This window comes from Parambassis ranga, chromosome 9, assembly GCF_900634625.1.
Source record: "Parambassis ranga chromosome 9, fParRan2.1, whole genome shotgun sequence".
Lineage (NCBI taxonomy): Eukaryota > Metazoa > Chordata > Actinopteri > Ambassidae > Parambassis > Parambassis ranga.
The window spans coordinates 14,431,491-14,687,017 of NC_041030.1; the positions used below are offsets into that span (position 1 = coordinate 14,431,491).

Below are 255,527 nucleotides of genomic sequence, written 5' to 3' on the forward strand. Positions count from 1 at the left end.
GTTACACCGACAGATACATCATCCCCTCGTCTCAAAGCAGATAGCTGGCGCCTGCCCCATGGCTTCAGACACGTGCGTCTTCACATGGCATATGGGTATCATTATCTTCCTGTGACTTTGGACAATGGATCTTCACATTAAGAAACACAATGAACAACAAGCTTCTTCTGCTTAGAGATTGCAGAGGGAGATTTCAGATGAAACACTGAAAGGCACCAGGATTGCCCAATGCAGTGTTAAATATCTTCCTCATTCCTGACATGTGAGGTTTAAGGGTTTGACTCTGAGGCATGTCTGGACTTGTTCATACTTTTACAAATGGTTCCTTATGCAAATGATTTCCTACACAGATCATAATTGTTTTTGAAGGGAATATTTACAACCTTTCTTATCAATAGCTACAGGAGCTGAAATTGTTCTTACATGTTGTTGTAGACCCACAAGCTGACAATAAAAACCAACTCATTTCTGTCTTCTGCAGTTGTTTTCATAACTATTCAGGCCATAAAAGGATCAGCACATGTGCACAGTGAAAAAAAGATAGAGCTGAATTGTTTATTTCTCAATACATCCAGCTCTCCATAAGCACCATTATTATTATGTGAATACACCTACAGTAGTGGCATCTCACTCTATTATGAAAGTACAAACCCAGGATGAGGACAACTCCAACAGTGTTACAGTCAAGCAGTTGAAAATGATTGACAGTATAAATATTAATATAAAATAAATCTCTGTTTTTCCCAGTGCAGTATAATGTTTAATGCATGACACAAATAACTTATTATTGTACCTGACTGAGGTAATTAGAGCTACATACATATGCAAGTTACACTTGAGAAAACAGATCCATTTACAAACTAAATATTCAGGTGAAGCACCACACAATTGCTAGTAATCACACAGCACTTCACACAGTGTTACCTGTTTACACACATATGGAGTCATTACTGGATATTTATGGTCTCAAGAGTCTGTTTTTCACATAAGCTCCATGTTTTTGAACTTGCAGATGAGACCTGGGAAAAACCCACTGACACATGCTGCAATGACCCTGACACTGCAAACACATTTAAAAAGAGTTAGTCAAGCACAGCTATAGATCTGCAGGTGGGCTTTTAGTTGACGCACACACAGATGAACAGACACAACTCACAATTACAGTCATCACATCACTCTGAAGGGAGAGTGAGTAAAGCTGTTAGTCTGTGTTGCAGCACTTATCTGTCCTAGTCACACAGGTGAACTCAGAGGAGCTTCACGGTTGTGTGATGACACCTGCTCCTCTGCACGAAAAGCAAACCCATCTGACAGTCGGTCCCTTTGATGGATGCAAAAAAAGACAAAATATACAAGCCTGAATTGTTTTATGGCTCTCACAGCCGGCACCGCTTTTTAATTATCAGATATGACAAACCAGGTGATATCACCTGCGTTACAACAGCAGTGCCACCCGCATGTGACTGGATATTATTGTTTTCTAAGTACATTTAATAAGAGCATGCAGTGTTGTTTTGATTTTCCTTTTATTTGCCCTACAGGCTATATTTGACTTCGAGGATTTGTAGGGCTGCTTATTAGTTTGTCCTTGTTCATCTCCTTTCAAACCCTATCATCACACTTATTAGTCCCATTATGTCAGTTAGCTTCTTCTAGAGATTGCAGTCCACCCCCTCCTTCTCCTTCCAGCCCTAAATTCAGCAGGCGTATTGTTTCCATCTCATCTGCTGAACCAAACAAAGGATATCCAGTAGGATGTGTTCCTGTTCACTTCCTCAGAGAGGGATACAAACTGTGACAACAGCCATTGTCCTGCTGACTGGTTAACAGTAAATGACATGACAGTTCCTTATTGTGTCACGTTTGGCTAGTTGAAGGTTTATTCATAAATGCATGTACCTCATTGGCTGTCAACGTCTATCAGAACTGCGTCAGCCATCTATCAGAGGCATGGCAGCAGCCGTACCCAGTTATTTCTCAGAAGAACTGCAGTTCTGTAGTACAATAATTGTACAACCCACATCTGCTCCATAACTTACAGTATAATCCTCCAATTTAGTTTCTAAACCTGACATTACATATTGACAGATATGGGTTGCAAAGTTTTTCTGCCAAACTGTTAAAATAGAAGCACATGGCTGAGAAAATATTGTCTGTATATCAACATATTTATGTCAGTGTTTTATCTGGGTGGACACTTCCTGTGGGTGTCAGGAGAATAACACCAAAGGGAGCGCAAAATCAAACCAGACTGATAAGACAGATAAGCTTTGGCAAATGGATGTTGTTGTGTGCCTCATGGGAAAGTGTACAAAGGTTGAGATACTACAAACTTTACTGTAAGTAGCAACAAGTAGCAACACTTCCCACTATCAAAAACCATGCAGTTAATGATGACATATTAAAAACTGTTTGTTCATAACTATTATAATGCACATGCTACATGTTTTCCAATCCGGCTTCTTTTACATCTTCCCTCTTCCTGCTTTACATATGCCCTGCTTGCAATGAGCCATAACATGGAAAAAAGTACATGCTAACTCACTACTAGCATAGTGTATAGCTACTACTGCCAAGAGTGGAAGAATGTTAAATTTGGTTCAGTTTAAGGAGGACCCAAACGCAGACAAACCTCAAAAGACAGATAAATTCAACAAAAAGAGAGTTTTAATAAATAATGCAGACAAAACCCAAAAGCAAACACTAAACTAATTAAAACCAAAGTTCAAAGAAAAGACCCAAAGAACAAAAAGGCATACCAACCAGAAATGAAGAAGGGAGACACACTGGAGACACGTTGGAGACACGTTGGAGACACAGGGGTGGCAACACAGGTAGAAACACAGGATGAACGGACAAACATGAAGGGCAGGACAGAACTTAAATACAAAGAGGGTAACGAGGCACAGGTGAAAACAATGAGGGCGAGGCAGGCAATCAATAAGGCGGGAAATGCACAGATACACAAGGGCCCTAGACCTTTAAAGTAAAACAGGAAAAAGAAAGATGCTAATATACTAAAATAACCAGGGGAACAGTGAAAAAACAAGGATTTCAATGAAAACAAAGCCAACCAACCTGGGGATCATGCCAAAGAAACCCCTCAGCCTGCAGGAAGTTCAACCTCCAGGACTGAAAAATGTGTTTACATGCTCAAAGTGTAGACTCTCCAATAGCCACTCGAGGTTAGCAACCTTTAACAGCTCCCATCTTATACAGTCTAGAGAACCTTTAAAAGGTTACAAAGAGCATAAATTAGACTTTTGGAAATTATACTAATGTAGTGACAATCTGATGACATTGACATGTGACAGCCCTACAGCAAAGGTGGTTAATGATGCAGAGGAACAGCATGCAGATCTAAATAAAACACTGCGAACACAGACTGTCAGACTTGCTCACCAATTCTATGAAATAATATTATCGCAATGTTTAGCTGAGGAGTGTGCACGCAGCACAGGGTGACTAACAGAGAGACGCCAAATGAATTGCAGCTGGATGTTTACATGCGAGCCAGGATGAGAATACAGTTGCCATGGAAACAGTAGTGTGTCTCCCACTCAGCAGAGCAAGTGGAGACTGCTGATCTATTATCAGAGAATATATGGCAATTGGCTCATTGATCGGGCTGTCAGACAAGTCTCCGGAAACACACCGGGTGGGTTGACCACGCTAACCTCATGACGGACTCACACGTCTCTGCTTTGTCCTGGCATTCCCCCTCTCTCTCTCTCTGTCTCTCGCCCCCTCTCTCTCTGCTACAGGAAGCACTGATTTTTTATGAATGAGAGAACACCTAGGTACACTAAGAGGGTCGGAACAGGCATGTGTGATTGCAGTAAAACCATCTAGATTTCCAAGAAAGTAAAAATTTTTCATTCTTTCCTTTTTTTTAAAAAGCAGTTTCCGCTGCATAATGAGAGGTGGTTCTTTTTCTCTCAGTGAATACATCCTGTTATTACCTTGCATTTTAACATCTCAATAGAGGGTATTTACCGGTATACTATATAAGGCCAGGTAGTTTCCTCACTTTAATTTGTCTGTTTTTATAAAATGAAGCCGTCATTTGTTGTAGCTATTTCTCTACTTTTCAACATCCACTCTCTATGTGTGTCCTGAAATGCCAATGCTTTGAAGCATTATCAAAGCTAAAGATTTGGCCCTGTGGAGATCCATCTTCCCCCGGCCAACATCACGATGAAGCAGGTCCACCTCCATCCAGCACCACAGTCCATTTGTCCACCCCTGCATCTGTCCAGTGCATGCTGGGAGAACAGCAATTTGGGTAACAGTGTGTTTGGCATTTTGACCAGACGAAGGCGTATTGCTGTGGGCTTCAGAAATGCCAAAGGTGCATTAGTTGTGTCACAAACATGTTTTTTTTTAACCTGAACAAACTTTATTACTGAGTCAGCAGTCCAAACTTTTTATGAACTCTGTGAAGGTATTTATCAAATTTGATTTGTTTCAACATTGACACATTCCTACAGAGATCCAGTATTAGGAAAGGAGTAGAGCTTCTGTCGAAATGTGGGAGGGTTAATAATATGTACTATGGTTAGCAGCTATATTGGCACTAAAATGTGTGGGCAAGTTATGACAACGTGAAAGGTGTAGCACTGAATCTAAGCACCCTTCATCAACAATTTTGCATCTGCTAGCAGTGACACACACACGTTTCTATTAAAACTAAAAAAAAAACATGGTTTATATTATGTATCATTATGGCTTTGCATCAGTAACTACACTGACAATAGTTTGTAAAGCCTCAGCCCAAAGTACAAAAGAACTGTTAACTCGTAGAGAAACACAGCCCCACCTGTGTGTGTGTGTGTTTGGTTTGTGCTTCGCTATTGTGAATCACAGGATTGAAATGCAGCTTTGAAGGCAGGGTTGTGATCTTTGCTAAATGTCTTCCGTACTGGGTGATACCACAGCTGCTAAAATTAAAACCATGTGCCTATGAGCAGAAGATGACCACATGTTCAAAGGCTTTGATTTTTTTATAGGTTTCAATGCTATAGTAACATATTAGTATTGTTAAGGAGGTTTGTAGGTTTGATTTGTTGCAAAAATAGAATGACTCAACCGTAGAACAGACAAGCTGAAACTCTGTAAAGGAGAACTTCAGAAAACCTTCTGTAGCACACCCTTTTCTTTGCTGGTATGGATGGAATTTATTCTTTGCTGTAGCTATTCCAAAGAATGTCTTAGACAGTAATTATCTCCCAACCCAATGCATTTCAGTGATCATCTGTAAAACTGCTATGCTATAATGACAGGATGAGGAGGCTGATATTGCAGGACAAATGGACAAACACTAGTTCCCACAGGAACTGTAACCCAGAAACCTAAAATGGTAGGGTCAGAGACAGGTCTGAATCTATGGATTTATGAAATCTAGATTTATCCTGAATTGAAAAGAGAATTGGAGGAGTTATGGTACGATCTTGGGTTGGATTGCACCTGGTCCTGGGGCCTGACTAGCTTTGTAGCTAATGCAACAAACATTTCACAGAGGAACTGGGATAGGCTCCAGCCCCCCATGACCCTGCGCTGCAGGAAAAAGTGGGTTCAGATGATGGATAGATGGATGGATGGATTTCAAAGAGGCTGCATTCAAAGCATTTTAAGCTAAACAACTAAGCAGAAAAGAGACAAGGAGAAGCAGAGAAGCAGAAGCTAGCAGACCACAAGTACCATGTTACATATAAAATCACAAAGAATTTACAATTTGCCATACAGAGATTAGAGATGCAGATGTAAACAGCAGCACAGCCTAGAGCCTTGGCAGTAGGAAGTGGCACAACATACAGTGTTGCATTGCACTAAAATTACTTTTTCAATTCTTATCTTTGTTTATCTTTCCTCTATTGGAGGGCAGAACACAAAGACAGACACACACACTCGTGATGTTTTCATAAATAAAAAAGTCAGCAGATTTCTACCTATTTTGAGGAGGTCACATTTTCTACTGAAGTCGAGGAGGAGGGCGCTGGTGCTGTCAGAGAAGACGTAAGAATCTGTTATTAGAAACCAAATATCAGTCACTGAAATACAGCTATGCTCCTCCGCTGCACGTCAGAGCCTCTATGACAATCCAGCAGCAGTGTGACGTAGGCTGTGTGCAACATATCATCTCAGTTCACTCCAGCTGAATGAGTCTGACACATGTGATTAATATTTGCTTAAAGAAAAATCTCCATGCAATTCTGCTGTAATTGGATGCATTCAATGAATGCATGAAGCCCAAACATTTAAGTAATGACAAGTGGTCACAGAAGGGATAGAGCCAGAGAGCAGGAAGTAGTGATTAACAGATGCTATGATGTTTTTGTGAATCTGACATTATTCCTCCACACAATGATTTTCACTGATCTCTGCCAATACGTACGGTTCTATTTTCAGACACACACACAAAAAAAGATCTTTTCAGAGAGTTGATTGTAGGAAATTACAGGGATCACACGTGGGAGCATGAACGTCACACTATTGAGCCAGTAAGTGGCCACTGCATCTTACATGGTGACTCATTCACAGACTTATACACATTTGAACACCTGGTAGGAAATCAAATAACACACACTAATACCCACATCTTCTTGCATGCTTGGAAACACATTTCCTAAGATAAGGTAAGATTACATTATTTGAATATGTTTACACTGGCGGTTTTGCAAGTTTGAGTGCTGTGCGTTGCTCATCTCTTCAATCGATGCTGTAGGCTACAACGGAGAATGGGCAAAGCAACACTCATCTCAGCTCTCTCTACAGTGCATCTGTTTTTGTCCACATAGTAGGAGGAGGAGGGCTGACATTTGATATGCAAAGGCCTTCTAATCCCCCAAGTGCATCCCAGTGTGTGCACATATCAAAGTCTGTTTTTCTCACTCGCTCTCTCGCAGAATATGCCTACTATCACTTTTATACCAGACTGACTCATTCTTCTGCCTGCAGAGAACTTTATGATAGAAAGTTGAGTTATAAAGATCAACTTTGTCATTCCAGTTTAAACTCATTCCAGTGTTAAGCCTGCCTGCACACACAAGACTTTTCCCGCTGTCAACGTGACACAAGAGAGTAGCAAGCTTTGTGTGGGTGACACTGAAAACCAGCAGTGTTCTAAACAGTTTTTTTTCCTTCCACATTGCACTGACACTAAGAACTAAGTGGCTTGCACTCTTAGATTTTGGAACTCTGCAGGATTTTGTAATTAGGTTACGTGTTCTGCACACTGAAGTGTAGAAAGTTCCCATGAGGCCAAGCTGATCGGCCAGCATTTGCTGACTCACTCCCGATCTGAACCGGATTTTTCTGCATACAGAAATCATATATAGAGACCCTGAAAGTTTTTACTTGGGCTATGTCACAGATAGTGCCACTTTGCCTCTTGCGTGTTTGGAAAAAAAAGCTGCTTGTCTGCTATTAATTTAGTCCAACTCAGTGCATCCATCTGATAGGAGATGCTGGGTAAAAATCCCCTCAGAGGCCTAAAAACTTCAACAACAAAGTCTATTTCTGTCTGACTGAAGCATCCATTCCAGGGGCCATTACTGTCAAAACACACACACGCTCAGACCTAGAGGTGTCGTCATGAATAATTCCTGCTCCCTTCCTCTTGTAGGCTACTTCCTGTTCTGCGTGTCTGTGTGGGTATGTTTATGCATGAGACATTCATTATTGAACTCTGAAGTGCACAGATATTCAGAGAGAACATCCAAAGGGATGACTCAAACATCCATGTTCAAGTTCCATCATTACATAATCTCAGGAGGCGAAGAGGTGCAGACACCAAAAATCAAATGCACACTTAAGAGGGCAAAGAGGGAAAACAGGCACGTTACAGGTTATTGTAAGTGTGTCAGAACTCATGTTCTGACACACTTACTTATTAAAGCAATAACAGCAAGGAGAAGCCACGCCAGATGTCTTTTACGCAGCCTTCATTGATTTCCGGCTTCCTAAATTGGTCAGCAGCAGCTTGTTTCCATGGTAACAGTCGGCGAATGTGAAAGGATGTCCAAGAATGACTGTAGTCACCTCAAAAGCTCTGATGCAACCACTGATGCAGTTTGACCAAGTCTGTCTGTGTGTCTAGCCCCTTGTAGCTGCTTGTCATTGTTTGGCCGTCTTTACTTCCACAGTTCCAAGGCTCTGAGCCTCCCTGTGTGTGTGTGTGTGTCTCGATCATCGTGCTTGTTTGTATGAGAAGTAATGAATGCCTGTGTGCGTTTTGTAAGACAAGGTCAGTCACATCGCAGTCAGTCATCTTAGCCAGCATCCATTTATCACAGTGGAGGAAAAACTCGGAAAAATGGAAACCTTGAACCACAGTACAAACATCTTTACTGTAAACATGCCCTTCTCTATCCATGTGTCCATGTGCCCATTTCCTGTTGCAAGTTTAAAGATAAAGAAGATAACACGCTTGCTTTGACTCAGTCCAGTGCACAGATAAGGCAGTTTTTGAGGTTTAATCTAATTCCCACCAAACACTAAGCAGTGCATGAACTGCCTGTTTCATAAGAAGTACAGTGACTGTCCACTGTCAGGTTTGTTCAAATGCATTAGAAAACCTCTTAATAGCCTATGTCTATTTTGAGAGTGCACTCAAAAAACAGCAGTAAACATCTAATAACATCTTTAGATAGACAGACGCTGCTTTTAGAAATAAAAATGGGTACAAACACTTGACGAAGAAGAACAAACACTCTTGTTTTTTTTTTTTAGAAAATGCTCTTATTTATTAAATAAATAAATACTGCACTTTTTGAACACAATAAGTTATTCAGGACATATTGACCAAGGTGATAATGGCTCTTTAAACATCCTCAGAGGATCTATGGTACTGTTCTTTTTTTCTATTGTTTTTATTTTAAATGACATTCTCTCCTCCTGCAATCCCACCCCTCACATCACCCCTCTGGTTCCCAGCACATTGAAGCTGGGCCCATCTGTCAGTAAAGAGAACAAATCACAGTTTTAAAAGTTAGTGTGATATGTCACCCCTCCTACTCAGACATACACACTCACACATAGAAACAGCCAAACTCTGCTGCATCCACACACATTTTAGCAAGTAATTTCTTAGCACTGCTGAGCTGGCTGTGATATACACTGTACATCATTTACAATATTCCACAGTCTCGCTCTGTTTATACTCATACCATGGAATAAATCAACTATACACAATTATTCTGGTGCCAGCCCAGCATTGATCTTTCCAAAACATCCTTTTTTTCATCTACATTCGTACCAACATACTCGATCCTTCCTCCCTTCCAACAGTCGACATACAAGTTAAGCCCTTTTCCGTGTACGGTCATTGTGCTACATTTCAGTTTCAGTCTCTTTCAGTCTCTGCATTATTTTTTTTCCCACCTGCACTGCATCACCTGCAGTCATGCTGAGTCATAAAAGGTGCAATGGTGTAGGAATAGTAATTTACTTTGCTCGAGTCCATCCTTGAAATCTGCTCATCTATCACAGATTCATTAAGGATCCATGTTCCACTGCAGAGCCGCAGTAACGTGACATGTAGATTTGACTGTCCAGAACATATTAACAATGCATTTAGCTGCATCTCTGCAGGAGCATATTGAGGGAGTACACCATGCGCTCACGCAGGTCAGTGGGGCAGCCAGACGTCAGCAGGGAGCTGAGTTTGAAGGTTTTGGAAACGCGGTCCTCGTTGATGTAAGTCAGCATGTACTCATCCTTCTGACAGCACAGGATGATCTTGGTGTGGTCGTGGTAAAAGTTCACCTGTGGAGATAAAAGTTCCGAGTTGTTATTGTGTTTGGGGAAAAAAACTGTGTCATCAATTGCACCACAACAGTGCAACAGTGAGCATGCCCAGCAACTGTGTGAATGTGTTTACCTGGAAAGTGCCGTCGTTAAACAGCATCATGAGGGCGCGGTCTGACTTAAGCCACTGCAGCAGGTAAAGTCTGGGCATGTGTGCATCTGTCATAGTACCAAGGTCTCCACCCTTGGAAAGCAAGTAACACACACACTAGGATTAGACAAGCTGCAACCTGAAGCTTTAGGGCGTGCAGCACAAAAGAAACAAAAACAGCACGGACAGTGCAGAGAGCTTCACTTACATCCATGAGGTTTTCTTCCATGTAGTGGGAAAAGTATTTAAGCACAGTCACTTGGCCCACAAAGTGTTCAGGAACTTCACAGGTGGGGAAGACAGAGCGCTGACCCAGTTCTGCATAGTAATGGATGGTTCTGAAAAGAAGATAAACAAACAGTTAGACAACAAGTCAGATCAGGGTATAAAACTATAAACTGCTTTTTGGGCAGTGACAGTAAGATAATATGCTATGATAATATGTTAAATGTCATGGATAACTGAAGGTGGAGGGTTGTGAAAGCATTGAATAGTGCATACTTTCTGTCAGGCAGGAGGCTCATGTGAGTGCCATTGTTGAAGAGAACTCCCACGGTGTGATCAGACAACTGGTAGCCGAAGCCGTACTTGTTGGAATAGTCCACCCATTTAGTCACCCATTGTAGATTGCAGCTGTTTGAGCCCTGAGGAATGTGATCTGCTGCAGGGTGCGAACACACAAAAGAGGAGGATTAGACTACAATTACAAAGAAGATCTGAAGAAACAAGCTTAAAGGCACTACACTGTACAGCCTATGATTTTTTTTAAAAAAAAGCATCAAGAGCTTTAGCTGCATCATGAAAGTTGTTGTTTCAATAATTTTATATACAGGTCATTAGCCCCTCACCTTTAGGCATATTCTCCAGGCAGCCCCGTAATACGCTTGCAACAGTCTCAGCTACACTCCCTGTTGTGTTGTCTTCCAGACCTTTAGGGAAACAACAGGGGATGTTTTAGCTCACACAGGAACAGCATCTAAAATGAGTGTTGTATCAAAATGTTCTGCTATGCATGCACTGATAAACAGAGCACAGTAAAAAATCTGTAAATTCTCTGTGAACACAAAAGACCGGTGAACTTACATTCACTACTGCTGCTGCAGCTCCCCAGACTCCCCCGTACGATCAGGCGGATGGTGTCTTGTGGGGATTGGCTCTCTGTTGCCAGGGCAACGGGGCTCTCGGCAGATGGCGGAAGTAGACTTCCATTCTGAGGTGGGAATCAGTGACGAAAGGGTTTAGAATCTGCGAGTTTAGATCATCTCTTCCTACTATGACTCATCGGTCTCCCACAGATGCAAAGTAGTTGGCTTAAAAGGTTGAAAATAAGTGCTTTTAGTTTGTTCTGAAACTGTGCTTGTTATAAAGTTGAGCACAGCATCACAATGACTCATAGGATTCTCCACACCTCAAATCTACCCATCTATTTAATTGCTGTCAGAACATGTACCTGCCACTGCACTTGTAAACATCCTGTTTTGTGTTCTCACCTCAGTAATCTTTTGGCTCTGTTGCTGGCTGATGACCGTTCTCTCCAAGTCATGCTGCAGTTTGTAGATCTCCTCTTCCTCTTTAGTCAACTTGTCTATGGAAGACAATGGCAGCACAGGAAAAAATGAGAGCCATTCATGAGCAGCAGCATAAAAGGAGATCAAATGTAATGATGCCTTTAGCTGGCACCATTTTTTATAAATAAAAGCTAATTGGCTTATGTGACAAGTGGTGCATTGAGTGGTGTATTAGCACTCAGAAGCTGTTAAAATACTCACTCAGAGTCTCATAGTATTTGACCTTGTCCCTCTTCCCTCCAAACAACGCAGCAGCAGCTTTCTTGAAGAAGCTCTTGGCAGGACTGGAGACGTGGAAATCTGGTGGTGAATGGCAACAGCTAGGAGGCAGACGCTCTGGACTGAAGCCCTGTGGAGAACAAAAGTGGGTCACTCCTACACAGTGGCATTTGCACTGAAAGACAGGACAAAGCGAGACTGACAGATAGGTGAGAGGTGAAAGCGAATTCTAACCTGTGTGAAGAAGTCATGCCTCAGAATGTGGTCCAGGTTGGGTCTGTCCTCTGGGATCTTGGCCAGCAGGCTAGCGATTAGCTGCTTAGCCTGTGGTGACAGGGAGGATGGAAGAGAGTAACGCGCCTCTCTGATACACCGGTATGTCTCCTTTAGGTTAGTGGTTTCAAACGGTGGTCTGCCCAGCAGCATGGTGTACCTGAAGCAGGACAGAGGGCGGTGAGCTGATTTGATCTGAACACCGAATTATACCTCACGCAAACAACTGAATGCCAGTGTGCACCTTAGACCGCTAATAATTACTAATACTACTAAAGGTTAAATTAAAAGTTATCCTACTCACATTACACAGCCAAGGGCCCAGATGTCTGATTCACAGCCATGGCCCTGCTTGTTAAGCACCTCAGGGGACAGGTAGTTGGGAGTCCCGCAGATTGTCTTCCTCCTGTTTCCCGCTGGCTCCAACTTGGCAGCCAGACCAAAGTCTCCGAGCTTCAGTTCCATCGTCTCACTCACAAAAAAGTTACCTGTAGGGAAGAAAGGGAATGAGATGATGATCACTTGATATTTAACCCAGGATCAAAAGGCTAAATGCTGCACAGATCCTCCAGAGAGGAATTGATTAAAGAATAACTGGTAGTGGGAAAGAGCTTTGGTATTAAGAAATGAAACCCAAAGTGCATCTGCAAAATTATACACAGCAGTGTAGTGTGTCAGTCTCAGGATGAGGAGTGCTTACCAAGTTTCAGGTCTCTGTGAAGGATTTCTTGTTCATGCAGGTACTTCAGCCCAGACACAATCTGCCTCAAGTAGTAACGCACCTCCGGCTCAGTGAGCACTTTGCGAACCTTCAGGATATGAGCTAATGACTGCAAAGAGACAGAGCATAAGAATCACTATGGAGCTGATTTTACTCTCCTCTGTGAAGAAAGGTATAGCTGCATTTGTTACCTCCATCATATAAATAATTAAAACTTCAAGGTGATAGCAGAAGTGCTGCCTCATTGGCTTTGGGTGCAATGCAGGTATTACCACAATTTAGAAGAAAGAGGCAAGAGGTGGACATTTTAACAAGTGACAAATTGCACTTACTTTTCTACTACAGTATTCCAACAGGATGTAGATATTCTCCTTGTCCTCAAAATGATGGTAAAAGTGCACAATGTGTTTATGGTGCAGGATTCTGTGCAGCTCAATTTCTCTGTCAATCTAACAGAAAAAACACAAAACGGTCAGGATAGCAGTTTTGACACAATTTTGTGATATTTGTTATCAACTTTCACCAGCGCGCACAGACACCCAGGCTGAGTGCGCTTACCTTCTCCCGCTGGTGGGGCTTGGAGACGCGCGCATGAGGGATGATTTTGGCTGCATAAACTCTACTGGTAGAGAGGTCTGTCATCTCATAGCATTTGGCAAACCCTCCCTGGAAAGAGGAAAACACTGTTAACACTGCCTTTCTTCAGGTTAAGTGGTAAATCCATTTTTTTTAAAACAAGTCGAGCATGCTTGCGCTACCTTTCCCAAAACTTTTCCACGGCAGTAGCACTTTCCTGTGGCAGGATCGGTGATAATCCTGGCCATTTCTGAGGGTGCACTGCGCTCATCCACTCTCTTCCGGCGAGGTTCGCAGGACCTCTGCGTCGCTTCACACATGCTGCTGCTGTTTGTTTGCTGGGGCCCGACGTTTTTCTGTACTTCCATTAGAGGTTGCGTGTTGTCCCGCACTCAGAATGAAGCCCGGAGAGCCCGTCTGTGAGGCTTTATACTCTGGCAACCACCCCACCCCGCTGTCTGCCGCCCTCTCTCTGACGTCACGCGGTGAAATGAGAGCATGAGATCTGCCAGATATCGATTACCCTCCATGTACAGTTGTGTTGATGATGGCAAAGACATAATCAAATACGGATAAAGCGCAGCGCAGCTCAGATCAGTTTAATTATTTTTACGACAAGTTGTCACTCAGACAAACATAATCATAATCTGAGTTTTTCATATTTGCTGCATGGAAATCCGGCTTTTTAGGAGCTGGTGCAAAAATATATATTGTGTTGGAGTTGTGATGAATTTGATCGATTATGTTTCCATAATGCAGAGGAGAATCATTTTCTGTATTCCTGTCAGGCTCACCTCATCCTGTCTTTGCACCAAAGCCACTTTGGAGCTCTAGCACCCTCAGGTGGAGATTCTGGACTATTTGCAGGATACAGAGCAGCACACAGACTTAAAACTGTATTGTGTAGTTTAACCACATCTACAGTATGTGTCATATGACCTGTGATACTTCACCGTTTAAAAATGTGAGCACTAATGGAGTATTTGTGCACCGGTTTGCATGGTGTACTGTAGGTGTACTGTAATGACCCAAAGTATGAACTAAACATTATGATGCTATAATTCATTGACTATGTTGACAGTTAAAGTAATATGTACAACACAGACACAAATTCATCTACCAATAATGCAAATTCCAAAAAGTGGGTTACACGTTTGACAACAATTCAGAGACATTTCTTCATCGAGAAACCTAATCCAAGATCTACAGCGGTCACATTGATGCAGCAGGAAAATGATTTGTGTTAGAGGAGACATGCACCCACAGTCTAGAAAGTAGCCCATGCTAGAATTAGAATTAGAATAGACAGGCTGCCACCATTGTGGCACAGGATGTTTGTTAGAAGTGCAAAGACTAAACACATACTGCATGTACCAAGAGATGTCAAAATCATCTTGACCTTCTGTCAAAGAACCTTTCATTCTTGTAATGTTCAAAGACATCATTAAGAAGGATCGGTGCTAAGAACTGACAGACAGCATCTAGCTTACAGGTTTATAATCCACTATAAACATATTTTTCTTTGGATGGTATTCTTTTAGGCATTTGTCTGTTTTGCACTAGGTTTAGTTTTCATTCATTCCCTGTGGTAAGGTTCTCAAATGTGCGCGCACAGTGCAAATATCATAAGCAAAAGTCTGGTCGAGTCCCGAGCCAACACACGAATGCTGCGGCCAATTAGGGAAAGGAAAACGGCAAGCGATGACACGCGCATCATCAGGAAGTTCTTTCAACAGCTTGTCACCCAGAATGGCCATCTGTAAACCCATCAGGGAAGACAGCAATCAGTGCTATGCAGGAATGAAACCACCTACAGCATGGGAAAGACAAATAATTCTTCCACTTACCACTCCTGGAGCAAGAAAAGTCGTCACGTTGTTGTATGAAGACAAATCTGTCTGTGAGAAAAGACGGACACAGATGTGGTCATACTTACATCTCCCATTAAGCTAATTTCCCCACAGGGATTAATAAAGGAGGTCTTAATCTTAATTGAGAAAGTGAAGTTACCTTCCAGAAATCTTTTTTAACGAAGGTTGCCTGGTTGGCATGGACGCCTCTCCAGCAGGCCTTGCTCCTGGAATATGCCACTAAAATGGAGTTAATTTCAAACCCTGTGCACTGGAAACCAGCAGAGGAAGCTGCAAAAACCTGGAAGACAGTGTGAAAAATATCACTTTCTATGGCCTGTAAAAATCACACATTGATTCAAATCATGACAAGAGCACATTTGTACATATGTATTATTTTCCCCTCACCACTCTGCCATCTCCAGATCCTAGGTCAGCCAAGCGACCTGTTCGTCCGTCAAGCAGCTTCATTATGTTCTGTGTTTGATCCTTGCTGGAGGGCAAATAAGGCACCTAGACCACAGTATAAGAACAATATAGGATAGTATAGTCAGCCAATACAGCTGACAGGAAGTACAGTGCAGTCATTACTGATAGTTGCTATTGGAGATTAACATTAAAAAGATGCAGTTCTATCGTAGAATTTAGTCTAACAAGAAACCCAATTCAAATTGAAATTACAATTTTTTTTCTTTTTAAATCAAAGATCCTGCTCATGACAGTAAAGTCTTCTAAATGCTGTGACTGTAACCTTGAGTCCTGATCTCACTGTCAGCAGAAATGCAGCACAATATTTGCCTGAGTTACAAATTCAACAGAGACTTCCAGCTGCAGTAAATCATGTTTAATCTCTCTTCATTTTACAAATCCACCCTTCATTAAGCACAATATGAGATACAGGTGGCAAATAAAACAGCAGTAAAGCACTGTGTCACCAGTCCAAGTAAGAAAGAATATAAATCTTGGCTTTAGATTAACAAACATCTGTAGTTGCCCATGCAGTGCTCCATAAAACATAATCATAGCTATAGACTTACCGTTTTCCTTTTTTTTCCACATTTGTTGATAGTGCAGAGCACTACGCTCCAACATAAGCAAATTATTGTTAATGTGCAAGTTATGTTTGCTCTGGCTGGATGTTTATGATTTCACAGAAGCAGCATTTGATATTTAAACAACAAAGCAAAGGCGACCAAAAGAAAAAAATGAAGGCAATCTTAAGCACCTTGAGCTTCCATGGGACTCTGCGGAAGCCAGGCATGACAAAAAGGCTCCACACTCCATACATGCCTGTGAGCAGAGCACCAGTGCAGGCTGACACGACTGGATGCGGTCTACTGGTAGGAAGCATCCTGCCACTGTCCTGCAGAATCACCTCAATGCTGTCCTCCATTCCAAACTGTCACCAGTGTGGTTAAAACCCACCACAGTTGAAATGTTACTGTAGACAGTTAAATCAATATTAATTCTGTAATACAGAGAGGTTCCACATGCCTGTATAAATGTCTTTATAGGTCACGAGGCAGCTTTACATTTGTAATTGTGAGCCTAGTAGGTGAAATTAAGCATGGAAATGACACACAGGCTGGCTATAGAGACAGGTAACAGGTTAGATTTACATTGCACAAAACCACCACCCGTCCATAAAGACTGAAATAAGACACAATAAAAGTTAGTTTAAGCCATATTCGCTCCCTCAGACTCTAAAACTGTCTGTTAAGGATACAAATAACCCCAAAGCCCCCATTTGCAAACAGATCAGTCTAATATCCAGAGGTGAGTTTATAAAGCAACTTATTTGATTTCTGCTATTATACTTTTGTTCATTAATCATTAACACGAATCAGTGTTTGAGGGCTGCTGAACACGCACAGCACCTTTTCCTAACAGTAGATGGGGCTGATGCGCCCCTTCCTCCTGCAGAAACCTTCTAGAAAAGTTTTGTTTACCACGTTTAGGTCATGTTGGCTGAAACTATCTGAGACGACAGGCTTGTGTCGTTCCAGCTTAGTTTGATCTCGACAAAAAGAGGAGCTCCAAACACAGAATATTCCTACAGATACCTTCAAAGACGCTGACAGAGTTTGCATATATTTCTGGATTCTGGACGAAATCGGTGCAAAAATGCAAACGCATGAAACAAGTCACCACTAATGAGACACACAGGTAGCGTCGTGTGTGTGTCTGTGTCTGTTATATTTAAGGTAGATTTGTGAAGATATGTCATAAACCAAACATTTTGCAGGGACAGACATGTCTGCTCGCCTACCTGACCCGCCCCCTCGTCTACTGCGCACTCCGCAGCCTGCACATACACATCCTCCAGCCAAAGGCCAATCAGTCAGCATATCCCGCCCTATATCTTCATTCACGCCCTATCAAATGTCTGTCCACTGCCTGGCACAAAGGATCACACGGCCAGCCAAAGCCTGGATTTCTATCCGAGTTGTAGTCCAGTTATGTAATGTCTGTGGTGTCTAGTGCAGTGGTTCATAGCTCCATGGCGCACTGTGGACTGTTACAAGCTGCAACCAGGAAGGATTCAGGTGTGAGATGAGCAGCAGTAAAAACTACAAGAAAAACTGATCGATAGAGGCCCACTATGACCCACACATATGTCCCTGTCATATTATTATATTGCAGCTTAGCATTTGCATCTCTTAAATTAATTATGCATCCTTTATAATCCGCCTAAAAGAGGGCCGGTGTGTAATTAGAATAGCTGCCCTTTTTCCATCTCTTCCGCTGCGGCCTCATCCTGCACTTGCTCCTATTGAAAGGCTCCATAATAACAATATTCATCAGCACTCAGGCCGCTCTTATTTGCTCAGCCGCTTGTTCTGTGGAGCGGAGCTGGCTTCACATGGGCGGGGGCACGGCAGAAAAACCCACCGCGAGTGACGCAAAAGAACAGGCTTATTATATGCTTGCTTCCTGAGAAGAATTATGCTGCCCACACTGGACTTTATTAGATACAGATAATAGTAACGTAGACAAGTGAATACTGCTGAGGACAAAATGGACTTGTACGGGAAGGTAAGGGGTTTTAATCGCTATGAGAGGAGGAAGAGACTCTCATCTGTGACAGGCTAAATAAAGATTTGCTCGTGCATGATAGAAGGCGTCTGTGTTTCTCAAACGCTGAACTACAAAGCTTTTTCTGTGGTAAATCATCCAGCTGTTCACAGCTGGGCTGCGCTGCATGCTGGGTAAAGTAGTGAAATGTCTTCTTTGGGCACAGTCCTCCGCATTTGCACCGAAACCGCGCAAAAACTACAACTCCCATCTTTCTCTAGTGCGGCGGTGACGTCTGCTGACACGCGCTTTCCTTTCCTTTCCGTCCTTTCGCTCGTGCTCATCTCACGCGAGCCAGCCTCGTCAGCTCAGAGGCGCGTGCCAGATCCGAAGCGGAGGGGACAGCTCTCAGGTGCTGAAACTGGTCGGCGCTCCAAAGACAGAGAGACGCGGAGGGCGGAAGAAAACCAACGTCTGCATTAGGTTCACAGATAAAATCCTGCAGAACAGGGGCAGATACAGATAGCAGCGAGGCCTTCAACACAGGTTTGTTCACACAGCGCGTTTTGTCAGTGTCAAATATTTATAGTTCTGTGGAAGAATTTCATTAATAGATAAAATGACCTCCTGCCCGGAATTGCTTGTCCTAACATTAGCTGGCATGCAGCTCCTCGCTCAGCTACGTCATGTAATTCTATTTTAGAACGACTTCCTTCTTTCGTGGTGCGCTAATTTTCCTTTATTACAATAACATTTATTCAGAAAAAGGTGTCCTTGCAAACACAGAATCAGCGGTGTGTCATACACGGAAGCGAACAGAGAGCCAGTGCAGGTTGGAGGTCCGGCATCTTCTATTTACTGCAGGGACAGCTCGGCAGATGTTTAATATAAAAGCTCAGCGGCTTTGTAAACATTCACCTTGGAGCAGAGTCATTTTGGACGTAGTACTCTCGTCCTCTGCTAACAGCTTGCACGGAAGTGCTCGGTAAACGCGCTGTTATTGGGTACCTATCCTGCTCTTTGTACAGCAGCAAGCTGGAGCAGTTCTATTCCAGAAGACGCAAGAGTACCCAGGAAATCATGACAAAATGTTTCCATGGGAGAATTTAAACACCTCCTATCGCTGTTTAATGGGAGAAAAGAGTGATTGAAATGTTTAATTTGTGCAAAACACATTTTCCATGTCCACTGTAAAAGAGTTGCATCATGAGGACATACTGAGCCACAATTATTCCTACTTAACATTCCTCAGGAAGAAAAATGGCTTCACAGAAGATAGACTACTCAGCTTATTTAAAATCCTGGTTATCTAATACTCATCAATACAACAGCTTGCTGTGTCAGTCATGCTGGTTTGCCTGACACAGCCTTCTGTCACCTCTGATCTGTGGCCTCCTGTACAACAAGCGTCTACTGTACTCTGCATGCTACCACATTCCATCTCATTTACTCCCTGTTGTGTGCATGTGCATAAACTGGAAGTTATTTTGGAAAGCAGTTCAGGATCTTCTGTGCTCAGAAGTGAAACCTCTTTATTTTATTTTTTTACAGATGGCTGCCACTCAGGATGCGAAAGGGAAGGGGGAGGGAGGCGACCAAAATTTTGACTACATGTTCAAGCTGCTGATCATCGGCAACAGCAGCGTGGGCAAAACATCCTTCCTGTTCCGCTACGCCGATGACGCTTTCACTTCAGCCTTTGTCAGCACAGTGGGCATCGACTTTAAAGTGAAGACTGTGTACAAAAATGACAAGAGGATCAAACTGCAGATCTGGGTATGAAATATTCACATCTGAGCATTAAACATTCAGGAGTGAGTCACAGAATATTTGATTGCTGACCCGACCAGATGAAACCAGTGTTGATGTACCAAAATCAGAGTTCTATCTGCATCTGCACTCTGTGTCAGATAATAACTGTTTAAGAATTTGCGTTGAACTCATATATCGGGATAGTCATCTAAATGTATACATTCAGTTTTTACACACTGTTTGTGTCTGAAGAGAAATCAGTTTTCTGTGGAAATCCAAGGTTTCCTGGAGGACTATCTAAGCTCAAAGGGGGAAGGGGCTCTTCAGAGATGCCCTGCCCCCTCTTTCGCCTGGTGACTCCTGTCACTAGAAGGATGGGAATCTATATATATAAAATGTCCTGACCTCTGTTCACATGTTTCTCTGGTGATCAATATATTCATAGGTCTGTGACAGGTTGGCCATTTAAAGCAAATAAAAGACCTGCACACTTAGGATCACCTATGCATTTCCAGCGAGATGGTGCATGCACAGTATCTATAGATACGCTTAAAGCTACAAGGCACATATAAACCAAGTATATTTTAAAAGATTTGTTGAAAATCCTCCGTAAGCCATCAATATCTATGTGCTGTCATCTAAAAACATGTGGTGTGTCGGGCCTGATCTTTAACTAAAGAAAAGGCTATATGGTGTTTTCTTGTTTTAACACTGATGTAAGCAGGCAGACAGATGGAAATCTCAACGTTACTGACAGGAGACTAGTAAGTGTTAGTTTGGCACACAGCAGGGATAGAACACAGAAGCAACACCTTCCTGAGAACGTGTGGGAAACTCAAGAATGTCTGTTTAATTAGGAGTTCATGTGAGCTGTGGAAGCAGATTGTCTACAATACCTCTGAGATGGTGGTGGTGGTGGTGGGGGGGGGTGTAAAAGTGGTCATCTTTCCAAATTTCCAATCGCCAGTTTTCTCCTCAGAGGTTTTGCTCTACTTTTGTCATAATAGTTCATTTGCAGCAATTAGCCATCCCCAGACATTTGGTGTTTGTTAATCATATAAAAGAGACAAAGACGAAGCGTTCCATCAGGATGTGAGTCCGAACAGCCAAATGACTGACTAATCGGGATAATGTGTTTTCATCATTAGCAAAGACAAGCATATTCAGAGAGAAAAAGGATTGCCCTTGCATCCACATAATTGGCCTGTCTCTTTTAATTGGGCTAAGAGAGAGCTGAGACGTACACTAAATGGACATTTAAGGTGATGGCTATTGGCTAATGTCGTTGTGGCCGTAGCAACATTAATCTGCTGAGAAACAAAAGCATCATAATGCATCATAGACTTGCCCCTGTTGTCGCATTAGGCAGTAGTGAATGAAATGCAGAGTTTTGGCACCAATATCCTCCTTGTGGGAACAGAAACTCACTTCTCTGTATAAAGTAGAGTTCTGGCAAGTGTCAGACTGTGCTTGCTACCTCTCCACTTGAAGTGGTCAGCTTCTTGGATTGATTTCTGTTGAACTGCAGAGTACAAGTGTAGCTTTTCAAGGAGCTCAAATTTTCTGGACTCCAGCAGTTTTTTTCCCTGTCGCACTCTGTCTTTTTAACTGAGAACAAGCAGGCCGACTCACTAAAATAGCCTGGAAATGCAAAGGTCATTGTCAAGTGCTCAGCAGAGAATCGATATGTTACTGAAACGCCTGACTTACAATTCAGGAAACAAGGCTGAAGTTAAGCATTCTGATGCCTGTATCTTGATTTATGCATAGAACAAGTCACTGACAAGACACCATTTTACAAAAGTTGCTATTTATACAATAAAAACGCACACATTCATATGCGTTTGTTGTGGTGTCAGGTGCTGGTGGCGATGTGTGTGTATGTGTGATGTGTGTGTATGTGTGTGAAGCTCGACAGGCTGCAAGCTCTGTCTCTGTGGAGTGAAGGTCAGAGCTGTCCTCTGGCTATAACAGGCTCTCTGTTGCAGCCATGTGCAGACTGACAGAAAGCAAAAAACTATTGTGGTAAATACAATCCAGACCTGCCTTTTGGGGTTCTGTTTAACAAGAGCCAAGTAGAGCAGCCAGAAGTCCTCTGTCATGATTTACAGACGCCTGCAAACACACTTGTTGTGGGTGTAACAGCAGTGCAGTAAACATGGTGTACAAACAAACAGGATGGACAGCATTATGTAACATAATAGTAAAACTAGCTGACACATTTTTAAGGCGTACACAACATTTTAAGATCAAACAAATGAAAAGCCTTCCTTTATTTTTCATGAACACAAAGGTTCATTCGTCTGTATTAGGACCCATTAGCATTTCCACTGACATCTAAGGCTGCAGTGGATGCTTGTTTCCAGGGCAATCTGTGTACAATGTACCACTCCTCAAATGCTGTGTATTCACTCGCTTTGCCTGTGAGCAATATGTTCAGCTGGCTTATCATGAACAGCAAGCAGTTCCTCAATGTTCAAATCATTTTACTGCTATTTTTAGCCCCTGTTCTAAGAAAATACATGTCATAATCCTGGCCCTGTAGACTGTACAGCCGAGCCTCAAAGAATCAATCACGTCAGCCAAAACTGTCTTTGGCACGTTATCAATGTGCAGCCAGTGGGGTAATTAGTATAATGATTAGTTCTACATCATGAATACAATAAAGGAAGCCACGAGCAAGCATAGATTAAAAAAATATTATTTTTTTCTGTGATTTAAACTAAATATATCTCTTGCCATGATAATAATCTAATGATAATCCAAGTTTGATCTACGACGGGACTCATACAGTGCACTTGTTTTGTATGACTGTTATGCCTGTTTCTCTGCCTGACAGTCAGTAATGCTAAATCATGTTGTCTGCGTGTAGGACACAGCTGGCCAAGAGCGCTACAGGACCATCACCACCGCTTACTACCGCGGGGCTATGGGCTTCATCCTCATGTACGATATCACCAATGAGGAGTCATTTGGCGCTGTGCAGGACTGGTGAGTCATTTTGTCAGTTCTGTGTGAAGGTATCGTCTGGATGAACATTAGATGTGCATACTAAAAGAGCTTCCTGTTAGTAAGTTGATATTTTACATGATTTTTTTTTTCAAATCTGCAAGTCTAAGCTGCTTACTTTCCCTATCTCCTCTTCTCAGCAATACAACATTTCTCTCTCTCGCTCTCTCTCTCTTCTGACAAGATTGTTAGTGCATCTTTGTCAGGCTTAGGGATCAAGGGGAAGCTTGTCAAGGTCACGTCTCTGGTCCATTCATGAGTCACTCAAGCGTCTGCAGGCAGAACATTTACTCCGAGCTAAGCCCAAATGTCTGCGAGTTATGATGATGTATTCATGTCTCAAACAGGACTTGGAAGGCCACTTTTGATCAGCAGCAGAAACCAGGTTTCTGGGTTAAGATATTTTGCACTGGAAACAACACATAACCGGGACAATAAAAGAGCGGGGATGGCTTGGTGAAACGCAGAGGTATTTCAGCTGGGATAACTGTGCGTTTTGATTTACATTTCGCTCATATTGCATGACAGGTGTTGAGTCCTTTTCTTCTTTACGTACACCCTGTTGATTTAGAGTTATCTTTCTCTGCCAGGCTTAAGGGATTACAGAAGCTCAGAAAATCTATTCTTCAGATTTTACTAGTGTAAGATCTTCATGACGTTGCATTGGCTATCCATCAAAATGTCTCAAGTTGACATGTCACCTGCATGCTGTATGGCTGGCACCCATTCTAGGACAATGACAATCACTATTAAGGCCAGTGTCTGTTTAGTACACATCACTGAGCCAGCAACACTTGACAGCTGCTTTAGGAAGCATCTGAGATGGCTAAAGCATTTAGCGTAAGTGAACAAATTTGAAAGCTGCTGTCCTTTAATTGGGGATAAAATGTATTAAAGCAATGCACAGCTGGGATGCTGCACTTTATCTATTTTTAGCATAAATAGTGTTAAAACACTTCACATTATCAGCCAGATTCAATTGAATTTCCCATCACTGTAGGAAAAAAATGGTTTCTTGTTGAGCGCGGTCAGAGCCAGACACACCTATTATTCTTTAAAGGCCTGTCTGACACTTTGATGGAATACTGCAGTCTGAACACTGTCTGTGATGGGTATCTTAATTAAAGGAGCCAAGGGTGTCACTGGCCGCAACAATCCTGGACAGTTACCTGTGAGCTTATACTTGTCGCACACTGCACAAATCTGTCAACTGTATACAAAGGAAGAGGGTTCTTTTTTTGCCCACACACACAACCAGAATCCTTCTTTTTTGCCTTTGCCACAGGCTTTAATTCCACTTTCTCTCTCTCTCTTGTTCCTTCTGACAAGGTTGCGGAAAAAAAGGGGTTGCCATGGTAATGGCTCCTTCCCCAACTGAGGCTGACTTAAGCTTGTGACGTGCTCATTTCCTGCCAGTGTCACAGACAAACCAGGGAAATATTCTAACAATTACATTAAATGTAGTATTTAAATATATTAGGCAGTATATAAACAATAAAATAAAAGCATGTATCCTCCTCCTTTTTATGCCGCTTACAGACCCATTAGTGCCTACATAATGTAGCTGCATTAGATGTGATACAAGAGAGTGTAAACACTCAGCTTTTGCATTCCAAATGACCACATCTGAACTGATATAACATGTCATAACTGGACAGAGAAAGGAGGAATGCCAACATTATGCTGCTCTCGGTGTTACTCACTCTCTGTGTTACTGGCTCTTTCTCTCCTGTTTGCAGCCTGTGGTGTGTTCACTGCCCTACTTTTAGACAAACTGCAACACCACAGGAGACAAATGTCTCTTAAATTTCTTCCTATAGTTTAAGCAGCCTGCAGAACATGAATATGTTAAAGCTACAGATATTATCATTTTGGTCCTCACATTAGTTGGTTTAAATTAAAAGATTGGAGAAAATGTGCAAAGTAAATATGTTTAAGGAGTATAAAGTCTTAAGCGGCTTACTTTTGTCGCTTAGACAACAAAGACACAACACAAGCAAGCTTGGCTGAAACAAAGTGTGCATCTCCTTTATAGTCTGTAGAGCTGTTAGGTGCAGAATTTCCACAGCTGGTGAAACCCAAGAAAAACATTAGAACATATTTAAAATCATAATCAAATTGTTATTATGACAAACTACATAATTGCATATTATAACCTACATTTGAGCATGGAAGTGACTGGATATTTTCAGTATAGAGCAGAAGTTGACCCACTTTTCTACTGCTGCTATCAGTGACTCAAATATTTCATGATGCCAACGAAAGATGTAATCACTGTTGGTGGCCAGCGCAAATGGCAACCAACGCTGCATCACTTGTGTCCTCCCTTTCTCCATCTTCCAGTCCAATAAAAAGTTGCAAAATACAAATCTGATGGCTTGGTGTAGAGGAATAGTTTGAATGTGAACATATATAAATATATTATGCGTTTGTTTTTTATTACATGCAGGTCGACCCAGATAAAAACCTACTCGTGGGATAATGCACAGGTGGTACTGGCTGGGAATAAGTGTGATATGGAGGAAGAGAGAGTGGTCTCAGTGGATAGTGGCAGACTGCTGGCAGAACAGTTGGGTAGGTCTTAGAGCAACATTCAACCTTTTTTGTGTTTTAAATTGGGTAGCATGACCTTTTTTTACTTTTACACTTGGTAGTAAATATCTTTTTGCTTTGTTTGCAACCTCATGCAGCAATAATAAGAACTCATTTTCACCAGTATCTTTGTATTTCCTGTCTCTGTCATCCAAAAGGTTTTGAGTTCTTTGAAACAAGCGCCAAGGACAACATCAATGTGAAGCAGACCTTTGAACGTCTCGTTGACCTAATTTGCGACAAGATGTCCGAGAGCTTGGACAATGATCCGGCCGTCACCACGGGAGCCCCGACTGCCAAACTCACAGACACCGCTCCCCCCCTTCAACAGCAAGGATGCAACTGTTAGTGATCAATGTCAAGAGGGAAAAAAGGAGAGCAGCACAAGTCCTGTAAGCTGGTATAGAGTGTGTTGTCCTCCCTCAGCTAATGCTGCTTTCACTGGACTACAGTTTAAATACAGATTAGTAGTAGAATTACAAAAAGCTGTCGTATTATCTCTCAACTTTATCACCTTATATCAAAAGCAAATAACCAGGAAAGCAGACATAGCTAATGTAAAATGTGTAACACTACAGGATATCTAGAATATACAACAGAGACACCATATTCTCATTCTTCTGCTAGTCACTGCAGTTATAAACCAAGTGTGTTTGTAGAAATAGTTAATACTGTACAGTAATCCTTAAACCTTTAAAATCCTTAACACCTAGAAACTTATACAACAATGAGGGATACAGTCAGTGAGTGCTTTAATAATTCTTTTATTTCTTATTTTGTACATTATGTACATTCCTTTTATAGGTTTATTTTGTCTCCTAAAGCTGCCAAATCTATGATTTAGTGCACTATTAGGATGTAGCGGCTTTCTTTTGTGTAACGAGTGCGTGCCTGTTGTGTGTATGTGTGGGTTTGCATGAGTGTGAGTATTGTGGCTCAGTCACAAATGACTGCACCTTTGCCATCTAAAAAAAAAAATCATCTACCTTGGAAAAAAAAGTGGCCTTTTAGCATCTCCAATACGGCCTCTGTAAGTCCCTTCGTCCTGCTTCTGTTTGGAATGAATCCCATATGTATAACATTGATGTGAGTACTATTCCACCTTTAGCTGTCTGTAGATGTGTGATCTCTTGATCTCTCTGATAAATATATCTGTAAATCTTAAAAGCAACCTTTTCCTTGTGCTTAAGCTCTAAGACAACCCTTTACAGTTTGATGCAACGAGCATGCTGCCAAAAAGCCACTAAAACATGCTGTTTTATCTAAACATAGGCCTTACCCAATCCTAAAGTCCACATGATAACATTACATTGACTAAAAATCTCACAAACAAACAGACGATCAGCTCTGGCATGGAAGAAACAGCCATAAATTTAGAGTAAGCATGCTTATACAGTACTTTATGTTTTTACTGTAAAAATAAGTCCCTCGTAAAACAATCACAGTAAGTAGATGATGTCCTAGTCATAAAATAAGAAGCTCCCACTAACATTAATATACTGTACTGTAGTGTCTCAATGTGTCCATGTAGTAAAAAAGTAGCTGATTTTAGAAATCCAGAAAGTTTTTAGTTCATGCAATTCACGGAGGAAAAAAAAAAACATTTGTGCCAAATTCTTTTACGTCAGTCGTTTGTTGCATGGTTGAATAAAAGCTCTAAAAGAGTTGCATGAAGTCAGTCCTATCTATGTAGATTTATATATTATAAGGTACTGTATATATCACTCTGTGTTACAGATTTAGGAGCATCGTCATAGCACTTGCTGTGACATGCAATGGGCCAATAAGTGCAATATTTTATGAATTAAACTCTGTACATAGTCTCTCCTGTCCTCGAGTACAATGACTCTGTGAGTGACGGTTGGTCAGAATGGCTCTGAAACTGATGTACAATCTCTTAATTAAGGAGTGTGTGCTTCATTCAGGGCCTCCAGCCACTGAATGTGTCTGACTTGATGTGAGTGTGTACGTGTGTGTGTGTGTGTGTGTGTGTGTGTGTGTGTGTGTGTGTGTACCTGCCATAGTGAAGAGACAAATTACATAATATAGTGTATTGTTTGTGTATACCTTTTGTACAAATGTATTCACGTACTATATGCTGTTCCTGCTCTAACTGTTGGGTGTTGGTTGAACTTGTATTATCATGTCAAAATGCAGTGTTATTGTGAAAGATAGTCAGGGAGATACTGTAGTCCATGCCATACTGTAATTAAGAAAACAAATGACACATCTGTGTATGTGTGTGATATTATAATTTGATGCCAATAGCCAGGAAATAAATTAATGTAATGATCTCAAGATTCATTTCATAAGGGAGTAATAACTGACGGCCAAACAGTCAAATCTCATGTTAGAACTATGACTTTACATATAACTGAATATATTTATTTCTTGGAGTGCAAGCAAAGTAAGACGTATGTTTTTGAGATTATAGGAAATAAATCTAATTCTATCAGTGGGTGTGTGTGTGTTCTCTGTGGTCCTGCTCTTTAAACCTGACCTGCTCTTTCTGCTGGCGCACAGACGCCTCGCTCCATTTCAAGGAAACTTACACCACCTAGTGTTACAGTGAGATGTCTGCACACTAACTGTACTAAATTATCAATGACGGTACACACTGTCAAATACTGAAAGTATTTTTGTACATTTCTGTGAGTGTTGAAATAGATCAATCAGTCTTACCTCACAGAGCTCCATTGGCAGCACAAAACAAGCTGATAAGTTTACCAATGAGTCCCATCCCAGTGAAAACAGACACAGCAGCCTCTGAACTCCAACCGCTCAGTCTGCTGGAGAAACACACAGGATGAACAAGTAGTGAAGGCAGATTTAACTTATTGTTATTTAAAAAAATATATATATTTTTTTTATCATTGTAAGAGTGACTTGCTTTACTAGTTACTTTTCTTGTCTATCCTCTCACACACATGGGCACATCAACAATTATTTGAAAAATCAATTCAAAACAATTATATGTTTAACATGAAATAATTGATATAATATATATAAGAAGTCCTGAAATGCCACGAAATAAAAGTATGTCTTGTTTGTCTCCTGTAGCAATTCTGAAAATCAGTTTAGAGTCAGATGGAATGGAAGCTACTCAAAAAACTCATTCACACAACACCTATAAAGAAGTAACAATGAGTCCAGTTTGGTCTCAGTTTGCACTCTATGTGTCATTCGGTCAGTATTGTTTATTGATGATGGTCCCTTTGTGTGAGACGCTGACGCAGAATATGAACGTAAGCTAAAAGTAACTTCACCGCGGTTAGCCGCCGGTTGTTTTTAGCCTTTAGCAAAACAAACAGCAGGTTTCTTACTGAGAGTCCTCGCACACAGCGTCAGCAGAGCAGACAGAGCAGACCCTGGTCCTCCTCACAGCAAACCGAGTCCGTCACGTTTATCACGTTTATACTGGAGACGCAGGTAATAATGACTTCTTCTCTTGTTGGCCTGAGGGCAAAATAGACGCCACATTGGCTCACTACACCACCGTGTGGTACAAAGTGGTATTGTTACTGTTTCTTCATGTGCTGTGAAAGTTAGTTTTTGTAATACTTTAATAAACTACATTACACAATACACAATTTTAAACACTGTGGGCCTCAGAAACTGCATGACACTACATGTGCCACATAAACTGTTCTTATTATTGTACTGTTTTAATCATGTTCACTTGTAGCAGTATTATTTCTATTATATATATTTAGATTTTTTGTCTTGCCCTCTAATCGTTTTTTTAAATATTAAAACCTAACATATTTGCAGGAAAAACACATGAATGTACATATTGTGCACAGTCAATAAGCTAAATTCTGATTTTGTTACGATAATAACTACATATTACAATTCAGGTACAACACGTCTCACACAGAAAGCAGTCTGTAGAGGGAAAAACAAAAAAAGGGATTAATGTAGGATTCATCTCCAGTTTCTTTTTTCTTGTAGTTACCTTTTGAAACACAGATCCAGCTCCACACTAACACCCACCTTAACCACCTTAGACAGAGAAAACAAAGAAACCCAGGAGTAGGCAGAATCAACCCATGCTTTTATTTAATCCATTGCATATAAAAACTTTTTTTAATGTTTTTATTCATTTTTTACATAAAGTTGTATGATCTACAGTGCTATCCAATAGACTGCAATTAACAAGGAATCCATTAAAATAACATCTTAATTGTCCTGTGAAACGTCCAGACAAGTTGGCATTCTAAAGACATAACCCAAAAAATAATTGTCCTGAAGACCTTTTTTTTTAAGTTTACAGTTTGTGTTTTCCTTTCATACCATAAAAAAATAGAACACATAATGAGAAAAGAACCCACTATTTCCATTGGTCCAGGGCTGTTTAGAATCTACAGTATGCGTGTCAAAATAAGAGTCCCTCTTTCAGGACAATGATGCACCCCCCCCACCCCCCACCCCCCAATCCCTCCCATCCCTAAAACCCTCCTCCTGTCCAGGCAGAAAGATGTTAGTGGTTTTGGATATTGCAAGTAATGTGAGTGGAAGTGTGGGCCGAGCATAGATAAGCAACACACTGTCAGTGTTTCAGCCATAATTAATGCAGCAGTGGCTGAACATGCAGGTGTGTCTCAAAGCTTCTGTGCTTTGTAGGGCCGTAGTCGAGCACCAACTACACACTACTATTGCGCCCCATCCAGTGTTTGTAGCTGCAGTGAAACCAGATGGATGATGCTGTAGTAACTCCACCAGGGGGCAGAGTTACTCCCACATCATTTTCAGGTTGAGTGTCATGTTGTAGCGGCAGAGCGTAAAGAAAGTGTGAGTTGTTCAGACCAGCTCTACAGCAAATACAACTACTGGACATCCGGCTATAGGCCACACATCACTCATGTAGTAAATCTTTTACTTGTGGTTGACCTGAATCTCTTCAAACCTCGCAGTGACAACATTGTATCTACCCACTGCCATATTTGTAATAGAGCAAACTGTGTTTGGCTGTAAGAGTGAAAAGGCAACATCTTTTTTTTTTTTTTTTTTTTGGATTCTCAACAAGAGATCAGGCCAACCAAAGCCAACAGATTCACTAATGCAGCAAAAGAGAACTAGATAATAATAATAATAATAATAACACTAAGGCTAAAGTAAATTAAGTGTTGAATTTAAGGCACAGCCCATGGGCCAAGGAACAGTTTCTCTTTAAAAAACAATTTGGCTTTCCCCCTCTCTCTTTGCTGAGCTAGTTCTCAGTTAAGCAAGATGTCGATGGATCTTATTTTCTTCTTCTTCTTCTTCTCGTTTTACACTGAAGCTCATGTGTAATAAACATTCTCTCAACAAGAGGTACATAATACAGCCACGCCATCACCAAAAGGGATGATAAGAATCAACCATTTACAGCAAACTGCATTATGATAGTAATAACATTAATAATTATATATTATTTACAGCACAATAAATATGTTTGTAAACAGCGATAAAACCAGAAATATTTTTTTTATTGCAGGTAAGGGCATTGGGTGAGGATGAAAAAAAAACGTAAATCTTGGCACAAAATAAAAGATTAAATAAAAATAATCAAAACAAGCACTCTTTAGAAAAGCGGTGTGCAGTATTTCAAGTGTTTTTTTTTCCTTTTTGAATATTTGTTTATGTACACAGGGGGAAATAAAAGTATAGGTATTATAACTGGCAAGCCTGTATTGTGTTCTATGCTACAGTGAAATATTTACTGTACCACCATTATATTGCAGAAAAATGACTCAACAAATAGAAAAATATAACAAATAAATAGTAGCATCAGGTGAAAAAGTGAAAAGTGACGGACAAACAGAGAGACTCTTGGCCGATGCGTAGGGCGAACGATGTTCAAGCCTGCGTGAGTGAGTGTTTTGGCGAGTTTTTATAAAAGTAAAGTGATGATATATCAGTGCATTAGAGTATCTATTTCTTAATTGATGACTATGCAACAGAGCTGATTGTCTTTATAGGAAACAAAGACAGTAACTGTAATCAATGTGGCGATGGCAAGTCAAACAGAGGCTGAACACAAGCAGGTAAAGAAGAATAAAAGAATAAAAGCTTTTTATAACAGGGTGAAATAACCTATAAAATCACCCTAATCGTTTTTAACACCGTTTCTATTTTCTGTATACTCGGAGCACTAATCAAGCTTCTAAAAAAGGTGCTTTTTGTATCAACTACAAAGCATTGCATTGTCTTAGGATGTGTTCAAAAGAACTGCAGGCAACAATAATCAAATTTAAAGGCTTCACCCACATCATATATGATTCCAGTGAGAGGGAAACATCCTGCTTCCTTCTCAGTGAAAGCTCCTACTCAAAAATAAGAGTTAATATGAATAACTTTCACCTCACAGGAGTAACCAAAATATGAGTATAGTGGCATGGGAACAGGAGTATAATAAATGCTATTGGAGCAAGTGCAAACAGCTCAGAACACTCCTACTGTAATGCAGCTGTAAAGATACCACCCATCAAAACACTGAATTTCCAAGAAAAAAAAAGTTCTCTCATCTTCTCTACCAAAGGAAAGCCTAGGATTGCAAAAGTAAATTCTAGAAAATATCTGAATCTTACATACAGTACGATACAAAAATGAAAGAGGTCTTGGACAGCGTCATGGCTGTTTAGATTTGTGTCAGTCAGGGTTTTCAAGGAAGACTTCCACATCAGAAATGTGTCTGAAAAGCTCCCCAGTGTGCTGCAGCTTTCATCTCTGTGCCGTCCCTTCAGTGTTTTTCTGAGGAACGTGCCTCCTAATTTGTAGTTGAGGAGGATATGAGCTAACGAAAGAGGAGATTCTCCTTGAACCTAACTGTCTCTGGGCACTTCATAAAAACACAGAAACACCGCCAAACTTTCAGGCAAGGCTGAGACGAAGCGGAAAAAAGGGAGAGGGAGATGTGGTATTACACATGAGCAGACTGTGAACTGCTCGTCCACGTCCTAAACTTAAGCTCGTATAGGGGAGGTGTAATAGAAGTAAAATAAACACACACCACTTCAGTACAAATGGGAATGGAAAGGAGTTTTTCCTGAGTGCAAAAAAACTTGTAGTAGTACCAGTGGGCGTGTCTGAACAAAGCTGACGGGAGGAGTGGCCAAGGTGGAGAGCAGCGCACGCTTTGGAACACAGATGTATAAAAAACACAGACAGATTTCACAAAACCCAAAAAATATTCTATAAATAATCATCTGTCATTACTAAGAAGAACAGTTAATCAGGTGCTGTCCATAAACTGCTATGTGTCGGGGGATTTCTCCTCCTCCTCCTGCTCCTCCGCTGCCTCCTCCACTACCTCTTCTTCTACAACACACGGCTGTGAGAAGGGCGTCTCCCCCTCTTCTACTACCTCCTCTTCCTCTTCGTCCTCCCCCACCTGTTCATCCAGAGGAATCTCTGTTGATTCAGAGTCCTGCGTACAGAGTGTTTTAGAGTCAGTACAGCTGTTTTCCTCCTCCTCTTCCTCCTCCTCCTCCTCCTCTGGCTGGCTGCCGCTGTCTTTCTCGGTGTCCGACTCCCCGTCCTCCTCCAAGGTGAGCTCAAATTGAAACTTGTCCCCTCCTGGGGGTCGAGTGCCATCTTCAGGCTCGTCCAACGCGGGGGAAGGACTTTGGGGAATGGTGCTTTGGTACCACTCTCTGTTGTCTTCCAGCGTGTCCAGGATGTCCTGGGCATCTGGGTGGACCAGGTCGGCCCACGTCTCCCACAGAGGGTGAACGATATAGTCTATGAATCCAACCTAGATGATACAAAGACAAGACTTTTAGTGTGTGTGCCTATGCACAATTTGTATGCTCATGTACCTTTATCAGCCTGTTTGTGTTACCTGACTCTTTTCTACTGAGGCATTATGTTTGTCACACATCGGACTGATCTCCATCCCCCTCTCCCTTTCTCGGTCACCCTGACTGAAGAATTCCTCCATGATGCGGTCCGTCCACTGCCGGTACAGCTGCAGAGGCTTTGTGGGGTTGCTCAGGTCTGCACAGTGGACCATGTTCTGGAGGACCTAAATAAGAAATATAAACGTCTGAAACCACCTCTATGTCTCCAGAGAGGAAGCAAATTATGCTATCATCACAGACAAATGGTGGGTTCCTGTGCATTCTTACCTGTATCCTGTCAGAGTAATTGTCCAACAGCAGCACACCAGAGCTGGTCACCTTCTTGGTTTCAACCATTGTTTTCAGATCCGCCAATAGATTCATGTGCTTGGACATGTCTGTTGCTAGCACCTTGTGGGGAAAAAACAGTGATTAAAATGTATGTATGCAGAAGCTTCCATCAGGTGTCAACTGTTTCACTTACGATGTCAATAACCATCTTTCGCAGTGATTGTCTTTGTTTTTTGGTCAGGTTTTGGAAGATGTCACAGTTCTCCTCTTGTAGGAGCTTAAAACCAACTGCTAGATGATGGTTCTCCAACACCGAAGAGTCGTTGTACATCAGCGCTAGCTCTGAATCTGCACGGAAGAAATGATCGATTATTTTAGTCCAAAAACGCCATCTGAAAACACACTGATGCAGCAATATAAGCTGGTAATTAGAGCTACACTTTCCTCTGATTATCACGTACATGTATAATACATTCCCTGCTCAGTGAGCAGCAGAAGAAAGCACCCGCAAGTTTTCCCTCTGAGAGATTTCCCACTCTGGGTCATCCGAAGGTCCTCTAGCTGTATTTAGATTTTCCATTAGGATGCATTAGTCTTGGCCACAGTGGAACAGAGCAGCAGAAAGGAGAGCGGGGATCCTGTTCTGTTGTTCTTTGGCTGACAGGAAATCAGTCTGCTGGTGGCTCCTAACTAGGATGACTCACACTGCCTTTACTGCAGGGATTCCCCATTTGGGCTTAGGAGAGGCACTACACATTTTGTGTGTTAAGCATAGGAGACTGCACATGGGTCTTTTCTCCTCTGATAAATGGAATTAGTAATACTCTTATGCAGCAGTCACATTTGTGATGGTCCGTTTGAAAGATACCCTGTGGATGTAAACTCCATTTGTTTGTGTTTTTCTGAACTGACAAATTAGGGTGCTGATTGTGGCACCTCCAGCAACGAGCTGGATAGTGCTTATAGTGCCATAACAAAGGTTTAGTCTCCAGCTCGAGGACACAGTTCCTAACACAACACTTTAAAGCCTGGTTAAAAGCTCAGTTCACACACCACTTCTTGCTTGTTGGTAAATGCAGACTGGCCTTTATGTCTTTTCAGATCTATGCCTCTACTTGATAATGAATATGACTGGAACACTATCAGCAGCAGGATTTGCCATTTAATAAAAGAATTATTCTGGATTTATTGGTGTATTATAATTTTGATATTTCCTACCACTACTGCCCCACTTGGCTGACTCAATAACAGGATTTGTATAATGTGAGTGCAAAATAAAAGTTCTGCAATGTGCCCAATTACATCTCAGTTTTCCTTTAGTGTTTAAACTCTGACGACAATATTGATCACCTCTTCTGCCTTGAAATCACATGTCAATGCCATCGCAGAAAATGAGTGAAAAAAGCTAAGGATACACACATACACATGTAGCAACCAGAGCATTTAAACTGCCTGCCTAGTGCCTGAGTAACAACCAATCTATTCTATTGATAAATGCCATTATAACCTCATTATGTTAGCTGTTTTAATGTTGTAGCTGATATGATACAGCACACATAGAAATGAGTTCATGAAACATGTGAGAAAAATGTATTGCAATGGGAAAAATCTGTGTTTTGTGTGTGTGCTACAGTGTGCCTGTTCCCACCTGGGTATCAGACTGTGAGTGTGAGTGCTTGTGTTCGTGAACATGCACTAATAATGACACTGCTGAGGCACTGACATAGCTGCTAAGACAGTGCCGTATTTAGACTCACTGGTGTTGATGAGGAACTGGTTCGAGACTCCAGGATGGTCTACGTCGTGAATTGCACTAGCAAAGATGGCAGCGAGGATCTCGAGGTCTGTGAACACAGCCTGGAAGAAAGAAGTAAGGAAGGGAGGGAGGGAGAGAGGGCAGTGATGAGGAAATCAACTCGCTGGACAAAAATATCCTTCCAAGTAAGAGCCATTGATTGGACTTTGAGCAAGAGTTTGATTGAAGCTGATTGTGGAAGCATGGGCTGCGTGTCCGTGCATGTGTTGAAAGTGCGGCCATTTGCTCAACGTGTGTTAATGCATATGCGCCTTACCTCAAGAGCAGGGGTGGATAGCAGCACATGGGTTGACTGGGTGACGTCAGCAGCATGGATGTTGTTATGGTAGGCCACATCGGCATGATAATGGTCTTCTAAGGTCATTAGGTATGTTATAAAGGTGTCAAGTGGAATTTTAAAAGTTTTTAACAAGTCTCTCTCCTGTGAAGAAGTTATAAATACAGAAGTTAATTTTGAGATTAAACAAGCTTTCATTTTTCTACAAAATGTTCACAGTATATACCTGGAATATCGTGTACATCATGACTGTCAGTGGCCGATTCCCAGAGAATTCTGAGATTTTAAAAACATTAAGGCCCCATTTATTCACATGCTCCAACTCCTGAAAAAAGCAGACACATATCCTTCATTATGACCGCAGCCTCTACAACAAGGTGTGCACCGTATTTATGTTAATATGTAACCTTGGCGAGTTCATCCTCAGTCTCGGTTTTGACCCCGAATCGAGGGATATTAGAGTTTGTGAGACTGGAGGAGTGTTGCAGCTTTTTCACTCCGCTGATCTGAGACATGGGCTTGTTCTTCTTCTCTTTCTCCTTCTGCGTCTGAGGGGATGGCATCTCCACTTCATGTTGCTTATCTGTACAGAAACACAGTGGATTGTGAAGGCAGTGCTGAGGCAGGATGGGAGATTTTTTACTTGTTCTTTCTCTGTCATCACTCACCCAGGAAGGTACTGGAGATGAACTCAGACACCTGGTTCCCAGAGCGGCTCATCTCTGATAGGTGAGTCAGCTCCCTGTTCAACATCCTCTTGAACTGTAAGTGGAACACACAGGCATAGATGATGGGTCTGACAATTACTTGTTTTTACAGCTGGTACTCACAGGAATGATTGTTTTTATTTTTGATGCTGAACGTTTGAGGTCACTAACCCCTCATGTAAGCTGCAGCCATTTACACATATTCCTTTCTGTATTATTTCCAGTAACAAAAGCTGTTCCCGAGAATGTCACCTTGAGTAACACATGTACACACACACACACACACACACAGGGTCAAAGGGCTCTGCTGCAGACGTAAGTAATTGGTAACCCAGTTTCCTAGTTTCTTTCAATTTCTGCCACCCTGCCTCTTTCTCTCCACTCCTCTGCTCCTCTTCCTCACTGCCTCTCCCTCCCTCACTCACTCTTCCCTCTCTTGTGTCTAATTGAAGTGGCAGACCCATATTTAGCTCCAGCTTTTGATTTGACCACCAAACTGATTGATGCAGAAGAGAATGTTTGAAATCTGGGATTTTCCAAAGAGGTTGCGAGGTAACAATTGACTGCACAACAGATACCACTTATACAACAGAGCTGCATTATCTGATGACATAAACACATTACAAGGATATTATTTAATTACGCAAGTCAGTATTGATCACTGCAAAGTGCTCACTGCACAATAGTGTAAAGCATCCTATGAACAACAAGAAGAACATGAAGAACAAACACAGAGACATTTAATGGTTTTTTACACAAGAGGCAATGAACTATTTGTATTGTGCCTTTACCAGCCAGAACATTAGGAGAAAACAAATAAAACTAATAATTGAAAAATATGTTAGTAACCTAAGAAAATAAATCTTACTTCAAAAATACAGAGCAGACCAACCAAGAGCAATGTTGACCTACATAAAGGTGATTTAGTGTTTAGCGTTTTATTCCATCCAAAGTGAAAAAGGCCCTTAAAATCTAATATCACCAACAATTTCTGCTTTTACATCACTTTGTTTTGCACATCAGATCCACCAGAAGACCTTTCCAAATGAAAGCATAGGCACCACCACAAGCCAAAATGGATAATGGACCCAGAAATGTCACATCTACAGTATTAGGCATTGTTCAATGGCCGACATGTTGGGGAGGAGCTCTATAAAGTATGTGTTTTCGTACATCTCAGGGAGTCAAGTCAAGTCGGACTCAGGGATAAACCTGACTCACAAACTCCACTAGAAACCAAGTTTAGCGATCATATTAAACTAGGTGTGTGTGTTTAATTAAGATACACTTACATGAGGATACATCCTACCTTTATATATCCCCAGGATACAGAGCGCAGATAGTTTGCTTCAGGCATTTTGACAGACAAAATAGTTCCAGAAAGAGAAAGGTTTATATCCCAGTTTATAGGGGTTGAGAGCTCTAGACAGCTAGGATGACAAAATAACGGTCCTTGAAAAGACCTTAACCTGAGGAGCCTTCAGAGCTCGGTTCCGAGTGAATCAGCTGTACAGAGTCCATAAATGAGGCATCATGTCCTTTGAATATCCACAAAACCCAGAAAGCAGAAAAAAGCAGCAGATTCTGAAAGAGGAGTGTCCTGAATGCGGCTCCCCAAAGATCCGATGAGAGCATATTGTGACCACACACTGACATATGCGCGCACACACACACAAACATACAGTCAGACACAGGGACACACTGCTGAGGCTGTGAATAATTGATGATGGAGCGGATGCTTGGTATATGCCAAAGCACCAGGACAGCAAAATATTTCTATCAACAGCTCCCAAGCAGGTCTAAAACAGGTCTGGCTGCCTGACTGCCTGCCTGCTTCTGTGTGTGTGTCACAAGCTCCCATGTGAAGAGTACAGGCTGCTTCTCTAGCAGTGTCACACAACGGCAGCAAATCAGGGCCCAGATATGAAAGAAGTGTGTGCTCATCATCGCCTCTGATTGGCTTGGATTGGAACAGGCTTGAGACTACCTGCTGTGTGATTGGTTGGAACTGATGTCAGTGGAAAAATCTACCCCTTTCCTTTCCTTTAATTCCTGCAGTGCAGCGGGATGTGATCAGGTGTGTGTGTGTGTGTGTGTGTGTGTACAAGACGCATTCATATTAAATGCAACAGTATGTGTTGACTGTCCTAACCTTCTGTCCAACACGATGTACAAGTACAGCTTACCTCATCCTGCATGATACAATATTGAAAAACTGATCTCACCTTCCACCCCAGTATTCATGGGAGGTGAGTCACTGATAAGATGATGTAAACACATGAAAAACACACAAAAAAGAAAGAATGAGCGTCACAGTTATGCGAAGTGGGACTGAAACTGAAAGCGCTGCGTCCACACAGGCTGTGTGGGTCACTGAGCTCAAGAGGTTTGCCGCTTTAGTTGAAAGGGACGGATCAAACCTTATTGTGATAATAGTTTTTATTTTTTAATCAATAAACAGCATGAGATGTTCACTTATAAACAAAATGAAAAATAATACTTTATTTCATTAACTCAGCTGCCATTTTGCTTATTTAAACGTCACAGTGGTATCAGGAGACTAGAGATCCAGAGTCAGACCAACTAACCACCCAAACACAAGTCAGATCAGATGACCACTAATGACAAGGAAAGAAATTAATTAAAATCATGATAATGGGTCATAAAATAATTCAGCTTATAAATTGTCTATGGTTAAATAATGGTGAGATTGCTCATGTAATTGCATGTATGGATGGATACTGAACAGTAACACAATGATTACACATACTTAATGCGATTGAGATACATCTCAGTTCTAAATAGTAAAAAACAAAACTTTTTTATGGTGTGTAAATAATAACTTCCTAACCTGACGATGATGGTAAGCTGTCCCTGGAAAGGCATTTCATATCTATCAACCAATCAAATCGCTTCTCACTGTTGTCACCATAGGTTTGTTAAACACCTAAAACAGTCAATAGTGGATGCTGATTGGTCTACATCACTGTGGACTGGCTATGTGATAGCATCTTTAGCAGTCTGACACCATTTCAATTAGATAAATGTTGAGAATGTATGGATTCAATCCGGCTGCAGCTTTTCTGTGGAGTATGCATCTTCTCAGTGAGCCTCCCATAGGCACATAACACACACGTTAGGTTAACTCGTGACTCTAACTTGGCCGTGTGGTGAGCTGTGACTGGGAGTGCTAATGGTTGTCTGTCCCCCCTTCTGGTCCCAATGAATCCCAGCCAGTACAGGCTCCAGAAGTGTCATAGATACTATTGTTAGATAATGATCACAAAAGGAACCTTGCTGAAAGATATGATGAGCAAATGTAACTTTTGGAATATTAAGTCTTGATGCCACAAAGCCTCTACCAGTCTATCTATGTCCCTCTGTCCCTCTGTGTTTCTTTCCTTCCTGTGTGTGCATGAACATACATGTATGCCTGCATATGTTGGGTCTGTGTGACGGTCCAGCAGTTACATGGATTGAAAAGGGACCAAACCTGTCTCTGCTTATTTTACACCCGAACTCTGCAGCCAGCCTGGTACTGTGAGTAATTTACAGCTACGCTGGAGCAGATGAGACCACTCTTTGATTGACTCAGAGCCAAGCAGGCTGGCACAAGCCTGACACACTCACAAAGACACACACACACAATTTACTCCCTGCTAGAGCATATACACAAATATAACGCCCATTCTCTCCACACAAACTCCCCCTCACTGTCACGTAAATACACACACACAAGTTGATGGTTTAGCTAAGAGGTGTGAACACAAACTACTGGGTAAAAATTGGAAATGTCACACCAAGCTTAGGTGTGACTTGTGTGTAATTTGTTCCTCAGCGGAGTGACCAAAAATATCCATTCCCTGCTGTATATAGCCCACAACACCTCCAGATCTCTTGCATTTGTTTCCTTTCTCACAGTCCACATTTTTTTCTGGCAGCAGACGCCCCCACTCTGCAGAACACACAGAGAGCAGGAACACTCTAATTGTGGCTACTGTTGAATGAGTGTAGTGCCGACTGTGAGAAATAAGTCTGCTGCCCATTCATGCGCAAGATGTTGAGAAGGAATTCTATTTATGTAGGGAGGCTATAAATAGATAAACAGTATTGGTAATGGGTAAAACATCAATACATGTTGATGAAGATTCTCGGTCATCTGGGTCATTTTCATTCAGAAGGTTGAAGCGAGGCAACTGGACTCGTAGAGTTTCCTTGAATCGTCTTCAAGAAAACTCTACGAGGCCGAGAGACAGAGAAAGAGGACTCTAGCCTAATGCCGAACTGGGAGACTGCATGTGGATGAAGAGTGAAGGTGTCTCACTCTGGTTATGGGTATGCTGAAAATTTAATTTAACTACACATTGTCAATGTTAACTTCAATATGTTTTCTTTGATTATTTCAGCACCTCAAACTGAGTGGGAGACGCCTGCTAAAAAAAGCCTATTGGCAGAATCATTTTCATAATGTGTTGTTTTTAGGAAAGTGGGGAAAAAAGATCAAAAATGTAATTCAATTTTCTTTTAAAAAAATCTGCAATTTTATTTTTAAGCCATATCGCCCAGCCCTAATAGAAAATAATAATAAGATAAGGTTGTAAACCAGCAACTAGTTCATAGTGAAGATTGACCGTGACTTGCATGTGTGTGAGACTGATGACCAAATGCCAAGACCTTTGAGGACACAGCATTACAGTACTGTAAGAGATACAGTCAAACTAAAAAGCACAAACATGAGGTCTGAAATGAGCTGTCTGACAGCTAATATTCCAAATTATATGTTGAGATGCTAAACCTCATTCAGAAAAAAGCGAGAGAGGATCTTCTCCCTTTGATAGTGAGGGACCTGTGTGTACCTGAAGAAGTGAAAGAAAAGGAAATGGAAAGGTATAGAAGTGATGACTCAACAGTGGATAGAGATTCTTCTATAAATGATTGCATGCTGTCACCACAAGGTCATAAGTGTGTCCTTAAGGATAGGTCAAATTAATCTACATTCAACAAATATTGGAAACAGTAGGGGAAGTGTGGCTATCAGGCCTAAGCAAAACAACAGGCTCGGTGCATTTTTGGTACTAAATATTTGCCCTGAATCAAACAGACAAATAAGTTGGGATGAATAGGTCCTTGGTAGTGAGTGTTGATGCCATCATATACTCTAACCCTGAGAACGAAAGATTCACCATAAGCAATGCACGCTGTTTGACCACATTTCAAATAAACTTGCAGAAAGACAAAATCACAATTTCCAGGCAAAACAATTCCTGCTCAATTATTGCAAAACACCACGTGAAACAAGAATCAGTCTTGCTAAAGAAAATCATGTCAAAGGGATTGAGAGCAACAATTTAACCTGTTACAAAAGCTAAAAGAATCCTTGAGAAGGCAAAGCCTTTGTTCTCCAAATCAGAACATGGTCACACCTCAGAGGCATGCTGATCAAACTTGACCAGCACACACTGTTCCTAAAGCAGAGCCAGAGGAAGAACAGCTGCTGTTTCCAGACACACTTTTTTCCACACAAAGAGCAGAGAAGCAACACAAGGAGCTCAAGAGACCTGTTTTAATTCTGAAGAATAAGGTTGTGCAGTATGTACAACACAGGTAGTGTACTTGCTAAACAACCACACGGCACACAGGTAGGACATCTTGTTTAACGTGCTGTTATGGCAGCCCCTGGTCTTATTAGAGTCCCTTATTAAAAAGCTGATATTCTTTGGTTACATGCCTCGTTTTAACAAAAAATAAAGTGATGAGATCATTACTGTGGGATGAAAAAGCAGAAGAAAGCGCAGCTCTTTCACACACACACAAAACAACAGGACTCACTAATGTGAGAGGTGATTTACACAGAAATGTCCCCAACAACTCATTGAAAGGAAACGAGCTGCAGATTCAGCAGTACTGGTAATATGATTCAATTTACTTCAAGGGAATTCCAAGTTATTGTTTCTTTTTGGTCTCAGACTTTTCTTCATTGATAAATTTACTGGATTATGTTGAGTGCTGATAAAAGAAAGTCTGCAGGCTACAGACACAAAGTAATGGCTATGTGTGGGAGATGTAGCGACTGTATTACCTGTGATGTATGAGTGTGTGTGTGTGTGTTGCTGGAGTAAGATAGCAGGGTGGTTGGGCCTGTGGCTGTTGCCATGACAACCAGAGATAGCTGTGGTACTGGTGAGCAATGGTGAGGAAAAGCATGTTACAGTTCCTTCTTCTTTCATTATTTCACTTTTAAATGAGGCAGATATGCAGGTCAGGCATGTGGTCGCAGTTACATCAAAGGTGAAGCTGTGTGTTCATGTTAATTCCTTTGTCCGTCTGCCTCTCCTGTTGGTCCTATCCCCCCTCCTCCCCACTCCTCCCTCTCGTGTGACATCACGGTGTGTGACATCACCAGAGCCCAGAGCTGATCAGCATTCAGAACGGCACAGCAGCCTTCCTCCACACTCACACACACACACACACAGGAGGCGACTGAGCATGCTCATACCACAACTCCCTGCCTGCATGACAATGCTATCACTAACATACATAGACAATACAACAAAAACAGTGCAATGTGTGGACAGGCGATGACCAAAACTCTAAAGACATAGAATTCTTTGAACTACCGTGCCCTGAACAGTGAAGGTAACACACAAACAAGGGCATGTTTGGTTAATTATGCTACACATGTGTCAATCAGCCCAATCAATGACAGATTATATACCGAATCTCTCATTACTGGTTAATTTTTTTTAAAGTCATACTGAATGTCAGCTTGACCCAGTGAGAAATAAACACTGTTTCAGTGCTGCTGAATGACCAAGCAGTGTGCACGCTTACTCAGGAACAACACAACAAAACACAGAGAAAAAGAGCAGAAATAACCTACACACATAAGAATGTTTCTTTGTATTTGATTTCTGAGATGGATGCACAGAAATGCAGGTGTTAATACTTTAAAATGGCCCATGTACAAGTAATTTATTTAATACAGAACTGCTTTGTGATCAATTGGTAGTCCAACATTTTAAAATGATTCTCCCTTAGAGAACAGCATGTAATGTGTCCTGTAATGTGCCATGTGACCAGCAGCACTGCACTACTCACTCATAAACCCAAAGTTCAACAGCACACAAACAAAAAAAACACCACAGTGAATCATGGGAAACAGCTTTTGTGTGTCTCAATAAACAACACAAACTGCACATGTCAAGTCTGAAAAACACTGCAAGGTGAATGCTTTAGTGTAAACTTTTACCTTGTTTGAAGCCATCTCGCTGACTGAGTGTCTTGTCTGCAGCGTCTCCAGCTGGTCCAGGCACCAGTCCAGCTCCTCCAGGGTCTCAGTGGCCAGTTTCTGGTAGGCCTCCTCTGCAGGAGCAAGACAGGAGGGCAAGGGATCAGTAAGGGCCCGCTTCAGAGGGCTAGTGGACGGTCCAGGCCCGGGGTCTCCCACCCCACAAACAGTTAAGCTGGGATACCCCGAGTAGACACATGGGTGACTCTTCATACTGGACAGGTGAGCCAGCTGTGAGGCCTGAAAGTAGGGCCTTCTTCTAGGTCCTGTATCCTCACCCACAGATGAGAAATCAGTTGTCGCAAAGGTCACTAATTCCTTTGGAGAAAAGAAACCTCCAGTGCAGTCCTACAGTTCAAATCTTGTGGGCTTGTGGGCGTTTTAAGAATAAGTCAGATACAATCCCTGGGAGTATGGTTGTAGGTGATGAATGACAAACACCCTCCCAGAGTCAGTTCTGTATGTCCAGATGTTTTGTTGAGGAAACCCCAGCAGAGAATACAGAGGTACCACACACAGCAAAAGCAGCAAAAACACACACCCTATACATCATACACAATGCACTCAGTGCAGAGCATCGACTCTATCATTCATAGCAGAAGTATAATTCCAGTCATGTAGCAAGATGAACAACAGTCTGCTTAGCAGGCCCATGTCTGCCATAGGAGGGATGGAGGGAAGACAGGGACCGTGGAGAAGAAGATCCAGTGAGAGGCTAAGAACCAGTTAAGATCCATGTCAATACTGTCCAACACGAAATGACCACTAGGCGATTCACAGCATCTTGTTAAGAAATACAAAGACATCTCTCACACACGGACGTGCACACACACACGGACAGACACACACACATACACACACACACACAAGCATACACTCACACAAGACGAAATGCTAACCATAACACATCATGATTTTGTCTCCTTAGTCTCTCTGCCAATAAAAACATCCATGGTATCCGGGAAGCAAAAGGGTATAATCCGGTGCTGGGTGTGTGTTGTGTGTCTATGTGTGTGATGGATAGTGTTTCCAAAAGATGCTGTGTGCATGGGGGGGTGGGCTGCTGTTGCTTCGGCGTCCCTGGTAGCCAAACGTGCTGCTCTCCCCAAGCTGTACCTAAAGCCTGAGAGGACTGCACTGTGGATGGGGAAGGGATGCTGAAAAAACATGGACTGGATTGATAGAAGAGAGGATCCAGAGCTGGGAGCTCCCTATACTGTGAACGTCCAAGCATGCTAATATGTGTTCAGCATACAAATACACCAAAACAGAGAGGTAAACAAATAGATAGCTGACAACACGGTGAAGACGGCCGAGCTTTTAGCGTCAAAGTATCCTTTTTCTCTTTCTTTTAATCTGAAACAGAAGACATGCCTCTCTCAAAGTCAGCCTATGTTAACAGAAAATGTCACCTTGTCAGAAGCCAATTAATATTGATGCCTTGACTAATTTGGGAGAGCACAGGCTTTTAATGCTATGTGATCTGGGACCTCTGTGTGTGTGGGGTGGGGTGGGGGGGGGGGCACTTTGGCTGTAATTTGGTTACAGTCAGAGAAAACGGCTGCAGATTAAAACACACAAGAGCCTAATTTAATTGCATGATACCTTATCAGCTGGTAGAGAAGCTGTATTCATTTTGGTTTTAGCTGCAGTTTCAGCTTAAATAAGTTGGACATATAAATTATTTTTCAGCATCATGCAGGTCTGGCTTGTATACAAGCATGAGCACCTCTGCTTCATTGACTTTGACAAATCTCTCCCTCCCTTCTTCTATTTAGTCCTCTTCCTCTCCCACACTCCTCATTTCCTCCTCTGGTCATCCTTCCTCCTGCCTCTTTTGTCTCTTTCCCTCAGTCTCTCTCTCTCTCCCTGGTGTGGTGTCAGTGGCTGGGGTGCTACTCTTTCTGACAGCAACTGCACTGACGTCAATGACATTCTTCTCATGCTTAGTGCGACATCAGACACCGGCGCTCGGAGAGGCCACTCTGCTGCACAGACGCAGGGCTGCAGCCAAACTATGTACTGGAACAGCTTAGCACTGAAGTTGGACTGTGAGTGGGAGAGGATGAGAGGAAAGTGGGGAAGAGGAAGAGAAGACGCAAGAGAAGAGGAAGAGGAACAAATTATATCATTATAACCAGGCGGTTACTTTATCATGCCCAAACTCTGATGTTAAGTTGCAAAAACATGTTGCAGCGACAATCACATTTGAAACATTAAAATATTTATAATTAATTTGAGTGTGGTAATAGATTTGACTATTAGTTAATATAAAGCGCTGATGGCTTAAACTATTAATTAAAAAATGAATTAAATAAACTAATTTTCATATTTTGTAAAATGCTTTCAAATCAGAATTTATGGAACAACATCATAACCGACTTAGAATCATATTTAATAATAATATATATAATATCCTAAATGTTGGTATCCTAAATGTTAAAAGAATATCACCTCAGTTCATTCATTGAAAGAATGGGGCAGGAAGTGTTTCAGTATAAAGAGTCATCCATGGTTTCATCTAGACTGTGAGTCTCCCTATTTAACTGTAACCGCTGCAGTGATGGCAGATGACAGAAAATATATTAACAAGTGCCAGAAAGCTAAAAACAACACTTATTATCTATATTTAGTAGCATTTTCCACCTGATGCATTTACTGACTTAATATCAACTATTTATTTTCTATTGTCTTTCCCTGCAAGTGGCAGCCTCAGTAAGCCTTTGCATTACAAGTATCAGTCAATACTCTCTAATAATGATGCTCATGACTCACAGCTGTCACCAGTTTATGGCAGGGCCCATACTGGGCACCTTATGATTGTGTTCTATATATAGCACAATGTCACCAGGTCCTCATATACTGTATCAACAACTTATGTATCTGAAAGGTGACTGTTAGGAGGAGTGTCTGTAAAGACATCTCTCTAAATGTGAATATTATATAATTTATAGTGGAACATGTAGGGCCTCTCCTGCAAACACCAGCTAGGTTACAGCCATTGATACTGCTAAAAAAGCAAAGTGACTGTCAAGGGCAAGTCTATTCTAGCCATCTAATACTGCCCGTGTCATGTCCTCCTCACAACAAAACTCAAAGTAGGCCAGACACACTGTGCAGCAAAGGCTGCCTGCCTGAGAGGTAACAGCACCTTAGAATATCCAAGTCCAACATAACTGGACAGTATACTACAAGTGTATATATTTGACCTGTCCATTATGACAGAAGGGTGGAACTAAAATCTGGAGGTTTATTATTCACTATCAAAAAATGTTCTCATTTTATAGTATTTTATTTCTTTTTATTTTATCCATGCTGAATCTGTATCGCCTTTTCTAGCAAAAATGCTACTAGATGCTACTGAGAACTGCCTTTTTTCAGTGCATTTAGCCTTAGGTTAAGGGAACATAGTGCTCTTTCAACCACCATTGACTTGCAGTTCTATTTAGCAACAACCAGCAGCCTATAAATATGTATGAGGGGTGACAGATCATGGATTAAAGTAAGCTAATCTTTAACAGCATGCCGCTCTTACCCTCTCACAGCTAGTGAAAACAACTGTGCATCACAAAGAAGACCATTGACATGATCCATGACTTTATCCCGAAAGATCAATTAACACAGCAATACACAGAAGCTGGGTCTCTCCAAGTACTGTGTCCATGCAGTTTTCCATTTAAAACTCTACATGCCAAGGTTTCACTGGGCCTTAGAGACACAACCTGAGAGATTTTTCTACCATTGTGAAATGGGAAAAAACAGAATACTGGAAAAACCTGCATTACATTAACAGCTACAGCTACGACTGGTATTTCCTTAATGAATTTGTACTCCATCACCATGCTCCACTGCTGTGAACCATACAACTCATTCCAGATCACACAGTAGATCACACAGACACACACTAATCACCCCACTCCTCTGTCTACATACCTGTGAAGGTGGTCTTGGTGATAGGTGGTGGGTTACACATGGGTGATCTCCTGTCATAATGGAAACAAACACACACAATCTGAGACATTCCCTTCCCAAAATGATAAAATCTCTCATGTTTATTTAAATATGTGTCTTTGACTGAAAAGACACATCATTTCCTTCATCTATTTTTTTCTGCACAGTGCTGCTACTGTTGTTGTAGTACTCTGTTTGAACAGTAGAGGGCAAGCACAGCCAGACCATGAGTGAGGGCAGGTGTGACTACAAATTGCTTGGTAGAACATATAAGTTGACCATATGTTGTAACGTGTTGGCATTGCTGTGTGTCTCCTCACAGAACAAAAAAGTATAAAAAACAATAAAGCTTGCCGACTTACTTATTGGACGCTCTGTCTTGCTGTAGATTAGTTAATGCACCAAAGTTGTTTCGAACAGTTCTTAAGCTTGCAAGAACCTGAGGAGGACATGGTAGTTTAGAACAGAGTTTTTTTTCTGTTTTTTAATACTGTAAAAACACAAAATTGGCACAGCGCTTACCTGTGCAAACGGCGTTACAATCATATCGTCACCATGACTGGAAGAGAGAAGGAGGAGGGTTATTAGATGCAGACCAACAAGGTGCCTGTGTTCTGTAAAGGTCAACCAATGGAAGGAAAGTCATCATGTCAGATTAATTTCAGCATCTCTGATGCATTCGATCCCTGTGACATGTTTACACTACACATCAGCTACCAGCTGAGGCCACACATCACAATGTGTAAAGAGCAGGTTCAGGTTTCAGCAGAAGAACTGAAGAGACGTGTGTCTGTGCTTGTTAAGTAATCTAGTTTCCAAAATATTCTCACAGGCAAGGACGCTGTAAAACACCTGCTGTACTGACACCGTCCCCCCACTCACTCTTCCATGTCCCCCTCCTCTCTCTATTCACTGCTCTGCCCTGAACTACATCCCTTAAGTAATTTTTCGTTCCTATTTTTATTCACTTGTATTCGTCCTGGGGAAAGTCAGCTGAGCATGTTTCTCCCACACACATGCACGCACACACTCCTGGATGTGGAGTTTAGGAGGCGTGCATAAGAGCCCCACAGTGGTGATTGTTAAGTAAATAAAAGGCATAACTCAGTTAGCTAAAATAAATTTCACCAGTAAACATAACCGCTGACCTCCAAGCTATGTGAACACTGTCAACAGGTTCAGGCAAAGGGTCTGCCTAGTGTACTGCTCAGACCACATCTATGTCACACACCCACTTGTGAGATGGCTTGTCATGTGCTCCTTTGCAAAACAAACAGGAGGTATCCAAGTACAGTTTATATATTCCCTGAGAGGGATGGAAAGAATCTTTGGAGATAGATTAAGATGAATCCACCTGCCTCCTGCTTGGTATCTCAAATTTCCTTGTGTATCCAATTCAGATGGACAAAAATATGGGAAAGAATGAGGAAAACCTGCGATAACGGAAGGAAACTGGATATTGGATGTAGGTCAAGGAAGGATTGCTGTAAGTAAGGAGGAAGTCTAAGGTTACAGGATGTCATCATTCATCCATTTTTCTATCCGTCTTTTCGTCAGGCATGATCGAAATGCTGTTTTCGGTCAATATATTTATTTCCTGTAGCACACACTGTACAGTAACTAGATAGCTGCTGTTGTGTGGGATATAAGCATTGTGCAATCAACATTTGGTGCCAATTCATGTCTATGTTTATAACACATCTGGAGTGTGCGTGCTACAACTTTAACGGGTGTTTATTATAAACACCTTAGCAATAGTGCACAAATCCAGTGCAAGTTCTAAATGAAGAAAATAAGAGAGACGTATATGAACAATACTTATGGATAGTTTGTCACAGACCACCCTCTCGATGCTACAGGATATGGCTAAGAATAGATGTGACACCAAACATCAGCTGCTGGTCATGCACACTTCCCACCAGGTCCAAAATAATCAGCATGGAAGCCCTTAGACCTGGTCCTGTGTAAACACCCAGCTGTGACACAGATTCGGAGAAGCAGAAATGACCACATTCATAGCACAACAGGGAGCGACTGAGCATTTTATGAAGCTTCAAAAACACACTCACATGTCACTGGCAATGGAGGAGTTTCGGGACATAGACTTGGGCGAGAGGTCATAGTCGCTGTCGGAGCGGTACAGGAACGACTCTCTCCGTTGGCTGTGGACAAAATTGGCCTGCAGGATGAGGCCTGAGCCCGGGCTGGCCATAGGGTCCAGGGGGCTTCGACCTGATGACGTCCCATTGTCCACGTCGAAACTGGAGAAAGAGAAAGAAAGGGACAAAGGTCAGAATCCAAAAATGTACAGTTGGTACAGTTTATTTGTTGAGGCTGATGTTCTTTCAATAGTGAAAAGACGGGTTAATACAGTACTGAAAATGTGACAGCCATTATTGAAATGATACATTTCTAGTTCCTCACACATTCCAAAAAGGCCATGAATGAATAAACAAGCTTCTGTTAATTCATGCCTACAGTGTGGGTACATGGGCTTTAGGCTCCACATTATTCATGCAGTGCTGACCAGAGTAAACCTGCTCCACCAATTGGCCCCATCACCAACTGTTGCAACAAATGCAGCCATATTCAAAGGGATTTATATCCCTTTGAAGTAGCAAGTAGCAAGCTTTGCTGTGCTCAGGGCCACAGGGAATACCTCTGCGCTAATAACGCCACTGACTCACAGCTGACAGGTGTTTCCAAACCAGTGACACCATTTCCCACTGGGATGTCACGATGAGCTCCTTAGTCACCTAGGTGACTGTGTACTCAGGTGATGACTAATGCATATCACCAGGATATCTGCCTCATCGCTAGGGCTACCGAGCAATCCCATAATCCCATCTGGTGTGGATGCTAAGGTCAGGGAGAGTTCCCTCTCAGAACAATGCGTAACACACACAAGGAATGACGTCCCCTATGTCATCATCATCATCCTCACCATCATCCTCATCATCCTCATCATCATCATCATCATCATCATCATCATCATCATCATCATCATCATCATCCTCACTATGGAAGCAGCAACGCATTTAATCCAATGTCATCTTAATTAGTATTAGTATGAGCATGCATATGTACATGGAACACCCGGGAAATAAAGGAACATTGTGAGTGTACATGAACACTCGGTATGTATAAGGAAGCACGTCCCATAACTAAAACACCTTGTTATTTCCCAAGAAAAAACATTGCTATCAGCACTCTCCCTTGCTTGTATGTTTTCCTCCAGTTAATTCACATCTTTATACAGCTACAGAAGACTTAGTGACCTAACAGGTGGAAGTCATTAGGATTTGAAATCATGTTTGGCATGTTAGGTTCTTGGTTGAAAAATCAGGAGGTGGTGAGGGAAGAGGAAAGAGGTCATTTTTCATGTGTTTTCCTCCCACAGGGCAATATCACAGCCACAGTCCAAGTCTCAGATTTACACTCAAAGCTACAACCATGTATAATGGATGGGCTACTCTTTCTTTCCCATCCCATCCATCTGTCAATGATATCCATATCAATGCACAAGCATATCTCAATGTACAGATTTTGTGCACGGACCAAAATAAAGCTCCCTGTCTACCCCAAACTACACGTGTCCAGTGCAGTTTCTTCTTACTTCAATGTTATCTCTGTGTATCTGAATTGTTCAACAGCCACAATGACATACAGGGCATGCCAGGCATATTTTCCACAACAATTAAAAGGCTAAATGTCATGCTATCTTCTTTTGATCTCTCTGATTAGCAGCAGCTGAGTGAGCTGAGATGAGATGGGATAGTTTGGCCGCCTGCCTGGTACTGAGGAAAGGGCAATTGTATTGTCCCCGTTCTCTTCTAACTAGCTCTTAGATGAACACACACACACACACACACATAGAGGTAATATGTAGGACTCCAGAAACTTTGTCCACTACTCCAGCCTCTGTCCCACATTATCACAATGTTTTTTTTTTAATTTTGTAAAAAAATCTGAAGCATGTCAGTCTAAACCACTTTGATCTGTACTCACATCTGTTTTCTTTACCACGGGTGTGAAAGACGTTCGTGTTCCAAACACATACAAGTCAGTCTGTTCTCCAGCTGCTCTTTGTTATAACTGTGTACTGGTGTGTGTATGTATCATGAACAAAACAAAGATGACAGATCAAAGTGTTGAAACATTACTCTCAGCATATGTTTAACAACTGAGTCATTATCGCACTTGCTCCAACGTCATTGATTCTCACCTCAACTTCTGCCACGTAACTGGCCTCACAGCATGTACGGCACAGACACACCCTCTTTGGGAATGATTGTTGCAACTGGCATAGCAGTGTGTTGCACCAGCACTGACGTCACAGTGGGAACGTCGGGATTATGACACAAAGCTGTGTTTAATGAGCGAACAGCAGCAACACCTCTATGAATCTGAAGTGGGAGTCAACAACAGAGCACGAGTTTAACAACACAAGAGATTTACTGGTCAGGAAATCCAGCAACTAAGAAGCAGAGACAATGGAAAACCAGAGTTTACCAAAAAGGGAGTGATCCAGAAACGAGCTATATTTGGCAGGGAGTTACATATTTCCTTATGCAAACATTAGAGTGATGATGGAGTGCTCTTCTACGGTGTTCCAAGATCCCATCTGCTGAGCATCACTTGTCTTTAACTTCTTGTTGAAGTTTGAACTTACATATTTTTCCAGGTTAAGAACTAATAATAGAGCACAGACCAGTGTTTTTCTATGATATGTATGAAATACACTATACCTTTATACCAGTATCTGACAGGAAATTAGTTTTCGCTAAAAACAACATGTTGTTGGCTGGGTGCATGATGAGCTGGTTGGTATCTTGACAATATTCTGTCTTCAAAGGTTTTCAGCAATCACCCTGCAATTGCTCTCAGAATTACACATTCTTGGAGTATTTTCAGTTTCCTGGAAGATGACAAAATAGTGTTTGTGCTTATAAAAACTCCTACTAATTTATTAGAGGTATTATGGCCAGAAAACCTTTCAAACTCAATTTGCTACAATATAGCATTTAAAAACAGGAAACAGTTTTAAGGGCACTGAGACAGATGAGTAGTGGCTGCTGTGACTTTAAACTGTAGGACGCTGCTGGGTCACATACACGCCTAAGGACACCACACAGCTCCTTTACTCTCTGACTCTCTCTCTGTCTGGCTTTCCATCATTTCTGTCTCCATCAATTCTTTTGTCCTCTATCCATCTGTCTGTCTCACACACACAAACATCGACATGGATCACTGATTCATTTTAGTCCTGGGTCACTTGAGCAATTATAAACACAGCAGGAGTTGCCGTGACAGGGCTGTGAGTAGACACTTTGGAGAAAGAGGTCAGTGCATAAGTGTGTTTGATAAATAATCAGCTGAGATCAGTATAGTGAGGCTCTGTTTCTGGACAATCAAAGAGTTGATGGAGAAGAAATCTCACACACACAATCTGCACAGTTCCCAGACCGAGTGTATAATTTATATGGAGCTCAAACAGAGGTAAATCAGCCATAGATGAGTTTGGAAAGAACACAGCTGTGTGTTAAAGCAGACAGAGGGAAGACGACACTGGATTTATTTTGGAAAAAGGGTGCAGAGGGGGGGGCAGGCAGGCAGCGGGGAAGCACAAGGGGACACATGTCAGCGCTGCATGTGCATACGCATATGAGCATTGAGGTGTTTATGAGGTATTTGTAAGGAGTGTGATCATGAAGTGTCGGAAATCGTTTAAAACAGAAACCTATGACTTAAAAAGGGCTGAAGGTAGCGGGCACAGATGGAAGAGTGGGCACAGATGAGACCTTCAGTGCAGGCATATGCTACATAAGAGGAAAAATCTATGTTGGTTTAGTGATAGGGCAGAAAAAACACGTCTTCTTTACAACTCTGAACTATAAACAGTCTTTTTAAAAAAGAGTGAAGCATCCAAGGGATTATTGTGCTTTCTATAATATAACGATGATATGATGTGTAGTAATTTAGCAAATACAATGTCAAGATTTCACTGCAGAAGTACGGTGACAAAAAGCTCAATAACAATATGCATATCTGAGAAATTAATCTCTTTTCATTCTAAAGCTAATGATGAAGAGTCTGGTTCTAAAAGGAAACGGCTAAAATTTACCTTTTACTTTGGCTTAACAGTGAGCCTTATGTTATGGCAACGACAAGCAGTAATAAGTTCATTAGTTGATTAATAAATCTGGCCAAATAACCCTTTAGTTCCTAACAGTGTCCTCACCATCTATAGGAAACCTTTAGATGTAACATCCATGATGTACACCAGTATCTCAGAAACTGTGAAGAAGCCAGCACCCACAAGGTAGTCAGGCCAAGCAGATAAATGGCTGACCACTCACTGATAACCAAGACACGTTTAACCACCCCGCACTCACACACACTCTTCTTTCAGTCACACATTCACAGGAGTGAAAGCAAATGAAAAAAAACAGCCAGTAGGCAAAAGTTTCAAAAATCTGTCTAAGGTGCATAAATCAAAAAGGATTTCGTGCCACATTAGCAAGTACATTTCATAAATGTTTACTTTAGTGCAGCTTCTAATCAACAGGAACTGGCTATAATGTCTTTCCATCTGGTTGGTCTTACCCTGTCAGGTATAAGTAATGTAAATCCTTCAGTCGAGCTGTGACACTAATTTCGTCTTCAATGTCAATGCACCTTTCAGAAAACTCAGTCAGTCATGAGAGACATATAAAGAGGTCACCATGGAAATGCAGCGTCATCAAGGCAAGGCAAACCAGTCCTGCTCCTATATGATGTACACAGAGGTTCACTTAACTACAAACCTATTTTCAGTCCTATTCATCTTATTACTAAAAAGGTCAAATCTGGATAATATGTTAGATAACTTGTCAGGCCTTTTGAGAGGCCAGACGCGTAACCTTCAACATTTACTGCCTGCCTGAGATGCCTCACTGGGGGCCGACAAAGGCCAGATGCAAACACTTGAGTTCAAAGTCACACGTTCCCCACATCTTTATCTGATCATTCCTGATTTTAAAGTGGAGAGTTTCATCCAATTCTTTCATTACCATATCTGCCACCTCTTCCAAAACTACGTTTACTGAGCTAACACCTTGGTTGATACCAAAAGTCTGTGCACACAACTCTGCGTTTGCACGGTTGGGTGGAGAGGGGTCTGTTTGTTCTGGCTGAGGAGGGTATGTCACACACACCCAGACCACATCATTGTCTTGTACAGGTGTGCACATACAGCCTACAGGCATTAGAGTATATAGACTCATACACTGACATAACGTCAGACACTTGCGTGTTTACAAGGATGCCCAACCTAAAGCAAACAGCTCAATTGTCACTTACAATTCAAAAGTTATAGGTACTTTTGGCTTGGTCTTGTCTTTATGCACATTGTGCATATCCTGCTAAACCAATGCAAATGCTTCACATGTCATTTTATGGTGTTAAATGGCATGCTAGCTGGTTGGGGTTAGGGTTAGGGTTAGGGAAAGGGGCAGGTGGTCTTTCACCAACACTACACAGTGTGAAATGACACACCTAAGCCAGAAAATGCAAAGTAATAACATGAGACTTGACTATACACTAAGGGTACACAAGGCTGTTAAACAGTCACTAATGCACAATAAATAGTTATGAAAGACAAGGCAATGATGTGAATGAGTGAAAGAAGCTGTCCTTGATTCAGTAAATAACAGAAGAGAGGAGGGCAGGACAGATGGAGGAGGCGGTATTCTTCGTCCAGCTGAGCTCTGCTTTTGGTAGCCATTCAAAACGATGGCTCATACAAACCCTAACAGTGCCAGATTCTCAGCTTTTAATATGACAAAGCTACACTCTGCAGTTAGCTCTAAGGCTAATATCAATGGTATCTCTGACCACATGATGGGTGCTACATCCTCTCTGCACATCAAACCACATCTTGCACAGTAATGTCTCTTCACTTGACTGTGAGACCTAATCACTACGTCTTCATTTCACACCAGTGTCATTTCCTGCTGGGGAGGTTGTAGAGCAGAAGAATAAAGTGACAATGTGAGAAAACTACAGGGATGTCTTGTCACCAACACTTCAATGACATTGTATATATTTGCCCAGGGTGGCTCTGATCCATTTACAGCTCTGCCTGGGAGTGAAACAATGGGAAAACTGTGAATATTAACTTCCAACCTTAAAGCTACAGGGCAGTTTCCTACTAAGAAATGAGTGCTGACAGGCAAGGACAAGCTCTGACAGGAGAGGGGGGCATGGGAGGAGGGGGGGGGGAGTTGTGCCTGTGGCAATGCATTCTGCATTCTGAGTTTATTTGGAACCATGCGTGCAGGAGAGAATGTATGTATGTTCTTCACTGAAGAATGCCTGCCAAACGAACAGACAGAGTGTCCCTATACAAAACACCACAGTCAGTAACTAAACGCTGTGTCGTTATTAAGTTAGCCTGATAACATTTTAGGACAGACAGACTCTAATCTTATGACCTCAGACCAAGCCATGCCTTGTACAGAAAACAGACCCCAAAAACCCAAACACACGTATCTACAGGAAGGTTTTTTCAGGAGTGATCTATTCAACAGAAGATATGGCATTGAGACGGCAGCTCAGAGGTACACAAAAACAAGCAGCACGCCAACTGTGATTAAAAAAACACAACAAAAGGAAGGAGTTTTAATGCCTGTGATGCAGAGGAAAAGTATTTCAGAAAGCAGGCAGGTGGAGAACAATAGAGCAACACAAACACACAGCAGGATTAACATGCCAGCTAAACAAAGTGTTTATTTACCATATTCCCTCTGTGTTCTTCAGTGAGCTGGTGGAGCGGGACCGTGGCTTAAGAATGATACTCATGGTCTGGCTTTTCCTTCCACATCCACACACATAACATATGCACAGTCCACAAACACATAGAGCCACGCACAAATCCACCCCTTCCACCTGGAGCCCGCCGGCGAGCCTCCGCTGTGGTCAGGAAAGATCCAGTGGACACTTTCTCCTCTGAGTCTGGTGTTTAGTCAGATCAGGTCCTCTGTCCCAGCTGTATTCCACAGTGCTACTTCCTCCTTGTTGAGCTCTGATCATTTGACAGTAGGTGGTTTGTTACCCTGCTCTCCCTCTCCCTCTCTCTCACTTGCACTTTATCTTTCTTGCCAGATCAGCGTGCGGTCTTCCTCTTTCCTAATCCAGCCATGCACTCACTCTGTTACTTTTTCTCACTCTGCTTCTCTCTTTCAAGTCCCGGTCTTTTTTCCCCTGACGCGTGGAAATAAGATCTCCTCTTCATCCCACGTTTTTTTGCTCTCCCCTTTACCTCTGTCTTTTTTTATGACTCTGTCCCTGTCTTTGAGTTACACGACTCCCTCTCTCTCTGTTTCCCTGAGCAGCAGCTTGGGTATGCCTGCTGTGGGAGGGGTTGTTTTGATAGTAGTAATTCTTTAAAGGGCGGGACTTGTATCCCCCAGCAATCCTAACAATCGTCTCAAGTGTCAATCATCTCGCTTACATGGGAACCTAAAACCAACAAAAAACCATGCCAACGATGTGGAGAAGACTTCACAGAGACAGTGCTGGCTGACGTACTTTATGCAATTCCAAAAAGTACAGCAGTAAATTAAGAAAAGAGCAAAGAGTTACATTTACAAACAGTGTGGACGTAAAGTGAGAAGCTATTACATGCTTATATGTGTAAAAACCAGAATCAATATAGCCTTTTGGTTTGTCCCCAGCATCAGAAGCTACATAATATGCCTTCTTTTCCAGATTCTTATTCTTATTACAGTAGTATAGTATAGTAGTATAAAGGCAAACACCCTTTTCAGGCCTCTCTGTGCCTGCCCTATACATTTTTTTATATATACATTTTGTGACAAACAGCATTTACTACAGCGCACGTGATATTTTTCACAGTATTATTTACCTTCCACCATCTTTCATTTCAGCTATAAAGCTCTGTTAGTTCTGTAGAATTGGTTGGAGTTTGGAGCTCAGATGGCATCATCTGCTGCCAGTGTTGTTGGCCAAGAAGCAAACACCCGCTTTCTGCCAGGCAGACAGGTGTGTCAGCTGTCTGGCATGTCAATCTTTCCATGTTAGCTGTTTGTGTGTGTGCATGTGTGTGTGTGTGTCTGTAGCGGGTGGAGTATGACAAAGTAAATATGGCAGCAGGGGATGCAGACAAAAAGTGGAGAAACGTGTATGGTAAGATGCCATCACACGCTAACTGATGATAAATATGATATATACAATGGAAAGCATGGACACAATGCTAGCATCTTATTTGTTTTGAATTTTATGGACAAACTCAAACTGCTAAAACACAGGAGACAGTGGTCCTGAAAGACATAAATATTGCAAACCGGAGAAAAACAAAACATACACAACCCAGAAGCATCTGCATACACGTTTTTCCATTCCTTTCATATTGAAAGCAGTGTGAATATTTTCATCTCATCAACAAAACTGGATGTAGGTTCAATGGAGTGACATCAGTCAGGATACGCTTTAGTTCAAGAGCGGTGTTGGTTTCAAGAGATAGAAAGCAGCAGCAAAAGGACACTAAATACCAGGAAGTGCTTTTATCCTGATAAAAGCAAAAAGGCCTGTCTGATGCCATATTATAATATACACAATGAGCAAACACATCAGCAATTGTATGCCCATTATCCATATATCCAGACACATTGTACACATTTCAGCTATCACATTCACATTTCATGGCAGTGACCTCTAATAGGTCACATCTGACTCTGACTGTCTCTGATTTCACACCGGCAGTGCTGGTTGCTGCTATGTTTTGTGCCATCATACAGATGAAAATGTGACCATGCGCGGAGCACTCCCAACTGGTTTACAGTATGTTAAATAGGCACATCTAATGCTTTCAGTGTAGCATGGCGGAATGATGTGGTTTATAGTTTGGTCAAAGTGGTGAAACTAATCCTATTACCACAGTCTGCACATTCCATGTGGCCGAGGAAAGAACAACAGGAGGAGCGCGGTTTCCTTAAGAAAACTGAGGAAGTCAGACTCTCCTCCACAAATCCCAAATGAAAACAGAACAGATGGCCTGATGACAAGAGCTGTGCAAACATTCTCCCACTCACATGAGAGAATTCAACTTACATTATAGGATATAATGCATTTATGACTTTCAAAATTCAGCATAGAGGAACACAGTGGGTTGCATGATTTCAGTAAGAATACACACCTTTAAGATTAAACTGGCCCTCTGAGCAAAACTTATATGACCTACAGTCTACTGTCTAAAGAAGCACAGGCATTTATTTATGCAGACACACTCCCACACATGTAGAAGGCTTTCCTTTCAGACAATAATACCGCCATCTACAAGACGCCAAATAGTGCAACATATTCTGCTGAACACAGGAAGGACAGGTGACAACAACGCATATTAAGGATGATAATAATTATATATTATTATCCTTTTATAAATAAAGTAAACATTTTTTGTGTAGCTTTGAGCAAATTACAAGTAATGCTTGTAATAAATTTCTTACTAACACAGAGTCAGAACAAATGGCCTCCAGTCTGTTCATATGCAGGTACAACATATATGCAGCTCTCTGTTTGTTGCCGTTTTTGTTGCATTGAAATCAGACTCTTTGCAGACGAAAAGCTGGAATAATCTAATCTCAGGTTGCTGCAAAATAAATTACATTATTTGTGTCACTAAAGCATTTCTTGTCTGGCTTAATGAGACACTTTTCTACTCAGATGTGCACTGCTGCCACCTAGTGTTGAACTTAGTATAATTCTTGTCATAAAACCAGTTACATGGAATTAAGTCACCACAGTAATTGACAAAAATATTGATCTTTTTAAAGACCTCTTTCATGAAGCAGGTTCAGTATGCAGGACAGACAAACATACCCAGTACATGCTGATATAAATAGCACTTAACTAAGAAGCGGGCAGTGAAGCACAGATGGCTAGTCCCCAGTATTGACAAGGCTGAATCCATATCTATATGTCTACAGACACCACCAGCCATTACTGTTGCTTCATATTTAAATACTATATAGGCACACACACACACCCACACACAATGTGGGTTTATGTTTATGCAAACAAACCCCCTGACACATGCAAGAAGAGCAGAGAGGAACAGATGTACATCAAAAGGTAGCGCTCTTAATTTTGACCGAGGTCATAGAATACACGTTAGTCAGAGTGATGCAGTGGGAAAATGAGCCTAACAAGGTCTTAACGTTACTGTGTGAGCTTTAATGGACAGAGAGTGCTCCCATGATTAGCTTACACTCTGCTCCAGTTAGTGAACAGGCCTGTCCTCCCCGAGACTCTGATGACTGGATGGACTCTGCTTATTTATCATTTACCTTCCTTTTAACCATGTTTTTCCAAAAGCTGGATAGCTGCATCTCATGGAGTGCAAAGAGACACAAACATGCACTTTGGGCCAACACTGTAGGTTCAGCACTGCAGCATCCACAGATCTCTGACAACACAACCAGCCACCAAGCAACAGCCGTTTACACAAGACTCAGCTGTGAACTCAGCTCCAGTTCTGTGTTGCCCAGGTGGAATTATTCATCAGCTAATGTTCTGATAAGAGAGAACACACACACTTTGTGTACATTCATGCAAACACATTATTCCGAACACATTATTTACTCAAAGTTTACACACGCAGAGCAATAAGAGAAGCTGCCTTTAAGCGTGTGTATCATTCTGTCTCAACAAATGGTCTATTTATTATTCACTAAATTATTGTACCTTAACTTGCTACAGGCAAGTGAAAGCCTAGTGTTAATTAGAGAGTAAAACAAGTATGAGCTAACTAATTCAATTTAAAAGACATCAAATAAGTCCATGTGAGTCCTTTTCACTCTGTCCCGCAATTAGTTTCAGTTTCAGAAATAAGCCATACCCTCTCCTGCCACGCGGTTTGATGTCGATGGGCTTGTTCGTAGCGTAGGGCGAGCCGTTGGAGCAGGCGTGGCGGTAGCGGGCTATCCTCACCAAAGACAGATAATCTGAGTTCACAGGCAAACTCATTTTGATGAGAGTCTCAGAGCAGCACTACACACACACTTGTGTCCAGACAGAAAAAAGAGGGAGACCAGACAGAGGGACAAGTCTGATAAAGCTATCTCAGCAGGGAAGGAGGGAGGGGTGAGAGAGGAGAGAAGGGGAGGAGAGGGGAGGAGAGGGCTTTAGTATGGGTGTGATTTGAACTGAGAAAATGATGGGAAAAGATGGGGAGAGGGGAAGAGAGAGAGGAGGAGCAAAGTGCAGAGCTAGTGCAAACTCATTTAGCTTTTCTCTCAGATAATCAGACAATATTAACTGCTATACTGACAATCACATGTTTGAGTGGCATTGTAGAAAATTATTTAATTATCATAGAATATAGTAAACAAGGTACAGGTAATAGTCCAGATTAAACAACAGTGCACACAATGGAATGGTTGCTGCTTGCATCTTAAGCATGGCCTCTATCTACATATACAATCCAATCAGGCCACTGCAACCTGGTTCATTTTTTTCACCTGAGACTTATGTTACACAGTGAATTAGTGAGTCTTCACCGCATGACAGGCAATAAAGACTAGCTCGATTTTATATGCTATTCAATTTTTCAACATTGAGACTCTTATTCAAATGCTGAGGAAAGCTAAGATTCAAGTAATGTTTATATGTGCCCACTAGGGGGCAGCAGAGCCCCCCAAAAGGCACAACATACCCAGCCTGCCAAATATATATATTTGGCAGGCTGGGTATGTTGTGCCTTTTATATATATATATATATATATATATATATATATATATATATATATATATATATATATATATATATATATATATATATATATATATATATATATATATATAAGGCATATATTAAGCACACAACTATATCGGAAGTGTCATGTGGAAGTGAGTCAACTGAGCATGAGAATTAATGTCTTTTTTAAATTTACTATCACATTTTTAGACAACCAACCAGCCACCAAGCAACAGCCGTTTACACAAGACTCAGCTCAGAACATTTTTAGAAACAATATTAAAGAAAACAATCTCCAAAAGATGCCTGTCAGAGTACTGCGTTCTCACCGGCCAGCAGGGGGCAGCATGCGCTGCAGGGAAAATGTATGTACAGGTTACAGCACAGCAACTAAAAGCAGCACGAAGACACAGAGCATTAAATCTCTGCGGACTTACAGCTTCTGCTCAGCTCTGACAGAAGCAGCCAGCGTGTGACAACAGCTCCTGGGTGGACAGGGAGGCTGTCAGAGTTACAGACGCATTGACAGACACAACAGGCTTCTCTTCTATTACTGAACATGTGAAAATCCCACATGAGCACACCTACACACAGGAACACAACAAGGGCTGTCCACAACATGTACAAGCAGACAGAACACACACTGATCATCGCACCGGCACCATACAAAGCTCTTCTCATGTGGATTCTTGCAAACACACAACTAACAGCCAAGTCAGCCACACACTGTCAGCGGCAGCAACGTGCTGTGACAAAGTGCCAGGTGACGATATGACTGTCGTCACTCAGTGTCCCTGAGGCCAGAGCTTCGTAAACCAGAACCACTGGATCTGAACGCTCAAACATGTACACACAAGGTGCAACACCTTTCAAAATAAGAGACTGCAGATTATATGTGTCACACAAATATTTTAAAGGGATTTATTGCACTGTGCCAAAACCGGTTCAGCAGTTTGTTTTTAAAGTACAGTTCAACATGGTTTTATTTCTTTTGTTCCAAAGGGGGAAGAAAAGAATATCTTTTACACATACAAGACAGAAAACAGTGAAAAAAAAGGGCTGGTGATCGATGATAGGAGTGAGAGGAAAAGGTTAACAGCTCACTACCTAAGCTTTCTGCTCTCATACCTGGCAGGGTCAGCAACCTCATTAGGGATTTAGGGACACTGTAGCCTGAGTGACTGGGTGAGAGGCAGGTGGAGTGTGAAGAGTGTTCAGTAATGTGCAAAGACAAAAGATCAGTGTAAGAATGTTGTAGTCCCCATGAAATTCAATGAATCTATATATTTTGAACTAGATTGGCCAGATAACACCAGTATCTGGCCAATTATGACAACAGGAAAACAAACGAACATAACTCACTCTGCAGGTCTGTGAAATCACAAAATTCAATGATATTTTCATCTTTCCAGGATTGTGTCAGATTCTTAGGGGTTAAAACCAGTTTACTGAGAGGACCAGGAGTTTAAATGAAACTAAACTAACTTCCACTGAGCTGCACAATTTATGGGACACCTAACATCACAAAAAGGGGAGGTGGAATTATCTTTGTTGAATTTGAGCTACGCTTCGACACAAACAACTCAGAAAGACAAAACAGATGAAGCAGAACCATAACCACAACTTCTTAACACATTCCTGTACAAGACAAATATTAAGTTTGACTATAAGAAATTAAGAGTCAAAGAAAGCTTATTCAGTTAGTCTGCTGTTGCAAAGCTTTGTTCAGAGGCAAGCACTGAGCGACAGGGAGGGAGGGGATCTGCTTTCTACCCATCTGTCAGGTTTGTACAGCTGATTTGTCCATCAAAGAAGCACTTCGGTGTGAGCCACTGTAGCTAAATCAAGGAAAAAAATAAGTCATGACTGAGACCTAAAAGCCATGGCAACTGACAGAAAAACTGAATATGATTACAATGATTGGATGCGTGTTTATCAAGTCTGAGAAACAGCAAAGGTAATGTTATTAAAATACGACATGGTAATTAAGATTCATGCAGCACTGCGTTTGTGTAAATAGGTACAGCTCTTAGTCAGTCATGCTGCTCTGAAAACAGCTGTTGTTATGTGTGTCAAGGAGCAATTCCTTCGTCTAAGCTAAACCGTGCCTGCCTTTACAGTCCCCAGCCAGATACGTGTTTATAATGTGGTTGCCATGGTGACCTCGGTAGAATTCAAAAGGGACAGGTAGGTCCTCACAGCCAATCAGCCTTCAGTTGCTAAGGACACAATGGCAGATTGTATAATGAGAAAATAAGAACGAGAGGGTCAGCGGTGGTAAGATGGAAAGAAGCTATACAATCAGAGCTGATTGGGAGGGTTAAGAATTAACATGTTAACATGCTCTAATCAAAAAACGAGCAGCACATGGACTGGAGGTGCAGGGTGTGACTGGTTTGAAACCAAGAAATTGGGAATTAATGGTGGTCACTTAGTATTTCTCGGCAGCCATGCATGACTTACCTATGCTCTATTTATACATTCAGCTGACTCACAGGCTGGAAGAGAGGATTTAAGCAGGCTGAACTATTGTTTGTCTCACCAACACACAAAGGAGAAGAGAAAGCACCCCCTCCTGCACACACACACAAACACACATAAAATACAGGAAAAAAAAAATCTGGAGAAGCGTGACCACTGAAGATAAGACAAACAAAAGCTCTTACTTGTGCCGTGCATGTGTGTACTGTAAGAGCGCGTGCACTTTGCTGCATACACTGACAACTGAGTGATGAGAGAGACTGTGTCGTGATGTGTTAAAGCTGAAGTAGTTCTGGACAGTATGAATGTGAGAAACATGTACTGAGAGCTGCATGAAGAAATCTGGCTCAGGGTGAAAAAAAAAAAAAACACTTGTGGCAGCACAGCTCTGCAAGTTACATCCATATCAGAAAGCTAGCAAACCAGTCTGTCAGATTAAAGAGGGGTGCAACCTCAGCAACAAATGTTTTTATTCACTTTGATTGATTCATTTAGTCTATGAAATGCATACTTAACAAAGTGTTTTAATGTAGTATAAATGTAAAATGTGTTCAATATGTAAAGCTGTCTAAATAAGACATCAAAATGATATTATTATGATATTGTTTTGTAGAAATATCTGCTGAAGTTAGCAGGTTAACCAGTGCCTGTACCTCTCTGTACCACAGGACAGGGAAGTGAGTCAGTGTAATCTGCAGTGCTGTGTCAATCATGATGGTCATGGTAGTCAATGAATGAAATGGTAATTGTAATGCTGTTCAGAGAAAGAATGGGAAAAATGATTGACTATGGTTTGTTTTTAGCCTGCTACACACCTCTTGTAATGGTCTGCTTCTTCAAACACCTTTTGACATCCAGTGATATTAGTATTGTGCACCTGTTTGCAAGTTGGTGGCTGGATGCTGTAGACTTGTTTGTCAAGATGCAGTTGTACCTTTAACGGCTGTATTATTGTGTGGAATCAGAGGATGTTACACATACAAAGTCACCCGAGCACTGGCTCACACACCAAACAAAAGCAGCTGTTTACAATCCAGTCTGATGCTATTTGGTGGTTTTATAATCTGGACAAAACCAGTTTAAGTAGCCTGGGCTTGTACAAGCCAAACGTGATCACAGCTTTAGCCATTAATCTCAAAAGTGGTTTTGTAAATGAAGTTTGCTGTGCCACGTTCAGGCAGCACAACAAAACACATCGCATGAAATCTGTTTTCAGCATCCCTTTTATGAGCCTGCGTGCACTTCGAGGAGCATGCGAGTGTGTACTGACTTTGCATACTGAGCAATAAATAATATCATGGTGCGGGTCCTAAACTGCTTTTCATTGTCACAGCTGCAGCTCAGCTCTTTGAAGATCTCTTGACGCCACACAGTAAAAAACACAGTTATGGGCATCACAGGGAGAGTTTTGGCTGGCAAACAAACAGTTTTTTTGATGGACATATTAATGTGGAGATGAATGGATGAAAACAGGATGCAGATGCTTGTGCACTGCACAGTTTGCTCAGCATGCTCCAATATATCCCACATGGGTACACAGTTCTGTGCACCTCAAGCACATGGTGGAGCTAATAGGTTTAACTTGGCAGCAGTCCCACTGATGTCAGAGTAATCCTTCATTAAAACCCTGATGAGGAGTGTGTGAGCTGAGGCCACATATTTACTGTACGTGTGTGCAGGGAAGCCCTGCCAATGTATACTGAGGATGCCCACACGCCATTGTCCAGGTAATCCAGGTAAAGCCGCTTCTCAAAACACACCCAGAAGACACCAGCATCGCTTCAGCTATCTTAATTATACCACTAACATGCAGTTTATTAAGTACACTTACTCATTTAAACACCGTTAACCTCCAGACATGTAAGAAGAGAGGGATGATAAGAACCTGTTAACCCCCAATGAAGGGTTAATTAACTGCAGACCACACACCACGAGTGTCAGATATCAGGATTACCACTTCAAATTCATGAACAGTACACTTGGAACTAATTCTGGTTGGCTAAGTAGTATGCAACACAAATGTGGGGATCTACACAATGTGGGAACCAAAGAGCTGAACTGCATGCAGTTCAACACACTGACAATGATCTGCCACTGAAAAAAGATGGCCATTTAAATAATTACAAGAAACATACAAAAACAGCAAGCCACAGTATACTGTACAAAACCAGGTGTGACAGTAGGGCGAAGCAAAAAGACAAAGGACAGCACTAAAGGAAACATGAGCCGCTTCCAGTTATATTTCTGCGTAGTGGACAGGTTTAGTATAAGTCTACAAAAGACTGCGTGCACCATGGTAGGGCCTGTAGGCCTCGAGTTTATTTAGTCAAAATGTAGGAAAATGAGGCCAACGTTTGCTCTTCTCTATCCACAACCTCTCCTGAGGTCGATCCTGTAAAAGCCCATTTGGTATACACTGTGTGTAGCAAATTAAATGGATAGTAAGTGCAGGTATTCAGTGTTGTTGAAAATTTCACTGTCATTGTTCGTGTTCATTCAAGTCCTGCTGAGAGAGTGTTATTTTACACCCTGCAATGTGAGAGTCTGTCCTACCGGATAGATGAGAAGAGTAACAGTTAGGGTTGTGCAAGTGGGAGCTTCCTCTAAGGAAGCACTGAACAAATGCATCCATAATATGCCAGCCAGTGCCTGTAATAGTTCAGAGGAAAGGAGGCAAAATATGTAGACTAAACATTGATTATAAAAAGATGATTAGATGCAAAGAGTTTGGGAAGGAAGTCTGAAACAATGCACCAATAAAACAAGAACATTCCTACTGTCCAAGCTGCACAGTCATTACAGGGCTTCATATGGATGTGGACACTCAAATTAATAAGGCCAGAATATCTACATGTAATAAAACTGTGAGTGACTGACCTTCCTTTACCTTGACAGGTTTCCAAGCATGCATTAGCTAGAGTTTTAATACTGCATAAGTCTGTAATATTTTTAAATCCAGCCAGGTATGTGTGCACGCGTGTGTGTGTGTGTGAGGGGACTCCCTCTCTCTGGCTAAGCCTTTCTAATCTGTTACTATGCCTCATAACCGCTGTCGTCATCATGGAAATCCTAATCGCCATCATCGTCACGAGAAATTCCCTCCTGAGATGAACATCGTCATCGCCATGTTTTTCTCCTATTAAGAGGTAATTCCCATAACGTTTGTGATGTTCTAGGTCTTATGTCTGTAATGCAAACCACAAGGGAGACGGCTGAACTCAGAACAGCTGACTGACTGTAGCGCTACGAGGAATGAGCGCTAGAAAAGTTTTTTCTTACACATCCAAACATTATCAGGCGAGAATCTCACAAAAAAAGCAAACGCCAATAAATGAAATCCCGACGACCCCTAACCTTCAGACAGAGGAAGTAGAGACATATATATTTTAAACCAAACCCCAGGGCTAGGCCTCCACAGTGGTTTCCTTGAAACACTATTCTCTTTTTGTTTCATTACGGCTGTTTGTTTTTTAGCTGTGGCGGGGGGAGTATATAACTAGCTGCTCTTAGAGAATGGCTTTGTTCATACAGGAAAGGAGCCTGGCCATGATAACATCTGTTGGCAAAACGGAGGTTTTGTTTAGGTCAAAGAGTGACGTACACAGCTGCACAGTAATAATATTTCCTAATTTCTTTGTATTTTTCCCATCAGCACTTTGGAATCAGTACTGACATTTGAATGTCAGTAGAATATGATCTCTGTTTAATTCACAATATAGTTAAAAGGGCCTGTACTGAGCATTATAGAGGTCATTAGAGATGAAACAGGATACTGAATAAAACCTATGAACAGTTGTATGTACTGGGACAAAACACACACCTTATTATACCGCAGTCATTCAGAAGAGCTGCACAGTTGACTTCTCTCAAGCTGTAAAATTACATTGTGAGTTTACCCACTTTTCATCTTTACAAACATCAGCCATTACCGCCTGCCGTGGCGCAGGCACTCCCAGCTCCCTTTGCCACATCTATAGCTTGTAATATTTCTCTCTTTTGATTTATGAGAAGCTCACAGAAGCACCTGCAGCCACCCCCTGTCTCCAATATGTCTGGCTGCCACGTTGTATTCTTATTGATCTGTCCATCTTCTTGCCTCTGTCCCAGAGATGAACACAAGATTGAATACCCCCATCAAACAGCTGGGAGACACAGCGGAGGCTGAATAAAACTGAAATGAAATGGATATTCAAAACGATGTCAAAGGCGCCTCAGGGCCTTTACGAGGAACTGTGGCCCCTTCATTTCATATCTGCTCCAGTGAGACAGACTTATGTAACAGTGGTGTCATATAGCCAAGTCAGTTGAAGCTGATGTCACTGGCATTGCTGTATAGAGTTTCATTGAGGTGTTAAGTAAACACTAATGGGAAAGAATAGACAACACAGTCAGTGATGAGGACAGTTAAAACTGAATGCACAGGCACAACGAGACATGTTATTATTATTATTGTATTATTGCAGCAGTCTATCATCAGCTTGATAAACAGACAAATGTGGCAAAGGTTGACTCATTTTTATTTGTCTGGGTGACAAAAAAAAAAAACGGTAAATCGTTTAAATAATGTTAACGCAGCTAAACTGTGCTGGGTTATTGTTGTCTGCCAAAATGAGTGTGTTTTTGGCTTTGAGATGCTGTCATGAGTGATGACAACCCTGCCTTTGGATATTCCTCACCCTGCAACTGCATCTCAGCTGGTGTCTTGTAACACATGAGTTGTTCCACTTGGAGAAAGTAAAGGGAGGGAGGGGGGGAGATGGGGTCAACTGAAAATAAGTGGCAGAATAACACAATGACAAATCCAAGAGCAGCAATGTGTGAAAGAGAAATTGGATGATGAAGCAAGTGGAAGGCTTGGAAAAAAAGAGAATAACCCTAAAGTCTGCCAGTACTGACTGACTCACTGCATGTGCTCGAGCAAACACACTAACAGCAAGCTGTCCTGGAAAAATATGTGTGAAATAATAAATGGATCATTTAGCAACTCATAAGTGGAGGTAAATAAAATTCTCTCTAACAAAGACACAGTGCGTGGAGTCTTTATCTCAACAGCATCGTGCCATACTCACTGTGCACAGATTACACTGAGGAGCATTGCAGTAAGAACATGACTGTCACGCTTCAAGTAACTTCATCATCAGTATGACACTGCACTGCCTCGTGGAAAACAAAGCTGTGGCGACAATAGCTTCCGTCCGAGGCTTACTATTCCAGTGAAACTGAAACTGGTTAGGCAGTTAAAACGTCAAACCTTTTAGGGAAGGTGTGCTTCACTTCTATTGCACATATTGCATGAGTCATTAATTAGTCATAGATCCCTGGGTCTGACACCAGCTAAAAGTGCAAGCAAGTCAGAGCAGGTCAGTGTAAGGATACAATTAACACTTCTTTGGCATGCGTTACAGTCTAAACATTGATTATTGTGTAATTTAAGGTGCACTAATCAATACTTATGCAGGAGTCAGAATCTATGTTTTGCTCTCATTAGCTTTATTTTCAGCCCCAGCACCCAGCTGCGTTTTTCATGAGAAGAAATAAAATGTTTAAAGTAATAGTAATGTTTAAAGATATTTCAACAAGTAGCTGGTGAAGACCAAAACAAAGCCAAAAATAATGACGGTGATACTTTTGTTTATCTTTTTTCTGCTGCTCCACACAACACAAATTTCAATTAACACTTCCACACCTCCACACTAAGAAGAAGAAGCCAGATAGAATAGAATTATAATTTGAAAAACATCCAGTTAGGCATGTTCATGTAAAAACACAAAAATAAGTAGTATAAATGAATCACGACTTCATATTTCCTATCCAATAACACTGGTGTGTACTGTATCTACAGTCTGCATCCATGCTGTATGTCATCTGGCCTGGTATTGTGTAGAAGCCTAGAGGAGGTTATCAATCATTTCATTCACAGCACACACTCACAAAGCAGCCAGGTTTCTGCAAGAGAATGCAGTGTAAGAAGAAGTGTTAAAAAATAAGAAGTGTTAGACTGTGTGGCCTTTTCAAGGGGAGTGAAGAGGGAGCACTCTTAATAAGCCTGAGTACAGCGTCACCTTGCACAGCGGGCTGGCAGAGATTGATGCTGTAGGTGAGCAACAGCTCTGTGTTTCTCTCTCTCTCTCTCTTTCACACACACACTCAGTGCTGGTGGTTCTCTGGGACAACACTGACTGATGACTTTGTCTCCTCTAAACTGACAGCGGGCCTCTGCCGTCTCCAAAAAAGCCCATTTTAAAATCTTCGCCTCCCAACAAAGTAACCTGGAGTGATAGAAAGCAATCTAAAGTTTGGCTGAGATTGACCCAGCTGCACTAGGAATCAATGACAATGTGCAATAGGAGAGAGAGCCTCAAAGAAATGAGATAACAATGCCTTATGTCTTGTTATCTTATTGACAAAATGTGAGGCATCTAAGGTGGCTTCCCTTGAGGCCACCGGGAGCAAAAAAAGGAAAGAAGAGAAGGAGCTGATAAGGAATGAGACTTGATGTCCTTTAACACTTAAAAAATAAACCTGAATTCCATATTTAAAGCACTGATTACCCACAACACACCCTCCGACATTTAGTAGAGAGGGAGAGAGAGAAAAATCCATGCAGCAATGCATTTCCAATCTTTGTTCTAAATATAGCTTTGCCTGTTCTTTCTCCCTGGTCTCTGAGGCGCTGGATTTACTTAATTGGATTACTACACACACTTTTCATTTCCTTTCTGGTTAGTGTTTAATGAAGTTTAGACAATCATACATCTCAATTTATTCATTGTGGGGCTGCAGGCGCCACCCCGCACATTTACAAAATGTTGGAAATAAATAGTTATTATCCTGCTCCGGAGTCTCCTCATGCAGTCCATTAATGTTGTGTATAAGTGTGTGTGTGTATATATATATATATATATATATATATATATATATATATATATATATATATATAAACAACAATATTAACTCTGCATTTTTCTGTATTGTTCCATGGTAGGAAGGTGTGTGAGGACAAACCCATTATAATTCCAGAGATAAAGATGTAAATTTAAAGCTCATTGATGCTCATGGAGATCAGAGGCTGGGCCTTTTGGTCCTATAGACATGCTGTGTAAGGGGCTGCAGAGCCACATGACTGGTCGGAGTGAGGAAGGTGGTTCACTTTTTCATGTGGACAGCTGGGTGTGTACATGTATGTGTGCGTATGTTATGGATGCACGATGGAGAGAAAGCTATAGCCAGCCTAAGACAAAGGGTGTGTGGTTGCCTGGGGTGTAAAATATCAATCCATCCAGTTATAAGGAGGAACCAAATCCTAATCTAAAAAGAAAGCAAGCACATTAGAAGCACTGTGATGCTCAGGTAAATGTTCTGCTGGGAAACCTTTGACACGTACCAGGTACCTACACATTGTGGTTGGAGGAGCGTGACGCACAGTTCAAAAAGTTGCCCTGGTCTCCAAATTCCCTAGATTTTAATCTGTCTAAGCCTTTGTGGGATGTGCTGGAAAAATAAGCAGGCTCCATGGAGGAACCACCTCAGAGGATCACAGTAGGCTGATGGGACATCAAAGGTCCTGATATATATGTATATATACAAGTCAGGTACTGTTAATAGTTGATCAGTTCATGGATGTATGTATTTTAGACAGAAAGATATTATCTTTTTTAATCTTTATAAGCCTTATTCTTTCAGTGCCTGGCTTGCGCACCACAGGCCTGACACAGAAAGAAGGACTAATCCATTATCAAGGTGCAATGAATAATACAGATCGTCCTGAAAGCTCCTCTTTACTCATGGATGCACACACACACACACACAGAGTCAGTCAGTCACATGGTACATAGGGTCGTGAAAGAGAGAGAGAGAAAAATCTTGCATGAGGTTTTAATGGAGCCTGACAAGCTCATCCTCCATTTTCAGAGACTAATGCTTGACTCTTGACAACTATGACAGGCCTGGATTGTCGTTGCAACACTGTCACTGGATTTGCTACACCCATCCAATTCAGCAACACAATACAATCCAGCAGACCGTGGATGACATCTTAGTTGGATTTCTCTCACCTTAATCAATAAATTACAGCAACCAGAATACACTGTAGTCTATGACAGTTGAGTGAATGTCCCTACTGTCTGACAGTCTATGAAGGAGAACGGGACCAGGATGCTTTGCTGTGTATGTTTACAGAATGTTCACAGATTTCCAAGGAATATTTATTTCGTTTGTAATCTCAAGGCCAACACAGTGTGTGTGTGTTTGTGTGTGTGTCAACAGTAAAATGGGAGGACACGTTTACTGTGCGTGTTTTCTTGTGTGCCATGGCGTGAATCATATCCATCTGTTTCTCTGGTCGTGTTGTCTTTTCCACATCTCTCTTCCTCTGTCTTTTTCTGGAAATGGGAGTGTAAGTGGCTCTGACAATAGTCAAGTTATCAATCCATTTGTAAGGTGATGTCAATTCCTTGCAGGAAACGTATTAGACGGCACGCGTCATTCTCTGTGATATGCGCTGATGTATCATTGAATCGTTGTGCAATTTCTGTCACATACTGCAATGCAGACTGCAATGACATCCAATCTAGAGATCAACTTTCCACATCCTTCTGCCTTTACATGCATCATTGTAATATGAGAGAAATAACAGGAAATGATCAAATGTGGTGGGTGTGTCTTATCTTTCAATATTAATAAAATGAAACAATAGAAATAGCCAGAGGGGTAGACAGAGAAGGTCGTTAAAAACTGTGGTAAAGTGTTGCAATGTGTGCGTGTGAGCTGTCACACCACTGAGATGAGAAAAAAAAAGATGAGAAAAAAAACATCAATAGGTTAGAGGCTGTAACAGTTGATCGAATATTTTTGCTTGGTTAGCATGAAAAAAGTCAAACCACAGTTGGAAACACACACACTGTTTGTATCCCAGCAGCCCACTCTCTCATGACATCACCACTGACTGCTCTGTGTCCCCTCCCAGTTTATAACATAGCTGGGAGACAACTACTCCCATAAGATACCCAGCCTAAGTATGACTAATCAAAACAAGACAGCAGAAAAACCCAACAACATGTTTATCATAATATTTCTGCAGCCCTGGAAACACAGTCTCAGTATTACAGCACCTCTGTGTGCTTGCTATTTCTGACTTGCCCTCACGTTTACGGATCAACTGAAGCATTTAGTGTGGGAGAAAATGACAGGAAATGTCTGGCCCATTTAACAATAAATTTCCCTGAGTACATCTGAACTGAGCTCGGAAAAAAAAAAAAAAACACGCTAAGCCGGGCTGAGGAAACTATGCAACAACAAACATGCTGGCTAATATATATGTGAACAAATTCTCAGCTTTATGTGCTTTACAATAAGTCACACACACTCTCCAACACACATAATTCACACAATACTCACCATATCCAGGAGTGCCTTCTAAAAGGAAAGTGGCTGAGGTGCATCATGGATCGATCACTGGGAACACCTGGACATTGTCCAGGCTTCATAACAAAGTTGTGTCAGGACTGAGAGCTATCTCTCTAGCTATCTATCTACAGACACTGCCCCACAGCATCCGCAGGCCCCAGCAAAACATGTAATGTCCCATAGTAAAGTCTACTGCTGTGATGCACACATTCATAACAGTCCTCCAGTAGACAGTCCCTCTTAAACTTCTAGCCACACTTTTTTTGGTCCTAGGGCATCATTACAAAAAGCAGCAGCTCATATCTAAAAAAGGCGATCTTAAACATCAAACAATATAGCACCATAAAATCCATTGATGTTCAGAAGGAAAATAAAATCTCCAATAAAAATGTGATGATGGCTGAAGAACAGAAAATGGAAGCAGCAGACTTAAGCCCAATGTGAACTGAGTTTTGAAGCAGGACAGTCTCAGCAGTGCAAGCGCACAGGCAGCCACCCAGCAGGACCGGCTAAGCTCTCCAGCCGCTGCTCTTTTTTCCGTGGGATTCTTCCAGCAAAGGTTTGGAAATTACTGTCCCACATCCACATGGTGAACCGGTTCAGGGACTCATTCCTCCGGAAAACATTCCTTTTCCTGACAGCCAACGACGCCGGTTGGAGAGCCAGCGGTAGTCACACCAGCATGACAGAGCATGTTAAACACACAGTCACTCACACACTCACATTCGCTTGCATCCTCTCGGCTTTGCCCCCTTTTGTCTCTATTATTTTGTGCCTCCGTCTCTGGTCTGCCCTTTCGCAACCTCCCAAGGAGAGAAGTGAGGAAGTAGAGAAAAAGAAAGAAAAAAAAACACAGTAAAGCGTCTCCTCAGTGTCTCCCCTGCTCTCTGTCTTGCTGTTGCTCGTCTCTCTCATTCTCCCTCCTCCCTCCCTTCCTCCCTCCTCCCTCTTTGCTCCAGTCAGTGGGATGTCCTGACCCTGTGTAATAGGTGTGCCTGCCGTATCCACTCAGCTAAACCTATTGATCCTCTTAACACTTCATTCAGAGAAGAACAAGTCTGCACATGTACAATTAATATACACACAGGGGTCCATTTACTGACTCGGAAGGTCTCCAGTGTATATAGTATTATAGGGGATAATTCCATTCATTTCCTCCCTTAAATCTCCTGCTCTGCTTTTCTTGAGTACCATATGTTCATTTATTATGACCTCCCTTCATCATAACAACACAAGCATTGCCTTGTCACTTGTTTTGTTTTCTTTTTTTTGGGTGGTTTTGTGACTCCAAGCACACACTCTGTCTGTCTCTTGTGTCTGCATGCATGCCACTGACCCATAAAATGTCAAGCCACACAACAAATGGCATCTTATTTTCTGCCTCTTGCGTGTGTGTAAGTAACATATAGTTTGCGTGTGTGACTACGAAAGCATGCAGGGGGCCTCTCAGGGCACGTTTGCTTCAAGAAGCTTGTTATACAGGATGCCATTGCCCTAACTGCAGTATAATGCATTCCTGTGTTCTTACACCAGCAGCTTCAGGCTCCAGATGGAGTCTGTAATTCCGCCTATAAGCCAAACGGCAATCAAAAACGGTGAATGTCTTTTTGTCTACTCAATTATAAAGATAACAAGATAAGCCACAGCAAATCTGAAATGTATTAAATTGAGTGTCATTTAGAGTACATATCTGTTTGCCTGCATGTGTATAAGTGACTTAACATGCACATATCAATTTAGGAATTGTTGCATGATTGGTGTTGGCAAGGAAGCAGTGAGTCGAGGTTGGGGTTAGCACACTAAGGTTGTGTTTGTGTGAGCGTGTCTCTGTGTGTTTTGCATTTAAAGCCATAGCTGTGGCTAAGCTCCAATTGCTGCGGTCTGAAAAACAGGATCCAGCACTGCTTCTTACACACATCCTGCCCAACACACACGTCAGCAGCTTCTCAACTCCTGCCAAAAGTGAAACCACCTCACAGCCTCTGTAAGCCTGCACCTACAGCCACAACAGCCAATCTCAAACAGGGTGGAGGAGCACTGAGCGCTGAGGAATCTGCAGCTATCTGGGGAGATGTGGAAGAAGTTTTTATGTGCAGAGGGCGGGGTTTACTGTTTAGGTAGCAAAATTAAATGTAAGTGTCTTTAAAGGGTCAACATTAAAAGCAGCTGCAAAGCACCTGTAACTCATTATGTACACATGCAGAAAAACACATTAAGTCTCCATCTGTCTGTCAGATTTATTCTTAAAACAATCACACATCCTGCATGCAAATGAACAGCAATATATACACACTGTATATCTCGGTGTGTATGTGCGTGCAAGTGTGTGGTGTTGCATAATCTTAGTGCCTGCTTTGGGGGATGTTGGCCCCTGCTCTACTCAACGCTGGTGAGCTGTCACGACTCATCCAGCAACCTGAAAGAGAGAGAGAGAGGCTGGAGGTGAAAGTATGTAAAGGCATAAACAAATAGATACAGAAGAGGGGGAAGAGAGATGGAGACAGAGGCGCTGGTGAAAGGATGAAGAGGATGACCAGTGCAGATGTGATACGAGGTGACACTAATGTAAAAATATAAAATGGAGCCCTGATGCAGGGACACTGACACCTTGAAATAACAATATGCGCGCAACACAAAGCTAACCCAATAACATATTGCAGCCATAAACTACTGGAACAGTATTAGCATATCATCATCTGCTTATAAGCAGAATGATGCATTTTCCATCTACACAAATCACATCATATTTGAATCAGGGGGCTTTTTCTATTACATTAGCTGGCTGTCTCTGTAACTGGCCATCAAGATGACAGGGCCAGGTTACACAACCACACAAATACATATCACAATTTCATGTGTACTGACATTCAGCAAAAAATTCAAATTTTACTGTGGATCGATTGTACAGAGAACCAAAGCTGAACAGCCTCTACAGTCATAATCACAGCGCTGCCAGCAGCACAGCTGGAGCTCCAGGTATTTGAAAAACAACACACGTATAACTCTTTAGCTCATAAAACCTTCCAAGGAATGCAGAGTAAGCTTTGTAACAAGAAGATCAATATATTGCAAGCTGCTGTCTATTCACACCTCACCACATGAAAGAACAGAAGCCATATGATATTTCCGTATACCACTATTAGCCGATTGAAACTAAAAATGAATCTTCAAAAGCACAGATGAACAATCACCACATTCATATTATTTTTAACATTCAAAGTGAAAACATTTCAAACAAAACTGAGGATCGTACACATCGTTCCTTTGAGGCAGGCCAACTGTCCATCACTCTGTGTGTCGCCGTGGAAATGCCTTGGGCCCGGTCCTCTTCCCTGCCATTCACAGATGGTTATGCAGTGGCATTTTAGCAAAGGTTAACTCATTCCCCGTTCAAATCAGATATTTGTAATTAGATTCCCACATCTAATAGGGACATGGAGACTTCAAGGGCCATTTGTAGAATGTGAAGAATGTTTAAGTGGGCAAAAAAAGGAAAAAAAAAACACTCACATGTGGAGCAGTCTTTGATTTTTTTGTCTTTGAATTTATTGGAAAAAAATATCTAAGGGTGCAACAAAACAGCTGTGCTTGATGGTAAATGTGCAAAATGTGCACACATCTTTAAAGGATTATTTGAATATAAGGCTGTTTATGTAAATATACATATTATTTTGTATATTAATATACATAATCAACTAAAAATGGGGGAAAATGCACAAGAAATCCTACATATTTAGTCCAATAAAGAGATACTACATATATAATAGAGCAAAGATGATGTCTAATATGCTTTATGTATATAACATTACGGCTTGATATGTCTTCAGTCGCTCCACCTTAGTATTAGCAGCCAATCACAGTGCCAATATTATGACAGTGCTCGGGCGGCTTGGCTGAAAAACAGTGTGTGATATTACATTTACAAATACATCAAAACATTAAGTGTTCCTCAGTGCATACTAAAACATGGATTAAGCTAAATTTGACAGCAGTTTAATTAGGCTCATAATATGATTAATTAGTACACACTGATATACAGCACATTATTTATAACAAAAAAAGAAGATTTAGGCTCTCACACTGTCAATCTACCAGACACACTGATAATTATAGCGTGCATGTTCTCATCACTTCGCTGCAACATCAAAATGGGTATTTTACGAAAGGGAAAATTATAAGTTTGGTGGTTTTAAAACTAAATTATTAACAGTATGTAAATAAAAGCTGATGTGATGTGTTGCATTGCAAAGATATTGCTGCTTGCTAAACAGATAGCACTGCTGTATAATAATACACCGGATGGAACAGCGCCTTAAGCCAAAACATGACAGCGCTCATATTTCAGGCTAGATTCTTAAAGTCATCAAGAACAGTCCTACAATGTCCCCTCCCCCTGCTACTGACAGCAGGTGGTGCCAAGGCTGGATGATGATATGTTAGCAGTGTCTGAATATCTCGTTCATGCACACAGATTCACACAAATGTTTTTTTAGCATTTCATTTTCACCATGTGTGACAGAAAAGACACTTAATCTGCCTTCATTTATAAATCATCTCAATCAGATGGTGGGCCAGGCACCATCGTTTTAAAAGCCCTCATGAATATCCAGTTAAAAACCACCACTATAAGCGGCGCTTTGACTGCTTCATGAGGCTGTTTTTCCAAGAGCAGGTACAGATGGGAACACACTGAACTATCAGTGGTCCATTACCACAGGCAATCTTCACTACAACACCATCTGGTGAGGACGGGCCTCACTAACAGTTGGGGTTCTTTTCTCTAATATCTTTATTATCCCATTACATACTGTGGAGAGACTATATAACTTTAACTGAATCAACAATAATGTGTGGCAAACATTCCAAAAAACCATGTACAGCACTAACAAAGTCATGTTATTGATAGTTAAACAATGTCCTCTATTAGCCTTTTAATACTCTACCTGTACTGTAAATGTATCTTACAGTAAATGGCATCTCTTACACTATAGTTAGACCATTCCAGTGCACCTGCATTCAATAAATTGCTTAAAGCAGAGCTGCAGGATTTATTGCTGTCTGGTATTTCCCACTTGACGTCACAAGATTCACAGGCGTGTCCACACAAGTGACAAACATAGAGAAGGCATATGTCTTTGTCCATTCATGAGGTGTAAAGCTGTAGCCACAATCCTTTTTTATTCACTTTCTGGGAAGTTAGGCAGCAAGTTGTCAAATACAGCAAAGGCAATGAGATTTTTTTTTCCTCTAGTCCCACCATTTTCAAAATAGTTTTGCCTGGTTAGCTGCACATGTACATTCAGTTCTAATGCAGTGAGGCATTTGGTAAACTTTGTTCTGCGTCAGTGGTTTCACAGCAACAAACGCACTGTGGCAAGAAATGCACTGATTTGGGTGGCACAGTGTGTCCAGAATGACCTGCCTCTGCCTCCACAAACTGTCAGAGATATGACAATATACAGGTACAAAGGATAATACAGCTAAAGATCACAATGATTATCTTGTGTTCTGCCAATTGCTATTGCATTGTGCTTTTGATCTGCGGCCAACAGAGCATACACTGAACGCTGCGCTGCACATTTCAATGAGAGCTTTGTGCCTGAGCCGTCAAATTAAGCTCACCAATCACCCCACGGGGAGGAGTACATTTTAGAAGCTGCTGACGACTCTGGCACTGCACTAGATTGAGTGTCATAAAATTTGACTGCTTACCAGTCAGAGGACTGTATTGTATCTCCTTATTATTGTTCCCACCTCTGTGCACTGCTGGAGATTAAGATAGCCGATAGTACATCCATCTATTTATCTTCTGTACAGGGGCATGGGGGGGCTAGAGCCACTATTAAGGCAACTAAATGTTGTCTGATGCTTTAAAAACAAAAATGTGATTTCTCAGTGTGATTTTGTTTGAGACTGTAGCAATTCAAAACAACATTAACTTGCATTTAACTGTGTCCTCCTGGCTTGTACTATATTTATCAGTAGAGGTCACCAGTGTAGCCAGTGTCATGTGATAAACTGTCTTGCTTTAATTGCCTGTTGCTATATCTGCCAGGGCAGATATTTGCTTGCTGGTGCATAGTGCTGCCATCATACACAGTCTTATTAATGCAGCTACTCATTTTTCAATTTCTCTAACCTTGTTGCGTACAGTGGATTTTCCTCTCCTAAATCAATATAAGTATCAACCGTCCACACCTTCCATTCCCAGCCATGGTGTCAGCTCTGTTGCTCAACCCCTCCAAAAATAGACTTTCCTGCATTGCACCAACGTTGTGTCACTGTTGCAGCCGCGGCGCTCCACTGGCTCCCCCTGCACTGCCTGAGCTTTAATCACAGCACTGGATGAACCTAGTGTCTATCTGGGTGTTATTAGTGGATCCTCTGAGGGATGATATAATGACCCAGTGATGACCTGCAGCGATATGGTAATTACTATAGGAAAACGCAGATCACTCTTACTCTCCATAAAGGAGCAGGGATTGCACTGAGAGGCTGCTGGGGATGTATCTAGTGAGCAAAAGCCAGAAGTTATTCACTGCTTTGGGCTTCTTCTGGTTATTTATTGTATGTTTTAGCATTTAAGGGCAATTTCCTACTTTCCTTTATCTGTTATGTTAGCATACATATTTCATTTGCCCTTAAAGAAAACAAAAGTCCATCTGCATTCAAACATATTCCACTTTGCTAACAATATATTTTTTTGGCATTGACATGAAGGTGGAATAAGAAGTTCATAATTATACAGTACGCATGTAAAAGCCTCATGCATATACCTCAAGCTATGAACATGTTCATACAATCTCCATTCTTAGAATTCTAATGTGTGACTAGAGTAAGAAACTGACCTGACAGCTGAAATTCAAAATCACACATTGCGGAGAAAACACACACACACACACACAAAACAGCTACTGAAAGAAAAAGCAAGTGCATGAGAAAATATGAATTCCCGCTCATTGAGATATGCATGAAAGTTTTCAAAAATGAGCAACAGATGGAACTTGTGTTAAATTGATTCCAACATGTTTGCCTCTAACTGCCTTAAATTCCATTAAAGGAAATGAATTATAAAGAAGGAGCAGCATGTATGAATGAGCACTGTGGGGGAATCGTGTGACATTAAATTGTTAAAGTAATTACATGTTAGGAGGAGGAGGCACGCAGGCTGTAAAATCATCTTACTCTAGAAATGGCTCAGTCTGTGACAGTCTGCAAACTCTGGAGGAAACCACTGAACTTTGCTCACACAGGACAGCACACGCCCTTTCAAGTACTTGTATAATTGGCTCATGGATGTCTAAGTGATAAAACACGAGCACAAGCAGAATCTACACAACACACACACACAACTTATAAAAATCCATATTTAGTTTTTACGCATCACCCAAAGCAATTAAAGGGGCCAGTATGACAGCAGACACGTGAAAAAATGTTGAGTTTGTCCAGTTGAACATGCAGCTGTCATATTTTGGAACATTTAAAATGAATTCTCATGTGCATGTATACAGACAGTGATGAATATGTTATGATAAAATCAGTCTTTCTAAGCTATAATGTCTTCTACCCAAAGCACACAAATGCCAAGTGAAGTATCTAATTATCTAGCCTGTTATGTTCATGTTACTGTGACCTATGTTAATCCCTGACTATTGTTACACTATGTCATGCTGCTACACTACGTCGTGTTTGCTTCTCGACTGGATATGACAGGAAAGGCTGAGGAGCAGACAGCGATGGCCATGCCACCCTTGTCGGCCATCATAGCTCTCATGACATTTAAAAGTCAAACCTTCAACCCTCCTCTCCTTCAAACTCACCTCAGCATCACCACATGAAAGCTGTCAGCACACAAGAAAACCATGGGTGGGAACATGGTGGCTACAAGCTAGGAGAGGAGAGGAGAGGAGAGGAGAGACAGCTTCTTTAAATGTTTTATAAGATGCAGTGTTGCAAGTGGAGATGGGAAGGGAAATGGAGTTTTAAGATGTGTAAAGATTCAGTAAAAGTCACTGAGTGGGTGAGAAGCGATCCGTGAGAGGCTTGTTACATTTCTGAGAAATCTGTGTGAGGCCGGTGCCAGTTCAGGTTGGCAGGATGAACTCCCAACATAATCTTGAACTGAAAGCAGCTCATTCAGTCCCACACTCAGACAGTGTTGTGGTAGTTGTTGGAAGAGTGAAGAATGAAAGAAGGATGGATTGTTTTCGTCACGTAGCGCATATGGTCTACTCTGTGTTGATGGTTTGCACATTTTAGCACACATTTCAGTTGCATTAACCATGTGGGTGGAGGAATCGGTGTGTCAATGATGGTTGTCAATGAGTTTTAAAAGTGAGAAGTCATTACTTAAAGTGCAACTCAAAGCATAACCACAGATTCCTGCATCGAAAGCAACTGACACAAATGTTTTGCAGCTTAAAAATGAAAAAAAATTCAACCCCGATCACAACACATGTACAGTTGGAATGAACAAGGAAATCATCTGTACAGACCAAAGTCCTTTTTGTACCATGTATCTGATGCTTTTTTTTTTAACACAGAGATCTATGGGAATTAACTAGTTTCCTTTCGAAGCACTAGCTGTTGTTACTGGTGCACTACATGTGTTAACACCGCCTGTAGATCAGCTGGGACAGTGTGAAACAATTGGTTGTTTATTTGTGTATCCCTGTGATTGTAAAAGAATGACTTTACAGTGTCTGTAGAGGTCAAAGGGGTGACAGTGGGATCAGATAAGGCACATAAACACGGTCTTATTGAAGCTGGTTGGAAATCCTATTAAGGTGAGACACTACAGGTTGCTTCTCTAAGATGTCTTCTTTCATTAATTAGGTGTTTATTTTACCACAATTTGATGATTGCTGAGACACATTGTCTGCATTTACACATAAGATTTTTAATAATATGTAACAAAAGGTCACGCTTTATTATTCTTATTTTCCTTTTTCTTATTATTATCCATACAGGTGATGGACAAAAACCTTCTCCTACTGATTGTCAGCCAGTCACATCGAAAAAGGAAAAATCTGATTAGATAACTACAATTTGATTGGTTAAACTGGCCTTTTAGTTCACAGCAGGTGTGCAGAATAAATAATAAAACATGCTGACAAATAACTACTAAGAACATATTTGCAAAGGTAATAGTTTCATTGTTAAATGTGAATAAATACTGATTTATTCCCCTTTTCTCCAAAACAAAACAAAAACTGAGCATGTTTCTTTTTGTAAGAGCAGTAATAGCTCCCTAGTGTGAAACTGAATTCTCTTTTAAGTGACTAGCATAAAGGGAGTACTTCTGAAAAAAATCTTGTTTTCTCAATCTATGACTCCAGCAGTATCACAGGAAGGTATGCTGCAGAGAATGAGTGGGTGGGGATGGATGCACAAAGACACAGAGCCAATACTGTTCTGCTACAAGGGAGGCACAGACGGAGAGAGACATCCAGCAAAGCAGAGACAAAAAAGACAATGATACAACAAACAGAACACTGATTGGATGCCCTCTATAAGTTGCTGTTGGCTGCCTTGTGGGACACACACACACACTTTGGTGGAGTCCCTGCAGCTGTACAAAAGGTCTCCTGAATCCCACCCAAACTCAACAGCTTAAAAAAATGATATACTCATAGAGTACATGCACAAAAGCAAAAAGTAGAGAGGCTCGATGAGATAAAGGGAGAGAGAGAGAGAGAAAGGGCAATAGTGTGAGAACATGAGAACAGCATGGTTACATAACAGAGAGGAGCAGCCTGGGAGCTACCAAAAGGGAGCTCCTGGGCCTCTGCAAGTCGCAGAATGACGCATTGCCTTCACACACATTTTCACACACACCACCCTCAATGCAGTAAATGGCACACATTCGCACTGATGTGCTCTATGCAAGAGAAGCCACTCCCACACATTTATCACAATCTAGCTCACGACAGCAGGAGTGACAGTACATTTACTAGAGCACTGCGTAGCAGCAGAGGAGCAGAACTGCAACATTTAAAATCAATTGTATCCACAGGTTATGAGGAGAACATGAGCTACGGCTGCTGAAATTTAGTTCGACTCAGGTGATGAATGTCTGGTGCTTCATTTTCGACCATTTTTTGAAGAGGCTGCTGTGAATTTTAGCATCAGTGTGGAACTACACATCGTACCCAGCTGCATTGTGTTGTTGTTGACACCACAGCATCATAAACTACATTTCCTATAAAACAGCAAGCAATTTATTGGCTTCAGTGGTTTCTACAAACATTTTCAATATTGTTTTATTGTCTTAAATAGAATGTTGTTGAGGACTCCTACAATGTTAGCTGTTGACAGTGCTAGCGATCTATCTAAGGCTAAAAAGGTTTTGGCATGTTGCCCTGCACATCTTTGTATTTGTCAAAACACCTTTTACAGAAAGCACCATCAGTGTCCCATTTTAAAAAAAATGTAGCTATAGTTGTGACTTCAATGGGCTCAATCATAGACTGTATATAACGATCGATGACGTGACGTTGGCTCTGCTCATTGTACAACATTGAAACCCAAAATATCTTGATAACAGGCACTGGCATTTTTGAAAAAAGACACCATGTTGGAACCAGAGCCAACAGACTAGAGGTCAAAGTTGTAGAGGTCTTTATTCCGTCCACACCCTCAAACCTCAATTGTTTGCATCACTTGGCTGCTGACCATTATGTTTCTTTCTCCTTTTTTAGCCACCGATATCTTAAAGTATAATTATAAACCATCAGATGTTTTGACATCACTTTTGAGATTCTGTCATGCTGTCAATCTTTATTTACACTGACTTGAGTTGAACCTAAACTTGCTGCAGGGTTTGTCTCCTTTTTTTCATACTTTAGTACTCAATTTGACATGGGAAATAATTAGCAACCTCCAAAGGTATAACCTCCAGGTTATCCAACCCTAACTGCATATCTCCATATGAATACAACTGTTTGTACCATTCAATAGATGAATTTGTAAAAATAAATGCAGCCTTATCTGTGAGGAGCAGCATTACAACAGTGCTAACATCCAGATTCAACACCAAACATCTCTGTCTTTCTATCTGGGCGTCTCTAAACATAAAACATGCCTTCTCTAGCAATCAATCTGCTATGGTAGCTATTTTTACACTGAGGCATGACCACAGGCACGCAAACACTCACACATACACACACAGAAAGAGCACAACAACTCTGAGCTGAGGCAAGATCGATTGATGAGCCATGAGGAAAGCAACCAGCATTCCTCCCATCAGGGACTGTGGAAGCAGGTTACTGCAGAGCGCTTTGCTCTGAACACAGGAAATCAATATCCTGCAAGTTAATGAGATAGACCCCCTAACCTCAGCATCTGATTAGATAAACAGATTAGCAGCAAAACACAACACAACCATTAGCTGAAAGCAGTGCAGACACATACTGCTCATGATAGGCCCATTATGCAAACTGCCAACCTTACAGTTAGCGAAGAACACAAAAGTATAATGATGTGGCTGGCGCTACTTCCTGAAAGACTCCAGGTTATTAACATCATCACTAGCATGTCTACTGATTTGTTGCATACAGAAACAGAGATGGGTTGCAGAGGATGGTTCACATTACAGAACAGATACATTTTACAATAGGGTTACCTGTTGAGGTATCTCATGTTCAGATAAAATCTCTTGCTGTTTTGTCACTTACCTAGAAAAGAGAAAAGAAATGGAGGGAGACAGGGGAGGGGTATGATGGGGGGAAGACAGAGAGAGACAAGTTATCAGGACAATCTGCTGACTGCAGTCAGACAGAAGCAGCACTTAAACAAGCATCAGGGCATATTGTATGTAACCTCTTCGACACACACACACACGCTGAAACAATGAGAATGACTGGGAGTGTGCATCAATATACTGCAGCGGTGAGAAAACAGTCATCTCTTTATCTCTCCATCTCTCTCTATCCCATTGCAAGCCTATCGATTTGAGTCAAGCCTCCACACTCAGCTCTCCACTCCCCAATCTTCGTTGTCTACGTACAGAGCTCTCAGTGCTCCTGCTCGATAAGTTTTTTTACTGACGTCACAGATTATGTCACAACAAGACATGATGAAGAGTGAGATAACAAAATCCAGACATCAAAAGGCAAAGTCCCTCCCTCCCTCACTCCCTTTGGAGAACACCGCACAGGCTGATCCATGATATGCTGCTGGGGCTTCATCTCCCTGGTTGCGTTGCTAAGATTAGCAAGGACACAAGATAACTAGGTTGTGGGCCTCCACTGGTTCCCATCACCTAAATGTCATGAAAAACAGCACTCTGTTTTAGCTGTAAAATGAAATAAAATCCAGGTGAAGAAACAATAAATACTCTGGAACAGATCCAGAGAGAAGCTTCTTTTATTTTACACATTTCAACAATTTAATCAAGTCCTATGTATGTATACACCACCTGCTGGTTCGATAAAAATACATCATTGGCATCAAACTGTGTATTTTGTATTGTTATAGTGACAACAGGCTCCATTCACCACCTGTCTGAATTTCCTGCAGTTTTCTTTTCACACTCTGATCCCAAAGGTTTATAGTGGAATCACACTCAAATTTCAAGCAACCAGTGGAAATTAAAAAGGCCATCTGACAAAGGTGCATGCTGCACAGTTGTGTTTTTGGAACAAACTACAGTGCAGAGTACAGGGCGCAGATGCACAGCTATAATAATAAGTGGTGCTTCAATTAAAAAAAAAGAGGGGGGGGGGGGGGCAGACACACAAGTATATTGGCATATGGGAAAAAATGACTCCTTTTCTTTACTGGCTCACAGCATGCATGATCAACTCTGGTGACAAATTACTCAAACAGACATAAATGGAGCATCAACGAGTCTTTCATAAGCGCCTCTCTGTCAGTCATTATTCACACATGTCTTTGAATTGTCTTGCTCATGGGCCATAGAGCCTTTTAATGGAAGAAGCTGGTGGAGATGTCACATCATCCATTCACAAATTGTCAGCAGTGACATTTATAGAGAGGTAGTAAGTTTACGAGCCGAAAGGACAGCAGCTTTAAAGACAGCTGGGACACGCAGGCTCTCAGACCCATTTCTCCATGTTGTGAGCCAGAGCTGCTACAAAATAAAATAGCATACCAAATTTAAAGCAGCTTTACAACAGGGGTAAGTGTATGTTTTCTCAGGTCAGCCCGTATGAACCCTCTACAAATGCTCCATGACTCATGAAGCCCTGCATCACTGTGGCCTCTGCCTGCACACAGGATGAGCTCATGCTGTACTTGTCCTGCATGCAGTCAGCGCCAAAGGCTTGGTCCAAAGCTACAGTGACTAAAGCCCATTCTGCTTCGGGGTTTTCAGAGCAGGGCTTAAAGGACAACTCTCCTCAGTTAGCAGATTCTAATGAGGCATGTTTCTGTGGTGACTAGATTCTCAGCAGGTGATTTATGGCATCACATAGTCATCACCTCCAAAGCTTCTGGTCCTAGAGTGAAGGACGACAGCTTGTGATTGGGAACAGCTGTTGAAAACAGGTGTGTGTTTCTCATTACGGCCATAGCGAGATAATGATGGCTTTTAATCATTAGCCCCAGATAGGAGAGCAAGAATGTGTGTGTGTGAGAGAGAGGGAAGATTCTTTGCTTCGCTGTGTGTATTCCATGAGCAGGAACATGAGCCTTTATGTTGTATCTGCATTTTTATGCTTTTTTTAAATACGGGATTTGGATAAAGTAGATTTGCATGGTGGCATGTCATTGTGGGTGTATTTCTGTATGCTTGTGGATGGATAATGAGAGAGAAAACTCAACAGGGGAAAAGGGTGTGTGCACAAGCACCCTCTCCCCAGAAAATACTTGGTGTTTTATGGCCAATTCCACAATGAATGCACCAAGCAAGAAAGCCATGACGCACATGGATGTAGTGCCACATCCCACTTCACCACAAAAACATTGTCTCTGCTGTCTGGTGTGGATTAGAACCCTCTTATCATGTATTTTCTTTTTTAAGCATAGGGGGGAGAAAATGTAAAATATAATGGATGGTGCAAAAAAAAGACAAAAACCAGTCAGGAAAAGGAAGGAATGCGAGTATGAGGCCTCACCTCTAAGCAGTACTCGCTTAAGAACTTAAGCTCCACAACAAACAAAGATACCAGACCGGAGCTCTGCCTAATCGTAGCAGCTTATTCCTCATGACTCTCTCTCCAATTGGGAACCCACCAATAGTTGCTTTCCCACCCTCGGCAAGCATTGCAGATGCCTCCACCCTCTCATAACATAGTGCAAACACACCAAATCCGCAAATGCATTGGCAGTTATACACGCACATGCTCATATAGCAGAATTACGGTTTGTCATTTTTTCTTCCTACAAAATCCTACACAACAGAACCCAGTTCAAGGAAAAAAGATCCAACACAAAGAGCTACAGCTCTTTCTTATTCACTTAACTGCATGCTACTGCTTCCTTTTACTAAGCCATTTATCCAGCTTTCTCTTTGTGGAACTACACTGCGCTTCCACAATGGAGTGACCAAACACATCCGCAGGTGGCTTTTATGCAGCAAAAAGGAGGAAAACATGAATATTCTGAAAAAAAGCTCACGAATCAGAATTAATGATGAGTTTAATGTCGGACCACAGAATCCATCTGTGGAAAATAAAATGTGAAATGTTGAATAGTCAGCTACTTAACTAACAGAATACAAGCACTAAGTGGCAACAATCAATGAGTAGTTTTTATGCAGATACATAAAAAGATACATTTTATATATCTATCTTGTATGTAAAGTGATCCGTTGACTCCTCTTTCTTGGGAAACACTCTGATGACAGGAGTTGGGTAATTAAATCAGGAGGACAGAAATAAAACAGTGAAGTATGGTAACAAATTACAGCTCAGAGACAGACTCACTGATTGTTTTATCACTCATTCATAGAGCATCTGGCCTCATTGCATGGTTTTACTCCCAACCATTAAGCAACAAGAAAACAGATAAATCAATGTGGAAATACAGCCAGTCGAATCCTTGGGGCATGTCTAAGCACAGTGGCACCTACGATGTGTTTAAGTCTTGTCTAATTAGAAAGGGATTCTAGTTATTATTGTGAATGACCCAGCACATTCTTGATAAGATAAATAAATAAGAGCTGCTGCAGGCTAAAGAAGCTGCCTCAGCAGCTCCTAGAAAACATGCTGGGGTTGTCAGAGTACATTAGCACTGGGCTACACTGTATTTCTAAATCACTTGTATTTATTTGTGGTTGGTGCGTTTTGAGTGGTTACACCTCATGTTGTTTGTTTTGTGTCAAATTACAATTTGTCACACGCAATTAATTTCTCCCAGGGGACACTGAAGGTATCATCATCATCATCATCACAATCATTACAATCATCACCATCATCATCATCAAATTACTCTCACAGTTTGTTGCAGCATTTTCCATCTCACTGATTAATGTAGGCTCCCTCTCCTCATGTGGTATCAGTGTGTGAAATGCCAAGATAATATATTAGGTCCAAGAAATTATCAATTTAAGTCCTCTGTTAATCTGTTAATATTATTTCATGTGGACAACATTTATTTGTAGAAAACAGGGGGAAAAGTTGGAACTTTTGCACCTCTTACATTACATCAAATGGCTTGAGGATGCTGTGTGCTGCCTCACACCAAAACACACTTGTCAGCAACTTAAGAAAATGGTCTGTGGACTGTAACTTGCTGATGCGTGCTGAACTCTGATTTATGGTGGATCTTCCATCACTTGCTTCCTCAGCCCTTATGAGAGATTAATGTGCATGTTTATCTGGTTTACGCCTCTGTTTAAGACTGAATACTTTGCATAATATCACTCTTTATGAAATGATGTCTCATGTGAGACTTAATGTTAACACATCAGATTACAGTGTGATCCTGCTCTAATGGTCCTCTAATTCATATTATATCACCAGTGGCAGCATACAGCTTCAGAACTCTCCTTAAAAAAAGCCTTTAAAGTAAGATCAGACAAACTGTACACAAACCATCTCGTCTAATCACTATCGCAACCTGGGATACAGAGATGTGAGGGAAAATTAAATGCTGCTCTGCTCTGATAGCAAGAAAAAACAAAAGAAATTGCTATTTTTTATTGTTATTATTATTATTGTTATTATTATTATTTCAGTTGTTTCAATTCCTTTAGGAGAATGAGAAAGAGTTGCACTGTGGCATTAACCCAGATTTATCCTCAGAAGACTGTGTCACCAGTCAAATTCATTTTTTAGCCACTTACTCGGGCAAAGCAGCCAAGACATGTGTTTGCTGGATAGTAGAATATTTCTGGGCAGAAATGAGTGCATTTTCCCCAGTGCTCTCCTCCTGGATAAACATGCCCGACAACCTCAGCAGAGCTCTTTTAACAATGGACAAAAGACACACACTAACACTGAGCACAACCGCTGAGCCTGCAGTCATCAAAGGTATTTCCAGCTCCTTCTCCAGGCTGCGATGTTGGAAACATGACACCCAGGTTGACCAGCATGCTGTGACACTTTGCTATCCCAGCCACAAATTCCATCTGTCTCCATTTAATTAGCACTATTCAGTCTGCGTTCAGATTGAAGATAACACCGTGGCACTTATGTTTTAACCTTGTATTGAAAACAATACATGTGTGTGTACTGTACATCTCCAGCCACATCAGTTGTGTTCATAGGACTTACCCTGTTTTGCATAATTTTAAACAGCAGTTTTTAATGCATAAAGCAAGGGGCGTCAGGTGGATTAAAACCTCAGATTTCTGGGTAAAAGTGAAGAGCCTAATGCAATGTTTTGCAGCTGTATCAAGATCTGATAATGTCTGCATGTCCATAGTGTGTTCTGTTAGTAAGTGTTATATATAGGAGATGTTTTATTGACCAAATGTGGCATTTTTGTGAGGATGTGGCTTTATTGCTGCAAAGAAGCACAGGAAGAGATTGTACTTCAATAGAGAGCATGTCCTTCTTTGAATGGTGGAAAGACTAAAAACATCTGCTGCCTTACAGTACAGTGTTAGAACCTCAGCTGGCTCTTCTCCAAAAAAACAGATTACCAGTCACTGGATGCAAGCCCCATGCTTCATCCAGCAGAAAAGGCGTGAGGTCTAAACAAAGAAGTAAATGCAGAAAGGACCACTGACGCAAAAGACACCAAGCCTGCCTGCATTTTTCCTCCTCCTCTTTTTCATTCTCTCCTCTCCACCTCCTCCTCTCTGGCTTGAGAGATAAGCTTTCAGTCAAATACCAATTTTAAAAGAAGATTAAGTAGTTCTGCCTTTCAAATCGATTCGTCCACCATCTGCAACGCAAAGACAAGTGCATACACATAACTCACAAGAGCTTGCATGTGAACACACACCTCATTCCTCCGAGAAGGCACTGTTAATCAAACACACAAAAAGAATTAAGAGAAGTTCTGGCATAATAGGTATTACTGCCATCAGGGTACATAAGATGCTAAAATTAAGATCCAGCTTGGTGTCAATACAACAGAGAGCCAAGCATAGAAACTACCTGGTGCTGTGCAACACTGACAAGTGAGTACATCTTCATCAATCTTACCAACAGGTCAGTGGAAGAAAAGTAGTTAGAAAACAGATGCAATTAGCGTCCACAAAGAGTGGAAAGTGAGCACTGGAACTGAGGTGTCCTCTGAGTGCCCCTGATTAGACAAGACAAATCAAACCCTGCACTGACACGAGCAAACGTACAGAGTGATAAAGTACGGTCATCTCTCCGCAAGTGATAAGAAAAGCAGGGAGGGCTTGATCACAGAGGTCTCCACCATACTTGGATGCACTCCCTCAGTGCTGTTGGCATAAGTTCATTTCCAGGTTAGCTGCCTGTTGTCACGGAAACTAATGAATATGTTTTTCAGTGATCGGTAGATGAAAGAGCCTTTTTCTTAGAAATCAATGAGCAATCCAGATGTGACAAGGTCCTCTGACAGCTTTGTAAAATCAGTAGGTCGATGCTCTAAGTGGTGAATAAGTGATAAATGTGTTCTCTGTAATACCACAAAAACCCAAGAGGAAAGCACTTGATGGGACCCATACATATACCCGCAGCACACATGAAATACCATAAACACTTTGAACGCCGGCTGCTAGAAAAGCAAGAGATTTTCTGCCAGACCGGGTCATTCAGAGTTCATACTGCGAGAATCTCTTTCCTCACCTCTCTGTCATCCTCGGGCCATGATAAAAAAAAGGAAACATTAAGATCAGGATAGAAAGGATGTGAGATATTTTATTTAAGAGGCAGTGTGTTCATGTTTATTAATAGTTATAGTAATGAAATGAGTGTGAATGTCAGTTTTTAAATTTACTTAAGTGGTAGGCTACCTTAGATCCTTGAACTGGAATGACAGAAAGGTAGATGCCTCTGCACCCCACACATTGGTCCTGTAAAATCCACTAAGCAGCTACGAGACATTAACATTACATTAACAGAACCACCAAGATAAGCTGAACAGCTTTTGCCCGCTTCCTCTTAGGGATCTACAAAATTGGCTTCAACTCTCACAGGGGCACCACAAAGGTACTGGAGTTTAAAAACAGACAGGAATGTACAGTGCTGCCAGAGGTTGATGTTTTCAACAGTTTCCTGTTCAGTGTTCAATCAGACTAACCTAAAGCTGAAAATGAAGACTGTGTGAACACACTGTGCTGATATTTCAAGCCTCTGATTGAAGGAAAAACCTATTTCTATCAACATTATGAGACGGCAACAATTCAGCGTACCGCCTTTATAATTATACTGGACATTTCAACAAAAGGAAATCTGTAATTTTCCACCTTTAAACATAATCCCACAGGATTAGCATCAAGCTAAAATAGGATACAAATACGACTTGGCTTTTGTCGGCAATAATAGCTCACAAATATATCTCAGAGACAATATATATATAATGTTTTGAGTTTGCACATGTATGTTCGTCTTTGAGCTTATGAGTGTTGTGGGGGAAGTGTGATGTAACTGTTTTCCTGCGTTTCCTGTTTCCCTGTTTACACTTTGTGTGGGCACCGCTGCAGTGCACGACGCCAAACTGGTCCGCCTCTGGGAGTGAAGAGCAAACATTTTTTTACGTTTCTGTAAACACTCACCACTAACAGAGATCTAAAACAATATTGTTATCCTGCAGTCTACATGAGCAATAAAAAGGGTTATTGTGCACACTATCAAATACACAAACATGTAAAAATGGTGTATACATTTGGTTTTAAAATACATATTTTGGGAAAGAGGAAGGAATGTCTATAATTTGTCTAAGCCACAATCTGCCAGCAGATTATGGCTTAGACATACTCATCTCTCCAACCTTTACCCTATCTATTCACCTCCTTGTGGTTTGACAGTTGTTCTGGCCATGAGCATCCATTTGAAACCAGAAGAGGTGGTCTGAGGCAGTGATCTGTTTTAAGCACCTGCACTAATCCTTCCACTTCAGGTCAATATCCAGACACTCCCTGAAAAGGCTGTGGTAATGCAGCCAGACACAAGAGAAGCTGCTGCTGCAGCGCACTCAGACATCCACATATCTCCTGGATTACATCATGACTTTGTACACAACACTGTACGTTTACTAAAAACCACAGGCTTTACCAAAGTGCCTCTGTTACCTAGTCTAAGACCCTAATACTTCGTCCAGAACTGATTGTTACATTCACCCCACAGATAATCCAAGCAATGTGAATATTAGACCATTAGTTCTTAAAGGACATCTACCATTTTAGCTTCTGCAACACAGTTGAAAAAGCACCACAGACAACATGCTCTAAACTAATTCTCCATGCTGGTGTGTTATCATTTATGGCAAGTGTCAGCTGGTATACCACGCAGAGACTGAGTGCATTCCCCCTGAACACATTGCTGCAGATGGGAAACCAGTTGTAGCATTGCATGAGCAACATTATGACACAAAATGAGAATATGAACAATCAGTGGTTTAATTGGCTGAGATAATTTTGCCACTAACTCACACATGACAATGTCACTGTAGCTTTGACTGCTGTCTATCATCCAAAAAAAGAGATGCTCACACACAGAGAAATGCTCGCCCCATGATTTTTTTTCCCATCATCTTCACCCTCTGCCTCCAGAGAACCATGAGAAGCTAGGTGCAGACCAATTACTTCATGCTCAGAGCATGATGTTCATTTTTCATCTTTCATTACCGCATGCAGCGGCACTAAATCAATGCAATCAAAGGAGACAGTGGTCAGACAGGCTGTAGAAAACTAGTAATCAGGATAGATACTGACACCAACAGGAACACACATATACTTGTCAAATGACGCACACACACGAATTTGTTGTGCAAACAAATTGTGTACCCATACAGAACACACACACACACAAAGGCACAAACGAATCCACCAGATGTATTTGCACAGTCTATATTTGCACACACATACGCAAACAAATGCTCACACATAAAAGATGAAAACACGCGCTCATAAAGAACAGGATATTGGAAGCAGCTGTGAAAAATGATCAAGGGATGACATCAATAACAGGATGGCTCTCACAAAACAGGAGGCAGCTGCATCTTAATTGGACATGCACCTCATTAGAACTGCTAGATGTGGACCCTGTCTCTCTATGTCGAGGCCCCATTCAGAAAAGACATCACAAGGCAGAATTGAAGAAGCTGGGTGGGGCACTTTAGTGGATGAGAAACAGCGGAATACCAAGCAGTATGCACAGTATTAATTCCAGTAAACATTCATCTAGATTACATTTGTATCTTATCACACAGCTCCCCTAACACCAGGACTCATAGGAGCCGACAATTGCTTTGTCCTTCTGCTGCCTTTTTCCTGTCCTTCACCATCTTTACAACTGCCGCATAAATAAACGCTGCATCTTTCCATGTCGTCACATATCTCGCTGAGCTCCACTAAAAATCTGAAGTGAAATGGACTGAAACAAGCAAGGGACCATTTTAGAAGATGGAAGATGTCCGGATGTCAGGGAGCCACACTGTCCGAGCCTCTCAAACACCGTTATCTTTAAAAGCTGACAAAGCCTTGAAAACCTGAAAGAAGATGCAGACAGAAGAACTATTATGTGAGTTGTTGCCTGAGGTAAAAGTGAAAGAGCAGTGTGGAGAAGAATGTAGAAAAAAAAGGTAAAATGTTTTCACGACTTTGTGGGCAAGGACAGATTTTCTACTTTATCTTTCACAGAGTTTCTTCAGGGAATCATTTCTTGTACATTATCAGACATCACTCATACATGTTCTTCATGGTTGTGATAAAGATAAGTCTAATCTTAAAGGCAGGCAGGTCATCTGTAGATATTCCAAACCTTAAAAAATGTGTTGGATCATAAGGCAAATAATGATTAATTATTTTAAAAACAGTCCAAACTATGAAAAAGTTTTCCGTCAAGAAGACGTCAGCCACACACACAATAGTGCAGGTTTTATGTTTTATGAATGATGTCATTCTTAATGGTATTCTAAGTAGAGGAAAATGACCAGTGTGACTTGAAAAGGGTCATTCTTTCAATTATTGTTTAATGAGCTGAGCCTGCCAACTACAATCATACATGACCAATGGATTTAGCACAGCTCTGGATCTGTAATAGATCTCACCTCAGGCTAATAAGGCTCTCAGAAAAAATGATAATGAAAGCTTCAGGCCAGCATCATTCTGAGAGGACACATTCTTCATCTTCTTGTAATACGACAAATCTTCACTGCATGGAGAACAAACCTGAAAAAAAGGGGGACGGAAATATGGCCAGAACCTCTCAACCTCCATGGCGGCTGTATCAACTTTATGCACAAATGAGCGCATCACCATCTGCAGTCCATTACAAAGGTACTCACAGACATTAACAACTTCCCCTCACACACTGGCACTCGTCTTCTCAACTCTCCCTATCCTCAGGCTCTGGTGCAGCTGCATTTATCAGAGCGCAGCCCTAATCAGTAACTGAATTCTCCATTAGCAATCAAGTCAAAGTTCTGCTGGTGCTAAAAATAATATGTATGAGCAAGGGAATTAAAGAAGACAATCCAGAGGTGGGAGAAAGCAAAGCAACAGGCAGACATGGAGATAGTGATGGATAAGCATTGACGTACAGTGTATAGTGACTGATAGATAACACTTTAAACATACTCTATACTCTAGATGGTGACCGATAGATGTCAGTTACAAAAACAACCTGGAATCACATGAACATGAATGGCTGACATGTTGGAGCGTACACAGGCAGGATCTTTCAAATCAAAAAGATATCAACATATCAAAAGGGCTTTGATGAAGCCCTGCAGCTGTGGCCTCTTTAATGTAGATTAATTCTGGCCATCATTTAATTAATGTGGTAGTGCAGGAACCCCCACTAACACACCTCCATGTGTCTGGACCTGTCAGATGCAAATGACCACCAATAAGTGCATAACACTTTTATTCAAGTTCACCTGATGTTAACTACTGCACACTCACATGAACGTGTCTGGAGTACACTGGTAACACATATAACTGTGAGAGGCAGTGTTAGTGTTAGTTACAGGATGTGTCAAGTACTTCTGGCACCGCACCACACTGTACAATCACAATGTGAAATTTCCCAGCTTGGGATAAATAAAGTATTTCTATTCTATTCTATTCTATTCTATTCAGTGAAGGATCAGCAGACTGAGGGCAGCAGAAACTCATCGGAACTTGGACAGATCATTTGGAAACGTGCACTTTGTAAATCACTGAGTGTGAGGTTAAATACATTATTAGTCCGACTGTGCCAGTAGATAATGACATTTACCCTACTTTGATCTTTATTATGATGAATACACATTTTTTATTTACTCTTTTTATTTGACGGCTACTACTACAAGGCTCCTCTAAGTACATATAATATGAAAATACGGGCAAACCCCATCAAATTTAAAAGTATCTTTATAACCTGAGAAGTTTGTACATTAATCATAGATGTTTTTTTTTAATGTCAAGGTGTTTGGGTTTATTTTGGTTGCATTAATGCCTTGTTCTACTAAACCATTTCTGTGAGCATTTCTGAGTAGAACTCTCTTTGTGGAGAAGCTTCCTGCAGTTTAGGCACTTTTTTGGTTAATGAATGACGCTCTGCAGTCATTCCAGGTCAGCCAATGGCCACTACACTCCACTACATGGCACAACACAGAGTGCTGGGACTTCACTTTATAATGTGCCACTGACGTGATAACAGTTAACAGGAAATCAGAGGAAATAATAGGTGAAATATTACAATTGGTGAGATGTGAAACACTTCCAGTACATAAAAAACACTTCCTCTCTCTTTCACAGTTTCTCTGTCACTCAGTTATATAATCTCACTTTTCTTATTCATCTCAGCCAACACTGACTCGGCCACTACCACAGAATACCAAGTCAAAGCTGAGTCATTTAAGCAGGGTCTTCTCTTTTTCTAATCTCTGTCAGTCAGAGAATGACACAGCCAGTGTGTGTGAGTGAGTGCATTACTGCCGAATCATTTGCAGGTCATTGATTAATCTGAATCTGGCTGTCTTTGCAAATGAAAAGCTTGTACTGTGCTGTGTTGATGTATCATGCAGCGAGCTCCGTTAGCACAGTAGCAGCTCATATGTATGCAAATCAGAGGCGCTTTACTCTCCTGGGTGGGGAGCATTGTTTGGGCAGATAAAACCAGGAGTGTACTCCTTGCTGCACAGCAGGAAGACAGCAGCAGCCCTACGTCACCACAAATGAATGCTAATTACTAAAAACAAAGCTGCGTTTTATAAACTGAAAAAGTATGGATCATGAAATGGAAAGCCCCAAAAAACACAAACAATAACATTGATTACAGCAGGAGTGTTATGGAGAAGAATACCATCTGGAATACCTGCTTAGCGAAGACACCTCAGTACAGACAGGAGGCAGAGAGACAGCTCTAAGTGTAAAGGTGAGCAGACAGATAGCTAAACCGCTTCAAGGGACAGACAGAAAAACATATTTCTGATGGTGCGCTCTGAATCTGCCCGTCTAAACCAGCTCATGTTTAATTTGTACTAAGAAATTGTTGACAGGAAAGAACATCTTGTATTTGGGCCACTGGGGCAGTTGGGATTTCAGGGCGTTGCTGAAGGGCATTTTGCAACAGAACTGTGTTACAAGTGTGTTTATCCTACAGAAACGTTTTAAAACTGATGGGACAAAATAAAAGGGAGCCAGAGAAATCGAACATAACTAGAATACCTTCATGTTAGGTGAAGAAAAGATATGAAAAACTGACTTTAATTGGAATGTAGATTAGACTTTCTATTTAAAAATGTTTATCAACAAATCATTCCAACATTATTATGGATAACAAATTAAGCATGGGCAGCAAAATTAAGCAGAAATGAAGAAGTCCAGGCTTCTGAGAATCTGCTCAAGGTTTTAGCTGACATGGACAGAGACTTTGATTATATGAATCTGATCTGGACGGATATGAGAGGAGGAGGTTCTTCCAATCTTGCACTACTGGCAAAACACAATATGTTAAAAGTATCTTTAAGACAGAATGTCATCAAATCAAAAGAGCTTGATCACTCTAATGTCTGAAGGTGGGCTAAAATACGTCTAACACACACTGTAAAATTTGCTTTCTTGCAGGATTTATGTCTGTACTCCTCTCTTGTTCAGTTGACCATTTGCTGTGGATGGTCTGTGAGCTGCAAAGCTCACTGATTATATACCGTTTTCTATTCTATTCAGTTCTTGGGCATGCAGGAGCAACAACTTCCTCACCTTAACCATCAGTGTAATTGTTTAAAAAACAATGCATGTTTTGTCCAACAATAGCCAACCTTAGTCATACAGCTATTAACAAGACAAAAATGAGATATTAAACAACTACTGTAGGAAGTTTGCAATAAAAAATGGCAAAGAGAAATGTGTTTGAGAGAGAGAGATGATATAACCGAGAGAAGAGAGTCATGTTCTGCCTAAATTAGAATCACTGTGTTTAGCTTGAGGTCCTCTACTCCCACAATCTGCCTCTCTACTCCCTCTTTTCCACCCCTCCCTGCATTTATCCGCCCATCAGTCATCAATCATTCAGCTTTCCATCAATCCATCAGTCATCTTTCCAAAAACCCTCCAGCCATCCCTCACACCAACACCTCACTGTCAGACCACTCAGCCAGAGAAGCAGAAGCACTGGAATCAGCACCACCAATCAGAGCCACCTGTTCTCCACCTCGCTGAACCCCCCCCCCCTCCTTCTTACATAAAGAGATACTTGCACTGTTGCAATGCAGCATTGGATGCTGTTGTGCAACAGCATTAAAAATACCTCAGGGTCAGTGAGGAGGAAAGTTGAAAACACAGGATATCAACGGAGTTATTCTGCTGGAGAGAATACCTGAGTCGTGAGCGTCGGTCTGTCTGTCACTCGAAGGTGAGTTCGCAGCACTTGCTTTGTATGCACTGTGCCATTGTGATGCTGGGAGAGCAATCAGTGATCAACTTTGTGAGCACATTCACTCATGTCTTCTCATATGTGCACATGCAGGGACATTTAACAGTATGCTGAGGTCTGTCGACATGCTGTCATTATGAAGCTGACATGCCTCTTGAAAGCAATTAACCTCCTGTCATACTGCACTCTATGACAAGACCAATCTTGTACACATGGTGGAGGTGGTGCAGTAAGTTGGTAATCAACATGTCAGTTTATAAAAGACTGTCACTCCTTGTAAATATATTTAATGTGAAGGTTTTTTTTTTTTTGCTGTGCTGCTGTCTTGCCCCAACTTTAGCGGCTTTCAAACAAATGACTAAATCTTTAGCTATTGTTAAAAGCACCCCAAAACATATCCTCACATAGCCAGGCACAATGTAACACTAAGCCTAAAATCTGTTGTCAGCACAGCCTGTTTTGCAGATAGCACCTAATTCCATAAAGAAAGCCCCGCTAATGCTTCTGCTGCTGTTTTAGGTACTTCTGCAGCTTAGGTTGTAAGAACACTGGCAACAATTGAATAAAAACTACCACACTCTACTTAAAGCTCTCTCAGCCAAATTAAACCCAGCTCAAATGTTTACTGCTTTCAAAGCTCTATTAAAACACCTCATTTTTTCAGAGTTAAAACGTCACCAAAAACTAAAGCCAAATACTTCCCTTCAAAGAACTCAGTAAATCACTACATTCCTCCAAAAAATACTTCACGTCTTTGCAGATAATCACATCCACACAGAACAGAGGCCAATCAGGACTTGGGATGTAATCTCCAAAGTATTCTCATAATGACTATAAAACAATTTGTGAAGAGTGTTGAGCCTGCAAGAATAGCGACTGTAGATCAGACCAAACGGTCCACGGAGGAGGATTGCCTTGTTAATGAAGTGTGGAGTGTAGCCGCTGAGGACTGTGTATGTCACCAGATTTACACCACGGCGGTCCTGTGATTCCCTGCAGCTGTAAAACAATGAGGGGGTGATTGGAGTAAATTACACTGCAGTTGTCAACCTCCGGACGGCTCACAGCCATTTCATGCTGTCTCTCTCTCTCTCTTACAAATTGTTTCTCTGGCTCACACACATGCACACACAAACAGCATTTTTTCCCTCTCTCCTAACCTCCCACACTCTTTTATCTGTCTGATATTCTGTCTGCCACTTTTCTTTCCCCAAATGTCAAGACACAACACAGATCTGACCAGACACACTAATTAAGTGGCCATTCTTTCTACTTAATAATGTCTCTTCCTAGTCTTGTGCTCATGTCACTACAAACATCATCATCCAAAGTCCAGTGTCTAACAAAATGCTCAATTTACAGACAGATTCAGTACAGAGAACCCAGCAGGATTCAGAGCAAAACAACAAATCAGATCAGAGTCCTAAAAAAGCACCAAAACTAGAGACTAGCAGTCACATTTGAGTTAGATCACGGAACCAAAATGACTTTACTTGAAGAGGAAAGTTTAATGTTTGGGTTAATGTCAAGCATTACAGAGGCAAATGTCTGTAATCTGCAACAAGATCCTCTGCCATTTTCTTGGCTGTCATGGTGATGAGACTCAGAGTTTCTACATGCATTTACTAACACGGCTGCAGGAGGAGAGAGAGCTATATTCAACCATCTTGAATGTGGAAGAACCTTGCAGTAAACACAGACTGTGATTTTTGTGCCAACAAATTAAAATTGTCAAACCCTCATCAAACCCACACTTTGCCCACATCTTTATAAAGTCAATGCTGGTATGCTAAAATAATGCTATGGTTGAATTTTCCATCCCTGGAGAGCAGAGCTGCACTGAACCTCTTTTAGAATGCAGGTCCAATATGGTTATTTTATGTGTTATCAATATTTATTGGATTGCTAAGCTTTCTGATGGGAAGAGGTTCTAGCAGCTGCCAGGGTGTGTCTGCACAGACAATAAGATTTTTTAAATGCTAAAAACATAAACAAAGCCATTATTGGTCCATTTGAACCTAATTAACAGGAAACTCTAGCAGGTATTAGTATTACAATGTCATGCTTAACGGCACATGACAGTTGGTCTCCAAGAGGGAGCAGAGGTCATTTTTTTTATTTAACATTAATACAAATCACTTTATTCAAAAATTCTCTGATAAATTATGAGGAGAAAGTTTCTCTCTATTTATAAATATGTATATATATATATATATATATATATATATATATATATGTCCCTAACAAATCTGACTTTACTGAAAATTAGGCTGACCAGAAGACCAGAAGAGAAGAAATCTATTCCAAGAAGTGTTTCTGCTTCTTAATTTGGAATCCTGTGAACTACATTTCTTTTTAAAGCAGTACACCAAGGTGGTAATGCCTCATATATTATATAATTAAAATTAAATATCACATACCAACCCCCACATTTACACACACACATAGCCACTGTATAATTACACACACTGATTCAAATAATTAATTCAGAAAATTTAAATTATACAGATATACAAGACACAGAGGCTCTAAAATAGCAAGACGCTATAGGAGCAATGAGATACTGGGAGCTATTAGTGCCATTAGTTATGAGAAGCACAGAGGAAAAAAGCCTGAAGGAGAGATGATAAATGAACAAGAGTGGAGGAATGAGGAATTGGTGAAGAGACATGGAAAAAAAGGAAAATGTGGGATTAAATACGGAGAAAGCATGAGAAAATAATATAAAAAGGAATGTGGACATATCTGCCATCAGAGCTGAGGTAACTCTTGATGTGAGGGCTAAGATAGAACCAGCAGAGTAAAGGATGTCTGACCTGCGACGTTATGTGTGAGAATTTTTTATTTTATCATGAACTCAGTCTGGAAGGGAGGAGTGGAAGGGAAGAGACTGAGTGTAGAGCAAGTGGGACAGGAGACACACAGAGACAGAGAGAGAGAGAGACAGAAAGGGGGGGCAATGGAGAATGAAGAGAATGAAAGATGAGTTATAAAAAATGGAAAGGGATGTGGGGGGGGGGGGGGATTCAATTGGTTTAAGGGGAGGAAAAAATGAGAGTGGAGAGGAGGCAAGAGGCGAGAGGTGAGAGGGAGAATGGAGAATAGATATGAGTCGGAGGGAAAGGATGAGGCGTGGGCGAATGCAACAGAGGCTGATAGACAGCCAGGAATAGAAGACTAATTAATAGTCAAAAACTGCAGGCAGGCAGGTGTGGAGAGAAAACCACAGCAGGAGAGAATAATGGATGGCTTCTTACTCTAACCACCTGACAAGACAGACAGCTTTGGGGTTTATCTGTTCACATATTACACTACTGTAGCAGGAAAAGCAGAGATGGCACAAGAATAGGGTTGGGGCAGAGGGAGGTAAGAATGGGGACAGACAGGAAGGGGGGAGACACAGGAATAGAGATTGAAGCTGGACAGTGGGGAAGAGCAAGAAAGAAACTCATTATCTAAAGGTGAGAGGAGGGTTTCCTAGGAGATTTGACATGACTAACCCACAAGGGAGATTTGCTCACACATGCACCTGTCATTTCTGCAAGAGGAGAGCATTCAAGTTAAACCGCAAACAAAGTTTAATTACTCAAATGGCTTATCGCTCTGCCACCTCCCTCACACGCAGTGTTCAACAAACACACTTCCAACCTTGAAAGTTTGCCACGGGTGCGGCTCACACCACATGTTGTCAGACAAAAAACCAACACATATATTCAATGTATCATCCCATGCAGCACCCCATTTACAGCCAAAAAACACACAGGACATCTGTACATTCAACTCTCACCATGTGTGTGCCACCGTAAAACGTCTCTGTTTGTGGATGTTGTTGTTAAGCAACATGCGGCGGAGCAGTCGCGGCGAGTTGCGGGGAGACAGGCGAGGGGAGATGGAAGAGGGCGACCGCCGGTGTCCTCGTGGCCTCTCCGGCTGCAGCAGGTTCTCCCGCAAGATCTTCACCAGGTCTTCATTCAGGCCGGAGTGTTTGGGCATGGGTGGCACTGCCAGGGTGTCCTGGTGGGTCACCCCCATGCTTGCCTGCTGGGCCATGCCTGCCCCGGCTTCTACCACCACAACCACCACTGGCCAAATGAAGAAATGGTGCCGGAAACCAAAATATATCAGAAATCAAGCACTATACACACTGATTGTCGGCTTCCTTTTTGTCAAAGACAGAGTTTAGGAATCATTGAAAAAGACATCTAAAAATCCTCAGGGTTGCTGACTGGAAAAAAATGCCGGTAATTTCTCACACTACCAGCTCCCTCTGTGCAAAAATCAGACGGAAATAAAAGACAGAAAGAAAAATCCCTTCCTCCTTTCCCGTCTTCAGGGGAGCCTGCAGAAGGAATGAAGCACTCAGGGCTGCTGCCTTTGTCTGCGCTGCAACAGTGGATGTCTGCTGTGAAAGTGCAAGGGAGAAGATGAGGGCAGGATGAAAGAAGGAGAGAGGGAGGGCGGGATGCAAAATTAAAAAAATAAAAAAAACAGGGAATTCCATTCCAGCCCTTTCACCCCCCCGGGCCTGTAGGCAAACTTAACACAGTCCAGAGGAATCAAGTCCAGGAAGAATCTAACAGAACCAATTCAGTCTATTCGAGCCTAGGTCTGTCTGCCAAAAGCCAACAGAGAACCGGTGTTGGTACACCAGTAAAAAGCTCCAGCCCAGTATGACTCAATCCAGTAAGGTTTGGCTGAGTGCTGTTCCATCCAGTCGAAGCAATTTATCCCTCCTTCCTCTCCCTACATAGAGAAACTGACTGCTGACTGCAGCCAGTTTATAAGCTACTGATCCTTTAGAGCTGAGCAGAGCGTGAGCATGTGTGAGAGAGTGTTTGAGAGGGAGAGGGAGAGAGAGAGAGAGAGAGTGTGTACACAATAGAAGAGGAATACAGGGGGGGTATGTAGGAAGAGAGAGAGAGAGAGAGAGAGAAAGCTTAATTATCACTGCCAAAATGTATGCATAAAAGGAGACGTATGTGTGAGGGTGCATTTCTCGATGCAGCAGACCGCACTTTAAAAGCACCCTTTGGTTACCGAGGAACCCCCATTTCAGACAAACAGAAAGTGATGCTATGCATCTACATGTACCTGTGCATGTGCACAAATTTGCATTCCAATTTTACTTCCATTAAACTGTTGTTACGCCACTCCCTCTGCTTGTATTGGTTGTTCAGATGGGGGCAGACATACTGGTAAATATGCAAAATACTACCAAGCCTATATCCTCCTCTGCAAGAAGCAGCTTTCTTGAATATAGAGCATCACTGATAGTAGCCAGATTTCCTACTCATGATCTAAAGTCTAAAGATCTAAGACACTCTTACCACCAACAGATTTCTACCCCATTAGTGTCCTGTAGCACATGCATTTCACCATATTCAATCACCTAAGTCAACAAGAGTATCCTGAACCCCACACAGCAACAACCATACATCAACAGATGTGACCAGTTCTTCTAATTCTTATCAAGGTGAATGATTTCTGGTCATTTCTGTATCACTTCAATGGAAATGCAAATCTATGATTAAATGTATTATTAGCTCAGCTTTAGCTTGTCTATACTGCAATATATTGGACTTAAAGCTATAGTTTAATGTGCTGTAGCATTTCAGATCTCAGATCAAAATATCAAGACAGGATCTCTTTCTGGCCACGAGTTGCATTCCTCAGATTTAGAGAAACAAGACTAATGCGCTGCTGCTCCGCACACAGCAGTGACCCAGTGGGGAATGACCTACATGCTAGCGTCAGCATCCTGTTGTTTAGTAGTAGGCTAATGATGATGTTTACCAAAGTCTTTAGAATATATTATCCAGCTATCATGAATATGTGCACCAGATTGTTTTCACTAATTTACATCATTGATATGGAGAAATTTTAAGACACAGCTGTCAACAGAAGGTAATATTAATCCAACTGGCCATTGTTGCACTTTACCTTTGGTACCTTTGACATGCATCTAATCCATAGGGCACTTCAGAAATGCCCTTGCTTGTTATCTTTTTTACAGTTGTTTAAATGTTCTACAAACTACAGCCTCTAAAGACTGTGGTCTAAAGAATTTGGAGACAGATTAAACTCTTTGTCAGGTTCCTCCTTTTTTGTCACTTCTGAATAATCTCAGCATGATCCTGTTTAAAGAGGCCACCACCACCGGGAATACTGCTGCCATGAGGACTATTGTTTCCCAGCAGAACCCATAACACCACACTCACTGTTTGCCTTCTCCGCATTGGGCACCCTGTAATGGTACCTCATCCCCAGGTGTGTATCACAGCACCACCCAGCCATTCTCATGATGTAAGAGTGAATGTGAGACATACGTCCAGGCCACTTTCTTCCTTTGAGCAATGGTCATATTCTGACACATGAATGCAGCAGATCATTCTCATATAGGTTGAGGCTCAATAGTAGCTTATTAGTTATTGAAATACTCTTAAAACAAAATTTAGAATCTCTTCTAAACTTATTTTTAAATCTACAGTGCTACATTTTCTACATTTTCATAATGCAACCCCTAAAAGCATGCTGCTGTGGCAGCCAGCCAGTCGGCCATGATGGCAGAGAAGAGCAGCTGGCCTTCATTTGACAGCTTGCAATTCATCATCACCTCACAACAGTCAAAGATGAAAGCCATTCTTTGAGAAAATGTTTTTCTCTCACATCGTTGTCGTTCCTCTTCCCCACTTTCTGTCCACACTTATTTTTTTTCCTCCTACTTTACTACATCTCTTTTTCTCTTTTTTTTATTATTTATTTTTTATAACTACCACCCTGTTGCTGGGCATGACGTCTATGTGCATTTCCCCCTGGTTACCAGGGGCAACACATGGATGGAGATGGACAAGTGGATTTGTCAAGAACTAAAGGCTTGAGGAACAAAAGCAAGAAAAGGGAAGGCAATCTGCAGGACAAAACTGAAGTATATTCAGACACTCAAACAGACCCACACTGAGCTAAACACTGAGGCAGGAACATGACACACAACACTGTCACACACTGGGAACATGAATGCAAAGCAAGATGTTACTGCAGCATAGAGAACCTCAATAATTCAACAAGAAAAACACATATAATGATAATGTAATTCAATAAACCTCTAAAATATACTTCATTTAATGTAATGTAATCTAACAGGCAACCTGACAAGAAAGACATAGACATTTGTTTTACATTATAGGCTACATATAGGTTCTATTATGTGTACCTGATGGGGTAATCTGTGGTTCTGCGCATTACATTGTATATTAGCCTTTCAGATAAGATACAAGCTCAAACTTTATTTAGTTTAAACACTTTTGTTGTCTTTGTAAATCATAAACCTGAGTAAAAATGAGAGGTGTGTGGTGTCAAACCAAATAATACATCAAATCTGTGAGTAAAATCTGAACTCATTATCCACAGGCTCATTGCAAAATATTGTTTAATCTGGGCAGATTGGGTGCCTTTCTTTTGGCGGAACACAGCATGCCGTCACCTCGCAGAGCACAGTCTGCAGTCTGGGTTGTTCTTGGCAGAGGGTTCTCTCTGTGACACTTGACTATCAAACGAGTGCACTTTATTTCATGTTACGTCTAACGACGCCTATGATGAGTAAGATGTATTGCATAAACCTGTTGCTATAGTTACCACTTAGATAAATTTAATAGGTTTAGCAGACATTCTGTATGATTGCTGAGGAGACAATGCCAAAATGTCATTAAAAATTATTAAGTGTGAAGCTGGCATGTCAGGCACAGAACCAAACAACAGGACATACATTTGTGCCGATAAACTGATAATTACAGCCTCTAGAGTTTAATGTAGAGCTTAATCCTTACAAACTATTCAGACACAAAACCTTTATGTAGCTCTGTCTCCCTCAAGTGGACACTGTGTCACTGCAGGAAACAGGCTCTGTATTTTGTACAGAATGTTGAACAGCAACACTAAACAAAGCACAGTCATGATATTTGTAGTTCTAACTGCTCTGTATTTATGCTTGTGTCGGATTGTTTAACTCAGCTAGACTGTCAAAAGGTCACAAGAGCAAACCCTGTTTTCTCCTTAGGTAATTATTACAGCAAACTCAGATTTCAATAAATCTGAGATAACATTTATTAAATATGAAGACACTGAAAGTTGAAATTTTTGCGAAAATATATTTGTGCAAAGAATACAGTATGAGGTATAGGAGTCTGCCCATGGGCACAATCCCAGCAACAAAACTCCTCAAGTCAGCATTTATCTTACAACTGGAAGGTCACTGTAGTTTAACAATGAGTCTGAGGCACAGTCACTGTCCTCTCTCTCTCTCTCACACTTTCTCTATTTTTGGTCCATCCCCTCCTCTATCTTCTTATATGCATTCAGTCCTTTTTTTCAGCCAATGTGGATGCTGATCTTTTCAAAAGTCATGGCAGCCAATATATGATGCAAATTTGTAATATTATATATCTGCCTCTATATTTTTGTAATGTATGTAAATGTAAAACTAAACTTTTGGATGAAGTTCTACTGTGTAATGACTCTTTTGGGTTAGCTTTGTCTCTCACTGTTACTAATTGCAGAAGATAGTTCATAATTTTGAGCAATTTAAAAAAAGAAAAATTCAGGGATGCTACAGGCACAGAACTGGGCTGCCTGCAGATGTGCCTGTCTGATACTCTGCTTAGTTGCTGCTATCTGATATTGATGATTTAAAAATGGCCAAAAATCCACCTGATTAATTGGACTACCTCTAATTTAATTTATTCAAAAATAATGCTTTTTGTTCCTTTTTCGCTCTGTTTGCAAAAATCCACTACAAGTCTAATCAAGGTTCTACCACACTGTCTCTGTAAGTCGTCTGTAAGTCAAGGTAAATCAGGCTAATGACGCTCAGGATATTTTTACATACACTGGAATCTGCCACACTACAGCTCCTGGTAGAAGACCTGATGTTTGACCAATAGATGGCAGCGTTTCTTTAGAAATGTTTTCTAGGAAACACAAAAGTTCCAAACACACTCAGCTTAATATAATGCATGTATAGGCAAGTTAGAGTGAGTGATATGAAGATTCCCACTGCTGTATACAGTGTCTCTGTACAACTCAGGCCATGTGAGATCATTTCATTTCATGAAGATCTTGGTTATACTAGCTGGTATATTTCAGCCATACAGTGCTGCACCTCCCTCCTCTTTGGGCAGTGACATTTTTCTTTTTCGGTTTAACATTTAAGATGCTCCGGCTTCAGATGACTCACAGCCTGCGGTGAAAGAAGCCTTGTGAATGCAAAAATGGAGCCAGTTCACTCGTCCAAAAAAAAAATTAGATTAAATGTGAATAATCAGCACTTCACACAGGTTTTTATGAGGCACAACAAAATCATAGGACATGGCGACAGACCTCCAGTGAACCATGGGGTCTGGGTCTCTGCTCCTATTGTCCATCACAGATAAACAAATACTGTGAGGAGATGAAAGAAAATGCCTTTGAAACACACTTGAACAATATTTAATTTGGAGACACAGTCAGCCTTTCTTCAATCATGCATTTCAGGATGTAGTTCATCTTGGGTTTCTAACCTGCAAGTACATTTTCTCTCTGAGTCCAGAGAGAAAAAAATACAGTTCTTCAGCCTACTTTTCTTATTTGTTTTCCATCTTCTGTAATGTCTCCTCTCTGTATGACATATTCCTGTTGTCCTGTGCAGCTGCTCTCTCCTGCATTGTCTGAATATCTCACAGACAGTTAGCTGGCCCCGCTGTCATACTGACCCTGACAGAGACTGTGGTCTAATTCTCTAACTCCCACTGATAAAAAGGTCACATCCCTGCTCTCCTGGCCTCAAACAAACATACATACATAGGCATACCGGCACATACACACAAATGATTTTTTAAACTGGCAGTAAAAACTGGGTTATCCTACCGTTTCCTTGCTGCCATAAATAATGGCAATGTTTCGGTTTGATACACACAGATCAGACTGGTAATTAAGTTCCCTCCGCCTACAAGCACCAAATATGTGATGGAAATGTTTTCCAGTTTATTATGATTAAATCAGGTTGTTTAGAACAACATGTCTGTTATCTAACTGAAACCCAGGCGCCAAATGATTCAATTTATAACACAATCAGGACAAAAGAAAAGCAAGAGAACAAAAACAGGTAAGAGCTGTTACAATTAATATCAATCTGTCCTGATCTGCAGCTGCAATTCTCAAAGCCTTATGAGTTAAAGATAATGTGTGTGAAGTCTGAATAATGACCCAGTAAGCTAAAACTTCAGGGAGTCTTAGGTTATTACTGGGTTCCCAGGGTGGGAAAGAAGTAATATAGCCAGGCGCCATTAGAGTATTCCACTGGAATGTTTGATTAAAATTGTGCATGTGAATAGCAACCTTTGTGAGTATTCATATGTACAGCGCTTATTTTGGAGCATGGTAATAGTTGTTGCTTATTGAGTGGCGCACTGGCGAGTGTACTGTCTGCTATGATGAGAGAGAAGGAGGCAAAGGGAGAGAGAGGGTGAGAGAGAGAAAGAGAGAGAGAGGGAGAGGGAGAGCGAGGGAGAGGGTGAGGGTGAGGGAGCAAAACTAGCGAAACAGCTTGCCAAGTGAGAGGGGAGCTCAGAGCAGGCTTCAACTGACGCAGGGTGACAGTAAATGAAAGTGGATGAATACAAATGACCACAGGGATAAGGAAGCAGGGTTGAGAGGGAACAAGGAGGGGGGAGGACACAGAAATCACACAGGCTCTAGAAATAGCCCATGGTTGTACACATGGTGGTCTCAGAAAGGCTGAATGTAATGTGTGTGTGTGTGTGTGTGGTGTGCACCTGTGCAGGTTTACAGACATATTTATATCCACTGATACATGCACTGCAGGTGTAGATCTGTTTCCAGAAAATTTCACACTGTTTAGGGTTAAAATCATGCTCTATGATTCACTTCAGTGATTTCATGATGGTGGGACACACTGATAAATATCACTAGCAAGGATATCAGAGTTTACACCTCATTGTCGTACAGCCCAGAGTACATAAAACACACTTCACACATTCCATTCCATTCCACACACACACACACACACACACACACACACACTACATAACACCTTTCAAGTCAGCACAAACAAAGAAATTACTATGCGCAAAATAATGAGGTGAGAGTGGATGAGGGGAATAAGAGTGTGATGATGCTGGGATTTGCAGAGTTGGTGTTGAGTGGTCACTGATGCATGATAAGAGGAGAATTACTCCTCCTCAAAATTGACAATGAATAATTAATGAGAAAATGAACGCTTTTCAAAATAACACCTGGGTGAGAAATATTGAGTGAATTTTATATTTTAGATTGAACTTTTGGAACAAGACAGAGTGAACTATTAAACAATGGAAAAACTTCATAATGGGGGCTGAAGGGTGGCAACTACATTATGATGGAAAAAATGCTGCATTCAGATGACATTATTAACAACTTTAACAGGCATAAAGTAACAGCTGTTCACACAGTAGCAGCCAGTGCAGGAGATACATCTTGAACTGCCACTCTATAATCAGTGAAATAATGGTGGCGGAGCTACAGTTAGGCTCAGATCTAACACAGCCAGTTTAAATGTTTTAGTAACACACACACTTTTTTCCATTATTGCAACTCAAAGTGTCAAAGTGAATTACGGATACTTCATTCTGTTTTGATATAAAACCTCATATAATTTTACTATTCAGTTACCAGCTACTTTGTGCTCCTACATTTCCAGTACAGAGAGACAGAGAGAGAAAATCTCGAGACGAAAGCAGACGAATTAATCTTTCACACACCCACGCAGCGGTGTGGCACATGTTTTAACACCAGCCAAAGCAAAGCACTTCCATCAACAGTTTCCAAGCCTCACCGGCATAACAAAGAGCACAGTGGAAGACCGTGTTAACTACAAAGTGATGGAAAAAACAGTGAGGCATACTGAAAAATTAAAGTTCAAAGATACAGTATTGTGGCTGAGCTTGTCACAGTGTGGAAAATGAGGGCAGAGGGCAGACCAGAACCTCATTAACAGGTCCCCACAAATCTCAGAGCTAAAGGCTAAAGGTAATTCTTTCCTCATTAATGTTTCTATTTTCAGTACATACAGTTACTAATTAAGGGGCCACATTTCCAGCATCTGTCATCAAAACACATGGTATGTGAACACTTTGTGAATAAAGCGGAGAGGTGTAACAGGGGTCTGAGGAGAGAGGAGGAGGGAGGTGCCTGAGGTCAATCATGGCTCTCTACTCTGGTAAAACGTGGACATTATTTAAGTTTACGGAGCAGCCGATGTCACCGGGATAACAGCTGTAGACTTACACATCTTGCCAATTCCAAAATCACACAGCTAATTATAATAACTGGAACAAGGTCAGCAACATGGTATAAAAACAGCAACAGAGGCTTTCAGAATGAAGGTGGAAATGAGTTCAGCACTCCGAAAGGAGCTCATTTAACACAGTGACGGGGGAATTATATGTTGGTATTGTATTCTTATATACATTTTACACAATACCTTTACGTGACAAAGACAGATCACTTTCATTTTTTTTGTTGACTAGGCCAACAGCACAAGATAAAAGAAGCATCTCGCGGGACTGTCTTACATCTCAGCATATAATGTGTCACCTAGAGAGAAGCTGTCCGTGGAAACACAGAATCTGAAAATACAGATCAGAAGACATACAGTATGTATCCCTAGTGAGGATTCTGGCTCTATTTAAAAGCATGCACAATGGAAAATCTGGCATTACATGAATCTCCAGGCCAATATTTGGCACACTGTATAATGGCCAAACATCAAAACTACATAAATACCTTTATCTTGCATGCAAGTGCTGTCAATTTATCAGCGTGTACATTGTGTTTCACAGACGGGAGTTTGTGTAGTATTACACGCCACAATATAAATGTTTTAATTATTCCACATGTCTCCTGGCTGCATTTTAATTGATGTGTTACAGAGGAGTGTGGCACTGGTTTTACCATAATTAAACATTCTTATAATTACATGTTTTTCTTCTGGGTGAACTGTTCAAGGTTCTGCCTCATATCTGCTTGAGTACAAACACGATGGCAATACATCATAAAAATAGAGAAATTTTTATGCAATTTGTGCCCACAGCTATTTTGTTTCTTATTACGCTTCCTGTTGTCATATTGGACCAGCTGAAATATGTTCACTGATTATGAAAGTAAAACAAACCTGTGGCCACTATTATTATTTCACCTTCACTCACTAACCTCCTATGGTGGTGAAGTATTCATGAGACCACACCATGACGTGTGTGTGTGTGGGGTCGCATGGCTGATGATAGTGTGTATTATGCCTGCTGTCATGGGAGCATAATCCATAAAATGAATGGGCTGGCTGGGATGCCCAGAAGAAAACCGGTTTTCCTCCACTCCCTTTAGATCATCGTATTTCTCTTGAGGCAGAAATACGATAACATATGTAAGGTTTATCACCGGACGTATTTCACCTCAGCTCTATCTGTGGTAATATAAACTGTATTCCTGACAGTACATAGGTTTTAATGTAATCCTAAACACACACGTGTGTGCTGCAGTGATAGCTTTGTGTCTTCTCTCCTCACATCAGCGTGTGTTTTCTAGAAGCAGCTGTCCTGCTTAGCCACGGAGCTTCACAATATGTGTTGTACCCTGTGACTCCTCAGAGCCGCTGGAGCAGCATCATCCACTCTACCCCCCAGTGTTCAGCTCCCCTTTCCATCCCTTCCAACATGCGTTCTGTCGTTCCTGTGGCCCCAGTGGATATGGTTGCTACGACCCTGTCCAAACCTGATGGTGGAGGAGGAGGAGGAGGAGGAGAAGTGAGGTGGTAGTATGTGAGGGGGGTTGGTGTCCTCTCTGCTGTTGTTCATTTTCACTCCTCTGTGCTCGCCTTTAGGCAAATGATGTTTAGTGACTACATGCACGTGCCGTTGCTTCTGTTACATGTGCATGAGGCATCCACATCCAGGGAGTCATTACTGTACATACAGTACCTGCAATGTTCTTGTTACGTTAGTGTAGGATAATGTAAACAAAGGTTGTTTTTTTTTTCTCTCTTTTGCTTTGGTAGCATGTTGATTATATTTTTAGAACAGATACAGTTAAATTTATCTAAAGGCAGGCAAATGATTTTAAAATTGTATGCCCACATCTATATGCTGTACCACACACAATATCATGTGATATGATGGCATCACACGGTGCATCCTACAAAGTGCTGCTTGTTTATAATACTGTAGCACATGGTGGTGCAATGTCAAGCTGTGTCTTCACCGTGAGCAGGGGGCGAGTAAATGATCTTTGTGTGCATACAAATTCAGATGTCAGAGGGTTGATTAGAGAATCCCTACTGAAACATAAAGCTATGGTCTAAAGATGGTTAGCATAGCTAAGGGTAAGTAAAAGACTTGTAAGATCATGTTTTATAAAACTTTAAGTGTAATACTTATGTTGTGATGTAGCACAGTACTGACTTCCTGTAGTCTCTTGGGGTTGCCTAGCAACATGAACGTGACAACAAGCCCGACACACAGGTAGAGAGAATTCAGACTCAGCCAGATTTGCCATTTCCCCTGCTTCTGGTGTTCATGCTAAGCTTAGCAACACATTTAACATGCAGTATATGTATTCATATAACTATAAACTATAACTCAAGATTTTCAATATCTAAAAAATAAATATCTGGTTTTCCAGATCTGTTTTATAATCTACACCGAGCCGTGGGTACAATCATTTCATTCAAAGGCACTTGCAAAAAACATGCAGAGGTCTTTTCATACATGTACCTCCTGCGGCACTGAGACTCCCTCGTCAAACCGAGAACCCTATTAAAGTTCTTTCCTGCAGCTGCATTTATGGAGTGCTGTCTCCGTTGACCCCTACGTCTCAGTGTTGTACCACTTAGAAAGACAAATTCTCTGTTCTCTCTCTGGAGACATTTGAGTGGTCACCCAGAGATACAGCTACAAAGAAAAATGACGAACCAAAAACTCTTTCAAAAAGTTACCAACACTCAACAGCAAGATATCTTGTGAGACAGGTTGGAAATAGTTTCTTTCTTGCTATTATGTAGAACACAAAAGGAGGCAAAAGATAATACAGAAGCTGTTTTTTTAAATATAAATACTAAATTTTCATGTAAAATACAATAGAAGTAGAAAAGAAGGTAGAAAGTCAGAGGCTGTAACTTCACAGAGAGCACACTCGTGTTGCATAGAAAGCCACTAGAGCTCCTATCAGCCTGCTCAACCCTGCTCCTTCTCTGCGCTTGTTACTGATCAGTCACTTAAGACTCTGACATGTGCTCCTGGTGCAAAGCTAGGAGGCACTTAGCTGTCTCTCACTTCAAATAGCAGCTGCTGGGCTTCTCCCCGCCTCTGTGATGTATAGCCTGCTAGTACAATCAAGTATTTTTTTTTTTTTTGCAGGGTCATAACTTATTCATATGAATATGCTGTGCTAGCGGACATACACTAATGTTGCATCTGACTGATACATTCATATTTTCATTCCGTTTAGCCTTGGGTGATTATATTAAAACACAGCAAATCAAATTTACATGGATCAAATGAAAGTACAAAGTGCTGCTTGAGTTTCAGAGCACAGGAAAGCCTCAGCCGGGCAATTTCCACATTTCAACAAGTGCATCTGCAATTATTGTTTGTCTAAATTGTCTCACACCACGTAAACCTGAACGGCCCTTTGGTGTTTCTCCAGGTATGTATCTGCCAGTATGTGTTTAAAAACGGACCAGAGATGTACAGTTTCATTGTTTTCCCTTTAGATACGTGTCTGGGATTCAAACCAGTCACAAATATATTTGTTCAAATTCTCAGCTAGACTCTGGGCTGTGGCCCCGGTCATGCTCAGACATCAAAAGCAATTCAAACAACAGAAACACAAGCATGAAAGCTGCACTACCTATATGGATGGGCACTGGGGAAATAGGAGGAAGGGGTATTGAATGCAAGAACGTGGACTCCACCACCGAGCTGAAGAAAATGGCACAGTAGCTCCTCATTTGAGGTATTAATGATTCTAAAACTAACAGAAACTAAATCTGATTCTATTATCTAGTCAAAGAGTGAAGCAGTAGACACCCTGCCTGTGTGACTCACTAAATGTCTAGGTGCTTGGCAGATGGTGGATCACCTGAGCGGCAGCTTGCTTACTGAATGCATGTTTGGTTGGGTGGATGATGTTGCCCCTCCTCTCCTTTTGGCCTGGGAAATGGTTATAAGGCTGCCTGGCTGATTGGTTGAATGGCCCACCTTCTGTTTCAGAGAGGACAGAGACACACACACACTACACTCCCCAGGTATGGGTGTTGTTAATGAAGGCCATAGAGACATGTTTTGTAGCAGATCACTGTCTATTATATCTTATTACTGTGTTTGTGTTGCTGTGTCTGCATTCATGGCTTGACACTGTAATGATTCAGGTGAGGTTCTAAAATGTGACCAGAATGCTCTATTTTTTGTTTCTGTCGCTCGCTGCCACTGAAACCAGGTGCTACCAGGTATCAAAGTGAGGTTAAATGGTGGTAACAAGAATAACAAATAAACCGGGACAGTATGCGGAGTGCCGGTCCAAAAAATGTTTTTCTTATTTAAGATTGAAAAGGTGAAGCATGTGCAGTACTAGCTCAATGACAACGCATTTTGCTGTCCTTTGTTGATGCATACAGTCCTGAATATATGGCTGAAGGATATAAGAGCTGCTGCCATGTCTCTTGTAATTATGATGATGACGATGCTGTAGTGTTGAAAGTCACCTGCAGCTCTCAGCTCTCCTGCCTGGTGTAAAACAACCTGGAGACTGCCTGACTGAGCCGCCCCTCCTCCAGATCTCACACGAGCGCTACCAGATGGCAGAACCCTGCAGGGGCCCTTCAATATAGCTCCATCCAATTTGTTAAATCAGGAATAAGTGATGACTATCGTTTAGCTCTCATTTCAACATTGAGTGACTGAGATATTTTATATTATATGTTTTGACACATCATTGCATGTGTCATTTAGGACACTACATGTCAGCAGCGCTGCCATTTGATGCATTAAATTGCACAAAGAAGAGCCATCAATTTAACAGAAATCAACACAGACGCCTAAGCACACACCTAGCCCCAATGCAATCAATGGCCCAAATTGATCTGGTCAGAATAACACATCTCTCACTGCTTTAATATACATCACCCATATGTAAAGGGCTGTGTGACCTCTGTGACATGACCTCCAGTGACCTCAATACCACATGCTACCTCCACACAATATCCTCTTTGTGCACACGTGCGTTTTCACCTTTTGACCAACCGGCACAGGACAACCTCTACAAAGCTATTTTCCACCCTCTATTCATCTTTTACCATTTAACATTTGAGAATGTCACCTTCTCCCTGGAAAAAAGGGAGCCAGTACAAAGTGAAGCTGTGCTAGTACGCATGAACACAATGAATACAATCACATTTCCATCTGAACTGGATTTTTATTTCACCTGTTTTAGCATTTATAGCATATGAACCAAAGAGAGGCTGACACATCACGCAGTTGTCCAAGAAGGGTTAAATGCTTTGTCATTCAAATAAATGAAGGCAAAGTTTAAAGTTGTTGCATGATGTCTTTCACTGGGATGCATAAAATTAAATTACTGATTTTAATGCATTTCTTTTTCTCCGTAATGGCTGAAGGAAACAGAGAGACTAATTACACTGCCGTGTTTGTTAGCAATGCGCAGAGCTCTCAGAAAGCTTTTTGCTCGTTGGCTGCTTCTGATGACAACATTTAGCGGCTGTATCCCAGAGGAGTTTTAATCTATAACTACAGCCCCCAAGGTATTCATCATTCATCGCACTCACAACTGAAGCAACAACATCAGTCTGAGACAAAGCAATGACAGACAGCTGAGGTCAACAAGCAGAGGAAAAAAACAAAGTGTGTGTGTGTATGTGGGCCAATTAAATCAGGAACTCAGTTTGCATCTGTGCTGTTAGTGTAAACAAAGTCATCCAACATTACACAAGTACTATGTAATGCTTGAATGTCCACAGTGGAATTATCCACCAAAGGATTTGACTCACTGTATGTGATACACTTTTCAAAGTTTTAAACCTTCAGAATGAAACAAAGCATCTGCACAATCCATATGTCTTTACCAGTCTCAGGACCAAACTGCAGTCCTCTGTGCTTTCGTTATGCAGCTCTGGAAGGATCCAGAAAAGCTGTTAATATAGGCAACCCTCTCATTAGTACAGGCACATATCAGGTGACAGACATCTGCAGAGGAGTGGACCTCCTAACACTCACACAGATGCCAGATGGCAGAGACAAGATGAACTCCACGGAGACCACTTGGAAAGAGAAAAATGTGTCACACATTAAGAGACAAACCTGACAGGTTTTACTCGCCCCACAGTGAAGTGTTAAACAGCGTAGTTTTGTCTTTGTGTTTTCTATGTAGACCACACAAAGAGCTGAAAGTGCAACAACATTCTAATTACATTAGAATACCAAATATATTTAATATGGTATTACACTGATGAACAAATAAGCATAATGTATTTATTTAGCCCCAGGAAATGTCAGGATAATGTGTCAGGAGGGTTTTGTGACATTTTAAATCTTGGGTCTGAATCTAAAATGGTTCTCATATGGAGCTAAATCCAACAATGTGTTTGAGGCATGTTGGCTCTTCTGACATCATTTGCTGGGACTGTCCCCTGCAGGTATTCAAACACAAATACAATGTTCACTAATTACAGAATGCAACAAGCAGAATCAAAAGCCAGTGGCCCCACTAGCCATAGTTATTGAGTGACTATGGCAGCCCAGACCTCCCCTTTCTCTACACATCTCCTACTGCTCTTTTTTTAAGGATAACAAAGCAGCCAAGAGACATAAACCCCCCAGCGTGTCCTGGTCCTGCCACTGGAACTCCTTCGGCTGAACATGCTCATAACGCCTCAGCAGGGAGGCAAACCAGGGGACATCCTGACCAAGTGCCCAAACCACCTAGACCGGCTCCAGAGGAAAACTGTGACTCCTCTCCGAGAGAAGGGAGATCTGTTATGCATGTTTAAAGGTACGGTAGGAGATTTCATTCTAATGCACTTTACAATCCGATAGCAACCCATTAGTTCGGCAGTTTCGCATTAAAACAAAGAATATTAATCATCTGTGGAAGCTATAAAATGCTAAAAACATCAGCCAATCCTCCGGGTGAACCCTGCACGGAGTATTGGCTGGTTGTCACTCTCTTCCTGCTGTGTGCGCACCAGAGAGGTACGTGCATGATGGCCGAAGTCACAGACTTCGTCTCCAGGTAATGCATCCATGTTATTGGGAGGCGTGGCTTCAGAGTGAGCTCTGAGAGAAAGGGGCATGTGTTTACTTTTTTGCTGACTCCCACTGAGTTTTCAAAATCTCCTACCCTACTTTAATGCAAATAGTTCAACATTTAAACTTGTAAATAATGTCACCTCATTTTCAAAGGATGCAAAACCTGAATCTGCCCCTTAATCTAATCTAATCTTTCATTTTTCAGGTAAGAGCACTCATTCAAATGAGGTTAATCCTTCCAGGCTGAAAAATAAAGCCAATGGCAAAATCTACAAGTGACATGATGTAAGGTTCATATATCTTCATCACAACAGCATGTGCAACCATGTAGAGATAGCAATGACATACCGCTGTGCAGATAAGATAAATAACATAAGGCTATTTAGTTTGTTTAATAAAAGAAATGTTTAATTTATTACAGGCCTGTTCTACATTAAAGAAGTGGGCCTTCCGACTAGTATAATGGAAGGGGAAACACTGATGTGGCAGACAGAACACAGGCAAAATCACTTTGTTTAAAATGTGCATTCTTTTTCAACACTTGATGGAAAAAAAAGGAGACTGGCTTCTGCCAGCCAGCTCATTTTGAATCCAGAGCACACCAAAGGGAGCAAGAAAAAGAGAATGTGTGCATCCACCAAAACACTGACTCATACAAAAAGACACCGATCCTTCAGTTCAGATTAACTTTTACAGCCTGTAATGGGCATATACCTCGTAAGAAGAAACACTTGTTTTCTTCTTATCACAAAAACACATGTGTGAGTAACCAAGTGACACATCAAGCATGAAATACAAACTTGTGTTTTGTGCACAAAAAATAAAGGTGTACCCACAGCAGCACAGTCATCCTTTACAGGTCTACACCCCTCTGTGGAGCAACACCACTGACAAGACAGTTTCCAAATATAGACGCCAGATAGTCATCAGGAAGAGCAACTTTCACTGAACCCCTCTAGTGGCACCTTCACTTGCCAGCACAAGACAACACATTTACTGGTGTCATCTTTGACATCCAACCAATAGTTCATGTCTATGAAGCTGGCAGGAAATAATATGTTTCTGTTTACCTTTAAAATAATGACCTAAATACCTTTACATTTTTTTATTGCTGCCTGTTCTTAGCCACAGCAGAAGCATATGGCAACGTCAGCCTGCCAGTTGGTCGATCCACCATTTGGTCTAGACAAAAATATCTCAAAAAACATTATTACATGGATAACAAAAACATTTGGACCACATTTAAGCTGCTCAGGGGATACATCCTATATAAAATATGCTACTGAGCCATATGCGTAATGAAAGATACAAGCTTATTCTGTGGAAGGGTCCCAGCAGGGTAAATTCTAATTAATTTTATCATCTGTTTATTTTCTCCTCTAGCACCACCACAAGGGTCAAACTTGGCAGAAGGTGTTAAGTGAAAAATCTTGACATGAAACATGAAATTTCTTGTTCATTGTTGTTCATCCACTCCAGCCAAAAGGCTCAATCCAGTCTGCCTAATACTTGAATTAATGACAATATTACAATCTTACTTAGGACGTATTTTAATAGTTTGACAAAAATTCTTAGTTGATGAAATGTTTGGTGTATATATTCTAATAAAATGAAAACACTAAAAAAAATCATCCAATCAAATTGATTGTTTAGAATGTCGAGCAACACAAGCTCAAAATAATTCAATTGTGACAACACTTTCACAAGCAAACAGTTGAGATGCTCTGTGATGCTCTGATGCTCTGAGTGTTTGACATTATAATCTTCTTCACTGCACTAAATATTTTTTGATAACACAGATGTGTGACAGTTTATTTTGTGTTTGTTTGTTTCATGGTTATCAAAACATAAAGCTGTCAGAAGATGCTGTAAACAAAAACGCTGCACAATCCACCAACTAATAAGCATGAACACAACCTCCACGGCTCCACTGTGCCACTCCATTACACCCACCGAAACACAAAAAAAACAACAATTACCACGCTCTTCCTGACTGCAGCAGGTGACACATTCCTAAGCTTCAAATCAGTTTACATACATCTTGTTTATGTGGCAGCATAGAGGGACATAGGGTTTATAGACGCTCTGTATTTGTTTCGGTTAAAATCCTGACTTCTCTGTGGAGCTCAGTTCATCACCAGAGAATACAAAGAGAGTCACAAAGGAGCATAGGGGCAAATATATTGGGGAGAAGTTATATATACATATAAAACTCTCTGGGGAGGGCACTCAGAGAGCAAGGAGAACAGACAGCAGAGAAGGAGAAAGAAAGTAGGGCTGGGCGATGTGGACTAAAAATAAAATCTCTTTGACGTTTTACGATTTCCAATTTTAATCTGTTTTTGTTCCTACTTTCCTAAAAACAACACATTTTGAAAATGATTCTCCCAATGGAGGCTGGTTTTGGGTTGACATGGCCCAAAATCTCGTCTTGTTTAAAGATCTTGTATTAACGGTAGGAGCTCTCACTCCTTTGATTATCAACGCTACTACATACACACACCAACACGCAGTGACGTGGGCGATTAGGAGAGAGTGGGACATCTGTGTTATAAAAGAACTTTAGAGCACTGTGAGGATAGATGATAGAAACATTTTTCTTCTGGGTCTGACACCGAACCACTTCCAAAAGGCCTTTTTTTAGAGGACGAGGTCTTCTCTGCTGGCTGCCATGTTGGTTAAGTGTGTCTCTGTCTGACACAGGTGGGGGAGGGCTGAGCCCTCTTTGAACTATCTGACCACAGCGGGGTGTGTTGGTGGTGGAAGTTAAAATTGATTTTCTTTAAAAACAAATTCTCCTAAAGAGCAAATTCGAATTAATCCATAAAATCGATTTATCGCCCAGCCCCAAGAGAAAGCAAGAGCAGGATTAAGGAGTCAAGACAGATAACCACTCAAAGTTCATGATGAGAAAGAGAAAGGTTTGCTTGCATTTGGTGGTGTGCAACTGGTGACCATAAAAAAAGAGCTTCATCACCATCTGAATCATCAGAGACAATTACAAATGTAGATATGTGCATATTAATCCTTTAAAAAGTGAGGATTAAATCTCAAAAGGCACAGAACTCCCGATTCAAGTCCTGAGTCCTCTGAAGCTGTTTCACAATCAGCTTTATATCTACTGTAGCAATGAACCATAAATACATTCATTTCTATCATCACACAAATAAATCAGACTTCAGACTCCACAGCAATTCAACAATTCTGTGAAAAAAGACCTGATCTCCACACAATATAGAGGATTATGTCCTTTATAAGAAAATAAATCTAGCTTCATATTTCAATGAACAGCCTACACTTCAGAAATATCATCGATATTTCATGGCAGTAGATAAGAGGGGCTCTTGTCATGACTACACTCACTCATCCCAGCAAAGGTGATGAAAAGTTTGTGTTTGAATGTTGATTTATATGTATATGAATATGAGAGAGAGACTTCAGGCTTTCAAAAAGTCTTATGTGCTTATAAGCTCTGCTTCAGTGGCCTTTAAAACATATTGTAAATGTATAAATGTAAATATGGATCTATGGGTCGAGGTTTTGATGCCAGAGGATTCTTGTTGCCTTTGTTATGCATGAGTTTGACCAGTTATGTCAGAGCATCCTGCAGTTCAATGCAGGTAAGCAGTCTATGTGAAGAGCTAAAGAAGGAGAATATCCCTTTTGCATGCTGAAACATGTACCCTAAACTCTGCCACAGCAGCACCTTTAAACTGTTAACTGAGTGTACACAGTCTGGTTGTGTGCCGTCTCCATTCCCAGATACCATGTTGCTCATGGGACTATAAGCAATGACCTGACACACATATCTACTGTCAGTTTTCTGGATATCCACACCGGAAGGTTAAAACAGTGGCTAGTGCTGCCACTGGACACTATAGAGCATGAGCATGTGTGTGTTTTTTCATGTAATCTTTTCCTACATTTCTTACAACTGGAATTTTTTTGCATGCCAATGACTGCTGAAACATGCTATGCTATGAAATGATGCTGATAATGAATTTTCTTGATGAAATAAACCTCATTTATGTTGCACTTTACTCAAAAGGTTTGCAAGTGTTTCAACCCTCTAGTGTAAAGTGCACCAGCTTGGCAGAAAAAGTAGGTCTTAAGTCTTACCCTGATCTTAGCCCACATTATGTTAGGTGGGAGCCCAGCTGCTCACTTTTGCTCACGACATGCAAGTTGGATAGACTGACTTCTATTGGCTATGCTAAGCTAAGCTAACAGTAGTGACACCAGTGGTTGACACAGGCTGGTTCCTCAGTAGTTTTTTTTAAGTAGAGGGTGGCTATGAGAGAATTCAGAGTCAGTGAATTCCATCTCTCATAATGAGAGATGGAATTCTTATTATTCGAAGACAAATAATAAAACAATATGATGGACAGACCGGCAGCCTGATTAAATACTGACTCTGGGGAAATATGCTAGAGGATACACCTCACTTGTTATAACCCAAACATTCTACAATGTTTGAAAACTATGATGGCTCACTTTAAAGCCACAGTGCAGTGCACAGAGGGAATGTGCAGAATTAAAGCAGATATAGTAGCACATTCACAATATTAAATATTAAAGGAAAGAAATAAAGTTGCTTTTTTGTGCATTCAAATTCTGCAATATAGTCTGGTAAAAGTACTGGATTTTAACAATAGAGAGGAGATAAGAGTTCTTCTGTGTAGTGCTTCTCCCATTTGCATCTAGTGCACATATGATAAATGGAGTAATATAAGAGAAGATAAATCGTGTAAGATGCCAGTGAGATTTCAGTGTGTTAAGGAGCCCCCACTGCTGGGAGTGAGTGTGGTTTCAAGTGTAGTCAACACTGAGGACAAGACTAAAAAATCCTATTCTTCTTTAGCAGCGGCTGGATTCAGCCAGGTCTGAATCAGTCAAGGTAGCATTTGTTTTTCTAACATTTCTAAAAACCTTCAGCCCCTAAACACAAATATCTGATATGTGAGCCTTGAGTCAGCTTGTGCTAAATGATGCAGATGCACCCAGGCAGATAGGGCATTCCAGGGGGAAGGGACAAAAGTAGGGCACTGTCACCCAGCGCTCCTAGACGCCTTGCAGACACATCACAACACTGTTATTGCTGCTGCAACTAGAAAAAAAATCAATCAATTCTCACTGACCACATCACAGCGCTGCCTTACTGTGTCCGTACACATCGAAATATCTGCTGTATATGGCTAAAAGCAGGGCCTACATGCCTCTTATAGTCACACACTGCTTCTGTGACTCCTTCCTGCTTCCAGGCATTTTCCTAATACTATCACATGAGTCAAAATGTCACGCTGAGGGCTAACCAAGTTGATTGGATTCAAATGACCCTGATCCTAATGATAGATGTTAGTTCCAACCAGTTTTAAGTTACAGCGTTCATTATTATACAAGCTATGCAACCTCAGTGTGCTAACTTCAGTAGCTATCTCTGCAACACAACAAAACATTATAGCTACTCACAAATGAGCAATTTCCTTTCCTTTCCTATCCTTTTACAGCAACTACTGTCCTTGACGAGGTTTTAAGTTTAAAAAAGTAGTTTGAGCACCCGAGAGATGAAAACTGCTCGAGACAGAAACGTTCCTCACCGTCTTCGATTCTCTATTCAATAATTTTATCATTCTCCTTTCCATTCCTGCACCCTGCTCACCGTACTCAAAGCATCCTCATGAAATCTCATCACTAATGAAATCAGTGCACCCCTCTAACTAATGTAGCCATGGCGACTATTTCCCAAATGAGCAAGGTGACCTTCTGAGAATGCATTCTGGGAAAATACAAACAGATTATTCACCTCAAACAGGACAGACCGATTTCATACTTCTACAACTAAATCTAATCTACTGTACAATTGGCCTTCAAGGTGTGCAGTATACATTAACAGAATGAGTCAAGGCACGGAAGGGGAGCCATTGCAAATATTTTGTGTAATGAAGGTCCACAGGCTGCACAGTTTGTACAGACTTTCAGCATGCACATTATTCCCATTTTGCAAGATTGACAGATAGAGACTAGTGTTTCTGAATAGCTGTTGATGGCATGCTGGAAAGTGTCAGTGTCTGTAAAAGCAACAGTCCCAACTTTGTGGTTTTCAGCCTCTCTCTATGGAAGTGATATTGACATTTTTGGGTTTTTGAAGCAAAATATCTGTCTTGAGAGCAAGATCAAAAATCATAGATTTAATGTTACTGAGGTCACACGTCAAGCCCTGGCCAGGACAGATGATAGGCCTGCATGTCAGACAAATTAATACTTTCAGAAGTTTTGATGTAGTGAAAAAAATGTCAAGACAAGACACATGGAAATTGTAATTTCAGGTAGCTAGCCATCACTTTAAAAATGATATGCCAAGAGGACCTTGACAATCCAAGTGGGTTACGCTGAATCTAAATGCCTCTGATGATAATATACACACCATGTGAAGAGGTCTCCTAAAGGCTCTGTAATGCGAGCCATCAAGTCCTGCCTCCTCACCCTTCCAGGGGGGCCTTTATGAAGTCCATCTCCTGTTAATACGGATATGGTCCGTGGCTGATTTATTAGCCTGTCAGGTCCCCATAATGACATATATTCAGCGTATGAGTCACAGTTTTAAACAGCTACTCCACCGAAAGTCTTTTTTAATATTAAATGCATGCACTCCATGGGCTTAAAAGTTGGATGGAAAAGCCATTTCCAACCTAACCTTGTCACATGGTAACCACAGAAACTTTGCAATGAAAAAATATTACCCTTCCTATTTCCGACTGATACATTCATAAACCTGAAGAGGGGTATTTTAATTTTAATTGTATAATTATGTTACAGTTCCTTCCCGGCACACTACCTCTACATTACTGATGAATTATGCATGCCATGTCTGATGTGCTTCTTTTTTATCTCAGGGAAACAAAAATGCAAATTATAGATGACCTTGTGTCTCTTAAGGGATGTTATACTGTACACCACAGAAGCTGGGAGATAACTGCAGGCAAACATGCCAAGGCTTAGCTATTAGTTAATGCTCTGTCAATATAATCACGTTAACTTGTGTGGTGTTTTATTTTAAACCTCAACATCCCCTAAAGAACAGTAAAAAGCCCATAATGGTGATCCAAGGATAACATCCCAGATGTTTGATGGTAAAGAGCAGCTGATACAAACAAGTGGGTGTCCCTTTAAGTGTTATTAAATAAGTTGAACATCAGAGTGACCTTGTGGTTCGGCTACTAAAAACAATTACAGTGTTATGAATATCACATTTTTGCTCATATATCACCCTAAATCTTACAAAATCATCCACTATAGTTTGAGTCCAGCCGGGACTTCTGTTGCATGTCATCTCTCTCTCTCCAGTCCCTCATTTCCTGCCTTCACTCATTCAAATATCTCTAATAAAATCCCTCAAAATTACTTTTTGATGATAAAATTGATTTGGTTCAAAAGAAGAAAGGTTTTAATTTGATGAATTAACCAAACTATTTAGAAAATGTGGGTAATTTATTGAGCTTTAGCCTGAGAGTGGTTCAGGTGGTGATGGTCCAATGGAGGGTTTCTTTCATGCAAGTTGTACTTGTTGTGTGTGTGGGTGTGTGCGTGGCAGGCCTTCAGATGAGAGTTGACAGATGAGACAGGAGACATGTGGACCTAAGAGGCCCATCATTCAGGGCCAAGACGGTGAAAGAGGAAAGGGAATCAATAGATAGATAGACGGCACGTGTGCACAAACCAATGTTATTGGTGCAATTGTCTTTTGATTCCATGGTGCAGACGGACAAATAAACATCTCCAGAGAGTCATCTGATTGAATAGGGAAAGCCAACAAATTTGTAAAGGGAAATAATTTGTGACAATAAGCAGCAGTAATGGAATTCTAGCATGACTGACAGTTACCATAACTACTACCTTCATTACAGTGCAGTAAATGAAACCCTGATTGTGAAATGTGCAGTCAGGTTATTTATCTTCTTTTTTTAAAAAAAAAAAAAAAGAAAAGAAAAGATCCGACCGTCAACTGCTTTATTACAGCGACTGCACAAGATAACATGCTTTCAAAGGATGTGAGGGAATATATTGCTCTCCATGCTGTCCACTTAATCAGCATGCTACAAAGGGAACATAGTGTACGTACATTAGGTGCACAAGATTTCTATCTCACCCTAGTCCACTCCCACTAATAAGCAAGCCACTGCCTCTCACATCCCAGAATAAACTGTATCATAAAAACTAAAAACAAATCTGTTCCGTATTCAAAACTCCCCTCGACAGCTTCGATACAGATTTCTGACAGAAATAATCAATAACTGAAAAGGACTGTATGGTCTGTCTGAAAGAAATCAGCAGACACTGGACCACTTGCTTGCACAGCTAGTGTCTTTATCACCCTGTTGAGTGTAATATGATCAGTGCAGCACTGCCAGCCAAGAGCTCAGGGAATCACCCAGGAGCATGCAGGCGGTCTGGGGAGGCTTTTGGCTTGAAGCCCCTCACAAGGCTGTCCTTCAGAAATGGGTTTCATGCATTTTATTAGCCTAGCAGATGACCAGTGAGGAGAAGAGAGCCAGGGAAAAAAAGCTATGAAAAACAAATGCCTGTTCCTGCTGGTAAAAATTACACGACCAGTCATCTCGGCACCACATGCACTGTGTCGGAGCTCTGTTTCTATTTGAGGTTTCACCATTTGAGCACAGCTCCTCTCTTTTATGAAGCAATAATGTTTTTCTAGACTGTGTGGGTTTGTGCAGGACATTGTCTGATTTTGACATTGGACAAATATATTGTCACAGCAGGAGCCCGGTGGACCTGTCTATCAACAGTGCTATACGGTTATAGATGTGTTCATTAAATATTCTTATTTTTAAATATTGTTCGCTGTCTTCATCACAACAGTGGCTTTTTGTCCTTTTAGTAGTTTAAAAGGATATGAATTATGCAATATTCACCCAAATTGTTGCTGAGAAGAGTTGCTGCTACCACATTCTTTATCCTGACACTTAAATCACTGGCATTTACTAAAACAGATTTATGTTATCACTTTACAGAAGAGCATCAGAGGCAGCTATTTATATTTATATTTGCGTCAGACTTACAGCTTATCATACAGTACACCATCAGCATACAATGTGCTTGCATTACCACAGCATTTACTGTGATGTGTAGCTCCTTGTGATGGGAGCAGCTAAGAAGACCCTTCTACTACTTTTTAGGGACCAGTGTTGTGTCAATTTCTACTTTTAATGCCCCTAATTTTGTCTCTGTACCTTTCACACTGAATGCTAGGAACAGTAGAATTTAAAGTGAAGTAAGGACCCCCACAGTCTGTATTGTCCTTCACAGTTCTGCAACATGTCCCTCAAACACAGGATTACTGGCAAACTGTTTTCCAGAAAACCTTGTTATCCAGAACAGCTCCTGGAGATCAAACACAGCAGTCACAGACGTCTCAGGAACAACAGACGTGTTGAGGTCAGTACGTTTGAACTGGGTTACAGTCTATAACTGTATTACATAGCAGACTGACTAAAACTGCCTGCAAAGACTGCTGCTCAGAATCAGAGCAGCAGTCAAGTGGCACAGACTTTTATGGTTTCCCATGAGTATTTCAGTTATAGTGCAGCCACTTAGCGTAAAGAATATCAAACATCGAATCCACTTCTAAACAGTGTAGTATGACAAGTCTCACACTACATATTTATATATATATGCTAGGAAACCTGTCTGATGTGTATGCATTCATTACCTACAGCATTATATAAGATATCTGGATTCAGTGACAGACAAATGATTCCCTCTGTACTGATCGTTTTGAGGATCTGTCACATCCCTTATAATAAATTGCCGACCAGCTGGTGCTTCTCTTTAGGTCCGACAGACTTAAATTGACTTCTCACAGCAACCTTTGGTAACTTCCTAATGCACACGGTCAGCTTTCAAAGCCTGAGCTCATCCGAGGAACACACCTTCTGTTTCTGTCTGAGTGAGCAGGTCAATAAGACCCAGAAACACGGTTGGCATTCACGTAATTATCATCTCTGCCCACCTTTCATTCTGTCAAACTAAACACAGCAGAAAAAAATCACGGCCTGAAAATATCACTCAGGTCCCACTCCATTACCTAAGCTACGTGCCGTCTGAGGCCGATCTACATTAATAGAAAGTTTCTTGTCCACAGTGTGTTCATTAGCAGCTTTTGACGTCTTTCACATTCCTGTGAGTACGGCCATACATCATGTGTACTGTCACAGTGCTACACCAGCACTGTGTATGCACTATGGCTGTGATTATACAGGAGGTTATATATAGCCACATGCCCAATAGCAGTCTCTGCCTCACTCACTTACACCCTTGGGATCTAATGATACAGCCAGGGGGTTACGCTTCATACTGGCTAAAAACCTCACTCTGGCAATGGTGTTCACAGTAGGAGGACTGGCTGGAGAAAAATCAACAGCCATTAAATACAATGCACAGCAAGAGGGCAGGGGTACGGTTTCCAATCTGCCACTAAGGGGACAAAATAACCAGATGGAGGACTTTCCATTCCATCCTGTCTCTCTCTCTCTCTCTCTCTCTCTCTCTCTCTCCTCTTTAGATGCTTCAGAGTTTTTTTTTCTTTTTTTTGTTTTGACATTTCCTTTTCCACCCACTGAACTGCCAAATCTTGATTGTGATTGGACAGAGAGAAAAGAAATCATGATCCTCCTCTTCACTGACATCTCCACAGATAAAGACCCCCCCCCCCCCCACACAACCCAACCCTCCCACCCTGCAGCGTCCCCATGTCGGGGATAGGAAAGCAGCTGGAGAGAAATGGGAGAAATGCCATCTCCCCATCAAAAAGGATGCTCCAGATTTTTGCTGAGGTCTCACAGAAGCCTTGAGCAGCATCCAGGCCCAGTCTAGTTTGTGACACATTTGGGTGATGTGTTTTATCCTGGGGCTGCTGGACCTTACACTAAACCAGCCACTCGGGCACACACACAGCAACATCAACAGTCCTCTCTGGGAAAAGATTTGCTGTCACTCTCTATACGCAGGATTGATATCAACTGCATGTGTAGAGCACGTATCTGGCACTTCTTATTATCGGGAAATATGTTTTGTTTACCTGACTTGCAGCAACAACTTAATTGCTGAGTTTTTCATGTGAAGATATGTGCCCTTCTGCCGCCTTGGTAATTGCTACAGTCAATCAAATGCATGTCTTAAATGCATCATACACCAACACTGTGGAGCTAACGAACATGTGAGAGCTAAAAAGCCTTGCAAGCCTATAGAGGAGATGCGGGCAGTCTTTCTCATCAAGGAGTTTGGTGGAGAAAGCTCTTAAATACAACAAAAACACAGGGTAAATGCCAAGAGGGCAACCTCACTGGTGTTTGGAAGATACTGTTAAAGTGCTGAGTGATGTTGTTTTTACAAAAGAGTATCTTTTGTGTGTTCGTGTTAGGTTTGAGTTCAAGTTAATTTACACAGATTGAAGGAAAGGGAGTCACTCTTAGGCAGATGTGCATCCCTTTACTACACACATTTTAATTGCAGCTGCTCTCTATTAACACGATAGCTCCTTGTCTCATCTTGCAAAATGTTGTGCATCAGTGTTATTCCTGTTCCCACCCTGAATCCGAGTTGTTTATCTAATGACGTCCACGCCAAATAAAATATGAATAAAAATAATGTAACCACCAATCAAAAGACAAGCTGCAAATAAAACCGTGCAGGGATGTAGTGTACAAGAAGCCATCATTGACTTAGCCTGGTCTTCCTGTATATGTGCTTGTGTGCCTCTTGCGTAATTAGCCTCCTGTGTGAAATTTGATTTGTTTGGGTTAATCTAATTGTAATTTCCCCCCTGATGCAAATGTGAAAAGTGCCCGAATGATCTCAGCTGCACTGGCTATCTCCTTTTACATTCTAAAATCAATGCCATGGGAAATGTTAACATTGCATTGGTGTTTTCGTCCAACACTTTGTGCTCTCACCACTCCCTCCTTCCTCCCCATCTCTCTCTCTCTCTCTCTCGCTCACATTCTGACTGTCGAACAGACAAGCCAGCACACTTTCTGTAGCTGACTGGTGACTGGAGCTGCAGGCGGGTATCACTCATATCTGATCCAACATTTAGAAAAGGAAGAAGAAAGGAAACGGCAAGTCATTTGACAGAAACTTGCATCCGCAACAGTCACTTAGAGCCAGAGAGAGCTGAGGTGACCTTCTCAAATTTCATTTCAGTTGTTTTTTTTTCTCCCTTTTTCCCAGAACAAGTGAGTAATTAGAGCAGAAACATTTCCCCACACACCCGGGCTGTCTGAGTGCCAAGCTGCTTTTGTGTCTGTATGCAGGCAGCCTTCACTCAAACTGTTGTTATAGCAAACACTGCTGGCGTCATTTTTTACAGTAGCTGCTTTGGTTGAACAGCGAGTGCACTGTGATTATCCATACTGTCATCTGTAATGAGTCAGATTTCTGTCACTTCAGAGAACGCGGTCACCATGCATTAGTGAAGCCAACCCTCATTTCACAAATAGCATGTTAGTTACAATTACTTGGCTTTGCAGAGACAGTGGGATTAACCCCTCAGGATCACTGAACACCATCCTCCAGGCTGCCTCTATCTGATGTGTTCAGGGCACTCATTATGAATATTTCCTGTGACCTTCCTTTAGTCAAACCTGCCTTTAAGTCCTTTTATCATTTTACATAAAATTCATACCTGCTTGTGCCAAAAACATCCTGACTAATGGCAGTGATAACTCCATATATAGCACACTCCTTTTCACTTTGCCTTGTTAATGAGAAATTAACCCCTGCTTTGCAGACTGACACATCTTTCTGACCTCATTAAACACCTCAATTGTGCGCTTTTTAAAGCTCCGTCGTTAAAGAAATAGCAATAAAAATGATGTTGCAGGATGCGTATACTGTGCGCATTGAATACTTCTATTTTCCCACTGCATGCAGCCTGTACTTTATCCTTTCTTTTCCATTACAGCACAGTGATATGGACAAAACTAAAAGTGATCAAACAAAGACTGAACATACAGTGAGCCAAAAAAATCTCTATAACCTTCTCAAAGTTAGGACACAATACGAGCCAAAAGACTTCTCCGCTCCCGCGCGTCAGTCAGCGACCCAACGCCCATCTCCATCGAAGGGAATTAAAAAAAAAGAAACAAGCGGAGGGGAAAGCAGTTTCCCTCTTTTGTCCTTACCGTCGAAGACCTTGAAAGGACGACGGCCACGACATCCTGGATTTCTTCAGCCCGGGTCGGTGCCCCGTGTCCACTGCGTACGTCCGGTCCATGTTCCTCGGGTTGAGGTATCTCTCGGTGTCCGAAAAGCCTCTTTGTCTCACTCGCTCGTTCTTACGCACTACCAGCGCGTGGTGGAGCGGAGAGAGCGTTGCCTGGTTCTGCTGCCTCCACAGATGTTTGGGCGCCTTTGCACTCACGCCGGTTCCGCCGCCGGCGACCAAAGACGTCGTCCCCACTTTCCCGCAGGCAGGGTCCATCCTCCTTTCCACGTTGGTATTAAAATATATTTAAAAATAAATATTTACAATTAAATGATGCCCCGAGGAGGATTGTGGGAGTGTTCATAAAACTACCAGTTTGTGTTTTTTAGGAAAAAAAATAAACAGTAGAAGTAAGAGAACTTTGAGTGCTTCACGTCCACTTTGTTATTTGTGGCTCACGTAATGAGTTTAACTCCATCAACTTTGTCGCCAGAACCAAACACACACACACACATTGGACAGAGCCAAAAATGAATCCATTCACGCATCACGAGGCAGTTCCAGTTGGACAGGGGCAAACGTCCTGCGGGCAGCCAGGAGGGACTGTCAGTTCAGCCTGGTATCCAAGTCTCCCCGCTTTCTCGGTACACGCCCATTTCTTGCAAGGTGCCTGTATTGCTGCGGCAGCGCTAAGTGTTCTGGACAGGACGGTCCAAACGAGCGGGTGGTCTCTCCACGATATGCAAACTTCTGTAAACCCCGCCAGCTCCCGTTAAAGTTGAGGCACACAAAGCGTAAAATCAGCCTGACGTGTTCTTTCCTTTCTCATGTCCCCTGCAGGAACAAGCGGCGACGGGATATAGGGACCAGGATAATACATTAAACATGAGGGACCCACCCAGAGCACCTCCCCTGAAATGCTTCATGAGTGAGAATCAGAAGCTGAGCAGGCAGAGAGCCAGGTGGACAAATCATATAATAACACTGAGGCGCTTTATGGCCCAATAGTCCAAATGAGATTTAGGGTTATTGCAAAAGTAACTTTCATTCTGCTGTATACAAGTGGACATACACTAGATAGAATTTACCAAATTAGAGACTTATTTGTAACACACTAAGGCTCACCATCACTCTAATCAATTAAACCAGGGTGTGTGTGTGTGGTACAGAGGACTGCAAACACATCCAGCCACCTTGTTAAATCTCTCCTCTGCTCTGTTTGTCATCATTTTCAAGAAAAAAAATGGGGGAACTATCAGTGAAGACTGCTTTCTTCCCCTGCTCTCCGTGCACTTCCTCTGCGGCTCAGGCCCATTACTCTGGCAGCTAACAGTGTGGGGAATGTAATCTCTCCTGCTTCAACAGCAGAAATGTAATCTTCTCAGAAACACAGTGGCTGAAAACAGAAGTGCCAGGTGAAGGTAACGGTGGCAGGACAGCACACGGAGCAAAACCAGTGGGAGCACATGATGCACGGCATGCATGCACACAACATGTGTGGACTTTGCATTTGGTCCACGTATGTATATCCAGCCAAGTTAACTGCAGACCCTGCCGGGATTCACTGATAACAACAACACTGCACATTCATTTCATTTCATTTCTGTTGCGTTGTTCCTAAACAAGGTCACAAGAAGACACTGGTAGTCACTGGCACTGTTTTATATTAGCACACCCTGCACGTGTGCTCATCATAAATCCTGAAAACATCAAGCATCTGTCGACATGTCAATCTGTCAGAAGTCCATATAACATGAGTGGTAGAAGCCATAAAATGCCTTCAGTGAGTGTTAAGAAAACATTCTGTGCTCTTAGTTTTCAGGGCTTTGTCCCATGTTTCTTTACTCACTTTAATAAGTCTGTTTTGTGATAGTGGTAAAGTCACTAAGATAAGTATAGTGCAGTCAATAATTAGCGACCCCCCTGCCAATTGTTGCAATGCTGTTTTTATTTTTGCACAAAGCAGCTTATCAGTCACACTTGACTGGCTCAAATTAAGTACTTTCTAGGTCACACACACTTTTGTGTATCATCCAGATTATAATTACAATTATTCTAAGCCTTAACATTATTTTTTTGTCTAGAGGTTTTTACTCGTGGCCTCATTCTCACACACATAGGAGAATGAAACCAATCAGTTCCTCACAGTGAGCTGCACAGATTTTTAATTAAGACAGAAGAAAACAGCACTAGGATTGAATTTGTGTCTGGGGAGGAACGGCTGGATCTGTGCATCTGTATAAAATGTGTGTGTGTGTGTGTGTGTGTGTGCACGCGTGTATTAAAATTAAAAATAGATATCAATACATTCCTGCACATTCATGTAACACAGAAAAAATCTGTATTAAGAACAATTTTAATGATCAGCTTTGGCCAAAACATGGAGACCAGTGCGTGATTGTCTTACTTCTGAAACCAGCCTCAAGTGGCCGTTTGAGGAGGTGCAGTTTTGTTTCTTATTTCTTAGGTTTCCACTGGATGTAGACAATAAAGTAAATATTAGTTAGTGCTGTAAAAATTAAAATTAAATTAAATTAAATTAAATTAAATTAAAAAAAATGTTTTCTACAGTATGTGTGTCAGAAAACCAGACTCTTCTATGACTTGTTTCTGCATGCACAATCTGTGTAAATCTCTCTATCGTCTGTAAAGCCGTCATGTACACTAGCTGTTTGCTTGTCTTTGAGGAGTGTACTAATGGTGCTGTTTAATGGAAACGATATTAGATTTGGCAATTAATGGAAACTTAGTGCAGTACTTTGTGGTCCGTATATTAACACTGTGGACAGTATTCTCATTTAGCACCATACAAAGTTCATGCCGGTAAATTCACTCAAAAGTTACAGTTGGGGCTTTTAACGTGACACATCTTCCATCCTGAATGCTTCACAGCTGTATATTTCTTCCTCGCTGCTGAATTATAGATGAATCAAGCTTGAAGCTAAGTTAAGATGGATGGGCTTTGTTGAAACTCTTGCTATCGCACATTTTCCTTCACTACAGCCCATGTTTTATTTATTTAATTGATCATACTATGTTCTATTATGAAAAGAGTCCAATCTGCTTTAAGTAGTTTTTAACATGACGTTAGGGACAGGATTGAGTGTTAATTGGTAGGTTTTTACTGGAGGCAGACAGGGCAGAGTGATTATCAGTGGTAAAAACTTAAAAATACTTAAGAACATTTGGAGTTGAAGTGAAATATTGATCTTTAAAGTACACCTGTCTGAATGTTTTAAGCATCCTTCCCATCTTTTCCCATTTGGACACCTACAAAACACTTTTCAGTATGTGAAAACTTCCTCCATCTCTGGTAACTATACATTTAAAACAGACACAAAGCCAACAGCTAGTATACTACACAACAAAGCTCTTTGATCCCATAGCCGGTTGTTTTCTTTTTGGTACTGCAGGCAGCAGTCATATGTGACAGAAGAAGATAGGATGACCAGGAAAAAAACAACACATCGGCTTTTCAGCTTCTTCTTCAAAAAAAGGAAAAGACAAGAAACCTCCATGGCATCAATACAACTGTCTGAGGTAGAGGAGACTGTGACAGGCCGGTCCTGCCTCTGTCTTCCTGCAAACAATCACTCAGCCCAACTTACATATTGCCAAATTCTCATCTAGTCAATGAGGCCTGATGTTCAAAGAGTGGAGCGGTGGGTGTGACACACTTGGGAATAGTTTGTCCTTTTCTAAAGTTCACATGAAAAGTTTGCTGAAGATTATTCAGTGAGGATGTGCTGCTTCTAATGTCTGACACTTTCTGACATTATCACAGCAACATAATACATTATTCAGTATTGACTATGTTTATTATTGGTCCATTTTGGTGACACAGTTTATAATCTAGACATGTCTGGGTGTCATTTATGTATAGAAAAATATAAGTGTGTATTTCTCAGAACAGTCTCGAGATTTAAGCAGCCTTTTTTTGAAAGAGACACTATTTTTGCACTTTTATTTCAAAGCCGAGTTGTGAAACTTGCCCTGCCAACCTGAAAATTTAATTTAGAACAAAGAAGTAATAACATCTTCTTCTTCTTCTGTGTTCCTAACATCACAATACATATTCTCTAAATAAATCTCTTTTAAGCAGCTTAGTACCTATTAACACGCTGTACCTCACTGCTCATTTCTCTCCATGTTTATTCACCTTGTGAGACACTGCGGGTTCCATCAGCCTTGGCAAAGAAAAAGCAGAGGGAGAAGGACAAAACAGGAGAAGGACAGGGGGAAAGGAGAAAGCTGCTGCATTTCATCGTCTCATTTGGCACACGATAAGCCATCGAACGGTGTTATGCTGGTAGCCTAACGCATATGACAGAGATCCCGAGCCTTTTGAAGTATGCCATCGTGATCAGACAAGTCCTATAGGAGCACCATTGTCTCCTGGGTTGATTAGGGGATTCTGTCATGTTTCCATGCACAGTACCAGGATAATGGGGATTTTCCTCTGGCAGGCAGGTCTGACCGCTGAATACACTAACCTCAACGTCACTGGCCGTATTACATTCACCAAGATGAATTATGACTGCAGCCACAGCTCTGATACACAATGCTGTTTGGTGTATTTACTTCTGTCTGGCCTCAGAAAAAACAAGCTGGTTGGAGACTTGGTGCCCGTCGCTGCCAAAACCTCATTTCATCAAAAGCACTCTGATACATGCCCCAGCATACTGGGTGTGATTCTTTTCTCAGATGTGGTGTGTGTTCATGTTTTCCAAGCATGGAGAGGCTGTGAGTGTACAATGAAAGTGCCGTATTATTGGTCATACATTTGTTTTTACACTCAGAGAAAACTAAATAGCAGCCATAACCTCCAACAGTGAGACTTTAAAGAGAAAGCTTGCTGCTTTTTATGTGGCAGTCCAGTCAGTGTTGATGGTAATTATAGGCAATTGGAGCCGTAAATTGACAAAGAACAGTTGTCGTTGAGTTGTTTTTGCTCATGCAGCTTTTTTTTTTTTTAGACAAGGCCTACATGTACCAGGGTGGCAGCTCTATGTACAAAATGAACCTAAATAGTTACCAAAATGTTCAGATAAAAGCAGTGGGCATCGTCACTAGCGTACACTAAGAGCCCTTTCTGCAGCTCGCTGATTCCCATTGTGTCACCTTGAAGGCTAATAAGGGTTTGTACAGGTGCTTGAAATCACTTATGATCTTTTTTAGAATTTAATGTTGTATTTTAAGGCTTAAAAGGTTCTTGAATGTCGGTTGAAGTGCCTGAAATGCTTGAAATTGCAGCAGTATTTCTTTCTGACTCAATATGGGACTCAACAGATCACTTATTAGATGAAGCAATAACATAACTTGGAGAGCCTCAAATGAAACTTGCTTTGCCTGGGTCTCATTTGCAGTGACCACGATCGGCTGGCAAGCTGAAGATGACAGCACCATCATGTCAAGAGGCTGCTGTTTTAATGAGAGTTGGCTGGATATTGTCTAATACAAATTTACCACAGCTGTAAGGTGTATGAACTGTGGCTAATGCACCTCATCTCCAATAGATCTTTTGTTCTTTAATATCCTCAGCGCTCATATTAAAAGTCATCATTTACTCTGATGGGAATGTTTGCAATACAAGCAAGTGGGAGACTTGAGCGGCACAGTGCCAGAGAACACATTATGAGTCTCTTATAGACACAGAGAATATTAAGAAACTGCTGTTATTCATACTCTGATACTTTACAGGTTGCACAATGTCACACAAACCCTAGATAATTAAACAGCACGTAGAAAATGTGAAGGCAAACTATATTTTGCAGCAAAGCTTTTCAATGCGAGCTTGTTTGTCGTATTTCAAATGGTGACTTACATTCACTGTTTAAAGATTAGTGAGTGACAGCGGTGACAAACAGAAACCTATTAGACCTCGATATTTGATGAGTCACACTCTCTAGAGTGTGTAGCCAGACGGGGATCATTTAAATACCAGCGGTCTGCATGTTATTAGTCCACTAAGAATACTTTGCATGACTGTCAGCCCATTTTCATATCGTGCAGTATTTAATTTATTTTTTTTTGTAACCGTTTAGGCCACCACTGGTTTCTCCAGCTGTATGAAACTCATGTTGCAGAGACGTACACCTTGTTGTGAACAGGTAATCTATCACAATGAACAGTCTGTCACTCTCTCTGTACTTATATGTTCATTCTTCATGTTAAGTTGAGGCAGCAGAGAGCTGCTTCTTAATGTTAAGTAAGATCTGACACCCATAACATGAGAGCTGACTGTTGATCAACTACCGTTTCATCATATATTATATTTATTTGGCAAATTTTTCTTTGTTCCTAACAACTTATACACACAACATAATAAATCCTTACACAATGATTGTGTCTCTCTGACAGCTGTGTGACAGCGATTGCTCATTTTATTACTGATAAGCTGGGTCCAGCTTCACAAAGACAGATTGTAACTATGGCGCAAACAAGTCAGTCGCATACATGTGGACCCGATACTCTGAGTAAAAGGATTTCTATTCAGCAACAGTAGCTGAATAATTTAAGGAATACATCGATTTTCATTAAGTATTTGTTTGCCTCTATTTTCTACTTCTCTCAGCCTGTATGGACCCCACATGTGTGTGAGCCCATGTCAGTGTTTTCCCCAGTGTTTACAGCTCTGGTCATTTAAGATAACTTCTGTTATGATCTGGCGCTATATAGAAAATAAAATGAAATGAAATTGACTTGACCTTCTTATGGGATCCGAGGGTGCTGTTGGGGGAGGCGGGCTGCGACCCCTAATATAATGGTAGTAGAAACACTGCATGTTATTCCAGCCTGCCCTGACAGTGATGCAAACAGCTTCTTGTGATGTCAGGAATCCTTGGTTTTCTGGGTCTCGGTCATAAATATTCAGCGAGGTTGGCTGAGGTCAGTGACAGTGGTGGAAAGTCCATGTCAGTCAGCACTCTCTGGTCTAGTTATTCGAAGTTATGAGGAGTGTTACAGCTCATTATACAGCTGCAGGATGAGACGTCTGAAGAGCAGGCGGCTGCTTCTCTCGCTAGGTTGATTTGGTGCAGGTGAAACACCCCCACACATGAATATTCCTACATTTATGTTTCAGTTCACCCTTTAGTGTCTTCATAGAGCGCACCATCCTGGTAGTGCTACAATTTTTTTAAACTTGTGACATGCAGCTACTTTCTCGCCCATCCATTACATCGTAATCACTCCATAGAAGTGGTTTAATGCACCAGATGGTTTGTTACTCAGAGCCATCTGGGAGCTTGACCTAGGAAACCAGGGACGGGCACTTTCTTGGCAAGCGTTTTTCTACCACAAGATACCTTTATCCAATCAAACCATTCACCAAGGAGAAAGCACAACATGTTGCTGAGGAAAACCAGCAGATGGACATTTTTATCATGTAAAATACTAGCAGCAAACAAGGAAAAGTGTCTAAAGGTAACCAGCCACTTCTTCATCATCAACACATACCATCACACCAAAACAGATCTATAAATAGTCTTTCCTCAGAAGAAACACCCGTGGTTTGGTCATAAACAGAGTCCCTAGCTTGAAGCCTGGCAAGTATTTGTGTGAATTTGTGATCTTAAAACTAGTAAATAAACATCTGCTCACTCACACATCTCATTACTCATTCTATAAAAACACACACTGTCCTACCTGCTAGTGTCAGCAGATGTGATGGCGATGAGAGGTGGAGTACGTAGTGGCAGTGTTGTTGGCCGTGGTGGAACTGTGACTGTGTCTGTCTCCGGTTTACGGTCACAGTAGTATTGCTCTGCCTGTCTAAAGGCCAAAGGGGGCAACTGGACTGTCCGGCAAGAAAGCCTGCGCACCATGAAGGGCTCCATGCAGGTGACCAGCCCTGGCTCTGGGGAGTCAGAAGAATCATCGGACACCTGGAAGAAGATAAGAAAAGGGACATGTGAGTGCAGGGATACCAACAACAACAAAAACAATATTCTTAAATGATTCTTGAAAAGGCAATTTACAGTTAGACGGCTCTGCCAGGATTAGAAGGATGTTACTGTCAACGCCATGGTGCGCATGCTAAATACAAACAATTTATCATCGGATTCTTTAAGGGATCTCAGAGCTTTAATGATGCTGTTGAGTTATCCATATGCAGTGCACCATGTTTCATCTCCATTTAAGCTAGAGTGCAGTAGTATAGTGTAGTTACAGTCTGCATTAGATACCAGTGAATATTGAGATATGGCTAGAAAGTAACGCTCAGTTTTAGCTGAATGTGCAAAGAGGCAGCATGTTAGCCAGACAACAACAGTAAGTGAAATTGATGAAGGTGTAGCCTGCGGGTGCAGCAAATTAATCACATAGATTTGGTGCAGTTCTGACACAGATCGTGTCACTTCCACCAAAAACAAATCCATGCATGTATTTCATCAACCCGATAACCACAGACCAGCACACAGGACCAGCACACAGGACCAGCACACAGCACTGTCTCTTGTTTGGTTTCTTCTTAGCATTGGCACAATTAGCACAAACACACAGACGACATGTTTTCATCGAGAACACCAGCTAATATTTTACAGCACAGCTTGTTTTTAAATTGGAGTTCACACATTCTGGTGTCACAGTGACAGTAATTCAGTAATTTAACATTTTTTTCTTTCCCATCAGTCCTTTCTGACAAATGTAATGGAATTTCATTAATGTGATAAAGGAAGTGGAAGGATCTGTCTGTGGCCAAGAGGAGCAGTCACTTAAAATAAGAACACAGAGTCTAAATGAAATTGTGGAGTCGTTATTTGGTGTTTAAAACAGTTCATCTTATAGATTTGTTTATACACAGCAAATGTACCTTATTTTGAACATCTTCAACATCACCTCCTTTCACACAGCCAAAGAGCCTTTATGCATTTGCTGTTAATGATTGTTTGCCCTCTATTAAACATGCAGAGTTGTGATGGCATGTGGTAGTTAATGTTTTACAAGAAAGTCCAGGAAAAAAAAAAGATAAAATACAAAAGATTACTGAAAGGCATAAAGGTTCAAATGCACAGTCACCCACAGGAGAAAGCTCACAGCCTCAAAAGAGAAGGGGGACAAAAATCAAGCGATAAGAGCTTCAGCGGGGGGCAGGAGCCGTCTGAAAGCTGAGACTGTGCACTTCTGAGGTGAGGACAGAAAAACATCCCACAATAGCAAGCTAACCTGAAGAAAGCACATCAGGTGGTCAATGTACCATTAAGTGGTTATTAGAAAAGTTGATTCTGCTGCAGCGCTGTGAGCTGCAGGGCCTTCCCTTTAAATAAACAGCACACCTTCAAGCCAACTTTTTCCATGGCAGATGCCAATCTCTTCCTGAAAAGACCAAACAATTTAGAAATGCAAACTACGATTACTTTATATTATATGCAAATTGCTATTTCGTTTGCTTTGTATTGGCTTCCAGCACAAAAGGCAGTATTTTTTTTTCTCTAAACACCCAAGCCTCTGGTGGACAGTGAAGAAAATAAGTTCAATTTTGTGTTGTTTTTTATGCACACTCTCCTCAGGAGGAGCAGAGAAGTAATCAGTTATTTGTGTATTGAGTGGTTCCAAGACTATCTTTGATTTAGGACACACTTGAATACACAAGTACACACATATGGAGTGAGCTGGTTGGACAGCATGATAAATTGTTACTGATTCTGTGCCATTAATCTTGCTGCAAACCAAGAGGGATTTTTGTTCTGCATGAATAAGAAGGCTTCCCTGTTAGAGTGAGGGTCAGCCATTAACATCTGCGCAGCTCTTTTACAGGTGATTACTTCTAGATTATAGGGCTTTTCAATTAGAAGAGCTGACCATTGCTAACGTACAATACAGAATCTCACATACTGATGCTGGTCTCAGTAAGCTGTAAGTGATTTCACACACATTTCTGTTGGACTGTTTTGATCATTGCCCTGAGATGGGCCGGTGACCTGTCCAGGGTGTACCCCGCCTCTCACTCCACTCCAGGCCCCCTGTGACCCTGCACTGCAGGACAAAGAGTGCTTGAATGGTAGATGGATGGATGGATGGATGGATGTTTTGATCGTTATTTATAGGAGGGGGCGATTGGTTCTGGCCAAGCCGTACATTTCTCTTTATGTGCATGTGCACTTCAACTCTTTGCAAAATGTCAACAATGTGAATCTGAAAAGAATGTCAGCTTTTGTGCAGTCACACTGTTTCATTGGTTTGTCACCCTAGGATCTCCCTAAGAACACTATTTCAACACAAAGCGAGTGTGGCCAGTTTCTTCCAGCATGGTGAAAAAGTGCTGAACTTGAGTGTGGCAGAGAGGGAGCTTGGAATATGACACCCATCCTAGAAAGCTGCTGATTGTCCTTACACTCCAGACCACTGACATTATCCATGAAATGATCTTGAAAGAATACACTACAGCATGTCAAAGAGCCATTTATAAGGAGTTTCACATGCAGTTTGTAACAATGGATGAGACTTGGATTCATCACTAATAGATGAAAAAGAAAACAAAACAGTGGAAATACCCCAAGAAGGCCAGGTCTGTGAGGTCATCAGGCAACATGATGGCCTCTGATTTTATGGATATGAAGAGATGGTACTGGTGAACTACCCAAAATGACATTTTACAGGGACCAAGCCTTTTTACTTCCCAAAATAAAGAAGTAGCTCAGTGGACCACATTCAATTACACCTACTTTTACAAACACTATATGTAACATATAGGGTAATATTGCAATGTGACAAGCAGTGGAGCTTTTTATGGGTCTTATTTATCTATTAATGTCAGCACACAGAGATTTATTTACAGTTTTTCTTGTTTTGGCACACTGGGTGTTTTCATGCAGTAGATTGATTCACTAAGCTCCATGGTCCATGGAGCTCAATGATGCACACATGGCCTGAGGTAACCTGCTGGATAAAAACACCTGTTCAGCCTCCAACTGCAAACAAATGAATTTTCCCAACACTTAGCTACTATACGCTACATGTTACAGCATTATATGTCTCCATTAGCCCAGCCAAATCTTTCAAAACACTGACGTGTGTGTGTGTGTGTGTGTGTGTGTGTGTGCGTTTTGTCTGTCTCCCCTTTTTGTCGTGACTGCTCAGGCTTCATCGTGCAGCTGAAAGACCTCTCCCTCCCCATCCACCGCTGCATCCATCAAGATGCCAATCTTCACCCATGGAGTCATTGAACCTTTCATTCCTACATAATTACCTGTATTAGCCCTATTGCCACAGACAGTGGCTTACTGAGGGCAACAATGGAGCTGACATGATTAAGCTTTACTTTGCAGCAGGCTGAAGGTAAAGCTGGATCTAACAAGTCAATAAAGTTCGGTCAGTATTACCCATTAATTATGACGCTATGTATGTAAAAACCACAAAATAATTTATGCTCTCTTTGTTGCTCTTACAAAAACATGGTGCAGTTAGGCTGTTATGTTTGCACTTTGTCAATGTAGCCACAAATTGAAACGCTCTATGAAAGGTTTATGTACTTAAAGTCATTATTCCCACCTTTCTGGTGGTCAAGGTAGGTGGTAGTCAAGTTGGTAATGCTAATCGTTTGACCTCCACAGCACTATTACGGATCAATATCTTTTTCAAGCAAGCAGGCAGTTGTTTTAGGTCACAATGCAAGATGACTCTGCCAGCTAGAGGGAGTGGACAAATTAAAAGGTAAGGAAAGATTCTCATATAACAGCTTTATCCTAAACCACACAGCCAACAATGATCTTATTTACAGAAGCTTCTGAAAGACTTTACTCAGAAGTCAGCGCATGTAGAAGGAACTCAATAAATAATATGTAAATTGTAAACTTAGAAAGACCAGAGGACAATTCATGGAAGGAATGAAAATCATTTTCGTCTCATTAGTAGTGAAATCTAGGGCAAAAAAAAAAAACTCTTCTCACTGTATTGTGATTATGCACATGCACAGACACACAGTTCTTCATTTTCACTCACTCGTTCTGTCTCTCCTAATGCCTGAAGTAGCTCTTTATGATAAGTGGGATCAGTGAAAGGTTAATTGGTCTGCTGTGACTCTCTCATGCTCTCTGTGCACTTCATATGCCAATCCATTGGTGGGCAAGTCGAACTATTTGAGTCAGATATTATGAAATCAGCGGACAGCCATCTGTGTAAACAACCAACATGTGTTTTTTTCAGTGTGTGTGTATGTGTGTGTGTGGTAGGAAAATGTCAAGGACAGGAGGGGACTGTTACTTACTGTTTTCATAGTTAACGGTTAAAAAAGAGTGGAAAAAGACTTGCTGCAAGTAACTCAGATTCATTTTTAAACAACACATTTTTAAGGTTAGGCATTGAAAGCAGGGTAAGGGGTTTGGTAAAGATCATCTTTAAAAAAAACCCAAATTCATAAAGTTAAACAGAATTTACAAAGGAAGCTGTTCCCCTCAGATAGTCACCAGTTTGTACTACCATCCCCATGAACACATAGAGGTGCAGCAGGATAAATACACACAAGTTCTGTTTCTAAGGACTAAACACTGTCCTCATATCAGGCTGGTAAAATTACATCATTCTAGCAAATGACATAATAAATCATCAATCCCTCAAAGATTTAAAATCTTTAACAGCATAGATAAAGTGACACCTCAGGTCGATAAATCAGCCATGAGACGCTGTGTTTTTCTAGTGAAAAAGTACTTAATTCACTTAATTTGGTTTTGATGGCAAAAGGAGTCAAACAAATCAATGCAAAATGGGTCACGTTCCAATTCGAGCTCTTTGCTTACAAGTGTTTGCACAGACTGGTGAGAGAATGTGAGCTAGTGTTACTGCGAGGGCAGACATGTAGAAGCCTGGCAGAGGGAAAAAAAAGTTTTGTTGTAAGAGCCCGAGGACACTTTGATCACATTAGCACATCATTACCGATAATATCTGCAACCAATAACAAAAAGGCATCCCGGAGGCCAATAGACATGCAACATTTAAGAAAACATGGCTCACACTCTGCTTTGATTCTTTTTATGTGGCATTGTTTAAAAATGTAAGTGACGCAGGATTTATTAGATAAAGAACTATTCTGCAGGAGTATTATTGGTGGTCTTTGATGAAGACTCTTCATCCAGGTGGTTCAATATTTGGATAATTTGAGTATTTATCATGTAAGGACTGAAATATTCCTTTCATGTTTTTAACATTTCTTTAATGCCTCTTTTTTACTGTTGTTGGGGATCAGGTTGGGACACATCAGGGTCAGGTCAGTCCCTCCCATGTGGCATGATTTATGCATTAATTCATGTCAATTAGAGCACGGCAAACAGGAAGCCATTGTTTTTTTCATAAACTGAATTTTTCATTAGCACCTTTTTTTTTGCTGTCGACCTTTTGGAAGATTAAAATGGCACCAAAACTGGGCGTTGCTTTTCATTCCTGTCACTTTATTTTGTCCTTTAGGCTTGTGTAGACACAATTTCATATAAAAAACAATGCAGCACAGCACGTGCAGTATGGGAGAGCGGTAGCTTGTTTTGCCACCAGCTGCTGAGAGTATCACCTGAGGCAAGCTGAGAGGCATTCCCCTATTTCATGAATTTTACAAAAAATGTCATCATCATCACAGTTTGCGATGGCAATATTTTAATAAGCTCCCTCACTTCATTTTCAAAGACTAGACTGATCCAAGATCTATGTTAGGATCCCTTTGGATCTGGTCATAAGGCCCTCTCACACCTTATAATCTCAGCAGAGTGGTTTCATTCTATAAGCTACTTAACAAAATGGCTGTGATCATGAAATTCTTCAAGGGTTAGATTAAAATACAGGAATGAACCATTACAGTTTAAAACCAGGGGGCAGACCGCACTATACTCAGCAAGAGAAACCCTTCATCATGAGGCAGAGTCATTTATCTCTGTGCCCTGAATTTAGCAATAGATTTTTATCAGTGAATGAATTCTAAATGGATTCTGGGTAAAGCCCCGGGGCAGTGTGGGAACTGACAGAAGTGGAAAGAAGTTAACACAAAGGGAGGAAGATAGAGGGGAGATGAGAAAAAAAGATTGCATGTGGGAGAGATGCAGTAAATCACCTGGTTGAAAAAACAATTTAGTCCTCACATTTATCTGAAAGTATATAGGCAGCTTTCAGGAAGCTACGTTTGAAACAAAGCAGAGAAGAAGGCGGCTTTATCTGCAGGCACACAACTGATGGTTTCCCCTTCAGTCTTCTTACCCTCATGAATAACACTGACACTGAAGAGAAGGCACAGAGTATCCTGATTTACACTCAACAAAAATATAAACGCAACACTTTTGTTTTTGCTCCCATGTTTCATGAGATGGACTTGAAGATCTAAACTTCATTCCAGATACACAATATTACCATTCCTCTCAAACATTGTTCACAAATCTGTCTAAATGTGTGATAGTGAGCACTTCTGCTTTGCTGAGATAATCCATCCCACCTCACAGGTGTGCCACATCAAGATGCTGATCTGACATCATGATTAGTGCACAGGTGTACCTCAAACTGCCCACAATAAAAGGCCACCCTGAAATGTGCATTTTGTTTCTGCTTTATTGGCGGTCTGGGGACTCAGAACCAGTCAGTATCTGGTGTGACCACCATTTGCCTCATGCAGTGCAACACATCTTCTTCGCATAGAGTTTATCAGATTGTCTATTGTGGCCTGTGGAATGTTGGTCCACTCCTCTTCAATGGCTGTGCGAAGTTGCTGGATATTAGTGGGAACTGGTGCACGCTGTCGTATACGCCGGTCAAGCACATCCCAAACATGTTCAATGGGGGACATGTCCGGTGAGTATGCTGGCCATGCAAGAACTGGGACATTTTCAGCTTCCAAGAATTGTGTACAGATCCTTGCAACATGGGGCCGTGCATTATCTTGCTGAAACATGAGGTGATGTTCATGGATGTATGGCACAACAATGGGCCTCAGGATCTCATCACGGTATCTCTGTGCATTCAAAATGCCATCAATAAAATGCACCTGTGTTCTTCGTCCATAACAGATGCCTGCCCATACCATGACCCCACCACCACCATGGGCCACTCGATCCACAACATTGACATCAGCAAAGCGCTCACCCACACGACGTCACACACGCTGTCTGCCATCTGCCCTGAACAATGTAAACCGAGATTCATCCGTGAAGAGAACACCTCTCCAACGTGCTAGACGCCATCGAATGTGAGCATTTGCCCACTCAAGTCTGTTACGGCGACGATCTGGAGTCAGGTTAAGACCCCGCACTAATCATGATGTCAGATCAGCATCTTGATGTGGCACACCTGTGAGGTGGGATGGATTATCTCAGCAAAGCAGAAGTGCTCACTATCACACATTTAGACAGATTTGTGAACAATGTTTGAGAGGAATGGTAATATTGTGTATCTGGAATGAAGTTTAGATCTTCAAGTCCATCTCATGAAACATGGGAGCAAAAACAAAAGTGTTGCGTTTATATTTTTGTTGAGTGTATTAAGGAAAACATGCCACCAATGGTTCATGTACCCCTATAATAATAATAATAATGTCTGAAGTAGTGCTGGGTGCATACTATCAAAGGGTCAGCACGGGTTTATCTTTTGCTCCATGGAGGGGAGAGTTTGTGGTATTTACAGCCAGGGTGTGTATGTTTACTGCTCTATTCTGTGGTTGATGTAGCTGTAAACATGGCATCCTGCAGGCTAATAAACATTAACTGGGTTCATCTTTACAGCACACAGCATGTTTTGCATCTATGAAGACAGAGTTAGTTAAGATCGTGTTCCCATTCTACAATAGACACACTAATTGTTTGTTTCATAAGCAATAAATAAAACAAAGCAGGTCCTACTGGGCTTAAACAACGGTACCTGTTCCACAGAAAAGCAGAAAGAAGGCATGTACAGTGTGAACAAATGATAAAAGAAGCCCTGGCAGTGTGTTGAATTGTCATATTGGAGGTGAGGGAGATGAATCAATGTGTTTCAAAGAGCCGCTTTCTTGACCTCAGCTACAGGCATGCCTCTGTGATACGCAGCTCTAAGCACATCAATATGAGATGAAATATCCTGGAATTGCCCCTGAACCCTACAGGGAGGGGAGAACTTTTGCAGCAGATAAAGAAGGAGAAGCTCGATGACTCAGGCTGAAGTTACTTAAAACTCCATTTCTGTATTTTCCTTATCTGTGCAAAGGGTCAGGGTCACCTTACTGTAATATAGCAAGATAAAGAGTTCAATTGCGGGGTTTTGTGTCTACGCACAGTAAAGCTGTTCAGAAGATGAAGCGTCTGTATCTGCATTGTTTTGTGAGCAGGAAACATGCTGCATGTGTCACCCAAGAATATCTGACAGTAACAAGATGGAAATTTCATCCCTCCATCATGCGTCCCTCTGTGTCGACCTTTCCTGGCAGAGTTTGCACACCACTCTTCATGCATCAACCTCACATCCTGAACTAGCGCACTGCCAAACATCTTATGCAAGATTAATCACACTTTAAACGCAGTCAACAGTCTGTGAAATGAGAACGGTGAGCAGGCGGTAATGGTTCCTTACACATGCTGTAAAATTAAATAAATATTAAGGCTGCCTTACTCTATCCGTATATATGTGAACGGATGATATATATATACGTGAGCTCAGGCTCTACCCAGACATTACAACAGGCTGCAGGACCCTGACACGGACATGGAGACCAGATGGATAAAAACAAATTAGCCCCAGCAGTGGAGTTTTGGCAAGCTGGAAGGGAAAAGCAGAAATAATTTTCCTGAGTGCCTGGATATGTCCGCTTTGTATAGAGTTGTTAATCTAATTACATGATTCAAATACGCAGTAGATTGCTTGACTTGCTCATAAATAAATAAACACAGAGATAAGCGGCGGCTCAAAAACAATTAACATTGTTTGCACTCTGCCAGGCAAATCAGCGATAAGAGGGACACAGCTATCAGGTTTATCGTATCAGTGACCTGCTCTGTGCATGAGGCAGTTAAATTCAAGGGAATCTATTAGTGAATGGACATAAACTGAGATTATTTCTTGGATTTATTGTAAACTTTTAAATAGGGTAATTTAAAAACCTCATTTTCTAGAGAGGTCTATTTGGTGATCTGAGATCTATATGTAATTAGCTCTGGCCTCTGGTCTATATTGCCGTGATGTGTAGCATTTCTGGGCAGATACTTAGTCAGACTGGATTTTTAGGTACCCAGAAAGAGCTGACACAGAGCTTAGCTACGGCACAGATTTTTAAAGTAAATGTCACCACACAGGAGGTAATCTGAGCTGACTGAAAGGAGGCATCCGAGCCTCAGTCACTGAGCCATATCTCTGTGAAAACAAAGGTGAAGCAGCCTCCAACCATGAAGGCAGAGCCTTGGGCACATGTTGCATCATTGATTGCGGCTGCTGGAAGACTTCTTTGTTGTACCGTGGTTAATATTAATTGTACACTAAAATATGCTCTCTTGCCTGAGCAGCGAAACCCCTGGATGGATGGACTGTAGGTTTGGAACATGTTGTGGGTATGATGTTCCAGCTGACACCCCTTCATATTCTGTTATGTTAGACTAGTAATTTTACAAATTGCTCCTTTACTGGGTGTCTCAAATCCAGAATTCAAACAACTGTTAATATCTAGACAGAAAGAGAGCAGTGGCTTTTTACTGGAACAAAACAGCACTTTCTTTTTCTAAGATGTCCAGGAAAGCAGGATGGAAATTATATATATCATTATCTGCTTCCTCTGCCCTTTATTTCATTATATTGTTGTCCATTTTCATAATTTCATCTCCTGCAGCTGTCTCTTACCCTGCTCAACCTCCATCATTTTTTGTTGTTGTTCCATTAACACCCCATCCCCCCACCCCCAATACTGCTCAATTTAATTCTCCCATCTCCTCTAATTAATTACCTTGTCATCGTCTTCCCCTCTCCCCATCCTTCCAGGCCTCACCTGTATGTGCTGTCTGCAAACTGGCTTTAGTGGTGATTAATACAATTTTAAGTCATCAAGCTGAATCCAAACCTGCCTCCTCCCCCACCTCCTTCTCCTCCCTCCTCTCTCTGCACTCTTTTCCATGCACTCTGACTATCATCTTTGCCATCTCTCTTTCTACATTCACCTCACTCGAAACCCATTCACCTAACGCCTCGGAACAAACCCATTGCCTGGATGCTCCCCTGCTAGGCTCTAATTGGTGATCAAGATGTGCGCGGGAAGAAGACGGAGCAGCGTTTGGCCCATTTCTATTCCCTCAACACATTCACAGGGCCACAGTCACATCTGCGTAACCATGGTGATGCTGATAAGGTGACTCATGACTATTCATCAATGGCGCTGCCTGATTGGACAGCCCCAGAGAGCCTTGCAAAACGTATTCATCAACACAGCCTGTGTCCCCGCTCTACCTCAATATACCCCCTCAGGACGATGAGGGAGCATCTCTACTGCTGTCCGTTTGTTTTTCAGGTACGCTTCTCGTCTTAACCTCACCGCCCTCCACCTCTCCCCTCTTCTCTCTAATTACCTGTCTCTCTCTTGATGTCCCACCCTTTTTCCTTGGCAGCACTTGTCTCTCTTCTCTAACCCAGTGACCTGCTCTCTGAGCTCTGTCTTAATTGATGAAGTTATTAATCACAGGCACATCTGACATGAACTATTGCTCATCTCACAATCACACTACCTCCTGAGGATACAAATCTCATATTTTACAGGTAATTTAATCACTAACACACTCACTTTTTTTCACATGACTAAAAATTCTTTCCCCCCCGGACAAGTCTTTAGAAATGTACAGATTTAAAGACCCCATAGAGACACAAAGTGTGAATCATCAATCAGTTTTTGTTCCATTACTAGCGGTTCCATTCCATTTTAAAGGTCATTTGTTCCTGGGTTTCAATAACACTTTATACTTCTGAGGCTCTTTTTATAAATCACGCCATTGGGACTGAATGCTTTTTGTTTTAATGTCATGTTGTGAATCAGGTGGAGCGGCCAACAATGTGGTTTTTTTTTAGATTTTTCTCAGTGGTGAGCTCTGGCTTTAAATATAGTCATAATACAAAGAACCAATCAGATTTTACTGTTAAATTATATTTTAGCTCATACTCCCCAATATTCCGTTAAAAAAATCCACCATCTGCGTATGCATTTCTGCCCTAATGTCAGCCTGACACTTGTGCAGTCGCCCTATACGTTTAAAAGGAAACTCAAGGTCAACAATCAAAGCGTATGATTGAATATGTTATCCATGTATGAAAGGTTAAGTGTTGCTGCTGCTGCTCCATCTGAGCTCCATCTCCAGTTGAACAAAGCAACTTTGACCTTCCCTGTTTGGTGGGATTTCCAGGAACCTATTAAATCCAGATGGATAGTGCAGGGTGATGGACAGCTCATCATGCCAGAGCTCACATATTGCCGTGTTAGATGGCGGTGATGTTGTTGTTGTTGTGGTGGTGATGATGAAGGTGATGAAAATATCAGTTTGGAAATTGTGTCGGTCATGTTTTATACCGCCATGAATACTTCACTTGTAAATATATGACACTCAGATTCAGCATTGCTGAATCAAAGCAACCTGACAGCTGTAAAACATGTGTTGGTATGATGGCTGTCACACATCTGCTTTGTAAATTGTGAAAAAATGAAAGGCAGTGTGTACTTACACTGTCCCGCTGGCTTTCGTCCCCGGACCGGTCATTCTTTTGCATGGTTCGGGCCAACTCTGGCAGGTTTCAGTTACACAACGTGAAGCAGAAAGAGTTCTGTGAAACAACAACAAAATACAAAGAAAATATCTCTATGAATGTTTTATTTTTATGCACCTGAACTAAACAATTTCATTCACTTGTAAAAAAAAAAATTTCTGAATATCTGAACATCTGTTTCATATGTCAAAGTTGTAATGATGTATATGCCGAGTGCTGTTGTTGAGATGTGTTTATTATTTTTAATAGCACTATTTTGAAAAAAGCTGAGGTTCCTCCTGGGGCATCTGTGGTTTGAGAATATGAAAGCTTTGATCTCCCAGACAACCAGGTACTTGTGCGTACATGCGTGTGTATGGAGGAAGACATGCTGTGATCCACGGGCCTATTAGAATGCATTAGAGTGTAAAAGGTAAAGGTCAGTGGATTATCAGCCAGAGTTACACAGCTCTGTTCGGTTTACCTGGCCTAATAACCCAGAGCCTACACCTGCCTCTTTTTTATCTCTCCTTTCTCTGCCTCACACACACACATCCACACACACGTCCACATTGTGCTGAAATGGATGTCCAAAACCATTCGTGTGTTTTAAAGTGTATTGACAGATGGAGAAAATCCTGTACAACTTCAAAGACATGAATAATCTATTTCTGATGTGGTGTGTATACAGGCTATTTGTGTTTTAGCATTTCTGTCACCTCCTGTTCCTAACAGTAAACAATCCTGCTGTTCCGCCTGTGTTTTATCAAGTTTTCAGGCAATGCATCAGTGCACTTCCTGTTTTTTTTTTTAAATCACAACAACCTCCCTGTATGTGTCACACAGGCAATGATATTTTTATTAACCTGTTTATGCAAAGCAATGCATCTCCCCACGTGTCTTTCTTGCTATCTACCATATATAATCCGTCATTTCCATCCATCCATCACACACAAAACCAACTCTATCCACGTCCTCAAGGACACATCAACCACACTGGATGTACTCTGAATGAGAGATCAGCCACTTCATCCTCCACTCTGGTGCTTTCTAACCCAGGTCCATCACCAGTACGAGGACATGTGGAGTGACAGGATGGCCAGTTAATTATCACGGACAGGAAAAACAGACAGAACAGGAGGGAGAGTCCTCATCGATCGGACTCTGAGAGAAGGAGAGGAGACGTGCATGGGCTTTGAGACATGGTGCCTTTAGGATAAATAAACTGTCTTTCATGAGGAAAAATGTCACCACGGTCACAGGCCAAACAATATGCACAGAACCAAGCATGCACATGCACATATAATTTGCACATATAAATAATAATGTCCAATGGTGTGTGTTTTTGTCTATTATAGGAATAATTTTTGCAGCATAAACCAAATCTTAACGTATATTAATGCATTAAATTGCAGACAGCCATGCACACCCAGAGCACGATAACCTCAGGACATGCTGCAGCCTTGACCTATAAGCACATGTGAGGCTGTTTAACCACACACAAGGTCTAGTACTCATAAATATTGTCCTTGGCATATCAGGGTTTGCACTGCTGTATATAAATCCAGTCTAAACATTTCTCAGAACCTTCTCTTTACGCTCCGTCAGCAGACAACGCAAATCTTGACTATGACTGTGCTGTCTGCAAACCCGGCCCGGCTGTGTTGTTCATCTTACAGAGTTGCACTTTTCATTCATAGACAGCAGTTTGGAAACAGTAATCAGCTATTTATCATTGAATCCCACTCAACACAGTGACAATGCTGAGAAAACTCCAATTAACAGGCAGACTGACTCCCTCAATGTGCAGTTTGTTTATTCACATCCCCGTTGTTATAATCATTTTGAAAAGTATTCCTTGTAGGTCAGCCTAGCCTTCAAAACACAAGGCTAAACCTGAAAAGTGCCTTCATACCGACACCAAACCATTTTTAGACCAATCACTATCGTCTTTGACGGAGAGCTGAAAGTCAGCCGGTTACTTTCTTTTTTACTGATTCTTGTTGTTTTGATAACAAAAAGCTTTTGCAGTTTGTGTGTCTCAGTGAGTGTGTGTGTGTGTGTGTGTGTAGTGGGCCATGTGGTGCAACCACGGGAGGTTGATTTCTGTCAGGGCTCTTGTGTTAGTTACACGAGGCACGAACCACCACATGAGATTCAGATATGAAACTGCCCCTTTGCAGATGCTGTCTCTTCCTGTGCTTTGATACATCCTCTGATGGCTCCCCAAATTAACTTCCTGCCATCTTCAGGAGAGCGATGAGAGTTTATCCTGTATGATCACATCAGGTGAGGGAGCCGAAATGAGCTGAGCTCCGGCCTCCCCTTGCCCAGCAGTAGAAGGTCACGGCTGTCTAATGTGCTCTGAGCTGCTGTGTGAAACGTCTCTTTTCTCTTGTTGAGATCCCACAGCTGCTTATTGAATAATCGCTCAAAAAGTATCTCAGCCTTTTATTGTAGCCATTCAATCAGCTGGGATGAGCAGGCACTGCAGCTTTGTTAAAATAGCCAGTCACTTTTATTCTCTTTGTTGGCACAGTCCATATTAATCAAGCATGTTTCAATTTGTCAAGCTAATATTTCAGAGAAAAGCCAGTGGAAGATTATACATTAATATTCAAGCTCTGATGGTAAAAATCAGTAAACAAATCAGTCAAAGCTGCTGCTTAGTGCCATCTTAGATTCTTCAAATTAAAATAAATTACAACCTATTATATGGTACAACACTGTTTTCAGAGTAAATAGGCAGTGGCATGCGTTTGATGCACTCTAAAAGCTAACATCTAATTATCAGTCTCATTTCTCAGCCATTGAGTGAAGTGGAGTTTTTCCACCTCACGGAGTTCTTTTCGCTTATCTAAAGATTTCAACACAAATCATACTCCTATTCATTTAGTAATTGCATTCTGGTCACTGATTGCTGCTTTAAGATTGCTGCTGAGCCACTTTTTAAAGTGAGGTGGGCTCTCGCATGGACGAATAAATGAATAGAAAAGCAGCTTGTGGTTCTTAGTGACGAGCAGCGAGCAGCAGCCTCCCCACCCACTGACTCAAATCATGAGCTGAAACATAGCTCCTCCAAGTGGCGCTGCCATTACTAGACACAAAAACAGGGACGATTACCTTAAACTTGTGCAGAGAAAAACCTACTGTGAGGCAGATCTTGAGTAGTGGATGCTTTTGTTCGGTCAACCTTGTCCTGTCCTTCACACTGAGGGCAACCATTTTCTGTCATTGCAATCCATTCATCACATAAATCAGCTTTGATCAAACCACTGGAGGGCTGACACCTCCTGTAACACAGTCACACGCACGGAAACTCAACGGTACACCAACATACATGTGCGCAAACACACACACGTATGTCCTTGAACCAAATGATAGATATGTGCTGTCACCTCACACACACTCTCTCTGTTGCAGGTGGGATCATGACAGTCCTTTTTCTGTACTTGACTTGATCCTATGTACTGGCAGTCACAGCTCCAATTCACTCTCAAGTACGGACAAATTGAAAGTGGCAGTAATAAAGCCAGATCTGGCAAAACAGCTCAATTTTCTCTTCATTCAGTCCCCGTAGCATTTTGTTGACAGTGATGAGCCCTTTGTAGCAGCTCAAAACAATTTCACAGCAAGCAGACAGGAGATGAGAATACAATAACATTTGCTTCAAATGTAAATCAGCTCTCACACCTCAAGCTCCTTGAAAATAATTGTCTTATATTCCACCTATTGTCTGGCAGAACAAATGCATGAGTCACATTTATTAGGGTTTCTTTTTTGTTTTTGTTGCATGTGCATGTGTGTGTTTGTGAAATTAGGGTCACTGAATGTGAGTATTTTGAAAACAGATTTTCTACAGCACGTTGATGATGAAGCTTGATTTAAGTGAGATTATTTCAGGATTCCAACTCACTCAGCAGTTACAGTTATTATTTTAAAGAATATGTATTTCTTTAATGTCACATAATTCTTGAACCGCTCAGAATAGCATGGTTAGTTTTTGGATATGTGACTCAGTGGTTTAGAGATGCATATGTACTAAGGCAGGGAGGGTTTAATAAAAGACACTCTTGAATTATAAAGTGTATGGGCACCAATATTAGAGTTAATATCTTCTGGGAGGTAGCGTCACGATCTCTTAGACTCTGCTGCCTTCATAGTCTCGTGCAAGTCTATCACCCTAATGGAATTGCAATACTAATTCACTGGAGAACCCCTTTAAAATATTACGCTCATAATTTATTAAATTTGCAAAAGAAATTGCCAATCTCTTGGTGAGCATTATTATTATCTGTTTTAATGTATTTCATTGAGAAATTAATTAATAAATGGCTGAATGCCATTTATTATTTTTACCCTCGGCAAACTCTTCTGTGTAAGTACACAGCCACCAAGGGGAAAACACGTCCAACAGAAACCCTCAGGTAAACACAATGTAGTCTAGACTACTGCCAAACAGATGACACAAAGAGAGGGGCATAAATGCAGCCAGGAGTCAAGAAGACAGTTTATGGTTGGTAAACATCTCAAAAACAAAACTAAATTTTCATGGAATGACAGAAAATGACAAACCTGACTGATGCACCTGTTGTCAATGCTTATAGGCTTAAAAATATACATTTGCTGTGATTGGTTAGCTCCATGCTATCCTGCATCTTAGGCCGTGAAGGTAAATTTCTAAACTGAGTAGAAAAAATGTCTTTTTCAGATCATACAAATATTTTATTTCATGTATAAAAGTATTTAAATATCAAATTTGATTTTATGAAAATGATACCAATATACTCTGGCCCGGCATCAGCCCATATATTGTCCCAATGACAATGTTTTCTGTTCTTAACATTTAGTCAATCAAGAATTCTTTTTACTAAGTAAAGTTAAAGGCTTACTGTAGCACAGAGACTGCTGTTTGTTGCTATATTCTCTTTTATGTATTCTTACTGCTGACTGATAATTAAAGAAGTCTTTGTCTGTGCCAGTTTATAGCTCACTCTGGACCAGCTAAATCAAAGCCTGCAGTGAATTACACAGTGCACAGTGTCTCAGCAAGTAGCAGGAAATTAAGTTTAACATTCAGTAAAATAACAAGTAAGAATGTATGAATACTAAATATGTCTCCACAGTTAAATTCGAGGTTCACAGTGCGATGCTGTGCTCTAAGCTGCCAGCAGAGGTCCCCAGAGAGCCACGGTTACACTGGTTGTTTCACACCAAGTTTTCAACATGATGCCTTTTTGGACTTCTACTTGTGTTACCTCTCAATTAAACATTAAATGAACTAAATGTTGCATTTAAAAAAAGATCATTCTAGAATATGTACATTTACTTAATACATATTGTGTACAAAGCAGATGGCACTACATGTATAATATATAATCTAATAATTCAGCTACATAAAACGCCATTTCTGGTGCCTTTTTATCCTGAACCTCACACACAAAGCAGTCTCCACAATTCCTTCTCTCCTATACACATGGTACTACAGTGTTTAATGACATCACTGACCCGAGGCATTAGTGGGCCCTGCAGAGCTGGTGATGAGTCACTCCTATCCATACAGCCCAGAAAAAGCAGCAGGCACACCGTGGTGAGCTGAATCTGGACGTGCATCTCTCTCATCAGCTGTGATTTAATATGCACCCTGCCTGACTGAACACAGCAATGCTGCTTAATGTCAAGGTTACATACACAGACCAAGTGGTTTCTAAGGACGCAGCTAGTTAGGAAGTGACTGGCAGTGTAATCAGTGTCAGTTTCCCTGTAAGTACAGTACATTAAGCTGTGCATGGGTGTGAAAGAAAGATGCATTTATGCCGTGAAGCATCCCTGAATGCTATGTTATGTAACTCCACATCAAACTGAATTTAATGCACTTAGTTTAATCATTTACAGCTACGCCACAGTTTCATTTCATGTATTACTGCTTATTGTCCCACCATCAGAGGTGTGCTACTGCTACACACTCCTGCACACTGCAGGAATAAAACCCAGACAACATTTTCACCCGAGGCCTGACATGATTTTTTTCCCCTGGCACAATAGCTTCAGCTGCTGTGAATGTCTGCTGTGTCAGCGCTACACCTTTTCTCTTCCATGATATTTTAGCAGACAGGATATCTTCCCTGTGAACGCACACAGTTATTTAAAGTATACTGTAAATATCTACAACACTACAAACACTGCTCTTTACAAAGTGCAGTAGAGAGATCACAGCTTTGTTAATTTACCTTTACCTCGTGCTGAACAAACTACAGTGAAGTTTTTTTCTAAATCGTGTGTGTGTGTGTGTGTGTGTGTGTGTGTGTGTGTGTGTGTGTGTGTGTGTGTGTGTAGGCTGAAAACTGAAGGCTAATGGTGGTGTGTAAGCCAGCAGGAGTCCAGCTAAAAGCTGTTAGTGTAACATACTATAAGTCATGGAGACTGTAAGCCGCACCTTGTTGATACTGTGGCACTGACTAAACAATCAAAGCGAAGCATCATGTTACTCCTGTAGGTGCAACAACACCTGGTCTCCCCCTGAGTGTTTTTATACAACAACATAAACCACGTTTCTCCATAATCTACCTAACCTTTTACAACATTAGGGTCATATAAAAATCACCAGCACACATCAGCTCATATAATTGTATCATGATGTCCTGCAACATATGGTCCACAGAAATGATGGCCTGTGGTGAACTGTGATAGAGGAGCCCCCTCCCCTGGGCGGCTTGTGTGAACTGGGCTAGTGTAAACAAAGCAGACAGAGCAATCAGCTGAAGAAAGGCGCTGCCAAAGTTCTGTTGTTCCGAGGTGATTTGTCATTTCTGATTTCTTGTCATGTTATGTAAAGAATATCCACCCTCTGATGCTAAAGTCTGGCCTCAGATTATACAAAGAGAGCCAGAAAGCTGATTATACATGTCTGTAATCTTGTTTTTATGAAAATATTTTTCCAGCAGCAGACGTACAGATTTCCTCAGTGAACTCCTGTGATGACCCGATTTACCAGTTTGAAGAAGCACCAAACCCAAAGGGGAACGTTGGCATTGCAGCAACGTAATAACAGACAGCTATAAAACCAAATATGTTCCAGCAGATATGCTTACACCACTTGTTCATCAAGAGAAAACCTTTTCCATCAATTACCATGACAGCGAGTGATTTCTTGCTGATTCGGTGTCATATCCGATTCATCACAACCCACTGAACCCACTCCACTTATTGTAACTAGTGCATATAGTGTAAACGTAACCATCACTTCACTCCTTGCAACAGTTTGTTGCACTTGACTTCATAAAAGCTCATTTTGCATCACTGACGCTGTGTCAGACCGGACTTCGACCGCTGTATGCAGCAAAGCACACATGCATTCAGAAAAATGATGCTGCCACTGTAACGGATTATATGTGATACGACTCATTGTTCAAAGCCCTGCGTCTGTCTGACATGTTTGTTTGACTGATTCATTAAACAGAGCAGAGTGCATCTTTATGCTACAGATCAGCACATTATGAGATACAAGATTTAATTTAGGCCTGCCCGAGGCTTGTGAACCAGCGTCCTCAGACGGTCACATGGAATTAAATCCTGAGACTTGACTGGAATACTCTTCCACCCACAGTGGTGAGAAAAATAAAAGGAAAGTGGGAGTGAGGAAGCAAGATGGAGGGTGACATCTTACCACAGAATGCACTTCAGTGATGTGAACAACTTAAATGAAAGAAGTAATATGGACTAAATAAACTTTACTTAATACGGGAGCATGAGAAAGATAATGTTTCAAAAGTCAACAAATTATTCTGATGGAAAAATACAGAAAGCTAGCACAAACCAAGATTAGAAATGAAATTTAACTGCTTACAATAACAAAACTTTACACCAGGTGAGAACAAAACAGCTCCCAGTGTCAGGGGGACTCAAACCTCGGACTCCTGAGTGAAAGGTTGGTGTTGACTATAAACTGAGGTGTGTGTGAATGTAAGAAGGGAAGTGTTGTTTTAAATCAAGATTTTCAATCAACAAAAATGACGAAGCAACCATGGCGGAAAAACATAGAAGCAAAACCTACTATAAAATATGAGTTAAGTGAGGGACTCAGGAAGATTTCAACAACACCCACAACTGACAATAAACCAAACCAACTTTCATAAGTCATGTCAAATTGTTAAAATATTTAACTTAACTTTTGTTTATGTGCATCACATGAGAAGAATAATGTAGTGCGTGAGTGCATAAACCATGTTCTGTGCTCTTCATGAAACAACTAATGACAGGATATTAATTAAATAAATAGCTCGAGCCTCTTTACATTATTGCCGTCTCTGCTGACCCACCCCTGCACCGAGACAAACAGGAAACCCACCAGAACAAGAGAAAAGCCTGGGGTGAGGGCTCCTTGTTGTTTTTATTTATAATCCACATCCAGAACAAACTGTCTTCTCTGTGTGATAGACAGTCACGTTTCTGAATCTCAAGCATGATGAAGGAAATCATAACATGCACAAAAAAAATCATTAGATGCAGAGACATCATTATATTAAAAAAAGTCAGTTATCTCAGGGTAAAAAAACATTATTCTGTTCTTTTATTGCCAAGGAGATAATAAATTTCCTATTGACTTGCAGCACTAGCTCAGATTGTCGGGATTTTCTCGAGATACCTATATATTAAGCTATGAAGGCTTGAAGGTCTTAGTAAAACACTGAGGATGGCACAGGTTTGACAGGAAAAGGTCTGAGCATGTGGGGCGTCATCCCAACAGTGATGTGGAAACATCATTTATTCAAGCTTAATATAAACTGTTGTATGTCAAACATGGTTTTGTTAAAAACAACTAAACTGTTCCCAAGAAAGTCTATAGCAGGGCTCTGTAGCCCTCTGACTGAAACTGTGGCTCGTGGTTGGATGTTGGAGCTTTTAAATGAAAGGTGTGTCTGAGCCAATGTTAGCCAGCTGGCTTTACTCTATTCTCAGTGGCCTGGACAAAACAGGTTCTTATCAGGGTCGTGACCTGATAAATATAATAGGACACCTAACCGAATGCCCTTGTTGCAATATAACTCGCTAGCCAACTGGCAAGGCATCTGAACTGGAAAGAAAGCAGATATCATTCAGCGAAGGGTGTGGGCTCAGTGTAATTACCATGAGCATGCTAACGCAGCCCCTTTTCGGTGGTGCTACAGGAGAAAAAAAAAAAAGATCCACGTGCCATCCTTGATGTTTATTCATCCCTTCCTTGTGCAAACACTAGCTGTCAGGGGCGCTTAACTCCAATTACTCTGTGGTCTGTGCTCATTCCAAGCAACGCAATCAGTTCTCAGTTAGACATGTTGATAAGTATCCAGTGTTTGCTTTCCTGTCAGACACTGTGCTGGGACTGGGCCCGTCATTAAATGCTGAATGCTTTCTTTTTACTGTTACTCTTGGACAGGCAGGCTGTGTGTCTGCACGTGTGACACGGTGAGCACACTGTATGGGAGGGAGGCAGGCACACAAATGGAGTTGAGTTTCAAGGAAAACTTTGCGGTCGGCAGAGGAGCCCCTCTGGTCTTTTTGTATGTTTGTATGTCTTTTTGTCCAAACAGAGAAAATATCAACAGCTGTTTATGGAAAGTTTTCTGCGCTGCAGGAAAACAAAGTATTTCTATTTGTTAAACAAAGAATCTGTGCAAGAGATGACCAGAACATAACCAGCACATACCACCATTCTCCTGAGACATTATCAAGCCCCACCGCCCCACCCACTGGCTTCACAATTAAGGCCAGGGCAGATCCCGAATCCCTGGCTGTGCATCTACAGAACTAATGTATGCTGTTGCACATTATTATTACTTTTTTTTTAAAAAACAACAATGACAGGACTTCCAGTGTAACAATGGGAAAAGGAAGTGAGGTGCAGGCTACAGCTGGTTCTCTCTTCTTCTCCTCTCTAGTGTCCCTTGGAGGTCATTCTTCCTGCCTCATTGTGCACAGATGCTGCTGCAGAGGCAGAAATCCTCTCATGTACCGTCATCTGATTTCGTCAGTCCCTGCTCATGTTCGTCCTTATGACATCAATTAAAAACCAAATCTGCTCCACTGCTGGTCATAACTGCGGTTTAATAGTAAGACGTCATGTTGGGGTTCTCCTGATACCGTCCGGCTGTGCTGAAGGTCAGCGTTTATTAGGCTCCACTGCAGAGAGCGAGCGAGACAACGAGGGAGAGAAAGGCAGCGGAGACACTTTTATCTTCCTGTATCTTTATCTCTATGCTGTTTTGCACATGTCTGTGTAACTCATTATGCGTCATGGGATAGTCTTAAGGCATGCCTTTGGTGCTGCCTTTTAAGGGTGTGCATTGGGGAAAAAGCTCCATTAAAGGTTCAAAAGTCACACTAGTCCTCGGTCTTAATGTCAAACAGCACATTCTGTACTGGAACCCTGACAATACTGCTAAACATCTGGCTGCAGGGAACATCTTTTACCTAAGCAACAAACCATTCACAACACCAAAAACCTGCTTCCAGTGATTTTAAAGTGAAAAGCAGATGTACAACTAATTGCTGTGAAATATTTTTGATGATCTCTTAAAAAGGATAATGACTAGAGGAGAGGTCCTGACTTTTACAGTCAATCAAACCTCCCAGTGAACGTTAGTGAAGCTGGAAAATCCTACAATGACCTCTGAAGCACAGGGTACACACACACTTTCCTGTTCATTGTTATGGGAACTGAGTTTCTAATAAAAAGATACTTAAATGCCTTTGGCTTTGCCTGCTCATATGTGTGTGTGTGTGTGTGTTTGTGTGTATGCATATTGCTGTGGCTCTCCATGGGAGCTTTAGATGACTTTTGCATGCCAGAAAAACAGAAAAACAAACACTGCCTTTATTACAGTAATGAATATGCTTTGGGAAGCAAATGATATAATTTTCCATTAACTCCCACTCGTAAAATGCCGAGAATGGCTGAGGGAAACCTGTGACATTTGACTTTGTTGGCACCACACACTGCAGTCCTCCTCTGTTGCTCGACCCCTGACCTCTCACCTCTGGAAACACATAATAACAGACTATACAACTCACAGCTTCTCCTGCTAACAACCATCTGACCACAATAATGTCTGATAAACACTTGAGTTGACATCGCCTCGTTAAGTTAAGGTCTTACAGATTATTAGATTTGTGCACATCAGCAGCAATGCAGATGTCCCTGTATGCAGGCAGCAGCAACACTCATTCAGAAAAGACACCCAGCTTAACACAACAAGGATGCAGGCAGGTGCTTGTAGGAATTTAAAAAATGCACCTCCATTATCTTCTTCTGTGATGTTGTGTGGATTTTACAGCAGCCATTTTCAAGTCAGCACATTCATTATTCAGCCTGGTCTGATCGCTGCAAGAACGCTGCTGTCATATAGGTCAGTCTCAGCTTGGGGCCACAGCCTCTATCTCAGCACTCAGGTGATGCTCAGGTGGAACAATAGGCTTAGTGTGCAGCCTGCACCTCACACATTCATCCACGTGGAGGTGGAGTGCATTACTGTCCATTGTCTGGCAGTATATATTTGCATAGCAGGTACAACACAAGGCTCCCTGTGTTCAACACTGCAATAAAGAAACTGACGCTGACGGACAGGTATAAATTAGATATTGCAGGCAAACTCCCTTAGCTACAAGACAATGGCTTGTTTGTTGTCATATGCACAACTTTCAGTGTTTTATCTTCCACACTAAGTGGTTTAAAGAGCTATCATGACGTCAAAACAACGCCACTGTCACGGTCATGGTCATGAGTCATGATCTCCACCTGTGAGGAGGGCTGGGATATGAGGCCTAAACAGGCCCATATGTTTGCTAGCTGCTCAGCTGGCTCCACATGATCTCCTCCTGGATCTAATAAGAGTGTAATGTAATGTGAGAATGATGCAACTTTTAAAAAATTTCTTCCTTTTCTGAAACAAGTGAGCACACAATCCCCATCCCAAGACAAAAGTTCGCACTACAGCAAACTGCTTTAAATAGTAATTTGATAGGTGTGTCTATGGAATTCAAAGGTGCACGGGTAATAACACTCTTAAAGGGAACTCTGCATGGACATGAACATTTCTGACACCTGACATTCTGTAGTTTATCAGTGTTTATATTGGAGTCAGTCATAGCACACTTCTTGCCAACATGCCACCCTAGGTGCTGAGAGGATTAAAGTGCTCCCAACTCTAATACAAACAATGTGTCATTTCTAGTTCCCTCTGAATTTATGTGTGACTGCAGCACAATTTGGAGCAGTCCTATTTATAGCCGACTACCGCCACCAACACCATCCCGCAGCCTGAAAGTCACACCGGGAGATCTTTTTTTTTTTTTTTTTTTTTTTAAGGAGGGGAGTCCTTGAGCTTCTCTGTCAATGCGAAGCAATGCAGTGACAAGTTTGCTGATGAGGTTGGTCACTGTGAAGTCGCACTGCACCGGTCCCTCCCTTAAAGCACAAGACTGCTGCTTTCTATGCATCCTTCCCACACACACACACACACACACAGACCAGGGCATGCAAGCCTTAGCACCAACATGCACATGTATTCACATAACTTGTATTTTCTGAATAGAAGCTGCAGCAAAGAGTTAATAACATTGCTGGTGATAACATGACTCTGCATGCATCCAATACATTTACACACTTTTGCTCCACAGGAAGATTAACGGCTGTTCTATTGCTCTGTTCTCAGTACAGTGACAGACAGAAACACATATAGGAACTTACTTTATGTCTTTGTTTTAGGAAAGAGATTATTTGTCTGCTCCTGTTTACAGTACAGTGTCTCCTGTCTGCTCTCTTGTAGTCCCAGTCAAAGAAAACAAAACAAACAGAAGTATCTGGTGTGCATCTCAGACACAGCAAGTCCCGCTCTGCTGCTTACTGATGCTCTGTGGAACGAGGAGGGAACTCTGCTCACAGCTCTTGGGCTCTCAGCCAATCACGACGGAGTGCTCTCTGCCACTTGCCCAATCGTTTATCTGTGCTGCTCCAGCCCCCCACTCCTCCCCACCCGGCAGAAAGTTCTCATGGTTGTGGACAAACTCATGGAGTTATGACAGAGTGGGAGGAACCGCTGTAGTATTTACAGTACGATAGAATAAGAATAGAGCAGCTGCGGAAACATTTCCATTACGAAAGCATGGCTGGCGAGCAGGAAAGAGGAAGAAAGGGGAAACAGTTGTTTAATATACCTAAGATTAATTATAGCAGTGCAGGGTTAATGTAGCTCTGTCTGAATGCTTTTTAAATAATGTGATTTATTAGATTAGCTGGTTTAAATATGTAAAGTATGCAACATGCACAGAGGACTGAATCTCATTTGACATGTTTTACTATGCAGCACGCTCACAGATGATGTGACTTGCTCTCTTGCTTCACTGACCACAGGAAGCGCCGTGTACACTAGAATACATGAACGGCAAACATTCATAACAACACGCTACGCTGACGGATGTACGGACGCAGCTCCAGAGCTGCTGCAGAGCCAGTGAACGTCTGCTCTTCCTGTACACTGCTGAAAACACCCCCTGTCATATTTATTCAGCGTTCAGAGCTACCAGTGCCACTAATAACTACACTGATAATCTTTGTTTTGCTGCCCTGGAGGCACAGTGATGGGCCAGTTTGGGGGGGATTTAGCCACTTTGAATGGGACTGTGGGTTCCGCTTACATTAAAAAGTGGGCTCACAGGCTGCACAACTACAACTTTAAGGATAAATAAGTATGCAAAGCAAATCCTATACATACAATATTAGGAATAAGTTCATAAAACCTCATCGATACAAGCAGATAGCATCCAACCAATGTAACTGTCTGCTGAGAATTTCTGAGAAAGCATTTAGAGGTAATGGTCCCATTGCTACCCGAATAATGTACTTATTTCCTCATCCAAATATTTACTAGGGGCCGGAACAGCAGTGACAGCCGACCATATTTAACACTGCAGATAAAGGAGATGATATCTGAATCAAAATAACATTTCAGAGCGTCTCATCCATCTCTGGGATGATGAATGAAGAGCAGTTTTTATTAAAAAGAAACTCAAGTTACAAGTTTTCCTATGTGAGGTGTTAAAAGTAGACACATCAGCAAAAGTTCAGTATCTGTGGAAGGATGAGACAGTAAAAATTAGAAAAACAAATCACCAATGAAGCTTGTATGAGAAATACCTACATCCTATATCTGCTTCTAATTCAGCCTGATGCATGAGCTGACTTGTACATGCTTAAGTTGATCTGAATTTTAAGATGAGGCGTGTTGTATTTCAAAGAACAAAGCTGTGTATAGATACCAAACATCAGGATTTGATCTGATTGGTTAACAGGAGGATTTTTTTTTCACCTGTTTCTGCAAAGCAAGATATTCCGGCTCCACCGTCTTTTCACAAACAAGCCAATTACACAAAATGTCAAGCTACGTCTTTATGGCATCACTTTGCAACACATATCTGGATGATCATTTCAGTTTTATAACAGGAGGACAGGCAAGAAAAAACAGGCAGTAAAGTTGGCAGGCCCTCGGGGAACAGTCAGGCAAACAGGCATTCAGGCTGGGCTTCAGCAAAGCAAGCAAGCAGAGTGCTGCTACAGAGCTGTCTGGCCCCAAGGTCTGTCAAACTCACAGGAGTGGAAGGGTTATGCTAATACTATGTAAAGGGTGTACACTTTGTTCCTCTTTCATAGCTCTGCATCAAAACATCATGCTCCATGTAAACAGCATGCCATGAACACGCATTTACGTCTGTGATTTGTCAGAGCAAGCAGAAATAGTTTAGTCTTGTATACCCTGAAGGACGGAGGAGTGGAAATTCCTTGAAGACGTGGAAAAAAAAATTGGGAAAACAGGTTACATAAATAGCCTTTTCCCTGCTGCCTGTCCCTAAGCAGATATGACAGCTTACAGCCACAGAGGCAGCAGCTGACACACGCAGAGGACCAGAGTCACTCAAGCTTTATTGAAAGACAAGATGCTGATCAATAAATCTGTTTTAGGACCCATCATACACTGCTGCTGGGTACATACAGAACAAGAAATACATCCCTTATTTCAAAATGTGCCACATTTGTTTCAATGCTGAGCAAAAGCTGTTGACAGCTACCATCACAGAAAGGGGAGAGAGGTGTGGCGACTCTGTGCTCTGTAAAGTATTGCCCAAAGGGACACACACACACACAGTGAAAGGTACAGGTGTACAGAAAATGCACACAGCCTGCAGAGATGGATTTAAACTAGATTACAGCTTTTGGCTCTGCGCCTTCTCAAAGGCCGACAGACTTTATTATTGTTGTTGTTAACCCTGATTTCAGTTTCAGATTTGCTGCTAAAAACGCCTGCAATGCAAAACATAACGTGTTTCTTCCACCACCATACAGTAAATTATAACCCTGTGTGAAGAACCTGCAATGAAATTTGAAAATAATCTCATTATTCAATCACAAATCTACACTACATGCCAAAAAGTCTTCTTTTAGCTGCCATATCTTTCTCGTCTGGTCAGATAGAACATCTACTGTACGGCATAGACCTGGGATAAACGCAGTGCTGTTTGGCAGCAGCGAGTTGAAAGCACAAACCTAATCACAAGGTACTGAATCAGAAAATCCTGCCTCCCTGTAGAGCATCACCTCTGCTACCTGCATGCATAACAAAAAACAGACATTAAGCTCCACTTTTAACAAGCTTATCATGCTGTAATGATATCACTCTTCAATTTGAAGGCATCACAAATGAAAGCCAGCTCTGTCTGAGAGGGCTGCATCACTTTTCTGCCACCTGTTTTAAGTCTCAATGAGCCAAATCATGATTGTTCCTACTTTTTACACTAAAGGGATCTTTAGAGGAGGAGAACAGATACAGGGAGAGGAAGATTAGCTTATTATTAAAGCAGCTAAATACTACAATTATGTGAAACACCAATAATTATTGCCAGAGGACCATCTTCTCTCTGCTGACAGACTCAACATCACACACACAAACACACACTCCCACTCACATGTTTATCTTGGCTAAATCTCTTGGTCTATTTCACCTTCATTAACTGAGCCACATCCCATAAACTCCTAATGTCACAGGCATTCACGTCAAAGCCCGAGCTTTTGCCTCTCTCTTGTTTATCCTCTTTTTGTGGTCTCTCTCCTCTCCCCTCCAGCAGCCTCTGTTCTCTCCCATGAAGTCAGTACTTTTCATTGTTCATTGCTGCCCCTGACTGGAAAGTTTCCAAGGTGCTGTCAGCCCCTCCACAAGACAGGAGGATCAGCAGACTCACAAATATACTCTTTCCAAACTGTGCTCACGACCAGTACCCACACACACACATAACGCTGCCACTGCCTGGAAGCATTGTGATCTGGTGAATTATAGTGGTCACAAAGAAAGCAATTACCATCCAGCTTTCTCTTATCTGCAGTCAGCTCCTCCTCTGTACAGTGTGCCTGTTTTTAAAAAGCCTCACAGGCTCTCCTTACACTTACAGAGAGAGTGGACAGAACCACAATTTGGGGAGTAGATTCTGTCATCTTTGACTATGGCCTCTTGTACCAAGAGTCACCTTAAAGCTCCTAAAAATGTTTCTAAGAAAAGCCTTCAGCACACTGCGTCTCTCACTGTTTCAATACACAGCAGTACCTTGGGTAATAGTTCACAACTAAACAAAGCTTACACAAAAGTAGCCTAAATATTCAGTCTGACATCAAAACAATGTCTCCTGGATATTAAACTAGACAACTACAGATGAGTTAGCTTCACGTGTACTTTCTGCTGCCCCTGAGTGGCAAAAGATGAGCTACTGCAGGCTTAATCTGTCAACTATGATGTAAAAAACTCTGCAAATCAGCTTTATCAGAGAAGTGTGGGGGTGTTTTTACATTTGGTAGGAGCCCATCACCCTTTATAAGTCAACAAGAACACTTCTATAATTACAAAATTCCTCTTTATTTAACCCATTTAATTTAATTAGTTTACTTAATTCTGTCTTAATTCTGGTAGACTAATGTGAAGGAGTTGCTATGAATCAATGGTTTGACATTTCATCATCAAAGACAACATTGGCCAGACTCAGGCTCAATTACTTCAGGTGTTATATTTTCTAAAGGCAGACATTTTGCCACCTCTGTTGATCTTTACTAAACAAACTTGAGCAAAATAATCTGTGCACTGTGCATATACAAAAATACTTAATCTCAAGTTAATCTTTCCAGTTTGAAAAATACGACAAAATTAAGGCATCATTGTGGAGAGAGGCGGAAAGAAATCATGCTCATTGACTTGCTTCATTTGTGTTATTTGAAATCATGAGCTGTCTGACACATTCAGCCTGACAATGACCTAGTTACCACAGCCTCTCCCACACTAAAACCAGGGAAGGACCTGCGAGGGTGGCTTAGAGACAGACAGGGGGTTGTTGGAACTCATCATGGCATGGAGCGATCATCTATGCCCTCAGAGGGTCGGACTGTCCTGCTGCCTGTTCTCATCTCTCCATTCAAGCGGTAAGCTCCAGCACTTACATGGCTGTGTGTTTATACATATTTACATGAAAGGCAAAAACCATTATTTGTGTATTTTGTAAACATACTCTACCTTGTGTGAGGTGGTGGAAGAGGTGGAGGGAAACACTGAAGTACAAACAATTGATCACATTCTTCATATTCAGTCAATTAAAGACCATGTGCTGCAGCTGCCTGATCAAATTAAACAAAAAATAAAACACATGATGATAACATGACATAACATGATATGAACACTTGGCTGTTGCATGCTTGTGTTTGCATCAAATGTTTGTACAATATATCATCCAAAGCTTCTGTCATTTCACTCACCTCATGGACTGCATGGTCAACTTCCTGTTTGATGCTGGCTCCACCCACCTGTGTGATGTCACACCAAAGAGGGCATGGAAGTTTAGTAATGTAGGCATGAAAAGAGTCACCTAACTGCACACTAAGCCTTCAACCAAACATATAAAACATGTAAACACATGTGAAAGTGCTATATTTATTTTTGACATTTTCCAGACAAATTTAAAGAAAATGAGTGAAAAAGTGCAGTGTTTGGCTTTTAGTCCCCTCTATATCATTACTTTAATAACTAGTTAATCTGTGCTCCTCTACTTGTTCAGAGTTTATGAAGTTTTGGATGAAATATGGTGATGCAGGTTACTTAAGGCTGAGAACTGCATCTCTAGTGTAAGTTTAACAGCACTGCCTAGTGGTGAAAATAACTCATTACAGCCAGATAAAGCAGGAAATACATCATCTACCTTCTATCCTATTTCTTTATACAGTATTATTGTTATCGAGTCAAGATCCTGCACTTAAAACTCATCAGGTCAAGTATAGTAATTAGAAGTAACAGCAAGTTATGTTTGCTGGCACCATCTTCACCTCAGAATCAACACATTTTCAAATACATTGTTCTTTTATTTTCATATAAATACATATAAAATTCACAATATAAACATTTCATGTCATATTTCTTACAACTGTATTCACTGGTAAAAGAGGAGACCCAACGGGAAACTGAAAAAAGTTAAGTCACATTTGTATGCGTTACATATCTGTAAATCTTCAGTGTTACATGTGCTGACACCTGAAATTACCCACGTGTCCTCTCAATCACCAGGAGCAGAATGTTACATTCACTTTCCAGTTAAAAGGTCATGATAACAAACATAAGAACTAGCCCACACGGAGCCAAGTCAAAAGGCACCGACTCCAACAACGTGAAGACCATGTTAGCAACAGAGCTTCAACACGTGAAGCAAAAAAAAAACAAAAACTCTAAAGCAGACAAGCAAGGCTGCTCATGTTTTCTGATGTCTGTTAATGTGTCCTAGAATACAGTTACTTTCCAATATACCTCAAGTAAGGAAGTAGTAAGACTGTAGCTAAAGCTGCTCTGGATCCTACAAGGACCACATATTCCATTGGTCCATTTGGCATCACTGTCACGACGTCACTTCATAGGAGACCGGTTTAATCAGAGTAATGTGATGCCACCGTTAAGTGTTAGTGCTCCTCACTGAGTGTCTGTACCATCAGCAGCTGTGACTCAAGCCATAGAAGTGGGCATGCACCTATTATCCAAACGAAAACACCCTGCATGACCTGCAACAGAACATGTGTAGCCTTTACACCACGTCAACGCTGAAGAGTCAACGTTAGTGTAGGACAAGTGAAATAAACAACCCTAACTAAAACATTTCATCTTAAATATAACTTTGGTCATAACTTAAAGATTGTCTTAAGCAATCACAATACAGTCCAAACAAAACGGGGTTAAATTTTCAGAGACTACCACAGTGGTTTTCTCATGTAAATGTAGTCAACCCGAAACCCCCCCCACCCCACAGATGGCCTTCAGAGTCCTGCATCACTCATCTTTGTCATGATTGGTGCTCCCATTCATGACACCATTGGTGTGGTGAGCCCACGTCTGAGCCTGCAGCACTTTAGGCAGCCTCTTGCCCTTGGTGTAGGCGTGGTACCAGAAGTTGAGGAAGAGAAACAGGAAAATCAGGCCGTACAGGCCGATGATGTAGATGAAGATGGGGAACTGGTAGGGGCAGTCCTTCATGAAAAAGTACTGAGAGATGTGAGTGGTCACCATAACAAACTGGATCTGTGGAGCAACAAAGAAAAGAAGGATTGGTTTCCAGCTCAACAGGGGGATAGGAAAAAAACAAGCAGTGTGTTACATCATCTTAACGTACCAGCTGAATGGTAGTGAGGTATTTCTTCCACCACAGGTACTTCTGGTAGCTGGGGCCCAAGGCAGTCAGCCCATAGTATGAGTACATGACAACATGGACGACACAGTTGAGCAAGGCGTGGAATGTCCCCTGTCCACCTGAAAACAGGGAGTGTATGAGGAACGATGTCAAAAGATGTCAAAAGAAATCCAGGAAATGTCATGGAAAATATTACAGCAGAGAAGGAGAGACCTACCAGCAGCAAAACGAACGCCAAACCACCAGGTGAAGGGCATGATGGAGTGATGGTAGACATGAAGGAATGTCACCTGGCTGTTCTTCTTTCTCAGCACAAAGAAAATCTAAAAAGAGATTCATGGTAATAAAATGTGATCTGATGTGCCATCAGAGCTTAATTTAATCACTTACAGTGTCCAACATCTCAATGAACTTTGAGAAGTAGTAAAGCCAGCATGTTGCCGCCATCTAGAGGAGACGAGAGAATTTCAGTATTTGTTTCAAGAGAAAAATTCATCAAGTCATTATTCAGTTGTGTTTGTGCTTTAGATCCGACTTACCCTCACTGCTTGTGGTGAATCCGAGTAGTCAACCAGGTCACAGTGAAAAGAGTATCCCGTTCCCCATCCTGACATCACAAACTATCAGAGAAACAAGGAAGATTTGAGCCAGACAGCCGTGAACACTGAGCCTGAACTGAGGCACTCGCACAGAAACAGAAATCTGGTTTAACCTCAGAGACAAATACTGTTCGATACAAAGACAACTCACCTCGTAACACATGTAGAGTGAGAGGGCCACCACGCTGAAGTTGTAGACTATGAGAACTCCTTTGAGGTCGAAGGCTTTCCGGTTCTCCATCAGTCGAGGCCCCAGTGAGGTGACAAAGTAAATGTAGGCTGCGATGATGATGGTTTGGGGGAGAGGGGAGGACATGAGCAGCCAGTTCTCCGTCCGAGAGTCTGCAGCAGGAAGGATGAGGACAGGTTTGCAAGAGTTGCAGTTTTTTTTAAAATACAGAGATAACAGTCAAAGACCCACCTGCATTTTGGATGAACTCGTCATATATGAGAGCAACAGAAGACTTTATATTATCAAACTCCATTTTTGTCTTTGCAGGTCACCTAAAAGAAGCACAGACAAAAGGTCAGTCTGGGAGCCGAATTCACTGACATTTGGATAAAACCACCTTGCATGGAGTCACCATAAATAAAACTGTAAGGCAACAACAATCACTACATCAAGTCTAACAGTCAGGGTTCCAAACTGTTAAATGGTCATTTAAATATACTCAAACAGGAAGCACCTTGCATAACTAGTGTGATATAAGCCGTTCACTGAAATAGGAAGTTGGTTACTTTCCCTCCTGCACATATTATTTCATATATATAACTTTAAGCATCAAATATGATCACACATATACTCAGAATGAGCAACAAACTAGACTGTGTGATGAGGAAAATAACCGCCCTTCTAAGCTGCTGCAGGCAAACAAAGCAGAGTGTGTGAAGGAGTACAAAGAGCAGCAGTCACTGTCTCTCACTAAACAAGAATGGACAGCAGTGTGCCCGGATTCCATTCAAAATAACCAACAATAGCATCAATGTGTTTAAATGACAGAAAAAGTTCCAACATGGTTGATACCTGGAAGAGTCCAAGTGTTTATTAAACCTGGTTGTACTAAAATATATGGGCAGTGTGCCAAAGGGAAGCAGGTTCACAGAAACCATTGTGCCATATATGCAGCTGTAAAGTCATGACAGGAGGGTAAACCCTACACAACAGGTTTTCAAGGCGTGTCCACCTGAGTGCAGGAGGAACTGGAACTCATCATGGGCATGTCAGCTTTGAACAAAACAGACAAGGCTGTCTGGAGTTTCTTCATTAATGAAGACATGGCAAGCCTTAACACGCCAATTAACGCATAAGTCTAAGATCCTGATGGAAAGCTTCTGCTCCCATGATGCGCCTCCAAAGTCATAGAATTACGTGGTTTATTCAAAAACAAATTCGGTCTACTGATGTGCAGAAAACAAACAGTTCCCGAACAAATTAGGATTTATAAGTTAAGAAAAGGGAAAAAAAGATATCTGTAAACACAAGCTAGATTTTAAAGTAGAATTCAACATTTAATTTATTTATAAATTCATTTTCCGCTCCACTGTGACGCACATGAAAAAAAAAACCAAGACCAACTACTACCGTCCATCTCACCATGACAGGAAATGCAACATTTTGTGACCGCGCACCGGCGTTTTGCTCCTTTAAACTTTATATTTGTCATCTTTGATAACTAAAATAAGCACATTCACTAACCTTCAGTGCTGCTTCAGCTGGTCCTCAAAGCAAATCCTCTCCTCGTTTTAACGTTCAAGCGTGTTTCCAAACTCGCGGCTCCCCAGCAGCCTCACAACAGGTGCGTCTCTGTCTCTGTGCAGGGCACGCTTTCCTCCTCCTCCTTATGCCAGCTGCAAAAGGCGTGGCCTATTTTTTCTGACCCGCTGATTGGCTGGTCCAACCTGCTGCTTAATCTAGTTCCAGAGTGATGCCTCATCGAAAGCTATGTTGTAACAATTACAATATATAAGCGCGATCAATTATTGGTTTCAGTATAAACAAATATTAACAATGTACAATTAGTGCTGTTACTTTCCATTGATTTTAATTTGATGTGTGGACAAACAAAGGTGCTGCTCCCACTGTTTTTATTGCAACAGACAATTTAAAAAAGAACATTTATGTCCACTTTAGGTAAAAGAAGGCTTCACTCTCTCATATCTTTATAAGAAATGAAACGTTTTTCTACAATTTAACTGAATCTATAGACAATAATGTGTTTATAAGGTAACATGTAAGCCAACATGTAAAACAACCAGAGCGAGACCATGAGAGGTTTTGGTATCACTCCCCACTGCTGGTTTCAACAAGAACTGACAGCAGCGCTTATAAACAAATGCAAATTTTTCCCACCAATGACAATAAGACAATCTGTCTTGTTCAATGTGTGGTTACTCCCATGTGGGGATAATGTGCAGGCTCAAAAACAATTATACACTGAAAGGCTGACACAATGCATCTTAAAAAATACACATGATTTATATGAATATTACAAACTTATGACAGCATTACAACAGGTGTGGGAGCACTGTGAAACGACAGCAAGGTGTTTACACTTTGTGCCATCACATTATAGTAGAAACAAAATATTTTATGCACACCAAACACATTCAAATTCAATAGCAGCATACCAAATTTACAAAACATATTTACAACATTGTACATATGTATAGTCATTTTTACATGTTTAAAGGCTTCTGTAAATATGAAACTTTCTCACAAACCATAATTGTCCTTATTGGTATCCTCAGACCTCTCTCATTTATTGACATGGTAACGGTGAAGCTTCTTTGCATACATTCAAAACACCCACGTTAGTCTTCATCACTGCTCCACGCATCCTGAAGAGCAGGGTTTACTGAAGACTGGCCACCAGTTACCTGTGAGAAAATCAGATATTCAGAACTAATCCCTGCCATATATGGGCATACACCAGCATCTACACTTCACTTTCAGACTTGTCAGAGGAAGGTTTGTTCGTGACCGACGAAGATGGAGCTACCTGCTGAATGTACAAACTTGTTAAACTGGAAAAAGACTTGTGATTTATTAAACATTTGGCATTACACAGCCGAGTTAAGGGAATGCAGTGAACTCGGTGTCACTGTGTATGGGGTGTTTAAATTCCTTGGATGACACAGGCTTATCTATGATCTCATGTATGCCACAAAGACACAATAACAAAATGAAACTTCACAATGCGAATCAAAGTATAATATGGGTTCACAAATTTTTAAGATTGTCGTAAAATAAAAACATTATATACACTTTATTAAAATAAACGATTTTTATTGCTGGTCTGAAATACAATATATAGACATAACTCCCTTAAATCAAAATTAAATATAGGATTATATAATTCCACAAAGACCTTTATCCAGGTCAGTACCTTATTTTCACGGTTTGACTCTTCTTCCACATCTGACGTACGGAGGACAGGAACCCACGCCAGAATGTTACAGTCTTTTCCTCCACTGTACAGCTCCTGCATGTAAACAACAACCACAGCTTCACACGGTATCACAGGATATAACCTTCTCAGCAAAAACCTTCGCCTTAAAGCACTTGCAATGACATCAGCACCAAGGGATAAACCGAGGTTAACAAGCATCAGTGGGACCAAGAGTAAAGTAATTAACATGCTCAAAACTATCTACGCAAAAACAAGTGAGCTCATGGGAGACATTTCAGTGCCGTGGGACTGACTGGGGTCGTCATATTAAACAGAAAGCAGCAGAAAATGCGACATCTTTAGAACATGCTGTCCCTTCATGGAAGTCTGCAGAGTGACAAGTTGTCAAGCTGCATTCTTATGTGTGTACACATACTAAATATAATCATAATACCGGATGTGGAAATTGCCTTATAAGGAGTGTATGAGCTGGACTTCCCTCTTTAACATGGATGATGCATCTTATAATGTGTAGTGTATTTCGCAGTAGTACTGTACACCTAAACAGACATAATAAAGTATGTATACACATAATATATATATATTTCAAAAATGCTATTGTTTATTTCACTACAATTAACCCAGGAGTGAAGCTCTTATTAGGTAGCAAAGTGTAGCAGGATACTGAACATTATGTAAATAATCAGGACATTTTTGCAACATATATGAAAAACTACCACTCTAATCTTTGAGTCTGACTAGACACCCTGTCCAGCTAGTTCCTCACAATTCTGTCATTAAGGCCTTAAATGGCACAAGCAGAGTGTTGTGTGTAGCAGACAGTCGTGAAACTAAAGACAGCCCTCATTGTCCTGACTCTGATAGTTGAGAGATAAAGAAGATGGCAGAATGTTTGTGCAGTGAAACTTTGGCCATGTGACTTTTGAAACTAACACAGCACTAACCTGTGTCTCACAAGAAGGAACACTGCATCTGCATTTATGGCAGCAAATGTTGACTTTACCATGTTATCAGGCTCTTTGCAAATTTTTAATGGCACCTACTGCACAGTTGAAAAGGTGGTGGACACAAACAGTCTGACATTAGTTCTCTGATCATATGGATAGTTGGAAGCACAAAAAAAAACAGTACTACAGATAGACGGGAGTACATTCTACTCTTGGGACTTTGGTGTGTCTTACCTGATAGTCCGGGTGAAACTCACAGCAGTCCACATTGTTATAGTGGCCCCTGAGCATGGTGACCAGCTCTCCTGTGTGGAGGGCATATACTGCAACCGAGCTGCCACATGGCACAAACACAAACTCTGGGCTGCATCCACGTGATACTGTAAACTGCAGCCTTTTACGACTCTCATTGCAGACCTTCCCATAATTTACCTGAGATATAAACAGAAAGGTCAGGGATTCAGGTGGTGTGTGTACAAATGTCTAAATATTTTCTCCATATTACTGCTTATTTATGGTTGCGCATCTCATTAATTCCCATCAGAAATTCTAACTACATCATCATGATCCATGTCTGGTCTTTGCTCATCAGGGAATGCCATCCATCTACTGTTTGGGTCACAGGCAGTATTGGCTGAGCTGCAGCCTGAAGATGGAGAAATGCCAACCATGGCAACAGCAGCCAGAAGCAGCAGAGCAGGAAATTAGAACATGAAGGCTGTGAGTGAGCCCATGGCAAAGGCAGAGCTTCCCCAGGCAGTAGGATGATGTTATATTTCTGCGATGTGGGGTTGCATATGCAAATATTACTTTTTTGTATGGACCAAAGGCTATAAACTAAAGTTCCTCTACTGGTTCAGGGCTGGTGATCTATTCCTCTTTTCTATTAGCATGGCCAGAACTACAACGGTCAAGTATTCACTCCTGCAGAGCCTGGAGAGCCTTAATGGTTTCACTTTGGTTAACAGTGACTAATTGTTGGTTAGAAACCAAACATTCATTCTTTTTTTGCCTGTTCACACACTGATACCACAATTGCTGGCAGAATAATTCCACTGGGGGGGGGGGTTTAATAACAACTCCCCTTCTTTAAAGAACCTAAAAACCTAGACCTTAGCACAGGGTAAACCTCTTAGTTTTAGTTCGACACAGTACTAGGACAGCTGAGTAAAATAGAAAAGTAGATTTAACAGTTTTAAGATTTAAGGCCGGTTTAAAAGTAGTTCCTGTCTGGTCAGAACTTGTGCAGGAACTTTCAGGCTTTCAGTTCAGTAGCAGTGTGAAAGTCTGTTTTGGTTAGTAGCTATGATTGTTTGCAGGAGCAGGACCTCTTGTAATATTTTTCCTGTTTTCACAGGCATATATTACATGTACCAAAGAGAGGTATCTATATCTTGCATCTTATCCTTCTGATAAGGTCAAAGTAAACTACCTACCCAGCACCACAGTGCAAACACAGACAAGGCCGTGCACAGTGAATAAAACTGAGCATCTATGCAGGAATTGAGAAATTTTTTTCTCAAATTTTTGTGTGACAAATATTGACACTCAGACTGCGGACTAATTATTAGTGTGTGATGGAGTTTTTGTTAGCAGGTTGCAAGAGTTTAGAGGTGCTAAAAAGAGCATTAGAAAGCAGCAAATGAAAACAGGTCTCTTGCCACCACAAGTTGTTATTCAGGTTGGCTATGAAGACAAAGCCTTTACACCTTACCAGGGTGTTTTCCCCAGAGGCACTATTCCACAGTCTCATACGGTCATCAGTTCCCGTAGTGAGGAGGTAGAGGCCATCACCAGTGAAGCACAGACCATTCACTCTACCATTATGAGCGGTGTTTGCTGGGTAGAGAAAGGGAAGATATAGCAACAGTGCATTTGTCAGCTATGCAGTACATGTTTTTACACCTAATGACATCTCAAACGTATTTGTCATGCTCTGAGTGTGACTGTTGTCTCCCACTATTACACAGGAGAGTTGACATGAACAGGTACAATTGCCATCTGACTAATATCTAGTAATACGTCCCACAGGCTTGAACACAAACAGTCAACAAGCAAACGAACCATTATTAATACTATATGTATACAGAATGTTGCCCTTTCCTCCAGTAAGACCAACTCCCATGTCATTGTAGTACATATGACTTTTAGGGCAATTTTAGCTATAAAAGTACAAATTACAGGAAAAAAGAAAAGATAACACTACCTGCCTCAGAAGAGGCTTTCGACTTGTCTCCATTGTGCTGGTCCAGAGTCAGAAGGCTCCCTGAAGCACGGCGCACATCCCATACTTTTACCTTGCTGTCTGCACTTAAAAAGAGAAATAGATAAATTATTCTGACAAATGTAAATGTTTGACAAATGCTACGTACAAGCTCAGACTAATGCAATCTATTGTTTGTTTTTGAAGGTCAGTTTTCTGCTTAGCATTAACATGCTGGTGTGTTATAGAATATCACATGCTTCTCTGTGTGTGTCTGAGTTTTCACTTACATTCACTTACAGTCCAAAGGGACAGAAGCACACTGATCCCAATGGGTTAATTAGCAGGTCTAATGTGGCATAAAACAGGTGGGGGCTGTATCTACCATATGCTGTTCTGACAGGGCTACTAGATTGCCACAGTGCCTATCTAGTAGCGATGTGATGCCATTATCCTTGACTCAGGGTTGCAATGTGGCCAGATGGCTGGGAAGTGAGATGACAAGAGCTGCTGGGACACAACATGGTGGAGATTGTACCGTGCCTGGTGTTATACTTTGATGTGGCTCTAAGGGCAAACCAGGTTACAGTTTCAGAGGCAGGGGAGAATGGCAACAAACAGAGCTTACCTGGCAGAGGCTAAGATATGCTCGTATCTGGGCGACCACCGCACAGACAGGACCTCCCCTCTGTGACCTGGAATGGGAAATTGCTTGTTTATTATGCCGGTATGTGCATGAAATTATGTGTCAGTTGAAAAACATGCTGGTAAATGTAGTCTAGTCCACTGACCCTGAAGAACATGAATTTTTGAACCTGATTTCAGATCACAGAGCTGGATTTTAGGATTTTTGGTGCCAACTGAAAATGCAAAAACAGAATTAAGACAGGACAAATACAAGACATCTATTATTTTCTTGTTTAAAATTATCTTTAACAGAACATTTCAACTTATTACTTTCATCAATCTTTACATGTATCTGAATAGATGTGTGAGCATGGAATAAGGATAAGGTGGCTCAGAAGGGTAAAAACTGGAAACCCAGGTTCTTACAGATAAGGTGTGGTAAGTATGAAAACCTTCTGATAAACACACCCAGCATGAATACTGCACATGGGAGGAATGCAAGTTTATTGGTAACAGTTAAAAAAAGAAGATAATTAAACAGCTGTTAAAATCTAACAAGCCCAAAATATGAAGTATTAAACAGCTAATGGTGCTTTTTAGAAACGGATTCCCTTAAAAGTATCTCCCTGGATAAAACAAATGACTTTGGGGATGTTTGCAACCTGTTTCACAAGCATGTGTAACACCTTTGAGAAGGAAAGACATGGGAGAAAGACAGTGGTGTCTCTGGGCCAGAAACTGGTGTGTCAAAGGGATACATCTGTGTGTGTGAAAGGGAGCATTTGTGTGCCTGTTTAAGAAAACGTTCTTTGCAGGTATGAGTAACCTGTTGGGCCTGCTTTGTGACATGAGGAGATTCCTACAATGTTTTTACCCATGTGCATCCAGCTTTGGACCCACTTCTGTCCCCTGCAGGTATATTTCACTTTACACCCTGGGTTAAAAAATATGAATGGTGTATGCGGTTTGATGTGGGGAAGCACATAGCACATTACTTGGTTGAAACAAATGCATGAACAACGAGATAACCAAGATACACTGCAGCTACTAGAAGCTCCTTGGGAATAATAAAGTTTTATCTGATCTTATCTTATCTTACTACATCTGCTTTGTTCGGTGTCATTGACATCAGCAAAAAAAAATGTATGCATGCACACACACACACCTGCAATAAGACTGTGCTTCCTGGCAATGGGGGATAGGTGGTGACTGTAGACATTGCCCTCAAACTCAAACAGTTCAGCAGGCTGTAGAATCACAAAGACAGAGGAAGAAAGGGATACAAACAAACAAGAAGGGTCAGTGGTGGTCACAATTCTGTATATTTAGGGTTGTTAAGACTGTATGAGTATACATATGCTAAACCAAAACTTATGATAAAATACACAACAATGCCCTTAACTTAAAGCCTTGAAGTTTAACAATTATATTAATTCAGATTTAGGCAAAGGGATTTACAAAATCAATTAGATATAAACAAAAACTAGTAGAGAGAGCAAAGCAGTTCCGAGCTTGGAACACACCTCACCCAATCAGCAATGGCGGTTACAATGCAAATTCTTCAGCAGACAAAAAAAAGGCTCTCTGTGCCCCATCTGTCAGTGTGTGCCAGCACCAGTGTGGACTTATACACACAGAGGACGCTCTGTTTGCATAAAAATGCCACTCAGACAAACACTGAGTGTGCAACGCATCACACACTAATGTTCAAAAATACACAACCATAATAAAAAATTGAAGGTATGAGTACATGTGTTTGTGGAAGAGAAAACACACAGAGTAAATAAAATAGAAAGGTCATGGATTCTTTTCTGTCCTTTCCCTGACCTTTTGAGGTAACTGTGGTGCCACTGTAACTCTAGCACAGCCCTGGGCCTGCCATATGGGACTATGTGGCATAGAAAGGAAGAAAGCATGAAGCAGAAAATAGGTAAGAGCAGGGGGAAAGAGAGCAGAAAGAGCAGAAAGGGGTATGGTGGAACTAAGTAAGATAACAATGCTAATCATATCTTTGTGCAGTTTATTATAACACTGAGTATTAATTTACACTATGTGAGAGAAGGGCTGATTTACTATTATACGAGAACCCCTCTAATAAAACATATAGTGCAAATGGAAATAATTGTGTAGTTAGCTTACCTTCAATGTCTCTGTGTCCCAGACTTTCATTGTCTTGTCAAAAGAGCTAGAGACAAACATCCCTGTGTCATAGGGATACCACTGGACTGTCTCTACACTGAATTTGTGGACATGCCGGCTAGATCTAAAAATAATAAAAACAGGAGCAGCAATTTAGACAGTATCATCATACCTTAAAGAAAATCTGTAAGCCAGCTGATAAATAAATGGATATTGTGAGATATTAATAAATACTGCCCTCTAGTGGATAAAATGAGTAATTGGAGAAATATTTACCTGCCTACTGTGCAGACCGCCTTGCAGGTGTACTGTGATTTCCCACTGTAGTTCTCCAGGTCATAAATGGCAATTACACCATCAGCACCTCCAGACAACATGCTAAACAAAGATTTTCTACGTTAGATGTTGCTTTTCAGCATTTATTTGTTTAAAGTTCAGAAAGTTAAACAGCAGAAAGAGGACTATAACAAATAAACCTAATCTGTGTGACAAAAATGTTCAAGAACTGACCTCAAGACACTGTACAATTTAAAGTTGGGACTGCATTCCATCATCTATTACATATATATTGTGTATATTTATTTTTCCTTTATCTCAGGTGACTGGTGAGTGTTGTATGCTGTGATATACGATGTGTGATGAGTGTTTAGGTTAAGACAGGACACTATTCACTGCTAATGGACTAAAAAAGTTCTGGTAGTACAAGATTTAGAAAAAAAAATAAATAAACTTTGCTGTCTGAACGTTTAATGTTGTAAACCACAGCCGCACTGTACTTACTATCTTCCCTCAATTGCTTCGATGTCAATGGTATTGATTCCATTTCCATGAATTCTGTCCACATCTCTGTCAGGATTCAACTGCAGACCAAGAACTCTTTAAAGATACCGAAAGAAAAAGATTTTTATCATTTCTGATTTTCAGGCAGATAAAATAAAATACTACAAAAACGTTGAACAATGAATTTGTTGACTTTTCCTCACGTATAACATTCTGTGTGCACATATATTATACATGTAGAAAGAGTCAGTAAACCACGATGCAAACATTATATTAAGCTTCAAGCTCATTGTTTGCTCATAGTGAAACACTCGTATCGTTTCTCTCACTGAAGACGTTACGCCCCCTGAGTTTCTGTAGTTTAGAAGATGAGCCATTCTCACCTTCTCGTTGACTCTGCACGTCTCAGTCGCAGAGGGTCGTCCAGACCAGCCTGCCTCGCTGCCAGATACCCCAACATCACTTCAACTTGTCAAAATGCAGCGCCAGTATTTTATATGCTATTGTTAGCTTAACTCACAGGCTAACATGTTACCTACAATGAAGTGAGTTCTAATCCATGTTACATCTCTGTGCATCGAAAAAGGCATTATCCTAAACCCGCAGCTCCACAATGGCACCGCGTTCCATTTTAATCCCTTTACAGTGATATATAACTTCTGTTTTACCAATTTCTTCTAGCTTCATCACAGCTGAACATAGTGAGCCGCCATGTTGGACAATAAAGCTAAGTCTATTACGCGAGCGCTGATTGGTTGGCATTACACAGCTGTCCAATCACAAAAGAGTTTGTTAAAGCACTTCCTGGATCACGGACACTTGCATAAACAGAAGAGTGAGAGGGCAGACAACTGAAAGGGGGTACACAGTACCTGCCCAGAACCTCCCAGAAAGATGAGCAGGTTTTCGGGCCTTCTGCGGCGTACCTTCGGAATAGTGCGCGAGCACGTCGGGACAGATCACTTGGGAAATAAATATTACTTTATCCCAGAACAGAAGTCGTGGACAGGTAAAGACTTGTGCTAAAATTAGACAGTAGTGGTTCTGTTTACACTTCTAGGACCGGAAAACATGGTATATATCAGTATTAATAATACTGATTTCAAGACTGATTTCATAATAAGGCAGTTATATTGTATATCACATTAAATCTTAAGGCTGTGATCCTATTTACTCCCATTAACTGTTAGATATATTGATAGATCCCCGGTGGAAAATAGTTATTAGGTCTTTTGTTTTCACGTAGCAGCCGTTACTTGTTCAGAATCTTTCAGAGTACTGCTGTGTTTACTGGATTTCGCATCAGCGTGTCTCTACAAAGTGCTGCTGTAGATATGACTTTACCTTTTACCCTTTCACCCGTGTAATATTGTAAGGCTGTCACTAGGGGGCGTATCCGTATCAATAACAACATTTATTTTGGAGTCTTTAATCACATTTCTGTAATGCAAGTCATGCCAGTAAAGTTTTTAATGATAGTAGTCAGAACGTGGTGCTGAGTTTCAAAGAGGAGACTCCTTCACTGTAGCAGATGAAATGATTACTTGTCTGTGATGAGGATTTATAAAGAGGTCATATATCCCTACTGAGACATGGCAGTGCTTCAGTGTGTAATGCTCAAGCCAAGCAGTAGAACTGTGTCAGGCTAATCCATGGTGGGATGCCAATGGTGTCCTTCACTCTCTGTCTCTGACTTAAAAGGCCAAGGACGTGCTTGTTGGCCCTTCAAACTCAATAGCCAGGCTTACTGTGAATCCTGTCTGGGATGGTAAGGTGTAGGCCGTTTACAATGACTCACCTCAGCTACGGGGCATGGAGGTTTGTTGGCATGCTAGCATAAACATAAGGGTTTGCAGGGAGGAGATACTGGCACAACTTACTTTCACCAACATAAAAATGCCTGCATCTAAGTTTGTTTTGAGGGGAATATACATTGTCTGAGATTTGTCTTTAGCAGTATTCAGGCTATTAAGCCCACTCTTCATTTACTGCCTTAAATATCATCAGCAGCCATTATACATGTTACACATACAGATGATAGGCCACAGGTCAAAGAGCAGAACCTGTGTCTGCTCCAGACATGATAGTGCCACACATATTTGTCTTATTACTAAGAAAGGCTTTTTCAATAATTAGTGTGCCTAAATGTGTAGCAAGCTAGATAAGGTCAATAATCCACTACCTTAATATAAATGGTAATCATGCAGTGAATAGATGACACTAAGCTGTTTTGTTTGTTTTGGGGGAACTTCTGCAAGCGTGCTTTCTTTTCGACTGAACTTGACTTTGTGCTTCACCTTTTCTCAGCAGTTTGCAAGGAAACTTGCACCCACCTCATATTTATAATTCATTATAAGGCTGCTCCTCCACTCCGGGCTGTCAGACTATTCAAATGAGACATCACAGAAGCCCATTTTCTATCATGCAGGCTACCATATTCACTGTCCCATCATAATGACTGACACTCTAGAGAGGCTGGTTAACACATAGACTCCTATATCATGATAACATGGAAAGAAATATATGGCACACACATTTGTGTCTTCATCTCTTTTTTAGTAACGCACCTCGTCCAGCCTTGTGGAAATAATGCAGATGCATTATTCAGTCCATATGTCTTGCTAAAGCGAGCTCCTTTTGATCTTAAACTGATAGGCCAAGCGTGGGCTCAGGGCCTTAAGGCATGGACCGCAGGGCTTTCCACTTCAGCACATGAGTAGTGGGTAGGTGAGGAGTCTCTTTCTTTCTTTCTTTCTTTCGTTCTTCCTCTCTCTCTCACGTTCTATCTGACCACTTCTGCAATTCATTTGTCCATCCCTAGTGCTCCATCCATCTTTATCCATGCTTTGCTGCTCCCATTTCTACCTCTCTCAATCTGTTAACTTTAGAAAACTGGGGCATAGGCAATCTTAACAGCCAGAGGTAGGCTCCATGTTATTAAGATAATGGTGGCTAAGACAAAAGAAAAGGAGGAAACAACTTTTTTGTTTTTTTATGGGTCTGGCCTATCGGATTTAAACAATCTCTCCTTCAGTTGTCCTTTTTTATTTGTCTTTATATCGTCCTTGCTTCCCTTTGCCCCTCCTCTTTATTGCCGCCTCTGGATTTTCCACCTTTGAAGTAAGTCCAGTGAAGATTTCGATTCAAAGCAGTGAAGTATTTCAGCAGTGTGGAGGGCTAGACCCAGCAAAGAGCTTTCTAACCCCCCTCTCCTCAGATGCTGTTCCTCATCAAAATGAAAAGGCCTGGGTCTGAAGTACATGCCTTGAAAGAGAGAATCTCTGTCTCTGTCTTTACAAAAGCTCCAGATATAAAAGCCTACCGTGTGCTGCTACCTCATAGAGAGATCTATGCTATAGGCTGGGGAGGCCCAGTGATTGTTGTCTGAGCAGGGCTACAAGAGAGCCACTGGCAATCTGGCCACTGGTCTTAGAAGGTCTCTGCCTTGGTGTTGTAGCCATAGAGCTGAAAAGAGAATCTATATTCTCTTCTCTTTCTGTTTGCGTCTGTCCCCCAGGCCCAGCTCTGCCTCACACTGCATGGGGCGCCATGTCATGCTGCCCAGATGAAAGCAAAGCATTCTGTGGATGGGCTCATTCGTCTTCAGCAGTGGGCCTGCAGCTTTGACGCCTGCCTTCCCTCCCTTTATTTAGGAAGAGAGGCGCACTGACATTATCGGCCGCTGCAGGCACATTTGAAAATAATTGCCTGTATGATTGCTATTTTTCTTACCTCTTTGAGGAGGTGTTGCCTTTGTCTTGGAATCAATGGCTGCTCAATACTGGACAGGGGAAAGGCAGTTTCCTTTCATGTCTCAGTGAAAAGGATGTATTTTTAGCGCTATTCATTTTAGCAGTGTGTGCCACACAGTTTTAATCTATTGGTCCTTTCCACTGTGTGGAGAATGGAAGAGATTCAGGGGTTCTTCAGAGGTGTGCCACGCTGTTGCAGAGAAAAGATGCATTGACTTGTCGTCCTATCACTATCCCTCTTCTCTTTGTCTATTATTTATTTGAATCCCCAGTTCTGTTCTATGAAGTGAAAAACTGAAAAGGCCTCAGTTCTGCTATTTCAGGATGGGTGACTCTGGGGACTGAGGGAGTAGGTGTGTGCGCTTTTGCATGAGTATGCATGCATCTGTGATTGTCTACATGTGTTTATGTGGCCTGACAACTACACACTGCGCGTGTTTGCATTTGTATCAGCTTTGTGTTCAGAAAAGAAATCTACAATTGTGTGTTTCCTCTCCACTTCATGCCCTAACACACTTAACACAACAACAGATGGCTGTGTGTCATCAGAGCGTTGATTCAAGGCGTATATTTCCATGGAAAGAGTCACAGCGGAGAGCGACGAGAGTCCAAATGGCTGTTTATTCTGCCACAAGTCATCCCTAGGGTGTAATGAAGGAAAGTCTATCCTACAGTAGGACACCAAGTCAGTGTTTACCACGGAACTGCGATGTCCAGAGCCGCTACAGTAAATCATGCTAATTGATCAGCAGCTTTGCTATGCATGGGGTTTAAATGAAGGTTGTTTAATCATTATAGGATTTAGCTCATCTTGCTGTCTACTGGTTGCCAAGTGTGTATTTGTATGTGTGTCTGGTGGTGCATCATGGAGTGGCTTAACTACTTCATTAAAAAGGCATTTGAAAAGATAGATGCTGAAAATGAGAAATGGGCACATTTATTTTCAAAGGCAAAACATTTCAAATGGGCCTAGATCCAATATCAGTGGTTTAGGCATTTTGCAGAGCCATTAAACACTGCTTATCTACAGTAGATCTGTATCTGTATACATTTAGGCTGAATATGAATTGTTTCCACATCCTGCACACTGATTCGTTGTTTGAATGGTACGCAGGCAATGATGCCAGCAGTCAGAAGACAACAGATTAATCAAACAGATTTCTCCAGGTCTGTACTTAATTCACATCCTGTGCCTCTGTTTGGTTAGAGAGCTAGCAAGATGTTTTGACACCTTAGGGCTCTTTGTCGGTCGGAAGCTCAACCAGGAAGACTGACAGACAGACAGGCCGACACGCAGGCACATCTCCTGGAGCCTGCCGCTTCTTATTCCATTCAGAATATTTTAATAGAGCGGACAGGCAGAGAGAAATAAGGCAAAAGAGAAAAAGATAAGGCTGAGGGAGACTCAGGGAGGGTGGAGAAAAAGGTGGGGTACAGAAAGTGAGTGACAAAGAACAAAGGGGATGCTGACATATGGGGTGAAATTATAGAGTGGGGGAAGAATGGAGAGAGTAAAAGTGAAAGGAGGGTTTCTGACAGAAAGAGGGTGAAATGAGTGGGTGGAACAGGCAGACAGATAGAGGGGGTGAGAGAGAAGGTGGGGATAGGTTAATGGAGAGAGAGAGTGGGGGGGACAGAAGGTGCAATGGAGGAAAAAGGAAGGGGGTTGGATGGGAGTGATGGAGGTGAATAGAAAGGGGTGGACAGCTCGGTGTATGGACATCACACGCATGGGAATCATAGGAGCTGCTGAGGAAAGACGGGGGTCCATATCGCTCTACAGACTCACAAAGGACACTGACTTCCTGCCTCACTGTGACCCTTTTGAATAAGCCACCGGGCAGAGAGGAGACTTAAAGAGGATGGGTGGTCTTTGGCAGAGGGGGCACAAGTATCTCCTCTACGCTTAACTGTGCCCGCTTTTAGTTAAAAACAACACACTGGGGAAATCAAAGTATTCTTTTCAGTATGTTATTACCTCGATATGAATTATTCTCCTCTGCCTTGAGTTGCTCAAGCCTCAGCGGGATCGACAGCAACAGGGACAAACAGAATGAGGGCTGAATAAAACTGAACAGCAGCAGCAGTAGGCCTACTTTACACCTAAGCTCCTCCTCTCACCAGAACTGAACAGAACAACGACTGGCCTTTTCCCTCATCCCGCATCACTAGGCTCTGGGCTAATGGGTAACCATGGTTACAGGCCTCACACATCCCCATCATTTTTTTTCTAGGGGAAGAGATTGGAGGCAGGGAAAGAGAGGGAGAATGGGGTGAGGGGAAGAGGGTGTCCATATTGGTACCTGGCTGCCCTGTATCACCGGTGCTTATCAGATCACTCCATCTTCATAAGCTATCCATTACAATGCATGCATGGGTCCCCCATCCCTCTCCAGCAACACAGCTCAGCTGGAGAGGAATAAACTAGGATCAATCCAAGCGGATAGGCTCACTGCTTCAGGACGGCTTTTTGTTCCACCACATTGTCAGGCCTATAACTCTGCTGAATGCCATTGGGTTGCAGTTGGGAGCTTTTGTCTTCAATGCAATCTGTTATTGTCTCTCTGTTTACTGTGAAGAGTATGAAACCAGTTGGGATCTGATGCAGACGGCTCACTCTGTTGTGTCCTGTCGGAGTTTTAAGGACTTTCCTTACCCGGATGTTGCTAATCGAAGTGTGTTCCCCTGACATCTGCGTCTGTAATGGAAAACAGAGTGCAGTAGAAAAGCACACTCAGAAAGAGATGGCACAAGATGCCCGGAATGACATTGTGGAGGTGAAAAACCTCTCAGGTCGCCCTCAGCAGTGCTCACCTGGGATCTGATGTGTGAAGTTGGGGGTTGTGTGTGTCTGTGTGTACGTGTGTTGAAGCAGGTGATGGAGTTTAGCGGGGTGTGTTCAGGGTTCAAAGAGCAACCCTCGGAGCGCATCATGTCTTATTTTAACGAATGGGAAGGATTGAAGTGCGACTGCCACGGCAACCCCTCACCCATCCTGCTTCTCTGTTTCCTCCCTCCCTTCCTTCCTTTCCTTTCCTCTCCCCTCCCCCTCCCTTCCCCCCAGTTCCACAGCTAGGCTCACAGATGAGTCGTACTCAGACAGGTGAGATGGCTCATGAATATGTATGCTGTGGGATTTCATTCCTCTCACCGCTGGCCCCTCCCCCTTTCCAACGCAGTGCTGCGTTTGTCCTTCACGGTATGAGGCAGCGTCCTCGCTCCTGTCCCTCAGGTTAATCTGCCTGCTCTCTAGCCAGTTATGTGTGTGTGTGCGTGTGTGTATTTGACTGGTAAGTAGGTTTCCCCCTTGTGAGTGATGAGAAGGCAGACCTGTCACAAGAGGGCCCGCAGAGATCGAGAGCTCCTAACACCCTTCATACCTCTCTTTCTTTCTCAAGGTGGGGAAGAAGGTGGGTGCGGGTCTGAACTGTGAAGCAGAAAGATGGCTTACATCCAGTTTGATGACTGTATGTGTCAGGAATCCTAAAGTGTCGACTATGAAGCTAGGAATACACTTTTCACTTAGTCGATCATTAGAAAAAAATATGCCCACTGTACGTGTAATCACCAAATATATCATTATTTTTATGGGTACATTTTCATAATGCACACATTTTATTGCCTTCATCAATTTGGTATATCAAAAAGTCAATACTTTGGGTTTTTAAAACGTTTTTCTTTAAATCAGATTTTTAAGATACAAATACATTTTAACGATATTGGACCCTCACTTGTGACTTTTATTATATACTGTTATGACATTTAAACATTTGTAAATTTTCATTTTTTTTCAATGTAAATTGAAATGATATTGTTTTATAACACTAAACATCACTTGAAGGTCTGAATTAGAAGTGTGGAAATTGTGAATTTTGTTTTTAATGCTTGTTTTTGTTTCTGGTTTGTGCTATTTTAAAAAAAAAAAAAAAAAAATTGTACAGTGAAAACATCGAGATGAATTAGCAATTATACTTAATGGTAATTGCAGGCGGCCCCCTTGAGGTGAAGAATCAGTATGCAAAAAAAATATGCAAGGTCAGCTAATTTCTGCTACATGAAGCATTCTTTAACATTCCAGTTCTAATACTACTCATTCTTACATTGGTTTGTGTGAGGTGATTTCTTTGTTGTAAAAGAAAGTGAAGCCTTGGTCTGTGAGTTTTTTTTTTCATGGTCGTCCCAGATTAGAGATTACCAGGAGAAGAAGACTCACCCCCATCAGACTGACAAGCCTCCTCCCAATGTGTATGTGGTGGGAGGATCAGCCATGTTTCATAAATATATGTACATACTGTATTTGTTATTCAAATCTAAGGATAAAAGCCATGGTGGAAGGGGTTTAGTCATGCTGCAAAAGCAACAAGACAAGAGGAGAGCCATGTTGCAGTGTGACAGAGAATAAAAGGGGGGAAATGCAACCTAACATAGAAGCAGAGAAAAAAGTAGGTTCCTTTCTTTATGCTTATTAGCTAGGCATTAGCTACAGCTAAGCACATTGCTTGTGGGGACTGTAATATAATTGTGCCACTTTAGTTTGCTGCCACCCACACCCAATGCAAATATGGATATGATCTGTTTATAATTAGCATACCTGTTAAATGTATTTGTTAGTATTGCCTAGAGAATGCAGCTTTTGTTTGCTGGCAGTTGTTTTTTTTTTGTTGTGCTTTCAAGGGGGGTTTTTTAGTAAACAATTTCTCAGAAGACCTTTTTAAGGCATACATATAAACAAATGTGATGATCATATAATGCATTTGTAGCAGCTTTGCAGATAAGGTGAGAAAATGCAGTGTTTTGTTAGACCTGGATATCACAAAAATAAAGCTGCAGCAGAGCCGGTGCCTGTGAGGCCCTATAGTGACAATCTAGTGGGAGCCAACGCAGAACCAAAGCAATACTAGCCTAATTAGCTGACCTGATTACTATATAGGCTGGATAAAGTATGGGAAGGAGTCATCCTCATAAGACATAATTACAGAACAGCACATGTTTGAAAAATGCTTTTGTCTTCATTGAAATTAGTTTTAAACCAAACAAACAAATATATTTTAGTTAAGGAAACGGAAGCAAAGCAACTGCACACTTAGCCCCTTTTTCAGAGTACCATCATTTATCCATCCTATGTGCCATACCTATCTGTTATGGCTGAAGTAAACATTAAGGCCATCAGTCTGCAGTGTGCATGGAGGTGGTTGCCTCCATTTGTCCATGTCCAGTCAGCTGCAGAGAAACTGTGATGGAATCCTGACAGATTGTCTGTGTTTTGGAGCGTGTTGTTTTCCTTGCCCATCCATTTCTCTCCTTCTAGCCATGTTTGCCATGCATCATCACTCTCCCTCTCCCTCTCCCTCTCCCTCTCTCTCTCCATCCTTCTACCCTTCTCCTTCCCTGCTTCATCATTTGTCAGAGGGATGGAAGCAGTAGATAGACATCCTGCTACCTGTGAGGAGAAACTATGGAAACGCAGCAGTTGTTATTAGTGAACACTGTATGACGTTCTGTAGCAACACACAAAGACACAACGCAACTGGGTGTTTTTAATTGTCTTGTTCTCTCCTATTCTGTCTGTATCTTGCTATGCGCACCCCCCCATCCCCTTTCTGCCTTCGTCTCCATGTCATTGTGTGCCAGCCAAACTTGTCTAATCAGCAGATTTGACCAAAATAATTGGCGGTGGCCTTGCTGCTAGCGAGCGTCGTGCTGTATACAGATAGGGAAAGGAGCACTTAATATTCCACGCAGCTCGTGCCTCTCCTGTTCTCTGTGATATCTGACCTCTTTTGTCTCCTGCTCCGCTTGATGTTGATTTTGGAGGGCATTCTTAGCCAGAGCGCTGTGATTGGAAGAGGTTGTCAGTGAGGGGGGCTGTGGTTGGTTGGGTTAAAGGGAGGCTGATTTGCATAAAGGCTTAGCCCAGATTTGGAGCCACTCAGCGAGATCTGAGGAGAAGGGCCCGAGGGCCACGAGGTAATCATCCATGGCCTGTCACAGCACTGTCATCCCTCTGTGTATTTGTGTGTGTCTGTGTGTCTGTCTGTTTCTGTGCGTCTGTGCGAGCGGGAGACAGAGAGCATTGTGTCTGCACCTCTTTGTGTTTGTTTGTATTCCTTTGCATTTTGTATGCATCATTGTTGAGCATCTCCATCTCACTCCTGCTTCCTCCCTGCTTTCTTTCTTTTTTTTTTCCTTTCCCCAGGAAGGCATGTCCGTGCCAAGCGGATGGTCATAGCGGCCAATCCTACAGAATATGAATATGTGGAAGGCAGCATTCCGATAGAGTGGGATGGTAAGTCTGAACTTCACGGTCAAATACTTTAACTGCTATCACACTAACATGGATAAATGACAAAGTTAACAAAAGAGCTATCCAGCAGAGTACACAAAGTGCTGCACAAATAAAACAGAACGCCAGATTCATGGCTGCATCTTTTGGGGCCTTGGCTAATCCATTGATTTTCTTTTTTTTTCATACTGCATGATGGGATGGGGGGTTGGGAGAAGCGTATTCATGAGTTTATCAAAGATGCCTTCTGCTGGTGTTATACAACCGTACCATAAAATAGTGTTTCAAATTTCTTACAACTGGATACAAACTGTTCCCTCTGTCTCAGACTGGTTTTATCCACCTTAAACCCCTCATCCTGCTTCGCCCCATCCCTCATGCATTTTCATCAGGATGCAAATAAGAAAGGGATAAAAGAGGCCCAGAATCCCTGTGCTAGCTGGAGGAAGAGTTACAACATCTCTCTCTCTCTCTCTCTCTCTCTCTCTCTCTTTCTCTTCTGGATCCTTTTAACCTGCTCTGCTGTGCAGCCAGCTCAGCCAAAATAGAGCTTCTTATAAAGAGAGAAAAAAAAAGATGACAGACAGACACAGTTCTACTTGGGAGGAAAAAGAAGGACAGAGGTATTGATGAAGAATGACAGAGTGTGTACTTTCAAATTCAAATATCAGAGCAGAGCCTCCCTTTCTCTTCTGAGACGCAGCACACAGTGGCCCTGCTCTGCCTCGACTAAAGCGGTATTAATGTTTTGAGTTTACTATGTGCATATCTCTGCATGTTTTCCCTATAGTTTGCTAAGTGAAATGAAACAAAACAAGCCCTGGATAAATTCCCACAGCTAGCTTGGTTACTCAGTAGTTTCACCGAGCTCCTGTAGTGCCCTAAAAACTCAGTGATGCTATAGCTGCAGCTTTTAAATATGACTGCAGGTTTTGTTTGTGCAGCGTATGTTTGTGTGGGTGTTCTCACTCACTTTTTTCTTCCTCCTCTCCCTCCTTCTCCAGCTTGGATCCGAGGCAAACGGAAGGAGCCCCCCACCATGGAGGTACGTCTCAGCCCCCCCCCTACAGCTTCCCTGCTGCGCTGATGGTTGGACTCTTGGGGACTGGTTACAAGGGAGAGAAAGAAGCAAAGATGGAAAGCAAAAAAAGGCTTTGATTTGTTTTATCTTACAGTTTCGAACAGAATCCAGAGAACTTTGGGGGACAGGTGTTAAAATAAACAGCAGCTGAAGCACATTGATGGCGAGACTGAGAGCAAAAACAGCCTCTGAACAAGGGGCTCACTGACACCATGTCCTAGTTTACTTTTTTCCAGCAGAAGCCTGCATCTCGGCTTTTTGTGTTTTATTTCTGGCAGTCTCCAAGATGGGAATGGCGAAGCAGTGCAGTTTTTCCCCTCGTGCACCTCTCACTGGGTTTATTGCTCTTTAAATGTGAGAATGCTGGAAATTATTTGGCCAGTGAAATGTGGGTCTATAGGAAATCCCTTGGAAGGCCAATACCCAGGCACTCTTTCTATCTCTCTGTCCTTTCTGCCTGCCAGTAGCCAATGCCATCCCCTGCCTCTACTGCCAGAACATTCTCTTCCAATTTTCTGCCTTGCGTCTGCCCAATAGCTGCCATCGACAGCTGGACAGTGTTGATGTGGCCAAGGCTTCACTCCCAGCACATTACCCTTCCCCTTGTCACGCTCCCTCTCTTCGTGGTCCAAGCCGACATAAATTGATTGGATTAAATCCTGTCATTAACAGGCTGGAAAAGCAGCTCAGTATGTTTGTCTCCCTCCCCAAAGCAGGGCTTTTTGGCCACAGCTCTCCCCTCTCTTTTCCAGTCCTACAGCACTGCCAGCACACAACAGCATTATGCCCAGTCCTCCCTTCCTTTTTGGCTCCTTGTGCTAGGGCGAGGCTAACATCACTGGACACTAGTTGTGGCTCAAGTGGGTAACTATTCCACCGGTGGACTGCTTTCAGTTTATAATTGTTTCCATGAGCTGGAATGGTTGTTTACATTGTGAATGCCTCCTGTCATGTTAGTTTACCAATCCATTCCAAGTACTACATATTTAACCAGTTTATTGGACCGGTATAGGTTAACTGGATACACTTGTTGTTTTTCTAGTGAATGTCCTACTTCATACTCAACAGACACACACAGTTGTTCCTGGAAACTCTCCACTGCAACTTCTTCCACTTTTCACTTGTGAGCAGCTGATGCTGCCGAACAGAGACAGTTCATTAAGCAGTGCAAATTGTCAATGCTTTACTTTTGCAGGACAGTTTGGAGGTTGCAGAAAGTCCTCACAGACGTATTTACTACATTTATGAGGAAGCTCAAGCAGCCATAGTGGGCAGTGTTGTAATCTAACAAGTGTTTAGTGCTTCACGGACGCAGAAAATACTATTACCATTTTTGCTACAAATCATTAAATGCTGCATATCTGCAAAGCACTGACAAAGGGTATACAAAACAGTACACAAAAAGTGTTGTGTGGCAAAAAGGGTCCTTTAAAAGTCTGCAGATACCCTTAACATGTATGTATCCATTTGTGTATTTTCTAGGAGGTGCTGAAGAATGAGTCCAGTCGAGAGCACATCAAGCTGAAGGCCAAAGAGGTGGAGGAAAGAGATCTCGCTTTACAGGCTAAGGAGTACGAAGAAGGTCTGGTAGCAACTCCTGCAGGGACTATGGCCAAGGGCCATGCAGCTGCCACCAGCTTCGGCAAGGAGGAGATCAGTGAGCACCCTACAAGCACTGCTAACACGTTCCAGCCAGGGTCCTGGGCGCCCACTTCCAAGAAATAGACTGAGACATCCACACAGACTGAATACCACTGTACAATAATACAATCCACAAAAAACACTTCGCCTTAAAAAAAACAGCATTTATGAAGCTATGATTTATGAACTTGGATGTTGCAGTTAAAAACATGCTGCCAGTACATTTCTTCTAAATGTTCTTGAGTGACAATAACCTGGGAAATGAAACTTCATACAAAGAGGAAAAGAGATGTGCTAAATGTCTTGGTCCACCTGTCTGCTCTAAATGCCTATTTACAAGCTAATAAGTACTTAGAATTTCAGTACCTAACTATAAAAGCTTCAATCCCAGTGAGCCTTTGAATGCTTTGTTTTATAACACTGAGTCATAGAGAAACTAATTCATTTTTACAGTAATAAACAGAAAAAGGACTATAAACCTGAATACAAACCTTTGTAAACACATCTAAATTAAGAACATACAGTGTATAAAACACAAAAACCTGAAAACCTAGCCAAACCTCCCTTCAAGTTAACATTTAATAAAGGCACATTTGGCAACAGGTTAGTCTTTTACAGCTGTTAAATTTATTTTTCCTCTTTTTATGATTTACCTTTCTGAGCTGCAAAATTTCTGTTTCTGGAAATGTATATTTGGTTGTTACTTCATCTACATACAGTAAAAATGAAAGCCAAGGGTGGGTCATTGCAGATGCAGGAGTATTTCACCTAAATTCACTAGTTGCATCATGGCTGTACACACTACTTCCAAAGATGGTACAGTGCTCCCAGTTTTTGCTTCATTTGTTAGAATTTATAGATAGTTATTGCGGTCAGCACACTGGGATAATTACAAGTTCTCTGGATGTTGATGGATTCAATACAATTATTTTTTTTTCTATTTCTCCAATATAAAATCCATAGAGAGAAATTTTCTTATCAACCATGAAAACTTTATTAATCAGAAAGTAATCATTTGGATATCTTCCAAAAATTTCCAATATACTCATTACATCATCGATTCAGCAGAACAGGATGCCAACAATGGAATGCAAGGTGTTGCAACAGCTGCACAATATAACAGTAGATCTCTGCAGAAAAACATCATACAGATGACCACTGTGCTCTTGCTGACCAAAGTCCCACTGGGACAAGCCTCCTCCGGGCAGTACTGTCCATCTCAGCACTGTTAGGCCCAGCGTCCCTCCTCCTACCTTGGACACAAGAGGAGTGGCCCTGTGTTGATGACAGTAGGGCTGGGACAAGAAAGGGCACCGTGTGTCAGTATTTGGAATAAGGAGGGCAAGTGAGCATGATGGTAGCTCGTCCTCATTTATGCCCTCGTCCTACCCCTCCCAGGCTCATTCTTTCTTCCTCTTGGCCTTGGCTATGTTTTCCTGACGTTTCTGTTTTTTCTTCTGCTCACGGTCACGCGCTTCAATCATCTTGGCTAGTTTCCAGGACAGCAGTGCACTGGCAATGAAGAGAGGGGTGAGAGCCAGTATGACAGTGGTGAGGAAACCATAAGGGTCTTTGGCAGCCCACTCCACCACATACTCAGCCCATGCTCGGACGTCAATCATTCTTTTCAGTGACAAAGAACCTGCAAAGGAGCACCATGGCAAAAAGCAATGAATAACCAAATTTATATGGAAAATATATTAATAATAAAGCAAAGGCAAAGTTCCAATGTATGTCTGTGGACTGACACTTTGATACATATTTGGCTGTAAATAATGTTTATACTGTTTATTTTTCCCATTAGAGGTATATCATATACCTCTATAGTATGTGGAGTGCCTGTATATTGCTGCTGTGACAGCGAAATGTCCCAGCTTGGGATGAATAAAGTACTTCCATTCTATTCTATATGTACAGAAATAAAGTTGGACTATTATCCAATACTGAAGATTCAAAAGCAACTGATCTGTGTTAAAGAGGATTAACAATCTTTGATAACTAACAAAACATTATTTAAATTCAGCTGAGTTTACTGTAATCCTCGGGAGCTAAATATTACATATAATGCCAAACTGAAAAACATCTTGAGTTGTTTCGATGTTTTCGTTTGACAAAGTAGTTAACTTCGTCTTTATATATTCTAATTAAATGTACAGAGGACATGTGCTATATAATTACGCATTTGTCTCATAATTATGGCGTAAAACAGTAACAGACTTTGTAATTAGCAGGATTATTTATAGTTAATTGCTGCGATCAGCCGTTGTTTCGCTAATGGTAGCCACAGGCTAACTAGCCTCAGCCCAAGTAGCAATTAGCATTAACTGTAGTCATAACTCGTTGTATATCACTTATTTAGCTACAGTCTTAAACTAACAAGCGACGCAAACAAGTATAGCCCGTCTGCTGCTGGGTTCAGATCTCAATTTCTTTGATGAGGAGAAATTCTTATAGATTATAATTGTCTTTCTGCTACTGCTAGCTAAACCTGCCAGCCATATCGGCCTAACTTTCGGTAGCAGGAGCACTAACTCTCGGCTTCACAGAGCAATAGCAATGCATACGAATATTACTAAAGACCTATGACATGTACTTTAAAATCAAAATGCGTAAACACTTACCGAAGTGCAGAGATCTGTGGTTATATCCACGAATAACTGCCTGCTCCTCCCTGTTTCAGAAGTGTCACTGGTGTGCTCCCAACTCAAGCGGCATTCACGTAATGGCTGCAAAATCGGAAAAAATATTTACTTTTCTCTCACTCACTTGGCAACGTTCATAAATTATCTCAAAGCGGATTTCTTAACTGAGAGTATCTTCACTCCTACGCTGAAGAAACAGCTGCTGTACATAAGTCAATTGGTTGCCAAGTGAAACTGAATACACATTTAACCTTACATTATAAGCCAAAACACGTGTTTGTGTGTATTTCCAGCTGTTCTGCTGGAAATATAATGCTTAGTTTGTAAAATATAGTGTGACCTAATTTTAAAGATTTAATAATATGTATTGTATCAGTCCCATGGGAGTGTTTTCCCCGCTTAATATCTTGATAGCTACCGTTTACTACTGTGACCTGAACGCAACAAACGTTCTCATGATTGTGTGACGTGTCGCAGAGGCGAAGGGAAATGTAGTCCGTGAACCTAACAAAATATAACTTATAGCCCCTAAAAGTACTGAAAATGGATCTTAGAGAAAATATACCATATACTGGTTAGCAATGTTAACCAGTGACAGCAGTTAATGGCAGTAAACACAGAGAAAGCAAACATGCCTCTATATGTGTCCTTATCAACATTCTTTGTTCTTTACTTAACTTTAAGAACATGACCTTGGGGCATACCGTTTAAAATGTAGTTATGAGTTTTCAATTTAATGTGAAGGTGTAAAAGTTATAGCATACATTTTAATGATGTTATGTTATTTATATAATTTTCATTTTTTGTTTTTCTTTTTGACCTTTGACCAGAACATTGTTTGTCTTGTCTGTTCACAAATTCTGTTTCATTCAAAGGCAATCAACTGACAAGAATCTGATGCTTTAGATAATGCTTGAAACTGCACGTTCTGAAGGAAAAAGCTAGTAATTAAAGCAATAACTGTGGTTAAAGAAAAAAGCATGGCCCCACAGGCCTTCTGAGAAAGATGACTAACATAACAAAGGAGGACCTGCTGGCTTTGTGAACTTCCTGTGGGGAAGTATTGAAACCAAATCAGGTTAGGCCACATCTGCTCTGTCCATACAGCATGGATCACTTTCAGAGCAGTTCAAAGGCCAGCCTTTTAGACCTAACTCACAGAGGAAGGAGAGGGGCAGCTGGGAACACATGCAGCGGACAGACACTCAGCCGACACACACTCTGCTTTACTAGCATAGTTTTGGCCAAGTTTTATAGACAATTTAGAAAACATTCGCAGCCTAGTGGCTTTTTTTTTGTAATTATTAGCTTCTGCTATGTCTCATCAGGCGGGGTTAGCATCCGGGGGGTGGGAAATGCAACCACACCTAAGCCCCGATGAGCATTACTCTTGCAGAAGTGGGCCCCCTTTTCATGACACAGCAATGGAACTAACATCAGGCTGACAACAGACAGGGAGGGAGGGAGCCCATAAAAGGATTGAACCAATTTATAGTTAACTAGCTCCACTAGTTTTTCAGTCAAGAAAAAAAATAACTTTGGGTCTGGCCAGACCTTGAGGAATTCCCAGCATCCTTTGTTGGAAGTTGACAGACTCAACCAGTGGAGTGAGTAATGAACATAATACATAATGAGACACAGAACGCTTTAAGGGGTAGTCTAGCAATCAAAAGCTGCACTTTTATAATAACTGGGTAGAGTCAATATTATATATATTATTATAATAATATAGAAGTCATGTTGTCTTTTGGGGACCATGCAGTGTCACTGTCACCTTTGTAGGCCCTAAAGGTTCTTCCTTCATTTTCTATAACTTACTCATTTGAATTATAGTTTAGAGATATGCATAATTAAGGGTGTGGTCACTTTGGAGTGATGGATGCTGTGGTTTTAGCAACCAGGCTTCAATCAGCCACCTCAAGCTCCACTCACACTCCACCTTTTTGCCCATCTTTGGACTGACTATAGGACCCATGCAGGCACTCATCAGGAAACAGGCAAGGGACATCACAAAGAGTTGATCCATCTTTATGCACACAATGGTCGAACTACAAGAATTTAAACTGAATTCACACACCTTTCAATCACCCTTGTCTGTGTTTCTGTTAAATATTAAGCTGCTTACAGCGCTTTTTTCCAGACTTCCACAGAAGTATTTTCATAGGCTGAGTACTCAAAAGGTGATTATAGCCCCCTCCATGTGTAAAGTCTGCACTCCCTTTAAAATAAAGACACAGAGAAAGAGTGAGTGAGAGCGAGCATGTCTTTCAGGGTGTGTTTGATTAATTGTGCATAGGCTGTACAGAACGCCAAACAGCCGATGACTGATGTGACTACAGAGGACAAGCATGTCCAGCTTCATATCTTTATGTTCCTCCTCCCACGGTCTTTCTGTCTCTGACAGCTGAGAGTCCTTTTGGACTAAAGCCTCAAAAACAACCATCAAGTTGTTATTGAAGGAGCTACAGCCCGGGGTGGTAGCTCAGGCTCCAAATGAAAAAACTCAGCTTTCTTGCCCCCTTTTACCCCTGTGGGAAACTGCGAGGCCGCCCCTGGATTAAGTCCCCGCCTTTAAACTCAAATAAGAAGGAAACTTCAAAGGCCGTCGGCCGCCGGGGCTCCGCCCTCGTGCTCCCGGACGGCTTCACAAAGGATTTGCCGACGTTCGGGAATTCCGCCTCCAGTTCCTTTTATAGCGCCACTCGTGCGCTGGCAGCGCTCCAGGATCCCGCCCATCCTGGTTACTTTGACAACACAAAGGACTTCACGGAACTCGCATGCGCCGCCTACCTTTCCAAATAAGGACAGTCTCTCCATGTACGGCAAACAATCGGTGCGAGATTGCCCTTTTCTCTTCCTTATCCCGTTTATATGATCGGAGAGGAACTGCGCTTCAGGTTGGAAGCGGTGCGATCATGGCCGAGCGAGTCCAGCAGCCCCCAGCCAAGCGGCTCTGCTGCCGGCCCGGCTACAACCCGGCATGCAGGCAGGGGCAGCGGGCTGGAGGAGTCCTGTGTGGCGGTGCGGGGTCCGCTCCGGGAGGGTCGGGAAATGGAAAAACGCACAACCCCGAGTCGTTGCTCGACATCGCGGCACGTAGAGTCGCGGAGAAGTGGCCGTTCCAAAGGGTGGAGGAGCGGTTCGAGAGGATCCCGGAGCCCGTCCAGCGAAGGATCGTATACTGGTCATTCCCGAGAAGCGAAAAGGAGATCTGTATGTATTCCTCCTTCAACGCCGGAGGAGAGGAAAGTGGAACTAGCGGGGACAATAATGACGAGACCCAGCTGCCTTTCCTACGGGGTGTCACTCTGCTAGAGGGTGGCTGGGTGGACAACGTATTGCAAGTCGGTGAGTGGACTAATAACGTTACAAAACGCAAGAAAAGAACGTGTAATGAACAAAAACATCTAACTCTCACTGTTTTGCCTTTTGCGTGGAACCATGCCAGACTTTTAAAGGGCTCGTATTCGCCTCCCATAGCCTGTCTATAATAAACAATGCAGGGTATTTCCACACCAGTCTACCCTATAGCTGTGTGAGAATAGCCTATTTTCAGATAAGCCCGTAATAGTAGCCCACTTCTCCTTGTTTTTACCCACTGAGCTGCGCGCATTGAATGGCCCACAGCCATCCCAATTGGAAGCTTAGCACTTTGTTCCTATTTTTGTGTCTTTCCAGCTCTCCATGCCCCCACCAATGGGTACGCAGACAAAAGCCCCCTATATCTTTTCACCGCTGGCTAAATAGACGATATTTAGAAAGGGTGGGAGGGACGGTGATTTAAAGCCACAGTGCTTCTGTTTTGTTTGCCAAACACCTTTGTGAGGCAGACTGAAGCTTTTTCTGTTGCCTTACCAATAATCACTAATGCACCTGGCAAAGGAAAAGATGTATTCCCCCCCCTCAGCTGCATTATTGGTAGTAAAGCGTGGAGTAAACAGAGGAGCTGTAGGCTCATCTATCCCTCTGCCTGCTTGCTTGCTTGCCTGCCTTTCTGGCTGCTTTGCTGGCTTTGCCAGAGCCACAATATTTCACTGCATTCGTCAGTGCAATAGACTCAGCTGTCAATCCGACTCCCCACCCTTGGAAACGGTTCAGGATTCTAATCCCATTACCCTCCCCAGTTCATCTGAATCTTAATGCATTCTGCAAACAAGATTTTATGCATGATCTTCTTCCTCCTCCCTCCCTCCTTCACCCTCTCACCCACACTCTCTTTCCCTTGTTCCCTCTTCCTCTCTTACTTCTTGGCTTACTATCCCTCCAAAGAATCTGTGTGGAGATGGCTTCAGCCCTTGTGGGCTCAGAGAATGTGCAGTGCACAATAGTAGCCATGGAGCAGGCAGACAGGCAGGCAGCTCTCCCTCCCTCTCTGGCCTGTTTACCAGATTCCCCAGCATTAGGCTCATTTATGTGCTCACTCTTCTGGGGCTTGAGGAAGCTAAACACTCTGCTCGGGGTAGAATAAAAAGTGTGGGGAGATATATATATATATGTGTGTGTGTCTGCTTTGGAAAATGGTCAGAAATGGTGACAAAGAGGGTAACGGGGTCATTTTCTGTGGCCATATATGCGTCTGCGTGAAAGAGTATGTGTGTCAGTGTGTATGTGTGGGGGGGTTTGATAAATACAGAGGGGGATTGTACACGCGTCTGTGTGTGTCATCGTCTGCATGCGCTGTCAGTCTCATCCTGCATGCTCACAGAGAGTGAAGAATGACAGGCGAGTACACAGCAGGAGGAGGGCATGTTATGCTGATTGCAATTTTCGCCCCAGAATTTTTTTTTTTAGCTGGGGAAAGATAAAGCCAAGGAAGAGAAATGATAAATAAAAGATGCAATCTACTCCAGGGGACAGGCAGCCACTGGAGGATGAGGGCTTAAAAGCAGGGCAGCATGGGAGGGGGCTGTCAACCACATCACACACCACATGTATTGGCCCATCAAACACATACAGTGGGTCTGGCCTGAAAAGAAAAAAAAGTGCAGGGTGGTTATGAGGGTGTGTGTGCACACAAGCAAGCATGCATGCATTGCTTTGTGTGGCTTGTTTGTGTGTGTGTGTGTGTATGCTGTCAGTGGGATGGGATTCAGTGTTGATGATGAAAGACAGTAGAGCGATAGAATAGATGCGGAGGTTATTGTGTATGGGGGGGGAAGCTAATATACTTGAATGGATCTGCTGTCGCTGTATTCCTCTCCTTCCCCTCCCACCACCACCTCCTCCTCCCTCTCTCCCAAGTGAGCAGCTATAAAACTCTCCATATTTACTCCCCTAAGGCCAACTACCAGCCCCCAGTCTCCTGTGATTATTTATCTTTTTCTCAAAGACATTAATCACACACTTTTTCCTTTTTTCCTCTCCATCTCTTTCCATACATCAGTGCTATGGAGGGAACGAAAAAGGGGGACGGCGTTTAAGGAGAAGAGCAATAGATCGGGTGATATCAAGAAAAAGAGGGGAAGCCTAGAGGGAAAATGTGGGTGGAAAATGCAAAAGAGGAAAGAGGCATTGAAATGGTGATTGCTAGAGAAGGGGGATGTATGAAAGTAAAGAATGAAGCAAAGAAAAAAGGAGAGAGTGAGATGGATGGGTTGTTCTCTCTCCCATGCGAGCTCATCTGTTCCAATGCCAGCCTTCAAGATAAATATTCATATATGAATGCAAGTGTTATCTAGCAGTCCAGTGCTCCTCACTTATAGCAGCGTTGTAACCAGCCCAGCTTCGTCCCCTCTTGCACTCTTTCTACTGTCGACTGACTGATGAATTTGTCAGCCGCCGGCCAGGCAATGGAACACATACCTAACCTCGCAACCTGTATGAAAAGCCTCTGTGTGTAATAATACATTAAAAACTGCAAATGAATAAAATTAAATATGCATGTAGCTTTGGAGAGCAGTCCCCTAACGGCTGCTGTCTGTCATAAAAAATTACATTGTCAAGAGCTGATCAAAGAAATATCAGTAAATCTCAGTGGTGTGCCAAGTTTCACTTTTCTTTAGCATGTCAATCAGACCGTGCAGTGTGTTAACTGAGCATCATTTACAAGTATAGAAAACTTCCAGACCTGCCTGTTCTGATCACAGCATCTGTTCTCCGGTCCCCTTGTGTAATTTAGACTCGGCAGCTCATCATGCTGAAAGGAAGGCTAGTATTATGGTGCCCCGTCCTCTAATTATAGAATTCTAATCCTATGGCTCTAACATGGCATGACAAAGCATGTTTGCACTTCATTACCCTCCTTCCTCTTTTAGTCCTCCAGTCTGGGTCAAGTTCAACCCCTCTTCTGACATTTATTCATAACATGTACTGTCCTGCTCCTCCTCCCTTTGACCCCACATCCCCATATTTCACCCCCACCCCCTCCTGTCTACCTCCAGGGCTTTGTGCTAGAAGGTTAAAAAAAACACCCACCACCACCACTTCTTACACCACCTCACTCTTTACTATCCTGTTACCCTAAGCCCCATGTCCCCAAGGAGTGACATACTGATGCCTGGCATATGTCGCTCTCCGCAATGTCATTAGCATAGGCTACGTTCTACAGCCTATTTATCCAGCTCTCCTTGTTAGGCTAATTTTTCACATGAAACTACATGTCATTTTATCATGCTGCTGCCCCAAATCTGAGTGATGAGGTGGCCACTTTGAGGCTGCTTTAAATGCAACTAGAATGAACGTAGATATGCATATGCTGTAGACCATTGTGCTGTACTTTCCATTGTGGTGTTGTTGGACTAGATACACAATATTTTTGCCTTTCTCTACCTAAAATATCACTGAATATCAATGGCAGTCATGCCTGTTTGAGTGTGAATGTCATCCTCCTCTACTCCACCTATTTCAGAGACAAATTGGTGTGTGTGTGTGCACGCTTATGTGTTTGTGTGTGCATATGTGTGACTTTTGCTTCTGCATGCTCATAACTCAGGTTAATTTGTTCACGCTCTGGAGAATCTTAATTAGGTTTCTGCGTCATCTACTCTCTCACCCTCTTTTTATCAGGATGTCAATGAAACGGTGAAATCAAAACCGTGCGGGTGGTTCCCTGTTTTTTTTTAAGCTGATCTTTTTTTGTAACATAGATTGAGAAAATAATTATACAGGCTCTTCATAGTATTGCTTTGCATTTTGAAGAAGCACACATTGGTTGTGTTAGCAGAGAAGCTGTACATGTCATATATTATGAACTTATACCGCATACTGTATGTGTTTAGCATTGAAGCGGAACTGTGGCAATATTGGACATTATTTTACAACAATGCAGCACAGAGGCAACACCAACAAAACAAAGGGACTTATAACAAAGAATATTTGCACACACTCCTTGGTTATTGTTTGTGCGACAAAGCAGTAAGCCAAATGCAAAGGAAAAAATCTGTGCCACTTATAAAAGTGAAGTGGCACTGTGCTCGTTTGCCTGAGAACACACTCATGCACACATGTGCATATTTTTTTCCTCTGCACCTTTTTGAATTCACAAGGCCTTTCAAAGGCCTTCTTGAGGACCCACGTCAACATTTCAAGCATTTTGTCCATGAAGGTGCAGAATTTAAGATGCCAAATGTGAATCTTGCATGAGCATGTTGTCTGCAAGACGCTATCAGGCTGAGCTGAGACTTTGGTGGCTGTGGGCTTATTCTTTCTGTTTGTGTGTGGGCTGTTTCTTTTTATGTGGGTGGATCTGGTTTTATTTTCCTGTTAGGTTAGAGAGTTCCTTTATGTTTTTACAATGCCCGTCGAGAATGAGCCCACATGCCTACCACCAGAGACGGAGAGACATAACGCTTTCAAATATGCTGGGAAACCAATGTGTTGCAAAGAGGATCAAGTTTGACTTAGGACTTAGGAAAATACTGGCACAATACAGCTCATAGCTTTAAAAAATATTTACCACAAATGTTTCATGTTATTGGTGTTCTTTAAGAGGAATCTGTGAAAGTAAAGATTAAAGTCAGGTGATCAGGTGTGGCCTACGGACCAAGCTCCAAGGTGACTGTTGATGGAGCAATGATCCTGGATCCAGTGCCTCAAGTCTACCCCAAGGCATGTGACTAACCCTGGGCTTGTATCGTCATGGAAACATGGCTGAGCCTAGAGCTAGTGTAAACATCTGGCTGTCCAAGAGGGAGAGCAAGGGGGGCAGCAACTGCATCCATGTGAAGAGACATGGAGTCTTTAGAGACGCTGTTCTCTCTCTCTCTCTCTCTCTCTCTCTGGCTGTGTGTATCAGAGGGTCTGGGAGAAGCAGATTCCAGGCCTTTGTCCCATTATGTTGGCTGAATGGAAAGAAGATAGGATACCTTTCAGCTGTTGTGTAATGGAAACACGTTAGCTCTTGGTCACTCTTTGTGTGAGAGTGTTTCCGTGCATGAAAACGTGGCTGTGCGAATGTTTTTGGACAAACTATTGTGTTTTGTACATCTTATAATAATTACTGTTTAGCATCACAGTGGTTTACTATGTAAAATTTATTCTGTCTTTGTATTATCTGGAGGTACGAAGTATCCAGGAAGTGTTTCAGTTACTTAATTTTTCTGTTTATTCTCAGTCTTGGGTAAGAGTTGCCTAAGTATCATAGTAAATCTTAAATGTGCTAACATGATAATTGCTTTCATTCTGCTCATAATGGTTTTCAGTTCAAGCTCAGAAAGAGCAAGCCCAGTTTTCACTCTGGGTGGCCCACTCAAGGATGGAAGCCATAAAGCAAACTCTTGACAATGCCATGTTGCACTCATTGACAGATAGATGGCCACTTGAGCTTGCTGTGTTGTGTGTCAGCACTTTCCACTAGGTCCTAATGTCTCACAGCCCCATCTCCAACTCTTACCACCCTGATACATAATAAGATCGGCCTTGAGATATATTATTGCCATCAAAGACCATTACATCCTGTAGAAAGCCATGTTTTGTCTTTCATGCTTCCAGTCCTGATGTACAATCAAACCCTTTTCTCTGAAATTAGTGCTTTCTTGCCCTTTTTCCTGTTGCCGCTCAACACGTTTGTCTTACTGAGTTGGATGTCTGATGAAAAACTGATTTAATATACAGGAGAAAGCAGTGTGGAGGCCACAGACTATGGTTTTGGTCTTTGATGCCAGTGTTTGAAAACTCAGTGTTGTATGGAGATAGATGGAATTTGTAGCCGAGATGGCGAAAGTCACAAGAATTACTGACAGGGAAGCACTGGAAAAAGAGGTGAAAAAAATTAGCTCACCCACCTAGACATTGTGTTTACATTGTTACTGGATGCAGTTATAGCTGATACATACTGTCTGGCCACTTTTAAACAGGGCCTACTTTTAAACAGTCCCTCCATCTCAGGCTAGGACAAACGCCTGTGTTCCTTATTTTCAGTCCTCCTACCTGATTGAAGCCAGCCTCTGTTCCAGTCCCATTCCTGTTCCCAGACAGAACTGTTTCCTCCCTGCTTCTCTTAAATCACTGTTCCTGCTTCTAGCCCTTGCCACAGTGCCAGGCCTATCACCACATGGCCAAAGACCTCACTTCAAAATTACCCTGCATGCTAATACCGGCACATTTCAGACACACTCAGTGTACAAGATCAGCGTGTGTTGGCCCCTGTTAAAATAACCCAGCTAAAGTAATAAAGTTTCAGCATGAGCTCTGCAACGTCTGCCCCATTCCCTGTTCCAGCTTGACTTGTCTCCTGTCCCAGACTGTGGCTACCGGGTGTGCGTCAGCACAGTTCCTCGGCTGGCTGACTCTGTCTAGGAATCCAGTCCTGCTTCCACAGAGCTCCTGCCCCTCTTTTCTCCATCAGTGCAGGGAAGGAAGCACAGGGAGCAGGCGATAGAAAGGCTACTAAATCCACAATGACAAGGCCCTATTAAAAGACGTTTTTTCTATTTCATTTAATGACTTTTATTACCAGCCGCCCTTCTCTCTTCGATTTGGCAATAATAACAACAGGGGAATGCAGCACTCAGCGTTCTCCTATCTGATTCTCCCTTCACTTTTTTTTAATGAATTCCTCTTTGCACCAATGGGCTGCTGAAATAAGCACAAAGCAGTTCAAGCCTCTGCTCACTGCAGTGGAAGGTTCACTGTATGAATATTATGTTAGGATGTGTGAAATATATATATATATATACAAATATATATATATGAACACATGTTAATACCTACACACATGCTCCTGTTGTTGCCATAAAAACAGTCTCTCTCAGTTTGGTTAACAGCTGTTATTTCCCCCCAAAGCCAAACAGCTTTGAATCAGCCCAAAGGCTGTGTGTGCATGCATATGATCACTTTATACATTGCTGAGACTGTTCCTAAATAAGGAATATTGTTCTTTCTTCTAAGACAAAGTTTGACTAATCAAGTTTGACTTACTGTCAAGCTGCTTTCTGGACAAACACATGCTCCTGCAAATGCTTGCACGTCTTTTTAAGTACAGGTAGATTCTTTCAGCTTGTTTTGTGTATGTGTGTGTGAATATAAGTGTGTGTTTCATTATGCGTGTTAATGGCTTGGTGAGTGTGTTTATAGCTGAATGTGTCAGGCTGAATAAAGGTGAGGCATGTTAATGATAAGAGGGTGGATGACATTCCCGTCTGTCATCATTCTCACCCCATCTCATTCCCACTCTTGCACGCACACATACACAAACACATGCTTTAGGACACACACAAACTTGCCTCACAGGGCTGGGGCGCCAGTGACTAGGCGCCTTAGAATAAACAACAGCAGCAGAGGATGAGGGTTTACCTGCCACTGACCCCTGATGCACACACACAAAATGACAGAGGTGTTCACTCATTGACTGGTCCCTCCCCCATCATTGAACTGGCCCAATGTTGACCTCTTTACTTGACCCATTGGGATTTACTAAAGTCAAAGGTCAATCTGGTCAGACTGTCCCTCCGGTGGCTGATTGCTCTACTTGAAAGACAAGCCCATGCTCACATTACTGTTTTCCAATAAATAACACCTGACCAAAGGAAAGGATTTCCTGCTTGACTGAATACGTGCATGTGTCTTTTGCACGTCCCAATAAGCAATTGCTCACCTTAAAGCTCGGTCCAAGAGGGGACAAAGAATATACCCAGAATGAAGGGGAGGGAGGGGGGGTTACCCATACTCTCTTCTAGCCTGGCAGGCTTAAGTGCTGTGTGAGCTATGTAGGAGGAGGAGGAGGTCCTGCAAGGTGCCTCTGGCTGTGCCGGGTCCAACGATGCCGAGGCTGTGTGGCATGTGAGACATGCATTCACTGCTCTACGTCAGAGCAGGGCTGAATAGAGCTAGAAAGTCTCTCCAGGCATGAGAGACAAACAAAGAAAGAGAGAGATTCAAGGGGAAGAAGAGGGAGGCTTTCAACAATTTAGTTGCCTTTCTAAAGAGTTTTGTCTAGAAGAAGTTATTTCTTTTCCTTCTTGCTCATTTCCTTGCTTGTTTTTTCCCCAGCCTGCCCTTTATCTTATTGTGTTGTATTGTCTTCCTGCTCCACTCCTAATCACTCCATACCTTCCTTGTGTTTATAAGCTCTTTGTTTCTCTTCTTCTCAGTTTTCCAGTTTCATTTCCAAGCTGGGCAATTGAAACCATTATTGTATTTACACTGCCCCTATCTAGATACAGTATGTTTCCATAGTGCTCCCTCTGTCTGAACTCCCCAAAGAAGGCCAGCTGTCAAGCTAAACCTCTCCTCTCTGTGCTGTACTCAATGCTAGCAGCCTGCACCAAAACCTCTGGGGCAGTCGTTTCTACATTTAGAAGCTCCCTGTTCACCATGTTCTAGAATTATAAGGTAAATAGAGAGGACTTGTCCACTTTTCTGAAATTTTTATATGATCCTTTATCTTATGCTTCGTAGATTTGTAGGTGTCATCGTTGTGGGAGTATGTGAATATTTCAATTTTTATTGCACACTGGACTGTGTTTGACTACAGTGGGTTTGAATTCCATTTGTATTTTGGGAAAACCTTCACAGAAAAAATGGCCATTTTTTATCATTAGAGGCTGTAATGAAAATTACCACCATAAATCAGGCTGTGTGCTCACTGAACAATACAGGGCTTGTGTGCAGGTGAACCACAGATCTACCAGTGTTGTTGTATGGCATTGTTGTTGATGACTCTGCTGCAACCATGTCTATCTGCTTTCACACCCAAACCAGACTATCCGTCTGCCTGGCTGTCTGGCTAGCTGTTAGCTGGCTAGCTGTCCCTCCTGGGTGGCTACATCACTTCACCCTATACCCCCCCTCACAGCCAGTGACAGCCCAGCCCAGGGAGATATGGGTAATGGTCCTTTCTGATGTACACCCTGACTCAATTGAACTGGATGGTAGACACACGCCTAAAATAACAAAAGGAGAGGGAGAGAAATAGAGGGGGTGGAGAGGGAGGGGGTGGAAGGAGCGAAGCGATCGATAAAGCAGGGACACATTGCCTAATAAAGATTTATTCCTTTTTTCCCCTCGCCATCCGCCTTGGCAGGGCAGAGAGGGGGAGGAGAGAATGTGATTAGTGGACTTCTTCTCCCAGGGTGCCTCTGATAGCATGTGTGTACGCGTGCGTGCCAGTATGTTTGCCCCAATGCGTGTGTATGTGTGTATTTTTGCATCTCGTGTGTTTATCGCATGTGTCTGTTTCTCTCCCAAGAGCAAAGAGGGTTAAAAACAGTCTCTGTCGTTTGTTCTGCCAGCAGTGGCACTAGCAGCTGCAGCTGTGTCCCTGCCTCTCTCTCTCTTCCTGTCAGCTAATATTTAGTTAATCTTTGGTCTGGGACCTACGGGACTGGCCGGAGCTCCTGGTGCCCCATCCATCTCGCACTGATCTATATTCCGCGCTGGATCCCTGTGCCATTAACCACTACCAAGGGGAGGAGAGAAGGGGATGGAGCGTCACAGAGGTAGAACGAAGAGGAAAGCGCAGATGGGTGGAGGTAGAGCCACAGAGAGACAAGAGAGTGATGGAAAGGAAGTAGTAGAGGGAGGAGGAGGAGGAGGAGGGGGGGGGTGCTGTCTACCATCTCAACACTAAATGAGAGGAAGAGGGAGGAGAGGAGGTGGGTCAGCTATTCTAGCTATGGCAGAAATGTCTCCCCCTAATTTTGAGGAAAAGCCTCATCAGAAAATGCAGTGCAGGAAATGTGCACAGGGATGTATTTACTTGTCTCATTTTGTTTCCTTTGGAAGCACAACAATGTTTATTCTGTCTTCGTATTTCCTGCCTTATTAGATGCTGTCCTGATCAAGTCTTTTTTTGGTAGAGGAGCAGGTGGAATCGATTCAATCCAGCGATAAACAACAGAGAGGTTATAACAAGGAGATTTAAAAGGTTGAGCAGGAAAAAAAGGTGGTGTAGGCGGAAAAGAAGAGGTGGAGGTGTGGGAGTGAGTGATCCATATGCAGTGAGTGGGCCACTTCATTGATATGCAATGTGTAGTTATGAAGGGGTCCACCTGCAAAGTGCTGAGTCACTCACTATGGCACAGACTAAATGCTTTTATCCCAGACGCCTGGTCCATCTGAATGGAATATAATGGGCCATAAAGTGCTTTGCTAGCAGCGGCTGCTTGCCCCATGGCAAACCCTCACCCCTTACGGTCTCACACCCTACTCCAAATCTCATTTTGCCACTTTTATGAAAACAAAGTGTGTACGCGCTCTGCTTTAATTACTTTGTTTTTTTTCTTTCTGTCATTCTTTCCTTGTTGTTCCTTCTGCAGTTCCTCTCAGGCAGCTACAGAGAGCTCTCTCTTCTCTTTTCAGCCCTTCTGTCTACACTCCCTGCGTATCTTTCCCCTCCAGTTATGTGTGATCCCACTGCTGCTTCTGCTGCTGCTGTGCATGTGTGTGTGGGGCACCTGTTTGAGATCTTGGTGTGTGTTTAGGGTCATGCCTGCAGGTCGTGCGTAATGAATAGCAGGGCTGTTAGTGAAGCACAACTGGTTGAGAAGGAGGTAGCCAGAGAATAGCTCACCAGTGATGGAAGGAGGGGAGGGAGGAGGCGGATGGACGAATGGATAAAGAGAGGGAGGAGAGGAATGAGGGAGCAGGAGGACCAGTAAGGGAGGAAGGGAAGGGTGGTTGCGAAGCCAGTGAGCCTTAACCACCTTCTGTCAGTCTGTCTGCTCTCAGTGCTGTTTTCTCTCTCATAGGAATCTAATGGCTTTTCCACTGTCCTCTTTCCAAACCTCCACCACCACCCTCTCTCCATTCTCTCTCTCTTGTCTCCTCTCCCTCTATCGCTGTGCTATTTTTTCCTTTCTTATTTCTCTCCATCTCCTCTCACTTTCCATTTCCCAGTTAAAATTCTCCCATGAAGTCCCCATGCTGTCTTCCCTTGCCACCTCCCCTCCCTTTCTCTCCCTACGTCCTTCCAGCTGCTGGCCAGGGGAACAGCTGACTAAATCTAAAGCTGGGGCCCCTGGCTCTGGCCCCTGCCACAGCCTCCTCCTATTCTCAGCCCCCCTCCTCCCACCCTCTGGCCTCTAGCCCTGGCTTCTCTCTCAGCAGCCCCAGCTCAGCCCTGGCCCTGCCTTTGAGCCTCGGCTCCAGCACTGCCTGACTCTCAGTGGTTCGCTCCAACCATCCCCCTCCATCCCACTCCGGAGCTGAAAAGCCTCAAAACCCTTCTCTCTCCCTCTCTCCCTCTCTTTTTCTGTTTTGCCTATAAGCCTGCCCTCTCGCTTTCTCCTTTTCTCTTTTTTTCACTCTGTATTTCTTGCTAATTCATTTGCTCACTCCCCCTCCCTCTTGTGACAGGCTGTAGCTGGGCCCCTGGTACTGTCCCAACATATCTGGACTGAGGCCTCATCCAGGCTGGCTGCAGTTCAGTTCTCTGGCTTCCATAACCAGCCTCTGTAGCCAGGCATCTTTCTCTTGCTGGCTAGTAACGTTAGTCACTGTAACTCATTGTGGCTCGCTTTACTCCAAGCCATGCTCAGCTTGTACATTTGGTCGTTTCTGGCTCACCATTTCCTGCAAAGCTTTCCGACTGGTTGTGTTGTGCTGTCTCTTTGTCTCCACCACTCTCATTTCTGTACATGTCTATAACTTGTGTAGACTGGCTCAGCCCCAGAACAAACACACAGCACACAAAAAGCATGCATCGTGCGAGAGCGTGAAGCATATGACACATGATTGGCAGCGGGGGGAGGATTGGGAAAAAGGGGAAGTGGGCCTTGTCACATCTCCAGGCAAGCCGGGGGCTCAAGTTTGATCGCTGCCCAGGGAAGGGTGCCTTTGTGTCCCCCCTCCCCTCAGTCTCTGTGGCTGTCAGAATGAGGGCACAGGCTTGTGTGATTAGGTGCAGGCCCAGGTTCCGCCATCACTCTTCTGAACAGACGTTGCCACAGAAGACACATGTCAATGCTCTTCCTTCTTTGTGACACCCAGCTGCTCTGAAAGAGCGACTGAAGGCTGAGAGACTAAAGTTCAGAGTCCACCCCACAGCTACAGTGGGATGCACATTCCCTTTGAGTGGAAGTCAGCCAATGACGCCTGAGCAGGAAGTCACTGTGCACCATCATCAGAATCTTCTATTGTTTCTTCAGGGATTATCATTATTATTCCTGTATTTCTAATAGCCAGTACAACCTTTTTCATTCTTGATGTCTTTGTTGTCATTTTTTACTGTTACGTTTTGGTTTTGTGTGGAGAGGAAATTGGGGGAGGAAAGCAGCAAAAGTTTCCTTTGGAGTCACGTTTTCTCTTGTTGACTGACAGATGCAGGACGATGAAAGCAAATCACAACATGCCACAGACTTCAAAGGGTCCCGTGTTCCGTCATTTATTGGCAACAGTGCAAAACATCCTCTCTCCTGATAGATTCTCCAAAACTGGAAGGGGTGGGGGGGAGTTAGAAGAAGTGCAGTCAATATGACAAAGAAGCTACCATCCAAATGGCTGGAGGGGGTACGAGTGAGGGGAGGGGTGCTAAATAATCAGACCTAAGTGCTGTAACTGAATTGGACTGCTTTTCAAAAGCATTTTCAATCAAAATGGGCTTTTGATGTGCACTGATTCTGATATCAGGGATGTATGAGTAGAGAAATAGTGACAGGTTTGAAGTTGTAAAGAACTCTCTCTGCTGTGGGGAGGCTTTGGTTCCTCACTTTGAGACACTGTTTTTTGGACCATGGCAGCAGTAATTAACTAAGTGTGAAAGCTAAGATGAAGTAAGCGGCTTGGTTCTGCTCTCCTAACCTTCTAGTCTGTCTCTGTTGCTGTCCTCCCTTTGTATTCTTGTTCAGGATGGCACCCATTGACTGCCACTGACCTAATTTGGGCAAATTTCACTGACCTACTTCATGGGTGAATGCTGACTTGCCCACGGGAGGGGAATCTCACACACATGCACACACATATTCTTTTCTATGATTTATATGCTGACCCTCCTGTATGGATGTTGGGCTAGTGTCCCATCAGTTGTGCTCTCCACCCACACTCCAATCAAACCCCCTGTCCTTGCCTCCTTCAGCTGTCTAGTATCCTAAATGAACGTAATGAGGGTCTCAAAGTACAAGTACATTGTAAAATATAAACAAAGCAGTTGGCCTTTGTTTCATAAGGTCTCAGAGGTGACATAGTCCTTCACTTCATGAGTCTCTGAAGAGACATAATCAGCATAATTGTGTAAGGATATGATTATTCTTCTGTCATCTATGAAAATGCTAATTTTGGCAAATTTGATCAGACAATCTGGAGATGCTTTAAATGTGCAGACAGTCACAGTAATTCCTTTGCAAAGTTAGAAAGATAGAGAATGTCTATGGAGCAATAGTGATCCCATTGGGGGATTGCTTTTTTTTTAAACCTTAAATTAATTCAAGCATCATTGCATTCCTCAAGCAGATTAACTCCCACTTGACTGGACACATATGATCCTCTGGAGGTTTTTTGAAAAGGTGTTGTCACAGTTGGATTAGTTTTCCCTTTTTAATATGGTGGTGATTAGTAATAAATTTCTCTGCCACCTCTTATCTTGACACATTAGTCAGAGGCAATTCTAACCTGAATCTGTTTTCTGGTCATGATCATGTAGTCTTTGCAAACTATTGTGTGGCTGTGAACAAAAAATGAGCGGTATTCATATTTTTGTTTGTGTGTCTGGACCAGTCTGTTTGCCCACGCTTACAGTGTGTGTGTGTGTGACCTGCTCTCCCAGCATACATGCACAAATACAGCCACTGAATGCAAACACACACATACATACAGACTTGCATCAGGAAGACGTGTTGTCATGGCAACACATACAGATGTCAACAAAAGAGGTTCCAGGGTGAATATTGTCTCCCTCTTGTCCAGCAGGGTGCAATTTATCTCAATGTAGCCATGAAAGGCAGCTATTTACATGAAACGAGAGCTGTTTTCTGGGAAATAGGGGTCTCTCTGAAGGTTTTGATGTCAGCTGCCTGCTTTTAGCTTGAGAGTGGAAACCTTAACCATCTGGAGAGGGAGAGAGGAGTGAGCTGTAAACCTACTGAGAGAGCTCAGTTCCCTCATGTGGTTGCTAGCTCTTCACCCTGAAAGTCTCTCATCATTTCCCCTCAACACACTCCGAGAAGGCCAGGCGTAGTGTGTGATTTCACATGGTTACAGTTTGCACAGAGTAAATCTAACCCCCTTGCTTTATAGCTTATCCTTAAGAGAGTGGTGCTAACATCAACGTCAATATTTACAGGAATAGCCCGCAGGCAAGTGAATCGACCACCTCGATTCAGCAGAGACATATTCAACCTTTCACTTGCTCCCCCTTCTTCCACTTCTTCTCTTTGCCTCACTTGTCTTCATCCCGATTATTCCCGTTGTCTGAAACAGCCTGTCGATCACAACGCCAGGTGGCTGAGATATTTGTCTTTGGGTTGCCTTCATTTTGTATTTGTGCATTTTATGTGTGCGTGTGTGTGTGTACAAGGTATGGCTCGTGTACGTGTGCACAGTGTCTTTGACAAGGCCATGGCTTTGACACAGGCTCAGCGGCTGTTTGAGAGATGCTGGATGACGCATGTCAAGTGATATTAAATGTGAGAGAAACTCCTCTCCTCATTCATCTTCTCCCCCCAACCACAACCACTCTGCCCATCCCGCTACCATAGACTGTGTCTGCTGGGGTTAGTGTAAGCTATGACACTTTTCACTGGGGTTTTTAGGGATGAGGGGGTAGCGCCACATCTGATGTATGAAGCCTCACATCTCTGTGGGTATAATGAACAGAATGGCCTAGTTAAGCTCTCTGAAGGTCAATGGTTAGATATACAGCTGAAGAGATACACTGTACATATACTACACCTGTGCCACAATACACTTGCTCTGCTCTGTGATTTCAAAATCTAAGGTGGTTAGCATGTCAGCCTTGTGTCTGTGGCAAAGATAATTGTTAGGTAATTAATGAGTGTTGATTTTAGTGGTTACAGTCTAGTCTTTGTTTCAAGCAAGGTGACCCAGGTTACTCTCAAACTGGCTATGTGTTTAGAATTTGTTTTTTGGAATACAGATAAAGGTGGATTTGCTTCACTCCTACAATGAAAAAAGAAAGTGGCCTGAAGTGGCCTCCGTAGAGTATTTGCCTCCATCTGTGTCACGAATTATGTAGAAGTATGACTAGTGGGTCAGTGTGCTCTGTGCTATGATCGGGCAGCATGAGGTGGGGGGATGTTGGGGGACGTTCGGCAGGGGGCCACTTTATGGCAGGATGTAGCATGCACCAGCAAACAGAGAGCCACAACTGTGACCTCGATGACTCCAGGAAAGAAGGGGTTAACACGAGGCAGCACGGCTGCATGGGCTACGTTACGCAAACTGGCGGCTGGCTGGAGCTGAAAGGGGAAGTGCTGAGCTCAGAGGAATACTGGCTCAGAGCCATCACTCCCTCCTCCCTCCTCTGAAACTCCCCTCACTGCCTCCCCCCCCCCCCTCCCCTCCTCTCCGCCTCCCTGCTACAGCTGAGCGCTCCCCACGCTTCCCACCGCCAGGCGTGGTGATGTGTGTTTGTGTGTCTGTGTGCCTGTGCTGGAATGCAACTTCCCCCTCTGCTGGGGCCTGTATGCGTGCGTGTGTGTGTGTGCATGCGCACTCGCAAGTGTGTGTCTGTCTGGAATGATGCCTCCCCTTGTCTAGTGTGTGACGTCAGTACACACAACGGGTCAGCTTAGGGCTAGGCAACATTCCATGTGTGTGTGTGTGTCATGGGAGGGGAAAACAGAGGAGGAGTCAGTTATTGGAGAGTGAAAAAGGAAAGAGGAGGGGCTGTTTGTGAGCAGAAGGAGGTTGACTGCAGGGAGTCAGTATGCGTGCATGCATGAAGGCATCATGAGTGTGTGTCAAAGGGTGGAGTAGTGTGTGGGTGTGTGTCTGGTGGAGTGTGTCGGGTGACTTTCCAAATGAAATGGGAAGGGTAAAGAGTGTAAGGTTATTTCCTGGCGTGGAAAAGTGAACCGAAAAACACACACATACTTGCACATATGCGCTCACAGTCCTGTCCAGAACTATTCGTGCCCAGCAATTTTCATATGCAAATAAATTCTGTTCACTTTCAACCACATTAGTTTCCACAGTGGCTCTTTGTTTATGTGTTATACTAGTCTTTAATTCTGTTTTTTATTTCTGCGTTTTTGTGTAAAGAGAACATTTTTGAAAGCTGCTCTATCAAAATGTTTGATCACTGAATTATTTTCTGGGTTAAAGTTTAAATTAGAACAGAGATACACACACTTAATCAGGTTTGACAGGCACAACAATTGTGGTTTTGGTATGTCCTGCATGCAAATTATGCATAACATAGAACATACACGCCTTCTCAGACAATGAAAATTGTGTACTAATATCATAGTCTTTAATTATTTTACATTCTACTATTGAGCAGTCTTCTAGACTGACATAGACCTACTCGTTTTGACCCAGACTCACCGTTTTCATAGGCCATAATGTCTTGACTGCATAGGTCTGTCATTAGAAAGATACTCAAGTGCTGAAGTAGCAGACAATGGCTTTTCAATGGATCCCATTACCTCTGTCTATAGCTTGCGTGGCTCTACTGGGACAGACCTCTGCTAATTACACACATTCATTTTCCAGCCAGCTGTAATTTCATTCACACTAATGAGCATTGCACATGGATCGGGATAATGTATAGTTAATGTACAGACGGGAGACAGAATTAGCAGGCTATTGGCTTCTCCAGTGACAGAAAATTTGTTGAATAGAAACTAAAGGGACAGTTCACCCAATACCTCACAGGAGCCATTCTGAAATTACACCTAATAGTAATTTTAGACTTCGGTGTTAAATAGTTAACTACAACAAACACAGCCTGCTTTGTTAACAGAAATCCATTAATACAACACAAAAGCATAGGAATCTTTTTTTAAGGAATTCTATAATTCGTTAAATTAAATTTAAGGTCATGTTGCAATAAAAGCTTCATGTGAAGATTGTGATCAGTTTGTACAGAACATATGAAGCTACTGCTAGAAGCCTGTTGATTATGACTTTGCAATGATGCTGAAAACAGCTAGCCTGGCTCTGTGTGTAGGTAACAAAATCCACATAAGCCCCTGTTAAAACAAAATTTGTCATCTAAAGGGTTCTTTTTTGCATGGATAAAACAATGATGTGACGTGGTGGTGCTATACACAAGTACTTACCTTTAGAGCGATTTCTTCCTCGTTCTCTTGTTTTTCCATGTTCCCAGTCTTTGTGATAAGCTAACCAGCTGATGACTCCACCTTCATATTTGCTGTTAAGACAAACAGAACAATTATTCAGTCGACAGAGTCTGGCTTCAGTTATATTTTCAATCGAAGACACATATGTTGCTTTCACACAGTATATTCAACATACACCTTTATTCTACCTTTCTGCTCTGTGTGAAAAGTACTGAGATGGAATGGCAACATTGTTGTTTCACGTTCAAGCCAGAAGGGAGTCACAGAGCTGTATCGACTTCATTGTGAATTAGTAAAGGCAGCATAAAGAAGGAGTCTTTTTAACAACATTATGGAGCAATCACTGGGTGGACAGAGGATTAAAGTTCCTTCCAACCAAAGACGTTTTTCCACTGCAGAAATGTGGGGAAGGTGCAGGAAGCCTTTGTGTTTCCATTACAATGTGGGATTGTTCATTACCCCTATTCAGCTTGTTTGCTGCAGTGCTTTTGGGCCTTTAATTCTGCAACATTACGGCAGCTTCATTTTAATGTGAATGTAATGTGAAGGGTTATAATGTGAGCATGGCGAAATCAAGAAAAAACTCCTACAGGGGAGGTTTCAGTGGAGGGACACACACTATGTCCAGGTCACCCTAAATGGCCCATTACTTCCTGCAGTGCAGAAAAACCCAAGGTCTATTTGTCATCGCTTTTTTTTTTATCTTGTCTCCATCTCATATCTGAACAGAAGCGTTACTGTCTTTCTGTGCTGGTCAGCTTTCTGCACCTTTGGGATCAGTCAGTGGTGCAGTAACAACAGATCTGGCTGACAGGACCAATCCAGCAAAATTAGAATCCATTTTAAAAGTGATAGTTAGAAAATTGCAAGTCATTCCTGATGTACCGCATGGCAACTAAGTGGCAGCAGCCCAGTAGTCAACTGTCATTTCAACCGCCAGCTGATGACAACCCCAATCATCCACACAGCCGTCAACGCACACATACACACACACATATAGTCTTTCCCTCCCATCCCTATGATTAGCATTCAGATTTTGCTGTCAGGAAATCGAGCGGAAGTAAAAGCATTGAAATTCATAGAATATCTGAAAACATTAATTTATGCTCATTTTGTGTCTGTCGGGATAAGCAATCAGACGCTGAGTGCAGTGTGTGTGTGTGTGTTTGAATGTACAGGCGGTGAAAACACCCAGGGAGAATGAGAGTTTTTGGTCCATGGGTGGATTTAAGGCATAAATATGGCTACCCCCAGAGCTCAGTTGTGTTGTTCCAGCCTGTCCCACACCTAGGACACACACATGCACACTTACGCCTAGAGCAAGGTCTCCTGCAGAATAGCACTGATCTCTGTTTATAGTCTCTGTATGGGTTCTTCCTTATAGGACCACACACGCATGCACTTATTGTTACTCACACAGGCCAATCTAAGCGTCTAAGATGCTGAAAGGCCTTTTATTTGTCTTTGTGGCCTTATTAATTGGGCCAGTTCAAGGAGTGTAGGAAATGCTCCTTTAGCTGTGAGTGGGATGGTGTGTTAGGGGTGGGGGTTGCCCGGCAATTCTCGACCCTTTCTCGACCTGCACCACAGCCTTGCTTTTCTTCAGTTGTGGTTCAGATCTCCTTTCACTAGGGCCTCTCAGTTCAATCCAACCAAACGGATTGGATTCCAGCCCAATAGCCTTCTCTCTGTGAAGTTTAAGCAGGCTATCTTTGGTCAACATGGAGTAGGATCCCATGTAAAGCTCAAACTACTGCAGGTGGTCCCTGCTGGATCAGGGAAGCTCAGGCAGGGCAGAGTCAGATTTAGGTGTTGCTCTCTGTCTGTCTGCAGCTCATGAGGTAATTTGATTAATGTCCAAGGCTAGAGTGAATCAGCACTGGCGAATGGGCCTTTAAATATCTATTTGCTCTCCCTGTTTCTCCTTCTTTGCGTTTGTTGACTTGCTTTCACACCAGCCCACTTGTTGCATCTTGTCTTTTCTACAGAAATCCATCATGCATTCAGAAACTATCACACAAACACAATGGATGAGTGCTGTCTCAACTGCTTGGTGCCATATTAGATTTAGGTGACAGTCACTCATGAACCAATTCAGCCAATAAACTTAATGACCTTCCCACTGCTAGGCCTGACTTTTCTCTATTGAAGTGGAATCTTAATTTGATTGTGGAAATATATGTATGTTGCTCAATCTAATTTAGTTCAGTGATTTTGGAACACTGAGCACTTTTGTGCTTAGGCAAGCAAACCTTTCAGGCCCAGCCCTGATCTCTGCCGACTGCCTTCATGTGGGAAGCTAAATGCTGTTTTATAGAGAGCTTTACAGATGTATGTTGAAGGAGCTGCAGATCTTAGTCCAGGTCTTTCCTCCTGTGAAATAAGAGCAATGTGCCAGTATGTCTGGGGCCCTTTGTTGTTGAATAGACAGAAGTGTTCCTAGCTGACTAAGAGCTTGCATGCTGGCTTATCGGCACTTATACAATTTCAAAATGAAAGATGGAGTGAAGGGCAATTTGGAAGAATGCTTTGATGTGGGTTCCTCAAGTTTGTGGGTGGTCTATATATGTACATACATACACACACACACGCACACACTCATTCACATACTGTTCTTGCTACCTTGCACAGCGCTTTGGGCCAAGTGTGATTTCACCAGGGCGGTCAGAAGGGGTTTCTAGGGCAACCTCACAGAGGCCTTGTTCTAAAAATGGCCACCATGGTTACTTTGAAAGCCAACCCTGGCCTCTTGAACATGCACAGAAAAGAGCCCTGAGCACCACTCGGGGAGGGGAGCTGGGTGGACTGGGTGAGGGGGAAACCAGGCTCTTTAATAGCTAGCACATGAGACATTGAAGGTTTCATACCCACCCAACCGGGAGTCATGGGAGGTGTGTGTGTGTGTGGGTGTGTGTGTATCTAAACAGTAATATCCCTGTACTCAGCGCTTGGCTAAATTAAAAGGGCATTTTTGGCGCGGGGGGCAGTTTTTGGTGCCCAGACGATTGGACGGGGAAAGGCGAAACTCATTACCTACCCATCTGTCAGAGAGTGAGAGAGAAAGAGCTGTGGGAATGTGGATGGAGGGAGGGAGGGAAAAAAGGGCTTGGAAGGCGAGAGAGTGAGTGTCCATTAAAGCATAGGGAAACACTACAGAATTCTGCTTTTGAACACGCAAGTCTTTTATCACTATTTAGTTTTTTTCATACTCCATGTGTTTTGAATTTTTTTTAAGAAAGTATCCCCTTTAATTTTTCCTATGGGAACGAAAACATTCGCAAAAGAAAGTGCAGCTGCTTTTACAACCAGCTGATAAGTGTGCATGTGTGTGTGTGAATGCATCAGAGGTTGATTTTTCTTTGAGGTCTCTCTCCGCACATGTTTTTGATGTTCTCTGTTTCTCTCCCCTCTCTGGACCAGGGGCCACTCTTGAAACACAAGCTTGACTTGCATACACAAACACACAGACACACACTAAATGTAATAGTAAGTATTAAAAGCCGTTGCTCATTTGTATGTCGTTACCCAGCTAAAAAAGTTAGCCTTCTATTCTAGAACCAGCTGCAACATGCAAACCTTTTTGTCTCGTTTACAATTGTCTCAGTATGTCTTTCTCTCCCTTTTTCTCTCCCCCATCTCCCACAGCTGTAGACATATAGGCTTTGATCACTGCAGATGCAAGTGGCTGCCATATTTGATCCACACCCCTCTTCTGTGGATATTGTTAACGAACATGTACTTCCTCTGCCAGCTGGCTTTCAGAATGGAAACTCATATCTCCATGGCAATGTTTTGCAGTTGTGCACTGTTACTGATATTTGCAGCCAACTCTCCCTAGTTCGGTAGATAAGGCTGAGCAAAAGGGCGCATATAACAAGATATTTCTACTTTGATGGCTTTGCAGGTTTGCAACATTCATGCTAATGGAGCTTTTTGAATTTTTGATTAACACAACAAGACCAGGAGGATTTGTTTTCTGACCGTGTGTTCCTACTAGCTGCTTTGAGGAGAATGTGGAGGCAAAATATAAGGCCTCTACAAACAGGTTTTTATTTTTATACGCATCCTCTGGGTATATCCAAAACTATAAGCAAGGTTTCTGACCCTGTTTCCTACTTTTTCTTCATATTTACCTGCATTCATACTGCACCTCCTAAGCTCAAAGAAGGAAGGAAAGCTTCTCTGACCTGACCTCTGTTTAGCTCACTTGTATAACCCTCAACCCATCTCCATCTATGTCCTATGAAATATTCAACTCCTGCCCCTCCCTTCATACCTAATGTAGAGGCCCAGAAAACACTTTGATAGCTGCGTTAATACATGCTTGATATCACAGCAACGCAGGCACTCAGCCTCTTTGATAAACATATTAAAGATATGTATGTCTTTGCCCGGTGCACATGAATTTCAGACATTTCTCCTGAGCACATAAATGCATTCATAAGCTACTCTCCTTCTTTCCTAACCACTCCCATTATTAATAAATGCATGACCTCATGCTGTGCCTCAGTGTGTGCACACACGTGTGTCTCTTTCATATTCTTATGAGTGTGTATTTTAGCCTACTGCTGGGTACCCCACCTGGCTCATTCATATTCATACTCGCATAATGACTAGCCACGCCTCCGGAAGGCGCAGTCGGGACAAGATCAAACATTATATTCAAACAAGAGGGCTGTATAATTCATACTGGAACATTCTCGCTCACTGCTCACTTCCGCCTTTCTTTCTCAATTCCTGTTGCAGTGGATCGTTGTTTTTTTTTTTTTGCATCTAGATTTCTGTTGGGCTCATTTACTCTCACTCAGTCATAGCAGTGGACTGCAGATGGTCCCCATCATATCTCATGATAAGAGAACATGGGGCCTTTGGCAGGTGACTGCAGCCAACTGAGCCTGTTTACCAAAGTTTCATCCTGAGTGTGTTCATTCTTTAAGAGGTTTATTTAATGTCATTTACAAAAGGGCACATTCATTGAGTTGATCAAGTGATCCAATTCTTGTTCACGGTAATTGATGTTTAAGAAAAACTTCCTGCTGTGTGGAGACTGAATGTCGTATTTACTGATGCTTGGTTCAGCCTGTCATCTTGTCTTTACTTTGTCTTTATTATCTTGTCTATCTTGTTTTAAGCTGCTCAAGGTGAAACTGATTAAGAATAGGGTTGTGTTGTTCTAAAAATATGAACAAAACAAAGGAAGCAAGTAAAGCAGGGTTGCCAAAAGTGAAAACAATCCTTCACAGTAGCCAAGGTGACCTCAGACGAACTGTCCAAAACCCAATATTCATTTAAATATCATAAGAATCAGCAGTTGTTTACATCCTCTATTGATCAACTATTAGATTGTTCTAAAGACACAAAGAAAAAAAAAAAACGACAAATTTAACTTTTTTTTCCATTTCTTGCTTGTTATCCAGGTTTCCACCTGAGCGGCACAGTGACAGACCCTGCCACACCTTCATCCCCAGAACTCGTCTGCAGTGTCAGTGTAAGCTTTGACCGCTGCAAGATCACAGCGGTAACATGCACCTGCGGAAACAAAGACATCTTCTACTGCGCCCACGTAGTGGCGCTGTCCCTTTACAGAGTACGGAAGCCTGAGCAGGTCAAGCTGCATCTGCCCATCTCGGAAACGCTATTTCAGATGAGCAGAGACCAGCTGCAGAAATTCGTCCAGTATCTCATATCAGTCCATCACACGGAGGTGCTGCCTACTGCACAGAAACTGGCCGACGAGATTCTGTCACAGAACTCGGAGATCAACCAGGTCCATGGTGAGGACGTGTGTTTTGGTTTGTGTGTGTAAGCGGTTGTGGTGCTTATGTTTAAGATCACATGATAATGCGCATCTTCCTGCTGCTATGTATTGAGTGCATGATGAAGGTAAAGTGTGGCAGGATCAATGTTACCCATTAATGAGATCCAGAGAGTAAAGGAGAGACTCTGTGCCTGTAATCAACACTATAGATCACTCTTTACCTCTGAGAGAGAAAGACAGAGATGAAGCGGTGAGCAGAGACATAGAGAAAGGTGCATATCTCTTGTTGTCAATTCTGTACTTAATGTTCACCTAGAGAAAACAGAAACAAAAAGGGTGAACAACAAAAAGAGAGAAACCAGTGGAACAACAGGGAACATGGAGTAGGTGTGAAAGTTTCATTTTTGAGAAAGTGAACATGTGATGTTCAAAATAAAGGCATACAGGAAGCAGACAGGGAGGAAGGAAACACAGAAAGAGGACTGAAAAGAGATATGAAAAGAATGAAGAGATCCGCCATTAAGTCTGGAAATGTAAACTAAAACATGCTGAATCAGTTCTATCAATTTTCCCACTAGCAAACAACATTACAGTCATTTTAAGGAATACAGAAAAGAGTACAGCTGAATAACAATGATAGTATTAATGGAAAAGACAGAATTAGGCTAAATTAATGTTACTTACATTAAATTGCAGGGGCAGCTTATTCATCCTGTGTCATTATCAAGCAACTATTATGCTTTGCTGCAGTGTTGTCTGCATGCATGTGTTCAATTGCACAATTAAATGTAAATGCAGTTATAAAAATGTATTTGCAGAAGTGTCTACTTTTCAATGCTACTAAGGGCACCAATAAACATCCCCACAGGTATATTAAGAAGCATCAGGCTTTTTGTTGCAAGGCTATTTTTAGTTGGTGTATTAGGTGGAATTAGGTTTAAATTGTGGTTGTTAAGATTAAAGCACGCAGCAGTCAGGGTAAAACTAGTAAATCCACAGAGATAATAAGAAAAAAAGCTTAATGGTGTCTATGCATATGTCTGTGTGTAGGGGCCCCAGACCCAACAGCAGGAGCCAGTGTGGATGATGAAAACTGCTGGCACCTAGATGAGGAGCAGGTTCAGGAGCAAGTCAAGCTCTTCCTGTCCCAAGGAGGATACCACGGCTCGGGCAAGCAGCTCAACCTGCTCTTCAGCAAGGTCGGGCGCCACTCATCCACATACAGCACATAACAACATGCATGCAGCACATACAGTACCGACACTGTTGGTTAAAGGCCACCATCAACCTAAGTTTCTTTCTACTCTACAGAAGAACACACAAATCCACTTTCTCTGTCCTTTTAATAAATATTTTCTCCCTCTTTGTTGTGAACTTGTATTATCTTTTATTCCCTTTAGGAATGGGAGTAAAAGATAATGCACATACATTAAAGGGCCGGCTGTCTCTCAGCTAGGGCTAATTGCAGGAGCGAGAAAAAGTGTAAGATACAAGAGAAGTACAGAAAGAGTGGGAGCTTGCACTATATACTGCTCTGTACCCATGATTAAACGATTACATGCGAGATGTGCGGTTGTCTCTGTTGCCTAGTATTACAGTGGCACAGCCAGGCCAGCGTTAATGCATTGTGTGCAATGTAAAGACTCCAAGCCAAGGCCATTATCATCCAGCCTGCCTGGCTTTTAGAATATCTCTCAGCTTTGTGCTCTCTGTGATCAGAGCATGCACACTCACACATATACTAGGCTTGCACAGATGCATACACATTAAGAGTCATGTACACAGAGCCACCCTTCAATCATGAAAACACACTTATTATATTTGCGTTATAGATCTACTGTAAGTGTTGGTGAAATTTACAAAGAATGTGTTGCTGGTAAGACAAAAACTTGCATACTTTGTATTTACATTTCCATGAAATTTTAATAACAGTAGTAAAGTTTAGACCAATATTTACATGAATCTTTACTTTATTATCCCCGCCCAATGAAGAGTGGTTATCTTGCCTGCTACCAGAAGATGCTGACCACTGTAGTTTACAATAAACAACTCCCTCTTGTGATTAGCGCAGGTCAGAAAACCTTCCAGTGCGAAAGAATGAAAGAGAAAGAAGGAAACTCAGCTCCTGGTAATGCATCAGAAAAGAGAAGAAAAGAAACAGTCATGCTGCTGAGTGGTTGCATTTTTGTATTCTTGATTTAGCTGAAGTGGATTTTCATTCTTTTATATGTACAATAAAAATCAGTATTTTTAGTTTTAAAAGAATAAGTATACTTAACTTTTAATTTACAATAGGGCTTATAAATGAATGGATTTTCTTTCTGAACTCTAGTTTGGAAGAATATTAAAACTCTTAAGTAAAAACACTTAACTACTTTAAATGTATGAATGGTTATTGATTTTTCATGTCCAGAATTGAGGAAGGAAAAAAATTCAAGGACAATACTTTTGTATAAAAGAGCCTTAACAAGCCTTAGAGGTTTCAGGTGCAGATATGGGTCTCTTATTTTCAAAAAAATAAATTATAATAAAAAATAAATTGTTAAATTCTGTGGTGCTTATCCATTCAGCTCAGTTCAACAGTTTTTTTGTCTTGGAAAGGAGCTTGTCATCCAAGTCAACAGCTTAAAAAAGTTGAATTCTTTAGTACACATCTATTAAAACTACATATTTTTTTGTGTGGTCCTGTCTCCTACTCCTAGGTGAGGGAGATGCTGAAGATGCGTGACTCCAATGGAGCAAGGATGTTAACACTGATCACAGAACAGTTCATGGCCGACCCTCGGCTGGCACTGTGGAGACAGCAGGGCACCACCATGACCGACAAGTACAGACAGCTCTGGGACGAGCTGGGTGAGTACAAACACACCCCACACACGCACGAATGTACTGTCCTAAAAATGTACGCTCATACACAGACAGATCTTTCCCAGCGTGCACAGGCACAGACAGATTTAGCAAGGTAGATGATCGAATCCAGGCACTGACACAAAAGGCATGTGTGCATTTTTTTTTTCGTTTGTTTATTTGTCCTTTGTGTCCAAGAAAGCCCACACAGCACATGCATCAATGGCAGCCCAGTCGCTCTTTCACTGTGTAGGTTTGGCAGCCTAGCCAATGTGTCTTTGTGAATTACAAGCCTTTTTAATGCAGCACATAAAGCCTCATCAAAAAAAACAATTATAACCTCTGCAACATTTGCAAACACTTTACATTATATATTTAGTTGATGTGACACAGTGCTGCACTTATTTGGTTTGATGTAGTGTGTGCAGTTCTTTTGACAGATGTACTGTACCTACAGCAAAACACTTCCTCACAAGCCGTAAAAACCAACAGGCCCGTCACCAGGACAGCAGTCGTGTTGTCTCCTGTCTTTGTTGTTTTCCTCTAATGTTTTGCTTGCTGCTGCTGCTGCCGTTGTTGATGATGATGTTCGTTTTCTCCCTTTGGTCTTGTTCTGCACTTTGTGAGGACAGCGCAGTGATCTCATCTGTTTCAATCCCACGTATTTTTGGAAGTGTGTGTACGGCCTCTTTGAAGTCCACACTTCAAACCCTTCTTCCCAAGTCCTTATCACTCCCCCTGATGTGTGGTGAATGCTGCCTCTCGGCGCCGCTCTCTCTCTCTTTCTCTCTCTCCTTCTTCTTTTGTCTTTCTCCTCTTTGAGTCGCAGCTACTCTTCTCCTCCAGACACAAAGCCATGCCTCATTCACTTGTCCTCACCCATGTCTCCTCGTCCAAATCATCTATGCTCCCATTTCATCCCCCCCCCCCCCTTTTTCCTGCTCCCCCTCTGTTCTGGACCTTTTGTATTTTTTTTACTCCCGCTTCATATTCTGTCTCTGTCCTTGTCTTCGTCCTTTCTCCCAAACTCTCTTTGCCTGTGTGCATCAGTAACATGACTGTGTGCACACGCACACACACATTCACACACAGTGTAGAGTGTACATATCTCCAGCAGTCTTGAGAGTAAAATCCCTGAATGTGCTTGTATCCCCAGAGACATAACCACTTTTCATATTCTGTTTGTTCCAATTTACTCCAAAATGATGTGTGTGCAGTCAGCGTTGCCTCGGGACTAGTTAACTTCTCTGTTTTCACAGAGTTTTGTGCAAGATGGCGGCAGCGCAGAAACTGTGCTGTAGAATAATGCGGAACAGTGTATGATGTTGCATGTCTTTGAAAACCGCCTCAAGCTTTCAATCTTACATGATGACTGTATTTAAGATATTTTAAATCTCAAAGGACACCCTTTCCTGCATCGTATGACTCATTGCTTACATTATTGTCACAAACTAGGAAACAGGGTGGGTAACTGAAGTATATCATGTGTGTTGATGTTGGGGTTTGTGTGTGTCTCCAGGTGCCCTGTGGATGTGCATTGTACTGAACCCCCACTGTAAACCGGAGCAGAAGTCATCATGGCTGCGCCAGCTGCGCAGATGGAACAGCGTGGACGTTTGCCCCTGGGAGGACGGTAACCATGGCAACGAGCTGCCCAACCTCACCCACTCACTGCCTCAGGGTGCCCATGGCAACCAAGGTCAGAAATTGACAAGTTTTGTATGTTTGTCAATAATATTTTTATACTTTTATACTTTATACTAACATTCTCACAGCTGTAAAGGTGAGAGGTGCAACATGTAGCACATGTAAACATCAGCATTAAACCCATCTCCACTGCAGGGTAGGAACCAAGATAATAATTCTAAAAGAATTACATTAACATAACATTTTGATATAGACCATTCACTTCCAAGGCTTTCAATCACTCTACACGACCATAGTGGCTCTCTTCCTTTAAAACACCCTGGCAGATTTTGTGTGGCATAGAAGCCAGTACAAGCTGCCAATCCTCTATGTGATGGTTATGTTTGTTTACAGCAATTATGCAAATTCACAAAAATTAAAATATTAATAGACGTTAAAATGCTTATGCTTTGAAGACAAAAAAATGACCTTGCATGTGGGCCCCGTCTGCCCTTTTCTCACCGCATGAAGATAATTGAGCATTAAATCCTCTCACTTTTCCTCCTCCTACAGAGATGCGCCCCCACAGGACTGTGTTCACACGGGCCATTGAGGCCTGTGACCTGCACTGGCAGGACCGACACCTCCAGCACATTATCGCCAGTGACCTCTATGCTAACTACTGTTACCATGACAACCAGGAGGGCTCCCTCTTTGACTCACGTGGTTGGCCGTTGTGGCATGGTAAGTCTAAGTATGTAGGTGAAAGTGTGTCAATTTAGTCACTATACACAAAGTTGGGCTGAGAATGTTTTGTAGTAAATGGGAGAATATGTTTTCTTCAGAACATGTCCCGACAGCTTGTGCCAGGGTAGATGCCCTTCGCTCACATGGTTACCCCAGAGAAGCCCTTCGACTGGCCATTGCAGTAGTGAACACATTACGAAGGCAACAGCAAAGACAACTAGAGCACTTTCGCCGGCACAAGAAAGGTATATTTAGCTGTCATTTTCAAGTACATTTTTGTACTGTACTTGTCCATGATGGTTTTCTTTTCCAACAACCATCCAGGGTGGGAAAAGGGGGCTAGATGTGGGGAACTCTAGGAGTGGTTACATGGGCAGGAACAGACAATAGTTTTATGTATGCATGTTGGAACACTATATTCTGCATTCAGAGGGTGATCATTTTCACAGGGTACAGAATGTTCTAGATTATTACCAACAACAAAGCCAAAATATTACTGTGTAAATAATCTTGTCATTCTTTGTTTTGTCACTTGTGTTTCTTAAGAGTTGCTTCAAAAAGGCCATACCTCCATAACCAACATGGAGGGCTGGGTTGGACACCCACTGGATCCCATTGGTACCCTGTTCAGCACCCTGACAGAGTCAGGGCGAGTGGGAGAGGAAGGCTCTAACACCTGTTTAGACCTCTCAGGTATTAAAGACTTACAGTGAAATAAATAAATCCAAATATAGCTTTAAAAATGTTCTAAACCAACACAAATCATGAAAAGTTCAGACTGTGTCTGGTGTTTGCTTTCTTCATACACATACTTGTACTATGTAATCTATATGATGCTCTGTTGATGTATAATTATATCCTGCAAACGTGGGTAACAAAACAATACTAAAGCAACAATATAGCATTGTACAACCTAGACAGGGATATAATTATGACGAGACAGTTGTTTATATATTTTTAACAGATGTGTAATTACTGACTGACTGTACCTTTTTGTCAATGTAGAATACAGATGTATAAGGGACAAAAAAACATAGTTTAGGTGTAGGTTTACCTTCATGTCTGTCTCATTTTATGGTGACTCATGTTTTCTTTATTCCCCTTTCCTATGCTCTGCTTCGGCTTGGTTTATTCCTCATTGCCTCCTCAGCTTACAGAAATAGGTTTTTAGTCTAACATGGAGCAATGAATACAGGAATGCTCCTGAGGCATTAGTCTTTATTTTGGGTGGTCATTGGATTCAGACTTTTACTGTGCATCTGACCTCTCCGTCTTCTTTTTTCTTTCTTCTACAAAGACTGCTCCAGTGTTGTAAGCCGAGCAGACCTCCAACGAATGCCTGTGCAGCGATTGCTGGGAGATGGTGAATCGTATGTGGCGCTGGCAGTGGAGACGGCACTGATTGGCTTGGGCCAGCAGCGGGTGATGCCTGATGGGCTCTATGCTCAAGAAAAAGTGTGTCGCAACGAAGAGCAGCTATTGGCCAAGCTGCAGGAAGTGGAACTGGATGACTCCTTGGTCAAAATCTTCCGTAAACAGGCCGTCTTTCTGTTGGAAGGTGAGGAAACAATCAGAATGTATTTCACCCGACTGCGGCTCAGGTGGTACAGCGGGTTGTCCATTAGACGCATGGTTGGCAGTTCAATCCTCAGCTCCTTCTGTCCACATTTTAAAGTGTCCTTGGGCAAATTGTAAAGCTCTGTTGAAGTTGTATAAGTGCAATCTGTTTACCATTAATTTCACTACATTTCCCAGCAGTCCCCACATGTACAGATGCACACTTTCTCCCTGTCTTTCCTCTACCGCCCACACACCACGGGCCTACACATTCTTGCTAAAACTGGAAAAACACATTTGACTCTGTCTCACTATTTATTATCCTTTCATTTTGTGGTGCAAATAGAGGCTGAGCTGCCCTGGGCCAGACCAAAATGAGCTCTTTACACAGTAACACCAGGGGTATTGTGTCAGCACACAAAGTGCACACACACAACAGTGTGTGTACATTTACGGGACTGGAGCGACAACAGAATGGAGGTTTGGTTATGGGAAAAGGGAAAAGAAGAGGTGGGGGTGGTGGGGGTGGCGACACATCCTGGAGGGCACAGCCCAGCCAAACTCCACTCCAGTCCCCACCCAAACCCCAGCCCTGCCGCATCCCTGGCGCGACCACCCACCTCTGGCTCCGTTACTAATAGAGCACCAGGCTCAGAGGCCTCTGCAGGCCCCTGGAGGCTGCAGCCGCGCCACTGTGTGATGTGGTCTGTGGCTCAGAAGCCTGTTGGGGTTTAAAATAACCCACTGGGGACAAGGGGGAGCGCAGGAAGAGGGGAAGGGAAGGAAGAGAGTGTGAGGCCAAGTCTGCACACACGACCATATGGTTTTTGACGTCACAGTTTGTTTTAATACCGTGTGGCTTTGCTTCTGCCTGCCCGGCTGGCGGGGATAGTCCAGATAAGTCACTCTCCAGGTTGCAATGGAAAAATCATGACTCATGATCCAACAACAATATAAAAATGTACATGTTCATCTCTTTCTTCCGTCACTAAACACAAACCATTTTTTGTTGTGGTTTTTAAACAGCCGGTCCGTACTCTGGCCTTGGAGAGATCGTCCACAGAGAGAGTGTTCCCATGCACACCTTCGCCCGCTATCTCTTCACATCTCTCCTACCTCATGACGCTGAACTGGCGTACAAAATTGCACTGAGAGCTATGCGGTAGGTGTTTTATCTTTGTGTGCTATAATCATTTCGAATTGGGCTCACTTTGATTGAATTTGTCCTCTGCAAAAAGTTTACTATTTTGGTGCCTCCATTTAAAGTACAACATGTAGTTCTCGCAAGCTTTAAAATCAATAATCACAAAATACAATGCATTGTGTGTTTTTAATGCACTGTTTTTTTGGAGGGTGCATTTTTCTTTGTGGGTCTGTGCATTGTCCATGTGATCTCTCTATATTAAGCTCCTGTGTGAATTCATCTGTGGACAATGTGTACATGTGTATGTGTGTTAATCAGTCTGCGCTGCTGTGTTTTGATGTTGTGACTAGTGGGAGCTGGATCAGTGAATATTAATTACATTAATGAGAGCGTAATTAGTGTGGCTGTAATGAGGAGGAATCACACACACACATACGCATGCTGAGCCAACAGGGAGAGGACAGTGTGGGGAAGATGTTTGTTGTGCTTTATACAAAGCCTTTCGGAGTTCATCGCTGGAAAACTGGCAAATGATTAGTGAATGAATGAGTTTTTTTTTTTTTTACTTGTTCCGTGATGTGTCACAGTTGGACAAACAGAGAACCAAAGGGACAGAAACAAGACAACAAACACATCATTCACACCTTCCTGTTGTTAACCATTTAGTGGTTGTCAGGATCTGACATAATATACTTCTAAAACCAAAACGAGATGGTTTGGATATCTCAGTGCGGTTTCAGGGTTCCATGTCCTGCCTGCTGTTTGTCCCCTCCTTTTCTCTAAACCCACATCCCAAACCTGTTTTCCCTGAGTCAGCCGCTCCCTTCCCTCCCTTGCTGCTTCCCTTCACCTTTCTTGCTTTCCTCCCCTCGCCTCCTCCATCCTCACTCCTCTGGTGTGAAACCAGCGATTTAGAATAATATGGCCACTTATGGGTGCTCCTGGGAGCCAGGGGTGTCTACTCAGCACATAATGAATGTGTGTAATGTAGCGTAGTGTAATGTGATAGCATATACCTCCCCACTCCCACGGGATGGCGGACAGTTAAATATAGAGGAGGAGGTAAAGTAACCAGGGCTATTTTAATGGACCTATTATAACACTATCATTGAATCAAGGAGAGAGAGAAAGTCTCGCTCTTACACACACACTATGTTCTTTACACTTGCCTTTGCGATTTGTCTTCGCTGTCACAGTTGCTCTCAAAACCACTTTTTTTGTAAATGAGACGAAGTCAGACTGCCTCCATACACAAATGCATATCCACGAGAGAATTTAAAAGTGTGTGTGTTTATGCGCCTTGGATGGGGTTAATTAAAGTGCAGCATATGTCGCGCGAAGGCTTGGTGTGAGCGGCCAACACAAAAACAGAAGAGTTGCCTACTGGTTCACAGGCTGCCCAGAATTTGACTGCAGCCACAGAAGAAGAAGCTTGTTGCTTCTCCAGGGACTGCATAGCTCCACTCTTTGGAAGCTATAGAGACAAAATCATAGCCGTCTGTTATCATATTTGATTTTATAACACTATTCTAGTACTAATGACTCTGGATCTTCACTGCAATCCACAACCTTTTACCCTCTGCCTATTCCGTAATCTTTGACTTTACAGCAGTGTCAGTGTGAGGATAAATGTGACAGTGCAAGGTAGAAGTTAGTCTCACAAAGTTTGATTACTCACTGCACAAAGATTTACACAAAAAAGCCAGACATTAATATTGAGATTTTAGGGAGTCAATAGCTGATTATTGCGCTACTACAAATGTAATTCTGTGATCTTATTTTAAATAGTGGTGAGCAACAAAATATAGTTCAAAGTATCAAAAGACTATACGCAGATAGAGTCATCAATAAAATGATGTATATTTTCATGTTGTCACTCTCTTAAAAGTTAAAATTGTAAAAATTTAGATATCTATGTCTTGTGGATTATATAGCAGGTCAAATGTCAAAATGTTCAATTTGCAGACACACACGTCCTGTTTCACACACATGTGGCTTAGGGTGTCTGCATAGCCTGAGCCCATTGTGCCAGGAAGTCATTTTTTGACAAAGCAAGACAGAAATGTGAATGAAATGCTGCAGAGTTAGACTTATTAAAGCCAAAATAGGGGTGACTGCAAAGCTATTTTTGAACTACTGTACTGTAAGAATTTTTCACTTTTTTGCAGAAAACACTAAAAATGTCAAATCAAGCATACTAGGCCCTGAGAGCCACAATTTGGGGTTACCACTCTGGTCATGTAAGATTTGATCCCTCATATCTGTCAGGCATCCTGAAGATTTTATCCCGAGAAGAGTTTGTGTATAGAATCCGAGGTCTTCCACAGGATGTGTCGCTTAGCTGATAGATGTGGGCTTGATAAATTATGAAAGTGAAGAGTGTTTACAGTCAGAAGGGGGAAGAAGCATGGGGTAAAGAGGTCAGTAGTCATGGTGATGCAGAACAGAGTCCCAAAGGGCCTCAGGATTTAGGTAAAACCTGACTGCTTTTTATCATCCTCTCATTCTCACATCTCTTCTGTGACTTTTTATAAGATGAAATTTAGTCACTATTTATATTACCACTCCATCAATATTTACAGAAAAACAACTTATCAGGTGCTCCTCCTCACATGGTGTCTATCTTCTGCAGTGTTCGTTCCACACTGGCGCCCTTGCATATTTTTGGCCCTATTGGTATGTCCCTTTCAGATGTGACAGGGTGCTACAGTGCCACAGGAGCCATTTGACACCAGCGCTGCTCCCCCTCCTCACTGACTCACTCAGGGATTGATTGCCTCTTTCAGCACACTCTGTTAGTGTTTTATATATCATCGATAATACACATTTATATCCAGCCATGGCAGAGCCGTAAAGAAATATGAGTTTAATTTGGTGTTTTAGGCACACTTGACATTGAGTTTAGAGTTTGTGTAGCACTATTGCACTAAGAAGACGATCATGTTTATGGCCAATGTGCCTGTTTTTGGTGTGTTACAAGGTGAGAATGCATCAGTGGCTGGAAATAAACTGTATTTATGCTTAGAATCGATGCTTTTGAGCAGTCCATTAGGGTTTTTTCACCTTTTTTTGTTTCCCATTGGCCCAGTACAGATTTTTGAAGAGGTTATTTTTCAGCAGGGTCTTCCTCTCGAACTCCCATCCAATGGAGGCCTCTGGCTCTCTAGTGAAAACCAAACAAAGACAGGAATGTTGATGAGGCCTCCATCTTTACCCAGGGACCTTTTTTGCTTTGCTACACCCCAGGAATCTTCCAGAAGGCCCCAGTGTGGTACAGGCTTTTAGCAGCTCTTTAGATGTGTGTGGAATGAACCCGGCTGTTGCTAAGGCTTTCAAACATCTCAGTTTTACACCAAGTGTCAGTGTTCACACTTGCACGTATCTCAACTGAGTTTTTTGTCACCTTCTCTCTCCAAAAGACAAGCCCCACTAGTGCCCTCTTGGGCAAAACCAAGTGAAGAAGAGGCTGTTTTTTTTTGTACATGCCTTCACATGGGTGGCAACAGTATCACATGCACTTTGCTCTGAAATTGAAACTGGCATTTAGCATTACATTGCTTTTACTGGGCTGCTTTGATGTGTTTTCAAAAGGGCAGGTGTGTGTATGTGTCTATCTGGGTATGTGTGTGCATGCATGTGTGTGTGCGCCCTTGGTCTTTTCATTGATGTGTGTTGGTATTTGTTTGATGTGTGTCCAGCCTTACGGGGCTGGAAGGTGAATTCCTTAATTTCCCCATGGAGTCAATTAGCTTTGTGATTGGCTGAGAGAAGGCCAGGTTGTGCTGTCTTCTGAAGGAAAGAAGACCTTTGAAACTGAGGTGGGAGTGGAGGGAAAGGGAAGTGAAGCAGAATAGGAGATGAGCTGGCCACAGTGGTAATCGTGTTGTGCTCTTGGTGCTTGTGAAGACTTGGCCCTGTTAGTGTTATTATAATGAGAGTCAGAAACTAGTGAAGCTCCTCCATCCACTAGCAGGTGTTGCAGGGCTCTGACTTCATTATGACCAATTAGAGTGAAGAAAATACTAATTATACCTTGGTTCCTAGGTGATTAAATACTAGGTTGAAAGTAAATTGCAGGGATAGGGTAACTGTAATCCCCTAGTGACGACTGAAGTCATTTTCATTTTGAAGTCACTTTCAGGCTGTCATAATGAAGACTGTCTGTTCTGTCTACTTGTTACAATGTGAAGAAAAAAATGATTCCACTGTGATGACTTGTAGACCATTGGTGTCTCTGTGTCTGTCTTTGATTACCACCTAAAATATTTATAAAAATAGCATTTTATAGTATCGATCTAACTAGGGTGAATGTTTTTCAATTTTCTTTCATATATGTTGTATGTCTGTTTTGTTAGGTTGCCGGTGTTGGAGTCAACTGCTTCGTCCGGTGACTTGTCACGACCTCACCACATTGTATCCGTAGTACCCAACCGCTATCCACGCTGGTTCACCCTGAGCCACATAGAGTCTCAGCAGTGTGAGCTGGCCTCTACCATGCTCACTGCTGCCAAAGGTGAAGACATATTTGCAGATACGCACAAAACACAATACTAGCAACACATGCACACATACAAATAAGCGCAGTGGTAATCTCTATCCTGACTATTTGTGTGTTTATATTCTGTCTAGGTGATAGTCGCAGGCTGGAGACAGTCCTGGAGTCTATTCAGAAAAACATTCACTCCTCGTCTCACATCTTCAAACTGGCACAGGATGCGTTCAAGATCGCCACTCTCATGGACAGCTTGCCTGACATCACACTTCTCAAAGTCTCTCTGGAGCTGGGACTGCAGGTATGCAGACTCACTATTGTTGGTCAACAGAGTGTGTATTTATCAGTACCTTGTTTATTTTCTAATCTGAAGGCTTCACACTACACCCTTTGAAGGGATGACAAATGAACAAAAGCCAAACAAATTTCCATTTTCAAACACTTTTTCAGCATGTGTCCCCATTAACATTCGTGTTTCTGTACCAAGTTCTTAGAACATTTTTTTCCAACAGCAATTTAATTGAACACATAAGTAGTTCAGTTGTGTTGAATCAGTGGGCCCTTAGAAGGATTTTACCCTGGTGTTTGTAAATCTAATGTTTTTAAAAGATTGTGGTGGCATTATTGAATGGCTCTAAATTTCAAGGTCATACATACAGCTGTGCAGAGTAATCGCCAGACCTTGTCACTCTGTGGATCGTATAACTTTCTGAAGATCTAAATATGTGGATGTGAAGATGACTCAAATCATGCATTGCTATACCAATGCATGGCCATTATTAGTAAACTTCAGACTACATGTTTGTGGATGGATCCCTGTGTATGCTGTACGTATTCTGCAACTCACCCACCATTCCTCCTGCTCTGTCAATGTCCATCTTCCTCAGGTGATGAGAATAACTCTGTCCACATTGAACTGGAGAAGGAGAGAAATGGTGCGCTGGTTAGTTACATGTGCCACTGAAGTTGGTAAGTCTGCATGGTTTCTTGTTTTATGATGCACTAGATGCATTCATCTGTGCTCAGATTGTTCAGAAATTCTTTCCTCTTTGTGTCTGCCAGGTGTGTATGCACTGGACAGCATCATGCAGAGCTGGTTCACCCTCTTCACCCCCACAGAAGCAACCAGTATTGTGGCCACTACTGTCATGTCCAACAGCACCATCGTCCGCCTGCACCTGGACTGCCACCAGCAGGAGAACCTTGCTTCATCTGCTCGAACCCTTGCCCTGCAGTGTGCCATGAAGGACCCCCAAAACTGCGCCCTCTCTGCTCTTACACTCTGTGAAAAGGACCACATTGCCTTCGAGACAGCCTATCAGATTGTACTGGACGCGGCGGCAACAGGAATGAGCTACACACAGCTGTTTACCATTGCACGCTACATGGAACACCGCGGCTACCCAATGAGAGCGTACAAGCTAGCAACATTAGCTATGGCACACCTGAACCTCAGTTACAACCAGGACACACACCCAGCCATCAATGACGTTCTGTGGGCTTGCGCACTCAGCCACTCGCTGGGAAAGAATGAGCTGGCTGCTGTTATCCCCCTAGTGGTCAAGAGTGTGAAGTGTGCCACTGTGCTCTCTGACATTTTGCGGCGATGCACGTTGACCACGCCGGGCATGGTATCAGCACTGCACAGTCGCAGGAACTCTGGGAAGCTGATGTCGCTGGACAAGGCGCCACTCAGGCAGCTGCTGGACGCAACCATTGGGGCCTATATCAACACCACACACTCGAGGCTCACACACATCAGCCCGCGCCACTACAGCGAGTTCATCGAGTTCCTGGGGAAGGCCCGGGAGACTTTCATGATGGCTCACGACGGACACATTCAGTTCACCCAGTTCATAGACAACCTGAAACAGATCTACAAGGGCAAAAAGAAACTAATGATGCTAGTGAGGGAGAGGTTCGGCTGAGGGTGAGGCTGGGGGTCGCTATAAGTGCCCCTCCCACTCTAGTACTTTTCTATTAACTTGAGTCTGCCTTTTGAACTTCTTTTGGACTTTTTAGACAAGTTAAAAAGAGGGATGTGACTTGTAGAATGAAGCAAAAAGAGAAAGTAAAAGATGACAAAAAAATCAACAGAGCCACATGCGGTATTATTGTTCTTGCTGTTGTTATTGTTATAAACATTATTACTATTATTATTAATAATAATATTATTACTACTATGTGTACAGAAGTGTTTTTATTTTTCAGAAGAGAGGAAATTTGTCACATTGTGAATGTTGTGTGTATTTCTCTACATGTGTGCGAGATGAAAATGAAAAGTGAAATGGCTTTTTAAACATTTTGTTCCTTTAGTTTTATGATTTAAAGCATCTTTTATTTCCCTTTTTCAGTGTATATTGAGTTACATGTTGTCAAGTGGCTGAAGCCCTTCTACAAAAAGCGCTCATGTAAAAAGTAGAAAAGAAGAAAAAAAAACTACTACAGCAATGTCTCGGCATCCTCAAAGAGAAACTAAGGCTTTAAACCACACAGAGCACCTCCCTCTGTCCAGGCCCTCACTGGTGGGCACTGGGCAGCACTGCACAGCTTAGCTCGGCTCGGCACAGTTTGGGTTTAGCACTGACAGAATGCCGCCATCAGCATTTCTCAAGACATAGCAGCAGCAGCAGCACTTGAGCAGCCATTAGTTTTCTCTGGGTTCCATTAGCTTCAGCAATGCTAACTCGTGTTTGTTGTAATCTCACACACACACCAGCCTTGATAGGCCACAGTAGTACACAACACATAGACAAAGTATTATTGTTAATGTAATCAGTACAGCTCTGGTTTTAGCCCAAATTTTACTAAATAACAGATGTAGTTGAGTTTTAAAGAAACCCAGAGGCAGACAACTACCTCATGATTCGGTGTTGAACCTGCTCCCAGATCTTTGGCTATCATGATGATGATGATGATGATGATTTATCACCTTTGATAGTTCAGTGTTAATTATAAAGGGGACTAACTTGTGAGACCAAGGTTATGAGGAAACCTGCTAAGTGTTTCTGTGCTCGGCTCTGCTGTACGTCACTGCCCTGGCATTGGTACTTACATCCTCCCTCTAAAACCAACAGAAAAATATTGGCTCTAACACATTTGGAAGTCCCACCTTCTCATTTCTACAGCCACCATTTTATGGTATTTTTCAGACTAGGCCAGTGTCACTTCCCTCTGTGCATGTGAATTCATTAGAAATTAGACTTTCTACTGTTATAGTTCATTGTGTGGAACCTTCAGTAATTGTCAACCAGAACGTTCTCAGGGATTTCTCTACACAGGAAAAAGCGGAACAAAAGCAACGACTGACTTACAAGGAAAGAAAAAACAAAACAAAAACGTGACACAACATGAGTGAGCATTTATTGTACTCTGTATATATGCCATAGTATATGTCTGAATATGGAGGATCTGAAAGTATATGTTAACTAATTTATACAGAGTATTCTATGTAATGTGAAATACTTGAAGCCGCTGTAGTTTGCTCTCTCTTCATCTCTTTCTCTCGATTTGTCTTCTCTCTTTTTTGTTTTTGCTCATTTGTTGAAAACAGAACATATCAGAAGGACTAAACTGATCTTGTTGATGGTTTTTTGGACTCTCAAGGCCACATGTGTTCATACTTGAGATGCTGGATCCCGTCAGAAATGCAGAGAAAAACATTGTTGCTCATTCCTGCTGACGAAAACATAGAAAAGCGGAGGGAGGTAGACTACTCCAGACCATTTGTTGAGATTACAGGATTTCTTGAAGTACTTACTTATGCATGTAAGATGTTGTACTAGCCTAGATCCTACTGGAAAAATGTGCTTTATACAGAAGCTAATTGGAGATATTATGTGTCAAGCCTTACATGCATTTAATGACATCTCTTGGTCTCTTCTTGCAGTAATATAGCCATTACAAGAGTAACTTAATAGTCAAAACAGCAAAAATAAAAAAGTCTCCTCCGTTCTCTCTTCATTCAAAATTTCCAGTGTCTCCTCTGCAATGTTCAGCTGTCCTATCATTACTTGCCTTTTTACTTTCTTGTTCATTTCTGTCTTTTTTTCTTTATCTGTACATCTTTTTTTTTCATCTTTGTTAAATTAAAGATAAAAGCAGCCTTTTCTCTTGCCTTGTCTTAACGCTTTAAAGTAACCAAACAGAAGATCTATCTAACAACCAAACGCGTTCTATGAGGTGAGAAAACCAACCTTGGTCCCAGCTTTAGTGTCCTTAATTAGTAAGTGAATGGCTGTGTAACTCATGCTTTAACAAAGCAATTCCTCACGTGTGTTTGGTGAAAAAAATACGTTGTCCAGTGTCTCTTGTTCTCTTCAGATACAATTTCCTCTGAGTCTTTCTAGCTGTTTTGATTTTTTTTTTGTGTAGGAATCTTCTGCTCTCCCATTTTATTTATTACAATGACCCATGTATACATGCTTATGAAATTAAGATTTGATACACCGATATCAATTTATTTATGTAACTAAATCACTGTTTTATAATCTTGTTAATGAGTCAATAATTGATTTTTTTTGTTTTTGTTTTTTTGTTTTAATAAAAGTTAGTTTTTTGAAATGTATAAACTGACTTTTTTCACAGCTGCATTTTTGTCTCAGAAAGTCTGTCAGGGATCATTATGGGACGTGGTGTGTGAGTTTGAAGACGTGCACTGGTTGGTGCATCAGCGAGAGCCGATCAGTCAGGACGGTTCACATCTCCATCAAACGGTGGTGTCAGAAAGAGGCAGAGAGGGATCACTCTCACTGGCAGCAGCTTTCACGCTGTCATCTCGGGCTGAGCTGACGAGGAATATGAAATGTATCAATTGATATTCCCATGGTCTTTGTAGCTTCTGTCAGGCAGCCAGGCTCAGCCAACCACAATAACCTGTTTACATGTATCCAACACTGACAGTGGTGCCACAGGATGACTAAATCAGTGTATGTAGTTTGTCAAGTGTGTGTGTGTTTGTGTTGACATGTTTTTGTGTGTGTGTGTGTGTGTGTGTGTGTGTGCTCCATCTTGTTTGCATGCCTCCGTGTGTCTGGTGTGTGTGTTAAGGCCTTTAGGGAGTGAATGGGAACAGGTGGTAGCTCCAGACTACAGGAGCTCCTGACAGCAGTAAGGTCCCCAGACTCCCAGCCCCTCATTAAACATTGACACAAAAACACTGCAACTGTCTGTGTGTGAACAGTAATGAAGCGCAGACGGCAACACCAGTATACACACTGCAACTTAGCACAGCACGCGCTCTCTGTCCGCATCTGTGTGTGTGTGTGAGTGTGTATATGTTACCCATCTGTGTGCACTCATTAATGAGGTACATTTGTCCATAGAGGTGTCCACTTAGATATTGAGGAATTCGTCAGGTTTAGCAACAAAAGCACCAGCCTGCTGTCAGAGGCTAGACAGGACTGTCCATTTGTTATGTGATGGATGCCTGCCTGAGTGTGTGTGTGTGTGTGTTGGAGAATGAAAGCACTTGTACGTGTGTGTATCCATGCGAGTAAGTGTACATTTGCTCCTGTGTGGGTGTGTGTGAGACCACTTCCTGTGTGTCTGACCTGTGTTCAGGTCCCTGCTCAGTTCCAGTTGGTAATGACATCCCTTGGGTATAGAGCAGTACAGCAGCCTCCTTCAGTCTGTCTCACTGTATACTTCTAATGACATTATGATCACACGCTGGTCCCTTTCATGCCAAAAGCCCTCTTCCTCACCATCACCATCAAAACTGCTATCTAGAGCATTCATCGTGTCTTTTTTCTTTCACACACACACACAGACACTCTACACCGCACCTTTGTAACACATCAAGGCCTTGACATTTTCTTCTACCACTGTAGATCTTTTATTTTTATATTTCCACCTATAGAAGCATATTCTGTATTTCTGAATTTTCAATGTGCTGCACAAGTCAGATTATAGTTGCAGGGGAATGCTGCCAAGCAAAAACGTAGTGAATCTCACATTAAAGTCATAATCTGCAGCCCCTTGCAAGAGTCCCAAGACAACAGCTACAGTCTACTGCCATGGTTCTGTAAGTACCATCAATGCAAAGCCCAGGAGTTTCCAAGTATGTTATGGCCATTAAATTTAACTGTTTCTATATTGTGTTTTCTTTTCCTGTCCCCATTTAAGCCCTCTGTACATGGCATATGTTCACAGAGCCTTTTTTTTTACCTGTTTTTAGCAGGATACATCTTCTAAAAAATGTTTGTAGTCTGACAGATGCCTATACTTTCTACTGGAATTTTCACAGTGTGCTATTCTCTTCTTTTTTTGCTGGAGGATGCATTCACTCTGCTGTTCAGGCTGCAGCTGTGCCAGGTAATTTGCTGTAATATTAGATTTTAAGGTGGCTTTTGCCCTGGGTAAATATTTTATCCTTGCAGGCGTATAGTGGACATCTGTAGGTCACAAAAAGGTTGGTATTGCAGCTGGCTCTAAATGCTGCAATACCCATGAGCCTGTGCTACTAGTGCTACAGAGAAGAGCCATAAAGCTGTACAAAACTGGGAACTTGCAAAAAAATCACCTAGAATCAGAAAGTGACCTAATTTAACTGGCATGTTCACATACACACCACTTTTTTTGTGTCAGGTCTGAACGGACAATTGCTTTGTGGGGCACCAGCTGACTCTAAAGAGATGCTGAGTAAAGAGGCCCATCAGAGTCACATCTGTAATGTTTGTCTTGAGGAATTAATAAATATAAAAACATACCAACGTGCAGGAGAATTTCAGTAGAGTCTATATAATCTTGCAGATGCCTACCACAGTGCATGTCTGATAATAGGCAACAAGATACAAATGATGCAGTATAATACACAGTCTGTGAAGAAAATAACTGTAACCTTCAAAGAATTTGCATAGAGGGGTTTATGCATATTCTTTACAACCTAGAATCTACCGATCTATCCTCATTCCTCAATCACCCACTCTCTCCAACTAATAAGTCTTTCAATGATCTATTCGGTTGCAGTATCTAACTGAGCTCACAGCCTGAACATTTACAGTATCTGAGAGTGCTGTCTATGTTCTTTGAACACTGCCTCTTCCTGCAAAAGGTCCAGGGCCTTTGTGGTGCATCGAGCTTGCTATCATTACAGGAGTACAAAAGGAGGATCATAGACATGTGTTCCTCAGCACAGCCTGCAGCATCAGCCTGGCTACCACAGGGACTGTCTTCCTTTTCTCCTCTTCTTACAGAAGGCCGTTGGAGTTTGATCTCCTCTCTCCCCCTCCATCGGCCCCGAGGCGTCTGATTAAATGCTAATTAAAGCCGTTAGCGCTGCTATCACCGCTGCTAACTCCTCTCTCTCTGTCACAGAGATTAATGCCCCTCGTTCATCATCCCACCTCTCCCAGCCTGAGTACCTGCCCAGCTCGCAAAACCTGATCAAGTCATCAGCCCCCAAAGCCCTTCTCCTCCACCACCTCCCATCGCATGAAGATGGACGAGGGGTTTAAATTTTAATTTGAAAATTGCCCTCAATTACTTCTGTGCCGACCACTTGCCGGAGCTTCTCATGTGGTTGAGTGGGAAAAGGGTTACAGCAGCGGGTCAGTGGCCGTGATGAGCGATAAGGGGACATTAATAAGAAAGGCAGAGGTTCATTTAAAAGCAGAAAGGACAGTGGGAGCAGCTTTCTCATTATTTAACTCCCCCAGCTTTATTTAAAGGACTTTATTTAAGGATACCAAGTTAATGTGTCCTCCAGGACAGACGGTTAAAGCGCCTGACAGAGTGAGAAAGTTACGGCCATAACTTACACCCTGAGCACACACTGCGGTGCCATCTTTTTTACCTCTTTTGACATTCTCGCCGTTTTCAGGCAGAGCGGAACGAGCCTCAGAGGGACATAAAATGTTAGAACAAAGTTACACACATCATTTAATTTTATTCTTTCACAATTTCTGGCCCACAAATGTTTTATTGGTTCCAATATCGGTAATCATCATAAGCTATTGGAATATATTGAGCTATGTGTAACAAGTCAGCCAAATGTCACTTGAACTATCACCAGATTGGGGAGCTGGGTCTTGGAACATGCAGCTACTCTGCAGAGCCTCATCTGGTGTTTGTTTTATGCATATGATTTTTACTGAATGGCACTCATGTCACTTGAATGTTAGAATTCTCGCTATTTCTCAAAGAAGTTGTTGTCTTTGTCACTGCAAGTGAGTAGGCATGTTATGAAAATTACAGCATGTAAGAATATGTCAGTGTTAGACAAAAACTAGCTACTTTAACCGATCTAGCCAGAGCCAAACTCAGCCAACAGTGCTGTCACTCAATGGTTTCCGAAGACAATTAACAAACATACAGAGATTTATGTACCTGTGACCCCACTGCACCCACCCAAAAATACTTTGACTTCATATCTCATTGTTATTGCCAACACTCTGCCGGAAGCCTGTCCAAAGGCTCTAAATCTGTCTGCTGGTGTTTATAATGTCTAAAAGAATGCTGAGAAATGGAGGAAAACCCCACTTGAATCGTCTTTTCCTCCACTAATATGTTTCATAGACATAGACCATGCATGTAATACAAGGCTATGCCTACATAGCATTTAAATCCAATATTCCAAGTCCCACAATGGTAAAAATGTTGCTGTCCAAGATGCTGTAGAGATGTAACCTGAGCTGACAATGATTTCATGCCAGCCACCACATTCTTTTAGGCTTGCAGAATGGCCCTCTGAGCCAAACAACAGCATCAGATTCCAGGTAATGTGACATTTAATAGTGTTAATAGTGTGCGCAACATGCTTTAAAGATCTGGGAATAAACTATATACCAGTCAAGGTGGGCATGGTTTCATAAGAAGAGATGGCTTTAACATTTCAGTGCTGGTTGATTAAAAGCCTAAATGAGTAACAGCACAATCTCCCCTACTCATTCCATCATCCATCCACTGCCTTTTTTTCCTATCCGGCACCATGCGTCCGGCGAACAGGAACAAAGAAAGGGGAAGAGAGACAGAGAAAAAGAAGGATGGAGCGACAGGAAGAGGAGAGAATGAGAGCATATATCAAGGCCATTTTCACTGACATTTGTGCTCTCGTTGTGGAGAGCCACTATGAATATCAATATGAACCCATGGAGAGGAAACATAGCCTTTTTTCCCTTCCTTCTTTTCACTGGGCTATTCATGCACACAAGAAATCTATTCATGTCAATGTAATGGCCAGTCTCTGAGCCATGTGCATGGTTGTGTGAACAGTGCCTCTACCATTTTTCCTCCCTCTTGTGAGTGTAGCTGGGCTTGTATCAGTGAAAAACACTTTATGTCAAGTGCAACTGTGGTGAACACTACAGTATGTAAATCAGATTGGATTAAATGCTTGCATGAGTTGAGCTTGACAGCACCAATCAGCAACAGCTACGAACCAACAGTGTTTTACAGTGTTCTAAGTATTTTGGGTCCTCTCCTCTCCTCTCCTCTCCTCTCCTCTCCTCTCCTCTCCTCTCCTCTCCTCTCCTCTCCTCTCCTCTCCATCTTCCTCTTCCTCTTCCTCTTCCTCTTCCTCTTCCTCTGGTGCTCAGAGATATAGAGTCAAAGGGATGCAAATCTACTGACTTCCTTCCTCCCCTCCCCCATCTGCAAACACAGATAGCCCCAGGCCAGTCCCAGGCCTTTCTATATGCAGAACCAGTGACAGGAGTTATGCACTATTCTCCCCCATAACAAACTGTTCCCTCCGTAACAAGCTGCAAGCCTCGCTCTCCCCGGGCTGCATGTATGAAGCTGTGTGATTGGTTTGGTATGGTAATAATAATACAGGAATATAGCGTGATGGCTGCCTCCTCCCTTTTGCATGTGGATTTTTACCGCCTCCTTCCTTTTCCTGCTCACCTTTGTGGGTGTATGATTGTGTGTGTGTTTGTGTGTGCGTGCCTTGTATCTGTGTATGTGTGATCGTGGATCCAGGCTTATTACTTTAAGTTGTCTCCAGCCCCAGCGCTAATCCCTGTCTTCTTCAGGGAGGGATAACAATAATACAACAAGATCCAGAGGTACTAATGAAATCCTATCAGGTTCCTGAATGTCAGAGAGAGAAAGAAAGAAAGAGAGACAGAGAAGTGAGGAGACTGAGAGTGTATGAGGTATTGATTAAATGGAGACCAAAACCAAGAGAAAGATAGAGGGGTGAGGAAGAGGAAGTCATGTAGAGCGAAAACAGTTACTGAAAAGCCAGTGAATAAACAGAGCAAGTGTGTACAAGGTTTGAGGAGGAACATGGTGAAAATGAATGAGAAAGGAGATTAAGAGTAGATGTGAAAGTTGGGCATGAGTGTAGACAGAATGTGTTCTCTTCAGTGACTGAGCATGGAGCAGCTAAAACACATCAGCTCTGACTTGAATAGGTTTCAGACCCAGACCAATTCTCCCTCTGCGTCTCCGCCAGACCCACCATTCGCCCCTGGGATTGAATTAGGCCTGCCCCATTATACAGTTGCCATGGGGACCCTGACACCTCCACTGACGAAGTGAGAGCCACGCAAGGCTGAGTTGCGGATCAGAATGTGTATGTGAGTATAGTGTGTTTGTATGAGTGTGTTTAAGCGTATGCATGCATATGTGTGCGTGTTCACTTCTACATCCGTGTGTCTGTCGGTATCACAATTTATGAACAGGCTGAAATAGCTGAGGTCTTTTACATTTCCTAATGAATCAGATTATTTTATCTATTTTAGACTTTTTTTTACAAACTACAGTTAAAGTAACATAGTAATTTGCTAACATATGAAAACCACTTGAGTTTTGAGTTAAGAAAACATTTACGGTAAGTTTAGATGATCAAATGGGATTTTAAATCCTCAAAAGGGAGAAACAATATCTCAGCTCATTAACAAAGAAACACTTAATCCCACATAATATAACATTACCAAATTTGGAAAGGTTTTTATGTGGGAACACCACTCAATATTAAAGTAAAACCCACAAACAAAAGTTTCATAATGCACAAGGGAAGAAAGACAAAAAAAGGTGCATCAAAAACTCGATTTATAATCTTAAAAAGCAAAAGTTTTTCTAATTGAAACATTTTTTCATGTTTGTCAACATGTTGCACATACATTTCACCACATTCATTTATTTCTGCAATTTATGTGTGCCCCACGAGAAGCCAAGTGCTACAGAGCGCCCTGTTATCCACTTATAATGTCCTTACTGCACACACACAAAACAAACAGTTGGATAGTTACTGAAAGCAGATACCTTGTCTGTCTTCTCACATTGGAATTTTGTCACCATTGCAGTTCTAATGGATGGCCAGAGAAAGGATGCCACCCACAGCACCATCTGGCTAATGCCCCGTCCTCTGCTTATGAATTACGCTAAATTGTGCCCAAGAGAGAGAAGCCACATGTTCATTACGAAAGCTGCAGGGGTATTAGAGATCCCCTGAGTCGCGCCAAACGAGCTACATGTCACAGGACGGCGTGACACGCAGCATGCAGCCATGAAGGGGAAAAAAAAGATACAACCTCCTCCAGATTTAATAGGATGCATTCATCAGGCAACCTTGACGGAGCTCTGACAGGGTTGGTTTTCTATTGTTTCAACAATGATCAACTGTTCTGTCAGAGTTGAATACATAACAGTGTAGTTAGGCTGTTTGGACTGTCATGCTGTTCCACCACCCATAGGAGTCATTGTACAAGGTTGGGTAAAATCAAAAAACATTGACGCATGTCACCACCAGTAATAAGGGAGACCTCTTAAGTATCATACAGTATGCCACAATAAATATTCAAAGTATGTCTCACATTTGCTTGGTTATGTTTAGGTCCAAAAGGCACTAGGTTGGGATTAGGGAAATGTCAGGTTTTGTAACAAAAGCTCATCGGAGGATACCTATGGAAGTATTGAAGCATGAACTTCAGAACAGAATTTATGTTATGTTAAATTAGACTGTCTGGTCTACAGGTGGAGGATTTTATATGCACACCAGCTGTAACAATACACTGTTCCTACAGCAGCAATTGAAATCTAAACCTACATTACAACCTTTTTCTATGGCAAACAACACCCTGCTTCATTCTCCCTTTTTCTAGATACTACAGTGACAACTCTACTCCAGACATTTTATACACTTATTTACACAATGGCCAGATGCTACATAGACATTGCCATTTCAATTGCTTCTGTTGAGGACAGCTCTATGCGACAGTCAAGGTTAAACTTTAGATTGACTAGTACCGTATTTTAAAATCAGTATATAACAGCAGTTTTGTTTTGTTTGGTAAACCTCATCTATATGAATCATACTGCTCTATAATGACATTATCTTACTTCCTCCATATCTAATTACTGTGACAATGATATGGCTCAATGAAGCATAGCCTAACAGTCAGTTATAACAGGGTGTTTATTCAAATGACCCATGCTTTTTGTTTTTGTTTTTTTTTACAGACTGACAGTTTCCAGTTAACACATTCTGGCCATTTTGAAACATGCTTACAACAACAGCCAGTGTATGCAAACCACCATTAGGTATCTTTATCTGTGTCTAGACCATCATGAGACCAGCGCAACAACATCTGTCAGTCCCTGCAAAATCTCCCCTGGCACCATAAAAGACCAGGCCCCCTCACTAAAGGAACGGAGGCTAGAAAACTCAGTGGGGACCCATAGGAAGGTATGGAGAGAAATAAAATGATCTGCTGTTTTTTTTTCCTTCCATTCCACCACGGTATGTGCCATGCATCGCCATGAAGGCAGATGGGGGAGGTGGAGGTGGAAATAAAACATGCATGAGTCGCCTGCAGCCCAGGAAAATAATTACTGTCATTTAGCAGACATGTAGAGGAGAGCAGCACAGCCCAGTCTGCCCACAGTATACTGCCACACTGCCTGCATACCGATGAACTGGAGGGAAAACAGAGAGGTGGGACGCTCTGAGTGGGAGAGAGTTGTGTGAGAGATGGCAAAGAATGTTTCCTTGTTTGATGGTAATAGATGCCATAGTTTATTTTTAGGGTTGTTTTTATATGTCACTCATAGATGACAGGATTCTTACACACTGTTTGCAAATGCAAGAAATTAAAGAGACTTCACCTTTCATCTGTCCTTTTTCTTACTGGAGCTCCCATCCAATATAACATTATGGAACACTGTTTTGATGTCAGAAGTCTCAACGGACACAAGAAGTACAGTATATTTCTCTGAAGATCAGAGAAAAAGCTCTGACCTCTCTGTATTGGCTGAAGCTAAATCATGTGCTCAGTCTCTCTCTTTTTTTCTACATTTTCTGCACATCTGTCCATCTCCTTCTTTTCATCATCTCCCACCTTCCTTTCCCATTTTTTGCCTGGAGTGAGAACAAATTTATAGGAGGTGGAGGGATGCCAGTCGAGGTCAAATGCGTGAGCAGCTTCCCGTCTGCCTCCCCTATCATTCTTTATGGCTGATCTAGTGGCAGAGCCTTCATTACCCTGAATTATATGATGTGATTATTACCTCTCCCCCTGGTCTATGCAGGACGGCCATGGTCTTATCATCTGATCATCTTACCCAGGAGGAACGTAATGTAAGGAACCCTCTATATGCATGTAGTGCAACATCTGCCTCCAACATGACTCCAATGCGGATCTTTGAACTTTACATCCTCACGTCCACAGTATGTGATCTATGTGGTGTATGGCTGGGATCGGGGGTTTATTTGTGGAGAGCTATAATGGGCTGCAGAGGCATACTGTCAAATGGGGGTATGAGATTCCAACGCGTATATATTCTGTGTATTCTCCATTAGACTTACTGATGCCCACATGGCGAGTTTTTCCCTCTCTGATGATAAAGTTAAAACCCACCAAATGTTGTTCCATGTCTACCACGCCTCCACAGTAACTGTCTTCAATCAAGTATCTGAGTGAACAGTGCACACAGAGTAAAATATTTTCCTGTTGGCCCCGCTGCAGCAGCTTCCTCGTGCTTATTTGTAGTCTTTTTTTCTTCCCATCTGGTTTTGATGTTTAGGGGAAATGCTGCAATGACCCAACTGCAAAGAAATCTGAAAGACTCTCCCTCCTTGTTTAAAAGTTTACACATTATATCATGAAAGTATAAAACCACTTAGTTTGGACCCATGTTGCTATTGCTCCCTGCCTTTACACATGTTAATTACCACAACTGAGGTGCCAGTGCAAAGTCTGATAATCTGGGAAATCAGCGGGGTGTTCAGATAGCAGCAAGCTTTGGCAGTCTTGATATATTGTACTTTTTCACAACTCATTTTCGAGTGGGCACACTGAGAGAACCTGTGCGGTGTCATGGTGTAAATATCAATGCCGGCACAGAGGGGGGTAGCAGACAAGGACTGGATGACACATACTCCGCAGTAGGCTTTATTATCTCAGCTACAAATTAGAAATGTATTTCACGAAAAGTTTTGCCATAGACATATCTTACTGTAATATCAGCTACACAGCAGCCAATTCCGTTGTTGGTTTTAAACATGCACAAATGTACACCAGGTGGAGTCATGAGTATGGCTATATTACTTTTTCTTTCTGTGTTATCAGGCTGGAATTACGAATCGCTCCTAAAGTATTCTGATATGTACTAACAGTCCAATTTGATTAATGATTAATGATGTCTAATTTTGTCATTTTATACAGTTGTAACTATACACAAGCACAGTAAAAATGAAAACATGTTTGGTTTTTATGAAATATGATCATCTGTAATATCTTTAAAATCTCACAAGAGACATACAAAAGAAAATGATCAAAATCAACACAACAAAGACCAAGATATACAAACTTTAAGTTGGCAGCATGAGTGAAGCTCAGGTCCAACAATTCCCATAATGCAACACTCTTCCTGCAGGCTAAACACATTTTCCATGTGTCAGACTCTATGCCTCCAGTTTGTAAAGCTTTCATCAATATACTGTTTTCTCAGACCTTAGAAGCTAAGCTCTCTGCTGATCCACAGAAGACTTTATAAGACTGTTTTCTCAGGCTAAGCAGTACTACACAGTTAAGCCAAGTAAACTGACTAACGTGTAATATCGAAACTCACTGCCAGACATGAGTGTCAATACTGGACGCTTATATTATTATATATTATATTCAGCAACAAACCTTTGGCCATTGCTAGTGCTTTTTAAAATGTGGCAGCTACAGTATGGTTATGGGTATAGAATCATAGGGGGTCACATATACTGTTGTACACGGTTATGCCTGGGAAAGATCATGGTTATAATAAATAAAGGGGAGTAAAATGTTTACTGCAGACCTGTGATGGCATGTGAACCTCCTGTCTCCTGTATGAAAGGCAGATGTGCCACCACTCTTTTTGTGCCTCATATACTCAGGGTACATCAAATATAGTACATGAAACTGTGAAGAGCAAAGAAGTACTACAGGAACATGATGCAACATTTTTTTCTGTTGCTGTTTTTTGTTTTGACTTCCATATCAACAGAGCCAGAAAGTAAGCACAGTATTGGGAAACACACACACATATACGCAAGGCCATCAGTTCCATCAATGGACACAATTACACAACTTGTTGAGCTGTATCATGACCGAACTGTAAGTATAGACTCAGCAGGGGGCCGTAGACAAGATCTGGATGGTACACACACATACAGAGACGCACACTTCTCCCCCCACCCCCAGTGTGCTGCTATATCAGGCAGTCAGGCAGGGAGTCAGGGAGCAGTAACAGGGCTATTAGGACTCCCAGGGACCCTATCGATCTCCTCATTGATCCCCTCCTGCCTTGGCTAGTCCAGACAACTGCCAGGGCTTATACAGACACTACCGGAAAGAGCAGTGAAACACTACAGGAGCAAGAGCAAATGGAACAACAGAAGATGGACATGGAGTGCTTAGAGGACCCACTTGGAAAGTTTAAGAACATTCCTTTCTTACACTTGTTTCCTCCTTTCCTTCAAATTTCTTCCTTCACTTCAGATGTTTGGTGTTATAGCATATCCAAAATGATGAAATGACACATTGGCTGTAGTCATAAGAGAATGGTTTCACAGTACATATTATTATAAAGCTGATTTATAGGGAAAAACTTAGCCAGAGTCCCCTTTGTGATAGAGAATCACTCTGGTTATTAAAACCAGGCCGGCTGGAGCTTTTACCCAGCTTCAAGCTGGGTCATATTAAAGATACATATGTGACTAAAGGAATCAGAGATACTTTTACTGCACATGATGAAACTATCAGAACCGTACATTATTACAAAAGAGAGCAAATGTTTTAGTCACATAGAATGTTGCAGTGCTGCAGGCTCTCACTCAGTAGCCACTGGCATTAGCAATAGAGTTATACAACACTGCCCCCAGTGGACCTGTAATGGTACTACTAATGTAACTTCTAGCCCTGGAGACAGCAGTGTACATGTATAGACATGTGTAAACTTCATGTGTAAACATGACATGGTCATTTAAACAACTTAAGTATTAAGATCTACTGAGTTAATGACTGTACAAGAGCAGCCCTGTGTACTGCTGAGTGTGCAGTCTGTTCCTGATTAATGACAGCGGATGGCAGGTCCTCATCAGAGTCCATCTGATTAATAACTGGCCCTTCACTCCTTCCTTCACAACTAATGGCTCCCCGTAGCACTCTGTCTATTATTATAACTCAATAATGAGATCTAAAACGAGGCATAGATATGTGTGTGCATGGGTGTGTGTAAAGGTACTTCACATGTAGTGTATTGTACATTCCACAAGCCGTATACATGTGCAAAGCCCCCGTGGCGGTGGAATATAACAAAGGTAATTTACTTAAATCTAATTAAATACTTGAATGAATTATTTCAGTCAAAATATGTAGTCAGTGCATAAAATCTGTCTTGATTATATCCAACAATATAGTTCAAATTCATTATTTAGGAAAACGCTGCAGCTGAACTACAATGCAGTGGTGATGGTTCGCACACTAGGACTACCTCTTCCCTAAGATGAACAAGGAGCTCATTGGTCACCATTTTGACATTCAAGAAGTTGACCTCTTCAAAGCCATGAGTATAAAGGCACTAGGGCTATAACAACTTACTTTATTTACAGTATATGATGAGTGTGTAACTATCTTTTAGATACTGTACTAAACAGCTATACAGCTCTAATAATACTCAAATTAGTCAACTAATCTGTTAATAATAGGGCCCTCATAATTTAACAGCTGTTGTACTGTATCTGGTTATGAGGGTCCCTATTAGGTTAGACATCTAGTGTGATTCTATATGAATAAAACATCAGAGGAAAGCACTCAAATACTCCAAAGAAAGATTTCTCACCTTCCGTGGATCTGTTGTAATGACAGACACTGAAATCCCCCCCTTTGGGCAATAACGCATTCCACGGATGAAAATGACACACAGCACAAGAGAACACTTGGGGTCTGTTTATCTGCTGACAATCTACTATGTGCAGGCAGCAAGCTGCATTGTCATTCTCCTGTTTTTAGGGACTTTGTTCATTTTCTTTTACACTGCGGGTCAGCTCATTCATGCTATCAGTCCAGACAATATTCTGATAACAGTAGGAAAGATAGAAGTATCAAAAAATATCATCAGCCATTACTATCACATTCAAAAGAGAGTAAAGTTCCAGTACTCAAAGCAGCACTGCTTGACTAATCACCTGGGTTAAACCACGATTGTGAATATGGGAATCATCTAATGATTTCTAACAATTACAGATTTATATTTGGTGGTGACTCTCACATTATATAGAAGCGATACTGTAAACGACATGGGGATCAGACAAATGTTCACGCGTCAAAAACATGGTGCAACATCTAGATACTACCAAAGCTGAGCTCAGAGGAATGATAAGACTGATAAGATTCATAAAACCATTATGTTCTCTGGGTGCCAATATAAGCTTCAATGGCTGCACTGCATTCACAACAAGTGTTGAGGGGGTGTGAATTAATTTCATTCATAATAACCTGTTAGCTTCATGTTCAAGTGTAATCAAGTGACTCATGATGATGCAAATCAATGAAGAGCAAAGTGCTCTTAAGAGGCTGTAGGTCAAGGGCAAAGTGAACCAGGAAACTGACATGTAGAGCATATCTGCAGCATCCTTTACATTTGCATGTATTTTGAATGGTGGTGCACATTATGAATTACATTTAGACCAATCACCTTTGTAAAGATGATCGTTATGTAAAGCTAGATGTTTTAAGCGCCTGACCTTGTTCCAGGTGTGGCCAACCTACCCCACAGTTTATTGTACATATTTATGCAACAAAAAAAGTCATACCACTCCTTTACATACATATCACTGTAAAGGAGATCTGAACTTTACAGTAGGTTATGAGCAGCAAGGCCAAAGTGCATGAGTTGTGTGTATGTTATTCACTTCAAATTTCAGATGAAGATAGAAAATGAGATAATTGCTCCATACAGAGTCAAACAAAAGTCCTAATTATTACAACACAGCCAAAGAGTGTATTCTCTTAGCTCTCTTAGCTGTAGTCTGGGAGGCAGAGAAAAATGTTCAGATTTTTATTGTGTGCTGGTTAATGAAATAAGGTTTATGGAATAACATTGCCTCATAACTGTCCCATGTCAAAGCTCACACTCTTCTGAGAAAATGTTGTGCAATGCTGCAACGTTTTATCAGCAGACTGTCTCGGTGTCATCACACTTCCAGCTGCGATGTGAAAATTACTTAAATAATAGATGTATGTATTTCCCAATAAGAGCACGAATATAGAGCCTTTAATCTATGTTCTTTTTTGCATGCAGTTCACAAAACTAGGGGTAGAATGAAACCCAAGGGTACATTTTGTCAAAGGTGAGAAACACAGTTTAAATAGTTTGCTATAGTGCCAAAAACTTTATATTATATATATATAACTTGATTATGCAGCAGAATAAGATACTAGTCATGCTGGCCTGCATTCAAAGGCAAAGTGCTATGCAAGCTATTTGAACAACAGTAAGCAAACGTCTATGTCAGAAAACAATGTAATTGAAGAAGTAGGCTTGTGCAAAATTGTATCGTGTGCAGTAATCCTTAGAAAAAACTGTCACCGATTATTATTCGCCACTTATCGATTACGGTGATTAGTGCCTCGTCATGATGATCACGAGCGCGCACACGTGAGCCCACAATAACAATAATGGCGGAAGGCAGTGGTATTCAGTTAAATGATGCGGAGCAGCACGTTCCTAACAGAGGTTCACTGATGTGACTTTTCTGAACTTATTTGTCCTGTTTAATTTTAATGTTGATATGCACTCCTCTGTGACCTTAAGATAAGAACATTTGAAGGACAAAGTTACTTTAAATGTTTGCTTTATTATTATTTGGAAGTTTGTGCATTGTGCATCTGTTTTTTAATAAATATTTCAAACATGGCTGGTTTGTGCCTAATCACTACTTACCAGCTTAACCTGTTAGAATGAAGTAGTTAACTTGACTGATGATTTGTCAGTATCATCTTAGAACAATGTGGTGATTTAGAGTCAAAAACATGCAAGTGCAATTGTCATCAATTAATCGTCAAATTAATCGTTATCGGCTAAATGCCACAATTAATCGTGATTAATTTTTTTGCCAATATCGCACAACCCTATGCAGAAAACAGAAAAATATGCCATACAAATGAAGTCAAATGAAGACTTTTGTTACTGTCTACTTGCAAATTCACCCCTGCTGAATGACTGTGATATGTCAGAGAAAGTAAACATTAAAAAGCACTTTATATTGCTTGGAAGATGTCAAATTTCAAAACATAGTTTTTTTTGTCTGCCCTATCTCTCTCATCCTTCTGACCCCAAATTAATACTGTGTTAATATACAATCAAGGAGGCAGGAACATCACAGCCACTTTCTCTCAAGTCTACAGAGGCAGAGCAGCCTTTATACACTCACACACCTGTGATAGTGAAACTTGGTAAGGGTTATTTATTTATATCATTGGTGAATCTAGCTTAGTGTCATCCTTAACAGGTACTATAAAGATACTATAAAAACCTGCCAACACCTGCACAGGCACTCCATCAGAGGGCAGAAAACAAATAA

The 255,527-nt window shown here is 41.8% G+C and overlaps 9 protein-coding genes across 13 annotated transcripts; 3 read left to right on the forward strand and 6 right to left on the reverse strand.

Moving 5' to 3' along the window:
• Positions 1-8,716: 8,716 nt before the first annotated feature.
• plk2b (polo-like kinase 2b (Drosophila)) lies at positions 8,717-13,645 on the reverse strand. 2 transcript variants are annotated; one of them, XM_028414936.1, is made up of 14 exons: positions 13,438-13,645; positions 13,238-13,345; positions 13,012-13,128; positions 12,659-12,788; positions 12,263-12,446; positions 11,920-12,118; positions 11,668-11,815; positions 11,389-11,483; positions 10,982-11,108; positions 10,747-10,827; positions 10,400-10,556; positions 10,107-10,236; positions 9,881-9,991; positions 8,717-9,765 (listed from the first exon to the last, which is right to left on the reverse strand). In XM_028414936.1, exons 1-14 carry the CDS (start codon positions 13,621-13,623, stop codon positions 9,574-9,576), a joined length of 1,965 nt encoding a protein of 654 aa, XP_028270737.1. In that variant the 5' UTR covers positions 13,624-13,645; the 3' UTR covers positions 8,717-9,573. The 2 variants fall into 2 exon arrangements, with proteins under 2 accessions (XP_028270737.1, XP_028270736.1); XM_028414935.1 differs by having other exon boundaries at positions 10,400-10,559; positions 13,438-13,623.
• Positions 13,646-14,138: 493 nt separating this feature from the next.
• Positions 14,139-17,440, reverse strand: LOC114441514 (protein N-lysine methyltransferase FAM173A). The gene is made up of 6 exons (XM_028414478.1): positions 17,375-17,440; positions 16,331-16,546; positions 15,514-15,618; positions 15,266-15,406; positions 15,103-15,153; positions 14,139-15,012 (listed from the first exon to the last, which is right to left on the reverse strand). Exons 2-6 carry the CDS (start codon positions 16,496-16,498, stop codon positions 14,821-14,823), a joined length of 657 nt encoding a protein of 218 aa, XP_028270279.1. The 5' UTR covers positions 16,499-16,546; positions 17,375-17,440; the 3' UTR covers positions 14,139-14,820.
• Positions 17,441-17,992: 552 nt separating this feature from the next.
• rab3c (RAB3C, member RAS oncogene family) lies at positions 17,993-27,931 on the forward strand. Of its 2 annotated transcripts, none has more exons than XM_028415008.1 (5): positions 17,993-18,141; positions 19,672-19,896; positions 22,745-22,863; positions 25,331-25,455; positions 25,632-27,931. In XM_028415008.1, exons 1-5 carry the CDS (start codon positions 18,124-18,126, stop codon positions 25,820-25,822), a joined length of 678 nt encoding a protein of 225 aa, XP_028270809.1. In that variant the 5' UTR covers positions 17,993-18,123; the 3' UTR covers positions 25,823-27,931. The 2 variants fall into 2 exon arrangements, with proteins under 2 accessions (XP_028270809.1, XP_028270811.1); XM_028415010.1 differs by lacking the exon at positions 17,993-18,141 and adding an exon at positions 18,463-18,666.
• Positions 27,932-29,506: 1,575 nt separating this feature from the next.
• pde4d (phosphodiesterase 4D, cAMP-specific) lies at positions 29,507-163,753 on the reverse strand. 3 transcript variants are annotated; one of them, XM_028413316.1, is made up of 17 exons: positions 163,611-163,753; positions 150,866-150,964; positions 138,887-139,125; positions 49,693-49,884; positions 48,146-48,182; positions 47,986-48,062; positions 47,606-47,655; positions 43,634-43,746; positions 36,346-36,439; positions 36,085-36,260; positions 35,904-36,002; positions 35,657-35,821; positions 35,342-35,441; positions 33,778-33,932; positions 33,582-33,704; positions 33,296-33,478; positions 29,507-33,208 (listed from the first exon to the last, which is right to left on the reverse strand). In XM_028413316.1, exons 2-17 carry the CDS (start codon positions 150,908-150,910, stop codon positions 32,708-32,710), a joined length of 2,349 nt encoding a protein of 782 aa, XP_028269117.1. In that variant the 5' UTR covers positions 150,911-150,964; positions 163,611-163,753; the 3' UTR covers positions 29,507-32,707. The 3 variants fall into 3 exon arrangements, with proteins under 3 accessions (XP_028269117.1, XP_028269118.1, XP_028269119.1); XM_028413317.1 differs by lacking the exons at positions 138,887-139,125; positions 150,866-150,964; positions 163,611-163,753 and adding an exon at positions 73,257-74,145 and having other exon boundaries at positions 32,708-33,208; XM_028413318.1 differs by lacking the exons at positions 138,887-139,125; positions 150,866-150,964; positions 163,611-163,753 and adding an exon at positions 56,400-57,014 and having other exon boundaries at positions 32,708-33,208.
• A 5,530-nt stretch (positions 163,754-169,283) lies between these two features.
• On the reverse strand, positions 169,284-173,039 carry elovl7a (ELOVL fatty acid elongase 7a). Its single transcript, XM_028414060.1, has 8 exons — positions 172,910-173,039; positions 171,635-171,717; positions 171,365-171,555; positions 171,154-171,234; positions 171,005-171,061; positions 170,832-170,937; positions 170,597-170,733; positions 169,284-170,505 (listed from the first exon to the last, which is right to left on the reverse strand). Exons 2-8 carry the CDS (start codon positions 171,696-171,698, stop codon positions 170,257-170,259), a joined length of 885 nt encoding a protein of 294 aa, XP_028269861.1. The 5' UTR covers positions 171,699-171,717; positions 172,910-173,039; the 3' UTR covers positions 169,284-170,256.
• Positions 173,040-173,285: 246 nt separating this feature from the next.
• ercc8 (excision repair cross-complementation group 8) lies at positions 173,286-182,033 on the reverse strand. The gene is made up of 12 exons (XM_028414059.1): positions 181,703-182,033; positions 181,320-181,415; positions 180,816-180,917; positions 180,540-180,663; positions 179,566-179,647; positions 178,565-178,633; positions 178,402-178,468; positions 177,777-177,880; positions 177,285-177,409; positions 175,805-176,002; positions 174,600-174,695; positions 173,286-174,090 (listed from the first exon to the last, which is right to left on the reverse strand). Exons 1-12 carry the CDS (start codon positions 181,777-181,779, stop codon positions 174,025-174,027), a joined length of 1,206 nt encoding a protein of 401 aa, XP_028269860.1. The 5' UTR covers positions 181,780-182,033; the 3' UTR covers positions 173,286-174,024.
• A 96-nt stretch (positions 182,034-182,129) lies between these two features.
• Positions 182,130-195,809, forward strand: ndufaf2 (NADH:ubiquinone oxidoreductase complex assembly factor 2). Its single transcript, XM_028413348.1, has 4 exons — positions 182,130-182,328; positions 191,268-191,357; positions 192,359-192,399; positions 193,918-195,809. The coding sequence occupies exons 1-4, from the start codon at positions 182,214-182,216 to the stop codon at positions 194,158-194,160; spliced, it is 489 nt and encodes a 162-aa protein (XP_028269149.1). The 5' UTR covers positions 182,130-182,213; the 3' UTR covers positions 194,161-195,809.
• smim15 (small integral membrane protein 15) lies at positions 195,047-196,796 on the reverse strand. Its single transcript, XM_028413349.1, has 2 exons — positions 196,698-196,796; positions 195,047-195,718 (listed from the first exon to the last, which is right to left on the reverse strand). Exon 2 carries the CDS (start codon positions 195,696-195,698, stop codon positions 195,477-195,479), a length of 222 nt encoding a protein of 73 aa, XP_028269150.1. The 5' UTR covers positions 195,699-195,718; positions 196,698-196,796; the 3' UTR covers positions 195,047-195,476.
• Positions 196,797-199,633: 2,837 nt separating this feature from the next.
• Positions 199,634-237,840, forward strand: LOC114440819 (zinc finger SWIM domain-containing protein 6-like). The gene is made up of 14 exons (XM_028413347.1): positions 199,634-200,066; positions 222,772-223,128; positions 224,163-224,311; positions 225,815-225,965; positions 227,479-227,658; positions 228,159-228,329; positions 228,431-228,577; positions 228,879-229,025; positions 229,630-229,890; positions 230,916-231,051; positions 235,389-235,546; positions 235,663-235,826; positions 236,413-236,494; positions 236,588-237,840. Exons 1-14 carry the CDS (start codon positions 199,634-199,636, stop codon positions 237,451-237,453), a joined length of 3,402 nt encoding a protein of 1,133 aa, XP_028269148.1. The 3' UTR covers positions 237,454-237,840.
• Positions 237,841-255,527: the final 17,687 nt, after the last annotated feature.

Bases quoted from the DNA above. Each gene is read 5' to 3' on its own strand.
- ercc8 (XM_028414059.1), bottom strand. From the start codon at position 181,779: ATGTTGGGGTATCTGGCAGCGAGGCAGGCTGGTCTGGACGACCCTCTG. The intron at 180,918-181,319 runs GTAAGTACAGTG...ATCTTTGTTTAG, and splicing joins GAAGCAATTGAGGGAAGATA to CATGTTGTCTGGAGGTGCTG. The intron at 177,881-178,401 runs GTAAGCTCTGTT...TCTCTTTTTAAG, and splicing joins CATATCTTAGCCTCTGCCAG to TGCAGACAGCAAGGTAAAAG.
- pde4d (XM_028413316.1), bottom strand. From the start codon at position 150,910: ATGCAAAAGAATGACCGGTCCGGGGACGAAAGCCAGCGGGACAGT. The intron at 43,747-47,605 runs GTATGTAGACAG...TTGCTCCTGCAG, and splicing joins CACCAAGACCACCTTCACAG to AGGAGGCCTACCAGAAACTG. The intron at 35,822-35,903 runs GTATATACTGTG...ACTTCTTCACAG, and splicing joins TGATGTACACGATATTCCAG to GAGAGAGACTTGTTAAAAAC.
- ndufaf2 (XM_028413348.1), top strand. From the start codon at position 182,214: ATGAGCAGGTTTTCGGGCCTTCTGCGGCGTACCTTCGGAATAGTGCGC. The intron at 182,329-191,267 runs GTAAAGACTTGT...TCCTTTCCCCAG, and splicing joins AGAACAGAAGTCGTGGACAG to GAAGGCATGTCCGTGCCAAG. The intron at 192,400-193,917 runs GTACGTCTCAGC...TGTATTTTCTAG, and splicing joins AGGAGCCCCCCACCATGGAG to GAGGTGCTGAAGAATGAGTC.
- rab3c (XM_028415008.1), top strand. The intron at 22,864-25,330 runs GTGAGTCATTTT...TATTACATGCAG, and splicing joins TTTGGCGCTGTGCAGGACTG to GTCGACCCAGATAAAAACCT. The intron at 25,456-25,631 runs GTAGGTCTTAGA...GTCATCCAAAAG, and splicing joins ACTGCTGGCAGAACAGTTGG to GTTTTGAGTTCTTTGAAACA.
- elovl7a (XM_028414060.1), bottom strand. From the start codon at position 171,698: ATGGAGTTTGATAATATAAAGTCTTCTGTTGCTCTCATATATGACGAG. The intron at 171,235-171,364 runs GTGAGTTGTCTT...TTTCTCTGATAG, and splicing joins CACTCTACATGTGTTACGAG to TTTGTGATGTCAGGATGGGG. The intron at 170,506-170,596 runs GTACGTTAAGAT...GTTGCTCCACAG, and splicing joins ACCTCACTACCATTCAGCTG to ATCCAGTTTGTTATGGTGAC.
- plk2b (XM_028414935.1), bottom strand. From the start codon at position 13,623: ATGGAAGTACAGAAAAACGTCGGGCCCCAGCAAACAAACAGCAGCAGC. The intron at 11,816-11,919 runs GTTAGAATTCGC...TGTTCTCCACAG, and splicing joins GGCATGACTTCTTCACACAG to GGCTTCAGTCCAGAGCGTCT. The intron at 10,828-10,981 runs GTAAGTTCACCG...GTTTCCCTAAAG, and splicing joins CTGCAGCAGCAGTAGTGAAT to GTCTGGAAGACAACACAACA.
- LOC114440819 (XM_028413347.1), top strand. From the start codon at position 199,634: ATGGCCGAGCGAGTCCAGCAGCCCCCAGCCAAGCGGCTCTGCTGCCGG. The intron at 225,966-227,478 runs GTGAGTACAAAC...GTGTGTCTCCAG, and splicing joins ACAGCTCTGGGACGAGCTGG to GTGCCCTGTGGATGTGCATT. The intron at 227,659-228,158 runs GTCAGAAATTGA...CTCCTCCTACAG, and splicing joins GGGTGCCCATGGCAACCAAG to AGATGCGCCCCCACAGGACT.
- LOC114441514 (XM_028414478.1), bottom strand. From the start codon at position 16,498: ATGGAGGACAGCATTGAGGTGATTCTGCAGGACAGTGGCAGGATGCTT. The intron at 15,619-16,330 runs GTGCTTAAGATT...ACTGTGGTCTAG, and splicing joins GAGTCCCATGGAAGCTCAAG to GTGCCTTATTTGCCCTCCAG. The intron at 15,154-15,265 runs GTAACTTCACTT...CTTTTCTCACAG, and splicing joins TTAAAAAAGATTTCTGGAAG to ACAGATTTGTCTTCATACAA.
- smim15 (XM_028413349.1), bottom strand. From the start codon at position 195,698: ATGATTGACGTCCGAGCATGGGCTGAGTATGTGGTGGAGTGGGCTGCC.